This window comes from Scleropages formosus, chromosome 10, assembly GCF_900964775.1.
Source record: "Scleropages formosus chromosome 10, fSclFor1.1, whole genome shotgun sequence".
NCBI lineage: Eukaryota > Metazoa > Chordata > Actinopteri > Osteoglossiformes > Osteoglossidae > Scleropages > Scleropages formosus.
In genome coordinates this window covers 5,470,729-5,759,086 of record NC_041815.1, presented here as the reverse complement: position 1 = coordinate 5,759,086, position 288,358 = coordinate 5,470,729, and the positions used below count along the sequence as shown (strand labels likewise).

The 288,358-nt window shown below is 40.6% G+C and overlaps 1 protein-coding gene across 1 annotated transcript; it reads left to right on the top strand.

Moving 5' to 3' along the window:
• The first annotated feature begins 49,872 nt into the window (after window positions 1-49,872).
• On the top strand, window positions 49,873-281,424 carry LOC108941231 (cell adhesion molecule 2-like). Its single transcript, XM_018763923.2, has 10 exons — window positions 49,873-50,285; window positions 219,381-219,407; window positions 235,144-235,293; window positions 252,917-253,069; window positions 255,514-255,783; window positions 262,195-262,359; window positions 262,820-262,910; window positions 263,909-264,087; window positions 278,659-278,781; window positions 279,196-281,424. Exons 1-10 carry the CDS (start codon window positions 50,225-50,227, stop codon window positions 279,312-279,314), a joined length of 1,338 nt encoding a protein of 445 aa, XP_018619439.1. The 5' UTR covers window positions 49,873-50,224; the 3' UTR covers window positions 279,315-281,424.
• The last annotated feature ends 6,934 nt before the right edge of the window (window positions 281,425-288,358 follow it).

Sequence of the window (288,358 nt, the reverse complement as noted above, 5' to 3'; positions counted from 1 at the left end):
ATAATAATAATAATAATAATAATAATAATATTAATAATAACTTCTTTTCATGTGTTTACTCTTTTAAACAATTTTGTAACACAATGATCCGTCCAATATTGCTGGGAGAAGTGAAACAAGTGCATAAGGCACATAAGATAAAAACGACTTATATTTTGTGGTTCACTGACATTTAATGCTTTTTACTGATATTGTAGTTTTTGAAACTGCTCACTATTTCCATTCAACCATCCAGTAACAATAACAGCTTTTCCAATGCAGGGTCATTGTGATCCAGAGACTGTCGTGCAAGCATAGGCGTTAGAATTCGATGCACAGGGCAATCACTCACACACTCGTTCACTCACAACCACACACACTACAGGCAGATTAAGGTCACAGGTTCACCTGAAACACTTGCATGTGGAGTTTGGGAGGAAACTGGAGCACCAGGAGGAAACCCATGCAAACACAGACAGTACGTGCACACACCACACATACTGAGCTGGCTTTGAGCCCATGTCCTAAACCACAGCCCAGGTGAGGCAGTAGCGCTACCGGCCGAAAGCCGAAAGAGTGCCACAAGCCTGAAGGATTGCTGCGTTGTGATTGTATGTACTTTGCGTAGCATGATTATCTCATCCAACCTTGCCCAAGCCTGCTTCAAATTTTGACCAAATAAGGAACATGGCGAAAATGTTTCAAATGCTGAAGACTTTCATATGTCTATTTCATTGTCTATTTGAGATACCCTAATAATATATGACTGAAAGCAAAATGCCCGAAACGATGTGATATTTGCCTAATATTTGCATGTTTCACAATTTGCCAAAATGCAAGATTCAGACTCTGGAAGTAGGGGAAGGGCGAGGACCACATGGCCTTGTTGGTGATGACCTACTACAGGGGACTGGTCGGCTCACGTCAGCGTGACTCAACAGAGCATATGTCCTGGCACAAGGGACCGCGGATGAGCTCTGATGGTTGGTCAAGGCAGCTGCTCCGCCAGCTTGTGCTGTCTGCTTCCCGACCGCAAAAAAACGTGGTCGAAGAGCGTTCAGGCAGAATGTCCGCCGCTTCAGAGTGATAAGGGAAGCAGTACTTATAAACAGCATTTTGTTCTACATCAGTGAAGGCCTTCACTGTGACCTTCACATAATGATCAAGGTCATGGACTGATGAAGGGTGTTCCTTCAGTGCGAGACTGTGTGTACATGTATGTTCTCATTCCTTCTGTTGCAGACACCTGCGTTGTGGTGTGTGGTCCATTTGGGACACGGTTGTACGGTGCTGACTGGCCATGTTGTTGTTCACTTGCTTTCTTGGACCAATGTTTGTGCTGCTGCTATGTGCTTCGCTGAGCGTGACCCCCTGGCTCAGCGCAGGGGGTGGGGGCATCCATCCAACTGATCGCTCATGCAGCCTTGACCCCGGGTGCCCTGAGAGCATGTCCATGGAGCTGACAGCATGGCACAGACATCGGAGGACCGACAGGTACATCGGGCGAGAGGAAGGCTGCAGGGGGATGGCAGGTGCCAACACAATACACGCGAGTAGGAAGGTGGCACCATGGAAACACATTTTACATAAACAAAAACCTTAGTAAAACTGCCTCCTAGCTGCTTATCAGCGCTGGTATTCGAAACCTCGTTCAATGTTCCCACATTACTTGTTGTCATAGATGTTTAATATTACAATTAAGACAGAGTGCACTTCTGAAGGACACGGTAACAGGCGATTTTTCCGGAGACAAGTCCTTAACCGCTACGCTACTCAGTGTCCGTTGTGGAATCGACGACTGCGGCACTCGACCATGCAAGGGGGACACAATAAAGCCCACATTCGAATTTCTGCCATTCTTCCCCCGTTTTTAATCTTTCCACAGCTGTCTTGAAAAAAACCAATAAGCGGGAAACGTGTAGGCACATTTTATGTGAGGACTGTGGCTTCGATTCAATAAGGCGGCGGTAATGTAAAAGCACAGATGCCAGCGACTGCGTTTCAAGCGGCTGTAAATTGCTCAGTGAATAAAAGTCCAGGTTCTGCGCTTGCAGCGGAACAAAGACTTACGTAACGTCTCAAACACAGGCAGCAAATGTGGGCAGGGAAAACAGTCAGACTTGCTCAACATACTGATAAGACTTCACGCGCTGTTGTTCTCATAACCCTGTTACTGGTTATTGGTTGCAAGAGTTGGTTGAATACAATGCAATGGAACCACACACTGACATATATACTCCATACAGATATGGACAATTCTCTTTTATGCTGACATTCCTCCCTAGGATTAATCTGGAAAAACCTTTTAAAACCCAGAGGTGAAACTACTGCTCCGCTTGAGGAGAGCACTTGCCTGTGCTCTGTTGTATGAGCCAGAAGCTGATGGGGAGTTTGTGGCTGAGTCTTGGAGACAAGCTGTCAGCGAACTGCGAGAAGACATATCCTTGAGTGCACCACCGGCTGAGTGGGGCAGCAAGGGCTTGTTGATCGAGCCCCGCAGCTTGGCTCACTGTCCTTTACTTCATGGCCAGCCTCCCTCTTTGTGTGCCTGGAATCTCTGTGTTCTTACTTCTCCTACAAATCTCAGTTGCTTTTCCTTTACTATTCTCGTTATTCCAGTGCTTTGGTGACACATTTAAGTCTCTTTCAATTGTACCAATTTACACAGCTGGATATTTCACTACTTGAATATTATACAAATTACACGGGCTAAATATGTGTCGATTGAAACAATATATTTTGAATCACAAGCTCATGTGAAATGACCATTTCTGAGTTGAGGTGCATGGCTGCGTATTTATCATAGCGAGAAGGGTTGAGTATTCAAACTATATTTATATTTATACATTTTTCTTGGCAGGCAGTGATGTAAAAAGTGATGTTAAACTCAATGTTAACACATGCACTTCACCTACACAGAAAGATCTATGGATGCTGACATGCAATTCTTGAAGCACAGTCAGCTGTTCTAGTACCACTGTGTTTGTTGGTGCAAATTACACAAGTAGCTGCATATAGAATTGATAGGAAAAACAAACATAAATGTGACAGTTGATGTAATAAAGTTTATGGAGCAGTTAGGAGAGAAGCTGCTCCAAAAAAAGATGTGTTTTAACACTTGTCTTGAATGTTGAAAGGGATTAAACAGTTCTGAGTGGGAGGAGGAGCTCATTCCACCAATCTGGAGGTAAAACTGAAAACCTTTGGACTTTTGAGCTCATTCCACCAATCAGCCACAGGTGGAGGAACATATAGGGAAACATTTGTGTTACTGCTATACTGGTGTATGTCAAATTGGGGCTTGTGTGAGAGAGGCCATCTAGAGATAATCACAGAAAAGTGGAACAGAGGTTCTAAACATGAGGAGTAGAAATGTTAGGGTATCAGCTGTGGTTGGTCAATCAGAAAAACTGGATCATCAACATCAGAGACTCATAAATTCATTGTTTGATTTGAAAACACGTACTGCTTTACGTACTTATAGGGCTGGTATACACCTGGCTGATCTGCTGCTCTAAAGATGACCTGACCAACCTTTGAAACAAACCAATGATGAGTCCTTGTCCCATGCTGTTGATCTCACAAGACAAAGTCACAACCCTTCTTGAAGCAGTGCAAGAAAAAAACAAAAAAACGCTGCAGCGGCAGAGGCCGCGTGACACGGAGCGCTTCGGGACCACTAAATCACGCGTCCGATTGAAACAGATCTCCGGATAGACTGAGCCTGACGGTTCTTTCAAAGGGAGACGCGTTTGAAGATGTGGGTTCTTAATGCGGAGTGCCCCAGCCTGTCAGGCTGGAGCGCCGTCAGCTGTCACCTTTGTAAAGAAACACCTCCCGCTGTTTCACCTGCAGATCGGATCCATCAATCATGCTCCAACTTCCAGGAAATCAGGAGCGATGTTGAAGGCATACAAACCGATGCATCCATACCAAAGCATCAATAGTTAAAACAGGGGAAACAAAACAAAATAAAGAAAAGCAAGACAAGTAGAGGAAAATGAAAAAAAGTAGTTGTGAATGTTGTAGTGTGGTTTGAGCATTAGGGTTATTGTTTATCAGCCAAGATGTTTGTTTGGTTCCAGATCCAAGTGTCATGAAGCACTCTGGAATTCAGCGAACCTAGCTGTGGAGTTTATTTACAAGTAAAAAATGCAACCAATGGATGGCGGACTTGTTGGAAAAGTGAACATATACTGAACAGGAGACTCTGGGACTTGGATGGAAAACACAGGGGCTTGAAGAAGATGTAGAAGCGAAGAGGCACAGACAGGGTAGAGGTTGGAAACTCCTGAAGGAATACACTTTCTCTGGCAGGTGGGTCAACATTTGGTTTTACCTGAGATTCCATGGTGACCAGCGGTGCTGATGCTCCTTATCTTGAGCTTGATGATGGTGATCAGGTGCAAGTGTGTGGACTATGACTGGGATTGCTGTTAGGTCTGCTCCCAGAGGGCATAAAACTAGCAAGAGATTATTGCAATTATTTCCTGTGACAGGGATCCCCAGGAATTAGTTAGAAAGCACTCAAATTTCTTGATTTCAATAAATTCTTAGCTGTTGAAAATAATTAATTCAAACAAATCATACAATATTACAGCTGACCCTTGAACAACGGGGGGGTTAGGGGCACCGACCCCTCGCACAGTCGAAAATCCATGTATAACTTTTGACTCCCCACAAACTTAACTACTAATAGCCTACTGTTGACCGGAAGCCTTACCGATAACATATACAGTCGATTACCACATATTTTGCATGTTATACGTATTATATACTGTATTCTGACAATGAAGTCAGTTAGAGAAAAGAAAACGTGCAAAAATACATTTACAGTACTGTATTGTATTTATCGATACCGAAAGTTTACGTTGTCTGTTTACAAGATGAATCGTCTGTCTGTCTGTCATTACCTACATCATTATTGTCTTATATGGTACAAAACACTGTGAATGTTATACGTACTATGTGTATATTTTATGGTAGTAAATGATAAAATAAAGAGGTACGTACATATATTTTAAGCATTCATGACACACCTAACTTTTTCTTAATTTTTTCAATATTTCTAGGCTACGCGGTTTCTCTATGAATTTTTTAAAATTGCTGCAAATCTCCAAAAAATTTTCCACTATATTCATTGAGAAAAATCCGCGTGTAAGTGGACCCACTTGCAACGAAACTGATCTTTACAGTCATGGAGCAAAGGTATGTTTGCCTCCATTATATAAAAAAAATGTGTTGCCCATCATTCAGTTGATTACAAATCTTATAAAAGAGTGAGTTCGTCTGAGTCACAGATAATAACTGGTATTTAAAATTGTTAAAATATTGAAATAAACGTTGCCACCTTAAAGCTCTTGGGCTGTTCAAGTTTCAAATCTTACTCCTTCTGTGAGAAGTTTGCATGCTCTGCATGGGTTTCCTCTGGGTGCTCCAGTTTCCTCCCACATTCCAACAACATGCAGTTCAGCTGAACTTGCAAAACTGAAGTGAGTGAATGTGTGTTGTACTGTGTGTTGCAACCCCATGATGGACTGGCCTCCCATCTAGGGGGTACCCCCAATATTTATACCTTGCGATTCTGGCATAGACTCCAGACCACCTGAGGGGACCTTGACCCAGACAAGCGGTTACTGATAGTGAGTGAGTGAGTGAAAGAAAGAAAGAAAATTGAAAGAAACAACATGTCAAACAACAGACAAAGTCGTGTTCCTAAAGCAGTAATTTAATTTTCAAGCGGCTATATTTTTCATCTGTATTTTTTGATTTAATTGAGAAGGTACTTCTTGTACTACAAAGTTGAGCGTGCAATATTCGGCACCTCAATGTGTCATCCCTTTAAGAGCTTTCAGTCCAGTTGTGTCGAGATAAAACAAAATCAGTTGAAAGCTGTCACTGCTGTCCTTACTGGGATGAAAAACCTCAATTTCCTCCATATGTTCAGTCTCTTGTCTCTCTGGCACTCTTTGGCTGCATAATTTTTCTTAAAAAGACAACAAATAACAACAAATAACAATGGGATTCCCATTTTAAAGGTGTTTTATACATAAGATCTTGACATGGTGAAAATGACATCTCCCCTCCTATACCATCCAGGGTAAGAAGGGCAATTATGCAGGAGTTCAAATTTAAATCTGAGTGAAATAGTGTCATTTCTACTTTGCTATTAACTCAACATTAATTATAATATGAAAATGGAGTGAGGAAATCAAATTATCTGCTTGCTATAGTGCTCTTTTTCCAATGCTGTTTGTGTTGCTAGGAGCTTTATCTCTAAATAGATGTTTTGCTCATTTGTGGAGGAGAATAGTTACTATACATTATATGATACAGTCAATAAAATCCAAGGCTAGTCACCATGTGACATTGCTGAGCTCTTATAACTACTAACTTGAAACCAGAGCAGCATCACATGGCTGCAAGCCTTAGGTTATTAGATGGCACCATGAAAAATTTGATTAGTTGTTATACAAAGGTTCCCCAGTAAAGGCAATCCCTTTCACCAGAGATGTGAATTAAAATCTGAACATGAATTGTATGAGAGAAACTCAGATCACAGTAGGTAGTGTAGCAATTAGTGTTGTTGCCCTTGTCATGTGAAGGTTCTGGTTTGAATCCTAATCATGCTTTTGTAGCCTTGATGAACGTACTAGCCCTGAACTGATACAATAAGAATAACCTATGGTTTAAATGGGTAAACATCTGTAAAGCTGAATTTCCAACAGTGTAAGCTGCCTTGGATGAAGATGTCAGCTAAATAAATATTAATAACGTTATTGGCAAGGCTTTACAATTCAAAACCAGTTTAATGATAAGAGGGATATTTGGAGATGGATTTACAATATTCACCATTCTTTAAATACAGCATAACAGAAGCCAAAACAACCTGGCAAGAATTCTCATAAATCTGACACAGGAAAACCATTAAGATAGAAGTGATCCTGGTTTATAGAAGGGTTTTTTTTTTTCTTTCCTGCATAAAGCTTAAAAATGACTAAAAGATTCTATGTTTTCATTTCAATTACAAAATCATCTTCGCTGGCATACTGCTGACACCCTGCTGACTGCTGTTCTTCAGTCATTACCAGGGCTTGTTTTATTCTCAGTTCGTGCTATTTGCCATGCTGCATGCTTCTTACCTGATAAACTTCACTCAGTAACGTTTACATGAGGTAAAGCATCTAATATGTTCAGCCTTTTGTATCCCTCTCCAGGATCAATGTTTTGTTTACTTTGTTGGAACTCTGAATTATTCATATCTCTACAGAAGTATAATCTTTGAAGTTTGAGTTTACCACAGATAATTTAGGATTCAAACTCTAAACAAAACAATATAATAGATACTTTTTTGTTGTTATTTTGTACTTTCTAAATTGTACTTCATATTAGTTAAATCACAAGAGGCAGTGTTTTTGAAGTGTGTATCTCTTGATTTACAGTGGGCTCTCTGGATCTGTGTTAGGAAGAACATTTACTGAAAAATCCATGTTTCACTGAGTAGTGATTTATGATGAAACCTCTACAATAACCTGTTTTGGTTCTCTCATTTACTTCCTTGTAAACAATCAAAAACACTTCATATCGTGCTCATATTCATTTTTTCATCTTAAATGCTTATTACATTGTTAAAAGACTTAATGGCCAATTGGAGATTATCAGTATATTTGTCCTTTTCAGTGTCGTGTACAGCTGTTCCGTGAATGGAGGATGTTTGACAAACCACGAAAGTCACAGTGAAGATGGGATTTTAAAATAAATTCCTTTTCTATTTCAGGAAGTTGCGTACAGATCATTTTACCTTCGTCGTAAGAAACGACATCAGACTTTGTTTCCTGGCCCGTTAATAATTCTTTAAGTAGTACCATGATTCATTTCTGTGTTATTGGACCGTAGCACAAAAGGTTGATTCCTATCGATTCCAGTGAATCTAATATTGCAGAAATTATGAAACAAAACAAATGTAATAGATCCTCCATAATCCATAAAAGTGCCCTCGCATTATGACTTGTTGGATTCCTGAAGGACTGTATTAACTGTGTGAATTACTACTACTCTTTGTGGTAAGTTTAATTCTCAGCAAGACTTCACATTTATTCATTCAGGCAATACTTTTCTCTAAAGAAACTTACATTGTTAGGCTACCTACAATTACTTAGCCACTTACACAGTTGGATGGTTTTTCTTGGAGCAATTTAGGGTAAGTACCTTGCTCAAAGGTACTACAGAAGAGTACTACATTTTGTTGATACAATGCACTCTTTGTATTGTTCTCTGAGACGTGCGTTGTTTTGGAGGAAAACGTATTTTACATGATTAAATGTGAACGTACAGGAAGATGTAGTATTCAGACCTGCAACCTCTGAGTGTGAAGGCAGTATCTCAAACCAGGACACTACCAGCTACTGTCCTTGCATCTGATTCTCTACATTAGAGTGAGGTAATGAAAGGAACTTTGACGTAATCATCACATATAAGCTACAAGATGTATCACTTGTTCTGCAAAAGATTTAAAATGTTCTTAATTTCATCATACTTATTATACTAATCAAGCAACAGCTGTACTCATTTGACTTTTTGAGTTAAATCATCAGAAGTCACCTCCCTCTAGAAGTGACAAGACTCTTCCTGTGCAATCAGACTGAGCTATTTTCAACTGCTGTGCATTTGGAATTATCCTTAGGCTCCCCTTTTTTAGAAAATAATGGTAGTATCTTTTAAGACTGAAACCTGATATTTTTCTCTCAAGAAGCGCCGGGGCCCCGGAGGTATCCCGCTGTGGTCTCTCAGGGGATGAATGAACTCTGAATCCCTGGAGACTCTAGGTCTCACAGCCCTGATCTCTCTAGGACTCGATCTCTACCAGTGCTGACTCATCTTCCTGGCAAGAAAATCTCTCAAACACCACAATCCATCCTTCGTGATGTCAAAGTTTTTCTTGTCATCAGAAAAGATGACATTTTTAAAAAATTCTATTTCTGATGATTCTTCCATGTGGGGGGCACGGTGGTGCAGTGGGTTTGGCCGGGTCCTGTTCATTGGTGAGCCTGGGGTTTGAATCCTGCTTGGGGTGCCTTGTGACGGACTGGCGTTCCGTCCTGGGTGTGTCCCCTCCCCCTCTAGCCTTGAGCGCTGGGTTGCCGCGACCCTGCTTTGGACAAGTGGTTTCAGACTGTGTGTGTGTGAGATTGATTCTTGCATTTTGTAATAAGAGTGATTGACTCTTATAGTGCTACTATAAAGAAACACTTTCCGTGAGAAGGAGAAAGGAAGTCCCAGAAAAAAGCATAGGCATAGAGTGAAGCCAGATTTAATAATTACTCTCTGATTGTATAATGAGAAACTTTGGTTTTTTTGAGGCTGATTAGGTATAACAGATTTTTTCATTGTTAGTATAGCCTCTGGATCACTGTGACCCTGCATAGGAGCAGCTGTTGTCATTGGATGGTTGGGTGGTTATAATGTGCAGCTTCTTGGAAAAAAAGGCAAAACAGAAAAAAATGTTAAATGTCCCTAGTAATTGAAAGAAATAATAATAATAATAATAATAATAATAATAATAATAATAATAATAAAAATACACTTATTCCAAGCGGGGTCGCAGCAAACCAGACCCCTAACCGGCAACAGAGGATGCAAGGCTGGAGGGGGAGGGGACACACCCAAGACGGGACGCCAGTCCGTCGCAAGGCACCCCAAGCAGGACTCAAACCCCAGACCTGCCAGAGAGCAGGACCTGGCCAAACCCACTGTGCCACTGTGCCCCAATAATAATAATAAGAACACTGTTTAGATTTATTTATTTAGCTGACACTTCTCTCCAAAGCAGCTTACAATGTTAAGGTTACAATTATTTACCCATTTATAGAGCTGGGTAATTTTACTGGAGCAATTGAGAGTAAGTACCTTGCTCAAGGGTACTACAGCTAGAGGTAAGGCTCAAATCTACAACCTTTGGATCCAAAGGCAGGTGTTCTAACCACTATGCTACAGGCTACCCCCCTTACTGATGCCTTGGTCATACTTTTTCCAGAAACTAATAGCAATAGACACAACTGGGGTCCTTCCATGATTCCCTTTGCTGCTCAGCTTTTTTCTTTGTGAGCTGAGACTGAAAAGCAAATCTGTAATACGAGCATTTTTACTCAAGTATTACAAAACTGCAGGCCTTTTTTTAACATTTAGTGATGAGCCGCATGTATTGTTTATTCAATGTGTTTTTTCCCCAAGCAGAGATAACTTGTATATGCGGAACAAAAATTTAAGTCTTTTAACATTCTGAAATTTTTGTCAGTTCACAACGAAGAATATATTCATATATTTACATACACATACATAGTATGTATATATAGTAGAGCATATATCAGAGAACATATATATAGATATATACTGTATATAATACATATATGCTCTGATAAATCACGTTTCCTGTTGAACTGAAAAAGCACAGAGACAATTCCTCTTATTAAATCTATTTTTGAAACTGGCGAGAGTGAAACAAGGAGGGAGGAAAAGGCTGTTTATTCTGTCATCAGATAAATAGCTTGTGTAACTAATTGGGTCCCAGTAGCTCTGGGCTGCCTGGATACGGTCAGTGTCGAGCTGAGGCCTGCTACTCTCCTGGTGGCTCTCCACTCTCTGATGGCAGGAGACACCCTCCCCCTCTCCTCTGATGATGTTAGAACAGAAACTTGCTTTCGTCTGCAAGGCAGGCAAACCACAGTGCTACCTTTGAACATGCTCCCTTACTGAAGACTGGCGTGGCCAGAAGCACAAACAGGGCAATGTATCATTGAATATTACTGTAATATTATCTTTATACTATATTCCTCTGTGTTACAACGTAGAGTCACGTGTGGCACAGTGCGGTCAGGACCTGGGAGCAGAGCTTACCAGGTACGGCTTAATTGTGGAGCGGCCTTTTAATTTTCACCCACCAGCAAGTACAGAGAAACTTATTGAAGTAGGAGGAAAAAGTGGAGAGAAGCTCCGCAGAGGTGATTCTGCAAACCTCCGTTTGCCCGGGCTCTTTGTACAAATCCATGGGAATCGAACACTTGATTGGCTGCTTGAGTTGCCGCAGGTTTTTGGAGCTGAGCTGATCTCAGTTCAAATTTGGTTCTGAACAAACAGCCGTCCACTTTTCCTCACCATCCACCTCTGGCAGCTGATGCCCCTTATGACACTAAATTCGATCAGTCCGCCAATCTTGCAGTGGACAACAGTGTAGATCTTGACTGCCTCAGGTCTTTACGCTTGTTTCTCCCCCTTCAATACAATATATTGTACTATATTCCTACAAAGCCTACAGAGCAGAACGTCTAAGGCATCAGACTCATGTCGACTAGGGTTAGTGCTGATTCACTGAACCACATTAATCACTGCAAAACTCCTGATCCACTTAAAAACTTCAAGTGTGATTATGTCCAGGGGTGCTAAGTTTAAAGTGTTTATTGTTGCGACAATCTTATTAATTCTATTTCACAAGCATATGTAAACGCATGATTAAATATTTGCATAGACTGATTCCAGCAGGCCTGAAGAACTGATATGAATAAGTGCGATTATATTTCCTGTAAAAATGAAAACCCTCAAGAATGCCTCATTCTGGGGCTTGATTGACTTTATCTTTCTGTGTGATTCAAGTGCATTATCGGTTTGCCAATGTTAACACCCAGGGTTTTTTTTAAACTTCTTTCCAGAGCACGGAAATCCAGTTGACCTGCTTGAGATTGCCCATGAAAAAGAGATTTCATTCAGAGGAAGGAAAAAGCCTGTTTTTATTGCCAAAAGATGCTCTTATATTTTATTTCAGAAACAAAGCTCTTTAAATCATGGACATGACAAGTTTTCCCTATTTTTGAGCAAGTATTATCTATCGTTTTCAATATTTGGTAAAACTCTATTAAGTAGTATTGTTAATTTTTTGGCCCCTCAATACCTGACAAGTTGCTATGCATTAAATCATATTGTAATAAAAAAATTTAATTTATTGTTGTCATTGAATAGATTAGGTTTTCTGGAAGTAATTCATCGATCAACGCATGAACTCAAGGATTGCTAGACTACAAAAGTTTCTGAGAAACTTTTACAAATTTAAATGGTGAGACTTTCCCTGACAATTCCAGTTGGGAACAAATAGCTCCCTAAAGACCAAAATCTCCCTTTTAATAGTACGTCTTCTGAGGAAATAGGATGTTCTGCTTGGCAGTGTTCTGATTGATAGCAGAACTGTTTTACATTTTGTGAACTTGAGTCTGCATAGTGATAGCGTTAATGATCTGAAATAATCCTTTTAGTACATCTGAGCAGTGGTCTTTAGTAAAAAAAAAAAAAAGAAAAAACAGATTAAGGATATGTAGAATGTCATGTGTAGCTATTTACAACAGGATTAAGAAATAAACAAGAACAACATTAATAATCTTCTTTAGTGAAGTCTTCATCTCCCTCCATTCAATAAGCATCCACTTCTGAATAAATAAGCCCACAGCATCTATTTATGTAGATGTGCGTTTTGTATTGCCTTTAACCGTGTTTTACATACACCATATTCAGGCTAATATTTATGATCCTTCACTTGATAGTCTTCAACAAAGTTCAGTGTTCAGGTTTCTGCATTTGAGAGTTCAGTCATCACCCAGACCTTTAAAGGCAGTAGTGTTGTATAAATTATAATTGCCACAGTGAGCAGCAGCAACTATGAAATTTAGGTTCAATGAAAGTTCAGCTCAGGAAAATTTCAGCACTGTTAAGAATCTGTGTGAAATCACCATTTCAACACCTTTAAACCCAACAAAATAAAAATGTATTAAACATATATTACACTGTACAAACTTGTACTACCTATAAAGCTGTCTGCCCTTTGACACAGTATTGTGTGTATACCATCGAGTCAATCTTGTCTCATAGCAACCGCTTGCATGGTTTTTAACTGTAAGGGAGGTGATTTGCCATTGCTTTCTTCCATACATGTCTTGGGGGTGCAAACACGGCAAAACATGCAAATACCACACATGTTGAGCAGCTCAGGAGCTGTGAGGCACCAGCTTTACATACTGCGCCACCACTGCTCACTTCATAGAAAATTGCTGTTCTTTTCATTTATTTAGCTGCCACTTTTCTCCAAAGCAACTTACAATGATACAACTATTTACCCATTTATATAGAGGGGTAATTTTACTGGAGCAATTTAGGGTAAGTACCTTGCTCAAGGGTCCTGTAGCTGGAGGTAGGATTCAAACCTGCAAACTTGGTGCCCAAAAGGAGCAGCACTAACCATAGTAATACCAGCTGCCCAGTTGATACACTCTAGCAATATTAACCACAATTCCAGCAAAGCAAATAAAAAAAGCTGTTTCACATAAACTAATCGGCAACCAGTGATTTGATTTAAATGCCCAACTCTGCATGCATTTCTGAAAGAAAGTTTAATATGAAGTCATATCTATATCTACAACATATTCAGCTGCTTTTCTACAAATACAATACAGAAAAAGTCAAGGACATAGATTCAGTTACATTGATAGTGAAAATATCTTTAAATAAAAGGTAAGGTGTGCATAAGCAATGATCATCTGAACCAATATGAGTTTTTGTCCCATAATTCACTCCTTCAAAAGCAGAACTATGCCACTCTATACAATTTCAAGATAACTGGTTACGACTTTTACAACCAACTGTCACAAATAGGGATTGAACATAAAGGACTGCATTTTGCTCTTATACATACAGTATACTCTGATATTTATAGAGTGCTCAGGCTGACATGTTATGGGAATAATTGCCATAATTCTAGGAAAGCTATTGAAAATCATCGTTACCAGTGAGTTTTAATACACTTGTTAGAAACTACGTTTTATTCGCAAGGCTTTCAATGAACATGTTTGATACAGAAATCACTCAACATGTCTTCCCAGCTGTATTGCAGCAGTTCCTGGAGATGTAGAACACTTGTGGGTTGTTTTGCGTTCTCTCTTCTGTCTGGTTCTTCTCATATATTTGCTGTCCACATTGCCCACAAGTACTAAAATTTTTGACTGTTACTGAATACATACTGAAATTGTAGCAAAATTAACTACAGTTACAGCAGCGCAAATAAAAAAACTTCACATAAAGTGCTGTTTCACATAAACTGCAACCAGTGAATTTGATTAAAAAATTTCTGATCTGTTTTCTAAATTTAAAACAACTTAAAATCAGGATTGTATCTTGAATCTCACCATTTCAGGCACAACAGTGAAAAAAAAAAACATTTTTTGATAAACAGTCAAAAAAAGAGCTCAAGGACATTACAATATTTTTAAATGATCAAGCTGATCTTCAATAATGCTACTGGTGATAGTGAGTCAACTGTTTTACGTGTCTTGGTTTTATGTAAGAAAAGGTTTTATGCTTGTACCTAAGTAATGTCCATTTATGGAAACTTAATAAATTCTTATTGCAAATTTATTCATCTTTTCAATTCCCTTTCTGGACAAACCACACCATTTCATGTTTAAATAATAAGGCATTTATTTTTAATCTTACAAAGATATCATGCTTATGCAGTAATATTATATGCTCTGGATAACTGTGCATTCATGGCTATCTGTTTCATTAAAGCCTTAGAGCTGTAATTATTCACCACTGAACAACTATCACCAGCTTTTAGGTTAAGGAGCCACCACTCTGAAGGACTCTGTAGCTTTTAAACAATTTCTATCCCTTTATCATGGAGTTAGCATGTTATGCCAATGTGTGGGCTTTCTCTGGGCATTGCTGGCTATTAGTGTTTTTGCTACCATTCACAATGTGTACAGTCTAAATTGCTCACAATACAAACAAGTAATATCAATGATTTTACATTCACAGTTCTTTAGGTTGAGATGTCAAGTTGTTATTTAGGAAATTAATGATAAAATACTGGAACATTTATGAAAATCCCATATATATCAAACTCAATTTTTGAAATTTGTCGTGTGATAGTCTCTTTGAGAGCTCATGTTGCACTGAAGAACCTGCTGAACATCTTACCAAGCACGCCTAATCTAAAGTGCAATGATTCCTAATTGTTATGCATGGCAAATCAATCATCAGGTTGAGACACTTGCGTTGAGACCCATCAGATTTGATTGCGTGAGGCAGACAGTGTTTGGGAAACTCTGCCACTTGACTTTCTTCCATGGCTTGATGTGACAGTAATTGAAAACCATCATACATATTCAATGGAACAGATAAGCATTTTTACACGGAAATGTTTTAAAATAGGATGCAAAACGGTCTTTGTTCATTGTTACTGAATCAGATGAAGCATAACTGTTTCAGCAAATTATGGATTAACAAGTTGCCTTGCTGGGGAACACTTGGATCTCAAGAGAATGCCACTAAAGAGTTTAAAATATGGTTGAGGAAAACTAAACAGCTTGTTCCTTATTAGCTTCCAGCATGAACTTTTCATCTCCTTTTCACAGAGTGAACTGGAGGGATGGCGTTCTAGGGGAAAACAACCAACTACAGGGCCTTAATGAGCACCTCAGAAATGATTAGCGGCTGTGGAGTAGGTAAGAGCAGGAATGTATTCTGTTGAACCCTACTGTAAAGCCATGCCATTGACAGCCAAGCTCCTGGAAGCAATGGCAACCTCTTGATATCCAAGTGGTGTTCAGATTTGAAGTAACATGTACAAATCTGTTCAATGTACCTTACTGTTCTCCATCACCTTTGTATGATCAGAGTTTTCATTTTTGGTATGACAAGGGATTTCTGAGATCATATTTGGGTCTTTGTGATAGGGTGTCTTGGGTCTGCCGAATCTGCCACTTCCTGAAAGAAATCTTCTATTACAAACTGAGAACTTATCTAAAAATTATTTTTGATGAGGATCTGCCAATACCTAATGCCACTCTCTACCTTGCTGATGGTCCAGGCCATGGTGATATCTCACTTGGACTGCAGCATCAAGTCTCTCCAAGGTACAAAGTGTTGCACAATGAGTGGTATATGACCTACCAAAGCTTTCCCACATGTCTAACCTCCTCATCTCTCCTCATCTCTCCTCACTGACTTCCCGTAACTGCCTGTATCAAATTCAAGACTCTGGTTATAGCCTAAAGATAATTGTGACAAGTACTGTAATGTAAATGGAGTAGATCGGAAACTCGGATAGAAGTGTGTCTGGAAGAGATGTGTTTTGAGACTCTTCCTGAAAGTTGAGAGTGATTCAACAGTTCTCAGTGTGAGAAGATCATTCCACCACGTTGGAGCCAGAACCTAAAATCTACAATATGCATCAATGTATATTGTGTATTGTATACAAAACACTTCATGTTGTAAAATGTACTTTTGTATACTCTTAATTTGTATGTCTGCAACATTAATGAATGTGATGTATTGAACAGTTGGCCAATGAGTTTAGCTCAAAGCATGCCACTTCTGTCTCCATATGTTAAGTGCTTACTCTTTCCTAACCGGCGTTCTTAAATAAGTGGAAACTTAATTACTTTCTTAGTTTGTTACTGGAAATGATGGTTCGATAACTCAGATCTAATCCTGTAAATATCAAGACACCGAATTTGGCACACCAAAATATGAAAGAACTTTTTCTTGTAAAGAGTTTGTAGATGATCTATAATTGAGTCTTATGCAGTGTTATTAGTCCAAATGCATGTTTCCCTCTTATCATCACTTATTAAAATCAGTTTGTTTTACTTTGATGTGAGCTAAGCTTATAATTATAAGTGGCTCAATCATCTAGTTTCCTTGATTAAAATTTTATGCTATTATAAATTATGCATGCTCATGTATAATGCGGTATTTAAATAAACATTAATAAGTATTTCAAAATAATATTTTTAAATTTTAAGAAACTATTTGTTAAATAAAATGTCATTATTGTATCTAAATTTGCAACTACTACGACAGTCAATAATAACAATAACAGCAACAACAATAATAACAATAACGATAATAATAATAACAATAATAACAATGATAACAATAGATTAATCTATATTTGTATTTGTGACAGGGAATATCATACTTAATGGTAAAACTAAAGAAATGATGACATCAACTGCAATGAAATCCATTGAAATCTCTAAGAATAATGATGCAAATACAGTCATGAGAAGAATACAGTAATGACATATCCATGGCACAGTATCATGGAACTGATTGATATTCAGCACTGTGCAGTGGTACATTACATTGCTTGAATCTTATTAGAGGTTACTGTGCCTTTCAAGATATAAACATGCAGATTTAACACACTAACTACAAATTTCCAGTTGCAGGTTTTGGTGAGAGCAGAATCATTGCGCCGAGAACAGGCACTATCCATCACCTGAATGAACTGTACCTGGCACAACCTTATTCAAAAAAACAAAAAAAAAAAAAAAATTGGACAGTAGTTTTCTGGGCTTCAGAGATCATATATTCCAGACATCTATGGAAGCCAGGGGGGATCTGAAGAGGCTTCAATGTGGAAGAGCAAAAAGATTAATTTCAATAAACCAAGAGCTATTGGTATAACTGGTGAATATTGGTAATTTTACAATGCTTCATCAAAAAAATTACAAATCATTTCCTACAATTAGCTAATAGTACTGTGTACATATTCTAAGAACCGCCAATGCACTGGGTTGTGATACAACAGGAGAGATGACAACACGTATAGAAACAGGTCCCCAGGACTTTCTCCGTGCCAAATGTCAGTTAACATCCGCAACCTCTAACTGGACAATTAGGACTTGCGTATGAGGTAGCTGCTTGGTGAAGGGGTGGCACGATGGCACGGCAGGTAGTCTTGGTTCCTCACCACTCCAGAGTAGTGGGTTTAGGTCTAGGTTTGAATCTACTTCAGTCTGTGTTAAATTAACAATTTGTTCACTATAAGCATAGATTTCCTCTGGGTGCTCTTTTTTCTTCTCACAGTGCAAAGACACGTGTTTCAGCTCAGTTAGTGTCTCCAAATCTCCTATAATTTGAGAATGAGTATGTCCTAACCCTATGATGGACTTTCTTTCCATTCAAGGTGTACTCTGCCTCATGACCTATTCCTCCCTTCAACGGAATCTAGACCACCATGACCCTGCATTAGAGCAACAGTTGTAGATAATGAATGAATGATGAATGAATGAATGAATGAATGAACAAGAAATGTTTATGAGAAAGCAGACTGGGCAATCTTACAGGAGAAGGAAGGAGAAGAGCTCCCTGATGCCGGATGGTATATTTTGTTATTGTTTGATTCCTGATGCTGTGTTCAGACCCTTTGTTTTTGCCACTCCTGTCCCCAGTTTCCCTTTCGCACTTTATTTAATAGAAGGTTGTTTTTGTCGGAACCCCTGCTGCTATGTGCTTTCTTCCTGCATATGTGCATAGCCTTCATCCCACCACTGGCCACTGCGCAAATACAAATAATTACTTGCGTGCCAATAACCGGGAAGTATTTTGTTTCAAAAGTTAAAAATAAACACCAGGAGAGGAAATAACAGAGAAGACGAAAGCGACTGCACCATGAGTCAGAGAAACACAATTACTGATTCAGAAGAGCAGCAGATCGGTGACTGTGATAACAAATCGAATTGCTCTTTTACAGAGTGAACCTAAGAGTGAGGAGGAAAGGCCAGTGTTAATGAGAGAAAGGTCTGAGCAGCTTTGGTGGGATGGAATGGTGCGGAATTCAATGGTTGGGGAAAATCTGAGAGGGGCAGCCATGGCGAGAGACTGGAAAAGCACCAAAAGGCCTGATGAGATTGGAAAGTGACTAAGTAGAAACCAGCACTACACACTGAGAAAAAACTCCATGGAAAAACAAGTTTTATTGCTTATATTTGAGAGAACCTAGAGAACCTACCGTCTCTCACAATGAAATTTATATTTGCAGAAGCAGTACATTTGTGAACCGGCCATGCAATTCAACATCTCAACACCAAATTTGTGGATGATATTTAACATTTGTCTGGTGAATGGTGACTGAGTATTCAAAAAACTTGCACTTTTAATGGTTTTGAGTCATTAAATAATATTCAAAATAATGGTGTCAAAGAGCAAAAGAACTATGCTTTGAAATGACCAAAACAGGAGAGAGGTGGTGTAGAGATAGGGATATCGCCTTAACAGCTGAATGTCCAAAGTCTGAATCACTGTTCCTGCTTTATTATTCTTCATCAAGGTACTTTACCTCATACAGTAAAAATACCCAGGTGAATAAATGGGCAAATCATTGTAAAATTGATTAACTGGAACTGTATGTGGCCTTGTACAACAGAAAAATTTCAATTAAAATAATAAGTCACATTTCACTAGGGTCTCACTGGAAACTCGCTCAAACCTAATGATTTTTGATTATATTTTTATTAATCTTCTTTAGGCATATTTATTTATTTATTTATTTATTTATTTGAATTGCAGGCAGTTGGATTGCGGGTTTGGCTGGGGCTTGCTCTCTGCTGAGATGTCTTGCAGTGAACTGGTGTCCCATCCGGGGTGCGTCCCCTCTCCCTCCAGCCCCGTGCCTTGTGTTGGCGGGTTGGGCTCCGGTTCGCCGTGACCCCGCTCGGGTCAAGCGGTTTCAGGCAGTGTGTCTGTGTGTAGCTGGGTGACAGTTATGCTACTTACCCTTTCCTCTGGTTAGTGGACCTCACACCACAATATACACTACTGGTTTCTTGTAGCTGCCCATATGAAGTTCAAGACTCTGGTTATGACCTACAAAATGGTTAAAGAATCAACACTCTGATCCTACAGGACCTCCCTCTTTCCCAGCAAGACCACTATGATCCACAGCCTGTGGCCACTCGATGGTTCCATACTGAAGAGGTTGAAAACTGAAAGTCCACAGCTTCTTGAATTTGGCGCTGATGTGGAGGAATGAGCTCCCTCTGTCCCTCAGAGATGCTAAATCTCTTACACAATTTTATTTCAATCTTTCCATGCACTTCTTTCATGATCTTTTAACTGCTTTATATGCTTCTTCATCTTCCACGGTCATCTGTGTATTTGTAATCTGATTCATTTCTATGAAGAGCTACTTGTGAAGTGTTTGCCCCCAAAATTGTGGTGCTGGACAAACAAGCTGTGCTTCAAAAATTATGTGCATTTAAAGCTCTTCAAAAATACTTTTGGTTACTCAGCGTTGTATTGCTGATTTGGAGAAAAGTGCCTGCGAAATGAATAAATTTTAAAATAATTATTTTAAACTAATTGTGCTGAGCTTCTGGTCCAGGTTGTGGCATTAAATTGGCCAAAACTGAGGTTTTTTTGTTGCACTAGTGCAATCAGTGGCTTCCCAGGTGGCTCCAGTGTTCCAAGGGTTCTGTCATGCTTCATAAGAGGTGAGTACAATGGTAATAGTCAGAAAATCATTCAAACAAGTGAGGAAGAAAAACAGGAGAAACAGGAGGAAGAGAAGGCTTGACAGAAGGATCAGGTGAGTCCACTATGACTACAACTACCTTAAAATTTAATTAAACAAATGGGACTTTAATCTAGAGTTGAAAACTGCAATGGAGAGAATGTGTTTTGTGATGGTAGGTAGAGCGTTCTGCAATTCCGGAATCTCACAGGATTGAAGAAGAATCTCAGAACTCATCTCTGTCTGACCCATTTCTCTCAAAATCTTTAGACAGCTACATAAATTTGTCCAACACCATCTGATATGATTTTGTATTTATTATCTGAACATCACTTCTACATGGAGCTACTTGAGTAATGTGCAAAATGTCTGTATTAAACAAGGTATGCTTATATAACCTTGTGTTTATATTTGAAGCTTTGTTTATTCTGACTTGTATGGTCGTTTGGAGAATAGTGCCTGCTAGGTACATAAATGTAAATGTAACATAATTCAATCCTAAAAATCTGACAGTCAGAAGATGACAGTTTTTATATTTCATGAGGAAAATTACAATGCGCTACTTTATCCCCAAAAGTCTCCAAAATTTTATGAAAATGTAAAAATCTGCTATGCTTTTTATACAGTTTGTCAGAAAGTGGACTGATAACCCAATCAACCCTAAGAGTAATAAATTGGTGTAACAATTTGGAGTAACCTGTAATAAAGTTATGTAACCCTCATGTAAATGATAATATTGCTAAAGCTCTGCACATATCATTAACAGAATCAACCTCTTCATCTTCACTACTAAAAAAACAATTCAGACCTGAAATAAACTCTAATAATAATCTAGCACACCTCAATCACGGCATTCACTGATTTCAGTGACATTTTACAATATATGTGTGCATTACTTTAGCATAAAGAGAGACTTAGATGCAGATGCATGAGTCTAAAGTACAGTAAGTTTGTTTCTTTCTACCATATGAATCAACGTACATCACATGAGTAGCTGCATAGAACTTAATCAGAACATCAATTATTCTTTCCTAGTATTTTTTAGTATATATATATATAGCAGGAGTAGTTTATAATATTATGTATGTAATATATAGTTTATAATATATAAAATATCATTTTAATAACAATAACCATAATGAGGATTGCAACAACACTGCGATCTAGCTGGCTTGGTGGCAGTCTGGCTGCTTGCCCTGTGATGGTCCTTCTGAGGTCTGTGACTCAGTCATCAGCTGAGGTGGCTCCTTAATGCTGTGTCACCTTACACAGCTTAAATCACATGGGTTAACAATGAGTTGGGAGACAGATTTTATCCACCCACGCTAGACATAGTGATGTGTATGTTACAATGTAGTTGCCTTCCCTCTTCCCCCCTGTTAGTGCACACACAGGATTATGACATCACATCCAACATCATGCGGCTGAGATGATCTTTAGCAAAATCACAGAATATAACTGTCACGTACCAAACCCGCACCTCAGTCGGCAGCACCTGACTCCAATCAAGCACCTGACAAACTGCTCACCCTTTAAAAGACCCTCCTCAGCTCCCATACCTTTGTGGAATCTTGTCTGAGATAACCGTCCTCTTGCGCCATGTCCTGCTCTGCTTCATCCCTTGTTTCCTGTCTCCGTTCTCTGGTTTTTGACCCTTCGCTTTGTTCCCTGACCATGTCCTTGGATCCTCGCTCCCACTCCGACCGCCGATCGACCGACCCTTCGCCTGTCCCCGACAACGAGAATTTGCCGGACCCCTCAGTTCCAGATGAACAATCCTGCACTTGGGTCCAACCGTCCCGGATTTCTCAGTTCCGTGTGACAATAACATGAAGTATGTACAGTAAGATACTAAATAAAATCAATAACAATTTAACAAACCAGTAGCTGTTTGAATCTGAAGACGAAGAAAGAAGAGATGAGAAGGTCCTATGTCTTGTGGCATTGGTTGGGCCACTTGTTGCTATTGTTAAGTATCATTGAGTCAATGTCTACTCTTTGCAACCATATGAATAGACTGTCTCTAGAAACTTCTGTCCTCAAGTTATGCCCTTAGTGTTGAAAGGGGTATATCCAGCTCTTAGCGGAAAACTTACAGACTGTGTAGAGGAAGCACTTCACTAAGTAGAGAAATTATACAGTTTTGTCCACTGCTACGGGAAGCTCTCCACTAAGTGAAGAAATAAATATAAATGTGCTTGATCAGCTTTAGTGAAAGTCCAAAAAAATAATGTCCCCTACTGAGGGGGTTGAGAGCTTTTAGTTCTATGTAAATTGTGCAGAAAAATTTCAGTTTTGAAGTTTTTCTGAATGGGGGGAGCACTTTGGAGCAGCGATGTTCAGACGTAGGTTCTAATCTGCCACAGTCCCTGTGTTTGCATGGATGTCTTTGCACAGCCTTTGGATTTGTGATTAAGATCAGTTTATGACTGTAGAGGCTCTTTGGTATGTACCTGTGTGAGTGAATCTGTGTGGCTACCCTGTGATGGACCAGTGCCCAGTCCAGTGTGTACCTTGATTCCTTTTTTTCCAGTGGTTTCAGAGTAGGCTTTGGATCACTGTGACCCTGAGTTGGATAAGCCATTATTCAGTGAATGAGTTTACATTTACATTTATTTAGTTAGGGGGAGGGGGAGTGGTGGCACAGCGGGTTTGGCCTGGGCCTCCTGTGTGATGGTTCTGGGGTTCAAGTCCTGCTTGGAGTGCCTTGCAATGGACTGGCATCCCCTCCTGCAGCCTTGTGCCCTGTATTGCTGGGCTGGGCTCCAGTTTGCCACGACCCCACAAGTGGTTGTACACATTGTGTGTGCAATTTATTTATTTAGCAGACACTTTTCTTGAAAGCAACTTCCAGTGAACTCTATGTAGTGTTATCAGTCCACACACCTTATTCACCAAGGTGACTTACACTGCTAGATACACTACTTACACTGGGTCACTCATCCATACATCAGTGGAACACACTCTCTGTCACTCACACACTGTGAGGAGTTTCTCTGAATTATTACACAATTATTATCTATTTTAAGCTATGAAACCACTGATCTAATGGTTTTGCGGAGTTAATTGCAATTATTTTGCACAAACATTTTCTTTTTTTTACATTTTATAAATTTCTGCTTAAATTTAGCACCAAAAATGTTGAAAAATCTCATAATCTGTATGATTGACTCTTTTCTTTTCGCATAAATTGTTGCAGCATAATTTGATTTACATGAAAATGTATAGGAATGCATGTGGTCCTAGGCTGTATATACACAGTGACTCTGAGGAAGATCAGACAGTGGCCAGTGATGCCACAAACAGCTGAATTTCTCATTACTGGCCATTTTCAAAAAACCTTGAAATTAAAACTTTTTACAGATATAATTTTATGCCAAAGTCCATTGGGTACACTGGCAGGTTTTTCTTTTGTACATACATTAAAATTACCTTATACATTTTTTTTCCTCTGATGCATTTTAGATAGCATAAATAAATCATTGGTATTTGTGTACGAGTCATTTAGGAGTCCAGATCTACTTGGCTGATTGCCATTAAACCAATGTTAAATTGTTCTTTTTGAATACAAATTGTAAAAGTTTGAACAATTAATAATTTGGCCACCACTATCTAAGTTATTATGATATTGTTTTAACTTGCCCTTGCTTTTCTGCTGTTTTTTTATACAAGAAAAGTAACGGAGGCCACAACTATCATCAAGTTTCAGTGTAACATGTTTAAAATAAATAGCTGCTTTTTCAGATCAAGTTGGCACATTTGTGCAGCCAGCTCAGTATCATTCCAGCAATTCAGCCTAGGTCATATGGCCTATCAATCAAGTTAAATTGTTCATTGCAATTATAATCAAAAGTATGTTTGTCAGCGCAACAGCATTGCTGCCACTTTAGCCATTACGGTAACAGTCCATCAGGAAATTCAGCAATGAGCTTTCAATAAACTCTTGTATGAGCTTACATGTGACAGATTTCTTGAGCTTCATGGACCTGAAAAAACTAATATGATCGTCTCAAGTGATCTGCAATACCTTGGGACTGAAAACTTACATCAGGCACATGGATGCATTTTTGATCTCTTTGGCTTATTCATTTGCATGACCTCCAGAACAGCTGCTTGCAGCAATATTTTATTTTTCTAACTTTTCTGATTTTGTTTATATATTGCACTACAATTCAGTCTAATACTAAAAGAAGACCTCACCTGAAAATAATATTGAACTAAACTGTAAAATAAAATGTAAATTAGATTTAATGCAAAAAAAAAAAAAAGTTGACTTCTGCAAGGACACGAGATGAAATATTAACTGGTTATCTGCAGGACACGGTAAATACACTTTCTGTGTACAGTAAGACCAACTGTGTCACAGAAAAAAGGTAAGTGCAGTCTCAGGACCAACGGAACATATCATTTTGTCAGTTTGTTAAAAGCCATTGAAAGTTTGTTACTCTCTACTGATGTTATGAATAATTTACATGACTAATGTCAGGATTACATTTTGTGATGATTTTTCTCCCAAGTCTCTACGAACAAGATTCATCTTTACTTTCATAGTGTTTCCAGTGCCAAGTTGCTTGCGTAGAAATGACTGGCAGCATCTGTATAATCACACGTGGTAATTAGCCAAATCTTGTAATTGCCACAGCAATTTCCACAATAATTTTGAGTACCCCTTTAATGGCAAAATTTCCAGGGCTAATTAGACAAAATTGCCATGAAAATTGATATTACAGGGAAGGCGCAGCTACGACTGTGTATTCAGAAAAAAAGGATTGAATTATTGACAAATCCATCTCTATATAACAGCTCATAAGAAACTGGGTTTTGCCATTGTTTTTTTTTTCTTTTTTTTTTAACTTTTAAATGTTCAATAAATGTCCAAATTACTAAACTGTAAAAGAAGCTTCCTCTCACTGGCTCAAAGGCAGCTTTGACTAGCCTGTGAGGATCTCAGTTAGAGGAGATCAACTCTAACATTGGAGAAATTTATTTTTCCTCATTCACGAAGGGTGCACACCTTGGATGTGCTGCTTTCTTTTCGTTTTGAGAGGTGCCATCGCTCAGAGGGCAAATGCTGGACAGCTTCCTGACAATTCTTTCCTTTCAGAGCAAGTTAATGAATGGACTCTTAACTCAACCAAAACCCCTCGGTAACTTGGTAGATAGGAACAGATGGATCCTTCAGCATGATCTGTTATTACATATTAGGCATTTTGGTGAGACAGCCACCTTCATAGTCAGACTGAAGGCCATGGCTCGATCTGGATGACACATAAGGCTGAATCAGCCTGGCTCTTAAAGGACTAAATGCAACTGCTAAGCAAGACCATCTTTTGAGCTTTCACACTGTTATTTACTGGGTTCAGAGCAGCACAGGCACAATTACTGTTGAATGTAGCTACTTTTAAAAAAATATTCTTAACGAAAAAGAGACTATTTCTACTGGGTAGACTAGATTGTGATGTGTATAAGAAGAAATAAAAGGGAGTTTGAGAGTGCAACAGGGTTATTTTTTTCCTCTTCTGTCTAGGAGTGATGTAAACCCTGGATCCAAGCCCAGGCTAGATTATGTAACTCAGACAAACAGCATGAATGGCGACTGAAGAGAAATACAAGCTACCTCTATATAAACAGCAAAACAAGTAACGGCAAAGGTGGCAGCTTGGGGACCTCCTTACTGAGAAAAAACAGATTGTTTTATCTTTAAAAGCTGCATGCTCCAGGACAATTGACTAAGAGGTTCCAAAAAGTCAAAGACCACCTGTGATAAAACCACAAAACGAATGAATGAAAGTTAACAACATACTCCATGACGGGACACTGTAGAAAAAACTATGCTGTATAAAATTCTGTTTTTAATCGAGGTAAATTCTTCTCATCTGGATTCACAACACATTACCTCACAGATGATGCACTGGTCAGAGCTAAATTACAAGCTTTTTAACAATACAATGGCAATCAATTGACTTGTAGGGGTCTGTGTATCTCTGTACTGTCTCTAAGGAAGTCTTGTGCAATTTTCTGTCTCAGTAAAGCCAGCGTGAACTCAGTCTTGTTGTGAACAAGTGGTCTGACATTCTCCCAGAGAAATTCAAATCCCCTGCCAGACATTTGTAATCCGGCAAATTGACCATTATATTGATTTAGACAGCTGTACATACCCCCTTCGGCAGAAAGGGTTTCGGAAGTCATTTACAAAATTTATACCTCATTTTCAGCACCTGCAATACACAAACACGTATAAGTTATTTATTAAAATACAAATCCCCAAAACACGTTTTATAAAGCCTAAAAAAGCATTGCAGTTGTTAAACAAGTTGCACAAGCAATAAGAACTTATTATGCTCAGATCTGTAAGCTGTGGGTGGGTTGTTAATTGGGTTAACAAATAGGATACTCCAGCAACACAGCAGGACCCATAGCTTTGCGACTGAATTTCTGAAAAAGTTGCAGTGATTCATTCCCATTTCCTTTGTCTACAAATGCTTCGGCCTTCTCGAGCCCAGACACAAGAGACAGAGAGAGAAAGAGAGCTGGTGTTCCACTGTGTATAATTAAAGCCCCAAATCAGCCCATTTTCCATGCAGCCGAGTGTGAGAGAACCACCTGCCGAGGGGTATCTTGGACTGTACGCTCCCAGACAACCAGGCAATCTCTGCCCCACATCGGGCTTGGTTAGTTTGGGCTGTCGAAAGATATGAAAGAGAACAGGGAAAGGGGTTGTTAGACCTCGCTGAAAAAATGGCTGTGCTGGAGCAAGTTGGTTTCTGAGTGGATCTTGATGACAGCAGATGATTTATTTATTTTTTTACCTGTCTTTTTTGCCCAACCCTCTCATCCAGAGTGACATACAAATTACACAGAAAACACAAAGGTGCATAGCAAATGCTTGAATCAACAAAGAGTCCTAAAAATCACAAAGCCAGGCAGGTTATTAAAACAGGTTTGTAAAAAATACAATTACCATAGAACAATTGCAAACGTAATCTGGCAAAAACAAATTAGGCAATGAAATTGCAATTTTAAGTGGGTATTGTGTAGGGTTTGAGCAAACCAGTACAGGTTAAGTTTACATATAATGTTAGAGAGCAATGGGAGACTTGGACGAAATTAAAAGAAGTCAAGAGGCTCTCAAGCACATAACATAAAACATGTATTCTGAGATTTTTCATTCTGGATCAGAAGACACCTGAGGAGGTGTGTTTTTGACAATCTGAAAACAGAGCCCAAAAGAAAAAAAAAAAAAAAAAAAAACACTTCAAGAAAAATTCTGAACGTGTCCTGTGTCACCACCTGAACAGATTTAACAAAAGTAGAAACACAAACTTGAAAGCAGAAAGTGTACTGGGTGACTACAGAAGAGCTAATAAAATAAAATAAAATAAAATAATCCAAAGATCAATGAAACATGCTGGATTCATCTCTTCTTCAGTTTCTGTTTTGAGACTCGCAATTATGTTGATTACATCATAATAATGAATGGCCGGAATATTTTTAAAATCCTAATTCTGGGCCGTTTTGCAGTACTCATTCGAATTTAGAGATTATTCCCCTAGAGATATGCAAATACCGATTACATATTCAGCCCTGGCACCACAGTATGTTTTATCTGAAATTGATCCAAGACTGCTGGTGACTCCACAATGTGGAACATTCAATAGCAAAGCGGGACATTGCACAGACTTTAAACTCTTCTACAGCCCTACAAGAAGCTGTGTTATGAAAATCACATGCTACCCTATACCTTCGGTCACAGTTCTTTAAAAGTGTATGTCGGTTCTTATCCTCTGTGACCAACTGCAGGGGGTATGGCCTAGTTTGAAGTTGCACAAACCACCGGCATTAAAGTCACATGCAAAACACTCACCACAGGCCAAATTTGATACTGGTGTTTGCTAGTTAAAGAAAGATTTTTTTTCATGTAAATAAGGAATGCAAACCGATTATACTTCCATAGATGACAAAGAAGTGTTGTATTTTATTCTTCCCTCTAAAAACGATTTATGTACGTGAATGTATTAGCAATTTCTCTGCATGTGCTGTTTCATATCTCTATGTTTCTATAACCCAGTGCTTTTGCTGATTTTACAAAAAGGACACAGATTTGCAGTACAACAGCTGAAGCAACAGGAGAGTACTTTATTGTTGTACTCATGACTTAGGTACAGTTTTACAGCTGATACGGCTGATTTCAGTCCGAAAGATATTCAGTTTTATAATTGGAAAGAAAGATTGAGTAGCATCATATGGATAACATTAACTAGGGCTACAAGAGAATGAAAAAACTAAGCTGTAATTCTTGCGAATCAGATGATGCTGCTCAGTTGCTTTCCATCCCGTGGGTCGGATGGGATAACATCCATGGGAGTAGAGCTTCAGGACACTGGTTCAGTCAATGATCGGCTGGGCACTGCAGCCTCCCTAAGGCCTAGTTGAGGACTGGGGATCTGTGCATGTATGGAGGGAACAGGGGCTGTGGGAAAGAGAGTTGTAAAACTGTCATTTCCAAGACTGATGGCCAGTGTAAAGCCTGGGTGTTATTAGCATGAATCACTGAAGGCAGTTAGAAGCCTCACCTTTAGTTTGACTGACGGGTTGAATAGTATAATGCTTTACAAATATGCATGGTGGAGTACACAGTTAAATCAGTGTTAAATCAAATCTGAAGAATTTATATTGTCCTTAGCTGTTTAAAATTAACTCCACTTGGAGTTTACATAACAGTGCCAGTTTTACTGTGTTTGCTTCTGTTTCCTCAGCATTCTATATTATTCTGCATTATTCCTGAAACCTGTAAGTGGATAAATATTGTAAAATATGGTCAAAGGAGAGTGCAGTCAGGTACACGGAAGGGATAAAGGCACAGGAGAGAAGAAATTCAATCAAGCTCTTCTTATATAAAAATGTCAACAAGGAAGTAGCACATTTAAAACCAAAACAAAACTAATAACACAATTAAAAAGTTAAACAGCAGCAAAGGACCACAAAACCAATCTCTTAACTCAGTGAACATGTTGGTATGAAGGACCTTTTCTCCTTGTCTTCTCTCAGCCGTATTTTCTATTGCTTGCCAAGCTGTCTAATATAACAATTTTAATTATCTAATAAAAGGTTCTCCATTAAGCAAGCACTCCACCACCAACTGACATTTTTCTTCCTCGCCTCACTTCACAGTGTATACCTGCATATCTAGAAGAGTGCAGGTTTACTGAATGAGAAGTGGAGCAGACATGGATTCCCATCACATTTACTGCTAGCACTGATAAAAGAGAAGGGATGCCAAAAGTGAGCATATAAAAACACATACTGATGTTGATGATGCTGAAATGACTGAAAATGGTCTGCAAATGGACCAATCTCGAGTTTGATCATGGTAACATGATGTCACTCAAGTGTAATTACGGAGCAGTCAGAAGGTATTCAGACCCCACCCCTATTTTTACTTTTTTTTTAAAAATTTTGCAGTCTTATGCTAAAATCATTTAAATTAATTTCCCCCCCTCATCAGTCTACACTCAGTCCGCATAAAGAGAAAGTGAAAACAGGATCTTGGAAATTTTTAGAAAGTTCTAAAAGTCAACCATGAGCATAAGTATTCAGACCCTTTATTGCTCAGTTGAAGCACCTTTGACAGTGATTACAGCCTCAATGTCTTCTTGGGTATGATGCAAAAACTTGATCCCCCAAGCTTTGGGGATTTTCTGACATTCTGCAGAACCACTCCAGCAGGAAAACGTTGGTGGGCTCTGGCTGGGCCACTCAAGCACATTCATAGAGTTGTCCTTAAGCCACTGCTGTGTTGTTTTTGATTTTTGCTTAGGGTCATTGTCCTGTTGGAAGATGAACCTTTGGTGCAAAGTGCTCTGGAGCAGGTTTTCATTAGGGATAACTCTGTACTTTGCTCCATTCAGTTTTCCGTCAACCCTGACTAGTTTCCCAGTCCCTGCCGCTGAAAAACAACCTCACAGCATAATGCTGCCACCAAAATGTTTCACCTTGGGTATGAAATCATACAGGTGATAAGCAGTGCCTGGTTTCCTCCAGACATGACACAGAATTGAGGCCAAACAGATTAATCTTGGTTTCATCATGCCAGAAAATCTTGTTCCTCAGTCTGAGAGTCCCTTAGATGCCTTTTTGCCAACTCCAAGCAAGCTTTCATGTGCCTTTTAGTGAGGAGAGGCTTTCTTCTGACCACTCCACCATAAAGCCCAGATTGAAACACTCCACCAATGATAGCTATCCTTCTGGAAGTTTCTCCCATCTCCACGCAGAATCTCTGGAGCTCAGCCAGAGTGACCATCGGGTTCTTGGTTACCTGTCTTAGAAAGGTCCTTCTCCTCTAATTGCTCAGTTTGGCTGGGCGACGAGCTCTAGGAAGACCCATGGTTGTTTCCAACCTCTTCCATTTAAGAATTATGAAGACCATTGTGCTCTTGGGAACCTTTCATGCTGCAGAAATTTTTATGTGTACTTCTACATATCTGTTCATCAACACAATTCTGTCTCTGAGCTCTGAAGGCCATTCCTTTGACCCCATGGCTTGGCTTTTGCTCTGACACACATTGTCAATTGATGGACGTTGTATAAGCAGGTGTGTTCCTTTCTAAATCATGACCAATCAATTGAATTTACCACAGGTGGACTCCAAGTAAGGCGTAGAAACATCTCAGGGATGATGCATAGCAATGGCATACACCAAAGCGGAATTCCAAGTGTCACAGCAATATGTCAATGTCAATGTGATATTTCAGTTCTTTATTTTGAATGCATTTGCAAACATTTCTAAAATGTTTCACTTTGTCATTATGTTTTCGCTTTGTCATTATGGGATATCGATTGTAGATTGATGACAAAAAAAAATGAATGCAAACAATTTTATCATAAGCCTGCAATATACAAAAATGAAAAAAGAGAAGGTATCAGAATACTTTTTGATGCACTATATCTGGAGAACCAAAGGGGTGTGGCCAATATAGTGTCATTTATTCTTTTCTATTCATGAGCATCTCTCATTTACATTTGTCAAATTTTCTGTGGTCAAAATCATCCTCAAAATGTTTTTAAGCTGATAAGGCAATTTGATGCATGCCTGAGTCTTTTGTATAGACAGAAAGAATCTTATTAGATTTGTGAAATGGTACGTTGCCACTATTGATTCCACCATTTGAAGTGATCTTTAAAGTGGAATGTTGATATTTCAGATGTAAATGCACCAAAATCCAAAGAAAGAACACATCACGCAAATTAACAATGGGATCCCAAAGCTAATTTAAACCCTTGATATGCAAAATATAGTCTAAGAGTCAGTACTTTTTTGCAAATGTTCTGCTCTCAGATACTGACATTTGTGATTAATAGGCTAAATTCTTTTCACGCTGAATGAAATAAGGGCTTATCTCAATAATGCTTCACAGAATTTTAATCAAGGGCAAATGCTTACAAAGGGTGATAAACACATGTGGAAATAAAGCCCTGTGGAAATGTTACCAAATTGTTATGGAAGCTGTGCTTTCCCATATTAATTACAGTACACACTGGGTGTTAACGCTAATGTTTATGCTTAAAATGAGGCAAACCCAGTGTAGGAAAGTAATGATCCAAATTAATCACTATGTACAATTAATCCTTGACCGACCTTTCACACACGATCGTTGTCTTTAAGGTGCTTTTCATCCTCTTCTGTTCCTCTGTACTTGCGATTGAAATGCTGGGGGCAAAGCAATCAGAGAAGTTTATTAACAGTTTTCTGACTCTTTCTGGGTAAGTTCCATATGCTACCTTACAGTAAATGGAGATACTTTTTTGTAATAGGTTTATACCTCAAATTAGAACTGCAATAGCTGATTCTGCTTACATCCACCAGACTCAATTACAAATTACAGGTTTTTTTTTTGTTGATTTTATGAACGGCACTGGGTCACAGCAACACAGAGCCAGAAACAGCACACCAAAAGACTGCAAATACATAGGCACCCATGAAAGGGAAAAGGGTCAAAAGGTTACAGTATTTCACATGTGATCATGTAGCACTATCCTAAGTTGCATCAGGGTGTCCAGACATTCCTGAAATCCTTTGAATACTTGTGCTGGTAAATTGTTATCTTGGAAATTCATATTAATGTAGAAAGTGTCAGGTGTTGACCACACACACACACATTTTCAGAACCGCTTGTCCCATACGGGGTCACAGGGAACCGGAGCCTACCCGGCAACACAGGGCGTAAGGCCGGAGGGGGAGGGGACACACCCAGGATGGGACGCCAGTCCGTCGCAAGGCACCCCAAGCGGGACTCGAACCCCAGACCCACCGGAGAGCAGGACTGTGGTTCAACCCACTGCGCCACTGCGCCACCGCACCCTCATAGGTGTTGACCATTGCAATAAAATACATTTTCTTGCCAAATGTATAAGAATAATAAGTCAGTATCATCAAAAAAAGACTTTGGGTTGTCGATTAACAATCATTTTCAGAAAAATGGGTAAAAATAATCTTTTAAAACTTCAGTCGAATAAGCAAAATATGCACTTTATTCGCAGGTTTTTGTACTTAGAGAATATTTACCACTTTAATCGCAGATAATTTAAACATAACTGAAATCAACTCTGGATGTACACTAACATTCAAATGTTCAAAAGTTTAGAATCCCCCAGAAATTTAAATGTTTTTGACTGACCACAGAGGGTGGCATGATGTAAAATAGACTGGTAACTTGTCTGGTTCATTATTCCTTGTAATTTGTGTAAATTGCCCATTTTACCAGCACCAAAGCACCCCTGTACCATTACATTTACTCCACCATGTTTGACAGAAGACATCAAGCACTCCTCCAGCATCCTTTCATTTGCTCTACATGTCACATCTGTTCTCCTTGATCCAAACACCTCAAACTTAGACTCATCTGTCCATAATATTCTTTTCATCCACCGTCCAATGTCTGTGTTCTTCTACTCATTTTAACCTTTTCTTTTTGTTTACCGGTTTCAGATGTGTTTTTTTTTTCTTTGAACCTCTGACTCTGCCTCTAAGGCCAGCATCCCATAGTTGTCTTTTCGCTGTTGCAGATGACAAGAGTATTTGTCAAATATTGTTTTAAGGCAGCGGGCTTGGCTGGGTCCTGCTCTCTGGTGGGTCTGAGGCTTGAGTCCCACTTGGGGTGCCTTGCGACGGACTGGCGTCCTGTCCTGGGTGTGCCCCTCCCAATCCAGCCTTATGCCCTGTGTTGCCAGGTTAGGCTCTGGTTCGCCACTCCCCCTCTCGGGACAAGGGGTTTCACCCAGTGTGTGTATGTGTTTTAAGGCAGAAACCAACTGAGGACCTCTAAGGCATCTGCTTCTCAAACTACACACTCTGATATACTTATACTTTTGCATAGTTGTCCATCTGGGCCTTCCACTTCTCATTTATATCATGGGTCAATCAAGTTTGCTATCTTCAGTCAAGTCAGTAGTGGACACCTTAATGTGAAATCTTGTTTCTTGGGAGTCTGACACATTAAGGGATAATCACCATTTGCGACATTAGTAATGATTTCTGGGCTATACTTATAAAAAAATTTAATGGTATCTTGATAAAAAGTATAAATTCTTTCAAAAACATGAAGATTTCTGGGTGGTTCCAGACTTTTGATAACTAGCGTATGTATGAAATTTACGTGTATAACTTGCATTACAGTGGTTCATATGCTGAGGCTGCAATATAATTTTCCAGTGGTGCTTTTATTATAGCATGTGCCGTATTTGGGATCAGTAGGTAACATAGAAGTATAGGCTTGTCACACTCAGTCCACACAGGTGAGGGAGGACAGAAGACAGAGGCCAAGGAGAGTGAACAAGTGTCTATCTTATTTACATGGTGCTCAAACCAGGGACAAACAGTGACAGTAGGGGTAATGCAGGATCTCATATTTTGGGGTCAACATACACTTTCACTTCTCTCAGGTTTTTCAAATTCAGGTTGTCTCTCCTCTTCTGTCTCTTCTACTGCACAGATGGCATTGAAATAACAGTTCCTCAGGGTCATAGTGGGAACAGGTGTATTGTCCCTTCTTCCCTCCCCTTTGCCCGGACTGTGAGTGCTACAAATTACCTTGCAGCACACATATGGTACCTGGTTCAAATCCCACTCCTACTACAGGACTTATCTTAAATTAATGGATTAAGAATATATTAGTGTATAAATGGGTAAATCACTGTACAGATTACAGTGCAAACTGCCTTGGATAAAGTCTAAGTAAAGGTTAATAACAAGGGAGAGGATTCTAAGCCAGTCACTATACTGCCTTATGATAGTGGTGAGGTGTGCAAATGATCCATCCATCCATCCATCCATTTTCTTGCCTGCTTGTCCTTCTAGGGTTGGAGTGGCAATAGGGAGAGCAGAGAAGCCCAGTCCCTGTCCCTTGCAACTTCTTCCATTTCAACCCCGGAGGATCCAAAGCCGCTCCCAGGCTAACTGTGAGATATAATCTCTCCAACGGGTCCTGGGCCGACCTCAGGGTCTCGTCCAAGTTGGTCATGTCTGGTATACCTGGAAAGGGAGGTGCCCAGGGGACATCTTTACCAGACGCTCAAATCACCTCAACTGGCTCCTCTCAATGTCATGGAAAGTGAGTCCCACCACCCTGCAGAGAAAATTAATTTTGGCCGCTTGTATCTGTGATCTTATTCTTTTTGTCATTACCAAGAATTCATGACCATGGCTGAGGGTAGGGACATAGATCGACCGGTAAATAGAGAGTTCTGCCTCATGGCTTAGCTCCCCCTTCACCACTGCAGTACAGTACAGCGACCACATTACTGCTCCCGTTGCTCCCAGTCTGCAGCCGATCTCACGCTCCCTTCTCCCCTCACTCATGAATAAGACCCCAAGATACTTAAACTCCGCCACCTGGGGCAAATTCTCTCCCGTTACCTCAAGGGAGCATGCCATCCTTTTCCATGAGAGAACCATGGACTCAGACATGGAAGTGCCGTTCCTCATACCAATCGCTTCACACTTGGCTGCAAACTGTTCCAAGGCATGCTGGAGCATCCATGTGACGGTGCCAAAAGGACATCATCATCCGCAAAAAACAGAGACATCACCTTCCAACCCCCACATAGAACGCCCTCCTGACCTCAGCTACACCTTGATATCCTGTCCATGAAAACTACAAACAGGAGTGGGGACAAGGGACAACTTTAGCGGAGTCCAACACCAACATTGAATGGGCTTGACTCAGTGCTGAGCATGAAAACACTCACTCCGTGTGTACAGAGTCCGAATGGCCCGCAGTAGTAGCCCCGGCACCCCATACTCCTGATGCACCTCCCACAGAATTTCTTGGGGAACACAGTCGTAGGCCTTCTCCAAGTCCACAATACACATGTAGACTGGATTAACAAACTCCCATGCCCCCTCAATTATCTGTGAGAGGGTGAAAAGCTGGTCCACAGTTCCACGACCCAGACAGAATCGGCATTGTTCCTCTTCAATATGAGGTTCAACTATCAGCCAGAGCCTCCTTTCCAGCACTTTGGCATAGACTTTTCCAGGGAGGCTGAGATGTGTGATACCCCGGTAGTTGGCACACACTCTCCAGTCCCCTTTCTTAAATATATGGATCACCACCCCAGTTTGGAAATCCAAAGGCACTGTCCCCGAGGTCCATACAACATTGTGGCGACATGTCAGTCATGACAGCCCCATAACATCCAGGGCTTTAAACAGTTCTGGGCGAATCTCATCCACCCCTGATGCTTTGCCATTGTGAAGCTTTCCAACTACCTCAGTGACTTCCACCAGGGAAATGGACTCTGATACCCTGGAAGCCCCTGACCATGACACCTATAAGGGAAGCATGTCTCTCTGGTTTAGCAGTTCCTCAAAGTGCTCCTTCTACCTCTTGACAATATCCTCATTTGAGGGCAGAGTTTCTCCACTTTTGCTGAGCACAGCTTGAGTGAAGCTTCTCCGACCCCTCCTGAGCTGCCAAATGGTTCTTCAGAACCTTTCTGAGGCTGACCAAAAGTCATTTTCCATGGCTTCACCAAACTCCTCCCATGCTCTGGATTTTGCTTTTGCAGCCACAGCCGCGGCCACCTTTTTGCCTGCCAGTAACTATCTACTGAGTTAGAAGTCCTCAGAGCCAACCAGGCCCTAACGGACTCCTTCTTCAGCTTTACGGCTTCTCTCACCACCAGTGTCCACCAACAGGTTCTTGGGCTGCCGCCGTAACTGGCACCAAGAAGCTTTTGGCAACAGCTGCCCCTGGCTGCTTCCACAATCGAGGTTTTGAACAAGATCCATTCAGACTCCATGCTCCCTACCTCCTCCAGGATATGGGAGAAGTTCTCACGGAAGTCGGAGTTAAAATCAGTCCGGAGAGGGTCCTCTGACAGTTGTTCCCAGCACACCCTCACTATGCACTTGGGTCTACCAGGTCTGTCATTGCCAATGTGAGCGTTGAAGTCCCCCAGCAGGACTATGGAGTCTGTAGGTGCGGCCCTGTCCAGAACCCCACTCACTTTCTCCAAGAAGGTCGAATACTCTGAACTTCTGTTTGGTAAAGTTTTCCTCTCTGTGACCTTAAGTTGCATTGAGGCGACCCTATTGTCCATCGGAAGAAACTCAAACTGTATGGCAGCTAGCTGGGGGCTTGTCACTATCCCCACACCCGTCTGGCACCTCTCACACTGTGCAACTTCTGAGTAGGAGCGTGACCACCCCCTGTTGAGGAGTTTGGTTCCAGAGCCTACACTGTGAGTGGAGGTGAGCCCAACTATATCTAGGTGGTATCTCTTAACCTCCTGCACCAGTTCTGGCTCCTTCCCCCCAGTAAGGTTACATTCCAGGTGCTAAGAGCCAGTTTCTGCCCTGAGAGGCCGTGATGCCATGCACCACCCTTCCTCCTCCTGTTGCCTGAAAGGCATTGCACCCAACTCCTATGTTGGACCTTGCGGGTGGTGGACCCACAGAGCCCCCCCCCATGTTGCCTTTTTGGGCTGAGCCCAGCCAGGTTATATGGTCTGCCCGGCTACCGAACTCTCACCTAGGAACACTACCCCTAGACCTGGCTGCAAGGGTAGGTCCCAGTGACCCTATTCCGGGCAGGGTAAACGTTGTCTTGTTTACTTTTTCATGGGGGTTTTTGGATCATATTAGTTTGGATCTTCACTCCAGACCTGGTCGCCATGGGAGACCCTACCAGGAGCATACTGCTCCCGATGATATAGCTCTGGAGATCCTTCGATCACGCAAGCCCTTCTGCCACGACAAGGCCCCAATCCAGGAAGGGGTTAAGTAAAATTTAGTTGCAAAATAAAAATGTATCGTAGCATTTTATATAGAAATGCAATGCTTTTCAGGTGAGCTGCTTTTTGAATGTTGCATGACTCAGTAGAAACTAAATAGGAATTTGTAAGTTGTGCTCATATGATTTTTCCTTTCATGCTTTCTAGTTGCTTATATAAATTATATGTATCAATTGCATTTAATATACTTTTGAATTATGATGTTTAAAAAAAGTGATGCTAAAAATGCTTGGTAGCATTTATTATTTATGAGTACATTCCATTACCACAAATAAGTACATATTTCAAAGTTAAACATGAATTAAATACATGTATGGTCTAATAGTTTTTCCTTAAACACATTGGAAGCATTAAAAGTTTACTTTGCAATTCTATTAGCCACTGTGTGCATAGAAACAAACTTACTGTGCAACAGTCGGAATCTTGCGATTACATTTACGTTTAAATTTTTTCTTTTAGCATACACTTTTCTCCAAAGCAACGTACAACTCAGAGAAAACAACACAGAAGTGCGTTACATCAACAGATAGAGAAATCAAGGTGGAGACACATGATTCTTGAAATACATTACAACAAAAGCTCATGCTTTTCTCCAAAGCAACTTACAATGTTAAGAACACAATTATTACAAGCTTACAATTACTTATCCGTTTATACAGCTAGAGGACTTTCACTGGAGCAATTTAAGGCACCCTTTGGATCCAAAGACAGTAACTCTAACCATTACACTACCAGCTGTCCCTGGTAGTTGTAGTCAGTTTGTCTCATTAGATTGGGTAAACCCTGCACTCAACAAGCACTTAGTGCAAATGAATGAATGAAAATATTAAAAGACTATCTTAAAATAATATTTTTACAGCTCTTAAAGAATAACATATTATCATTTCATGGTTAAAAAAAAGCAACTTTTATTTCAGATGACATGTTTTGCTTGGGAACTAATTTTACAAGAAATAATTATAATTCAACCCTCTCACAATGGAAATTTGCCAAATACGGTCTTTTCTTACTAATTCGCTTTCAGTAACTACTGTTATTCAGGATCGTAACTGTCCAGAGCCTATCCCACAATCACTGGATGTTAGACTAGGAAGGGTTACACCCTGGATGGGATGCCAAGTACAACTTAGGGTAGCTGCAAGAAGCACCCAGAGGAAACCCACATAGACATGGGGAGAACAGGCAAGCTCCACATACACTGAGCTGATTCAAACCTAAGCATGAAAAGCCCAGGGAGGAGGCAATACTACTTGTTACACCACTGTGTTATCCACATGGATTTTTCATGAAATAAATGCCCTGTTTTGTGAAGAATGGATGTAAATGTTAACTATTTGCACCAGTACTTCACTAAAGGAGAAAAATTTTAGGAATTTGATAAAGCATACCACAACTATATAACCTATAAATCTCTTATACTGCTCTTTCCATCTGTGACAGGGTTTGTTTCCCTACTATATTTACATTTATTCATTTAGCTGACGCTTTTCTCCAAAGTGACTTACAAGTTATTACAAGCTTACAATTATTTACCCATTCATGCATTTACATTTATTCATTTAGCGGACGCTTTTCTCCAAAGTGATGCAGATCTCATAGAATATACAATGTGTGCATTATACAAGGAGAAAGGGAGACATAGATGCAGATGTGTGATTCTTAAGTACAGTTAGTTTGTTTGTTTCCACCATATACACCAATGTTCATCACATGAGTAGCTGCATAAAACTCAGAATACTGATGATTCCTAATCACCTTCCTACTGATTTTATTTCTTCTTTTAGATACACAAACATTTTGGTTACATTACAGGGGTAGCTGCAAATTAATGCATAAATTGTACTTTTGCTGAGATGTACGTCGCTTTGGACAAAAGCGTCTGCTAAATGAATACATACAAATGTAAATGTAAATAAAGGCTTTTTCGGGCATGACCTTAAAATTATGGTGCATAAACATGTACACCTTACATGAACATCTGAGATCATGGGCAAAGTGAGACTGGAAGAGGTGAGTTTTAAGACCCTTTTTAAAGGTGGACAAAGATTCAGCAGTTCTGAGTGAGAGGGGGAGGTCATTCCACCACAATGGAGCCAGGACCGAGAACATCTGTGCAAGGGACCACCAAATGGGCAAATGTGGAAGAGCGTAGCAGTCTGGTTGGGGTATAATGGTTGATCAAGCTGGGTAATTTCACTGGAGGAATTTAGGGTAGGTACCTTGCTCAAGGGTACTATAGCTGGAGGTGGCATTTGAATCTATGATCTTTGCATGCAGAGGTATTAGCTCTAACCACTACACTACTAACTGTCCCTATAATAAAGACTACTAATAAAGACTTGTATCACACTTAATTACTGCCCAAGACTAATCAGTGGCCTCCCTTTAGGGTATTGTGTCCTGGGTGTCAGAGAGTACTGTAGAAGCTGATTTGGTGAAAATTAAGTTTTCATTTGCTAGGAAACTCATACATATGCAACTGAGCATTAGTCTGGACAGTTTTGTATCAAAATCAGACTGAAATGAAGTAGCACAATGATTTAAAAGTTGTGTCCAACTGCACTGTCTTGAATTAAATTGATCATAATGCTGCGCCCTTTTTAAAACAACAAAAAAAATCTGAATTATTAGGCTAAACACTAGCTAGATACATGATATCTTTCTTTTTCATTCATAGCATGTTTTCTTCTTGGTTAAAGTCAATCCTTGAAAGCATAGAATTTATTTATTTATTCACAAAAATTTGTCTTTAGCGTTTAATTTTTAATAACGGTTCATTATGCATGAAAAACCTAACCCAATTTAAACACGACTTTTATAAATTTAGCCCAACCCAATGTAACCCTGTCAGTTATCAATTATTAAAAATCCAAGGGGAAGACTCACTCAGAATCCAATGTCGACATTAAAGTGTCGCCACCACCTCAGATGTAAAGGTACAATAATGTAGTGAAATGTGATCAGGGTAATTAGATGACATATCACTGATCCTTTCTTGCATCTGATTTAAATAACAGTTTACAGACAGGGGAGATCCCACCATACTGCAACTAGAAAGCTCGGGTACTTCAGCTCATGGGAACTTCTGAGGTAAAAGGAAGTTAATGTCACACATTGATATTGCAGCCATGGTAAATTTACTCAGTTGTGGCTGCAGCTCCAGCTTGTGCTGGACCTTCTCTACGATACATGTCTATTATACATATTCTTCACATGGACAGCACTGGGGGCTGAAAAAGGAAGGGAGGGAACCTCTTCAATGTGTTTATTTGGCATTTACACCATTGCCCAGTTCCATATTCATGAAGTGTGGCGTTTTTTAAAAAGTGGCATGAAATATGCCCTTTGATCGCGGCACGCGCTCCGCACTGGAAGCTCGGCGTGATTCAAAGGCCCTGTGCTTTCAAAGGCGACCTGATGCGTGTATGTCAAGGAGAACAACCTTGCCAGAATTAGTGAAGTGCTTTGCGCATTTGTAACTTCCTGCTGGAATGATACGAAAAAAACCCCAAACGTGATAAGTATGACTAATATTTTGAATAATCTTGTGCTGTATATATGAATAAACTCTCTGTCTGTTCGCTCATGGGATGTGAACCAAGAACATTTAGGTCTAGGCCTTTAACTACTGTGTTAAGTGCTACCTCAAGCATTTAGCCACATCAGGGCTGGTTTTTTTGGATTTAATGAAACATTTTAAGATTAAGATATGCTTGAAAGGTTACTGTAAATGCTGGTATTTTAAAGAAGACAAGACCTCTGTATCGTAGTGTCATATCCTTCAGCAGGAGTGATTTTGTCTTTCCAGTCCTTTCACTGTTAATTGTCTCAAAGTTCGAAGAGTAAGATACTAATCAGTTCATGATGATTGTAGTTTGAATGGATGTGACTAATAATGACATTAAGAAGACAATATATTCTTGGGAGCTGCTCATTTGAATTTCTTTTTCGGATACCACATTCAGGTGAAGCAGCTGTATGTCTTACTCAGTGCTGTTACTGAGCATCACTCCCATTTCCATATAATGGTCCATCAATGTGCAGATCTGAAGGCAATCTGTTGAGCACATTTCATCGACAAAGTGGTCACGCTGGATGAAAGCACATGAAGTGCATGAATAATAGTGGCACGCAGGCCTGCCAAGAGCAGAGCGGAGCTGAAGAGTAGGAGGAATGAGGCACAAGGCAGAAAGTCCCTGCCTGCAGACACGTGATACAAGACAGGCGAACGGTCGGACTTCTGAAAAGATCGCAAAGAAATGAAATAACCTGCTCTCCTTCAATGACTATTGTATCATTCTTATCAAATTATCTTCCACATCATATAAAGTGCAACAGTGCATTGTGAAAAGTGAATGAAACTTTGGCTCCTTTCAGATGCAGATTCAATAAATACTGTGTATTCTCCGATGAAGATGAAGGATGTTAAGTGTGATCAGGATTTAATCCATGGCGTTTGTATTTCTGGTGCAAGTTTTTTGTTAGCGTAATCGCAAACAGAAGGTCTGTTTGTCGTGGGGGCACAGAGATTTGGAGGAACAGACGGGTTGTGGTGGATCCAGCTGGACGCAGGGAAGAGTGACACAAAGGGACCGGCACTGGAGCCCAGGCCTGGTGCGGAACAGGGATGGAATATTGAAGGGATTACCGCCAGGATGCCACACTCCCTATGGGCTGTTAGTTCTTTGCAGGATGGTGTCCCATTCCAAAGGAGACAGAAAGACATGGGATTTATATTATCTGCTCTGATGCATGTACTAGGAAGATTGCAGCATCAGGTCCCAACCATAAAAAAGTCTGATGGAGAAGAAGTCCAGAATGAGTGAATTAGCTTTAAAACATGGACAGTGAGTGGGAATGCTTTGATTTAGAATAAAACACATTGATTAAAAAAAAAGTCAATTTGGTTTTAGAAACACTATATACTGTACATTTATTTGTTTAGCTGATGCTTTTCTCCAAAGCAATTACAATGTTAAACAAATTACAATTACATAGCCAGCTACATTCCTGGGTAATTTTGCTATTGCAATGTAGGGTAAGGACCTTGATCATGGGAACTTCTGCTGGTGTTGGGATTCCAACATGTGACCTTTGGGTTTGAAAAGCAACAGCACTAATCACTGTGCTTCCAGATGTCTCGTATTTGTATTTGAAAATACACAAATATAAAAACAGTTCAAATAGGGCTTCATGGCTTTTTTATTCTTCTTTTGGATTATGCAATGTAAAAGGTGGTTCACGTTTTGTTTCACTACGGACCACTTACATCAGCGGAGGTGTATCTGTGTCCTCCCCCATCAAGTCATTGTGGGTGTTGTGCTTCTTGGTGGAGACATGAGTACTGGGGTAATTGAGCAAAAATGAAGTTGGCAGAAAAGGAGTTGTGCATAGAAGCTGCAGTAGCATAACTCTCAGGCTAAATATATTTTACTATATACATCTTACATGCCTGATGGACAGACAAGGTGCCCCCATTTGTCTATTAGCTGGCAGGGTAATGACAAGGTCAGCCATAGAGTGACCCGCTTTGGCAGGCAGACCTCTTCTGGTGGCTCGAAAGATGGAGAAACTGGGGAAGGATCTTGTCTCCATTCAGGTGAGAGTCCAGCCATGCCCCCCACTCCCAAGAGCTCTTTGATTCATAAATATTTCTGCCCAAGATTATGTATTATTCGTGCTAAAGTGAAACCGTTCTTTCTAATGGCACGCCCAAATGAGGAAAGAGATGGATGCAGACAGGCCTAAGAATATCGCCGGTGAGAAGTAACTTCTGTGTTAAATCAGGTGAACTTCACCAAAAGTATCTGTTGAAATCTATTTTCAAAAACATATTAAACCAGTATGGTATTCTCAGCAAGAATTCTCTCATTGCTTCAACTTTGAAGTCCATTTTATATACTTTCATATAGTTTATATACTACAAACTACATAATATGTAACCTTGCATATAAAACAGTCTTCCCCGACTCTTTGTAGTTGACTTGCAAAGTAGGATTTTTTTTTTCTCCCGAGGAATATAGTTATGCAGTGTAATGCTATGTGCTTCAATGTTTTTACATTATACATCCCCTAGACCAGAGCGGTCAAACGTGCAGCCTGAGGGTAGCACGTGGCCTGCTGTTTCACAGAGTGCAAATAATTAAAATAATAAAGAATTTTTCAATTTTTACATTTAAGATTCAGTATGTCACTTGCTCTTCTTTTTACACGTAGGATCCTTGGACCAGTTCACAATAAGGATTGTGGCCCCTGGCCAAAAAAGGTTGGACACCTCTACCCTACAGGATGATGAGAAGTTTGCTGAACAAGAAAGTACAGGTATAGTGCTGCTAAACTGAGTATATTACTTTGTCAAAACATTAGAATCAATTAATAGTCAACTCTTTTCATCGGGTATCAACTTAATTCGCTTCTTTGTGCTTGACATGACTCAGTAGGGAAAGAAAAACAATTCATCACGTGATATTTAATATAGTATTCGTTTTTTGGATTTGTTCATTAATTATTTGATTTTGTTTTTTTTTTAAATGACAGCATGTGTTTTGTTAATTACTAACCCTGTCGCACAAATATGATACAGACATGTACCTATTTGCTCACCTCTCAAAAACTGTGCTAAATTCATGTCTTTCTGAAGTTCCCTAAACATTTACTTAATTCTGAACAGACAGACTGTTAGGTCTCTAGCGTGTAAATGATTCAGTAAGCTAGCATGCATTTATGCATACATTTATTCATTCATACATTTTACAAAGCTGCCTTTTTTTTTGCTTTCAGCAATGTCAGGATTGAGACATTGAAGGGCTATGTATGTCATCTTCCAAACATCTGGGTGTGGGAGCGACGCTAAATGCCAAAATCTGTGCAGAAGTCGATCTTAAGAGAAATGTCTGAACACACAAGCTTGGTGGGAGGTAATGGAACTTTCATAGCTCATTTTGACCAACCCCAAACCCCACGTTACTTCTACAGTGCTGTTATGGAGTCTCTATTAGCCAAAGGGGTAATCCTATGTTTCTCTGGGTTCAAGCATTTTTTCCCGCTGCTTGAACAAAAATATTCTTGTTGTGGCAACAGCTTCGCAAAGTAATTCCAACTTCTCACTGACATGCACAAGGCTTACAAGAGGGTATTTAATTGATGCACGCTTCAGTTTTCACAGATTAAATTGCGGTTCAACTGATAGGCCGCTGAAATAAGAGCTGGCTGTATAAGGAGCACTGTCAGTTGAAAGAGGCTTTTATTCCCTTAATGATTTTATTGTTTTTTCTAATTCATTAATGGATGAGTATAAAGACATAAAAGATGGTTGCCATCTTTCAGTTTTCTGACACGCTCAAACCAAAATCCCAGATGACTGAAAAGAGCAGGCGTTTTTGCTCTAATTAGCAGCTCCGAGACATGTATTTGTTTTTCTTTCATACTTCTGAAATGTTTTGTTCTTGTTAATAAGTTATATTTTATTAAAACATGTTGTCCAACAACAATGAGCTATGATTCCCTTTGATCCAATTTAAATCACAAATACGTCTGTCAGTTTTGCACAATATAAGTGCCAGTTTCATTTTCTCACACAATCATGCATAAATGATGCATTTTGACCCTAGGTAGCAATATTTCTTTTTACAGAAAAACCTTTGGTGAAACTTGTATTTTTGCTTGTTAACTTACTGATAATTGGAGGAATGTCTTCAGTTATTATTTTGAATGGCCACAATAGAGGAATGCATCACTGAAGATTAACATTTTGGTCGACTGAGGCTCTAGTTGTGGTCATCACGTGTGATTAGAGCCTATTATGGCACCGTCACTCTGAGTTTCATTCAATTTGTTGGAAACTTCAAACAGTAAGAGCTTCAGCTAAAGGTATGCTTTCACCGAACTTCACTGGAAAAAATGAACCTTCTGGCTAGGGATAAAAAACTAGACAACTTTTGAAAGAGTATAGCAGATAATTATTTAAAAATAGAAAATCAGATGAAAAGCATGATCCTCCACTTTCTGAATCAAGTTTAAATCTTGCAGGCAAAATGCATAAATATAAAATATTATGGACTTTAATTCTGAGCTAACAACATAAACCTTTGTACCATATTTAATTGCAGAACAGCCTGTGTGATGTTGGTATGAAATTCAGTAGGGAAGATGGGACAGCATTTAACCATGTCATAATAATGTTTCACCTTCCAAAGAAGCAAAATAAATACAGGAATCACAATGAGCTTGGGTCACTGAAGCTTAGTTAATTTTAATTAACTACCTCATTTGCTTGTACAATTACCAAGGATCACAACAGAGTTATGTGAGGTGCGGTAAACTTCTAAGTGGATTTCTAGGGGGCATTTTATATGAATGCAGAGGAAAAGATAGTGAAAGGAAGTAATTAATTTATGCAGTAGAAATTAGTGTTTTCTTAATGTACCAAGAACTGTTATTCATGTCAACTTTCCTGGTCAGTCTGTTCTCGCAGTGGGCTCTAAATTACATATGTGCCCTTAGAAATACTGAGAAAATCATAGTTGTATTACACTGTTTTACTCAAATGGTAGGATAAGTGCCACTGAGTCAGAATCAACCCTTGGTGACGTTGTCTTTTTCTAGGCATGTCTTTAAAGGTTTTAAATAGCTTAACATTATGAGTTGCTTTGGAGAAAAGTGTCACTTAAGTACAAACATAATTTAAATGGACTGTGGTGAAACCCACATAAACAGAAGGAAAATTCTGAGACTGTGTCAGATTCAAAGACTGTAAGCCACAGACAAAGAGCATTACTTGCTGCGCTGCCATACTGCATCACAAATATAAAGTTCATCTTGTATCGTCTGCTATTTTCTGCTGAGATTTCGAGATACTAATCACTCAATGAAGGAAATGACGGAGTGGCAGAGCATGTGATATTTTGCCTTTCAGTCAAGACTGGGATAGTTCTGTGACAAAAATATCCTGCTAGTAGTTTATCTGCTAGTGTTTTCCTCCATTCTTTGTTTGCTGTAGGGTACACCTGAGAGTCCTTTGTTGTGTTGGGCTGACTGGGATGGGCCGCTGTCCATGGTGCTGACATCATCCATGAAACTGTTGAATGGGTACCTTTCAGGGTTGCCACCTGGCTCCACCCTTGACAGTAGCATATCTCAGGGGAATTTATGGAACTGCTCCTTACAGCACTCTCCTTCGTGCATCACTCTTCACAAAACCACCCTTTTCTGATTCCCATGGCACTGCCCATCAAGGCACTGCCACTCACAGCACAAAACCTACCAACAGCATCCTTGCTGACACTGGCTCTTATAGCTCCACTATTCGTGGCACCACCCCTTGTGGCATTGCCACTGAAGACATAAAACCATCAGCACCAGTTCTTGTGGTCCTACCCTTCATCTGAAACCCACAAACTAGTGCTGTTTTCTGGTTAGTTCATCCATCCTACATCAATAACCACTGGTCCTGAGTGGGGTCACAGCAAACTGGAACCTTACCCAGCAACATGGAGTGCAAAGCACAGGGACACACATGGACACACCCTAGATGGGATGCCAGTCCATCCCAGGGCACCTCAAGCAGGGCTGGAACCCCAGACCCACCACACAGTGGGCACTGGCCAAACCCATTGCGCCAGTCCATATTAACCACACACGCACACGCACACGCACACGCACACACACACTGTCTGAACCACTTGTCCCATAGGGGGTCGCAGGGAGCCAGAGCCTATCCCAGCAACACAGGGCATAAGGCTGGAGGGGGAGGAGACACACCCAAGACAGGACGCCAGTCTGTCACAAAGCACCCCAAGCAGGACTTGAACCCCAGACCCACTGGAGAGCAGGACCCGGTTCAACCCACTGCGCTACCACCCCCCCCCCATATTAACTAGTAAACAGAAAGTTATTCATTTGGACAATTTAAATCTGAATTACAGAAGCTTGCATGCAAATGCGCACTGTGAGTTTTTTTCTGGAAATTTTTGCTGAAAGTGCAGATATGCATAATATGGATAATATGCATAGTTTCTTGTCCTTATATATATTAAAGAAGAAAAAAGAAAAATATTGAAAAATGGTTGCTCTTTAAATTGAAAGTGTGTCAATATTAACATGTCAAAATCAATAATGAATGAATAATAAATGTAAACGTTAATGAATATTCTGATAATGAATGATAATGATGAATGAATATAAAACCACTTAAACGCTATTTTGAATGCAATCAATGGTAATTAAATCAACAATTATAATGTCTGACAAGAGTTCACTAAGGGTATTTAACATAAATTGTAAGTCACCATTACTTGAGATAAACACATTTATGGGACTGAATTAATATGCATTGGATATTAAAGGCCTGTGTTTCTACTTGAAGATGAAACACTTTAATATTTAATGTTTGCTAATGTATGTCATTCAAGTGTGTATTACCAGCTGCTTTTCATTTTGTTCAATGGCTCATTTGATTAATGTAAACCGTCATTGCAAATGTTGCTCAGGTTCTTAAAAACAAGTCCTTGAAAATGAGTTGCAGGCAGGAAGAACTACTTCCCTTCTTGATACATTTAATATTTCCTGTCTTATATCATCTTTTGAAACAGGAAATAAGTATCATTAAGGAGATCATTTTAAACACTTGAATGGGTTGATGACCAAACGTTTAAGCAATTGTGGTTATAAATTCAAACATACTAATTGATGTAATCCATTCTGGCAAAGAGTAATCAATGAATTGGAGAAAGTCAGAGGCTAGACATTTAATTCATTAGATATTATTTCGCTGAAGTTGCTATTAGGCTGCAGTACTTCCTGAATGGAATATCAGCTTTATAATATTATTAGTTTTCTTTTTTGTGTACACTCACACACACAGGCACACGAGATTTGTGGTGATTTTTAAGATAAAATAAGGAGCAAATGTAAAATGATAAATATGCAAAAACATCCACTACATTATCTTTAAGAATGGCCAAAATATTAATTATTAAATCAAACTTTGAAAAAAATACTGATGTCCTGAATCAGTTTGTGTCCATAATCATTCAGCAAAATCGGTTATTTGACAAATAACAATTAAGGCTTCTTTTTTTGTTTGCTTACAAAATACTGTAAAATACAGAATAATGTTTAAAAATTGAGGGGGTGCGGTGGCGCAGTGGGTTGGACCGCAGTCCTGCTCTCCGGTGGGTCTGGGGTTCAAGTCCCGCTTGGGGTGCCTTGCGGCGGGCTGGCGTCCCGTCCTGGGTGTGTCCCCTTCCCCCTCCGGCCTTACGCCCTGTGTTGCCGGGTAGGCTCCGGTTCCCCGTGACCCCGTAAGGGACAAGCGGTTCTGAAAATGTGTGTGTGTGTGTTTAAAAATTGAATTGAAATGATGAATCCTGGACTTTGGCTGGTTGTTGTTTCAGTTTGCACCTTTTAGAAAGTTTTTAAAAGTTGCACACTGTATATAGAACTGACCTACTGTTAATTGTTTTGATCATTTAGGAAACAATCCAACATTTAGGAAACTTGTTTCAGTCTCTCAACTTGTAACATGGGCAAGAGAAGCTGAGTTGGAAAAAATCCAGGAACAACAGACCATAGTGCCCCTATAGATAATAAGTACTATAATTATTTGAATAAGCCCTTATCATTGTGTTTATAATACTGAGTGTCACCCATCAGTTTTCTTAATCCCTTTTTACTGTCTGATGTTTTTAAACTTCTCAGAACTTCAGTTCTGTCGAGACCACGTCTGTTTCTCTGTGAAACTATCAAGAGCGACAAAGCAGTAACATTGAGGTCACCAGCAGGAGGCCTATTAGTTAAAACTGTAGCCTATAAATCTGCAGGTTTCTGATTTGGATCCCACTCTGCTGTAGTACCCTAGATCAAAGTACTTATCCCGAAGTACTATAAGAATACCCAGAAATATGTAAATCAGGGTAAAGTTGATTACCTAACATTGTAAGATGCCTTAGATAAGTTCTTCTTCTTCTTCTTCTTCTTCTTCTTCTTCTTCTTCTTCTTATTATTATTATTATTATTATTATTATTATTACATGGTGCATATAAATGAATATTTGACAATAATAATTTATGAACGGTCACTTAACAAAACATCCTGGGCACTTCTCTCAGAAACATACAGAGACTCCGCTACTTTACTGCATATTTCAGCCCAGGAGGTCCTGGAAATTAAGAATACGAAGTAAAACACACACATACATGCACGCACACACGCACGCGCGCACGCGGACACGCGCGCGCGCACACACACACACACACAAACTGTAGGCTAGGGCTGTAGGTGAATAGTCTCCATCTGTCGGGCGGTGTAGGCGGGTCTCTGTTTACTGCAGCTCCTCAGAGGCGCAGGAGGCTGGAGCGCCACTCTTACAGCAGCATCTCTCATCATCTCTCCAGCACAGCGGCGTCGCAGCATCATCGCAGCATCATCGCAGCAGCACCGGGCTCGGACATCCGCACAGCGGCCGGACCCGACGGGCGCGCAGGGATCCCAGAGCAGCCCGTATAATTACCCCCGTGGCAGAAAGCGAACCCCTCACCTGGATAGAGCCTTTTGCGCGCAGGAGGAAGGAGCAGAAGGAGCAGAAGGAGAAGCGAGAGGAGCTGAAGGAAGCGAGAAGGATGATTCCCAAGCAGCATCTCCTCTTCATCCTCTACAGCGTTTGGGGGATCCTTTTAAAAGGTAAAGGCGGTTCAGTGTTTGGAGTTATTGCCACTTTTTCCAGCACCAGGGATAGAGACAGAAGTTGATGCTTTGCCAGCGGTGGGGTGAAGTGGGAGGGGGGGGGGGGGGGGCACATCTCCCAGGGCTCCTCGGCTGCTGCCCTGGCACTTTTATTTCCATAGACCACTAAGTTTGTGTTCCCAGATAGGGTAGCGTGCGCCCCCGGGGTCCGATTGTTCCTTCTCTCTCTCTCTCTCTGTGTGTGTTTGTATGATTTTTTTTTTTCTTTTCATTTTTACTCACTTACTGGCAGAAAGCCTCCTTGGGAACCGTTCCCGTGATATGTAATACCATTTCAAAGTTTTTGCTGTAGTTATTTGAAACGCAGGGGATTAACAATGACCTTGTGCTTCTGCCTCGTAACTGAAATCTCGGCTGCGATGTAGAGAAACACAATTTTTTAAAACGCACAAAATAACGCGGCTGCTGTCTGCGGGCAGAGCCCAGCACTTGAGCCGACATACATGATGTGGAAAGATAGGAGCGCTGACACGCATCTCCTCTCCAGTCAGAGAACATGAGTCATGTTTCCACGCGTCGCCCAGGGTGTGAAGAGCTATTAAAACATGTCATTTCGCTCTCCGACGAGTCGCCGTGTTTAGGGAGCTCTGCCCGTCCATGCTGACTATGCACACGGGTTCGAGGGATCGCCACGCAGTGCGCGCTCACTGAACATGACTGTGCAGACTCCGCTCAGCCCAATGCGAAATCCACCCGTCAGTGAAATGTGAAAGACATGATGATGCGCGCGAACAGTCACCCGCGGTGCGTTGTTGCAGCTTATCAGCTTTGTGTTGAACTGCAAGAAAAGCTCATGCTCATCTGGAATATCATTTCACAGGCTGGTTTTCCAAAAAGGCGACGCGCCTAATCCACCCTTACGATAAACACTGCACGTTTTACTTGTTCATTCATTGATTTTGCATGGTTATGTAGGAGATGTCCGATGTGCACTCCTCTTTTTCTGGACGTGGTGTTTGCAGCAGCTGGCATCTTGGGGTCGTAGTAGTATAAGATTTCTTTACTATGGCCAGAAAACATATTTACTGCTTTAATGTACAAGTGAGGTGACCTGTGGCTCTCGCACCGCGCGATGCGCGCACACGTACGCACATGATGATCGCACTTGCAGGCTTAAGGTGGTCTGAGTGTCTTTTTAGTGATGGGCAGCACGTTGCGAGAATACGCAAGAGATCCTGCTGAGAAGACGAGCGTGATGCTGCAAGTGAGGGGCGAACGAGGCGAAACGATGAGGCTTCCACGGAGCGCAAAAGCGCACAGATCAGCGCGTAAAGTGTGTGTGATGGGAACACGTCAGAGCGCACAACAAGGGGTCCTCGCTCAGCTCTTCATAAACACCCATGGCGAACATAATCATGGCCCTTCACACACCTTTTCTCCAAAGATTTAAGACAGCACACGTGATGTGCTTCCCACCCCTCTCCCCCGTCCTGTCTCCTTGCGGGTCTCCGTGCACATGGCGGGACGGACCCGCGGCCACCGCCCGCCGCGCTCCTTCCGGCGACCCTCAGCTTCTCTGGACTTGTCCCCAAAGCGATCATCTCAGGATCTGCTCCTTGAAGGAGATGGCCAGTTCCGCGTGTTTTTGCCTGGATGCTGGAGGTCGCTAATTTGCAGTTTTTATCACACCGCATCAAACTCAGTTTAACGCGCAGAGAGTCCAGACAGCAAAAAATCTGGAAAATAAGAGCACATTCTTGCCAATTTACGTATATATACCCTCAACATACTGTATATACCCTTATATGTACCATATTGTGTGTGTTCTTATTTTGAGATTGTTTGCTGTCTATATCCATGATAGGTATAATACAAGTCTTCTGTCTTCTGCCTCAGCATTAACTGATAATTTTTATCTTTGATGGTGACTGTGAGTTGTGTGTGTGTGTGCATGCTGCAGTGTCTGAGCTCTTCATCAGCCTCTCTTCCACACGCTGATGAAACACTCCTGACCTGAAGTACATCTGCTTACTGCTCGATTCACAAACACATTACCTAAAAGTCATGCTTATGATATTTTAAAATTTTCTTATATCCTTCCCTTTCCACATTACAAACAAAATAGTCCATTGAAATTCAATTACTGTGAGCAGGGGCGTAACAAGTAGCCAGGTACTGGGGAGTGCAGAAATATTAGCAATCATACTTTATATAGTTATACACAAATATCAGGGATGGACACACTCGGCTTGCTTACACCTTTGGGGTGGACATTTGCCCACATTATCCTTCTAGGTGCATTTAACAGCACAGACACACACAGGCAAGCTGAGCCAAGTCCAGATGTTTATTTATGAGGTGCAAGCTGCAGATGCTGGTGAAACAAAGTGGCGAGGAGGAGGTTACAGGATGCTCTTGAGAGCTGACTTGAGAGTTAAGGTACTTTTGCAGGACTGAGCGAGTGAAACTGCAAGATGCCACATGGATTGTTTTCAGGTTGTGTACTTCTAGCTCCCTAATTACTGAATTGGGTGCAGGTGTGGTGGGCGGCACCTGATGTTGCCAGCTGTCTGCTGGCTGTCTTGGAGGACAGTGGGGTTCATGACAGTTTGGTCATTATTGTGAGTATACACTGGGTCCTCAAGTTCTGAGCACAGCTGGGATCTGAAGTCCACTTGTTACTTAATTTATTCCTAAATCTCGCGTCACTTTTATCAATACATCGTAATCAGTAAAAGCTTAATAACAGAGATGTTCCATGATTTACAGTGCATTCAGAAAGTATTCAGATCCCTTCACTTTTTATGCATTTTTTATGTTGCTGTCACGTTCACGCTCGCATCGACAGCACCTGACACCAATCAGTACGTGCACCCTTAAAAGACTCTCCTCAGCTCCCATTCCCTTGCGGAAACTCGCTGAGTCAACCGTTCCTTCTGCGCTGTCCTGTTCTTCCTCATTCCTTGCTTCCTGTCTCTGTTCCCCGGCTTCTGACCCTTCGCTTCGTCCCCTGACCACGTTCATGGATCCTCGCTCTCATTCTCACTGCTGATTGACTGACTCTTCACCCGTCCCCGACACCGAGAACTTGCCTGATGCCTTAGTTCCTGACGATCATTTCCTCACTTGGGTCCAGCCGCCCCTGCGCCTCTGTCTCCATGTGACAGTAGCAGCCTTATGCTAAAATCGTTTAATTTTTTCCCGTATCAGTCTATACTAAATACCCCATAATGTCAAAGTGCAAATGGGATTTTAAAAATTTTTGCAAATTTATTAAAAATAAAAAACTGAAATATCACATTGACATAAGTATTCATACCTTATACTTTGTGCTTCGTTGAAGTACCTTTGGGAGCGATTACATCCTCGAGTCTTCTTGACTATGACGTGACAAAGTTTGCACACCTGGATTTAGGAATTTTCTGCCATTCTTCTCTGTAGATCCTCTCGAGCTCTGTCAGTTTGGATGTGGACTGTTGGTGGATAGCTATTTTCAGGTCAGAAATTAAAGAGAATATCCAGAGATGTTTGATAGGGTTGAAGTTCGGGCTAGCTGAGCCGCTCAAGGATGTTCACAGAGTCGTCTCTAAGCCGCTCCTGTGTTGCCTTTGATTGGTTCTTAGGGTCATTGTCCTGTTGGAAGGTAAACCTTCAGCCCAGTCTGAGGTCCAGGGTGCACTAGAGCAGGTTTTCATTAAGGATGTCTTTGCTCCATTCAGCCTTCATTTGACTCTGACTAGCCTCCCAGTCTCTGCTGCTTTAAAAGAACTTCACAGCATGATGCTGCCACCACCATGCTTCACTGCTGGGATGGTACTGCACAGGTATTGAGCACTGCCTGTTTTCCTCCACACAGGATGCTTAGAAATGTGGCTAAATAGTTCCATCTTAGTTTCATCAGACCATCTCACTGTCTGAGAGTCCTTTAGGTGCCTTTTTGTAAACTCCAAGCTGATTTTCATATGTATTTTACTGAGGAGAGGGTTTCATCTTGCCACTTAGCCATAAATCCCAGATTGGTAGAGTGTTGCAGTGATGCTTGTCCTTCTGGAAGTTTCTCCCATCTCGACACAGGATCTCTGGAGCTCAGCCAATGTGACCATCGGGTTCTTGATCACCTGTCTTACCAAGGCCTTTCTTGATTGCTCAGTTTGGCCAGACAATCAGCTCTAGGAAGAGTTGTGGTTGTTCTAAACTTCTTCCATTTAAGAATTATTAAGGCCTCTGTGCTTTTGGGAACCTTCAGTGCTGCAAAAAATTCTGTAGCCTTTCCCAGATCTGTTCCTTAACACAGTTCAGTCTCTAAACTCTGCAGGCCATTCCTTTGATCTCATGGCTTGGCTTTTGCTCTGATACACATTGTCAACTGTGGGACCTTATATAGGCAGGTGTGTTCCTTTCCAAATTATGTACAGTCAATTGAATTTACCACAGTTGGACTCCATGCAAGGTGTAGTAATATCTCAGAAATGATTAATAGAAATAGGATACACCTGAGCTAAATTTCAAGTGTCATAGCAAAGGGTCTGAATACTTACGTCAATGTGATATTTCAGTTTTTTATTTCTAATACATTTGCAAAAATTTTTAAAATGCTGTTTTTGCTTTGCCACTGTGGGGTACTGAATATAGATTAATGAGGGAAAAATTAATTAAAACAATTTTAGGACAAGGCTGCAACATGAAAAATATGAAAAAAAAGTGAAAGGGTCTGAATACTTTCTGAATGAGCTCTAAAAAATATTTTGACAGACTTTTCAGATTTTTAACTTCGGGCAACATTAATATTAGAACCAATTTAATATGAATGAAACTCAGAACATTAATTCCTATAAACTAGAAATAGTTCATAGCTTTATCTCATAAACATATGAAATCTTTGTCGTCTTATGATGGAACACTAACACTTGGGAACATCAGACACGAGCTGAAAAACAGTGGAAATGAATTGAATTAATTTGGTCCCATATCTTTTTGGGTCTTTTTTTAACTGCAAACTAACATCTGGATTGCCTCAGAACAAAAAAAAAAAATTGAAAACAGAAAACTGGAAAAAATACAATTAAACACAAATAGATAGAAAAAAAACATGTTTGATAAATATAGTGAAATGTGGTACCAAAGTTGCTTCATCATTTTATGATTCTTGAAAACAGATGAATTTCTGCTTCTCGTTGTCATCGTCTCCTCCCTACAGCTATTCTGATGACCCCTCAAGGTTAATTAATAGCATCTCTCAAACATCACTTCACATAACAGTCTAGGAAATGATGCCTGGCTTGAAGTAGCATATTGACTGTCCCCCCTGGCATTAGATGAAACCATTAGAGCCAATGGAAGCTCTACAAATGTCTTGTAGGACTGTGCGAATGCCAGAGTCCCAGAATGCATCAGTAAAACCATGCTGTGCCTTGATGTTCTTAACAGGCGGCAGCTGCAGCACCTCAGCGATTTACCACTGGGGTCCTCAAAACAAAACCTTGACATTATTATTTTGCTGCAAGACTGATGTTTATATCCATTGAAAGAAATAATATTTTATATGTTTATACATCCTGGTATTTTTCTGGAGAAATTCACAATAAATTCTTTGCTCAGGGGCTATACAGCAGTAGATGTCAATGAATCTGGAACTGGCAACCTGCAGGTTTCCAACCTACATTCTTAAGTGCGGTGCTACTGGCCCTCCTGTAAAGCCTGCCATAATGTCCTTCTCTTGAAAAGTTTGTCAGATTCTCATTTTTGGCCCATGTTTCGGATTCAGCAGACAGCAGATACCCCATAAGAAGCTATAATTTATTGTTTTGCTAGTCATAAATTTTTGTAATTCCAAACTGACTTGTATGCTCAATTTTCACAATATCTTCTTTTCTCTTCCCTTTTCACTGCAGACTCCATGAATAACTCACTATAAATCATGGCTGTATGTTTCTGTTCCGTGGTGGATAAATTGCTGGTGTGGATGATACATTGTCAGGGAAGGTCCGCAGCCCCTCTTCCTGAGACCGTCACAATGAGTTCTGAGTGTTTTTTTCATGAAAGGACATGCGATATTGATTATAAGATGGATTGCCTCAACAAGCCTTCATTTACGTCATCGGTTTGGGAGTATAAGCCCATTGTTCTTCAAAAATTGCTCTGCTAAGAGTCAAACAATGTCAACAAGCAAAGTACAGGGGGATTTTTAAAGTATAACAGAAGGAGCCACTTTTGCTGCGTAAAATATCTCAAGAGCGAGTTGGGAGGTGTGCGGAATCACTGAGCTGCGTGGCTCACTTACGGTTTTTTGAATGAGGTGGCAGGTGGGCTGGACGAGTATGTACGTGGCTTTGGCTCTGGGGTCTTCTAGAACACACGTGTCCCATCCATACTGATAGCCGCAGAAGCTGGTCCGTGCTCCGGATCCTTTGTGCTGCGGTGTGAGGCTGATGCCCTGTCATTACTGCTGACAGTGAACATCTGGATTGGGGCAGTTCTGAGGTTGGTTTTTAGACAGTCCAGAGATGAATGGCTGTTCCCGCTCTGCTCTGATATTCACCCAGCAACACCCCTCCTTCTTAGTAACCGGTGTCACTACAGAATCACAAGTGGCATTTGTGACGCAGAGGTACGGAAGCTGACTCAAGGCCAAGGCATCGCTGGGCTTGTGTTGTGGTGAAGTTGTGTGGGACCTTGGTGTCAATGTGGCTAGGGGCGAAGACCAAGGCTAAGCAGCGGAAGGAAGCTATGGTCCAGAAACCGAGGAAGTGTGTCCCCCCCTGCAGGAATGAAGCTTATCCCTGCAAAATGACTCTAAGCCGCTGAACGGCGGCCCCGGCGTTTCGGCTTTTGTACTGCTGCACGCAAATAATCCAGTAAAGATGGCCCGCAGTGAGGGGGTGCCCGTGGGGGGGGGGAAGCTCATTCCAGAAGGGTTGCTGCCCACCCGTGCTGCCTTTAGCAAGAGCTCGGGCGGCAGGGCAAATACGCCGAGACAAGTGAGAAATGGAGGAGCAGATTACGTGCCAGTTCTGCTGAGTATGACACGCTTTTGTTTTGCATTAATTTACCCAGGAAATTCTGCGGATGATCCGCGCTCCTCACTCGCTCCCCCACTGTGTCAGCCTCGCTGGTCCTTAGAGGACTTTCCGAGGGCTTCCCCAGCACTCAGAAGGGGGCTGTGTTATCCAGCCAGCTCCGAATGTGATCTGGGTCGTCTGTATTGGCCAGGTGCCTCCACACAGTGTGAACAGTGTACAAACAACAACGTATGGCCTCTAACTTAATTTACTGCCACATCAGCTGGAGCCGGGTTGTGAATGAGACACAGCAGCCTTTGCTGTTCCCCAGGCACATCAACACATCCTGTCTCCCCTTTGAACACCTTCTCAGGAAGGTTCCCAGAGAGAGATCATATTGAGGTCTGCTTAATGAAATCATTTTACATTTACATTTATTCATTTAGCAGACGCTTTTCCCCAAAGTGACTTCCACTGAACTCTGTGTAGTGTTACCAGCCCACACACCTTATTCACCAAGGTATCTTACACTGCTATATACACTACTTACACCGGGTCACTAACGCTACATTATTTTGCTCTGTAGACCAAAGGTATGAATTAGAGTAACTTCGGATTTTGTTGTACTTCTTTGCCCTAAGTTGAGATCTTTAGAATCACAAATCACGTCTGTATTTAGTAAACCACCCGTGAACTGGTGTGGTACCACAGTTGGTATCTTTAAACATGCACCCTCAGTGGACACCCAAAGCAGTACGAGTAAATAAACTGGTGAAAACACTTGTCACGGAGCTCGGCTTTGTTCCGTTTCTTTACATGAGACACTATTTTCAGTTTTGTGAGGGGATTTCAAACTCGCCGTGAAAAGGAAAATCCAACAAAAGAAAAGCTTAACAGATAAAGGGAGAAGAAAAAGTCTGTGATGTTAGGACTTTAATAAGAGTGGATGTATAATGATTTTTCAAAGGAACTGTTGTGGGCCTGTGAGACTGCAGTCATTTTTGAGGTCTAGCCAAACTAATGCTGTTTTTTCTTTTACTTTAGATTTTAAAAGAAAATTTCTGCTTTATTCTGGGTAATACATTTTCTGTTATGTGAGGGGATATCGGTCAAAACAGCAGTATTAGCTGATGTGAGTCAGCGCCTCTGAAATATACAAACATGCATACCTGTGGGTTGAAAATCTGTCACTAAAATCTTTTCAACTCTTTATAAACCAAGTTAAGCAAAATATGAACAACTGTCTAAAGGGACTATCCTGAGATTCAGCTGTGGGGATGTGCTTTCACGTATTATTTTGTTGTGTAGCTGATGTGCTTTTCCAAAGCAGCTACAATTTCACTGGGGCAATTCAGGTTAAGTGCCTTGCTCAAGGCTACTGCTGCAGGGCCCCTTAGGCAACCTATATGTTACAGCTCCAGCTTTTCCCTGAGAAATCATTCTTACCATAGTGGTAAATGGTCAACAATGAGCTTTCACTACGCATCTTCTATTCTCGGTGGGCTGGAGAAAGATGCTGGATAAGCCAGCAAGCTAGTGCATTTGTTCTTTTGTTGCACTACTCAGTGCTTACAGTTTTTTGACTTTCCATAAACAAAAATTAAAACTGTTGCTTTTTTAATGGTGACTGCACAGGCGGCTTCAGGAGCTGCTGAAAGGAGACAAATCTGTGGTGATTTTTCAGAAACTCTGATTATTTATAGCACAGTGGTGACCGTTTTGGAATGGCGGTGCTGTTGAAGTTCAACAACGGCAGGGATAACTCTGAAATCTGCAGCTTTACAATTTAGATTACCAGTTGTCCCCTTCAAAGACATAGAGAAGGAAAGCAACCAGGCATATATGTTATAATTATTGCATGTGTGAATATGAAGGGAAAGGTCATGACATCTTACATGGATCTACTGTCCCTAGTTTTCAGTTTTGTCCTTTTGGTGATAGTGAATCAGTCTCCTTAGTGGAACCATCCATCCATCCATCCATCCATCCATTTTCAAAAACTATTTATAGAAGGTGGTGGTCCAGGATAACTGCAGACCAACCACACATACTCACTCATACAACCACACAGTATGGGAAATTCAGACATACCACTTTACTTGAAACACATATCATTGGACAGTGAGTGGAAACCTGAGAACCCAGAAGATACACAAGAACATGACAAGAACAAAGAAACTCTGAACTGACAGAGTATAATTCACATTAATGGAGCTACAAACACAGGTAGTCTAAATGATGAATTGATGCAAAAGAAATAACTCTTCTTCAATTTCAGTCACCTGTGTGGTGATTGTTCAGGCCATAATGTAAGAAAGCCTGGATGTTCTGCATTTTTCGGGTCATCGTTCATGACTGTTTTGTCTTTCCTAATCACGATCATCTTAGTAGTCTTTGTCAAATGAGGCTACTATTCTCCTGTCTTCCATCACTGAAGGAAATTACCTGGCAATACACTGAATGCTGATTTGCAGTAGTCTCATGGGGATACTCCAGATATATGTGCAATTAAAGTTCTTTAGCAATTTAAGACTTCTTTAATGAAAGAAAGTATACTGCTCAAGAGAAAAGATGATAATAACCAAACTGATAAATGTTTATGTGACATAGCCAATTAATAAGAACACATACCTCAAGGGAACTAGACTCATAAATTAGCTTCTCATGTTTTCAGTTCACAGAAAGAGAAGGAAAAAGAAAATCAAGGATAAAAACTGTGGTTTAGAGGTAGAACAAGTACTTTTATGTATATAATAGGGTCAAATAGTGTCAACCACAGTGAGACATATCAAAGTCAAAGCAATAAAAATGTGACAGATACTTTGTTGTATAAATGAGAAAAATATTGTTTGTCACTTATTTTAACATAGACCTTGAACGATGATGTCAGCTAAATAAAGAATAACAATAAAGAGCTGTGTATAATAAAATCACAGACTTTATCTAATCAATATAACCATTGTTTCAGTTATGGTGGGAGAAATATTGAAAAAGTTATACCATCAACCTTTTAAGCTTTCACATCAACTTTTTTCTTCAGGGATGGATTTTTTTTCTTTTGTCTTTTTGTAATTTTCATTTAAAATTTTACCTAGAGAAATAGCATGAACTCACCAACACCACTGAAAAAAATATTACCGCAATATGTGCTGGAACCTCTGGAGAAGACAGAAAGTGTGCAAATACCGTACTGTGTGTACTTCATTGAAAAATTAATAACCCAAGTCCCATAACAATTTCTGCATACTGTATTTTATCTGTTGTCTTTTTTACGTGATATAATAATTTGCTTCTAGCACATGTCACGAGAGGTGAAGTGAATGCTACAGTTGCAAAAATGATACATTTTTTAAAAATTTTTTTCTTGAATATGTTCCACAGAGAAAATGTGGCAGGTGTATAATGAAGGAAAAAAAAATTTGATGTGGTTGAGGACATGCTGGCACTTTCATTTTAGTGACATTAGAATGGCATTAGTATGTTAGTGCAAGAACTCAACCATTTTATCATACATGTCATCAACACCTGAATTTGTTCTGCAAAAATATGTCAATGGGATTTAAAGACCCACTATAACAACCACTCTGATTCACCATTGCCATGTCATTGTCAAATTAAGGCTGAAACTTTGACGTGGTTTATTTTTTCTGTCTTGAAGTGAGCTGCCAGCAATGAATTTTTCAAAATGTATTTGTTTAGTTGGTTGTCCGTTTGTGAGTATAACATTTCCTTCAAGGAAAAAAGCACAAGGCACATATAAAACAAAGATGAAAAAAGAAAAAAGTCTGCTGATTAGTCTAGTCTCTTACTAGTGTCTTACTAGCTTGTTTTACAGTCGTCTTTTCCGTTGTTGCCATTTAAACTTGAGACAGGATAGTGAGAAAATTGGCATGTTCCACATCTTACACCTGAGTGCTTTCACCTTTCCCGTGGTAAAACCCGGCTGTCAGTACAGCAGCTCCCTCTGGAGTTTGAAGGCCATCTGCATGTGAGCTGTAGCGCACGGGAGGTCCAAGGAAGGACCACTTTGGTGGTGAGAAAGGATTGGACCGTGACCCCAAGCCAAGCCTGCTTCTACGTGATATGCCTTCAATAACTTCCTCGACTCTGCCACGGTATCAGGGGCAAACAAGAGACACGAGAACCTCACCGCCATCTGCCATGCGCTGGCACATTACAAGTCCATTATGAGAAAGTCACGAGGGAATAGAGGAGGTTAGTCATTTCAAAGTGAGAAATTCCCTTCCAAAGGCGAGCGTGTACTTTTCTGCTCTGTAAATTATAGACTGCTTTAATTAAACGAGGAACAATTTGAAAACATTAGAGAACAACTGTGAAAAACTTTAAAATCTGAATGATGTGGCACAAAGCTGGTACTGTCGTCTTGTACCAAAGCAAGGTCTTTACCTTGTTTAAGACAGCTTTTCAATTCACTGATGTATTTTAATTTGATAACAATTCAAGAGCATTAGACAGTTATGTTTGGAAAGTGTATTTTGTAATTAAAATTTAAGCTGTGATAATTTACACAATAGTTATTTCCTTTATATGGTCATGGAAATTGTTTTGGAGATACTTTAACTAGACACTGGTTCCTGTCTGGTTTTTCCTAATGCTCTTTCCCATGCTACATGGTTTCATAAAGTGCCCTCCCTGGTATTTCTTGAATTCCTTGTATTACTGAAATGAATTAATGACTTAGCTGTTTTAATGGCCCTTTTCACTGGTGAAAATAAGAGTATAAAATGAGATCCATTCAGTGTTAATATTAAACTAGGCAAAATCAAGTCTTTAGATCCTGCTATTTTTGTATGCTTTTCATTATCTGTAGGAAATGGGCCCTACATTGTTTCTTTAATTCATTCTGCATAAACACCTACTGCAATTTGTATTCATAATTCAGCGTGTCATCTTCACCTGCTATTTACTTTTGTTTAATGTTTCCCGTGTATTTGTTTGTTTTCAATTTATTTGGGTTTGGATTGCAGATTGCCGCCGTGTCGTCGTAATTAAATTTCAGAATAAAAATTCTGAGAGCTCGGCCTGAATTCAGAGCGTGGGATTGAATTTCGATCGTGTTTTACGTTGGTCCGAAGGTCATAATTGCGAGCAATGTCAACCTGAAGGAAAAATATTTTATGTCTGTGAATGCTCAACGTATATACAGCAAAAATCTAAGTTAAAATGTCATTGAAACCCGCTACATTGTACCAGAACCTTGACGCTTGTGGCACTGAAAGAGTATTTGCTGGTCTCTGAAAACATCATGAGAAAGATTTACAGATTGTATGACATACAATTCAGAAAATAAAGAAATCTATTAGGCTCCCTTGCATTTCTCAGTATTTCAGGGCTATTTTTACCGAATACCTAGGTGGTCCTGAAACTATGTGCAGCTGGGAATGCTGTTCCCTTTCAACAGTGTGTGGCTTGTGAAGGAAGCAAAGTGCTTCTTCCAACAACCTTCCTGCCAGTTTCTTATCCCACACATTTGAAACCACTTACCTTTGTTAGTAAGGACTCCTGATAGCGACAGTGACACAAGCCAAGGCTCAGCATCTCCACTTCACAGGCCCTTTTGCTGACTTGGCAGAGTACCTGTTCGTCACAGCTCACCTGAACTGAAAGAAATATTTGGTCATCAGTTTATGTGGTCGCAAATAGATGTTTAGAAATCAAAACAAGGGTCTGTCCTGTTTCTGTACGCTTTTAAAAAATGTGCAGTTGCATATGCCAGCACTGTGGGAAATCTAAGGCTGTTTCTTGGTGGACAGTTTGCGACAGCTGGACTGCAATGCCCATTAATAGACCTCGGAGCTTCTCAGAGATATGTATTTTAATAGGGGCCGCCTTATCTCTTAGACGGGCAGTTGTCTGAGCAGAAGCTTGCATGAAAGTGACAAAAATATAACTCTGAGGCTAATGACTACATCGCAGGGAAAGTTAAAGTCCGGAAGTGTGACTACCAGTGATTTCACTGACTCGACTGGGACAATTTGAATTAATATTTGAATATCCGGATTATGATTAGATTATTTTTGGTATAAAAGGGATGGGAGAAAACCATATTACTGTAGATTTGTTTGATGTATGCTGTTTTTAATCTTCCACATGGAAGTGTACAGTGACAGCTATGTGTTTTTCTGAGCTTGTTCTTTGCACTCAACCAGAGCAGCCTTAAAGATTTCATATTCGGCATTTGCAAGATTAATTGATGCTCCCAAGATTGATAGATTAAGATTAGAGCAGGAAGGCCAGTTAAATTCTTGAGTTTGGTGTGAATGATGCAATGTTATGAGAATGTCTTGGTGGGTGTGTGTCTGCTTGTGTGTGTGTGTGTGTGTGCATGTGCATACAATGACTGATAGAGATTTCCCAGAGATTTCCAAAAGGACCACATCCTCCACGTTCTGCAAACGTATTATAAGAGAGGAGAGCAAACAAAAGTGCTCCTCGCATTCTCTGTGCTCTGATTGGTCGCTGAGGTGCATGTTCCGCCTAGGGCAAAACACAGGGAACCACTCTGTCAGGATGCAGTGCCCGAGGAATGTAGACAACACGTGTGGGAAATGGAGGAATAGAGTCCCGAGTATCCCTGTAGTGATCATTTCATTTCAAAGCAGCCTTTTAAAACAATAGTAACACTGGGACCCAAACTTGATTTAGAGCTGATGAGATAAGGGATTTGTTATTTGAATTTCACAGTAGATAAATATCTGAACTCCTCTGAATTCAATTTAAGTCAGTTTTTTATTGTTATATGGGAAAAAATGAATAACATATTATTGCATAGGCATACAGTATGTTTTATGGCTCTTCACCTGTTTTGCACCACCAGCACAGTGGCCAGATTTCACATTTTCCTTGATTAATTGCTTTTAAATTAATTTGAAAATAAATAGTAGGAGGCAACTGCAAGTAGAAAAGTAAGCTCATCGGCCTGTCCAAATGACTTGTCACACACTACTTGTGCGTGATATATTATATTATATTATATATGGTATGAAACAGAAATGAAAATATATTGACACAAATGTGTGAACAAATTTTGTAAGTCTATTATATGTGTGTTAACAAATTATATGAAGTCTATATCCTATATCTTACTAGGTCTTCATTTCTACATATTTGCTCTAGAAATTAAATTTAAAAGGTAAATCAGTCTTCAAATAACAACCTTTTATAACAAACGACATTTTAAAAAATATGACCAAAAACATTTATAATGATTTTGCGATTGTTTTAAAAGAAATAACAGTTAAACAAATTGATTGTTACAGGATTTTTGATGAAATTTTCCTGATTTAAATAAATAAAACACAAATTAACCATTAAATGTTATTTAATGAATCATTTCATTTGCCTCCCTTCTTCTGGCATATTTTTGCTCATGAAATGTAGCTAACTAGCAAGATGTAATTTTCACTTTGAGCAGTGCCTCTTTCCTCTCCTGTTAGATTTTATCTGCAGTAAGATTTCTTTTATTTATTTATTTATTTATTATGAAATACTTACGATGCCATCTTTTTGATTTCTCTTTTGAGGTTGTGTTACGCACAACTACGCAGGGTGGCGAGAGGTAGGATCCAAGTGTGGTATCTTTATTTGGTGCATGGAGGACAAAAATAAGACTCATGGTCGGGGATAAATGTGGGTCAAACAATCAATGTGCAAACATTGTTTTTGGGACAAGTCCGATGTTATTTTCGATGATTTAAATGGTGGTCAAATCCATAAGAGTCAGGAGTGTGAACGAGGAGTCAGGATCAATGATGAAGAGTTCAGGTGCTTGGGTTTAGAATCAGGATGCGAGCACAGTGAGGATGGTTGTCTTGGTGTGATTCCTTAACCCAGGAGAGGTGGAGTATCTTGTTTTATAGTTGTTCCTAATTCCTGCCAGATGCATTCTGCTAGGGCGTGGTCCAGGGTGTGACAGATTGAATTCAATATATGTGGGCAAAATGTCGTCTACTGACAAATCCATTGCTAAATAATTTTAAATTCCTAATTTTATATGCAAAAGTAGTGGAAACTTGACCAGTAAGCTATTATTCAAGACCAAATCCAAAGCAAACAGAAATGCACACACACACACGCACATTTTCGGAACCGCTTGTCCCACATGGGGTCGCAGGGAACCGGAGCCTACCCGGTAACACAGGGCGTAAGGCCGGAGGGGGAGGGGACACACCCAGGATGGGATGCCAGTCCACTGTAAGGTACCCCAAGTGGGACTCAAACCCCAGACCCACTGGAGACCAGGACCATGGTCCAACCCACTGCGCCACCACACCCCTCTGGATAAAAACAATTTTGCTTAAGTATGTCAACCAATAGAGATTGGTATAATTGCACAAACAAATTCCTTTTTGTTCGAGCTCCAAACTAGGTTATAGGTGGACTTGCACGATGTACTGCAGGAGTGGAAGCTGCCTAGTGATTATATCCAAGGATATAAAGTGTACACTCATACTACAGACACCTTAGTAAATTGTGCGGTACAAGGTACATCGCTCTCACTGAAAGGGTTAGTGTTGCTTATGGTGAAAGATTCTTTTTGCCATCCATGCGTAGCTTTCATCTCTCTGGTGGGTTTGCCTGCTAGTCGCTCTTCTCATTCTGAGTATTGTCTTTGAAAGGGACCCTGTGATTTTTCTTTAGAGCTCAATCGGTGACCTTGGCGTCTTACAGACCATTGTGGAGGCAGATTAAATAATGTATGGTTCATTGAATGGTTGGCAGACCTTACTCTCACATGGGCTTGAAGAATGGAACAGAAGAATGATACAATCTAATTTTCTAAACAGGCCATGTTCTTACTGAAAAAATACCGCATTAAAAAGAAAAACATACTGCAGTATTGAGGTTTTTATGTCTCATTTCAAGACTCAAAAGCTTAAAAGTGAAAAAAATAGTTTTATAAAAATGAATATTTTTATAAAATTTATTAAAAAAATGTACTGCTGCTTTATTTAGTATTTCATTTACTTATGACATTTTCATTTGAGTGTGTTTTCATAAACCTTTGGTAATATACTTTTAAAAAAGCAGCAATTCTGTTCCAAATGTTTGGGTAAAAAGTTTATTAGGTAATGAAATTTACATAAATCACATTAATTACAATATAAATTACAGTTACAATGTAAATTACAAAAAATTACAATGAAATGTTTCAAGAAATCATTTAAGTACACAGTTTGTTCTTATTATTTATTTAGATTTTTTTTATATGATATATTAAAACATCCAGAATAGATTTTTCATTTCTGAAATTCTTCATGTTCTGTTTTCAAACACGTACACTTACCATTTGTTCAGTTGCCTCTATTGCTGGGGTGTCTTGATGAAGTAATGCTGAAATCTGTCACCAGTTGACTTATTTTCAGTCACAGGCATACTTTGTTTTGTTCGCTTGTACATTTACATTTAAATTTCTTCATTTCCTCCAAAGCAACGTACATCTCAGAAAACAATACAAAAAGTGCATTACACTAACAGAAGGAAAGATATGGATGCAGACACTTTTTTTGTTTGTTCTTTATAGTGTCCTTTTATTTTCTTGTGAAACCAGAACCCAGATTATTTTTTGATAATGTTATGGTACATATAATAGTTACTCTTACATGCATCGTAAAAAATTGTATTTTAATGTTGTTGTCCACTCCAGAAGTTTTCTTTGTAATTGTGTGGATGACTGAAACATTTAAATTTCTTCCACTGGAAAAACTGGCATTTATTTCCATGACTGGAATTCTGCAATGTATGGACTCCTTTCTGGAAATTATTAAAATAAGCTGCATGATTACACCTGTGATGTATTGTAACCTTTTGACCCTGAGCCCTTGCTTTATGTATGTGGACATACTTGCAATCCCTTGATGTACTATCTATGCCTGTATGTTGTTGTGACCCTGTGCTATTGATAAATGTTAAAAAAAACCAAAGGTAAACTTTAGGAATAAGGACACAATGCTCTACAACAAGAGTTTGTTGAAATGCAAAGGTCTGCTTGAGCATTGATAGACCAGCACCAAAATGTGCAGACAGTATTGGGACATTGCAAATCTAAACCAAAGCATATGTGTTACCGAATTTGGACATAGGTATTGAATTGGAGAGATGGAAAAGCGTGGTGACGACAGTGAGAAATAGACTAAATGCGGTGGAGATTAATGTTTTCATAAAACACAGAGAAAACACTTTTAGTTGCAGGCCAGGAAGGAGGACGAAGAGCAGAGCATTAATGCGCACAGCCTTCCATTAATTAAACCTGGCTGCCTGATTCACCGATTCGACCTTGTGCTTTTCGTAATCTACCACCCAGCTCATACAAATCAGATATCTTCATTGTGGCCAATTGCTTGTAAAGGCGTTTTGCTCGCAGGCGTGCTGAAGACAACGAGAAAGGCGGAGTCAGAAATAGGAGCAATGGAAGGCCGGGGGAGGGGGTAAGGCTGTGATCACTTCTTGGATTGCTCCTTGGTGCACGGATTCAGAAGACACAGAGCATGAATATGTGAAAATTGAAAAGACCCACTTTTTCAATCCAGGGCAAATGGTTTGAAAATATTCAACAGTAAAAATTTAATTCCTGTATATATGGTTAATAATTTCTGACAGGACTTTAATGATACGAATAAATGATATGATCATATAATGGAAGGTTAAAATCTTTGATATAATGTTAGATAAATGGATTAAGATTAAGAGAAATACATTGATTTTATTCTTGGTTTGTAGACGGTTGAAGCCGTGACGGGAAACTTGGGATCTGACGAGGTCGTGGTCTTGGAACAAGCAGGGTCGCAACCAGGTTTAAAAGATCAGGGTCCGGTAATCTGTGATCATGGATGAACTGGGTCGAAGCCAGACAGGAATTCTTCTGAGAACAGCAAAACTGCGGTTGAGAATGAAGCAGGGGTCGGTACCTATTTCTTGACACTAAAAACAGCACGAAGTGTGGGTTAAAGGCATGTATTCTCTGATGAGATTCTGTAGCTTCCCGGCGGTTGTTGTCTCCTATTTAAACTTCATCTAAAATCTGTTCAGGTGTGCTGGCATCACCTCTGGGAGGTGCTAGTTGTACGGGAGACAGCTAGGTGAATTAACGTAATTCAAGCAGATCTTTTATTATATTCATTCAAGACAATAGTTCATCAGGTCTGATGAAGACCTAATAAAAAAAGATAGTAGCTACAGCTATTCGAAACTGTGATTTTGGGCCAGCATTCACAATCCTATGGGCTGATATAGTGAGAACTGTAAATAAACATTTCTTGCTTTGCATAAGCAGCAGGAAATTGCTCGTTTTTGTATGCTGATGATCCAGCACCATATCATGCCATGACTAGCTATGTATGAGCACGTAAGTAATTACTTGCATAAGTTGTCCATTAATGTTTGCCAGAGGAGGGTCTCCAGCCTGTGTAATGCCAGCTTGGCCTATCAGACTGCCCCCTAAGTACAAGTTTGGGACAGTGAGAAGGAATGTAATCAGCTCCACAGAATGGCGAGTCTAAGGGGCAGTTGCTGTTTGGTCAGCAATGTGGCTACATAGCACTCAATGGCCTCCATGTATCAGAACAGGTACTTATTCATGTGATGAGTGTCTTTATAATGAGGCACGGGTGCACTTACACTAAATATTTTGGACAGTGGTTAGCATAGTGATGTTGCAATCAAAGGATCCAGGCTCAAATCTCTGTTGCAGTGGTAATACTTTTGAAGACAGTGCTAACCCTGAATTGCTCTAGTAAAAATTACTGCACTGCATAAATGCATACCTTATAATCACTTAAAACAGAAAAGAGGATGTGTACAAAAAAACAAGCGCTCGCTTAAGCCACACACCAACAACTTTTCATTACCGACTGTTACTTCTTATTGTAATCAGGGTGCCTCCAACACCATACTGTCATACTAGGTCTAATCAGTTTGGTAAAAATACCCAGAAAGAACTCCAGAAGTAGCCCGTAAAGTAAGGAAGAGGCCGTTAGAAAATGTCACATTTAAAAAGCGAAGCTAATGACATTTTTCCTAACCCTCCCCCTTAACAACATAGAACAGGAACTTAATTACATAGCATCCTCCAACCCATAAACCCACCATGCTGAATAATTCCTCATGTGCTAAGCTTCCTTCTTAAGTTTTGTAACTGTGCCAGAAAAAAAAAAAAACAAAAAATCACAGGGAAATGCCTGTAAAGGTCTGCTGACTAAATCACCAGTATATTAATAACAACAATAAAGGAAAACATTGGATTAATGTGGACTGCCAACAGCACAGATGCAGACATTATGAACGCTTTCTCCTGGAATGGACAGCGATGGATCAACAGGCCTATAAAAAGAAGAGAAGGGGCACAAAGACAGCTGGCGCAGAGCTAGCAGCATAGAGCACAGTGGAGTCGACAACGGAGACACAAAGAGAAAATCTTTTCAACTGCAATAAATCATGACACCTCCCTTATGTCTTGCCATGCGCTCTAGGTTCCGGAGTAATATTATACAGGTAAGAGTAACGGCTGAACAGCTGCGCTGATGACCCTGAGCCCAACAGAATCTCGGTGACAGGTGTGGTTTACTAATCAGTAGACTTCCGTTACCAGGAGGTCCTAAAGGAGATATGAAACGATGACACACATTGTGTCCTGCCTTGATTTTGCCGTCTAGGATATTCAACAATGTAAAGATATTGGTAAATTTGAACCTGTTCTGCTGCCATGCAGTACCAGGGCATTGATGGGTAAATGAGGTTGCAGCAGGGTATGCATAAAGACGTGGCAAATAAACAGGCACATTAACTACAATCCATTATTGCATCTACCTGCAGCTATATTAAAAACCAAATAACATAAGGGCTTCTGATTTATTCAAGCTTACCCTCTTTTACATTTCTCTGTCTCTAAGGGCTGAAGCATAATATTTAGTTTTATCCCTGGGTGAATATCTGTACGTAAAGCTTTTTACAGGTCAGGGTAGGAGGATAAGCCTGCACCTCAATACACCGTTGAGACGTCAGGAGAGAAAAGAAGCCTTGTCTGAGTCTGAGGCCCCTGTGGGTAGGGATTATCCTCATGTGTGATGAAAGAGGCGACGCAGTGCATCAATTCACCCCCTATGGTCAGCGTGATGCTGGACCATTCTTCCCAAAGCAGTCCATGGCAAGCCCAGCACCAGCGGGTACTGTATTATCACTCTTTGATGTGACAGCCTGTGAGAAGCCCATAACACACTGACATTAAGATGACCAAGACCGCTGTACTTGGACTGTTCGGCCAAGTGCATAACAAAATGTCGCCTTCGCTACGGCCTTTTTTTACCATCAGTAAAATGAAGAAAATCACAAAACATCAAAGAAACAAACTCCAACAAACAGAAAAAAATGTTCTTTTTGACTGTTGTATACAGGCAGTTATTCCTAATCAGACTGAAGCCTTACAAGCTAAAGCAGTGTGTGTGTGTGTGTGTGTGTGTGTGTGTGTGTGTGTGTGTGTGTGTGTGTGTGTGTGTGTGTGTGTGCCTTCTGCAAACTAAGCATTATCAAAATATCAGTGGGTGAAAGACATAGTAAACCTGGTTTGGAAAATGTTATACTCTCAAGTTTCCTATCCTTTAAACTCCAGTTGCATCCAACTTGAAATACAGTGTCAGCATTTATTAAGGTTTGTCTGAAAAATAATGTTATTATGTTATGTAATGTTCTGTTAATATATACTGTACAGTGTCGGTGAGCTGCCGCTTCAATTTTTTTAAACATATAAGACTGTATAGCAACCAATTAAATACTGTATACAAAAATTTTATTGATATTTAAAAATATTTTTTACATGGACTATATCATTGTTGATACAGATATGCAAATAAGCAATCTTTGCTGACAATTCATTGCTGGTATGTCTACTACGAAAATAGTCTTTAAAACAATTGGTCCCATTTTTATCCTGTACAATCCTGTCTCCTCTTTAATATGCAGTGAAACTTCTAAGTTTATTCCCTTTATTAGCTCTCAAGTATCTATTTCGGTACTGTAGTTAATTCATTAGTTAATTTATTGAAGTGTTTTTTCTTTGTATGTTTACAGTGAGTTGGATTTGGGTTTGCTGTTCATTTCTAATTCTTTTTCATGTTTTTTAATTTTTATGGCAGCATTTCTAATTAGTGACAGACACATTACCCTGAATAAAGATGTACTCAGGTCAGTTGTGTTGCTGCCTCATTCTCTTTTACTATGGTATAATGGGGAAAGTTATTAAAACCATTGTGATAATAACATTTTAAGAGTTATCCTTCTGAGTTGACTCATTTTGAATACTTTTGTGTCAGTCATATTAATCAAAAAAAATATATTATCCCCGAACACAAAGCGTATCATAAGTCCTTACACATAGCTATATAATTGCATATAAGTACAACATCTAAGAAATGGTTTTTCTATTAATAATTTCATAACTAGTTAGAATTTGTGAAATTATTATGCTCTCATACTCTCATGTTAACAATTCAGTTGAATTAATTTGTGGCTAAGAGCGACACAGAGCTGAATATGTAAAACCATTAACAGAATGGAATCCTTGTCAGATATGCAGACTTTTTACTTGAAGTAGTTTGTTAATCATCTGCCGAAATCAGGGGTTCGCGGAGTAAGTGAACGAAAGATATGGCAGTGAAACTCTGAATAAAGGGCTTGTAATACCAAAACACTGTCAGTACATATTCTGAAAACAGGAGTAATAAGAACTGATACAGGTTAATGAACAAGCTGTGGATGAACATGAGTTTTGGCATTTAAAATACATTTTGAAAAACGTTTCGTTTGCCAGTGTCCTGGCATCAAGACCACACATCTCCGGATGAAACTGTGATTGTGCCAGTTAACTGTGCTGCATGGCTGAGTCATTCCCGCTGACAGTCAGCCGTACTAATGAATAAGAGGATACTGGACACATAAAAACATCAGCAATTTCAATAGCAGAAGAGAACTCAAGGAAAAAAACCTTGTGTTCAAAGCATGTTGGACTGGGATTGGGTGTTTAGTCATTAGTTTAAACAGTCTGATCTGATAGATTTTCCCTTTGCCCAGCAGTTCAAGTATCTATTTAATCATTACCTTTGGTAGAAGAGAAGATGTGTTTTTCCCCCTTTTGGTTTCAACGTTTTACTACCAACTCACTTTTGCCTTCTTTTTCCATCATCACTGCGCTATGTTAAATCTTTAAAATTGTCCTCAGGAATCAGAATTAAAAATTGCATGTATAAAATAACAGCAGGTTTTAACTGTTCCTCTGCAAAATTAAGTGTGTTTCTCGTCTTAAATAATTGACATTGCCGAGTGGGCCTGCAGTCTGCGCACGGTACATTTCGAAATGCATATGTCTTAACTATCTGATTCCCAATTAGTTTAGCGTTCTGTTTTGTTTTGCTAACCCACGCGATCGCTTAATTAGCTTCACACTTCTGTTTAGCCTTCCTAGAGTGGTGTTACTGGGGGTGGAAAGGGATATATTACTCCCTGGGACCACTGATTGATTACAAAAGCAGACCTCCGGGTAGCTACAGTACCTCTGCGTTCCCATGGCGAATAGAAGATATTTGTTCATTTTCTGGAAGCTGCTGGAGATGCGCACCGGGTCCGAGGTGGGCTGCTCTGCCGCCATTTAAGGTTAATGTTTTATTGATCGGTTGGAGCACACACACACCTCAGCCCCTGGACGGTGCCGTTACTACTTAAAATAAGTTTGAGACGGAAAGCTCCTTGAAGTCGGGCGGCCTTTATAAGAGCGCTAATGAAACAATCAATCTTTGGCGTTCTCGAGACTCCCTAAGCACTTTTTTGTTAATTGGGTTTCGTTTTGTAATATTATGCCTTCCCCTCCATGGTTATTCCTTACGCCTGCAGCTCAGAAACACCCACCTGTGCTCATCTCTCCCCACACCCTCCCCGTGTGTCTTATATTGTACGTCTGGGCACTTCCTGCCTCGCAGAGTCTTTGAAATGGATAATTACTGCTGTGGCAATTAGTATATACCTCTTAGGTGGCCGGCAGACATTTCCACGGTGAACGTCTGCCACCCCTTGGTGCTGGAGGTTAGAAGCGGAGCTGAAGAGCATATTCACCTGTCACAGGGCAGTCGAGAGCACGTCATGTATAATTCCAGGTTATGCCAAAGCACGAACGCTGTGCTGCTTCTTGAAGATGTTGCACCACAGGTACCGTCTAATCCCAGCATATAGCCCTTCTTCTCTAAAACCCTCTATTTGTTCTTTAGATGCCAGGACAGGCACAACCCCTTTGAGCTGCGATGCATTGTGGTGCCAATGAAACAAGACTGTGCTCTTCTCCATCACGAGTGCCGTTTTCCTGTCTGCTCCACACATTTTTCTACCTTTGCTACTCTTACTAAGGAATTCTATAGTCACACTGAAACAAGTTATGATATAGTCAAATCCTCATTTGCTCTCCTCGTCAAGTGTTATAAACAGTCGTTAGATTTAATTTGTACTGAACCGTATGACCCCACAAGCTTTGCTATTAGATTTTTGTAGACAGCAACTTCTCATAATACTTGATTATACCTGTTTGTAGTTAGAGTCATGCAAAGGGCAAGGGAGATTGTAGGAGCAATGGATGTGTGTAATATCCTTCTCCTTTACGTAACACTCCTCAGTCGTTTGCTCAGTTCCGTAATAGTATGGATGACACATTCTTGGCAAATCCTGTTTCCCACTCTTAACTTCGTAAGTTGTGGTGGTATGGTGGGTTTGGGGTTCACGCCCTGCTTGGGGTACCTTGTGACGGACTTGTGCCAAGTTATGGGTGTGTCCCTTTTGGCCTTGTGCCCTCTTTTGCTAGGTAAGGCTCTGGTTTTCTACAACCCCGCTTGGGGCAAGTGGTTGTTGACGATGGACGGGTATATAGACTCATTACATTGTAAGATTTCCATGTCCCAACAAGTCATCTGCAACCAAAGAGGAGCCTTTCTTCTTTTGTTTTTCCCCAAATAATGTTTACAAGTATTTTTGAGGTTTCTTCTCTTTATGCAGTGGCATGACTTATCTCTTTTGTTCTAGTGCACATTCCAAATGGAAATTTTATTCACTTAACACACTTCCTTGCGTTTGTCTGCTTAAAACCAGAATTGCCCCATTTCTTCTTACCCTGGAGAAACATGTATTTTTTTTTTTTTAATTTGGCAAAGCTCTTTGCCCTTGCTCCTCTATCTTAATTAAATTTCATTTCCAGCAGAAGTAGCAGGGTCTTGTTGGGGTTGGCAGCAGGCCACTGAAGGCCTGATCTGATTCTTTTGACACTGCTGATTAGCCCCCTTCTCCTTTGGTGTGCTTTTACCTTTATCACTGGTTCTGTTCCTCTGTGGTTTTTCATCAGATGTTCTTGCAAGCCTCCATCTGTGCTCCTCAAAAATCTAGCACCTGAACATCACAAAAACTGACCTGTTTTGTTGCACCTCATGTGCTCCAGAGAACAAGCCATAAAGAATGAATGAATGCAATAAGAGATAGAAACATACATTGTTTCTTGAGCGTAGGATAATCATCACTCTTCTTGAGGAGGAGGGGAAAGAAAGGTTAGGAGAGGAGAGGGGACAAACAGCAGGTGAATGGTATCACTTGTTGGCTGTTGACAAAGCCCTTATAATATGACTTGTTCCACTGTGGAAAACCGGAACAGGTTTACGATGATTGCCGAATGGGAGAAATTTCTCAGACAGAGTAGTGTGTGTTTCCTTACTGGCGTCAAGCTCTTGATAAAGTCTCTCTTGGAATGTTTTCCCTATCTTTTTAATGAATTGTTTTAAAAGAAAAAAGCAAGATTAACTACTACTATAAAGAAAGAAAATAATCTGGTCTGGGCTCTGAGATGGATGTTGGCTTTAGTTACAAACGGAGGAGGTGTTTGTCGCAGCAAGACATTGTTAAAAGGTCATTTGATAATAAAACAAGAAGAATCAAACCTTAGTGTTTTAAACCTTACCTAGACACAAACAAAATAGAATAACAAAAAAAAAAAAAAAAAAAAACATTTTTCTTTCAATAATCCTCTTTTAGTAATTAACTATTCTTTCTTAATAAGACAAAAGTCACACAAGGGTATAATTTAATAAAAGATAAACAGTGCACAGGCATAAACTGAAGGCTGTATGAATGAAGATGCATTCATTTGTAACAATTAATTTGATATTTGATATTGCTACTGTTATATGCCGGCTGATGTGCGCTCAACCTTCAACAGACACATTACAGGTATTTTAAATGTCCATGTCACTTTATTGCAAAGGGCAAAGGGTCCATGTCATGTTTTGTTTTTAGTTTGATGTATTTTTCTTCTAATGAATTTTGAATTTTCTGCAGATGACCCAAATATTCAGTCACTTTCCCGTAACCAGCATATAATCAATTGCTTATCATACTCAAATCTTAAAAGAGAAATGCTTGTGTGATGAGTTCTTAAAATAAGATTATATTAGACACAGACATATAGAATGCCAGTCCATCGCAAGGTAGTCAAACACATGCACACACTCACCCGTTCACACACTAAGGCCAGTTTAGCATTACCAGTCTACCTGAACTGCATGTCTTTGAACTGTGGGAGGAAACCAGAGGCACCCAGAGGAGGACCTAGGAGCTGTGAGACAGGGATGCTTCTTGATGTGCCACCCATATATATATATATAAACAAACAAAATGGGTAGCGTGGCTCCTTATGACATAACAAAAAAACAAGCAAAAGCAAATCAGGCACAAAACAAACATGATAACATGGTAAATATACCATAACACAGAATCCTGTCCTACCCCAGGATCCCTCTTTACTTGAAAGTCTCTTTTTCAGTCCGATTACCACCTGCTTATATACCCTTGCTGATGGGTCCTCGGTATCCAGCAGCTGGAATCTCATTGCTCTGGTAGGGCAACTCAAAAGCAACCCGAACCCATCCTGATGTTGCATTGCCCACCAGTTCAGAATAAGTACAGTTCAGTGTGTGTGTGTGTGTGTGTGTGTGTGTGTGTGTGTGTGTGTGCGTGTGCGTGTGTGTGTGTATACCTATACAAACATACATGAGGCAGCTACCACACAAACCACAGCTGGCTGTCATCTGGCAAATAGGAGGAAGCAGGACCCAGGGCCAGGTGTGGGGCAGGGAGAGTGGAAACCGCAGGGGCATGAAGGAGGCGCATGTCAGTGGTGAGCATTTGGTGTTTTGCTGCAGCTATTCCCATGTTCTGGTCTGCATGCCTCCGTCATGTGACTTTTGTTTTCTCTCTTGGCAATAACCCGCAGCTGACTTCTGCATACCATGCATAGAAACGTATGATATATGCATACGACGGCTTATATTTACATTAATTCACTTAAAATACAATAGACAAGACAGAAAATAAAGGATGACCAACTCCCAGTAAATATGCTTCAGTTCATTCACTTTTCTTGCCTGACTTCATTCATTCTTTTATACATGTATACATATGTAAATATTTCTTTGTGTGCACCAATGAAATGTAGTTACTTTTGTATGTATAAGTGGTAATTTACCCTGAAGTTCAGCACGTGATAAGAATTCTTTCATAATTTTTTGTATAGAAACCAAAGTGTATATATAAGTTTCTCACATAACATTGTTTCAAAATGTAATTTATCACTTGTGGTGTTTTATACCTCATGCTAGAGCTTAAAAAAAATAATGTACATAGTCATCTTGCCACAAAACAAGGAAGTTTAATTTAAATGTCCCACAGAGCCCACAGATCTGTTGGGGGTGTTCCACCTGCCAGCAATGAGACAAGATTCTATCTCCAACCACTAATGCCATTTTTTATAATTGTAAATTAATAAATGTTTGTTTGTGGTAATTGGGTCATACTTTTATTCATGATGACAGATTTACCCCAGGCAATTTGTGTATCACTTTGAAATTGAAATATGGGTAAGTGATAAAGTTCTGTTGTGTGATTTATTTTTGAAAGACTTTCCGCTGTCTAAAATGACCTTTCTGCTTCAACTCATCAGCGGCCTATCTGAGATAATTTTGGTGTTTATACTTGCAGAATCTCGTTAGACAAGGTTGTGGTCTCTGTCTAAGGTTGAAATTGTTGTGACCTTGGTGGGAAGTGTACTGGTTTTCCCTGTTCCCCCTTCTCAGGGACCATCTGCCATTTTTACACAGATAAAGAAATAATCAGCCGTGCTGTAAAGGTCATCAGATAGCTTGCTTTCCTGTTATTATGTTTTGCAAATTTATGAGATGTGCAGGGTCCGTCATATTATGCTGAAGATTTCCATTTTACGGTTGCAAATGAGAAACATACAGCTAGCTAAGTATATGCAATTTGGTTTTAGGCCTCTGTACAATACTTTTCAGTTTCAGCGATGAACTCAAAACAATTGGCGACATGAAGTCTGTGGCACTGTCAAGACCTAGTCTGTTAATGGTTGCCAGAGCACAACATTCCCAACGTACTACCTCAAGAGATTCTGACAAACGACTGCTGCTCTGCAACCCAGGTTCATGAGATGCTCAAAGGAGGAAGACACCAGGACAGAAAGGAAGCACAAGGTGACCAGGGTTATTAGATCCCTGAGCATTTCTTCACTGCTCTTGGGCATGTCTTCAACTTGTGAAAATCAGACTGTGCAAGCTTAGGGTGGCTCTTCTTTGCAGACAGGCCTTTCATAATGTCACACTGTAAGAGTCATGAAGTGTCAGGTCTAACATTGATCACCTCCAGGGCAAGACAGGGGAAAGCTTCAAGTGTGAACAGCTTCAAGTGTTTGCGATGAGCTGAACCGCCACAACGTGGCTGCATGCGGGATTTTCGTCTCTGCTGAAGGTGTACCGGCTCCGCTGAGTCTCACACAATGTCTTCTCATCTAATCCGGAGCGTTTCACAAACACCATTATATTTGTCCTCTGAAAACTCCATAAATATCCAGATTTATGAGGTTTCTCTTCCTTTCATCCTTTTCTTGCTCTGCTGAGCGCTGCCAGTGCTTTCTGCTAATTAAAAGAAAAGGGGAGATTTATTTTTGTAAAAAGCTACATTTATAAAAAGTAGTGCTTCTGTTTAACAGCAAGCGAGAATATCCTGTTAAAGGTGTGATCTTATTTCTGTGCCATTTTATCACTGCTCCTTAATAACTTCGATCCAGAAAGATTACAGGTAAGAGCCGCAAGGTTCTGCATATTTTTTTTAAAAAAAGATGTTATAAAAAGAAATCTCATAAGAACATATAATGATTTTCCATTCAGTTATAAGCACTGATATATGAGCACTGTATGATTTACTTTAAATGTTATTCAATAATTTGTATCAATTCAACTTTTTGCATCTTTAAAAAGTGTTTTTTTTTTTTTTTTTTTTTTCCAAAATAATGTTACGCAGTGTAGGGGGGTGCAGTGGCGCAGTGGGTTGGACTGCAGTCCTGCTCTCCAGCGGGTCTGGGGTTCAAGTCCCACTTGGGGTACCTTGCGACGGACTGGCGTCCTGTCCTGGGTGTGTCCCCTTCCCCCTCCGGCCTTACGCCCTGTGTTGCCGGGTAGGCTCCAGTTCCCCGTGACCCCGTAAGGGACAAGCGGTTCTGAAAAAAAAAAAAAAAAAATAATGTTATGCAGTGCATGTTTGCAGTCTTAACCAGGTGCTATGAAGGATTTAAAGGGCTTGATCACGTGCGCAATGGGACAGCAGGCACCGCATTGTCTAGAGCTAATGCGTTGCACTTAAAAGACCGAGGATGGAATCCCACCTCCTGCTGCAGTACCCTTGAGCAAGGTATTTGCCCTGAATTGCTCCAGAAAAAATTACCCACCTGTAATAAATGGATAAATCACTGTAAGTCACTTTGGAGAACCGCTTCACCTAAATGGATATATAACTAAATAGCTAATATCCACTGGTTAGTTTGGTCTCTGCCTCCATGTATAGTACATCAACTTCCTACCACCAACCTGATGAAGATATGCCTCCCACAGCTCTCATTATCAGCTCAGACTAATCTTCAGTCTCTCTGTGACACCTTTGCTTTGTGCATCATGTCTGCAGACGCATTCCTCACCCCCATAAATAATTCAGGGCTTTGCATCGACTAACTGCCATACGCTTAAGGGTGTAGGCCCTAGACCTTGTGTGCCCCTTGCGTGTCAATGCAAGTCATCAGAATGCAGCAGCTCTGGACTCTCGTGTTGCTAAGGCCAGCAAGAGGCTGACCGGAGCCGTGAAATTGCACCTGCCTCCTTGTTGTTGCTCCACAATTTTGGGATTTTTCATTTGTCAGCATGCTTTTTGGGAAGACTTCTTATGGTTTACTTTTAAACTTTTGGGAGGCTGGTTTTAGGGAGGATGGAAGTAAAAATGTTTCCTGGTAAATGCATCCAAGAGTGCATGAGCATTGCCCTCTTTGAATTTTTTGATCGAGCATATTCAGCAAACCCATTTTATGTTCTGGGATATATGAAAATGGAGAAAAAAAAAACATTTTCACAACAAGGTATACAGTACATACTCATCATAATTATCTTTTAATGGTATAAATGCTAAGACCTAATTCTGGAACACATGCAAATGATTTTCTGCAATATAATTCATGTTAATGTTTTGTTTGCAAGGTCATGATGGTTGCAAAGTGGACATTGCTGTTATTACAAAATTCCTAAGCTTTGTGTTTCAATCCACCTTAATCTACAGGAGTTTGCATGTTCATCTTGGTTCCTGTGGGCTTCCTCTCATTATTCCATATAGTATTTTAGATATTCAATAACACTACATTACATTTATTCAGTTAGCTGATATTTTTCTCCAAAGCAACATACAATTATTAACCGATTTATACAGCTGGGTAATTTTACTGGAGCAATTTAGGATAAGTACCTTGCTCAAGGGTACTACAGCTGGAGGTGGGAATTGGTGTGACCTTTGGGTCCAAAGGCAGTAGCTCTAACCACTATGCTACCAGCTGTCCCTGCACATCAAAGATTAATAAAGAAAACTCCAAGCCCTGTTTTCATATATTCTTAATTTGGCACAGTCATAGGGTACCATGTTTACACTGAGATAATTCAATAATATAGTATTGATTTGTTATTTTAACAGGGAATATTATTTGAATGTTTAATACTTCCCATCCTGGGTGTGTCCCCTCCCCCTCCATCCTTGTGCCCTGTATTTCCGGGTTAGGCTCCGGTTTGCCGCAACCCCGCTCCAGACAAGCGGTTTCAGACTGTGTGTGTGTGTGTGTGTGTGTGTGTGTGTGTGTGTGTGTGTGTGTGTGTGTGTTTAATATTTTGCTGAAAAAAAAAAGCATAACATTGTGGTTTCCCAGTATACAAGGATGAAGAACATATCTTCTTCTTCACTGGAACTGTAGTCCCTCCATAAAAAGAAATGCAGTGCACTTTAAAACAGAACATTGGTAAACAAAGAAAAAAGAATGGGCTGCTGAGAAATAATTACTCAGGATTGCCTCGCCAACTGCTGTGTTTCCGTCCATTTAAACAACATTCAAATCACTGGTGAGTTTTCTGTGTAGCTTATTTTAAAATACATCCCTTGGGCCCGAGAACAAACAATTACCACAGTAAAGTACACCTCTTATATTTCCACAGTACTTGTTTAATTTGTTTATTATTGCTTTGTTGGTGCTGTTCAGGTATTCATTGACAAGGAATTTTTTTTATCTCAGCATAGTATCTAATACAATGTATAGTATGGGCAGTTGTATCTGTTAATTTTTTTTTTTTTTACGCAGTTTCCTGGTTCATTGTTAGAATGTGAAGTAAAACCTTCAGACAATAATAAATCATAACTGCATATTTTATATAATCCAATTAATCAGAATCCCTTAATATGGTCTAAAAAAGTATTTCATTGGATTTTAAATATTTTATTCTACAGTTATTGCACTCCATGGTCTGCAACGTTAAAATTTGGCCCTGAAAGGTTGAATACCAGTATATTGCTGAGGAACACAAACATCACGCTCCACGGTGATTCATTTAGTTACACAGTCCTGGGAAGCTTGCTGAGCTTAGCACTTCGCCCTAAGAAGTTCTGAAAAGCATCTCTAGTTCTTTGTGTGGATGATTCCCAGATGTCCTTTGGATGACGTAAGTTGTGGAGGCAGACCCGTAGGAGGATGTGATAACCCAGGGGTGGTGGGATGGAAAGCTTTGTGTGTCTGAGATACAAGCACCACAGCAAAAAGCTCAGAAAGCAGTGCAATGTGGCTGAAGTGATGGAGCACCAGTTTATCACTGTTTTGGGGTTTTGGAAAGGTGTTCAGAGTGTGTCGATTCAGTTGGAGAAGTTCTCTTTATGAAGGCCGTGGATTAAGGTGGTTAAAATGTGTGATCCTTAATAACTACACCTTCTGCTGACCATGTCATGTAAAATTCATCTGCACCCACCAAATTCATTCATTCATTCATTCATTCATTCATTCATTTTCACTAATCACTTGTCCTTGTCAGGGTCTTGGTGGTCCGGAGCCTATCCCGGAATCGCTGGGGGTGAGGCTACAGTAGCTACAGTGTACCCACGCATGCACACACTCACTCGACCATTTACACACTACAGGCAATTAAGTGTTGTCACCAAATTCAACGTGTCAACAAATAAAAATCTGTAGTAAATTAGACCTTTAAGTCTGATTCTTTGACTAACCCAATATTTTAGCCATGCACAACACACCGTACCCGCTTTTTTGTTGCCAAAATGCAGTGCTTCTTCTCATTCACTAATTTAACTGCCCAAGACACAAGGCAGTGTTGTGATCACTGACGAGGATATGATGCTCTCAATAACCCTTTCCTAAAATAGAAGTGTAAAAATCTGTTCTTCCACCCACATACATGCTTTAAAGACAACCAAAGAAAAGAAAAAGATCAGAAGATTTTACCCTCTGTGATTTCCTGACATGTTTTAGCCTCAGTCATATAGACCACTGCTACATGTTCAAACAAGGTCAAAATCTGACATTCTTTAAAAATGTATCCTATGTCTCATAGCCTTTTCCTCCAGTATGAAAACATCCTATCAGTAAATGTAGCTAAAACTGGGCAGTCGCTTTACTTTTTTATGAAATTCTCTGAGACACATTCTATGGCTTGAAATGGAAAACTTTACAATGAAACTGAAGGATATTGTGGCATATAAGTGTCTAATAAAAAAGTTTAATGGACTCCAATGAGAGCACAATGCAGTACAGATGGGGACTTTGTGCTGAGAGCATTAAGTTGAAAACTTTGATTGCACCCTGGCGAGCTCATTGAAATGGATGCCAAATTAAAGTATATTTAAGTATCTGACTGAACTCCATCTTTAAATGTTTTCTTGGCATGAAAAACGATGTTTGTTATGATACAAACTGTATTTATTTATTTGGGTTCAGCACAAAAATGCACCACCATGTATCACAAGTCTCTGAGGGCAGCTAAGATAGAGAAAAGATAATAATTGTGTTAAAACATGACAAAACCTTAAACGTAGAAAAATTTACAGAAATGTTATTTATTGCTTTTGCTGATACTCTTCTCTAATACAACTTACAATGTTACTTTTACACACTAAGCTCCTTATTCACTTTTAAATTTAAATTTAAATTAATTTAGCAGACGTTTTCTTCAAAGTCCATGTAAAACAATAAAATAAATCAATAAAAAATAAATTAATAAATAAGTATACATTTATACAACTTTTACCAGAGTGATTTAAAGCAAGTACCGTACTCAGGGGTACTACAGAATTTAGATGATTTAGAATTTAGGGATTGAGGCACGGGACTTTCCACTACAAGGTGGTGCATCGGCTGTCTCCATCACGTGTACAACAAACTGACAAATTGACATGCAAAGCATATTTGGGCAACGATTATTTAATAGAGGCTGAGGGAAGTGATTTTCACAGCTTTGCTCTATTATATATCTGGGTGTATGTGTATTACTATAAAATGCTGGTTCAGTAACAGGTTTTTTCCTCAATGCCTGTAAAGTAAAGTCTCTTAGTGACCACAATACCTGTTGTTCCCATTTCAAGGAAAGAGCAAAGACCTCTGAATGAGTGCTTGGGTATGTGGATGGATCATACTAAGAAATGCTCTGTTATACATTAACATATGAACAAATCATTAACAGATTCATTATGTCTTCCTGGAAGCAGTATGTATCAGCCTCAAACTGCAAAAATGCATATACGAAAACTCGCACTCACAAGGCAGCTTGAAATATAAATGGAATGTGAGCAAAATGGTACAAGGTGGAATTGCCGGTGTATTCAGGAGCTTTCAGTGTTTCGGTCATAATGGATATGTCCTGTCAGAAATGTACTAACAACACACTTCTGCTCTGCAGCAACAGGATTATTTCTGCTGGATCGGCTTTGCTTTGCGCAAACGATCTTTATGTAGAGTACAACGTTCAAACTTCTTCATTATGTCTTCCTTTCAGCCGGATTGTTTTAATCTTGGTCTAAGTTTTGATTGTGTGCTTTTGTTGCATTAGGTCTTAATTCCATGAGGAAAAGGCATGCACAGAATTTGCATGCTTGCCCGCGTGAGATAGCATCCTATGGTTTAGTTCAAACACTTGAGGTCACTGCTTTGATTTACATCAACTTGTAATATGTGGGCTGATGTACATGAAACCATTTGCATGTCATTTGCAACTTTTCCTCCTAAGGGTGATGACGCAGCTTAATATCCTCATCTCCTGTATGAATCTCAGACGTGGAGACTGCTGATTTGCCGCGGAAAAGTAAATATTTTTATGGTCCAGGGGCTTAAATTATTAGTGTTGATGAAGGTTTTCTGAACCGCATTGCATATCAACTCAGAAGCTGGGAAAGCCCCCAACTCGCTGATGTTCTGCTGCTACTGAACCTAGTCTTGCTACAGCGAAGTCTGGCCTAATTACCGCAATGTACAACAAAACGTAACTGGTAGTTATACGGCAGCTTGTGGAGTGAAAAAAAAAAAGAATTAGCAAACAACTGCAACTACAAAAAAATCATGTCCTTTTGCATTAAGCATTTGCAGAGAACAGAGCTTCAAATGTAACTTTCCCCGTGGGGCGAAGTCTCATTTCCTCACTCGTAGCAGAGAAGCAGGGAGCATTGTGGGTATGTGTGAAAAGGAGTTCAGAGGCACCTTTGAGACAATTTTGCCTGTTTTGGCATAGCCGGCTTCCTCGGGGCAGGCTGCTGTATGGCATTTGAAGGATACAAGCAATGAAGGAGGGAAGGAAGCCCATTCTGGTGTGTCGTCTTTTGTGAAGGCGCCTGGCTCGAATCGGAGCAAATGGCATCCCATTTCCTTGGGCCGAGCGTCCCAGGATTAAATCATCACCACAAGGCAAAGGACAGGCGGCAGCTCTATTTCTGCACGCAGAGCATGTCCTGGTTCCTCATTGTTATCCCCACTGCCCCCCTCTGCCATACTTTTTTTTTTGTGAAAGGCAAGAAGAATTACAGTTTTCACGACTTCCCACATGAAATAATCACTGAGGCATTCCGCGTTGTCATGCAGCATCCCACACAAACATGCATACGCAGACGTGCAGAGAAACACGTTTCCACACTTGCACATACACACAATGACACAAATTCCTGCATATTGTATTGCTAAAGTGTCATATGCTGTGGCTATTTGGACAGTGTTTTAGAGGCTGCTGGGGTGCCATGGTGAGACATTCATTCCCTGTCAGGTCACGACGGAGAGGACTCCCTGTCGGTGCTGTGTCCTTGTTGTCAAGCCTATGCCATCTGTCTGTGATGCCTTCCCCAAGCAGCTAGGTCTTCCTCCCTTGGCAAAGGATCCTGCCAGCCTTCTGAATTTGCCCTGTCAGTCGCACACAAGCAGTCGAAAGACCGTGGACAGCAGAACACTCTGTGTCTCTTTTCTTATTTGCAAACCTCTTCAAGTATGAGACATTGGGCCCAGTCCTAGAAACTGAGCAGTGGCACTAAGCTATAGCTGTCAAGAGCTGGCATTGTCGCCATGATCTAGGAAATCAGTATTGTATGCAGCCACTTCATGTATGGTCACATGGCTTGCAGAAAATCAGACCAATTATACCCCCTAGACTGACTGGAAGGTGGTGCATCGCTATGTGCAGGAGGTTTATGTCTGTGCACCCTCGGAGAAACAGAATAGCCGCACCAGGAGAGCTGATTTTCACTGGTGATTGTATTGACCTGTTGAGACCTTTTCACTTTTTTCTGAAAATAACACTGATGGGGGGGAATTAACTTAGATACACCCTTTACGAAGAATAATGAAAAAAGAAATGTACGCACATTGGCCAAATTGCGTGGATGGTGACTCCTGTGTTCATGAGACTAGACGATTTTTGGCCGAATGCGGAATGTATCTTGAAGGACTTAAGGTACTGACCACTGGTATGGTCTACGGTGGGATGAGGAAGTCAGGACTAAATTCAAAGTACAAACAATCTCCATTCTGCCTCGAAAAAAGAAAGTGCCCCCAGAGATCTTGTGATTAGCAGGGGCTCTTTTGTGAGGCATTAGGAAAATGTACTGGATAAAATTGTACAGTTTAGCTATGGTGTTGAGGTGCAGTAATGGGGGCAATTTAACGTTTTTATCAGATGTTGCTCTGTAGAAACCTTCCAGGACAAGTCCCTTTGAAGAGTTCCTTTTAATTTCAGCCACGCTCACTTTCGGCATAACTATCGCAGAGGTGTTTGAAGTGTTTGTTTAAGTGTTTTTTCCCTTCCCTTTTCTCTCTCTTCGGCTTATTCACGGGAGTAGGCGTCGGTGGTCACGCTGTTCAGGTAAATTGGAAAATTCTTTAAATGAGGAGCCGTACAAAATATTCAGGTATTTTTTATTTTAATCTGGCCTGGCTTGCTGTGAAGGCATGTGGATCCAAGCGAAAAGGCCCAGCCCTCCCTTCTGCGCGTCAATTTGGACCCTTTGAGTCTATGCAGACCCTCCCTTTCTTTTCAATTTGGAAGTGTGGCCGACGGCATGCCGGCAATTCTCTGTTTCTGGTCTTTATGCACCACACAAATGCAGCGCACCTCTCGTGAGTCCGGCTCTGTGTATTCCCAGCAACTTCTCAGTCCACACATTAGTCATGCCTGTGTGGCTCCTTCAGCCTCAAAATAATAAGAAGCTGCTCCCTTTGTGCACTACATTAGTAAGAGGATTCTTGGGTTTTGTGTTTATAAGATGTGTCATTGAAACAAATGGAGTCTTGAATGACTGACTGACACCTTTGAGCTCTTGGTACACATGCAGGTTGCCTCCATATCAAAAAACAGATAAAATGAATATCAGAGTGATGCAAGAAACAGAAGGAAAGTAAGATGAACTCTGCTGCTCTCTCTAGTTCTTCACACTGGATTACGGTTGTTTTTTTATCTATGTATATGCAAAGATGTTCCTTCCTTTTTTTCCTTTCACAAAATTGTACCACATTACGTCGTCCCCATTTTCTCGAGCACTCACCCTCTGAGTGTCTATCACCAGAGTGTGTACGAGAACCCAAACATCTACCAAAATGATGCCAAATGGTGTTCCTCTAAAAGACATCTCCTCTGGCCGTTGCTTTTTCTGTTTGTGCACCTGTATGATGCCAGTTTATCGCTGTGTTTGATCACGGTCAACAAAACAAACCTCCGTGTGGTGACTCACACTCCGGAGCTGCTGCGAAGAGAACTACCCTGAAATCTGAACAGCCAGTGCAAAGGAAACCTGGTTTCCTTGCTTAAAAGCATTCCAACAAGACATACTTTACATATTTTAAGAAAAAAATACAATAATGATTGCATTGCTTAATGCTTATATCGTACAGCCATTTATTGGTCCCTGTATACATTGTAAACATTTTATGCACTTAAGGACAACAACTTTTATAAATACCCTCAGAATAATACATTCAAACATTAAATGCATAATCTTGCATCAATAATGTATTATAAGACACATAATAATCATTAACAGGTACTTAAAAGGAGTTCCATTGGGTCCAACAGACTTAAAGTGCTCTTCTGCTACACTTGGCAATAGGTCTGGTGAGCAGAAATATTTTGACAGAGGGAGAATTTCAGAGACCTCATGTTCAACCCCCTCAAATTGAATATCGGATGGAGGAGGGTGATAATATTTCTATATTTGGTGCTCATGTGAAAGCAGGACATCTGGGAGTATTGAGCTGTGTTTGTAATGCTTAATGAAGCAGAAGAAGTCCCTCCGTGTTTTCTCCTCAACGGCTGTGCTTGTGTACTTCTACTGCTCAGGCTGTCATCGTTTTAGCTTGCAGATAAATATGATTTCTCTGCTCTTTTTCCATATTTAAGTGTCTGTCTTATGGCTTGATATTGCTTAGTTTAGATCCCCTGCTGGCTACCTGGGACTATCCCTTCAAGCATGCATTAGTGCTGACAGTTGCTCCCAAAATCTAGCTTTGACAAGATTTCTTCTTGCACTAACTGGTTGATTAGGAAAAAAAATATTGTTTAGGTTCCTGGTTGGAAGCAGATTAGTCCATCTCGCCTACTTCTTATTTAAGTTTCAGGTTTCAAGTTTATTGTCATAGGTACAAGTACTGTGTACAAGTATCATGAAATTCTTTTTGAATGCTTCTCCACAGACTATGGACAAGACAGAGACAATACAGATACTGAACAAAACAAAACAATAACAATCACAGTGAGTAATGCAATAGCAATAACGATAATGATAAATAATGCTAACAGCAATAGCTATAATGCCAGTAGACAGCCAGAGAACTCAGGACGTGAGAATGAGAATGCAAATGCTTAAAGTGACAGTGTAATCTACCAATATGCTTGGAAGGAGCACACACACACACACGTTTTCGGAACCGCTTGTCCCATATGGGGTCGCGGGGAACCGGAGCCTACCCGGCAACACAGGGCGTAAGGCCGGAGGGGGAGGGGACACACCCAGGACGGGACGCCACTCCGTCACAAAGCACCCCAAGTGGGACTCGAACTCCAGACCCACCGGAGAGCAGGACCGTGGTCCAACCCACTGCACCACCGCACCACCGCACCCGCTATTGGAAGGAGCAGTCCAACTCTAATTGTAAAAGGTGGCACATTGGTGAGTGTTGTATACTCTTACAGCACTGGGGTAAAAGCTGTTCCTGTACCTAGCAGTGCGGGTTTGAATAGACCTGAGCCGCTTTGCAGATGGAAGAAAAGAGAAAAGTGCCTGTGAAGGGTGACTGTGCTCTTTCATGATGCGCATCGTCTTTCTGAGGCAGCGTGTGGTGTTGGTGTCCTGGACTGCTGGTCGCTGTGTGCCGATGATTTCCTGAGCTGTTTTGACCACCCTCTGTAGGGCTTTCTTGTCCTGTATGGAGCAGCTGCCACCCCAGGATGTAATACACCCTGTGAGGATGGACTCCACAGCACACCTATAGAAAGTGGTGAGGACTGTAGTGGATATCCTGGCTTTCTTTAGCACCATGAGGAAGTGGAGATGTTGATGGGCCTTTTTGACGGTCGCTGCTGTGTGCTCAGTCCATGTGAGTTTGGCAGTGAGAGTGACTTCTAGGAATCTGAAGCTGTTTACCCTCTCTACAATGTCCCCTCCTATGTATATGGCTGCATGAGCTGTATCCTATTTCCTGAAGTCAATCACCAGCTCCTTAGTTTTACTGACATTGAGAGACAGGTTGTTGTCCTGGCACCACTCTGCCAGGAGCCTCACCTCCCCTCTGCAGCCCATCTCATCGTTGTTGGTGATCAGACCCACAATGGTGGTATCGTCAGCAAACTTTATGATGGTGTTGGAGCTGTGCCTGGCCACACAGTCATGTGTGAACAAGGAATACAGCACCAGGCTCAGGACGCTTTTATTATGTTCCCAGAGACAACACAACAGAGATGCAAAAGTTCCAGATTAAGCTAAAATGCTAATTTACATCTGCAGTCCCTGGGCAGCCTGATAGATGATAATAGCAATGAAAGATAATAGCGGTATTATTGACTTGGAAAAGTCTTTATAGTTCTTTTTAAAATACAGGTAATCCAGCATCTTGCTTTGCCGGTTGCTGTTTAAATCTCAGTTACATCCCCTACGTGTCGTATGGATGTCTGGATCAGGTTTCATGTCTGTCTAATTGTGCACTGGGAATTGGTCTTTTAATTCTGGATTTCTTCTATTTTGCAACAGTTAAGTATCTAAACTCAGCATTCTGTATTAGCAATCTAGGGTTTAGCTTGGGTGAAACCAAAGGAGAATGTTTAATGTTTTATATAACATGGAATATTACTATTTCTTTTTATAATTATGAATTTATTTATTGTTTCTGGCTTGTAAATTATACATATTTGTAAAACTCTTTAAAAATATTTTCACAAAACCAGTCAATTGGTAGGATATCATCCCACCTCTCGCCATCATTCCTCGGCTGGTTCTTCAATGGGCTAACATATCTGTGAATAAGGCTATAGGCATTCCTAATCGTGCTGGTGGTGAAAACATTCTAAATCTTGTAGACAAAACCAAGGAATAAAAACAGGGTTTATTACCACTGCAAGACCAATGAAGGAATGAAGAGACTTAGAAAACAGCAACAGGCACTCAACAGCCTCAAACAATGCCTTATGTGATGTTTACAAGCTTTAAGGGGGGTGCGGTGGATTTGACCTATGCCTGGGTGTGTGGTGGGTCTGGGGTTCGAGTCCTGTTTGAGGTGTGCAGTGGCCCTGTTTTAATCCCTGTGTTTGCCTCTCCCACCATGCAGAGGAAGGACCTGGCAATCCACCTCTGTTCCTCCCTTGACTTGCCTTGGAAACCACGCGAGTGGTCGCTATGGGTCGACTCCAACTGGGTACCTTGCATGCATGCATAATCTTTAAAGTTATTGGAAATAGATTGTGAGGTCAGTTGCATTACTGAGACTCTGAGTCAAAAGCACCTGTAGGTTTACCAATTACTAGTTGGATTTTCCTTGGAATAGCATCGGTACTAGCATTTAAAGGTCCATCAGGTCATTGGGTCTGTAGACAGGTGTATTTAGGAAACAGAATTTTCCCATTTTGTCCAAAACAAGTATATTAATAAATGCACTACATAAACATTATTATATGTTATACTAAGAAAAAGGGTACTGAATTCAAGGAGAACATGTAAAGAATATATAATGATATACATATATGCACACACATATATATGTATATCCTTATATATTATATAGAAATACCGATTTTGCTATTTATGCAAGTTTCTTTGTTGATTTTTAGGTATGTATAGAGTCACTATCATGCATCCAAGTCTCAGCTTCCTTTTACTGACAGCAATGTGTTTTACAAGCATATGCTGATTTTCTTTCATGCAGTCATTACGCCACTGGTCTTATCAAGAGATCCAAGATCACTGGCATGACAAAATAAACAATCCACCTCCATATGTGATAGTAGATATGACCTGCTTTTCCTTTTGTCCATCCCTCTCTGGGCACCAAGTACTGATCACGTGAATGGTCAGAAATTAAAATTTTAGTCTCATCACTGAAATTCCAGTAGTCTTTTGGCAAATTCCAGGGATGTCCGTTTGTTCCTTGTTGTCAGTAAAGGCTTTCCTTCAGGACACTAGATTAGTATGGCGGTACCTTCTGATGCATCAGTAAAGGACTTGGTGACCCTAAGATGACACATGGCATTGCAGTTTTTCAGCTGGAACCCTTAGACTATTTTTACCTATTTTTCTTAATTGTGTGTAGACAAGGTATGCTTAACTTTTCAGTTTAATTTTTAAATGTGTGATTTTATGGTGATCACAAAAAGAAGTTTTCCCATGTTACCCCTTATTATACTCTAGTGAAACAGGAAATCCAAAAAAGCGTTCTTTAGGAATTCATCCATCGCCAACAGCTGCATACCCCAAGCAGAGTCACAGTGAGCCAGAGCCTTACCCGGCAGCACAGGGCACAAGGGAGGGGGGACACACCCAGGATGGGATGTCAGTCCAGCACAAAGCACCCCAAGCAGGGCTCGAACCCCAGACCAACTGCACGGCCAAACCTGTCGCATCACCATGCTGCCCTAATTTCTTTAGGAATAAGTTTCAGAATATGAATTTCAAACCCTATTTTTTAATTTATTTCTTGACGCCATTAAGAAACGAGAACTAACATAGGGGATCTTGTATTTCTGGAAAAAATACATTGCTTATGTATGAATATCTGTTTTGAAAGAAATGTACACTATATAAATACAAATTCAGTTTTCCTATTATTTTTGTTATAACAGCTGTTTTTTGTACTACTTTTGAGCTAATTATTTGCTTCTATGTTGCATATATTAAGGGCATACCCACAAATTTCCAATCATCTACAATTTAGTAACATGAAATTTCCTGATTTAATCCCCATCCCACAAATCTGCTGTAGATCCTTTGAACACAATACGTACCCTCCAGAAAAGTACCCAGCTGTGTAAAATGGGTTGAATTCTCTAAGGCTACTTTTGATAGAAATATCAGCTAACCAAAACAGTAAAAATCGGCTGTTTTTTTATATGTAAAAAAATTACTTGTGAAATAGTAAAAGATAAGGGTCAGATGAAGTCCCTGAAGCTTTCGGTAATGATTTATCCTTGAATAATGAACACACCAACAAGATATTAATGATACTGAAGCATTTTCCCTGATGTGAAAGGGGTTCGTAACCTTGGAGCAACATTGGCATATTTCATGCATGTTTCAGTACAGTGTGATTTTTTTGTTTTCATACTTGTCCTCTTGAAATCTGCCCTCTGACAGAGGACAGTGAAAACTCCAAGCAGAATTAGCATGTGAAGTTGATACAACAGTTTGTGTGTATAAATAGTTATTTAAAAAAAAAAAAAAAACTGTAAAACATCATCAAATATGGCTAATACACTTTTAAAAGAAACCATAGCTCTGTAGGAAATGAAAATATGTTTTTTTTTTTTTTTTTTTTTTTTTGCGGCAGGCAGTAGCCTAGGCCACATTACATTTCCTGGAGTGACAGCCATACTGTTGGAAGGCTATTTAACATTGACAAGACTCCTTCTTAAAAAGATTACTTAAGACCAAAGAGTTTTTTGTTATTATTTTAATGGAGAATAGTTTATAGTTGTATATCTGTAGCAGTTAATTATGGCTTTTGTGTTTGTGGCTTGGATTTTGCATTCCAGTGCTTTCAGTGATGCAATAGAGGGCTTGTTCTTTTGTTTTGAGCTGATATATTTCCTATTCACTGTGTGGATAGTTTTGATTTGTGTTTTTGGTATTTTTAATTAAGGAGTGTAAAAATAATAAAAGGTATCTATCTGTCCATTGTCACCTTGTGCCTTGATCATTCCTACATCACACATAGCCTTGTTCAGGAAAAATGCCTTGCCTACATCTTACCCTTTAATCTACGAATTCCATTAAGAACTTGAAATATTACAAGACATAGATTCTCTTTAATGATGGGTTTTGCTTGTGAAAGCACAGATGAAAATTTTAATGTCAATTTAAACAATGTGAAGGTTCCAGTAACAGTAAATTACATATCATCATATCATTAGTACTCTACAAATTATGTATAAATGTCTGCATATGCAACCTCATTGCGTTCAGTGCAATAGTATCCTACAGCACCCCACCAGAGCTGTTTCTCTTCATCAAATATGGGTGAAGAATCTTTTATTTTAATCAAATGCAGTATTTTAACACGGTATGAAAGGACAACACTAGCCACAGTGTGAAAATAAAATATTAGCCACAGAGTGATAATTGCAAATCCAACTCACACTGACACAACATGGATTTGTTATGGAAATTCACAGTAGACATATTGTACCCTCACTGAAACTTTGAAATGAAATGTTTTTTATATTTCATAGACTTTAACAACTGCTCTTACTTTTTTTTTTTTTTTGCTTTTCCCAGGTATTGATTTAACATCTTTTTTGTTATAAGAATGAGGATTAAACCTTAAAATGTTTATGCATTCAGAAGATGTCTGCTGGGGCAGATTTGTAACCCCTTAATTAAGATGAGAGAACAGTTAAACCCTTTGGTCAGGCTGCTTGTTAGAACACATTTGCAGTACTTTTTACCCAGAAGCCTCATAGTTATTGCTCAGGATTATATTCCTCATGCTATGAACCATTAATGGGCTTTTATAGTAAGTGAAGAAAGAAGTTATGGTTCATTGTTGTAAGCTTAAGTGTCTTTACCATGATAAAAGTCACTCTTTATTCATTACTGCTGTATGTTCTGCTTCCTCCCAGACAAACTCATTGAACCTCGCTGCAAGGGGTTTAGTATACCCTGTAACATCATGTACTTTGCCGTAGCCGCTTTGAACCCTGTGCTTGGCGTTATAATTAATTCCTGACTCAGGATAGCCTTCTTTTAACATGGTGCATGTAAGACCCTTGAAGATGACCACTGAACTCCCTGCTGGGATTTCAAACCTGGAGCTGGGAAGTGAATGATACAAAAATGTTAAAAGATGTCGCTTTTTTTGGTAAGTTGTCAGTTTTTATTGTTTTGCCATACATATGGTTACAGAAATACCAAAGCTGAGCTAATTATGCTTCAGTCTTCTGATTTGCACACACCAAAATGCAGTGATAAAAACATGTGAAAGTAGACATATGCCCCAGTGTTTCTCAATCTGTGTGAAAGAAGCACATTTTCTGTTCCTAAACATTCATGACAAAAATCCTTGTCTGATTTTAATGGAAACAAATTTGACTTATTTGTCCCTTGACCTACTTTCTTTGATTGTTAATTAAGATATTTTTACTGAGTTGTAAATTGATGATAAACGATTCATGGAGGTCCTCTGAGGACAGAAAAAACAAACTAGATGTGGACAAAGGACTTCTGCATGTTTCTGACTGAATGAGTGGTATCTATTTTAAAGACTAGCAGTTTTGTATATTATTATTTCTTTATAAAGTGTGACAGCAATGGCAGAGGCAAGACTGACTGAACTTTGTCTACAGATTTGAAATGATGGCCTGTTTTCGCTTAAGTGACTAGATGAAAGCAAGAATTTATCACATATTAGACAACTCTTGGATCATGCAACCATTTGCTGTTGAGACAAATTGTCCTTCCGGACTGGCGAGGTCCTTGATAAGCGTGTAACAGTACGTTTGCATTAGTAATCTGAGCTGTTACATTGAATGGGGCGGAAAATGACTCACCGTAGGTGAAACAAATTAAAATCACAGGATCTGACCTTTCATAAAGGAGGTAGCAGAAATGATTAGGATGAAACAGGAATATTAATTTGCACTTCCTGATGATTGGTTTGTGTTTGTCTAGAGCCCAAGTCAGCACAGTTCCCTAACCTACAGCAGTCTAATCGGATGGTTGCAGGTAATGGGGTTGCTGGGAAGGCTGAGCTGCGTGCATCTCCTCCCATGATGATTCAGTGTGACGCCACTAAAGCAGAGCTGTGTCAGTTGACAAAACGGCAGCTTGCTGTGACTTCTATTCCGTTTACATTTAAACCTTTTTGTGAGGTGAAAATGGAGAGCTTCATCTGCAAGGTTTTTTCTTCATATTGTGCCTTCTGCCCCTTGTTATTGCTCTCTGTGGGCCAGCTGCCTCTTAATTACTACTCCTCAATGGTAGGGTAACAGTGTAACCTGCTGTCTGATTCAAAACTGCCACGCCCATGCCGCTGAGCCAACGCGGAACACCTAGGGCGTGGCACAGACTGACGCATATAAGGCAGTGTCGGAACTGCCTCGTTACTCGCGACCTCCTTGCTATTGCTCATGTCTTTCCTGATCCCTTAGTCCTTTCCCAGTCTCTTAATCGTAATCCCTAGTCCTAGTACCTCCTTATGATCTTTGACCTCTTGCACGCGAACTGACCTTGTCTTTTGGATTACTCCTTCAACGACGTTTGCGCCTTGGAGACCTTTTGCCTGTCCTGCAACGAAGCCTCACGGATTTTCCTGAATAAAGCACTTATTTCGCTCCGCACTTGGGCCCGCCACTTTCTTCCGGAACCAGCCATGACAAAACCCATTTTTGATAGCTAGCCTACATCCACCTACCAACTCTGCATCATCAGATGGTATTTATGGTCTCCTGCTTTGAAGTGCTATAATTTTTTAAAACAGATTCCTTTTTGCTGCTTTCAGGATTGTATTTTTTCCCTATAAGCTCTGTCCTCTTGTGTCTGTATTCCCACAGGCGCATTGATTAAACAGTGTGAGATTACATTGCTGTTGTAATGTTTTTATTGTTGCAGAGATTTGTCTTGTACTGGGCTGCTGCTTTTGTTGCTTCATTAAGAGTAAGGATCCTCTTGGAGTACTTTTTTTTTTTTTTTAAATTTGGGAATTTTTTTTTTAGTTCTTGACTGAAACAACTTGTGTTTCTCTGGCTTTTCCCAATTGATATGGCACTGGTCCTTATGGATTTCTAGATTGTTTGGCTTACACAGTACTTTTTTTCATAATCAGCATACATAACTCTGAATCAGGGCCTCTAAGACTAGAAGCCATTAAAACATGGCCATTCTTCCATAGTCATGAACCTCAAAGTAGGTTGTTCTCTCTAGGTGTTTGTTCTTGGGGCAGCTGTTAAGCTGAGTGGGCCAGTCACAATGCAGTCCTGAGTAACTGCTCCTAAGAATTCTTAAACTCCTCTTATATTTAGGCCTCCATTCCGCATGGTTGCCAAGCTTTACTTAAAAGAATTGAAATAAGATTTCTTCACCAGAAGAATAATAAGGGTGTACTATATGGAATCACATCCCATCCTGTTGACCTTCATGTCGCACTTCACGTTTATTTCATCTCCCATTTATGAATGTTTTTCTTTCTGTCTTCCTTTACATTGATTTTTGCACCCAGCCATTTACTGTATTTCCCATCAGACTGCATTAAAAAACATTTTTCTTGAAAGAAGTGTAAGAAAAGTAGCAAGGATATGTGAGTATATGGTGTAACTTGGTAGCGTTTCAAAAACTTATTACTGTATATAATGAAGAATATATACATATATACGCATACAGTATGTTTATCACTGCTGTTGCTACAAGTTTTGCACTTGTTATTCCATTTCAGCCAGTACTTCTCAAACAGTTCACTCTGAAAATTAGGTTTTGACAGCTCTTATGTTGTTATGGACACAAAAATCCACATCTTACTGAAGCTACTTCACAATGCCACATAGGTCGGAACTGAACAGATCCTTGTGGACTGGCCCCTTGCTGCACTGAGCCTCATCAGCAATGAGCCCTTGAGGTGAACAACCTCTGGGACAGCGCTGAGGTCATCTCTGGAAGATGGTCCAGATGAATTACTTCTCATGTGTGGGTCATAAGAGGGAAAAAATAATGATCACTTTGTGGGCTTACAGAAGAAGACCTTTTCTCAGTAAATCAACACAATATGATACTCATGGACAGTTTTAGTATTAAAGATTATTAAGAGTTGTTTAAATTTTTAATAGTGAACAGCATATGAATGCAAGTTTGCTATAGAATTTTATTGAAGCATTTTACAGACATTACATCTATTTTCTATTTTTTGTAACCACTTGCCACCACTTATTTTTGCTTACATTCGTAAAAAGCATGTTCCAAAGGCATTTCGTATATACAGCTTCAGTGTGGATCTATCTGACATATGTATTTTGGTTAACCATCAATTTCAAAATAGTATAGTGTTCAAATAGCATTTTGCACTTGATTGTACAATAAACTCTTGTATATTGTGAAATGAGGCCAAATACAGAGCTATTCATGCTATCCTTGTTCCTGTTGAATCCAATCAATGCATGTACAGTATGCAGAAGCATACTGGATAGCTGCCATTTTATGAAAATATTTAGTCTGTAATTTTATTAATATGCTGAACATGCTGAGCGTGTATTCAATTTTGGTAGAAAATGCATATTACAAAATGATGTGCATGCAATCACACATACACACACACACACACGTGTTTGCCTAGAATTTTTAGAGCCATTCTCCTTAACCACAGCTGTCATTTTTCAATATTTCACTTTCCACATTAGAAAAAAGCAACAGCAAAACAAAGGTTGTTATAATTTGCATCAGTGTGTTTTTAAACTGCATTAAACCATAAAATCAGCTAACAGGATTACTCATGCAGACTTTTGCAGGCATCCAGGCAAAAACTAAAGCGTAACACATATTTAAATGCTATTATATTAAAGTTTCATTTAGAATTAATGCACATTCATAGTCCTTTTGAATAATTTATTTAAATAAGCAAATTTGTGTTAGTGACATTTAGTCAAGCAGAATAAGATAGATTATAAATACCTAATGTCACAATCATTAGATCAAAACTTTTTTATTGTAAAGCAGGATTACATTGTTTTGATTATGGACTTTTCAGTGGTTTGTTAGCAAGGATAATATTGGAAAAAATGATCTTGAAACATTTCCAGAAGGAAAGATTTCCCACACTGTTCCTAACAGAACTGTCCATTCATTACCTGCTTTGCCCATAACTTTTGCTCCACCACCTCTCTTAGGAGATGGGCAGTCACTACTTTTGTTCTCAGGCATCCACAGAGGGAGCAGCTGGTATTCCCAAACAAGGTTTGCCTGACAAATAATGTCTTTTTGTCCCACTTTGACCTGGAAAACAATATTGATTTTGGGTCTGATGACTGCATTTGACATTTTGGTTTGTCTACTGCCTCCTTGAAGCCATATACACTTAAAAACCTCTGGATTGTGTGTGGCCTTCTGATATGTTTTGCAGTGCATCTCCCCCTCTGTAGAAACACCTGCACCAAGGTATACTGTTGGAGTGGGGTAGCAAATATCATTGACTCCCAGGGGATTGAAGAGTCTTCCTTCCTACACAGAGGCATCTACGTATCTTCAGTCATGCATTACAGAGGAGACAGCAGCACCTTGCAGGTTTGGAAGTGGTGACCCCTCTCCCCATGTGCCATACTTCATCTGCCTCCATCTGGGAAGTGTTTCAGTGGAAGAAATTCCCTCAGAAATCTCGGACCCTCTGTTATTCCGTGCTATTCATATATTAAGGCCTTGGGTCTGCTGTGGTCAACGCGAAGCGAGGAATATGCACTTGTCAGATTAAATTTTGTCTATCCGATTTTTGAGGTGCATACGTTATCACCTAGGGAGATTAAAAGAGTATATTATTGAATAACTTCAACTCTAAGCAAAATTCAGCTTGCTTTGCAGATGCATTGGCATAGATGTCCAAAAATAAACCAATCGCATGAAGATGTACATCTGTGTGGGTCAGTATACTTACTACAAACCTCTGCATTATTCGCTCCACGACACAGTACACATTGCTATGTGTATTTTTATACACCAAGAATAAAATGACTTGGTTCTCCCCCTGCCTAAGTGCAAGATTAGCATGTAAATGCTTATGTTTAATAATTCTGTGTTTACAAATTCTTGAATAATGGGTAAAACTTTATTCAGCTACTTGTGTGATGTTTTCTGGTTCGTATGGTAGAATGTAACAAATTAACTGTACTCTAGAATCACGTGTCTGCATCCAAATCTCTCCTTCTGTTGATTTAATGCACACACACATGCATGCATTCATTACATTTTTCTCTGAGACGTACGTTGCTTTGGAGAAAAGTGTCTGCTAAATGAATAAATATAAAAGCTGTCAAGCTAAAAGGAAATCAGACGCAGCAAAATCTAACTGGCACATTTCAGTTTGTTTTTATATTTTGCTCAGCACACAGTAACAAAAATAAATTCACAGGTATAACTTGTTGTTACTTTGCCATCATGTGAACTCTGATGTCCTTTGCAATACTGCTGTGTAATGACTTTAAAATTAAGTTCAAATTAAATCTCAGGAACACACAGCTGAATGAAACAGTATGTGTTTATTTCTTTTGTTGGATGAAAACTGTAATCTTTTCAAATGGGTTCAAGGTGTCTCACTGTGCAATAATGAATGATCCTCTCCAGCCAATTCTTTGTGCCTCATTGTAATGAATAGGTAAATTACTTAAAGCAATAGCAGTGCTTGAATTCTGCCCTGATAAATATTTATTTAGTGTCCAGTGTAAACTGTAGAGAAAGTAAATATTTATTTGAAGGACTACAAAGATCTTCCAGGAACTCATACATTATTTCTCTGTGATCCCAGCATGAACTATATTCTGCAATTATATTTTCAGTTGTGTCTCATACGAGAAATTCATTCATACAAATATGTACCTTTTATCAAAAATTGTTACCATAAAACTTGCTGATGTTCAGGTCTCTAAGATGAGCATGTCTCAGATGTTTTATACGAGTATGTACCTATAACATATAAAACTAGAGAAATGTGACATTTGTGGAACGCTGAGACGTTATTTAGGGCATTATACAGATGGGTTCGGATGCATGTGGAGCACAGTGCAAAAATTCAAGCTACAGAAATTCCCTTTTTTATAGCTCATACAGAACATTTAGGTCTACACATGGCTAAACAGTCTAAAAGCTGACATATTTCACTGAGCCTTTCAATGACTAGATCAGGCATTTTTGTCATAATGCCTTTTTTGAACCCTACTAAAAACTGTGTCCCTGAATGTCCTTGGGGAAAAGTCTCCAGCTGCCATTGGAGATGACTGGAGTTCATCAGTGCTCCTATAGTGATGCGTGAGATGCCTTCTGCTGCTTTCGTTTGAGGTCAAAGGGCCCAGTTCTCTGCAGGACGGTAACAGACACCTGCAGGCTTGTGGAGCGCTTGCTTTGCGTGAATTAAAATGTGCCTTTCACCTTCTTCAATCACGGCTTCACAAGAGCTGCAACAAGATGTCTTTGAAATTTTAAATATGTGTTTTCTTTTTTCCTCACTTTAGTAGTATTGTCTATAAAAACTACGTGCTTTATGAAAACACCGATTATGGCCAAATTTGTCACAAGCATTACTGTGAAAGAATATTCCATGATAGTTTTCCCCATTTGGCTGAGAATTTAAGACGTTACATATCCTTCCCAGTGCCCTAGGGAAAGTTTTATTTATTTATTTTCTTTTAACTTTAGAATCTTTCATGTAGGTGGATGTCAGATAAATCCATAGCCTTTTAACCCGGGCAATGCTGTTTTTAAAATCGTTTGGAGTTTGACAGCTGTATCCCAGGCCACTTGTTCTTGCTCTCTCTGTGGTGAACTTGGTCTCTCTTGTTGCTGAGAACAGCATTGTGTTACAGTTCCATGGGCAGCATAGTGCATGCTGGGACATCCTTCTGGATTGTTCTTCTGGTTCTCTCTTGTGGATGGGTTTTTTTTCTTCTCTTGTTATTTTGCTTTGAACAGGATTTTAGTTCTTGTGTAGGAACATACAAGTGGCAAATTACATTGTGCACAGGAATTGCATGTAAAGACCTTGAAACGTAAACAAATGCACAAGTGGAAGCACAGATTTAAAAATTGATTTTAATTGTACAAGCTAGTACTGTGCATCTGAACCATAGAAACAGAATGAAATGGAAGCAAAACGTAAATCCCCTCCCCCGCCAAACAGAGATTACAAAAGCAGAAAAATGAAAACTGGAACTGAACAGTGAGAGTTTCTCCATAATGAAGGTGCAAGCAAACAAGATGGATGACTTGAGACAGTGGAGGTGTAGTGTGCAGACATTCCGTTTGATTTGCAGGGGTTTAATACACAACACAATCATCTCACACCCACTTCCATGTTATTCGGTGTAAGCAGCAGAAAGCTTTTGTTCAGGTATATGACGCAAGTATTTCGAGTCCTTTCTATTCACCGCAATCAGCCCAATACCACACCTTTGTTTACAGCAAAACAACTTTGTCTGTGAACCCCAAGCATTCATCCTGACTGAGGAGAACATGTGGCATGAAGCCAGGGTATAGCACTGTGTAGGATGAGGAGGCTTAGGCTAGTGTCAGCATCAGTTGCAAAATTCACACTGCAAAGAGCCTCAGATATCGAAGTTGGCATCAAAGTGGGAGTTTCAGCATCAGCGACTTTATATAGATGCGCCTCAATAATGCAAAATGAAAGAGCACAGCACAGTTCCACACCCATGTAGGCAGGAGATGTCCCAGTAGTACAGCTAACTGATTGTCATATCCTCCATACTGGGAACCCCAGAAGAATTGATTGGACTTAATTAAACTGCATTTGTCTCAGTTCAGCTATGCAGCATGCTAAAGGATATGGGCTCGTGTTTCACTGCTAGGTGGTTTTCACTGACTTTTCTGGTGCAAACAAACATTGCCCCTATACTGTTTTCAAAAATAATTATTTTTAGTAGATTGAAATTAAGTGCATTCCACCACCAGTTAGATATGTTTAAAACTCATTGTCTGGGAACTCCTGTCAATTTTCTGTTATCCAGTTTCAGAGCTAAACAAAAGTAACAATCATTTAAATCTCCACTATCCATTGATATATTTTCAATAACTGCTTGTTCTGAACAGGGTTGTGGTGATCTGGGGCCTCACCTAAAAGCATTGTGCACAAGGCTGAGGTGAGGTACACCCTAGATGCGATGCCAGTCCATTGCAGGGTAACCACACATTGTCACTCACCCATTCACACACTACAGGCAATTTAGAATCACCAAATCACCTGAACTGCAGGAGGAAACCAACATAGATATGAAGAAAACACGTGAACTTCACACTGACTTAGCAGGAACTGAACTCACGTTCTCTTTTACTACCCAGGAGCTGTGAAGCAGCAGCACTACTGACTGCACCTCTGCAATGACCACTATACAGTTTTACACCACAGTATGACTAAATTACTATTGTTACCATTGTTATTTCTTAATAATGTCTTAATCCAGCTAAGGGGTTGGCATAAAAGAGTTAGTCTTCATTTTTATTCATTGGCAGTGAGCTTGAACTTGACTCCTCCTGTTCATTTTATGGACTGTTGGTAAGGAACTTGTGGTCCTGAGATGATGGAGGAAGGTGTCTAGAGGAAGGTTTTTCTTTTCAGTAAGCATTAAAAAATAACACCATTGAGTACACTCTGAGTGTTTCAAGGTCAGAGGTCACCCCATATCGATAGAGCAGTGCCCACACCAAGCATCATGCTGTAACATGACAGCAGCTGTTGCAGCCATGATCATTAGCCTCTGCTTCAAACTGACAGAGATATAACATGAGGATAGTGGAAAAAAAGGTGAAAATATAGTATCCTGGTGGGGTGTGACACCCGTCCATGCTCATGTGGCTTGACCTTGATAATCTTAGTGGGTAATCGGTTTCACTTTGGCTGTCACGCCCACGCCTTCAGCACAACTGCAAGCACCTGGTCACAATCAACACAGCCGAGTGTAAAGGGCACTTTCCAGCTGCGGAATCTCATCAAGCGAACTGTCCCCACCGCGCTCATACCTTGCCTGCCCTGCTCTTTACGTCTCCCTTAATTGTTCTCCCTTGCCTGTCTCCTTGTCCTTGTATCCTGACTCCTGTGGCCATGATCATTGCTCGTCCGTCCGACCACGTCTCTGGATCATCCTTGGAACAATGTTTGCCCCTCAGTTCTGCCTCTTTACCCATTCCGACTGCGATCTTCACATCACCCCAAGAACTGTCACCTGAATGGTCCCTAATCTGGGTCCAGTCTCCTGCTTTCCAACGTGCTGGTGTGACAGAAGATCCCGCCTTCACAAATGACCCAGCGGAGATCGAGAGGCTTCGGGCAGCCGTCTTTGTGCAGGAAGTACTGCTTGGCTTCCACGAACTGACCCTGTGACAGATCTTCAAATCCTTGTAAGACCTCCTGCGTGTTTTCCAGTGAAGGAAGACTGCTCAAACAGATGGCTCAGTGGCTGCTCCCACACCGTGACTGTCATCATTCACAATCACCCCAGTTGTCCCCGCAATGGACCCCAGGCTGGCCATGCTCCCTCCGATGGCCCTCCGGAGAAATGCCAGGAATTTTTTTTACAATGTGAGCTCGTTTTTGCCTGTATACCTCACATATATCACACGGACAAAAGCACAGTGACCTGTTTAGTGTCTCTGCTGAGCGGACCCGCACTAGAATGGACAACGGCAGTCTGGAAAAAGCGCTCCTCCACTACCTGTTAACACTTCAGGAAACAGTTTGAGGCTGTCTTCAACCTGGATAGACAGCTAACGACCCCCTGATGAAGATCCAGCAGGGACACTGGTCGGTGGCTGCGTTTGCACTGGAATACTGCATGCTGGTGGCGGGTAGCCAGTGGAACTCCGCAGCTCTCCTGGTAAGCTTCTGCAATGGTTTGAATCCCCGGATTCAAGCTGAACTCATCTACCGGGGAGAAGACTGGACCATTGACTGGTTTGTTGAGACAGCTATTGCCCTGGACAATCCGGCCTGAGAACAGCTGCAGCTCCCCAGGTAGGTCCCATCTATGCCCAGACCCCCTTCTGAGCCCCAGGAGCACATGCAGGTTGGCCGAGGACAAGTGACCACCGCAGAAAGGCAATAGCGGTTCATAAAGGGACTCTGCCTCTATTCCGGCCATTCCAACTATCTCTTGATCACCTGTCCCAAGCAACTGGTGAGTGACCCTCTTCGGTCCATCACGCAACTCACTGTTCCTATTACCTTGACATGGAAGTGGAACCAGGTGTCAGCTTGGACACTCATGGATTCTGGGGCTGCTAGTAGCTTTATGGACATTGCATATGCAGAAGCCCAGGGGATTTCTGTGACAGGCCCTGATGTGACGTTACAGATCAGTGCGCTCAATGGACAACCACTGGGCACAGGGGTGGTGGAGTCATGCACCGTGCCACTTGGACTTCAGGTAGGGGTCTGCCATAGGGAAGATATCTCTTTCTTCCTCATTAGGTCCCCAGACAACCCCATCGTTTTGGGATACACATGGTTGGCTAGTCACAATCCGTCTTTTTCCTGGCGCACCAGGGAACTAGCGTCCTGGGGGACAGGCAAATCCTGCCTGTCGGTCCCATCTAGGGCCACCTCCATGGAGAGCCCAGGGACAGCCCAGCCCGCCCTTCAAGGTGCCTGCTGTCTATCAGGACCTCGTGGAAGTATTCAGTAAGACCAGAGCATTGGCTATACTTCCACACAGGCACTGGGACTATTCGACTGACCTCCTCACAGGGACCACTCCCCCTCAGGGTCGGGGGGGGGGGGGGATCCCTTGTCCCTCCCTGAACAAAAGGCTATGGAGGAATATGTAACTGAGGCTCTGACCTCCAGCATAATCAGGCCCTCTTCCTCTCCAACATTGGCGGAGTTCTTTTTATTGGGAAAAAGGACAGGGGATTGCGGACATGCATTGATTACCCCAGCCTCAATGAGATCACGGTCAAATACCTTCATCCTTTGCTCCTCATTACTGCAGCACTGGAGCAGGTCCATGGGGCTAAGGTATTCACAAAACTGGACCTGCTAAGCACATACAACTTGGTCCAGATCAGGGATGGGAATGAATGGAAGACTGCATTTATCACCACCCTGGGCCACTATGAGTATCTTGTCATGCTATTTGGGTTGGCGAATGCGCCTTCTGTATTCCAGGCATTTGTCAACCATGTGTTGGGGGATCTAGTCAACAAATGTGTGCTAGTCTACCTGGACAAAATTTTGATTTTCTCAGGATCGATAGAGGAACATGTGCAGCATATGTGTCAGGTGCTGCAGAAGTTGCTTTGCAGCAACCTCTTCGCAAAGGGGGAGAAGTGTTTCTTTCACCAGGAACGTGTCGACTTCCAGGGGTTTAGTTTGAGTCCGGAAAGGGTAGCTATGGACACCAGGTAGGTTCAGACTGTGCTAGGCCGACATGAGTGAAGGCACTGCAAAAGTTTCTGGGGTTTGCAAACTTCTACCATCGTTTTATTAGGGGATTTAGTTGCATAGTAGCTTCACTCATGTCACTACTTTGAGGCAAGGGGGCATGACTCACCTGGACTCCGGAGGCTGGGAGATAAAAACACGGTTCACAACAACCCTGGTGCTCTAACACCCTGACCCTAAACTACCTTTCATAGTGGAGGTAGATGCCTCAGTAGTTAGTAGGAGTTGGGGCGGTGCTCTCCCAGAGACAGGGGACCACGCCAAACTCTACCCCTGTGCTTATTTTTCACGCAAAGTGTCTCCAACCGAGTATAATTAGGATATATGGAACCAGAAATTGCTAGCCATTAAGCTCGTTCTGGAGGAATGGAGGTATTGGCTAGAGGGGCCACTCCTGGTAGTCATAGACCACCGAAACCTGGAGTACCTGAGGACAGCCTGCAGGCTAAACCCTCGCCAGGCACGATGGGTGCTTTTGTTCACCAGGTTTTGGTTCATGGTGTCCTACTGATCTCAAAGAACACAAAATCTGATGCCCTGACCTGGGCTCATGACAAAGACCCAGAAACCACTTATCCAGAACCCATTCTTTCCACCACTTGCTTTGTTGCACCCATGCGGTGGTAATTCCGACAGGACCTAAGAAAAGTCCAAGAGGAGGAGCCAGCTGCTGCAGACACTCCAACAGGGAAGGAATATGTCCCTGGAAGGTTGAAAGCTCCCTTGCTTCACTGGGTGCACGATTCTCCAGCTGCTGTTAACCTGGGCAGCCGTTGGACCCTCATCCTGCTCCAAAGCAAATGCTGGAACCCCTCCTGGTGCTGTTTCAACCTTGGAACCACATAGCAGTCGCCTTTTTGATGAATTTGCCCCCCTCTGATTGTAACATTGTTGTCTTGGTGATCATCAGCTGTTTTTCCAAGGCCTGCCACTTAATCCACATGCCTTGGCTCCCCACAGTTTTAGGCATCGCCGAACACCTGTTCTTCCACAAGTTCCGACTGTATAGTCTACCCGAGGACATCGTCTCTGATTCGGGGCCCAAGTTCTCTTCGAGAGTATGGAAAGACTTTTGGCAGAAGCTGGACGTGTTCATCAGCCACACCTTGGGAAATCACCCCCAGACTAACAGACAGGTTAAGCACCTGAACCAGGACATGGGCCGCCTCTTAAGAAGTTACTACAACCAATGGCAAAACCAGCGGTCGAGGTTCTTGCCTTGGGCAGAGTACGCTCATAATTTCCTCTCACACTTTTCCACGGACTGTCTCCATTTCAATATGTGTTAGGATACCACCCGTCATTTTCTTGGCACCCTGACCCTAGCAACATCCCCACGATGGATTCCTGGTACCAGAAAAGCATGGAAGTCTGGTGGACCATCCAGCAGCACCTGTGAAGAAGCACCAAGCGGTATAAACAGCAGGTGGACAAGCACCGTCACACCATAGTTTTCAAACTGAACAACAGGTATGGCTGTTAAACCAAGACCTTAAGGTGAAACTGCCATCCAAGAAACTCAGTCCCTGGTTCATTCATTCCTTTAAGGTAATCTGACGTGTTACTCCGATCTCATACAGGTTACAGCTACCTCCTCCTCTTCGCATATGCCCCACATTCCATGTGTTCTGGCTCAAGCCCTACAAAACCTTGCTTCTGCAAACCACTTGAGGAATTCTGGCACTTATGGAGGGGGATGAGGCTCTGGCATACATCATTCACTCCCTCCTGGACTCTAAAAGGGTGTGGGGGACTTTACTACCTGGTTGACTGGGAAGGGTATGTGCCTGAGGAACGCAGTTGGGTGCCTGCATGGGACATCTTCAATCCATCTGTCATATCTGATTTCCACAGAGACCATCCAGATTGGCCAGCACCGCATCCCAGGAGTCGTCCCCCTTTTAGAGCTGCAGGGCGGCAAGAGGGAAGGGGGTACTGTCACTCTTATGTCCTCAGCACAACCGCAAGCACCTAGTCACAATCAATGCAGCCGGGCATAAAGGGCTCCAGTCCACCACTACCCAGCTGCGGAATCTCATCGAGACAATCGTCACCACTGCGTTTATACCTTGCCTGTCCTGCTCTTTACGTCTCTATTCCTTGTTCTTCCTCACCCCTCTCCCTGTCCTTGTATCCTCTCTCCCATGGCCATGATCATCGCTCGTCCGTCTGACCACGTCTCTAGATCATCCTTGGAATGATATTCGCCACTCGGCTCTGACCCTTTGTCTGTCCCAACAACAGTCTTTGCTTTGCACCAAGAACTGCCGCCTGAACGATTGCACATCTGGGTTCACTCTCCCTCTCCCCGACATGCTGACATCACAGTAGCCAGCCTGCAAAATTTTGCAATTTCCTTCAGTGCAAAGGACTACCCTATAAAGATATAAGGGCGCTTGAAGTTGCAACAGGTAGCTCAGTGCTCAAGAACAAGAAAGTGACACATTACAGTCTAGGGAGGGTCTCATTCGTACCAGTGAGCACGTTCTTAACTTGCATTCTCTAACAAAAAGTGCAGCTATACAAACACGATTTTAAAAGGATCAGAGAGAGTGGGACGAAAGGGCAGTCTCAAGGAATGTGGGAAACCTTTATTAAACCTTCTTTCTCAATTTCTTCTTTAGTAGACCCTTTCCAGTGCTTAGTTATAAACTGCTACCAATTTTTGTCAGGAAATTATTATGATTTTCTTACATTTGCTGATACAATTCAAAGAATTTATCTGTTTTAATTAATTTGGAAAAAATACAAGAACTGCATGAGTAAATAAAAAATAAATACTTATGTATTGTTTTTCTAAAGCTGTTGCCAATTTGTTAAGATTAGTGGATAAAAAGTCGGATATAGAGCAATTGTCTGTGTGTCATCTGACTAGAAAATGCCCGTCCGCTATATGGAGAGCAACTTATGTTTGACAATCAGAGTTTTAAAAACACATAATGAAAGGGAGCTTTCAGTGGGCAAGCTCAGAAACAGGTCTTGCTGCTATGGAACATGTGATGTGGACTTCCTTAAATTGCCTGCCCTGCTTCCTCTCTGTTGAGCCACACATCCCACTGCTCAGGGAGATTTCATCTTTCAAGACTTGGTCTCTCCGACAACCTGCTCAATACAAGAGATTCTGTCAGTCAGTCATATCTGAAGACAGGAACACACACACACACACACACACACACACACACACACACACACACACACACACACACACACACAGAGTGAATAAAATCAGTTTGTGGCCCAGTAGATTATATCTCCTCATTGCAAATGTTAAACAGGGAATAACATTGAATTTTATTAACCTTTGGTATGTACTCAGTGTATCAATATGCTCAATACAAATCAATGCTTTTCTCCACCAATAAGAATAAAGGTGGAAGCCCGAAGAATGCAATTTATAGATGAAGGTAAATGTGAAGAATTTGATCGAAGAGCAGTAGAATGTATTGTAGCTGCAGAAGACAAAGAAGATACAAGAGGGAGGGAAATAACCTAATCATTGCAGACAATCTTACAAAGAATACTCATCTTTAGCATCCTGAGGTCAGCAGAATTGCTAAGAGTCTACAGGCAGGAGGACATTTTGATCTCTGATGTTCCTCCTCAGCAGAATAAAGTTCACCAGCTTGGCATTTTATACTTTCTGATTAGGGCACAGATGATCACAAGGTTCAGGGAGCAGATGTCCAAGAGCACCAGGAAAATTGAGGAGCACAGAAATCAGGAACAGAAATCTGGACGATTCACTAGCAAGGCTACAGGTGGGTCAGAGGACACACCAGTGATAATGGGGTATTAGCATAATAATATAAATATGGCAAAATCTGAGTGGATATTCCACTAGGCTAATAGTATGCCAGCATTTCATGATACCACGGTTCAGATTTTCATTAACATCAACCCTTCATTCCAGGTTAATCCTTTTTTAGTTGAGCCATATCAACTAGCTCACAGTTGCATGGAGACACACAATTCTTTAGTTACCACCTGATCTGCAGATTACAGCACAGCAAACTTTCATTTTAACTAAACTGTTATTATGATCACAGTACAGCCCATTAAGTTCTAATTGCTATATAAATTTTATTTCTGTAACTGATTTGAGTTAAATGCCACATCTCTATCTCACATTTACCTTTCAATTGCTTTCAGAACTAAAATAGTTATTAAATGATAATTTTTAAAATCACGAGGACAGACATATTTTTTATTCTCAGTCTCTTATTTTCAAAACAGGAAATTAGCATTCTCTGATTTCCTGAACAGGACTGCATGTTCTAAGTGGAGGGTAAGGTCAAAAAGACAGGACTGGAAAAGCATTACTCTTGAAAGGGAACATCTGAAGCACTTCCCATTTTTAATTCTTTTTTTTTTTTGGTAAAGTATTAATATTAATTGTTGCATTTATTAAATCCTAGGGCTTGTCATGTTTAATCATATTCCTTTAAGCTGGCTCCTCACTAACCAGACATCTGACATTGCTTGAAGCACAAAGCCCGGAACAAAGCACATCTCAGAGCCTGAAATGGAAAGTTAAACGATGGACTCAACAGGGGTGGGTGGCCAAGTGACAGAACCACATTTTTCTGGCACAGGACATTTCAGGGGGACCGGGAGCAATGGCAACACACAGCACATGACATGTTCAAAACTGCTTTTATGCTCTAGGGCCAAATTGACCTGACCTCCTGCTGGATGAACACGATGGAAGCCCGCTTCATAAAATAAAGTAGAAAAACTGCCTAGTTTTTAGCTGATCCTGGTTCACCAGTCAATGTTCAACCACCTCTTTGTCTGACTTGGCAGCTGCGGGGGCATGTCCCTTTCAGGCAGTAGGAGTCAGATTCATACATTAATGTATATTCCTCTTATTCTCAGCAGCCCACCCTCTTTTTGCACTGTCAAACATCTGGTGCCAGGCTAAAGAGCAGGGTGCTAATTGGAAGGCTCCCAGGCATCTGATGGAGTAATGGAACTGTTATCAGGAGGAGGAGGAGACCCAAAGACAGAGCCCATAGAAGATCTGGTAGATTTCTCCTGTGAACAGGTCTCCAATGGTCTTCTTATCACAATCGGTGAATGACAAGGTTCACGTTCCAGCCCTTAGCTGCACTCTATGGAGCTCTCGCTGGAAACCTTTGTGATCTTGCACATGAAGCAGAAGGAACGATGATAAACCGTGGTGGACAGACACGCAGTTTCAAACTCTAACCATTTTGTTATTGCTCACATCCCAAAGCTAATGTGTGTGCCTTTCTGGATGGCATCATTCACGATTCAGCAACTCCGCTATTGACTCGCATTCCGTCTGCACCTGCTGTTTCTGTGGCACAAACACTGTGAGGACGAAGTGTTGTACACAGATTTTTCCGAGGTTGATTACTCATCTGTTTAGTGTTAGAGTAAAAGGCAAATCACTGGACCATTTACCTAGATCAAAAACAGTGGAAGTCAATGAGTGTGACTGCAATGACCTAGACTCAGCTTGGCGCCATTAGACTGTGTTTCCTGTAAGTCACATCCAGCAAGGAGAGCGGGTCCTTGTACTGGAAGCCTGAAGTGCATTTATTTTCTCTTGGGAAAGCACATTAATTGAACACTCCATTGACCTGGACAGCTGAGCCTCTGATGTGTTAACTGAACATCTGCAATGATTTGTCCTCAGTCACATAGGCTTGCTTTAAAAGTGGAGTATCTACACTTTTTCATCAAAAAATTAGCATTTTTAATGGAAACTGGCTGAGTGCTAGAGAACAAACACGTTTGTTTAACCCTGAAAAATATAAATAAATAAATAAATAAATAAATAAAAATTTCCAAGCTATACAGTTGCTTTTGCATCACATGGTGTCAGCCAGCCCTGCGTAGGTGAGGTGTAGCTACTGGTAGCCCATCTCTAGCAGCTGTCAAGGTGCTCTGTATTTGGATTTGATTATTTTCATTTCTCAGAAAGCTGCCTCTCACAGATTTTGAGTCAAAGAATGCTTTTAGGTGCACCACATTTTTTAAAACCCAGGTACTTGTCCTTTCCCAGAAGGGTCCAAAAACAGTGTTCTGCAGCCTTACATTTCAGCTGAATGTCACACTGGAGATTTATAATTTCATTCTGCAGTCTGTGAGAAAGTGTTCTACAGGCAGAATTAACAACACCGAAGTGCACTGTAAAACGAAAACGCATGAATGTTCAAGCTGTGAAAAGTTTTGGAATCGCCTGTCAGGTTGTCATCATCAGCTCCATGTAGTAGGGATTGTCATGGTTTATATGGGACTAAGCCCTGCCTTTCTAAACTCATGCCAAATTCTTCAATTTTTGAGTCTTGTAACAGTGTTTTTTGACAGCTGAATGTCTTTAATTGCAGCGCGTATTTCAGATTTATTTTTAAAATTGTCACACCTAGCTTCTTGTCTTCAGAATGTTTCTTATGTGTTTGCAGTATTATAGTTCATTGTTGATAAAGATATTTGCCTTCACACACACACAGACACACACACACACACACACACACTTTCTGAACCACTTATCCCATACGGGGTCACGGGAAACCGGAGCCTAACCCGGCAACTCAGGGCATAAGGGACACACCCAGGACGGGACACCAGTCTGTCGCAAGGCACCCTAAGTGGGACTTGAACCCCAGAGAGCAGGACCCGGTCCAACCCACTGCGCCACCGCGCCCCCCTGGTTGCCTTCAGTTTTACGAATTAAAAACATGATGTTGACTATTCTTCATCTTATTTTCCTTGGTTTTGGATGGACAGTCAGCCAGTCTAAATTTGTATGCTTTGTTTCAGCAATATACTTGATTGACATGTTAAACTAACTTTTTGAGTCAATAGGGTGGTGAGACTGGGGAGCATAAAGGCTGAAACAGATGTCATGGCTTATGGTTACATTTGATGGTTAGTTCTCTTGAGATTTCAGATCAGATTGTGCTACATAAATTCATTAATATACAGAAATAATCTTTAAGAACTACATTCCCTGTTATTTACTTGGCATTGAAATATTGCATTAAAATAATATCTGCTGTGTGAATTGCAGAGAGTTGTGTATGTCTCTCTGGGTTACACGTTACAAGACCAGCATTATCAGCAACTGAGGAAAATTCAAATTTTGCATAATTTGAAAAGTTTTATAATGCCTGAGTATTATTTTCCTATATGCTTGTGTAACATATTTATGTATTTTTTGGTAGTTCCTCTTTGTGCAGTGTATCGTGCAATGCACCACATCAGAAATAGCAGTGCTTTATAAATCTGTGAACCACTTACTTGAAGAATTACATCCTCGCACTCATCATGATGTAGAGTGCATTGCTGTAACATTTTCAATTCAAATTCCAGTTGCAAGACACAGTAACATAACCCCAGTTGGCTGGTGCTGGATTCAATTTGTCAACTTAATCAGTGCAATTAGATCCAGTGTGGGACAATGCTTTGCAGGTTTGTTCAATGAGTTTACATTTTGAAACAGGTTTAATTAGCCCTCTTAGAATCAAATGTATAAAATGCATGTAGGCTGCAAATACCATATGATGAAAAACTCTTCAATGTGTGATGGATTGATTTCGTATTTGATTTTTTTCCTTGATCCCGAGAAAACAAATCTCCAAAGCGAGTCTTAAAAAGACTGCTTAATCTTATTGGTGCATTTGCATGAACTTTCATTTGAATTTTCAGGACACGGAAACGTTACTCTTCAGTTTAAATAGCGTCTGTTTCTTTCTTCTGCTTGCAGGTGAGTTTAAATGAGAGGAAATGTGTAAATACTGCCTTCCCCACTGAAAGTCTTTCCCAGTGAGTATGTTAATTATATATTTTTCCCCATAATCCTGTTTTTTAAGTTCCTCATTACTTGGTGACACTGAAAAAAACTGAAGTCTTTTGCTGTATTTGTTTGACGGACAATGCAAAAGTTAACTTGTCAGCTCACACTTCATAATGCTCATCTGTTTTTTTCTCCTGAGCCACTGCATTACAACAGTACATGCATGATCAATTTTCAAAAAGATGATGGGGAAAATACCTAAAAAAACAATTACCAGAATATGTTTCCTAACAAGCACTCGTCCAATTAATGATTTATTTTATTTTTTTGCTGACGTGTTTCTACTTTGAGATGACAATTAAATGCACAGAATGTTCTATGAAATATCTTTTTAACTGGTTATGTTAAATTAGTTAAGGGAGATATTGACTTTAGATCTACAGTACGGTGGAATTACATTGTTAGGGAGAAGAAATTGCTCGCCTGTTAGTGGATAAGAGAAACTGTGATGGAGTGCAGTCTTTAAAACTTCCAGTCATCCATGCTCTGATTTGCTACTGAATAATGTGAGCAAAAAAGGGTAAGATCTGGGAGTGATTCCTGAGGATAGCTTTGTTGAAGATGACAGCTGCTCTGCATAGCGTTAAAAAGAGTGCCACTTGACCTTACCTTCCAGCAGCACTCTATCTGATTCTAAATGAAACGATATCTGATGAAGGACCTAAAAATGCCAGATACCTGAAGTCAACAGTGACATTTAGTACACAAGACCAGTGGGCCAGTTGACTTTAAATTCGATCATTTCGGAGATAATGTCCTAACAGATGAATTCTGGCTGACGCAGTTGTGACAGGGGGATTCTTTTTTAAGATTCCGTAGGCTTGTCCACACTGACACGAAAGTTGTTTGTTCGACCTCCAGTTGAATTGTATCAAAGAACTCAAGATTGGACCCGAAATTGACTACAGTGTCGAGAGGCCTGGGATGAACCAGTATACACGCTGCGTGAGGTTTACCTACCCAGCAGGGTCTGGGACTGATATTGACCTTGGTTCCACGGCCTCGGAAGCGTTCTGCACTGCCTGTACATTTCATGCTGCTTTTGTGATCAGCAGCTTTGCAAAACTCATGCTTTTTCCCCCACAAATGGATAGATACAATAATAATAATGAATCAGAGCATAGGCTCAATTAACAGATGACATAACAGCTGTTCAGATGATGGTTAAGGAAATGGTCACCTATCTTGAAAGCTACCAGCTGAAAAAAGTTGGCTATCCCTGCTTTTATATACTGAAAGATACAACTTAGTGTCAAATTACATTTTATTACAGAGAATACTATATATTGCAGCAAATAGCACTCTGGGTTCCAATGGGGCAAAGATGGACGCACGGACATCGTTCATTGAGAACGTTTGGAACACCGACACCCAGTGAAAGGATTCAGCATGTAGACAAAGAAATAATTTTTCCAGTCCAAGGACCCCTTTTTCCTCATGGACCTGCAACTCAAGCCAGCCTTCCCAGTCTGCTTACTCTTTCTTAAGTTTTTCTTAACCTCTCCACATTGTCCAACAGGCACTCACTCTCTTATAATCCCTGTCAGCCCCCACAGCAGTTGGACAACTCTTACATTTTCCTACAATTCCCAATACCTACAACTTTTTACAATAGACATTCTTGCTTGAACATGACACCCCACAGTAACATATACTGTGTGTGTGTGTGTGTGTGTGTGTGTGTGTGTGTGTGTGTGTATATATATAATACATATATAAATAAATAATATCTATATATATAGGATAGGAGGTGCGGTGGCGCAGTGGGTTGGACCACAGTCCTGCTCTCCGGTGGGTCTGGGGTTCGAGTCTCCCTTGGGGTGCCTTGAGGCGGACTAGCATCCCGTCCTGGGTGTGTCCCCTCCCCCTCCGGCCTTACGCCCTGTGTTGCCGGGTAGGCTCCGTGACCCCGTCTGGGACAAGCAGCTCTGAAAGTGTGTGTGTGTGTGTGTGTGTGTGTATATATATATATATATAGAGAGAGAGAGACAATCCTTAGATGTGCAAGCATTCATTCATCATCAATAACTCCTTTTTTTCGATGTAGGGATGTTGAGAAGTCCAGAAAAGACTCTGAGCCACTAGTGTGAGACAGGATACATCTTGAACAGAACGTCAGTCCATTGCAAGGCATCCATGTATGCGTGCACACACACTCTTCAGTCACACACTAAGGGCAATTTAGAGTTACCACACGTGGGACTGACAAGGAGCACCCAGAGGATTCCCACCTGAACATGAGGAAAACATGCAAATATTGTCCTTGTGTTAAATTTTCCACACACACTGGGTTTCATTCAAACCACTCTCTCTTACCTGCTGCACCACCCTGCCACTGAATGCTGAAGAATTAGAACTATTGACTTGGCAATTTTGTTCAGCTGCAAAAAGTTTTTGGTCCGCCAACAACCGACAAGTTTTCATACCTCTGAAGGTATGATTCCAAGGTCTTGATCAGTTACATGAAATAAACACACACACATTTTCAGAACCGCTTGTCCCTTACGGGGTCACGGGGAACCGGAGCCTACCCGGCAACACAGGGCGTAAGGCCGGAGGGGGAAGGGGACACACCCAGGACGGGACGCCAGTCCGCCACAAGGCACCCCAAGCGGGACTTGAACCCCAGACCCACCGGAGAGCAGGACTGCGGTCCAACCCACTGCACCACCGCACCCCCATGAAATAAACAATCCTTGCTCATTATTTAAAAAAAAAAAAAAAAAAAGCAGATAAAGGGAAACATTTCATCACTACACATTTTATGACCTCTTCTCAAGGATGAGTATTCCACAGCACCAGTCTTGTTTAACTTCTCAAATACTCATCAAATCAGTGCACTTTATTTGATGAACTGCTCAATGAGGATGACTTAATTAACAGCTTGCCTGTTACAAAAACCCATACAGTATATTGTATACAAAGGATATCTCTTACCAGGTCTGAGAACTGCTGCGCCAATGCCACGGTGTGTTGTCATCTGAAAACATTACACATCCACTCTGGCATGCGTGTAAGTTCTGCATGTGAAGGTGAGGTCTTAAGACCATGTGAGCCCTGAGGCGTGACTCCAGCCGCCCTGCTTGCTCTCGGCGTGGGAGCAGATTGATGGCGGCCAGCCGGAGCACGACGCGAGGGCAGTGGAGTGTGGCTCACCTCGTCCCTGTCATTTTGATCGAGTGAATATGTTGACAGAGATAATAGAAAGTTTCTATTCACCAAGGGGTGGAATAAAAGAAGCCTTCCTATTCATTCATCAGCATTAATTACTACATAGCCCACTGCCTGAGTATAGCAGGAAAGTGTGGCAAGGAAAAAAGTGAGTGGTGTGGGGGTAGAATCAGTAGCGCAGAAATTCTCAAAAATTGCACAGAAACAAATGAGAACAGCAAAACATCTAGGACTTTGAAAAGGAAAAAAAAACTCACGTTGATTACTGTAATCTGACAACAGTGGCACATACTGTTACGTGCTATGGTGCATTAAGAAGTGCATTGGTTTTAGTGGCTTTAGTATTTTTCACTGTGGCATTAAGCTTCCTGTAAGCATGGGCCTGCTGTTGAGCCCACACGCACCCAGATTTCATTGTTCATCAGCTTCAATATGCATTCAAAGGGGTCCTGAAAACAGATTTACTAAATTGCATTTTACATATTGACACTGTTTCAGTAACCTGTCTCACAGAAAACTCAGGCATAGATGCTCAGTTACTTGCAATGAAGACGCGGATAAAAGAAGGATTCAAAATTTATTCAAGTTTATTTTTATAGATTTTGTAACTTATACATGCTTACATTTGCATTTATTCATTTAGCTTTAGTGACTTACAGTGTAAGGCTACATACAGTTACTTACCCATTTATACAGCTGGGTAATTTTCACTGGAGCAGCTCAACATATTTTGCTGTCCTTCAAGTTCAAGGCTGCAGCTGTAACCACTATACAGCCTGATGCCCTATATTTAGAAAAATGAATGGATAGTCAGATCTTTTTCAGTTCTAATTTTTTTTTTTTTTTACAACACAGTCTGTAGATCTTCACCACAAATATAATAATGTAATCACCTGAACATAGCATTTCAAACCCAAGTAAAGACCGATATGGTGGGCTGGGGTGGATGTGTGGGTGAAACAGGTAGAAGCAGCACTTCACTGACACTTTCAATACCAGTTCCGGGAAAATATGACTACCTCCTTTATTCTGCTGTTAGGCTATATGAATTCCTGGAATAGAAAATATTAACTGTACATATCGTCTTATCAAAGGAATGACACATACTACTTTCCCATTAATTGTCAGAGTTTTTGATTTTCTGTCTGTACATCATAATTAATTTTGAAGTTTCAGACTGTTGTAAAAATGTGATTCGTGCATGTTCTCTCAGCGAGCTACAAACTTGAAATATAATCCCTGTCTAGCTAAAACGTATGCAACACCTCACCAACTTACGTTGGAAACTTCATCAGAGTTAAAGGTTAATGAATGAAAATTAAAAGTGGAGCTAGTCATGTCAGGCAAATGATTTTTGCATGATAATGTACTTGTTCATTATGTAAGAGCTACTTGTAATTTACAAAGATAGATGATGGCTACTTGTGAAATGTCGAAAACGAATGAAGATAGAGAGAGCTTATCAAGCAATGAACTCTTGTCTATGTCTGAGCTCAAAATTTCTTTAAGGAGCTGTAGTAATAGTCAGGATTCTCTCTTAGATATATGAAAGACTTCTTTGAATGATTTCTTCCTTTCTTTCTTAGTGGTAAATACATAGCGCTATATATGGAAAGGTCGAGGGTCATGATCAGGAGAAATTGTTCTCAGTAGGAAACAGGTCATTGAGAATCACGTGGGCATAGCCAGCCTTGAACACCAGCATGAAACAGGGGAATTAGCTCTCTGAGTCAGCTGCCTGTAATTACTCATTATAACTCCCATTAATTAGGGAGAGAGGAAGCTGAATGTTCTGAAAGACTGAAGAAGGTGAAGATTTATTCCTACGAAGTGCAGAAAGGACAGATGAAAGATGTTTAAAACCAAAGTAATTTTAATGCTGCAAGTTACTGTTCTCCTCCTCTATTTGCATGCAAGATGTGAACTGGACTGAACTGAAGCCTGTCTGCAACTGCAGTGATGTCAATGGAGGGTTTTTCTATTTGTCTAACAAGCGCGCCCTGGTATCTGCCTACACTTAGGTGGCTGTCAAATTACTGCAAGATCAGAGTTGCCGTAAACTATTTGTTCTCACCATTTCTAGTCTTTCTTGACTTCTGTTTCAAATGGAGCACAAATCTGCTTTGGGTCTGCATATATAAGCTGTTCTGCTAAGAAGATTATACTTTTAAAATTACCTTTTTTGTTAAATGGCTTTATTGCCACTAAAAATTGAATAAATTTTACTTTAGTACCTGAATATATGAATAAATATGCAAATAAATATTTGACAGCAACTGTTATTCTAAGCATGTTGGAAGCAGCGCTAAATATTAGTTGGTGAATGAAAATGTTGAGATCCTTTAGCTGCAGACCTTTATGCATTAAATTGTCTCAAGAAAAATGTTTTTTTATGACACTGGGATATGCATGTAGTGCCTGAAAATCTAAGCGGGTGGTTCTTATACATCTAAAGCTATTCTTCCTGCTTCCCACTGCCTATCTTCCGCTTGAAATTGTATACTTTTAGCCAGTGCCAGCTCTTCTGCCAAGTTGAAATTGTACTATATGATATCCCAGAAGCAAACAGACACCAAGATTATCACCACTACTTGAGTGAGAAGTGTAATGCAGTTTAGCTGGAAGAAAAAAAGATCCTGCTAAGTTTTCTAGTTTATAAAGCTGAGTTGCAGTAACTTTGATAGAACAGGAATAAATTACATTAAACCAACCTCACCTGACACAGCCTCTGTGGTTACAGCTCATTATCACCAAAAGCCTGAACATTGGCATGTGGTGGGTAGCAATGAGCCTGTAGCCATCTGAATTAAAGCAAGAAGCTGTCCACATCCATATATGTTAACATTAATTTTCAAAAACTCCTAAGGCCTGTCTGTTGAGGGGGCTGTTTAAAATGTTGTAATAATGCTCAATTGATAATTCTCTGAATGGCAGCATTAGAGCAGAGAAGGAGGAATGCTGTGTGGTGCAACACAGACGCTGAGTACTGATGTTAAGTGGTGTATAAACCAGGGCAAAGCAGTGAAACTCCATATGAAACCATGACAACTAGCATGGGAACATACACAACCTGTGGAACTATACCATTGTGACGTAAACTGTTGATTAAAAATAACATGATTTCGGTCACGGTCACTGTCACTTCACTGAATAGTACATATTTTGTAATCTTGTAACACCCCACAAAGCATCTCCCTTTATGGTTTAAAAATATTATCTTTTAGTTTAACACTTCTACCTGCAGACAAATTTTATGCTATATGTGCAGATTTTCAACTGAATGTAGGGAGTACAATTTATTTCACTGCTTTCATTTTAGAAGAAAGGGTCATTCAAATCATTTCTTAATCAGCAGATTTTCTCCTCAAAAGTTGTGGTTTCCAGCCACCTGTTTTACAGCTGTACATTATCATAATAGCTTTGGGTAAGTAATATGCTATGACAGCAATTTATTTCTCACGACTGGAGCATTCCAGCTCTTCGAAGTAAACAAACAGTGGGACTGACTGACCGAATTTCTTGCAACATCTAAGGAACAAGGAACCAACACAAACATGCGCCAAAAATGGGTTAAAATACAAACCCGTGTAGCATTATTTCAAGCAACGCTCCCATGGCTGTGACTTGTGTGTGTGTGTGCACGTTTGTGTTCTCCTTGACACCTCTAAATCTCTTTTGGTCTTGAACAGATTGAGTCTGGCTGTCCCCCAGGGAAACCCCAGTGATTTCACTGTTCTGCCCTGAATGGGTGAGACCACAAAGGCTATCCTCTCTTCCATTGTTATCGAAATCTTTATTATTGCGTGTCTCAGTCTGCTAGCAGAGGTCTTGCACACCAAACCTAAATGGAAGTGTGTGCTGGATTAAGGTTCTGGCCACGAAGAGGAATTTGAACAGCAGAATCTATAATTGGTACTGAGGACAGCGTGCAATGTACTGTACGCTTCATTCATTGTAATTGCTAGTCATGGACCGCAAGACCAGAATAAATGCTATCGTTCCCAAAATATGAGGCCAAAACCCAGAGCTACCGTTCTTTGATCTGCTACCTGCATTTCCCGCCATTAAAAACAATCAGAGGCAATTATTTAAACCTAATGACAGCTGTCCTTTTCGTGGCGCTTCGAATGCAATTAAACTGTGAGGCCCCAGGAACCAGGTGTCTATGATTTTAGTTAATGAGTGAGCATCCTCGAAAGTCCCTACGGAGACACAAAGAGACACAAAACCTATTTTTTCCCACGGAAACTCTGGGGATTCTTGGCTGGTACTGTGTCAGTTAGATGCCAAGACATTTATCTTGTTATAAATGAACGTATCTTAGAGCACATGGTAAACACGCTTTTTCAAATGCCATTGATTTGATCTTCCTTTTTTTATTTTTATATATATAAATATATCTATATATATATATACACAAAATCCTCTTTCCTTCTCCAAAAGGCATCATGTGCTTATTGCGCATTTTCAAATGCCGAATAGTCACTGCTTAAGCCAGACAGAAAACATGTCCTTCACAGAACACTAGGTTCTGATTATCTTGGTTCGCCACCAACACGTCGGCACATCCAGCCGGGGGCCTGCAGAGAAGCGAGAGGAGAGGGGAGTGGAGTCGTTTGGGGAGAAGCAGCCAGCAAGACAGGGATTCAAACACCGTGGCAGGGTGGCACTCAAGGCTTCCGTCTCTAACCCACCCGTGTGGATTTGTTTATTTACGCCGCTTGCAATCTGTGATTAATCAATTCCTCTAAATTCCTCTGCGCTCGTCCGTTTTGGTCTTGCTCCTGATAATTTGGATTTGCTGCCTGCTCTTTTTCATTCCTGATTACCATTCACAATCCACAGGTGAATCAAACATAAAGTTGCAGTGAAGCACCGCGTGCAGAATTGCCTGTCAAAATAACAATTATCATGCTCTCGGTTCTGTTGCAGTGTCGTGTTGCTTGTGAAAATGCTGAAACAGGCAATATTTCTCTGATTTACTTGCCGGACCTACTGCTCGTTGATGGCGTCTCATACAATTGTCTGCAGAGCACAGATTGGTGCTTTATTTGCTTTCATCCGACTCAAGCGCTGTGGCATTGCATACGCTTTAAAGCTGTGACTCAGCGGTCTTTGGTGGTGGCGCTCCTGCTCGGGACGTTCCGGCTTGCATAATGTCGGTCGACCAGCCAGAACAAAGCTCACCTCAGTCCTGACGAAAATGGTGCACTATGTGACTCTCATACTCAATTACTAACAGCTGCAGCTGCGTGGCCTCGATAAGTGCTAAGCCCGGCAGTGAGTCCTATATTTTCTTCCTCATTCTCCCTCTGGGCACTGTCTAAAAGGGGATTAAATGCCTAGCCAAACTGTTTACCTGCGACTGGTTCTCGCCCAGAAGCATACCACAGGGATGGGTGAAAGGGAGAGCTGGGCGTAGCGCGTGGAGTTAAATAACGCTTGCAATCCTTCCACCTCGGCCGGCCTCTTCAACTACTGGGGGCAGGAGGCGGCGAAGTGACTAAGTAACTGAACTTGCGACCCAATGGTCATGTGCTCGAATCCCCAGAGAACAAGTGCAGAAAGATGCTTACCCTGAATTGCTCCTAATATCTACCGGTATAAATTACTAGTACTGCGTAGAAAACTGCATTGGACCAAATCACTGAGCCGAAAAATATGCAATGCAACTCCATTAGCATTCTCCATTTAAGGTTCAACATGCATTGATTGCGCTTACTAAAAGTTTGAATTAAATTTAAACAAACATGCTATAATTCATCAGCATTGTTCATTGTAGCAAACACCAAACGAAACTTTAATTATAAATAATTACTGCCTTTTATAACGATGATTGTTATGGTTTGTTGCTGTTTGAAGTAGGAAGTTCTCACTTGCATAGTCAGATTTCCCCAGTGGGGGAAAAAAAAAAATCACAGTATATATTGGCATTGGCTAAGCATGTAAGTGTGCATTTTCTTTTACTTTCAAGATAAATGAGCTACCTTGGTACCCATCCCTAATGGGTAGTATTCATCCAGCACTGAAATGGAAAGTGCAAATACACTTACAGGAAACACCAATGTATAACTGTAACTTGTCCACATTTTAATATACAGATGTGATTTTTGTTAGATCTCTATATTACATCAAATGTGTATATATATATATATATATGATGGGTAACTTTTCCTCCTCCCTGTATGCTCCCACTGCTGATAGAGGGGTCTGAGTCATTGCTGATGCAGATGCAAACACTGCTTAATCGCTACTGCAGTCTGTACAGGGCACTTTTCCTCTAGCTGGTGAATCACGCCCAGCAGCCAAGCATGCAAATGTATCCTGATCTCCCCCTCCATGGTTTGGTCATTCCAGCTGACTTCAGTCCCTGACCTTAATAGTTCTGCAGGAATAGTAGGGGTTATGGGTCTGCCAATATTTACAACAGATACATGTATTTGAACGGAATATATGGAAATGTTTACCAAGGACAATTTTAATCCACATAGAAGATAAAATTTAAAAAAATCAGTTTCAAAATGAATTCAAAATATTTCTTTTGCATGGGTTGTGTGAGAATTGAGAAGGTGATTGCCGTTGGCACCTGAAGCCTGCTACATTTTGTATACATATCACATTTTATAGCATATCGTGGCTAAATATTCAGTTTTTATTTGTTGAGAGGGTGTTCATTAATTGATTGCAACTAGCAAAAAAAGTACTTGCAGTATAACCCATATTTATGCACCACACTGCTGATTTGTCAAGTATGGTATTAGGCACCTTATGTGTTTGAGATGGTTTCTGCTGTATTTTCCCCCTCCAAAGAGAAAGTGATTATTTGAATAAAAATTATGGTGTCACTAATTATTCCAAAGACCTTGCTGCTGGAGACAATGGTGTCCGTTCTCCTCAGCTGACCAAAATTCCTTTTTTCTTTTTTTTTTTTTTACTGTAACAAAATTTTTCTGTGCTTGTGTCCATTTTAATGTTAATGAGTATTTTTACACTGATTTGTGCATTTGTCTATAAAGCATCACTTTGATAGTCTGACATGGCTGCTTAGCAACCGGTCGGTTTGTTGGAAAAGTATTTAAAAAAGCAATCTTTTTGCCAATTCTTAGTCTAGCTGTGTTTATTTGCTAATGAAGTAGCCATGGTACAGTGTCTACTCTCAGGCAACAAATGAGTCTAAGAAGGATGTAGTCATATCTGGCAGAGATGCAGAATCACACTCTACACAGCCTGCAACTACTGATCAGCTAATAATGGAGACACACATAGATGTTATCAAGGACCAGTGGAACATTTTTATAACATGGTCTCTCCTGATAAATGTGCTGTCGGCAGCCAAGCCCATGTTCCTGCATTCCGTAGCGCTGATCTGTTTCTTCCTGCCCACTAGGCTGGCTTGGCCATGATAGGCCCAGTGGCGGGAAGCTGCGAGGCCATGATTTGTGCAGCAAGCTGGCTTATCCCAGCGGACGGGCTGCTGCGCCCAGATAGGCGCATTAGTGTCGCCCGTGCTGGCTAATGGTGTTTATCATTAGCAGCAGAGTCCTGGGCCGGACCCGCCAGAGCTTGCGCCCCCTGCGTGTCTGCCAGGCCCCGCTGATGAGCTCTCTAATTTGCATTCCTCCGTAATGATTCCCCCGCTAACGTAATTTGTGGATTACCGGGCAGGAGCTGTATCACGCCCCCTTTAAAAGTGAGCTCCTTCGATCGTCCGAGTGCTTACAGCCCGGTTGGTAGAGCTGGTGATCACAGTTGTTTCCGGATCCTTATTCGGGGAGATGTTTACTTGTATCTCGTACTCAGTGTCCCTAAATGCCAAACAGGGCTCTTCCTTCGGAAGCTTTGCACCCTTCACTACTATAGGGCCAAAGTGCTAACCACGGCATCACTGTGCAATGACCTCAATGGGAATTGTAGAGATACAGCACCTGGTATTCGGCTTAGAGTCTCAATCAGTCATTGGAATTTAAATGTGAACGACTATTAAATCAGCCGTATAATTAGATGTATCCTGTTATATTATATGGATGACAGTCTGTCACCTCATATGACACTGGTACTGCACATTCTGTGTTGCGTTTATAAGCTGCTCTGGGGAACAGTGAAGGACACAATGAGATGTTTGCTGGTGCTTTGAAGTTAATGCTTCTGTTTTGTCCCATCACCCTTAACCAGCGCAATACATTTAATTTTGTCATCATAACTAATAGATTGTATATTGTTTGTGTGGGTGGATAATGTTGCTGTGCTGTCAGCAATGTCACATCTGTCATGACTCTGTAATTATACATATATTGAATGTAACGGTGCTGTTCCTGCAAGCAGTTACCTCTCTGACTAAGCTGACTCATTAACTTTTAATTTCCATGGGTCATTGTGGTCTCATCGCAGTGCTTCACATCGTGACAGGTCTATAAAGCAAATGTATCCCGCTACCCACCAGCCAGAAATGGCAATAACCCATCATTTAAAGAAGGGGGGAATTAGCCTTGTTCTCTTACTTTCCTTGATTTTTATGTGTTATAGAGAGCTGATGATACTCTTTGTGTTATACAACTTGACGTCAAGGTAATTTTCATGAACTATTTGTTTTTCTTTTTTTTTTCTAACAATAATTACAAAAATGAAGCATAAATCTGTTTTCGTAAGAGATGTATACAATGTAACACATTATTTCACAATGATTACTGTGAAAAATGAAGCAAGATATGAGTTAAGGATGAGCTTCCAATGCATTTCTGCTATTTTTCTGTCATTATGGTTTAATATTAAGTCTACTTATCAGCTAATGCAGGGAGCACATGAGTTTTACCAGTGAAGGAGCAGTTTTATACACTGGGCTTCCAAAAATTGAGGACAGGGTGTTTCTATGGGTCTGTGCTGTCCACCCACCAATCAACTCTAATACACCTATTCAGTTTCTTTATAAAAGTGATCAAGAATAATATATTTTATGACTGAATGACAATTAGTTTTTTGTATACTTCTTAAGTAGGCTTGTGAATGTAGGTTTGAATCCGCCTTAAGTCCGTGTTGAGTTACATGTCCTCCCTGTGTTTCTGTGGTTTTCCTCCCACAGTCCAAAGACGTGTGGGTTGAAAAAGGCAACGGCAAACCAGTATTCTACCCTCCATACTGTGAAAACCATGCAAGTTTCACCATAATTTTAATTCAACTTGATGGGACTTCTCCTACGCTATAGTCCTTATTTCTTCTGTTACAGATTTAGGACTGCTTCTTAAAATGACTACACTGTATTGCCTCTTGTGCCATGGAAACATAAAAATCTTGAAGACCACCACTAGAAACATGTTTTTGTAAAGGTGTGTTGTTCTGCCTTTGAAGACATTCAAATATAGTTTCTTGGATCAAATTTTTTTTTTTTTTTTTTTAGAATGCACAAAGTTGAGGTATTATGATCCTACTCACAGCTCCCCATCGCCCCTTGCAGCCAGCCAGGACATGAAAGGTTTATACCTGACTTTTTGAAAGGTTACCATTTATTTTTTCTGCAAAACTGTTTATTATAGGAGGTATTAGCTGCAACATGGCCAGATTATGAAAAAATTAGGAAACTGTGTGTTTATCCAATAATGCACACACTGCACAGAATTCCTGCATAAAACTACACTCATTTGAGACTCTCAGCAGCATATCATTATGTTCATGAGTATTTTTTTTCAAGACTGTATAGATGGTGACATCGCTGAGGAATTCTATACGGTAATTCCAGTCAAAATGTCTTACTTGAAACCAGTTATCTAACGGAAAAAATATTCAGCCCGCATAAAGGGAGACTCAGCTGAACACCTCTTCTTACTAATCATTCACATTTTGCTGCAATGAGATGGCTGAAAAACAGGCTGGTGGTGGGGCTATTTGAAGCCAAAACTCTACTGTTGCAATATTAATGCAATTTTAATAACATCTACTGAGTTATCTTATGCAAACCTGGAAAGAAATGCACTGCTTGATATGTGTGTATCGTATATATAATTTTTATGTTTAATTTTCATTAGCCGCTCGTGCTGACCAGGAGTCTATCCCAGAATCGCCCTGGCATACCCTGGACAAAACGCTAGTCCATTGCAGGGTAGCCACACTTGCACATACTCACACACCCATTCACACACTTCAGGAAATTCAACATCAGAAATCCTCCTGAACTGCATGTATTTTGCCTATGGGAGGAAACCAGAGCACCCAAAGGAAATCCACAGACACGGAGAATCTGCAAAGTACGTACAAACTGAAATGTATTCACACCTACACCCATGATATATGATGTAATATATTATTGTTATGGGGGTGCGGTGGCGCAGTGGGTTGGACCGCAGTCCTGCTCTCTGGTGGGTCTGGGGTTCGAGTCCTGCTTGGGGTGCCTTGCGACGGACTGGCGTCCCGTCCTGGGTGTGTCCCCTCCCCTTCCGGCCTTACGCCCTGTGTTGCCGGGTAGGCTCCGGTTCCCCGTGACCCCGTATGGGACAAGCGGTTCTGAAAATGTGTGTGTGTGTGTATATTATTGTTATATATTATAATATATATTATATTTGACTAAACGAAAAACAGAAATAGTTTTTAGGATCCCGTTCTCAGTGTGTCCCCTCCCCCACCAGCCTTGTGCCCTGTGTTGCCAGGTTAGGCTTCGGTTCACCACAACCCCACTTGGGAGCAGAGGTTTCAGCCAGTGTGTGTGTGTCTGTGTGTGTGTGTGTGTGTGTGTGTGTGTGTGTGTGTTTTTAGAGTCACAGGATATGGAGGATTGCAGAGATGAACAAGGCAGCAAGTCAAAGCACACATTACATCTCCAGTTTCTCCATTTGTAATCCATGAGACCATATCATCATTTGCTGAACTGCTGAAGATGGCCCACTGAACAAATCAGTTTAATGTCCTAAAATTGGTCTTGATTGCTGGTCACTGGTAGAGAGTTCAAAGGCTTACGAACAGTGGAAATTGTCATATTGTCTTACTTTGAATAAAATTAAAGGTACTGTGTGACAATGCCGAGTGCATGAACGTTGACTTCAGGAAGCACTGAGTGCAACAAGGGTTTCAACGCTAAACCTGTAACGCATTTAATAGATTAACTCAGGAGTCAATCTGTGGATATACCACGTCTTTTCAGATCCGACCAGGCAGATTGTTTGTGACATGCAGATGAGTCAGACTGTTGCATTAATCCCAACCGTAGCAGACTTCTGCCCTGCGCTAGATTGACGTTCTCACTAAGTGCTATACACAGAATTTACAAGTGAAAGACTAGCGTAGCCACTGGCAGAGTCTTCAGGCAGATTTCAATCCAGATGCAAAGCTTCCAGTATTATCTCTAGGAACAGATGCCTTTTCTTTGAACTCGCTGCTTTTGTGTACGTGCACATTAGTTTCAGTTCATCAGCCTTCTCTTTGGGAAAGACTAAAATACACACTCTGGAGTTTTGTTCTGCACTACGTAGCTGCTGTAGTTTAAGTACTGATTTATAGATGAGAAGAAAATGCATGAATTATGCTTTTCAGGCTTGTGCTTTTCAAAGCAGCAGACCTTTGCAGGCTACAAGGGTTGTATAGACCATAATGGAAAAAAAAAGTGTTCCTGCTGTATTATATTTAGGTTGGCACTATGACACAGTAGGTAGTTTGGTCGTCTCACAGCACCTGGACTGTGTGGTTCGAATCCCATTCAGTCTGTGTGGGGTTTGTGTGTTCACCCTATGTTCGAATGGGATTCTTCCAGGTGCTCCTGGTTCCATCCCACATTCCAATGGTGTATTTCAGGTGCATTGGTGTCTCTAAAGAGGGCACAGTGGCACAGTGGGTTTGGCCTGTGCCAGCTCTCTGGTTGCTCTGGGGTTCAAGTCCTGCTTGGGATGCCTTGCAGCAGACTGGTGTCCTGTCCTGCCTGTGTCCTCTTCCCCTCCAGCCTTGCACCCTGTGTTGCCGGGTTAGGCTCTGGCCTGCCGTGACCCTGCTCAGGACAAGCAGTTTCAGCTTGTGTGTATGTGTCTTAATTGCCCATAGTGTGTAAATGTGACTGACTGAATGAATTTATATGGGTACTGGTGTCCCATTTGGTTGTACCGCCAAGACCCCACATTGGACCAGTGGTTATTCATAGTGGGTGCACTGTATTTTGCACAATTAAAACTTGTGAAGCTAATGTAGTAGATGTAAAACTGACAATTCTTCAACTTTATTCCACTTCTCTGGATGAAATTAAATCTTAAACCTACAAATCGGCCAACATTACTTAACCCATGATGCATTTAATGAGGCCTTAAGCAGTTAAAATGTCAAGGGAGACAATTAAGAACTGCTGGGAGTCTGTTTTGTGAAGACCGGTCTAATTTCAAATTCATTCTGTCTCCATAAACACAAATGTGGCACACGGCCACTACCTTTCAGTCTTCCGAAGTCAATTAACATAAACAATTGCAGTGAGCAGCCTGGTCCCTAAACATGGAAATGCCATACCAAAACAATTATACTAATGGTGTGTTTCTGCCAGTCAGCTGCACAAATCTGCTGAGGGTTTAATGCATGATTTACATTTATTTTTTTTTTTTCTATTGTAATTTAATGTGTTTGTATTATTTACCTTATGATTATTTCTAGTAGTAGTGGTCTAAACAGTTCTTATAGCCATTTAAAGGTGAAATTGGTTTTACAGGAATAGGATACAATATACCATGAGTTTGACTAAAAGCTCAGATGCAGGAGGATAGAGCATACTACATGTTTGCATCTTATAAAATCAACAATTTTTGCTCTGGGAATTATGTTAACTAACAAACATATCATTATAAGAGTGGTTTTACATATCATTAGATTAAGCTTCAAAGAACTCTTTTTTTTATTTTTTTTTTTTTAAACTCCAAACTATCATTTTTGGACTGTATGCATAGACCACCTTTGTTTTCCAATAGAAACAATAAAGTAATAATATAAGCAGGACAATTTTTATTAATTAATTAAATGTTAAAATTACAATAATGCCAATTTGTTTAGTCTGGGCTTCCCTTGCTCTTCCCTTTCCGTTGTGAAACTAATCAGACAGTCATTGCTAGAAAACAAAGACCAGCAGGAAGGTTTGCTTCCCTGCAGTGGTTTTTGAGACGCAGTGATTCTGACATGTCCGAGAGTCAAAGATCTGACGTTCCGAGTCGTTAGCGTGCAAAGACTTTTATTGTCAGGAGAGCGAGAGGGAGAGAGGCACAACAGAAGCCGTCAGAAGCTCGTGTGGATGTAGGGTGTCAAAACAGAGGGAGGCAAATGGGAAAACCTGACAATCAAATCAGCCACTGCTGTTTGTTTTATATCATTAAATCTGTTTGTTTCAAAGTCATACAGAAATGAACACCATCTTTTTTTTTTTTTTCTTATGAGACCAAATACAATGCTTATTGAAATAAGCATAAGACTTCTCAAAGTGCGTTTTAAGTAGGCCTGTGACAGGAAGAGAGTTAGGTAATATGCTGGCTGAACCATTGTTCATAAGACCTGTTTAAAGAGTATAACCACAGCTATCTGTATAAGTCCCCTTGAGAGGAGCAATATCATAAATCACCATCAATAATAACATACACACGGTATAAATAGTTTTATAAGTATAAACAATTAACGTAATGAAAATATCATTGTAGCATACTGTATATTGCATTCCAGGTGTTTTTTTCATGCCTTTATTGCAGTTTGTAGCAGAAAAGTAGCAGCTGTGCTGATGAGTTAATTGGGACATATTTTGACCACATCTGACCCAAAAACATCAGCCCCAGCAACATTTCTGATGTGATACAGGATCCTGAAACAGATCCACTGAAGCAAGTGCCCTCTTTATCAGTGGTATTAAAAAAAGTAAAACTGCCAGTATCTGTATTTTAGCTTTAACTTGTAGATGTTTGACTTCATCTATGTTTTCTAATACAGTATTAAGATATTTCTATGCTGTCCTTTACTGAGTTTTGTGGTTTCTAAATAATAAGTCAGTCTAGTTGCTGAAATTTGCACTGATTTTACTTCAGTCAGTAAGGTCAGAAATAAAAGTTCAGTGCTTCTTTCGTGTAAATACCGTATCCGCTATTTCATGTTGAAAGACATTTTTAAATCAAGTTTCAGTATGTTTTTAATATTTGCATTTTTCACTCAAATGAAAATGACACTTGATTATTTATTAGAAGTTAAATGCTATTTTTGTTTAACATAAAATTAAACACAATTTATCTTTTATTTACTCACTGCTGCAGTTTATATGATAGCCAGGTCAGTGCACTGTACAAACCAAAATTATTAGTTCCCATTGGTTCTGGTTACTACCCTTTTTTGAACATTATTTTGCTATTTGTTTTGGAAAGCACTGTAAATGAAGCAACATTTGTAGAAGCACAAGTCTTAGGAATCTGGTACAGGCATCAGTAATTTCAAGTGCTACAATGACTATTAATACACAGTATAGTTTTTCAGTTTGGTTACTTCGATAGATTTTTGCCACTTTCGGTGTTTTTTTTTTTTTAATTTATCCATCCATCCATTTTTAGAAAACAGTTATTCAGTACAAGCGCCAACAGGATACTAGGTCACTACTGAACAATCATATATTGTCACGCACACAACCACACCGCAGACACAAGTACCTGGATGTATTCAGCAGGGCAGGGTATAAAGCCACTCCATCGCTCCCAGGTCGCAGAATCTCATAGAGACAACCATCCCCCGCATTCTCACCCATCCCATCCACGTCGCCTTGCCTGACCTTCACTTTGCATCTCATTTCCTTGTCCCCGAGTCCTGTTTCCCAAGGCTTTGACCATTTCCTCACCTCTTTAGACACGACCATAGATAATCCTTTGGTACAATGTTCGTGTCTTGATTCTGGACCCACGCCTTTCCCTGACCATGAAATTTGCGTAGCCACTTCATTATTATAATAAACAATCCCGCCTTTGGGTCTTACCTCCTGTGTCCCGCCGGTGTGTGTCACATATATACTCTTTTATTTATTTATTGCTAATTATGTGTCATTAGTTTTTGTATGAGGTTTAGCATGACAGTTTCACAGACACAATATAAACAGGACAGTCGCACATTCACAAAATTGGACTTCATGGGAATGGAGACTGCTTAAGTGTTGAACAGAAAATTACATCAGGGAGTCTTTTCAGCATTGGGCAGGAAATGCAGCCAGAGCACTTGAAAATAAGTTCTCAGAACTCGAGATGTAGATTCGTCAGCGACGTCAGGGTTCCAGGTTAATTTGTACCGAAGCGTGCCTGTGTTGGTTTCTCATGTGTTTGATCCCTGCGAGGCTGTGCCAGGGCGTAAAGTTAACCTCCGAAAGCTTCCATTTGCAAGTGAAAATGAGAGGCTTTTACTTGCTCCCGCACTGTTAAACAGGGAACCATCTGAAGGCTGCTGCGTGTGGTCACACGGTGATCGATTGCGAATCACATCTGGGGTAAGAAGTCATGAAATGAAGTGTCTGCAAGCCTAATGGAAAGGCAATCTTATTTGCCAGTGGAAGATTTTTTTTTCCCCCTTCCAACTCCATTCATAACCCTTCGGATATGTCGGTGTGAGGTGAGTGATGTCATTAAACTATCAAACTAGGCAGAACAAATGAAGAAGAAGAAAAAGAGAAGTAGAGTCCTTCAGTTGTCTATTGAAAATGAGGACAGCTTAGTGAACGCTTCATGTGAGGAGCCCTACACAAGGCCTTCATAAGCTATACATGAATACTGACATATGCTTATGTCAGCATGTGTAGCATTCCTTGCGTAAGAGATACATTTGAGCTTTCTTTGTTTTGCATCATGCTTCCATAATAAATGGACAGCCATTCCTAAATGTTCATGTCAGCAGCCACAGATTGCTAGGCAGGATTCCATTAAAGGTCTTCTGTAAGCGTTTTACAATGCATTCTTAGGCAAGGCATCATGCCTTTATGAACAGTGCATAAATATTTTGTAAATGTTACATTATTTCATTAATGATTTATGATGATCTTAAGAGTGAGCCCTGTTTATCCGAAGTGTTTTTAGAAGTATAGTAAAAATTTTTAGAAATTTGCTAGACAGATAAACGGTAGGCATTTTACATCTACATTTACATTTACATTTTTTAATTTTGCAGACGCTTTTCTCCAAAGCGAAGTATATCTCAGCAAAAATACAATTTGTGCACTACGTAAAGAGAAAGAGATATAGCTGCAGACATTTTAGCAGGTGAAGTCTACTACAACAGTTTATTTTCTTTAAAGAGCAAAACAGTGATGAAAGAAATTGAGACTGAAGATATCAGCTTGGCCCTCTATTTGGGTAAACAGTACCTGCCTATTCATCACAAGTGTCCAATTTTTATGAGCAATAAATTACAAGTTACTTCCACACCCTCTTTTCTCCAGTCATATGTGTGTGTTCATATTTTAAAAGGTTTGAAAAACCATAAGTGAAACAAAACACTATGTTTCTAACTAGACATCTTTAGAAGCTCTATGGAATTCTATCATTCCATCGACAGTAAATTACCTATCTGTCAATTTGATCTTGCCCAAAGATAAATATAGTAGATCTGTGCCATGTGCTGTCCATGGCACACCAAAAAAACATTTTTTTCCAATGTTTCAAGTTCCTCAGAGTGGAAGCGACGAGCGTAGTGACCATGCTGCTTAGACAGAAAAAGGCAGCTATAAGCAAATTTTAATCACATTAAATGTTAATCACCTGTTGGATCTATTTCCCCCTTTTTACTATTTCCCCTTTTCATTTTGCCTGAAGGTGGAAATTTTTCTTTTAAAGGTATAAATGTTCATGCCCATAAGGTATAGATGTTCATGATCATGCCTCGGATCAATCCTTTACAGAGCCACTCCTGCAATATAACATAAATGTTTATACGTATCTCAAAAAAAAAAAAAAAAATTTATTAGAAAGGTGATTACGATTCGGCAAAATTCTGGTAAAGTTTTATGCAGCTACTTGTTTGATGAACGTTGTTGCGTATGGTGAAGGAAAAAACAAACTGTACTTAAGAATCACACATCTGCAGCTATGTCTCTTTCTCCTATGTAACGCATATGTATTTTCTATGAGATGTACGTCCCTCTGGAGGAAAATGTCTGCTAAATGAATAAATGTAAATGTAAATTTTATTTTATTTTAAGATCCTTATATTGTCACCCCTGCTTTCTCTCCTGGCAAGACCGAGCACACAGATTTATTGTTGGACAAAAAATGTTAAACATTTTGTAACAGCATTTTTTTTTTCACTTTATTAGCCTGTTACTACTGTGCAGAAAATGACATATGTTACAGTAATTGTTTGCCAATGTGTGCTTACAATTGTTTCAATTGTTTTTCAAAGTTTCAAATCACTAGTGTAATTTATTCTGACATTTTTGTTTTATATCATTCACTGAAATTACTGCTTACATAGGTGACAAAACTGAGACAACCCAATCCCCCCCAGTAGCTGTGAAAAGCGAGGATTGCTGTGAAACATTTTCTAAAATAAGTTACTATCATAAATATCACTTTTACCACACTTCATCCTTGCAGAGTGTTGGCAACTGACTACAGATGGCCAGGGCGGTAGACTTGTTCCATTGCCTTTTTTTCTTAAAGGGATGATACATCCATGTAATACTTTTCTGCGGTTAGTTTGATGCCATCGGAAACACTAGTCACCACTTTGTACCGACATGCAGATTATCACTTCAGGATATGGAGGATGTCACATAGACTGTCAGGTTGTCCCTTCTGTGATGTTGCACATTCTTCATTTTAACTTTTAACGGAAATTATGACACTGATCGTCAGGCTCACTCTTTATAATTGATAATGTATACTTTGTTCTTTGCTGCGTGCTGCATTTGAATGTTATCTTATATTTGCATATTCATAAGACGCTATCAAAGACGACTTACAGAGCATTTGTCTGTATGAAGTACAAAGTGGCACTGATGCGGGCACGTTCTCTTTTCATTTCTGTGAGGCTCTTAGTGGAGGCTGCTTCTCACTGTCAAGTTCTGAAGCAGCTGAACAATGCAGTGGTCCCCTTGATTCCTCTCAGCCTGGGTAATGGCATTTCTATCAGATTCTTTCCAGCAAGTATTGGCCTGACTGGGCAAGCTAGACTATAGCTAGAATTTCTTTTTTGGGTCGCTGTGTAGTGCCATTCCTGAACATCATACTGTATGTCTCCTAGATATAGTCCTTACACAGAAAACCTAATTCATGTAAACAAAGTGAAATTCAATAAGTTCCCAGCTTTTACAGAAAAAATTAATTAATACATGAATACTCAGAAGGGCTACCTGCTTCTGAGCGACTCTCGCCCACATGCACTAAAAGGATGCATTTGGATTTTGCCAGTCATTTTTCCATGTTGCAATTGGCCACCCGCAGGCATTGGGCTTTAAGAGCTCAGAAACTGATGTTTGCGGATTAGAATGAGTGATTTTGTCCAGACTCTCCACAAAGCAAGGATTCGGTGTGCTTACAGCATTGGAGCCACACACAAAAAAAAAAAAAAAAAAAAAACAAAATCTGATTGCTGGTGCCAAGATGTCCTCATGCATATATGTGTACATGCATAAAATAAACAAGTATAGACTCCCAAGCACACAAGCACATATACTATGTGTTAGTATAAAAAGAGTAAACTCTTTGCAGGCCCTCAAAACTGACTGTTTTGCCCAACTCGGATGTTCAGGCCTCATTGAAAACACAGAAAATTTACAGCAATTTGAAAGTTATCTTAATGCTCCAATTTATCTAGCACAATCTGCTTTAGAGAGAGCTCGGTTAATAAACATTCCTTGGTTTGCGCTTACTCATGGTTTCAAGGTTATAACATGTACTAAGAAACAACATATCAAGTTGTGGTCTTTATGTAGTGCGACTTAAGTTTAATCATCTATTTTTTATAACTCTCAAGTGTCACACAATTAAGTGTGAAGCTCCTGCCTTTGGACAATACCTCCCTCTCACATATCAAGGTGCAGAACATTCATACTCTTCAGTGGAAACCTTCAGAGTTATTGTAAAAAAGTGAAAGCCAACAGGGTTATTATCTAAATTGGATGACGGATCCCAAAGAACTGACCAATACGTCACATGAAATTGAAGTCGCAGTCCCACCAAAACTGACACCTGTTAGTCTAACACTTGATTACTCAGACTTCTTGGGAATTTCATGCATTTCAGCTTCCAAACCTTAAACAGTTCATTGTCCCATGACTGTAGGTTTTTTCAGTGCATAGAAACTAAAACCCTTTGTTATTTAAGACATGCCTAAATGTATACATGCTAAGTGACAGTATAAAGGAATGGGAAATTTAGGGGAGTCTTAATTCAACAGAGAAAAGGTGGTTTAACTTTGTTTAATGTGTCATTTCACTAGGGAATCAATGAAGTTTTCTTCCATTTTGCTGAGTTCTTCTGTGACCTTGATTCTCCAAGGTCTTAAGTTAGAAGATACAGAGCATGTTAATTTGTACTGTAACTGATATCAAGCACAAAGCCAGGCAAATGTAAAACCCCTGAGATTTCTACAAACTTGCCCTTCAACATTATCAATTGTGCATGTAGTCATTAGGGTGTCTTTACCTTCAGTCTTCTTCATTCGCTGCTCCAAGCCTGTAGAATGTGGATGACATTTGAAAGGCTAATTTCAAAGAATGAAGGAAAATGCTGTGAGTGCGGATGTGTGTGTACTGTATCACTCTCGTATAATGGACGGATTTAAACCATGGAAATTAGCAGAAGTCGTTTATTTTCAAACAGGAAGTCCTAAACTTGCTGCAAGGGAAATATGGCGATTGTGTGCAGACTGTACAAAAAAAGTTATGTAACAGGTTACACCATGAATGCAGAATAGTTATTCCCTGTCAGACAGAAGAAACCTGAAGAAGGTAGTGCAGATTTGAAAAGCTCCTTTAAGTGTACAGGTCTGACAGTTGTTTCTGATGTGCTGCACATTGAGCCCACTGGTTATTAATAAGACAGGATGTCATGAGAAAGAGTACGGCATGATCCAGAAAATATTCTCAACAGTGACAAAAGCTTTAGACCTATCTAACTACAGCCTTCCTTTAAGCAGTGAATTACATTTAACCATGTCGAACGGCCATCTTGCCCTCGCCAAACTATTGTTTCACTCATTAGGTAAGGCTTCATCGGGCCGAACAATCGATTGCCTGGGGTGCTCATCATTTTCTTTTTCCATTTGGAGAAATTAGGGTTGAGACCCAATCGATACTGTCAGGAAAGAAATTATTAAAAAGGGCGTCAGTTTTAAAAACACATTCGAGGAAATGTGCAGAGCATTAGTGGTGGTTATGTGAAGGGAAGCTGGCGTCAAGCTGAGCTCTCATGTCAATAACCACACTCCGCTGGAAATGAGAGAACAGGAAATGAGATTCCTCACACGCAGGTTCCGTCGCGTGTGCACGACTCTGCTGGCTGAGCTAATTATCGGCATGGCCCTTGGAGGGTGGTAGAGATGGCTGTGGAGATCATGCTGCTGTCGCACCCTTTTGTTTTTCCCTTCCCTTTTGTCCATTTTGCCTAGAGGCTCACAATCTGAGGCGGCCTTTGTCGGCCTACATGAGCAGAGGTCCCCTTCTCCCTCCCACCTTGACTGATGAGTGCCAAGGCGAGCACTCCACAGGACAAGTGGCTAATTAATGGCTGAAAGTCGTAAATAATAATTATGTTGCGCTTCTTGAAAATGACTCTTGGCTCTTCCTGCCGAGTGATAAAATTGGATCCACGATGAATCTGGGTGCGACATGCTGTTTTGGGTGGCGCCGGGGTCATGACCTTGAAGGGTACCAGCCAGGAAGCAGCTGCAGGCTGGTGGCTGTGCTTTGGGGGACGCACGTTTCGGGAATGATGGGGGTGGATAAAGTGGGCCAACATCGCTGTGTTTTATGAGGCCTGCTGAGAAGGCTCATTGTGCTAACTGGCAGGCAGAGCTTCCCATGCTGCCTCTAATCAGTTAGGACAAGCATGCTTAGCTTAAAGGCGGAGTACCAGGAATCTCTCCCCATGTTCTCATGTTACAGTGTCCTCTGTGATTTGCTTGCTCTTGTTTTATCCTGAATGTTTATATACCTCTTCCTCCAAATACCCCCCTCCACTGCTGTCATCTCTTGTATACCCGGGAAGTAGTTTAAAGTTCCTAGTGTTGCTGTCAGCAAGCATTCAGTCACAGCACATGATTACTGAAAAAGGCACATAAAAATTCCTGAGAAGGTACGGTATTTCACTTAACCACCACATTGTGTACCACGTAAAAACATAACCTTTTAACATTGTACTCCTTGGCTGAAGGCCCCTGCACCAAACTCCATTACATTGACACTGCAAGGGATGGGGTGGGGGTGTAATCACAAATGTCCAGATTATTATCAGACAATGCATTTCTGATGGGATGGGATGCAAGGGATGGGGTAGCATGGGGGTTGTAGGGCATGGGATGGGGGGATGGAAGTGTAATAACAAATGCCCAAATTACTATTGGACAACACACACACACACACACACACATTTTCAGAACCGCTTGTCCCTTACGGGGTCACGGGGAACCGGAGCCTACCCGGCAACACAGGGCGTAAGGCCGGAGGGGGAAGGGGACACACCCAGGACGGGACGCCAGTCCGCCGCAAGGCACCCCAAGCGGGACTTGAACCCCAGACCCACCGAAGAGCAGGACTGCGGTCCAACCCACTGCGCCACCGCACCCCCTATTGGACAACACATGTTTGATAATTAAAAAAGTGACATTTCATCTATATCCCTTTACCTGCAGCTTCTCACATTACCCTGTAAATCTAGCTTTTACGGATCTGCTCAAAAGTCAATGAAAATGTCAAAACAGGGAGGGAACAAGGGTACAACTTTCTAACCCGGCCTCAGTAAGGCCCAATTAACTGGAATTTAATGATGATCATTACCATTGCTGTTGCAGGGTCTGGCTGAGATATTGGTGGGCAGGTGGAAATTCTCTTATTTTTGACATCTACAGTAAATGACCTCATTAAATAAATCCAAAAGCAATGGTGGAAAAATAAGCTTCTCTTTTAATGGAACCTAATCCAATCAGTCAAGTACATAGGCTTCCAACAAGATTTTTATTTACCTTCAGTACGGGGAAGGAAACACATTATGAAATGAAGTATGAAAGAGTGAAATGACGGATTTCAGATTACATGTTCGCTAGATTCTTATTGTTGCACAGATCAACAGAAAGCAAAAAATAACCCAAGATGATGAACAAAATAGCACATATTAAAGACTGTATATGGCTTTCACGTCACTGTGCTTGTTTGTGTTTATACAGGATTAAGAGTTGTTTTAATTTTCTTTCATCATGCTTATTAACCAGTATTTTGTTTAATACCAACTGTCAAACAGATGGGTTGGGCTGTATTTCTGATTTAAAAAATGGCAATTTTAAGAGAAATCATGTTATATGGAATATGAAAAAATTAGAGCGTAGTCCATACTCTTTAAGAGTATTTGAAAGTACGACAAATCATGCAGTTCTGTTAAAAGGTATGACACAGGGCAAAAGGATTTTTAAAAAGTTGTTATGCAACTCAAATCTTTGAGTTCTAAGGGGACCAGTATCCCCCTGAAAACAAGCTGTCTTTGAATAATCACATGTAGTACACAATTTATATATATTTACTTTTACATAATGTGGTGGGTGGCAATTTTGTTTTCCAAAGGTCAAAATGACTTTGCTTGTTTTTAAGCTTTGAATTTTTCCAGAATATCTGTCTGTATTTCAGCCCACCTATTGCAAAGTCAGTCCACTGTTCGATACCCATTCTCACTGTACTTACTGTTTATTGCGTGACTGCAGGGCAAATCTGGAATATGTGCATGTGGCTACCTTGTGATGGACTGGCCTCCCATCCAGGTCGTACCCCTCTTAGCCTAGTGCCCAGTGATTCCAGGATAAGCCCCCGAGCGCCACAACCTTGACAATAAAAAGTGGTTGCTGAAAGTAAGTGAGTGAAGTGCAAATCTGAGATTGCATCTTGAATGTGACTGTGCAAATGTTCACTTGGAGGCTGATCTGTAGCAAAGCAAGCAGAAATGAGGTAGCGAGAGCGGAAGCACAGTAGGGACTCATTTTTTCCTGTAAGGGAACCCAATTAGGTGGTGATAATGAGGACAAGCGACTGTTTTCTTAAACTGTAAAAAAATCTACCTTTCACAGTGTATCTTTTAGATATAGCCCAGTGCTGAGTTTCATTGGCAGACTGCAAATTTATCATCATTGTAATAAAAAGAAAAGAAATATCCTTAGTCATGGGTTGTGTAAGCCTTTTTTCTCACTTTCTTTAACACTTCTACTACGTTCATCTCTTATCCCCTAAAAGTGCCTGATACTTGGCCCCAAAGAGTGAACAGTCTTGTAAGGACTGTCATCAGTGGCTGTGACATCCTTTGCACCCCACAGTAAATAATGAATTTTAAAATTTAAGTGACTAATGACTAAAACTTGAAATATTTTTTACTAACATAAAAGAAAGTTTTGCACAAACATTACACAGAATGCAGTTTGCTCTGTCTGATGGTGTCTCAAGATGCCATTGACTTAAGCATGCAGATAAATCAGATTCTTAATTAATCAGAAAGTCTGGGAATTGTGGCAGTAGATGTATGTTTGATAGCAGTTAAGGGAATTAATGTTAGCTGAGGGAAAAAAAAAAATAATATAGTATTCTTATTAAAACCTTGGGCCGTATGTGTACTGAATTTCTACTAGAATGGCCATGCACCATGACCCGGATAAAAGTTTAGTGAATAAAATGTGAAAGTTATATGAAAAAAATACTAATAAATAGTTCACAGCAACCATATTCAAATACATAGCTTTTAAGCATTGGTACAAGAAATCAAACTTATAGCTTCCTCTGAGATGTGAGCAAGTCTATAGTCAGAGTAGCATAGTAATTCTGTTCCTTTATCCGGTAGTGTATTGCTGTAGTGTCTCCCAACGTGGACATAAACTATAATGACCCCACGTGCAGAGTTTATTTGTAAGTTCACAGTGCAAACTGGAAAGTAGAGTGCAGATTTGATATAATAAACACAGAACAAAGACACGGACGTAATATGTGTGCAAGTCAGTGAAAGAGACAGAAATATGTGATTAGAATGTAGGGGCATCATGAAATACAGTACTGGAATTCAGGAACTGGACAGGTGTACAGAATGGCTCAGACAAGACAGAACTCGGGACTCGAACTCAAACACCCACAGAACATGGCTTGGAAAACCGGTAAATAAACAAGGATTGCAAACGCAATAAAGGCAGTAGAGCGCTGATTAAGAACCCAAAACCTTGGGTATGTTCTTTATTACTTTTACAGCTATTGATTGTTGAGTATGGGATTATGAACAGGTGTGTGGGTTTGGGCTGATGAGATTGAGTTACTCCTGTTGTCGCAGGGGTTATTACTCGTCGGACGTGCCAGCGAGGTTTACATACCCTCCTGCAGTGGTATTGAATCAAATATTGCCCTCCTCGAAATCTAGGTGATGAATCCCCCTGAAGAAGATTTACATGCCCCTTGGGATGCCAGCCTGGTGTGTCCTCCAGCCATATTTTAACAACAGTCTTGGCATTTATACATTTCAGCCCTCTGATGGTCTGCTTTTGTCGCTTCCACTGACATTGCTAGGATGATGTCAGATGTCAGTGTCTTCCAAGGACTGTCCTTCAGATGGAAAATAAAAGTATTAAGTTCCATAACTTACACTTGTATGTGATGGTCTGTTTCGAAGCAGCTAAGTTTTGATGTGGGATAAAGAAGCAGGGAGAAAATAAAATATTGTGGTATAAGGAGTTTTTCATATTCACTCTGACATATTCACAGTTAAGCTCATTTTAAGAAATGATGTAAAGCATGTGATGAACATTTCTTGCATGTATGTGAAAAGTGATAAAACTAAAGAATTACATTACATATAGTATGTGTACCTGGAGAAAATGCATGAGCAATTACTGTGCTATATTGCGAGAACGTAAAGTGTGCTGCTGAGTGAAACGATTCAGTTTTTCAGATGTATATGTTTGTTCATGGATTTTTGAATATCCAAAGCTGAGCTGAGAAAACGTGTATGTCCATGTTTTGTTCATTAAGGGTTCATTAAAAGTTAATTACAATTTGTTTGCCTTCAGATGTGAGGTTCTTTACGGAATTGGTCTGCGATCATCTCTTGTTCATCACATGTTTTGAAGTCGACTCTGTCCTGGGTAACACGGAATCCGATAAGCCCTTTTTGACGGGAGGTGTTTGTATTGCTGGAAACCTCATCATTCGAACCACCCTGCACAGAGAAGGCATGATCTGAACTGAACCTCACAAAAGCATTTCTTGCAAGATGCAAGATAACCAGTCCTGACAAGAAGTGAATGAGAGTAAGTTTGATGTGTACTCTGTTTTTGTGATGCTGTGTTGCTGCAGTGACACCCCCCCCGCCCAGTCTCTGTTGCGCATAGAGCAGTGCGGTACTATGTCTGAGCTGTGTCACCCTGCACAGGTCTCGTTCTGCAAAATTAGTTTGTCAATTTCAATGTGACACTAACCACAGCAGGTAGCAGTGATTTCCCCCGATTATTTTTAAACCTCATTTATTATGTAGCCTGTAAGTGACAGGTGGTATTAAGACTTAATGAAGGCTTTCAGTTCACTTACTAACACACTTTGTATTTTTTGGCCTCTTAATGGTACAAGAACAGACAGTCATTTTTGTTTGATCGGATGCTCAGAGTTCAGTTAATGGTAATTGATTTGCTTGGCAGATTGCTATCCTGGACAACTTACATTAATGATTTTGCAGACAATAACCATTTCATAATACTCCCTTTTGGTTGTGGGAATTGACAAAAACCATAAACCTTTATGCTTTTTTTTATTTTCTTTTTAAATTCCTTGGGACTTATTTCCAATATAGGTATGTTCTATAATATTGTATAAATCAGACCTTTGGTGTTTTTTTGTTAATGCCTCATTCAGTTTTGTTTTTTTTTTTTTTTTCTGCACCCAAGAAAAATCACAAGGTAGTTCATGATTTACTGTGCCTTTGGAAAAAGTAGGCTATTTCACAAACCAACGTATCTTTTTAGGTTACATGTTTTATATGTTAAGTTCTGGACAAAACAGTATGTTTCAGTTGGTTCTTAGTGTCAGTTTGACTTAATGTCTAATTCGGTATTTCTGAGGGCGGTTTAGTTCGTGTACAGTTTGTGCAGAGCTATATGTTCTTATTCATATACTAAATCCCTTGTGTATATTGTATGAGACCTGCTGCTAAGAGGGAGTTGAATACATTCATTGGGATTTTTACTTGAGCTGCTGCAGAACCGAGTATAACTTTAATGCAGACCAGAGATTCATCTTTGTGTGTGACTACTCTTTCAGAAAAACGATCCATCATCATAAGTTGACAAAACCGGAGGAAGCTCGCAGCCACACAAATACAAGCGGCCACAAATGTTTTCAGCATGTCTGATAATGACTTCACCCTTGGATTGCTTTTAAGCGGTTATCACAATAATATACAAGCCATAAGCTTTATTGCACATGTACCACAGGTGAATACTGCCACTTCTAGACCATGTTCTAGCATCTGCTTTTAGATTTAAGAGCTTACGCTTTTACAGAATACTGCTTTTGAGTGTCGTCTGATTCCTTCAAAGACTTCTTAGGTACCTAAAAATGAATCTGCAGTATATTGTACATTTTATGACTAAGGTAAAGAAAGAGCTGCAGTAAAACTGAAGCTGTCTAGACATCTCAGCTCTCCAACATGCCCTACCGCCCTTGCTGTACAATATCTGTACATCTCTAGCCATCTTCCTGACAGATCTACGAGACTTTACACCTGAGGCCTAGTCTTTAAAATGGAGCGTTATTAAGACTCTTATTTCTCGGTATGCTAATCTCAAACATTTGCTCTAAGATGAGTGTTGAGTATTTTGAGGGACTGAATATTACTTCCTAAAAATTGGATGTTGGATGGATGTCATCGAATGGGTGATGTGGGTTGGGGACTTTTTGTGTGGGTGCACTTGTTTCTGAGTGACTGACATTTGTGCTATAGGCTTGTGCTTTACAGTACATTGTCCTGAGGATCCGTCATTCACAGTGAAAATTGAGATTGATGGTAACTCAGATGTGGGTATGTGTAGATATAGGAAATAGAGGGAGACCAACTCAATGTGCATGTTCAGCAAGAAGCGAGTCCCTACTCACCTCACACAAGCCAATGTCCTACAGCTGGAAAATAAGCAATAATGCTGGGAAGTGACCCCGAGATCGCCGTTAAAGGAGATTTATGGCAGGGGAGGAACAGAGGTCACCATTCGGGCCTCCCGAGTGTATTAAGTTAGGATTACTTTTTCATTTGCACCAGACTGAATGTGTGGTCGGGTACCCCATGTTTTGAGAGGATTAGCCCCCACCCCTCTTGTTTTTTGGCTTCCAAACACATCTTGGTGCCCACAGGGACCCTGCTTTCCCCTTCACTCTCTCTTTTTCTTTTTGTTCACTCCGATCCCCGCCAGGGAGCCATGATGTACCATGATGAGGTACTCTAGCTGGCGTATTCCCTGTGGAAGTGGATTGGATGGAATCTGTGTAGTCCCTCCTCCTTGTTTTTTTTCTTTCTGACATCAAGATGTAGGAATTAAATGAAATTAATAGCTGTAGTGGTGGGTGATGAAGCTCGCTGTAATCCTCTAATGGCGTATAATTAGGAATGTGTGATGCTTATGGTATGGTGTTTTTTTGTTTAGTATATGCATGACTTGCCTTCATGTGATATACTGCTGCTGTGTCACTGGTCTGGTGTAGGAGTATTGCTGCGTTTATAGTCTTTGGATTCACTTGGATAAGTGGGTGTTGGGACAGCTTGGTTGGAAGCATATTGTGTAACTGAAACAGACCATTCATGTTCCTTTGTAATCTTCTTTGTTAGATACTGTTTAATCGTTTTTTTTTGTTATGTTTAGTGCCCCCCCCCCCACCTATCATTACGTTGACTGCAGCCATTTGTTGTTGCTCCTATTTACAAGCTCCAGTGGTGATGACAGGTGACATTGAGGCCATGTAGCTTCAAGCACATAGCGCACATTTCTGTGTCAGCAGTCAAGAAAGTGTGTTTCTGACTGTAACATACTCTGTGTTATTCAGGTCACATAATTCACATTTCCCCTCTTATCACTCTGGATGATGCTTTGAAAAGCTCAGATCGCAGGCCTAGTAAGTTTACTACGAGGCAAATGTGACTTTACCGAGGAATTTTTCTGCTGGGGTTTAATATCTTGATCTTACTTCTGTCTTCACACCTGAAGTTGAGAGGATTACCATATAGCAGCGCTTTGCAAAACCCACTCACCTTTTTAATGAATTAGACAAATGAAAAGATATTCTCCAGCTGCCACATTTCATTTGTCACCTTGTCTTTGATGCCATGATGGTAATAGATTTTGACGCAGTGTTTGCAACCAGTTGATGGAAGACTTGGTTCAGTTTCTCCTGTGTCCCAGTGCCCAGACATAGCAGGAAGAGTGACATTACACCTTGAAGGAGGCAGGTTTGCAACCATATGCTACATATGCTACTGCCGGGCAAGGCTCTGACTCACCGCGACCTCGCTTGGGACAAATGGCTGTAGACATTAGTTGTCTTCTGTGGGAACTACATTTACTCACTTAGCTGGCACTTTTCTCCAAAGTGACTTACAACGTTAAGCTGATTACAGTTATTTACCCATGTATACAGCTGGGTAATTTTACTGAATTATTGAATTTATTGAATTAGGGTAACTACCTTGCTCAAGGGTACTATAAACTTGTGATCATTGGGTCCAAAGGCAGTAGCTCTAGTGGGTTACTTACTCTGGAAAGGAAATGAATAATAATAGTCATTACTGTTATTTTGTTTATTTTTCGTTCATTTATTTAACAGAATCTCATTTAATTTAATTTACGACTGGGAATGAATGTTTTTACAAAGGAGAATTATGAGCATAATTTTTTGAATTTTCACTACCCATGTAGCTGAATAGCATATGGCAACAATAATTCTTTTATTTGCCAAAGTTATGAGTTTTACAGTTTTCAGTCAGTTTTCTACCACGCTTGTGCATGCTGGTCTTTGTCAGCGGTAAGTAAATAATTATGCCAGTCTTAATTTCCTATTGATCAGCTATTATGTATCATGTGCCATCCAGCTGCTCAGTTTTTAAGCAGGCACACATCTGTTGCTGTCTTCCCCATTTTAAACATTGGATTTAAGCGCAAAATGAAGCTTAACAGCTGGATCCATTTTAAATTAATATTTTAGCCATATAAAATGATTTTTTTCGAACTGTGGATCATAGATTTTTTCTTCATGAATGTTTAATTATAAACCACAAAGGAACATATTTTACGGAGCCTGCCAATCCACAGAATAATAATAATAATAATAATAATAATAATAATAATAATAATATTCCAGGTGCTATAGTTTCCTACAGTCAAAAAATGTACCTGAATTGCCCTTTGTCTGTGTATGTGGGTGAGTGTGCATGGCTCTATCCTATTAGGGGAGTACCATGCCCTCACACCTTAGCCTTGTGGCACAGCCTTCAGACCGCTGTGATCCAACATTCAGGAAGTAATTCTTGATAATGGGTGTGTGGATAATAATATTCAAATTAACTATCACTGTTTTTATTAAGGGTAGTTGAACTGTTGATGTTGGAGTTCAGTGTGAATGTTCTGTGCTTACTCTTAATGTTACCTTTGCTTCAAAATCTTGACATAACAGTTCACAGACAAGATGAAGCAGTCAGGTACTGTTCCAGTACTTGGCACTATTTTCTTACTTTGCAATGGAAAAGGCATCTCGACATTTTTGTAAGCACATTGACAAATAAGCATAAAAATGAGTACATTTTAATAGGGATTGTAGGAGATAGGCATAATGTGTAAATACAAAGATGTAACTGGTTTGCCATATAAATCTTGTGGAGTTTATTGCCATGCAATTGACTTTTTACAAAAGACAATAAAAGTGTGTGTATATATATACATACATACACACCTTCTGAACCACTTGTCCCATACAGGGTTGCGGGGAACCAGAGCCTAACCCAGCAACACAGGGCATAAGGCTGGAGGGGGAGGGGACACAAGTCATCACAAGGCACCCCAAGTGGGATTTGAACCCCAGACCCACCAGAGAGCAGGACCCAGTCCAACCCACCCCGCCACTGCACCACCACACGCCTGCTATATAAACATCTGTATGAAAACTACATTGTAACTATTGACAAAAAAATATATAACAAATGGTAAAAGCACATGTATATGAGCTGAAAATAATAATAGTACACTTGAACTAAGAAAGGATGGGATGGTGAGGGGATATACGGGGTATATTGAGGAACCTAGGAGAGGGTAGTTCTGTTTCTGCCTTATGCATTCGTGTACTGTTATTCATGTAGAGAAATCAATTTTTTTCCTATTTTTTCACACAGTTAAAGCTGATCCTGTGTAAGTCAAAGGAATGTAAGATGTGACAACTGATATTACTGAGGCTTTATTCTTTGAAACACCAATCAGCAGGTTAAATTGAATTTATTTAAGGGTACTTGAAAATGCTTCTGTCACAGAGTACGTCCCAGTTCTTTATACAGAACTACCTTCGCAAATGGACTTTGTAAAGAGCAGGGATGCCAAATGAGTGAGTGTATCAGGGTGCATCACCGGCATGAGTTCACCTGCTGCAGCTGTAAGGAAGCACTGAGAATAATTTTCATTTCCATGAATTTGAGTAATTCTGGCTGATATGCTGTATATCAGTTTTAAATATTGGATTAACAAAAAATAGTGCAGAAATCAAATTTTAGTTCCTGAACCACAACACAAAGCTACTATATGGTTATTTGTAAAGGCACTAATTTTGTGGGATTACCTATGCATGCACTGTATGTGTGCATGTATGTATGGATGTACAGTACATATTTAAGGAGTATTGCTATGATAAGCATAAAAAGTTTGCTGTTCGACTGAAAATAATACATCTGACAATTTTCTTTGCACAACCTTTTGGCAACTATTCTTCTTCTTCTTCTTCTTCTTCTTCTTATTATTATTATTATTATTATTATTATTATTATTATTATTATTATTTCACTCACAGATTTTCAGAAAGCTTCAGACTGAAAATGTCAGCACTATTTGAATAAAGATGTGACGTCTGCAAAACTTGAAGTAAAACAAATACTTTCTTTAACTTTCAAATAAATAAATAAATAAATAAGGCTAACCTAACCTTGTTTAAGTTCAGCATTTTCTGTGCTATGATAGAATTCCACCTTAGGAAGGAGAGGAGCCCACCATCCTCACCTTATTTGTTTAACTCAGCCTGCTCAGGGTAATACTATGTAAATTGCTTTCCTTTTCTTGATTGCAAGGCATTATGACAAAGATTGATTGTGTGTCGGAGAAACAAGGTGTTTATTTTTTCTCTGCTGAAACAGTCCCAAGACTGACAATTCCTTAAGGTCGGGTCCCCTGACCACAGTTTCCAAATATCGGTGTGAAAAAATAGTGCAGCAAAATCATTTTCGAGGGAAATTTCAGATGTAATTAGAAGAAAAAATGACCTAGATTAACCTGTAACCCAGTGTAATTGGGGTCTCTTATTGAGTAAGGGTTTGAATGACATTGAAAAATATTTTAATTTTGTTTATTTCTACGGGTGAATCTGGGTGTGTAAATAGAATTCTTTTGGATCTGGCATTTTCAGTTTCAGGACAGTGAATCTAAAGGAGAGGATTTTGAGAACGCCCAGAATAACTCAAGACAGCTTGACTCAGCAATGCACTGCGGCTGTGAGTTTTTAAGTGACTCATAACTGCAGTCTGCAGTCATGCATTGTTTTACCTTGCATCTGCTATTGTGAGAGGAGGGAGGGAATCAATTTCAACGTCGCTGAGTATGGCAGAAAGGCTTCGGGCCACAGATATCCCAGTAACAAAACGGATGGTCTCTGCTTTCATGCCAATGAGAGGTGGAAATGATATGGATGCTCAAAGTTGAGACAAAGGAAGCATTTTTTTGTTTGTTTCTTCTTGGGGGTGCATTTTATCATAGTACAATGACAGCACTTACTGCAATATGCAGAGTGGATCTGTTCCTTCGTAGATGTAAAATTCTAGTATCCTGTTCTGGCTGTTGATGATTGGTCCTATTTATTGTTAATTGCTCCACTAAGGTAGAACAAGCAGTCAATTACTGTGTGTTAAAAGCCACTGTATAGCCTGTTGACAAAAAGACAAAGGAATCACTGCACTCAGTATTAACGGTGTGGCGATTAAATGTTAGCAAGCAACAGCAATTATGTCCTATCGATGCCAGCAGAGAATGGGGTGGGAGCAGTTCACTTTCAAAGTCTAATTTGTTCACAATGGAAGCCCTTAAATAAGAAATGAAACAAGTTGGAATTTGTTAGTTCTGCAAATTCATATTTTGTTTGCTGAGTTTTATGAGTATATTTTCCTTTTCATTTTTAAAGGTAGTAGTATTTAACTGACTATAATTAACAGTTAAGTGCAGTTATACATTTGATTTGCAGAGGTCTGTCTTCCACAGTTGAAAAAGGTCTTTACAGAAAAGATTCTTTGCAGCGATAGATCACACGGTACTTGACCTGACACTCAGGGTGTACCATGCATTAGAAGAGGTCATGCTCTTTCCCACTTGCTTACCCACTCATTTTCCTTCTTGTAGTCTCAAATTTGCTTTGCAAGGAGGCACACCTTACATACATAATGTTGTACATTTAAAACATAAATGCTTAAAAGCAAATGCAAAAAAAAAAACATCTAACTGAAACAACAATTGAACAGATTACTTATGCAAATTATCAGATGAATAGCCATGAGAATAAATAACATCTTGATTCTCTTACTCGCCCATTTACATAGCCCAGGGACTAGGTTTGATGGTAGACTATGGATTTCATACAAAGTCATCAGAGTTTAAACTTTTGATTAGGTGAACATCATAGTGAATTGCTTGTGAAATTGAGACTCTAGTCTTTCCCTCACTTTGTAACAACTTTGTTGGTCTGTAACACTTGAACTGTAGTGCCTTGCTGACCAAATAAAAATAACGACCAAAAGTTCATTCCTTTATAACCTGGTATCCAGCCCTGTAATGTTCTGTTTCATTTTAATCTAAAGAGATTTTCTTAAAAATAAATCTTGGTCAACATGCTGGCTAAATTTTGTAACAAGGTGTGTGTGTGCGTGTGTGTTTTCAATAGAACTATACAGATTATATAAGGTTTTTCAGTGCCAGTAAGAAATCAATGTGACTATGGTCTATAGAGATAATTCAGAATTTGAAAAGATGTAGGAACTGGCACCCGTATCATAAGTGTGAGGCATTTGCCACTTTCTTGGTAGTGGAAACTTGCAGCCAACTGGAAACTGGTATAGTTGAGTTTTGCCGGGGGAAGCTGTGGGATGGGGCTTTGAGAAGCAGTCTGTTCCTCCCAAGTGGGAAGGTGTTTTCGGTGACTTTGTGGAAAGAGAGTGGTGGTGCGCAGAATATAAAGTCAGTAAGAACGCCCAGGGCCTGCCTGCTTAATCTGCCCAAGCAAAACCACTACCAGGAGTAGAAATATTCACTCCATATTCACTCTGAGTTTCTCCTTTTCTTTCCTCCTTGCAGCACTGTAACTAGTTCATGCCATGTAGGTTTTTTTTTTTTTTCCTTCTCCACAGTCACAGAAAGCAAAAGAAATGATACAAATTGTTTTAAAAACAACATACTGGACATATACTTGCCTGTCTGTGGGAGAACCCTGCAGTTTCATATTTGGGAGAGATGCTTAACTTTAATCATGAAATTCCAAGGTATAAAAATTGCACAAAGATATAAGATGTTTCACATAAGTGTCATCTGAGCAACGTAATTAATATAAAAGACAATAATGTAATGAATACATTAATATAGAAGGTAATTATAAAAACTGTGTGTGGAATGTGGGAAATTAATAAAGTTTTAAGACCCATATGTCACATTCCTTGTTCAATCTCATTTCAGTGGTGCATGCAAATGACAGAACCTGCTAAACCAATAAATGCAGGGAATTGCACCAGGGCTACAAATGTTAAAATGAGTGATTGGCTGACTGAGGGTGGAAAGTCTGAAAGAGACATTTAATTGGTTGAACGGTAAGCAAAAAAAAAACAAAAAACAGAAATCAGTCTTAGTTCTTGAACAGAGGTACCTATGTCTTTTTTTCTGTGTATTACACACAAGGCAGCACTTCTTCTGCGAGAGCCTATGTGCTACTTGTAGTAATTTTGACCAGCAAATCATAGGTCTCTCCAGAGCAATTTGAGGATTTTGATTATAGGGATTTCAGAGCGAAATGTTTAGTTTTGCTGCACTTCTTTATTTTAGCACTATGATACCACTGACAGTGATACCACCCTTTTGTAAACAGTTGCTTATAACATATGGGTATTCTTTCACTGCCAATTGAAGTTGCATATTAAAATATTCTGATTTTATTTTCTTTGTCGATCGGGAAAGGGACCTTGACAATTTGTGTAAATTTTTGTGACAATTTTGTGAAACAAGTGTATTTTTTAATCGTTTAAAAATGATCACAGTAATCGTTTAAATAAGGAATTGCTGCGTTTTTCGACTCCATTGTGTGCACTGGAGCAGCTTGGGAAGGTCTCCCAGGTTCTGTGTCCTTTGCAGAAAACCTTGTGTCTGCAGCTACACTATGCTTTGAGGACACTGACCTGACAGACAAGTCTGCTTGGCCCTCAGGGCAGTGCCACAGCTGTTGGGCTAGCGGGCAAAATGCTAGCAGCTAATGCTGCTAACACCACAGATTCCCACTTGTTCCTCTAGCAGTAGTTTATCCTGACCAGCTCCTGCTAGGAGTTTGTCTGCAAGATAAGCTCCCAGTAAGAGCTTTCATAATGCTGCTTACACAAAAAATGAAAACAGATGAAGTCCCGCACTTTTCTTCTAGTATTCTTTTCCCCTCCTGGACCTAGCCACATAGGTTATTCCCCTCTCTGCACATTTTGCAATGTGATAATAGGACATAATAACAATGCAAATGCACATAATATATAAATTCAGTATTAGTGTCAAAGCACAAGTTTTATTTTCTTTATTTACCCTGCAATGTATCAGTGCTAATGGAAAATATGAAATATGTACTGGCAAAGCTATGAATGGCACCATCTGTGTCTTAGCCTTGGTTTGTAACCACATCCAACCAGATGGCATTGCATGATTAAAAAAAGTGTTTTCTGAAGTGTTGATATAGCATACAAAATAACAGATATTCAATGTGTTGACAGCCTAAACATGTTGTGTTGAAAACAGCAGTATGCTTCCGGAAAAAAAAAAAAAAAAAAAAAAAAAAAAAAAACACTGTACCATGGCTGTGGTGCTTAGCTACTAAATGACTTGAGGGACACAAGCATGAGTACACACAAAAACAGACTTACAAATTCATGTCTTGGTTAATGCAGAGTGGGTAACAGTGTACATAGTTTTATGAGACATTCGGTTCTGGCAGGATTATATTATGGTATGGGATGACTGTATACTTCTGCTAGTGATTTTTAATTTTTCCAGGTGTCCTGCGGACTATGTGCTGTTGTTCTTGTGTCAAATTCACCTAACTGAAGGTCTCAAGTGGAGCTAAACACTTCCAGAAATGGAAAGCAAAAAAAAAAATAAATTCTTTGGGATGAGCATGTTCTCCTCCATCCTTTGGATGACAGTCCTCTGAGCTGCAGAGATTTATCCAACATTACATACCGGGGAAGTACAAACCCTTAGCACAATGTGAAACACAATCCAAATTCAGACTACTTGATATACAGTGGCTGAATAACCGGAAGAAGTAATAGAGGAAGAGTATATTAAATGTTAAAGCTCATCTGATTGCTATCAATAGAAGAAAAAATCAATGTCTTGCACTCATTAGTAACTAGGTCACTTGGATGACAGGTCTTTGTCAGACATGATTGCCTACTGTCCTTGTTTTACCCCCACCCATATCCAGTCTATTAGTACAATTAGACCTATCAGAGATCCTTAAATTTGCATGTCACTTCTGTTGTCATCTGAGAAACTAATGCATGAGAGCACAAAAGGACAGGCAGTCAAGAAATGACTGGGATTCTGACAGTCAAATTTTGAAATGTTCCATGAAGGCAAATGCATAGATGGCCAGACGTGTTGCTCCAGTTTTGTAGAATTTACTTTTGTATAGTTTGATTTGTACATCGCTTTGAAAAAAACAAGCATCTAAAAAATGTATGAATTTAACATATATTGTTAATATGTTATGTCAATGTTAAAATGGTTATTGATGTTTTATGGGACCCTTGTTCACAGACTCCCCCAAAACTGAATGATTGGTGCTGTTTGATTTTGGAACTTAGAGGCTAGAATTGGTAAATATTTTACTGAGATGTTAATGTGGGAAACCCATTTCAGCTGATCTCACTGGTTCAGTGACAGATCAGAGATCCAAACCCAATATTTTATTTGACTCCAGTTGAAAACAAATACAACCGATATGCCAGGGATATTGATTACTATATTAATCACAACACAAACATGAAACAATGTGCAGAAGAATGTGAATCAAACTATTATAGTAATAACCCTTTCCTGTAAAAGAAGTAAGAAAAAAGTCGATTTCTACATTACAATGTCCGTAGACAATGTACAGTGACCACTTCAAGGACTGGACATTTGTTTTTAAACATTGGACCAATAAAGATAAAAAAAATTACACATTCTTGATTGCTGTCTTGATAAGATGCTTTCACATATTGTGCAAACATGGAAAATATTTTCTAAGTTGGAACACTGCTTTTTATTGGTAATACATACTTGCACAAGGAATTTCAGTACCCACACACACTGGCTGAAGCTGCTTGTCCCAAGCTGGGGCGTCATGGCAAACTGGAGCCTAACCAGGCAACACAGGGCGTAAGGCTGGAGAGGGAGGAGACACACCTAGGATGGGATGCCAGTCTGTCACAAAGCACCCCAAGTGAGACTCGAACCCCAGACCCCCCAGAAAGCAGGATCTGGCCAAACCCGCTGCACCGCTGCGACCCCCTGTATTTCAGTACCCTAACAAATCAAATATACACACACACACACACACATTTTCAGAACCGCTTGTCCCTTACAGGGTCACGGGGAACCGGAGCCTACCCGGCAACACAGGGCGTAAGGCCAGAGGGGGAGGGGACACACCCAGGATGGAACGCCAGTCCGCCGCAAGGCACCCCAAGTGGGACTTGAACCCCAGACCCACCGGACAGCAGGACTGCGGTCCAACCCACTGCGCCACCGCGCCACCCCAAATCAAATATATTTCAGTTGAATGTATTGGCCCACACTTTATAACTTTCACATGGATAGGCAAGATAGTCTGGTAAAAATTACCAAAGGGACATTTTCCTCTTCATAATCTGTGCATGGGGGATGTGGTGGTGCAGTGGGTTTGCCCTGTGCCTGCTCTCCTGTGGGTCTGGGGTTTGAGTCCATGCTCAGGGGTGCCTTGCAACAGACTCATGTCCCTTCCTGGGTTTGTCTCCTCTCCTTACGCCTTGTGTTGCCGGGTTAGGCTCTGGTTCACCGCAACCCTGCTTGGGACAGGTGGTTTCTGACAGTGTGTGTGATTTATATATGCATTTTTGTTGTTATTAAAAATTATTAACGGTGAACACATATGTGTTTATCAAACACTTACGAGATCAGAGGAGAAGTAAGTCCAAAAGAGTTGAGTTTTGAGACCCTTCTTAAACCTACGGAGATATTTAGCAGTTCTGAGTATGAAGAGAAGGCCATACCACCATATCGGAGCCAGAACGCTTTGGTAGGTCAAGCACGACTAATACAACAGCATTCTGTATCATCTGGAAATATTGGATGGCAGAGACCAGAAGGCCAGACAGAAGAGAGTTGCAGTAGTCCAGGCAAGATATCACCATGGCCCAGACCAGAAGCTATGTAGAGTTTGTTGTGCGATAAGGGTGCATCCTGTGGATATTATCCAGGATGTATTTGCAGGGTTGTGGCTTTAATATTTTGAGAGAAGGACAGACTTCAGATGATAATTACTCCCAGGCTCTTAGTGAAATGAATGTCTCACTTCCAATTTTATAGAGATTTCTTGACAGTAAGATGGAAGGTGAAGCATCTCTGTTTCGGAGAAGTTGAGTTGTAGGTGGTCATCAGACATTCAGGCAAAGATGTCCAAAAGGCAGGTGGTGCTGCATGAGAAAATGTCTTTAGCTGTGGTGGGGAGGGACAGGAAGAGCTGCATATCCTTGGCATTGCAGTGGTAGGAGAATCTGCAGGAGGCAATGAGGGAAGAGTTGTAAGTTGAAAAGATTACGGGGACGAGTTCCAAGCCATGTGGAATGCCAGTTCAGAGAGCCCTTGGGAGCCCTGGGATTGGGAGCCCTGGCAGACCACTTGGTAGGATCTACCTGATGAGTAGGACTCAAGCCATTTCAGTGCAGTTCCTCTGATGGCAACCTCTCCAAGTGAGTAGAGTAGAATCTGATGGTTGACTGTGTCAAATGCTGAAGATCATGAGGACCAAGAAAAGGAAGGTTCCTCTAGCTGATAGGAGAGCATCTGATAGAGCAAGGAGAGCTGTCTCATTGGAATGTTCTTTGAATCCAGGCTGATATCTATCAAGGAGACTATTCTACATGAGGAATGGAGACAGCTGAAGACAGGTTGCCTGTTCTAGAATTTTTGATAGAAAGGGAGAAGGGAGACTGGTTTGTAGTTCTGCACTGTGTCTGAATCCAGAGAGGTTTTCTTTAACAGCAGTGCAATGGTGGCAGTTTTGAAGGCAGTCAAAGTCAAAATCAAAGTCAAAGTGGCTTTATTGTCATTTCAACCATATAGAGCTGGTACAGTATACAGCAAAATGAAACAACGTTCCTCCAGGACAATGGTGCTACATAAAATAACACAAAACTACCAACACAGGACTACATAAAGTGCACGTGTGCAAGACGTGTGCAAACAGCACAGGACAGTACAGTAATTACTAAACAAAAAAAAAAAGAACAATAAACAGTAAAAAAATAGAAGATATTACAATATAATGATGAATTCTATAAATATAAACATAATAATTTGCAGCAAAAAATACAGTTGCTCAGCACAGTACAAGAACAGTGCAAAAAAAATCCAAAGGGAGTGGAATGGTGTTCAGTGGAGTGGGTGTGTGTATGTATGTGTGTGTGTGTGTGTGTGTGTGTGTGTGCGTGCGTGCGTGCGTGCGTGCGTGTGCGTGTGTGTGGGTTGGTGTCAGTCCAGTCTCTGGATACTGAGGAGTCTGATGGCTTGGGGGAAGAAACTGTTACACAGTCTGGCCATGAGGGCCCGAATGCTTCGGTACCTTTTGCCAGACGGCAGGAGAATGAAGAGTTTGTGTGAGGGGTGTGTGGGGTCATCTGGAATGCTGGTGGCTTTGTAGATGCAGTGTATGATGTAAATGTCTGTGATGAGGGGGAAAGAGTCCCCGATGATCTTCTCAGCTGTCAGCTGGGAAAGAAATAGTGGAAGGGAGGAATTGTTGATTTTGGGAATAAAACAGATAAGTTGCTGGGAAATGTTCTTTAGGAGAAGTTAAGGGATTGTATTGAGAGAGCAGGAGGTGGCTCTGTGTAAAAGCAGGAGGTCAGAGAATGTTTCCGATATGCAATATCTACCTGCCTTGATCATGCTGCATCCCCTGAAATGCAGAGAACATGACTTTTAGGGGGATCCAGAATGACTGAGGCAGGTAGATGTTGAGTACATGTCCGTGATGGAGTTAACTTGGTCTCTGAAGAACAAGGCAAAATCATCAGCGATGACAGAAGAGGGAGGTGGAAGAGGAGGGCAGAGTAGGGTTGAGAAGGTGGATAAGAGTCTTTGTGGATTGTTAATTGAAGGCTGCACTTTGTTATGGAAGGTGGTTTTAGCTGAGCAAACAAAATAGCTGAAGGTTGCTTGGAGCTCCTTGTAGACTTATAACTCTGTGAGAGTCTTTGATGTCTGCCATTATTATTCTGCAACCTGGAGTTTGGTCCTGTTGGCATGTAGTGCATCTGATAGCCATTGGGTAGAACTGAGGTGTGCTTGTCTGGATGTTAAAGGGCAGAGTCTAAAAATGAGGATAGGGCTGAGAGAAAGACATTGGTAGCATTGTCTGTGGACAGCTCAGAGAATTGTACAGCAGAAGGGAGAGAAAATACTGAAACAGACAAGAGAGAAGAGTGGCGAGAGACATTTTAGGTTGTGACAGAAAGAGAGAGAGGGTCCAGGAGTTGAATTAGCTGGGTTAGTAGTGGTAATGCAGGGCTGGAAAGAGATGAATAAGTGACCAGAGACATGCAGGAGAGTAACAGAGAGGACAAAAAAAATACACAATTTCAAGAGAAGTTAAGTTTGAGATGATTGCCGGTCTTATGAGTAACAAAGGACTGGGACATAAAAAGGTCAAAGGACTGCTGGAACAACAGAAGGCTGCTTGCATAAATGTCCCTGACATGCAAGTTGAAATCAACTGAGTGTTGTCCCATGGGAGAGAACTCAACCATATGTCAAGGTCATCTGGAAAGCAACCTGGAGGGCTAGGAAGGAAATAGAGAATGACCACCATGAGTGTGGTCAGGGCAGTGATAGACAAAACATGGAATTCAAAGGAGGACAGGTCAGACAAGTACAGAATATTCCCACTGGAGAGAAATGACCAAGGATATCCTTTTACCTCTTCCAGAGGGATGTGGGCTGTGGGAGAAGGAGTAGTTGGTGAAGAGTGCTGCATGTGTGGTTGTATTCTCTGCAGAGACCCCAGGTTCTGTCATGGCCAGGAGGTCCAGTATGAGGTGGAAGGTGTTGGCTGGGATAAAGTCAGCCTTCTTCACAGCAGACTGGGAGTTTGAGAATCCTGTGGAGTGGCTGAAATAGGATGGAGGGCTTAATAGACTAGGATACACCAGGTTATTTTGGCAACAGGGACATCTGGGTCTCTGATGACTGTGACATCCCTTAGTTTAGTTGCTGTAGATAACTTTGATGTCAAAGATTTTTGGCTCATGACCCCTTGTAGAACACAACGTGGATGGCAGAACTTGCATATTAACCATAGCCTCACTTTGAGCGCCCTCTTGTCTTGCACCACTTAGTTGCCTCTCCTGCTCTGCATCACCTGCAATAACTCAAATCTCATTTATTTATGTCAGCAGAGAGCCAAAGCTGAAAATGGTTTATGATTAGAACAAAAAGAAAGGGGCAGTACAATTATTGTAAAGCCTGGAATTACAGGCAGTCTACAGTATGCAACATTATTTCGGATTTTAGAGCACACTCACAAAACTTCAACTAAAGAAAGGAATAAATAATCAAACAAACAACTGCAGAACACACCAGAGCAGATTACTTAAACATATATAGTCTAAATTAAAGTAATAATTTGATTAAAAATATTCCAGTTTTTAATAAGTGATCTTACTTTACTGAAAACCCATCTATACTTTACAAATACCCTTCTATTCTTATCACAGTGGTAAGCAAGTATTGTGATAGCCATAGCAGGTTTGTGAAACTACATATTTCACCCACTTTTATTTTCTGAAGAATTTGGGAGTATTGTTATTTATCAACATCTTAGTCTTTCCCTTTTCAAAGACCAAATTTATTCATAAATAGCAAAACCACGTGGAACAAATCCCAATAATGGACAAACACAGTGCAAAAACTCATGTGGTTGGAGTTGATGTTTTTCTGCAGACCCCCATAATAAGTATGCCCTTAAATTTCCATCCCAAGAAACCCTGGAAGAAAGATTTAGATTATCAGAAGCTTAGAAACAAGATGATACTAAGTATAGTAAGAAAAGAAGTGGGAGGTCAGAAGTTGGGTTGGAATACATCCTTACTGTTCGCAGTAGAACCTCACCCCTGCTGTCACATGTTTACCATTAATGGATCATTACAAGTGTAAATATTTAAGGAACACAGTAAAGCAGCAGTATACTACATCACTCCAAAGACTGTAGTCAGCCATAATAATTGTATAACAATATAAGCACATTCAAGTTTAGTTTTCCAGCTTTAGTCTAAGCTTTGTAAAGCAAGCAATATGGTGCCACTGTAAAAACTGCAGGAGACCAAAGAAGATGGAAGTCGTCAACACAAGGCCCAGTACAACTTGTGATTGTAATTATTCCGCTTTGGCCTGAGAAAGTTTCTGCTTAGTGTTTGTGTCCAGTAGAGATCAACAAGCCTTATGGGCAATTCTGGTGTAACAAAGCAGTGATGTTGTGAGGGGGTGTAGGGGAGGGGGTGTCTCGCGCCTTCATTTAGGAACAAGGGAGGATGGATGAAGCTTCGGGCCATTTGACAGAGGAAGAAGGCCGACTGAGACATTCATCATCCTTCGTGATCCAAACCTGCTATGAGATCCGACGCCATCACAGCTGGGCTCTTCCCTGAGGGGATCTCATTCGGAGACAGGGATTTATCATCACGTTTTGCAACCCTCGCATCTTCTCTTGTCTCTGTAAGCGAAGGCCTCTGTCTGCACTGTGGAGTACTATCAAATAAACATTAAACACACAGTCAGAACCCCATGAAGCAAAGCTGTTAACATATGTGAATGAATAGTACATTAGTCCATCAAGCTGTGCTGTGGTATTTTGGTATGTTGGTTGGACTGTAATCTTCATTGGAAACACCAGAACCAACCAGAGAAAAGTAAACTCTTTCGTGGGAAATTGCCCCATTCAGTTTTAATCCCAGCCAAGGTGTGGAGGTAATGTCTTGAGCTTCACAAAGTCGTCATCATCCACGGCTATCCCACAGGCAATTTGTTTATGTGAACTGCATAGATCCACTGTCTGTGGTGGTCCTGTCTGTTCAGCATGCACTTGCTATTCATAGCACAGCCATGTTTCCTGCGTAAAAAGAGTCACCCCTTGGGTATTTTTTTAAAACTGACCCCCTGCTGAAAGTGTCAGGCCGGTCACAGACTTTGCTCTGATGTCAACGTGAACGAGACCTATTTAGACCAAGGCTGTTCAGGGGGTGTGTGTAATTTAAGGGTACAAGGGCATGGAGACCCCAGAGTGCTCATGTCTGTCTCCCAGAAACACCATTCTCAGGCTAAAAGACCTAAGGGATGATCAAGTATATTCAGCAATGAATAGAGATGCCATTTTCTGCTGTGATGTCACCATCAGCATGCAGTCACTTTTTCGGTCTGTTCAGCCAGATGGTTCCGATGACCTTACAAGTTATTATGCTGCTTTAAGACTATCACCTTCCTGCAGGTGATCCTAGTTTGTAGCCCCAAGTGATACATCATATCTTTCTTCCTCCTTGTTTTTACAATAGCCTTAAGGTTTACAGTTGCACTGTTATCTCCTAGGTTTGGTTGTGCTTGGGGATGGCAGTGGTGCTAACCAAGTTGCTACGAAGAGAAATACTAATGGCTCCAAATGAGAAAGGCTGAGAGAGGTGCCCTTGAGTGTTATTCCACAGATGAAATACATATGTAAGTTATATGTATATATCCAAATGTTACATACAGTAATGTTCCTGCTCTTTGGTCTTATTTCTCCATGTCAGCAGTCTCAAAGCAAATTGCATGTCATTAGAGAGCAACCTGTGGAGAGGTGATTATGAAATAAATATCTGATATTTTAAAATGATAGAGAACAACCTGCTGAGAACCCTCCACATAGATGGCAGGCAGTTTTTACTTTAGTATTTGCCACACCTTCAGGTACATAATACATTTGTCTTTCTCCTTGCGAAAGGGATTTAAGTGCACTTTGTTCTTCTAGATGTTTTTGTTTCCCATATCAAATGTTTTAGGAGTTGTGTGCTTTTCTTTGCTCGGTAGATTTATGTTTAAAATGTTTCATTTGGGGGGGTGGTGAAAGGTAGACTATTGCAGTATGCTGTAATTTAAAGTCTGTATGTGGAGTAATGCCTGAGCAGGACACCAAGATTAATAGTGTGTAATGTTATTCCGCTCAAAGTCTAGTTAATCTTCCCAGCCTGCTGACCGACCGACAAGCTTCAGCCTAGAAGACCTGGAAACAAAGCCTGGAGAATGAGTGCGGAGGAATTTCAGCTGATGGAAAGCTGCAGGCTCTGGAGAGTTGCTCTTACACTTTGTAAAAGGCAGCAAAACGAAAATGGCAAGGAAAGAAGAAAGAAAGAAAAAAAAGGGGGCGAAGTTGGATAGCTGTAGCCCCAGCCAAGTGTTAAAAAGCTGCTTGGCCAAAATAGCACTTAGAGCAAGTAATGCATTCATTCCTCTCGTTACCGTCACCTTCTCTGGGGTTGTGTGGCCTGCTGTGCAGTGGCTCCTTTCCAGAATGCTCCGGAATAATTCTCCCTTGCCTGCCCAGGTCCTCTTTCATTTCTGTTTTTGACAACAGAGAAGAAGGGGGGAAAAAAATCAATATGTTATGGGGTCAGACAGCACAAAAAAATGGTTTCAATCACTGGAGAATGGATGGAATTAGCGGATCTGCCGACAGGATCGCGAGGACGTCCTGCTGCGATTGTGCTATAGGGGCGTGGCAGGGGTGTTGGGAGGGTGTGAATCACCCTGCTGCTGCAGCACCCTCCCTTCTGCCTGCAGAGAGAGCAGAGGTAGGGGTGGGGGAGGCAGGCGGTTGTTATTCCCCTTGGGTTAATCAGCGCGATGCGCAGCAGCAGCCCCGGGCCTGTCTGCCTTGTGCTGCCCCTCCCACCACCTGCGGTTGATGGAGCTGTAATGCCAAGGCAGGCCGTGGGGAGTAAGAGGCAGATGCGGGAATCCTGCTGCGTGGAGCGACGCATCAGCGGCGTGAGAGGAGCTCCACTGAGCTGTCTGCCTTAGCTGTCAGTTTGGCCCTGTTGTGGCTGATCCCATGTCGCATCCCTGCGTGATCACAAACACAGAGACATGGACACTGCGCGCTGCCCACATAGCCACACTAGCATGTCATGCCGTCGGCCAGCAGCCATACAAGTATGTCACTGTTTAGAACTGAAGCAACACACTTGTCCTTTCTTGTGTTGTTTCGAGAGAAGTCTTTTTTCATAATCACCAAATTTCTCCCGAATCTGTCTGAAACTGAGCAGAAACTTTGCGTCGGGGGGTCGGGCTCCCATAGAGGCACACAAGAGAATCTCTCCAGCTATAACAGTGATAAAAAATAAAGGTGAAGAAGTTCTTAAAACGAAAGAGAACTTTGTTCTGAACTATAGTGTCCTCTGCATTTTCTTGCTTATACACAAACATATCTATGTTAATTACAACAAGGTGCGAATCTCTGAATTTCACTCATTCATTTTCAATCTCTGAATTTCACTTGCTCTTACTCGCTATTACTGCTGATATTATGATCCGGAGCCTATCTCAGAGCATAGGTGGCTGGGCTAGACAGAATACGCTCCGGATGGGATACCAGATCATCACCAGGCATCACTTAATTTATCATCTGATAGCCAAAGATCACCAGAGACAGAGCTGATGACTCTTAGTGCTTCAGGAAAGACAAAACCCATTGTGAGGAGAGGAAGAGAGAAAGACAGCGGAAGTGAGAAGCGATATGACCTCGGCATCTTCTGTGTTTGGCCTCTTGCCAGCAAAATCTTGCCTTCACTCCAATGTGCTAATCACATATAATCTAACCACCATAATAATAATCATTCTGATCACAGTCAGCTGCCTTCCCATTGGTCCAGTAGAGAGGCTAATTTAAGAGAAGTTTGTTGCCCTCACACAACAGAATACCAGGTGCTGTTGGAAGCCTAGTTAATTAATCGATTTATGACACAAACTTGGGTCAACATAGGGACTGGAACAGATTTTATAGTACCCCTTGAAGTACATTTCCATTTTATTTGCACAAGTATGGGAAATTGATGCAACTTTACAATCTAAAGACTTTCACTTTTGTCGCAGTGACATTTGGCTGTTTAAATCAATTTAAAATATTGCTTGGTTAATACTCTGGAGGTTTCAGCAGTAGAACATATACCTTATTACTTATTTCCCCATCTATCTATCCATTAGCAATTATCAGTTGTCCAGTTGAGGGCGATACGAAGAATATGTATAGAATCCATTGGAAGAACATTTGCTTGTTCAATTCAGGGTTGCGGTGTTCCAGAGCCTATCCAAGAAACACAGGGCATGAGGCAGAGTACACCCTGGATGTGATGTCACTCCACTACGGGGCAATAATACAGACTCATTCACTCACACCTAACACACTATAAGCAATTTAGAGCTTTAGTTCACCTGAAATGCGCATCTTTGGACTGTGGAAGGAAACCACAGTCACTTGGAGGAAACCCATGCATGCAGACAGCTTCAAACCCACAGCTCAGGAACTGTGAAGCATAGCTCTGTGGGGTGTGTTCCTACACCACCTGTGCTGGAGTCGGAGGCTTTGAGCTCAATGGTCTTTTCTGCTGAGCTCCAGTGGGACGTTTTGTGAATAATAATGGGAGGAATCCTGGCCTGTCGAGCCTGACAGTTCTTCTGCGCCAAAGCTTTTTTTAATTGAGGCCTTCCACTTCACCTAACTTCTCAGTCACAGAAAAACGGCTGCAAAATCACTTTTTAAGTCATCGTTTCTTGTTTTTCTTACTCACTGGAATCTGCTCCTGTACCATTGTACAAGGTGCGCTGTGCTGCTTCATTGAACGTTCATTTGCGTCTAAATGTGATATGCAGAAATGTCTTTTTTTTTTTTAAAAATCATGTGACATGTACCATGAAAGACGGTGGCCGGTCCATCATTTTGTTATTCTGCAGGAAAGTGTGTGCCAGAATTGAGCTTAAGCATTTTGCTTTAGCTGTCATTTAGCACTAATGCAATGATAATTAAAATTAGCCATTAGGTCCAAAAGATGTTCTTTAATCACTGAATCTGACTGGACCCCACGGCCTTATCAATGCCAGGTCTTACGAGCGCCATTTTAGCACTATGCCAACTGCCAGGCTGGATGAGTATTAAAAGGTCAGAGGAGCAGAGCACACACCGAGCCAGCATGTCATTGGTTGTTTCACAACAAATCTGTGATTTATGATTCCCACTTTACCTGCGCTTCTGTATATATTTGCCTCTTCGTGTTTCTCTGCCCTTCGGGAAGTAAGGCACAAAAATATTTTAAGGCAAGCTTAATTTTAATTTCTTATTGCAAACTTTGAGAATACACCACTGGGAACTGAGACTGTTGGCAGTTGCTGATGAAGTTATTCTTGTAACACAAGGAAAGAGCACTTCTTTATGAAGCATATACCTCTAAAAATCTTCAGCAGCTTTCTGTTTACAGCAGGACAATCTATTTTTATAGATGTAGGCTTTGAGACAAGGTATAGTAATTAGTGCTGATGCCTGCTGTCCTCAGATAGTGGTGAATGGTTGGCTTACCGAAGTCCCTCTGTGACTCCAGAGAGTGTGAGGATTGGCATCAGTCTCTATCAATGTGGCTGCAAACTATAGCTCCGAACCAGCTACCAAGCTCCAGGCTTTCGGGAGGTCAGAGCCAGGAGGCTACTTCCATGTGCTGTAATTTCTAGATCCTTTAACACCCCCATCCCCAGGCCTGCCTCTTCTTGGTGGCACGCCACGACCCCACAGAAATGAGTGTTGCTGTAACAGCGAAGCGGCCCGCTCTGCAGAGAGCCATGGAAATGGCAGGGCAATTTGTTTGTCCCCAAATGGCTGAGTGGACTATTCAGTTTACTTCCGACTGGACAGATGACTCGGTGCCGCCGACGATTTACAGAGTTTTTCGTTTTGGGCCTTTCTCAAGCATAAGCTGGGGGCGAACAGCTAGCTGTTATTTTTCCTTTGTCCCCTGCTGATGAATGTTTGAATGTTAAGCCAGGTCATCATAGGTCCCTTAAAGTGCCAAGATGTAAGTCCTCTTGTTGTTACTGTTGTCATATGCTGTGTTTACATTTACGTTTATTTATTTTCTCCAAAGCTACTTCCAGAGGATACTACATAGTGTTATCAGTCAATACACCTTGTTCACCAAGGTGATTTACACTACTTACAATGGGTCACTCTTTCATACATCAGTGGAACACACTCCCTCTGTCACTGACACACTATGGGGGAACCTGAAAACCATATCTTTGGACTGTAAGAGGAAACCAGAGCACCCAGACACAGGGAAAACATGCAAACTTCACACAGATTGAGCGGAGATCGAACCCACGTCCTCTTGCACCACCCAGGCACTGTGTTTGCCTTGCTCATGCATATGTAGCAATATAAATAGCTTTTAAAAACACTTTTAGATATTTGAACCATGGAGAACAAGACAAACTGTTCATCAGTGATCAGCGCAGTTTATGCTTCTTTTCTGTTTTTTAAGGGCATCTTTGCAGTGACACCTCACAGATATTTTGTAGATTTTACTCTATGTAGTCTGTCTCTGTATAAACTGTACTTTTTATGATCAGCTGTAGCTCATGACATTACATTATCCGCAGTCTCACGCAGCTGAGTGGGCTGATGTTGGTGTTCTACCATGCCGGAGGCTGCGAGGAGAGAGCCTGGGGTAAATTGGACATTAAGCAAGGATTCATTATTCCACTACGGCGTCAACAGGCACAAGAAGCTGGCAGCCGTTTGGCTCCCTGCGCTTGACTCCATGTTGTCACCACATGCCTCATCTAGACCTTTTCACAGGGGAGCAAAACACATTACTGTTCATTGCATTATGCACACTGTCTCAGTGGGTGCTGGATGTCCCTAGCTCACTGAATTATTTAGTTTCTTAGCAAACGATTTTGTCCAAAGCGACTTAATTAGCTTGACATCTGCATGTTTGACCGTATGTATAGCTGGATAGCTTGTTGAAGCAGTTCAGATTAAGTACCTGCTGAAGTGTGTAAAGCAGAACTTTGCTGTATTTTAAACCTGCAGTTTTGTAGTGAGCAGTCTTCAACCACAGTGCTACCTGCAGGGATTTTTTTTGTCGATCCTTATTTGAGCTGGTCTTTGGAAGGGATTTCATGTCCTCAGTCAGTAGAGTGTGGCTGTTTTCTATTGGTGAGGTTCTTAGCTATTGGATTTAAGCTGAAAAAGTTATTGGGGAAAGCCAGCTCAGCACAGAGGGGTGGGAGCTGGATGCTAAGGGTGACCTTCATCCACTGTACCTTTCACGCACTCTTCTCGGCTATCGTTTGCCTTCAGCAGGTTGAAATGAGCCAAAGAGTGACAAATAAATCCAGATGTCCTGAGAACTGCCATCCGTGGAGGTGAGGCAAGGGGGGTTGTGAGCGAAATTTGAATCCTTCCAAGAGGAGGTGAAGACATTCTCCCTATCATGTTTGGCAGCTGATACTGTTTGGCCTCTCCCTTTAAACTATGCCCAGTGTAACTGAAGAAGAGCTTAGTTATTACTATTTTATCTTCAGACAAGGCAACTTTGATGTTGAGCAAAGGCAAGTGTGGATTGCTTTTGCTTTTCAAGTCTGTGATATGAGTTCTCTCTTGGTATTTTCGTTCATAGCCACACAATAATAATCTGCCCGTTTTACCCGAGTCTGATTTCAACGCTGGCCTGGCTGTCTAGCTCCACATTCCTCCCCTTCCCTGCCGAAAAGACAAAAGCCAGTTGATGGATTAAAGAATTGTTAATGTACATTATTTTTGTTTTCTTTCTGAAATTATTAGGAAGTGAGTATAGACCAAATACTTTGCCAATAATGTCTATTCACTAAGTTTTTGGTGTGGCTTCCGCAACTATTGCCATAGGAGTATTTGCAGCCACAGTAGCTCTTAGCTCACGATTTTTCTGCACCACTGGTTCAAATGATGCTCTTATAAAAACATACTGATGTTAAATGTAGTCATGAAATGAGGGAATCTATTCAGCCCCATGTATTATTTAAAGAAGTTGTGCATCTGGATGTTATTTAAAGCACTTATCATTTAGGGACAGAGTTCAATACTATTGGAAATATTTAAAAAGAGGCAACCTCACATCTGAAAACATGGATTATTTACATGTGCTCCACAAAGACAATTTGTGCAGAATATGTTTTATTACTATAAAGAATCCCACGGTAAGGATTTCTCCCGCTAGCTAGGAAATTTGAGGGGGGAAACTCGTTTCAGAAAATAAGCGTTTTTAGATTGCATTTTACTCATATTGCCTGTACAGCTGAATCCAGTGTCAGCTTAGATGGAAAACCTGACAGCTAAAAAACAAGAGTAAAAGCAGTGTGGTGAATTTGCTGTGATAAAGGTTGATAAACTGAGGGATTTGTTCTTGAAACGGTATAACCGATTTTATCAGCCCTGCTTCGAATGTCGAGGAAGACATTCTGCACTATAATTAGACTGTCTCTTGGTGCTTGCTACCCAGGCAAGGCAGACAAACAGTAGCAGGCTGTGCTGTTCCTGCAGGTCAGCTCATTATTTAAAAACTATACATTGAACACCCTGTGTTTATGGTCTGGGTATATTGCTTGTAGGATCAGTTTGAGCATTATGCACTTGTGTGGAGTCACTGCACCGAGCTGACATCAGCTGACCCAGAACTGAAGTAGTGGATGAAGTTGAGAGCAGAAGAAGATGAGACAGATCAGAAGGAATAAATTAAGAAGGAAAAGAGCACTGAGGATGGCCCTGGGTAAGAGATAAGCGACAGGACACTTAATAACAGAATCTGTGACTTAGTAATGCGTTTGATTTGTATATTGCGTTCTCAAGTTTCCACAGTCTTATTCTATCACCTTTTCTATAGCATGCAGCAATAAATTTCAACCTTTCTGACTTGACATAATGTAATATAAGAAAAGAAAAATCCTTTTACTGTTAAAAATGTCTGTTAAGTATTCTGAATGAGTTTGTGTATTATTGAACATAAGTACGGTGTACCTTTTATGCTATTTTAATGCTGGATCTATCTTATGAGAAAGGCAAAAATATAGCATCATTTCCAAGCATGTTGGAAAAATTGTGATTAAAAAGGTCCAAAGATAATTTATTCACCCCTTGCAGAGCCAGTTTGGATGATAGATGGCATAGATGGCATCCTCAGGGTATAGACTACAGGGACAGATTACATGTAATGATGTACCTCCGGTTAAACATCAATGTCAAACTCCAGCGTTAATGGGCGGTGAGATGGCTCTAAGATTAGCTCGTGTTCATTACACCCCACCATGTTGTCATATTAGTATTTTGATTTCATTTGCGCACTGGCTTGTGCAACCAAAAAGTGATCAGCAGTTTAACAGCATTTGATTTCTTGTCCATTCATAGGAAATTAAATTACTTGTACAATGATTTGCTTCAACATGAAATGTAGTTCATAGATGTCATAAGGAACTGTATTATTATCATCAATCCATAGTTCCAAAGCCTCATACTGTACTGCTTTTAGAAAGGTAGCCTAAAATATTGTAGCATGCCCCCATGGAGCTACTGGAGACAGGGTTCTAGGAAAACGCTCTTTATGGACCACACCCATGTCTTTTCAATAACAGTCTTGACAAAGACATTACAGACAGTACAAAGCAGTCCCTAAACTCTAAGCCTCCCTACTCCACACAATGGTTAGGAGGTCACCCCTTGAATCACCCATAATTCCCCCTTGGCAACCTAAGCATGAGCAGCACAACAGCCAATCAGAAAGGAACACAGAGCTTTGTACAGGAATAGACACTAACTCCAACTCTTTACATTAATCTACATCAGCCCCCTCATTACTGTTACAATATGTTCTTAACAGCTTAGAAGATAAACTTCCCATATTAAGACCCTACTTATTGCAGTTTTCTTCCTCCATCTGTCTATTATCAATAGTCATTTGTCCATGGCAGAGCTGTGGTGGTCTGGAGCCGATCCTGGCAAATGATGGGAGGCATAGTACATCCTGTACGGGAGACGATCCATAGTAGGGCAATAACACACACACTAAGGGCAGCTTAGAGTTACTAATTTAACTGAAATGTATGCCTTAGAATTGTGCAAGGAAACCCACCTGAATACATGTAGAACGTACAAACTCTTCCCAGACTGAGCCAGGTTTAATCTCATAATTAAATGCACATCAGCGGAGCACCAGATCTACCCGCTGCACCACATTTCTTTTCTTTTATAGAAATATTGTATGCTTGTGTACCCCTATAATGGTGGCATTGTCAGCGTTCTATACAGAGATCATTGTTATTGTGGGTCAGTTCTAGTTGACCTTCGTCATATGCCGGTCTGGGAGAAAACAGGAGGCACACACAATGTGAACAGACAAGCATTACTTAGCAGCAAGAGAAACACAAGTCCTTAAACTGTGAGATCTCTGAGAATAAAAGAGCTGTCATTTGCTATCCGCACTTATGGAATGGTAGTTGTATGTGCTTTGAACAGCTAATTATTTCATTAACAGTATTGCAGACTGCTGTTTATTGTTTCTTTGGAGTGAAGTGTTTGGATTAAAGTGCTTGATGGGTCTGAGCCGAACATGAAAATGAAAAGTCAAATAGTCAAGCCCACTACAAGAAAAAAAAAATACATGGATCAAAACAGAACAGCTCATGAATGCTGAAGGCAATACATAAATGCTTTTTTGATAAATTTAGAGCCATCATGTTTACTACTTTGCGCGAAGTGCAGAACTTTCCCTTTGATTCATAACAACCTTATACGTTACATATACGTACATGTGCATGGCATGGTCGACACGAAACAGCTATATTTAAGTAATGTCCAGGGTTTCTTGCTCTTAGCCTCACAAAACAGTATTGCTCTTGGCATCACATACATCAACCCTGGTCCCTGTCAGTGCCCCATCTTTCCTAAAAAACCTCTTTCAATCACTCAGACCATTCTCAGATCCTGCAAATGGAGCCGCCCAGATTCATACCACTATCGGGACTCCAAGACTCAATCTGCAGACAGGGAACAAGCACTAGTCAACTAAAACCATTTTTGAGCACTTTTGACTCAGTAACATAAATAGATATACCAAGAGGTAACCTTTAAAGCATTAGTTGATCATGCAATATTTTGAGAGGTGCCAGCTTACGTGATGGTGCAGCAGGTTTGGCTGGTGCCTGGGGTTCAAGCCCTGGTTGGGGTGCTTTGCGATGAATTGGTGTCCCATTCTAGGTGTGTCCCCTCGCCATTGTGCCCTGTGTTGCTGGATAAGGCTCCAGCTTGCTGTGACCCCACTTGGGATAAGCGGTCGTTGATGATGGGTGACACTGCTTTTTTTCCACTGTGGCTTGTTATAGATTCTGTTGGCAACTTTTCTGTGTTAAGCAATAGAGAGAGAATTCACAGATTTTTGGAGAAAAGAATACGACAAGTAACACACAGTCGTGGAGATCAGACAGTGCTGAAATTTTTAAGTATGGGGATGAGTTTGCAGGTTATTGTCGCAATCACCTAGTCTCCATTGATAGAACAACAGTCTGTTCTTTAAAAGACAACAAAAGTGGTGTTGTTATAGTCGCAAATCCACAATGTAAGCAGATGCTCTGCAAATGTATCCACTTCGATTATGGGAGGGAGAAAAAAAAACACGAAATAAATTTGCGTTTTGAAGTCTCCATGAGTGGGTAATGAAGAAACACAGACTTTGAAAACTGCGTAAGTCCCACACTGAGCAAGCCTACTAACATTTCTTTACTTTGTCTCTGCAGGTAAGCATGTCTGGACTTCATTACGGAATCATGAAATGGGGCTTTGGTTCTTCTTGGTGGGAGAGGCGCAGTATGGCAGTGAGAAATTAAAAAGGTAAACTACTGTTGTGTATGGGTATAAAAATATTAATCAGTAAAAACTTTTTCGTTGTTCCTCAGCTGACAACAAACATACCTAACCCTTTACCGTACAAACAATCCTTTCCCTTTAATACACTCCTATTTTACAACATTAATCAATGCAGTTATGTTCTTCATTTCATTTGGCCTGTTCTCAAGCAATTTGCAAATCCACTTGCTAACCCCCTGCATCTTTTTGTCCTTTTGTTAACTACCCATATGGTTGGTCCTTGGTCATATGTCTTGATCCTACATCTTGGGCTCATTTTATGATGTCCTTTTTTAGAGGGATATGTTAATTGACAGCATCTTTATGTGGCTGTATGCATTTTTAGTTAGATATTATAATAAAAATTACTCTTTTGTATTTACAGTATGTTTAAGCAAATCAGACACATTCATAAGTACTGATAAAGAGTGCTTCCAAGAATATCAGTTTTTTTTTTCTTGTCTAATCATTGTTATAGTACAATATGAGAACAAATAATAATGTTTCTTCTGGCCAAATCAGCTAAACTGACTAGGCATGTACCTCTTACTCCAGATGTTTTCTGGAGCCCAGTTTCTGAGCGGGTGTGAGTGGCAAAAAACTGCTGAAACTGGATTGTAGGGAAATAACCTAGGGAAACATTGTTATAGGGAAACAACATCAAAGGGTGGAAGGGGGTGCTTTGTGATCAGAGAAAGAAAAATTAATTTCTACCTAAAATAAAAATGTCAAATCTAAAGGATCATTTTCTCCAGTATTTTTCATTATATATAGTATTTATCTGATTAATAATAGATCAGTTTACTCTATTAAACAATTTTGAAACAATCCATTCTCAAAAAAAAAAAAAAATTTTTTTAAGTCTCATTTTGTAGGACAGAGTGTTGTTGACATCAGTAGCAGTGGAAAGGGGAGTGGAAATGTAGCTTTGCTCCTTTATTTACACTAGAAACCAGAGTAATGAACTAGAGGGCTCCACTCCCATGTAGTGCGTGCATTTGGGCAAGCACTCCTGACAGCTTCTGACATGTGGCTTGTCTGGCACAAGGAAGAACATGATTTATTAACGGCACTTTTATAGCTAGACTTAATTGGATATTATGTGTGCCTCCTCCTTCTTGGCAGCGAGAGGGAACAAAAAGTGTGCGTGTAACGTCAGTATTATTCCTGAAAGGGAAGGCACGGATACATGTGTAATTCAGGAGAATGCTTCAAGCCAGCAACTGAAATAGGCCCTTTTTTTATGATTTGAAGTTGTTATTCTAAGCCTCTCAGTGCCAAGATTGAATTTTGTGAGTTAGCGCTTGCTAGACGAAGAGGGAGAACTAAGCAGACTTGGGATATCTAGGCCGTCTCCTGTGAGGCCGATGTTGTTTTCGCTTCTTGAACACCACTGGGGTACACGCCATGTCCCTGTTCTTATCCAAAAATATATTCTATTTTTCAATGTAAGGATATTGAGTACATTATATTTTTCAGGCTATTATTTTGTGACAATTAAAAGAGTTTTGAAATGTTTCCATCGAGTAATTACACATACCATTGGCCTTTATTAATGATATCCTGGTAATTTGAATGCAATAAGATATTAATTACTTTTGTGTTCAGCAAAGAGACGGGTTGTGAAATTTTATGAACATATGGGAGAGTCTAATGAAAAAAAATTATTTGAAAATGTTATTTTCACTCTTCCATAGAACATAGAAAATAATATATTTAAATTCAAGATGTAAACATTTGGCATTTCATATATTTCTATTCAAATATTTATATCAATCATCAAAGCATAATATTTTATTAATGTTTTTATTAACCTTTTGTTTTTAATATACATTTTTTATTTCTTAAGGATGAACAGGCTGACGTCATGTGGTGTACCATCTACTTGTTCAGATGGCAAAGAGTCTAAGGAAAGTTTTGGAATCACAGTTTATGTCTCACAGTTCCCTGCTTAGTGAAATAGATATTTGTGTACTGCAGAATGCTGTCAAAGGTTAATGAAATAAACAGTAGGTCAAGAGTGGTCAAATCCAGCAGGTCTTATAGAAAATTTTATTTAGTACCTGATTTATACCTGATCAGGTGGTTTTCCATCGAAGTAATTACTTCTACAGAACAGTTAAGAGCTCAGGCAAAGGAAAAGCAAACATACAATGTTATTATTCAGGACCAGAGTTGGTCAACCATGCAGTAGGTATATAAGTATATCCTTTTGTTTGTCATCTACGCCAGGTAATATTGTAGTCGTTAGAGCTGTTTCCTTTAGATCCAAAAATTTTGGGTTCAATCCCACCTCAAGCTGTAGTAATCTTGAGCAAGGAAACTGCCTTTAATTGCTCTAGTAAACTTAACCAGCTGAATAAATAGGTGAATAATTGTAAGATGATTTGGAGAGAAGTATCAGGTAAATGTAGCTAACCTCATCAAGAACTTACTTTGTTGCTTAGGTATTTTATATGTTATATAGTCTGTCTCTCTCCCCAATGAACTGAGTGAACTGAAATATTATTTCCTATTCTGTTTAATACCACCTCTGAGTTCACATCAGTGCAGCATATTGAGACATAAAGTGCCTTATATTAATAATGCCAGACATCAGTTGGTGGAATGAGAAAATATAGTCAAAGATCATATAAAGACAGGTCTGTATCTATTGTGTTAAGACTTAAAGGACATACCGAGCATTCATCTCAGGGTAAGGCAAGTTATTCTCTACATTTTATTTTAGTTTGAATTTCTTTACAGCATAGTAATTTTTGCAAAACTGAGAATTAACAAAAATGCAGTCGAAGCTGGTATGCCAAATGTACATAAAGAAGAACAAATGTAAAGCAAAGCCGTGGCAGGCATTAAGAAAACAAATGGTCTAGGTTGGATGTGGGGGCCGTATGAAAAAGTGCTGATGGCATTTAACCCTGCTGTGTGTTTTCTGTGCACATACAACCAGCTCCAGATGTGCCTGCAGTTCTGTGTGTCAGAAGTGATTACTGTTATCAGCCAGAAATGTGATTTTGACATTAGCTGTTTCTTGCAACTGATATTGAAGCAAAGAAGGTTTTTCCCTCCTTGGGGGATTTTTTGTCAGCAATCAGTGATGCCTTTTCAGGTGAAGTCGACTGGGCCTGCAGTACCACAAGGATTGCCACACACAATCTGGATGTGTTGCTGACACATTGTGCTTCAGTAGCTAAGTTTATGTACGTTAATAAAATGCCATCTGCGTTCTGACTTACAGAGCGTATATACAAACGCATCACTGATTTTTAAAAAAAAATGTTACTCACTATAAATCATTCACTTCACCTACAGAAAAGGTCATTTTCAAGATAGCCTGTCCCAGTATTCAATATATATATTTTTTTTACTACTGTTATTGACTCTGTTATGCATGTGCCTCAGCATTTTTAGTGTCAGTAGACACTGTAATAACAATATAATAAACTCTCACTGACGATGAGATGCAAAGATTACCATTGTCTCATCACTGAAGAAGTAAAATACTTGTTGTCCCATCCACCTGTCACATACCTTGGATTCCTGCTGCCTCAGCAGCATTGCAGGATTTAAATGTGATGCCTAGCATTGCTGACCATCTGTTACAGAGACACCTTGTAATGAAATGATGGACCTTGCATCCTTTGTTTTATCAAATTCATGATAATTTGCGTACATTTTCCTATATCAAAAAAAAAAAAAAAAAAACAGACTTTTTTATGAAAGTGATAACATACCTTTTAATCTTGTTCATATGTTAACAATAATTATTACTGTATTTTGTGTTTTTATTCAGCTGTTCTTTTGTTGGACCCCTTTATTCTGTGCTGTACTTAATCTACTTGATTTAGTTGCTGAATTAATACATCATACAATTAAAAAAAATGCTAGTTGATTATTCTGTGTAGCTGTACATGAATGCTGTGTTACTTTAGATATGTGTTATTTGAAGAATAACTAATAGTTAAAGAACTGACAGTGATATTTTGGTCATTCTTTCAATGAAATGACTATTGCTATTATAGCATACTTAATCAATCATTGTCTTTCATGAATTAAGTAACTAATATAGACTGATTGATCCAGATATACTACCAAACTAATTTTTTTGTTTTTCACATAAGCTGAAATTTTATCATAATGCATATGAAAAAAATATGTCACACGTGCAAATCCTTTTAAGTTTTTTATGATCAACAAAAATTATGGTTTTACATTACAGAACATGGTAACTCATAAAAATAACTAATGATTCTTTTGAACCACAAACAAATCAAAGCACATTAAGTGCATGCCAAAACCAAAATAAATAAGGGTCCATGAGGACCAAGCTGAAAACCTATAATATTAGCGAATGATGACACATGAGGAAGAAGCCCCAACCTACCAAAATAACTCATGGCAATAATTCATCAGCAGTACATTTATTTCTTCAGAGATACTTTAATGTGCAGTCATTTTGGATTATTTGATACTTTTGGTCACAATCTGATTTGTGCTATGTTCATCAGAGTAGGCACAACCTTGAAATACTGTAACTGTTTGAAATATGTACTTGAACTGTGTACTCTTGATAATCTTTTGCATCTCGAGATATGTCTTTGAATGCTTAAATTAATATGAATAAAATCTGTACTTGTTTAGCTATTAGTCTATATAAACTTGTTAAACATAAAAAAAACATGAAAAGGCTATCTGAACAACTGCATGCAGGCAATCAAGACATTTAACCCTCTATACAGTATTTTTATGGATATAAGCTCTACATGGGCTATGCAAATGGGAAAATTAACTTAATTGAAGAAAAAAAATCAGAAAGCTTTGCATGTTGGTTAATTGAATAGAATGCATCTACAATTTATGGCTGCAGTGAGGAAGAAGGCAAAGGGCACATTGCAGCAGAGCAGAAGGCTGTGGAGAACTCTGGATGACAGCATTGTTTCCTTCAGTAGGAGCCTGCAAAAGAGGGCTTTTAAAGAAAGAGCATGGTCAGTCACAGTGATTGTTGCAGTGGCAGGCTGACATGCTTTGGCAAAAATAAACAAGTAAAAGTTTTCCTTTCCTCTCAGTAAGGAGGGCTGAAGAGCATTTACCATGAAGTTAGTATGAAAGTTCAAACCTTTTCAGAATGAAAATAGAGGAGAAAAGCAACCTCAAGCAAAACCTTATTTTCAATATACTGTACAGATAACTGCCCCCCTCTCCCCAAAAGAAGAGTACAAATGCTGGAAAAATGAAAAGGTTCTATTCCTCCATGTCTCATTCTTTACCTCCTCTGCGTTCTCAGTAGGTCAGTCCAGTGAGCCCTGAAAACAGCACATCTCACAAGGCATCTGTGAGCTTCACTGAATCTGTGACAACTTCTACATCCACAAGAGTTACACAGCTTGGGCTCTCTTATATTAAACACTAGAAAAAAAGCAAAGGTATATACGAGCAGTTCTGCTGGTAGGAAGCATTCATGCAGCTCCATGAAAACCTTAAACTCCTTCCTGCTAGAACTGGTATAAAATATTGCTCAGATCAAGGCAATTGATAAAGGCAGGGGCATAACAACTTTTGAAGTATTGTTGGAAAAAATGTATTTGCAATAGTCCTAAATACTGCTAAGTATATATTCAAGAATGGCTAGGAAACTGAACGGGGGGACCCACACAATTGCATCCATTGTGGTAGGACCCAATTTATACAACATGGAAAGAATAACTTGACTAAGACGCACTGATCTGCTTTTTATTTATTTTAACTTATGATAGCGCTGAGCTTTCTGAAATGTGCTCTGTGACAACGTTGGCTATGAAACCTTGAAAGTCCTTGTACAGAAAGGAAACATTTATTTAAAGGGAGGATAGTAAAAGTGTTTAATCAACTTTCACAACTGATTTTAAAAAAATAAAAAAAACAAAGAAAACTCCAAGGTTGGATAATAATAATAACAATAATAATATTAATAATTAATTATTATTATTATTATTATTATTATTATTATTATTATTAGTAGTAGTAGTAGTAGTAGTAGTAGTATTTTATTTTTTTTCCCCCCATTGGTAACTCATAAAAAAATCACTTTCATCTCAAAGTCACATCAATGGATTGTGTAATTTGAGACTTGAACCTCTTCAGCATCAGGAGGAGCCAGTGTATTTAAAAGGTCTCTTAGGGAAAAGGGTTGAACTAAGCATGCCAGTATTTTCAGCAGTACATTAATATATATCATTTAACAAGGCACAAGGTGTGTGGTCTTAAGCTTGTACAACTCTGAAGCTGGTTTGATTAATTGCCTATCATTTACATATTTTCCATCAGTTGTGTTCTCGTCTTTAAGGTTTGATTAAATTTATATACATTCCTCGACACACTGTTAAAGTCAAAAGTGAAGTTCCACAAGCTATCAATTTATGTAATGACCATGTGGACTGAATATATCACACTCCTCCCCGCACTTTCCTATTAAAATACTCACTATGACATGAGAACCACACGTTTCCAAGGATGTATATTGTCCTAAAATTATTGCAGTACTGCAAAATTGTTTTAGTTTTGCAGTAGCCCAAGTAAAAGAAGCTCATTAAAGAGTAAATGTAGAACAATAATGTCATGGTGTCCTCATGTGCTCCTCATTTGGACGTAGAAATTTAGGGGGCGTGGTGGCGCGGTGGCACGGTGGGTTGGACTGGATCCTGTTCTCCGGTGGGTCTGGGGTTTGATTCTCGCTTGGGGTGCCTTGCGATGAACTGGCATCCCGTCCTGGGTGTGTTCCCTCCCCTTCCAGCCTTACGCCCTGTGTTGCCGGGTTAGGGTCCGGCTCCCCGCGACCCCCATATAAGATGAGCGGTTTCAGATGATGTGTTTGTGTGTGTATTTCGTGAAGATCATTACTCTGGGGATTCTTTCCATACATAAGCAACTGTGTATTATAATTGGATGCAAAGTTTCATTTTATTATTATCAACAATACAGTATTATTAATTTCCACATTAACAGTCTCAGTAATGATCTTAATACAGTAATATAAAAGTAAAAATCTGCAGAAACTGAGTCAGGTAATGAAGCCAGCATGGATCAAGAACCCCTTATAATTCATCCAACATCTTGTTGCTGAATTCATACTCTTCTGGAGGCAAAACTGTGTCACACCTAGTACTAGCTAGGTGTACCGAATAAAGTAACTGGTAAGTGTATTTCACTACTATATCAAATACGTACAGAGTGTAATTCATGGAAAGGACAATAGTGAAAATAATGTAACGTGAAACTTGACCTACAATGGCTGGGTAAGAAAAGTCTGATAGAAGGTCTATCCCATAAATATTGCTTAATGACGGCATGTGCTACCAAATAACATTAAAAACACTATTAATTATGCGGGGACACACCATAAATTTTGCTCCACCTCTGTGTGATATTGCAAACTATAGATTTTTCCATTAGAAAGCAATGGAATTGTACTGTGCACTTTATTTATGTCCTGTCCAAGAGGGAGAATGTTGGCTAACTTATGCTTTGTGTAGAGTTGTTGGAAACAAAAATGTACTGTTGTGGTTTCTAACAAATGGGGTTTTGCAAAGTGCAGAGGTCAGGACAGAGTCAAACAGTGAATCAGCGGTATTGATCAGTTGCTGATGTCATGAACCACATGCAATCTGCCATTCATTTTTAAAAACAAAAATTGAATTGCATGTGTTCCTGAAGCTGCATCTTTATAGTTGCTCAGCTCATATAACTTAGTATTAGCTTAGGTGTGTGTGTGTCTGTGTGTGCACAATAAACCAGCTTCTTCTGAATATAAAATCTCTACTGTGTTGAGATGGCCCTGCTCAATATAATGCATATACCTCTAAAAATGGATTTCCCTTGATGACAGGAGCCAAGTTAAGTTGTTCTTTACACAGAGGGGATTAAAGAAAAAAAGTTCTGGGATTGATTGTGAAGTTGGAGGTCTAAGGGTATTTATTGGTTCAAATCTAACAGATAACCTATGCCATAAATCTCATTATCTCCACACAGTCAATGCTCACATTGAGTCGAAAGTCAGTAGAAAAAAGGTGGTAACTCCTGAAATATTGCACTAGATTAATTATCTTTTTTTGGCTGCTGCTCCTTCTAGTAGACTTTCTCTGTTGAAATATTCTTTTTTTTTTTTTAAATGTCACCAATATTAAATGAAATTTACTGCTACTTAAATTTTAAGTATTAAAACATTTTGTGCCAAATTTAATCACACTGTTTTCACCAATGGCTGAAGTCTGATGAGACTCGTTTATTTAATATGAAGGACTTTTAAAAGATACTTAAGGATTTACTGCTTTTGACATGAATTGCTTGTAAGGTTAATAGCCAGCTAAACAGCTTGTCAATGCTGCAACTTGTATGGCTTCTTCTGGTTCACAGCTGAGGTTACATTCAGGAGATCAAGCTATGCAGTGTGCCAAAAACAAAACACATTTCTTGTAATTATCCCTGAACCATCATGGGTTGCAAAAGTTAAAGTACTGACCTTTCATCGTAGGCTATGTAAAGCATATTTTACAGTTAAGTCAAGGACCGAGCATTATACCCTTAAACAAGATATGTATTCCCTCTAATGATATCTGGTTTACAGTGTATATGGTATATGTTTAACTGAGGTGAATGATAAAATGGAATTCAGTAGAGGACATTTGATGTGGCACATCAGAACACAATTTTTTTGGGACACCCATTAACGTGAAATAGATAAATACGGTGGCACGCCGTGCTCTTGGTTCGGATGGGGAAAAGAAGGACGCACAGGCAGCATTCTTTACGAACATCTATTGAAACACCGGCACACAGAAATAATGCTCTTAGTCCGAGGATCCCTTTTCCTCAAAGGCCTTTACCTCATGCCAGCCTTCCCAGCCTGCTTAGGACCCCTCAGGATTTTTTTCCTTCCTGCTAGCAAACACAGCCACCCCCTTATATTCCCCGTAAGTCCCCCCAGTTGTTGAACACTTAATTGCAATTTTCCCACAGTATAACTATTTACAATAGACCCGTTTTTCCTGCCCAAACTCTCGGTAACATGGGTTATTACAATACATTCCAGTATTCCTATCTGAGAAGTCTGTTGTAGCGAGTAGGAAAAACTGGCACTAAAGTAGTGAGAAGTTGCTTGATCACAATTAAATGTAGCTACTTGAATGGCTACACCTCACCTAGAGTCACTCACGTTTGGTCAAGACCAGGCATTTGATTACCTGTTTGCTCCTTTAAAAATCACTATGTCAAATATCCCACTTGGACTGAGAAATAAGGCGACCGGACTTTTTCTTATGAATGCCGCTTCTCAAGCTTACAGCTGCTCAAGAGGCAGAAGAAGTCATCTCATGGGTTTACTGTATGCTCAGAGTTGCACCCGTCTCAATAATCCTGGGTGGCGGAGATGTTCGGACCCAATCCTGCACAAAAAGCACACTCCACACCTGTCTGATATGAATGTGCCCCCAGGGATTAAATGGGTCTTCTGGTAAGAGCCCAAGATATATTTAGAATGAAATGGCTTTCAGACAAAATCTCTGTCAGACTTTGAATGTGTGTCCTGATCTTTTATGCAAGGCAGGAATACAGGAAGAAGACAGAGACAAGTAGATAGCAATGCAGGCTATATATATAATATAATATCTTCCATAAGTGCACATTTAAATAGAAATGCATACTTTTCCTAGCTGTAACTTGGGGTCTGTGTGTCAGCTGACAAAAGTTTAGATGGTTCAGATTTGTTTTAGAACACAGTGGAATCATTGTGGTTTAGTTTTTTCGTGAAGGTTAAAAATGAAAAGTTTCACGCTAACAAGTATAATTTTAAGTTACACATCTGCATTGTCTTGGTTCTTCAAATTAACAGTGAGCAATATTGTTCTATGACAAGTGTGAAAACATACTCGGTCATTTAGTCGCTCCCATTCAGCACTAGTAGGAATGGAATGGCTAAAGGTTAAGCTCTGTGTCATCCTATTCAAAATATTAGCAAATAGATGACTAAATAAATTATTAGGGGAACATGTTAAAGCATATGAGAATGTACAAATTTTTTCAAATGTTACTGAGAGTGTAGGTGAAACACAAACACAAGAAAAGCCATGAAATTTCTGTAATTTAATCAGCTAGACACAATGTTAAATCTAACCACACTATTAACATTCCACAATGGCCAGTAAGCAAGGATGATGGGATTTATATGTGCTAGGGGATTTAATGCATTTGGTTATTTTTTTCTATTTGCATGAGGGTTTTGACCCTAATCTGGACATGGTAGGAACAGACAGGTGCCCAGCATGTTTCTATGGAAACCGTCTCCCTCCATGGTGATCGTTGGTCCATTTCGTGAGTTCAAAGTCGGGAACAGGTGCATCCCTTTTGGAAGATCAGCTTCAGGAGAAGCCGAGTGGGACTTTGATGCCGTGTGCTGACTGATTTAAGAGGTTAATTGTTACATCTTTCGAACTTCTTGACGTGTAAGTCCCTTTCTTGCTCAGTTTGCAACAGCTGGCAGGACGGAATCAGCAAAAGTCAGGACTGGAATGATGCAGGACATGAAATAAAAATTTTGGTGGTGGCATGGCTTGATTTCTATATTTTAAAAAAGGCAGAAATTCCTTAGTGACTGCAATGTAGTGTCTTTCCATTTGTGCGGTGTAATGGTAGAGCTCTACATTCACAAATTCTTCCATTATTTACAAATTTAAATTTATCTGAAAGGTTCAAGAGGGCAGCTAGTGGCATCGTGGTTGGCGCAGCTGCCTTTGGCTCGGAAAGTTGGCGGTTTGATCCCCTTCCTGCTATAGTTCCCTTGAGCAAGGTGCTTGCCCTGAAATTGCTCCAGTACTTTTGCCCAGCTGTTTGACTGAGTACATAGTTGCGGCTCTGCAAGGGGCTGGCATCCTGTCCAGGGTGTGCACCCCACCCCTTCAGCCTTGTGGAAAATGTCTCAGGGATAGGCTCTGACTCGCTGTGACCCTGCTCGGGACAAGCGGTTTTTTAAATTGGTTGGTTCAAAAGCGTAACCCTTAAGAATGTCCAGGACCATCCACACCTGAAAATTATAAATGACAAGTAGGCAACATCTCAGCTATTCATATATTCATCTAGACAATTGTGCCACAGGGTGTTACGCTGTGCAGTAAAATCAACATTCACATTTTAGAAGTTTTGTTTAGTTTTGTAATGCTAAAATGTTATTAGTTGCCGACATGAAATGTCCTTCAGGGCATTCCTGTGTCTCCTACACTGGGGGAAAAGCATTGGCAGTTTTTCTAAATAAATATTTTCTGTTTTTAATGGATGTTTCCCATCACAAAGCAGTCAGACTGAGTTGCATTTGGACATTTTTCATTCACGGTTGGGAAGAATATTGAGCAAAAACAGTCACAGAGAAGAAGAGGGTGACTTTTTTCTGTGCAAATGTCATTACGGCAATTTGAACCTCGGTGCTATTGATTGAATTGTGCTGAGACCTTAATAAAAGAATTTATTAGGTGTGGAATTTGATTGAATCATGGCCTCCTTGTCTACTGGCTAATCATTGTGACAAATTTATTCTCACCTTTCTCTTATCTGGCTGGCTATCATAAAACATACAGATTCATGTTTTATATAAAGAGGATATTCCCGAATAACAGCTGAACCAGAATTTAGACAATATTGTAGCTTTTTGAAAATGCATGAACAGAATAGCCAGAAAAACCCTTAGGATCTTATATTTCATTTAAGATGAAATGCACACCAGTCAGATGATTGCCAGCGTAATAACCTACTTTCTAGAACTGCTGATGTTTATATCAGTGCAGATCATTGAAAATGACTTTTTAGGCTGACTACTGTGATGTGAAGAAAAGGGCACAATGAGGAGAGAGGTAAAAATGCTTGTGAGGCAGAAAATAGTATATGCTCTTGAACGTGTTGAAGTAATCGATTTTCACATAACATAAAGACTTTAAGCATTTTATTACCACAAAAAAAATGTAACTTCTTTGCTTCTCCACACCAAGTTTCTGACACGGAAACGCATTTTAAAAGTTCTGCTTGCGACATTTTTTTCTAGTTTTGCCCCTTGAACCAGCTAATAACACAGTAATAACCCATTGCCCTTCTTAAATGTCAAATATAACAATTGTAATAGACCTGTGCTCCTCAATTTTAATGCAGATTAAAATGGAAAATAGTGGCTGTGTTGTCTTATGGTCTTCTGCAACCCTGTGGAGCAAGAATCCCAGACGTGAGACTGAATTTCACATGATTTGGTGAGCCAAAGTGAAATGGCCATGTAGAATTCTGAGTACAAGTACAAACTTGTTCACCTGTGAGTATATTTCTACAGCAGAGAAAGCTCTAATCTCTGATTCAACTGAGACTAAATTAGTTTGTTATTGAGGGTAAGCCTTGACGGCCCTATTAATGTGTGAGTGACTGTAAATGGACACAGCTGGACCGCCTGCTCCGGCTCCCTCTCAGAAGGAGTTGTTGGAGGTGAATAGAGAAAAGTGGAATTGTGCCACAGCCAGGCTGGTGTGGGAAATGAATGAACAATCAAAGCATGGGTAGAGCAACAGGACTTCACAACGTGGGGTGACTGCTCCACAGGGTAGAATCAACATAAAGGGAACTGCTGCGGTCCTCAAGAGGTTCCTGAATTACTTTAATTCACATGCTCGAAACACGGAGATGAAAATTCCAGTCTTCCCATAAAAAGCCAATAAGGAGTATGCATAATATGGAAGTGTGGTATAGTGCATAGATATAGACATATGTATGGTGCAGTAAAACTTCATGCTATGCTGTAGGTGTCTGCTAATTAAGTAAGTGAAATAAATAAATTCTAGTTAAGTACATTAGAAATGGCTTATTTCCTTCTGCTGTTGTCTTGGTGATGGATGTCCTGTTCGTGGCTGTTGTCTTTTTATCCGTGATGCTGTCCTCCTGTCTTCCCCCATCTGCTTTAGTGATTCCCAGTACTTTCACACAGCACATGCCAAGATGCATTCTAACTGTGGATTACAAACACACCTCAGCTCCTGGAAATCTCCAAGAGCACATGGCACCTGGATTTTCTGAACTTTGTGCTTCTTGTGACTAAAGCTCAGCTTAAAGGGATTATTAAGCCATCTTATATATCTGTTGTAGGCTAAGGTGTTATACTATGCTTTAATTGAATTCTTTTCTGAACTGATATTCTGAATCTGACTTTGGTAGATCAAAACTTTATTGAATTAAATGCCTCAACTATAAAGGTATACCCCCTTATACTGACTCGCGGTTTACAGATCTTTGATATAACAGCCCTAGAAAAGTTGTATCTATATTTGGTATACAGACGACTGCTCCCAGTATTAAATATTTAATCACACTTGACTGACAAGTTATTTCATTAGTTTTGAGAAATGTTTTTATTTTGTAATGTTTTTTATTCATGTACCTCTCTACATTTGAGGGGTCTCAAAACTCATCTCTTTCTGATTCACTTCTCCCCTGATCTTGTAAGGGCTTGAAAAAACATAACACATACACATTTATCATTTTTAATAAGAAACATTTAATAATGGAAAAACCTATATGCAGTACAGCTACTCGTGTAATATATATTGGTTTATTTTGAGGTTTGTGATGAATTAACTCTACTCAAGAATCATGTGTCTGCATCCAAATCTTTTTATTTATTTTTCTCTGAGATGCATGCTGCTTTGGAGAAAAGTGAAAGCTAAATTGATACATATAAATGTCTTTTCTATGTTTACACATACTTACTGTACAGTAGTTTCATGAAGCATAAGATTTCCTTCTTCTTTATATTTAATGTGCTATTATTCTAGGGGGTGCGGTGGTGCAGCAGGTTTGGTCTGTTCCCGCGCTGTGGTGGGTCTGGGGTTTAAATCCCGCTTGGGGCGCCTTGCGATGGACTGGCGCCTCGTCCTGGGTGTGTCCCCTCCCCCTCCAGCCCTGCACTCTGTGTTGCTGGGTTAGGCTCCGGCTTGCTGTGACCGTGCTTGGGACAAGCGGTCTCAGTTAATGTGGGCATTTGTGGAAATCTTTGAACATACCTGTAAAGTCTTGGAACACATAATTTTTTCCCCATTTAAAATAATTGGAGAGGACCTCCCCGTTTACAGGATCTTGATACACAGACTGATTTCAGGAACAAATTTGATCTATAAAATGGGAGATACCTGTATTTTAATGAAGGAATCTCTTGGAAAATGTAGAATATGATCATCAGCAATGGTTTCATTTTCCATCTGGCACTTAAATCACAGCTGCAATAACCCTTCCCTTGTGTCTTTTCTAAAGTGAAACTGTCCATCTGTACCCAATGTATCGGTTGCTGGAAACTATCATCATGACCTTTTTCAGCTTCCTATGAGCAGTGTTGGGGCAAAATCCTTATCAGGACCTGCCTCTACATCTGGTGCTGTTGGTTTGAGCACCCGGGGTGTTAGTATGGTTTTTGTCTGCTGGTACGAGGCTTCCTGAAGGCTCAGTTGGTATTTCAGCCATTCAGTGAGGGGACACAGATACATGATGCCTTTTCTGATCTCATCCTTGTATCCTCCATGCAGGGAAATTGGCGACGATTTTTGTAATTGGCTCCATGTCAAGATTCTTCCACTGCCGACAGAGAAAGCCACCTAGACATTTTTTCTTGTTCAAACCGTAACATTTAAAATAGTTCAAGATTAAAAATTTCTGCTTCTGTGAATATATTTTCAGTTACAAGCCTAAAAAATTATTCCACTAATTGAAAAATCATAAATCAGAATCCTGAGTTCAGCATACACTAATGAAATCAAGTGATATCAAATTAGTCCTTCTTACAAAAGTGATTTCGCTAATCATAAGAGAACATACACATACACATTATATGCAGTGCCTTGCAAAAGTTTACAAGCCCCTTGAAAGTTAACACCACACACACACACACTAGTAGTAGTTAACACCATTTTCTGGATTTCAAAAGATACAACTAAGTGTTCTTTTGTGTAAATCTACAGTAGTAAATATTAAACCCAAGCATTCTAATGGTTCATTTTCAAAGTGAAAATAAATAACTTGTCAAAAGATTTAAAAAATAAAACAAACAAAATCTGGAAAAACATTGCTTGCATAAGTATTCAACCCCAACATATTAATATTTCATCAAGTCTCCTTTTGCTGCAACAGCAGCTTCAAGTCTTTCAGGGTAAGTCTGAACCAGATTTGCACACTGCTCAAGAGTGACTTTGTCCCATTCTTCCTGGCAGATTTTCTGCAGATCATTCAGGTTGGTTGGATGGCACTTCTGGACTGCAGTTTTCCAAACATACCAGATTCTCTGTGGGGTTTAGATGAAGACATCGACTAGGCCATTGTAGGACATTATTCTTTTTTTTAATTTTTGAGCTACTCCAGTTTTGCCTTGTCCTTGTTGTCTTGCTAGAAGGTAGACCTTCCCCAAAGCCTCAGTTTCTGATGAGACTGCAGCAAGTTTTCTTCCAAGATTTTCTTGTATGTAATTCCATACAGTCTTCCAAAGATTTAATCTTAACAAGATTCCGAGTCCCTCCAGAACACAAGCATCCCCACATTATACTGTCACCACCATACTTCACTGTAGGGATGGTGTTTTTTGAGTCATGGGCAGTGTTAGGTTTACACTATACATACAGCCGAAATTCTGTATCTTGGGCTTGTCCAACTGCAATGCCTTTTCTCACAGCCAAGCTGGATCCCTGTTATGCATTATAGCAAACTCCAGACATACCTTTTTATGGATATTTTTGAGTGATAGGTTTTTTCTTGCCACCGTACCAAATAAACCTGTGCTATGGAGAGCTTTTGATATTTTGGACTCATAAAAATGTACCCAAGTTTTAGCAATTGACTTCTGTAGTTCCTTCAAATTGATGGTTGGCATCTCTGTCACTTCTCTTACTAACTTACATCTTGCCTGGGCTTTAAGTTTTGACATACAACCTTCTTTACACAGCAACTGGACAGTGTGATACACCCACCTTAATGGGAAATCCAAGCACTTTGATTTTTTTTTTAGCATTTTCTTGACTTATGCATTTGGCTCACTTTACCTCTGTGGCATGCACTTCAGTCTTCATTTTCACCAAGAATTCACAGCCTAGCTAACAACACCTACAGAGAGGTGTTTTTAAATCCAAAAAATGTAACCTTTACTTTAATTGGTCATTAGTAGAAAGTAATTATTCAACAATGACCAAATAAGATGCAAATGTGTCTAGTCTGGAAACAATTTGCCCCTTGCAGTTTTTGGAGCACATGAGTTTCAATACTTATGCAAGTGGTACATTTCATTTTTAATAACTAAGGACAAATAACTATATATATATATATATATATATATATATATATATATATATATATATATAGCGTGGGCTCATAACACTACATAGGGTTCATTGGAAGTCACTTTGAAAAAAGCATCTGCTAAATGAATACATGTTTGCCGTGACCCTATATATATTTGTAAAACTGTGTTTTAGACGCAGTGTTTTGGCTGGAAAAACCTTTTTTTTTTTTTTAATTTTCTTCAGGTATGGCACTGCTCAGGAGGTCATAGATCAAACTAGTCACAGCTTGAAACTGAATACTATCCATTTGCTGGTTTCAACCCCTCCTGTAGGAAGCCTTGAGGCTCGAGTGAACTACCAAGTACAGCAGCTTAATTTGAAATTCAGTCGGATGAATAGGTTTGAAATTAACTCTAAGAAAAATTCATTAATGTGGACTGTTGGAAATGCAATTAAACACAACATAGTTGAACTAGAATTAATATCCATAGCAAAATCCATTACACTATTCTGTACATTTAATATAGACTTTCTCTTTACAACGTTTCCTCTTCTGTTCATCAGTGTTTACATTGTCATTTTAAAAGCCTTGCTGCAGTGAACTCCCACGTATTTAAAAAAAAAATAATAAAAATAAAAGTGAAGCTATAAACTTTTGAAAAAACAAAATTCTTTAATAATCTTGTAGGAAACATATACCAATATAAATGAAATGTAGTATAAATTATACCCTTATACCAAGTAACCTGATGCTCTTTGGATCTGCAGCTGGCAGGGGTGGATATTGAATGACAGTAGGAAAAGTATAAAACCTCCTGTAAGTCAGAGAAAATGACAAAGTGAATCTACTCCTCCATCTGCTCCTTCAGGTTCTAATGACAGCAATTTCTCTTCAATGCGCAGCCCCAAAAAGCTTGCCTAGTCATCAGAAGGCGAGACACGCCATTTTCTTTTTATAATAATGCAAGCCTTGGAGAGGTTACGGGTCCTTCGCTTTGTCTCGGTGCACTGCAGAAAAGTAATTTAGGAGAATTCCATGGAAGGAGGATCTGAACTTAAGGTACTATGCTACCCATTTGCTGTTGATGCTCTCTGCTGCTCTGGGCCACTTTAACAATTCATCATACCTAGAAAATCAATTATCTATATTTCAGATGCTTGATCCAAGAGAGAGTAGCTTATTTTTTATTTAGTTATTTACTAAGTTCCAGGAAAAAAGTGGAAGATGCAGAACAGTAGCTACTTTTGAATGAATGATGGAAGGAATGGGTGGGAGGTGAGCAGTGTTTATAAAGAGGATATGTTTACACTGTTTTTAAATGAATGTATACCATAGTTTTATTTATTCAGATATAGTGCTTAATTCGTTAATGGTGTTGACATGGGAAAATTATATTAAGAACATTTCTTTTGTCTGTAATTGTTGAATAACATCCGTCTTTTGAAATTGAGCAGTAATGTTTCAGCAAATAAAAGATTTTTTCCTCTCTTTCTCTTTGCCTGTATTCCAAAAGCTGGGGTTTTCAGCTCCAGGAAGCCAGTCTGATGCAGCTCTGTTGTTTACTGCTGGAAAAAGGCTGTTTGCCAAACCGCAGATAAAAATCACGTTGCATGCGTTGTGCATGCATTCCAAGAGCGAGGCACTGAGACGGTGGACGTGTGCTGCTTCCGTAGTCGATAAGGCCAGTGCGAATGTGTATTCGGTTGGATTTCTCATGATGCACGCCTGAATGGCCTGGGCTCTCTAATGGTATTTAGATGTACCAGGACACAGTAGCATGCCAGTTCTTGTTTGCAGAAAAATATTCAGAGGGACTGTGTGTCCAGGATTTAACCCTGGTGTATCCATGTAATAAAGGTAAATTCCACAGGAGGATTTTTGTTTTTTAACAATAAGTAGAAATGTAACTTTATCAAAATTATAATATGTCTGCTGTGCTGTACATACATGTTCCCCTTGGATTTAGAAAACAACAATATTTTAGAGAAAAGACAAACAAGAAATGTATATATCATATGCCATTGCATTCTCTATTTGTTGAGAAGCTTATGCAGAAATGATGGTAGATTATCAATAGATTTAATAAATTGGAAAATCAGTTATCCATTTACACAAATGAATTATCATGCAATCTGTGCAAAAATAGTTACACCTGAGGTCTGCTTCCTTTTCTGGCTACAAGACTGTTTAAATAGAGTATGTATGCTAACAAAACATGACAGGTGATGCACAAAGTTGGCCTGTCTTACTTAATACAGGGGTAAGTGTAGGTAAACCCCCTCCACACACACACGCTGAAGCTGCGTGTCCTGAGCGGGGTCGCAGCAAACTGGAACCTAGCCCAGCAACACAGGGCATAAGGCTGGAGGGGGATGGGACACACCCAGGACAGGATGCCAGTCCGTCACAAGGCACCCCATGCAGGACTCAAACCCCAGACCCGCTAGAAAGCAGGACCTGGCCAAGCCCGCTGCGCCACTCCACCACCACATCCTTGCACCCCCCTAAAACCTAACAACAAAATTGAATCATTTTCCAATACTTGTTGAAGGTATTGTTAAGTCTAATAATTCCTTCAGTTGGCAGCCTTTCGCTCTAAATTCTGAAAAGTAATATCTTGCTTATTTTAACTGACATGTCAAAAAGAAATGAAATCTGAATTAGAACACTGACTTTTGAACAGTGTTCCCACAAAACAATTAAAAATAAATAATATGGAATTAGTAAAGTGACCCTCTTCTGATCTCTCAGATTTGTGGAAGACCATGATAATAATTTTCTGCAAACACCTTGTGAGTGACTTGAAATAATGAACAAAACAAAAGGAAAGAAAGAAAACTGGGGCAAAATCTCAAGAGCTTGGACTATGTGAATAATTAAGGAGTTTTCCTTCAGTTGGATTACAATTGAAAACAAATGGAGTTTGTCTTGAAGTTGCATTTACCAGCTTCGGAGTGTCTAAATAATTTAGTGGAGCTGTGCATTTTTCTGCTGTTCAGTTACAGTACAGTTTAGAATTGTTACATATGTCATTTTTTAGAACAAAAGGAAAAAAAAAACTTTTAGCGCCCTTCAGAATATTTAGAGTATTATCTACTTACTCTGCTAGAAGGATTAGGAAAGAAAAGATTTATATTAGACCTTTCACTCAAAACCGATTCCTCTTGTTGGAAATATCGCATCAGAAATGTTATGAAGTGCTATTAAGAGTCTTGAAGGGACCTCTTCTTAGGTTTTCCAACAATAATACGCTGACAGTAACACAGTCTAGACCTTGGCGGTTGTCAAGTTCATACCATTTAATTACCTTAGAACACTTTTGACTGGCAGTCAAACAGTTCCCAACACAAGCAGTACACAGTCTACAGTTCTGACAGAAACCATCTCAAAAATTTGCTTAATGCTTAGTGTAAAGTGACATTCTGCATCCCATTAAAAACTTCCAAGGTCAGGTCACATAGTTGCATCTCAGACTTAACAGGGCAGGTGAAGGTCATAGACTGTTGGATGCCTGCGTGGCAGCTGTCATTAGACCCAAAGTGAAATTCAATACATCATTTATAGTGGCCTTGCACTGCCATAAACTGGTTGCCTAAGCAGGTCACGGTGATTTAGGGCTCCATAATGAGTTTTATTGGCCTTAAAAAAATCCTAAATATTTCCATAGTGTAAAGAGTTGGTATTTATGACTACAATATTTACAGACAATTTGCCTCCATTACCTGCTAAACTGGACTAGAATTTCAAAGTAGATGGCACCCCTCCATCAGCATCACCACCCCTCCCCATGTTCCTCCTCATCTACTGACAGCTCATGCTGCAGATTGGAAGACTGATGTGGAGGGATTGGCAAATCTGGCAAGATTTAATTGAGGTGGGCGAAAATAGATCAGAAGGTTTAGCTGTTTGTGTGTCTATATGCAGATTTTCTGAAGAGGATAATGTTAATCTGCACTGGATTAAAAAAGAAAAAAAAAATCCCAGAACGTGTCCCGAATTATAGACCGATAACAAGGAACTTGCCATTACCAAGAGAGCTTCAGGCCCCCATGACAGATGTATATTTTAAGAGTGCTTGAAATAGATAGGCTAAAACAGGCACGATGGCCACCGTGTTGAAGATAAAAAGTGACCCAGCAGCAGCTAAATTGGCATTCTGTGTTTTAAACAAAGAGCTTTAGAGAAGATGCTTGACTGCATTATTTACACTATTACTGGGGCACATTGCAGATGGCTAGCCATATGTACCCTGGCCCAAGTCGTATTTATTTGGATTTAGTTTGAGCAAGGCAATATTAAAGATGATCATTACGCCTTTCATGAATTTGCACCTCTCTGTTGTGAACAACAAAAGGATAAATTATTGCTTTCAGCATGTTTGTACAATTTCAAAACTGAACCCATCTCTCCATCACGTTGCTATTGTTATCCTCCCACTCTCCTGCATACCTGTGCTCAGAACTATTAGCCTTTTTCATCTGAATTTTTAAATGTATTTTAATAAACACCAAACCATTTAATGCACTCCCACTGCTACCCTCCTGGGTTTAAATGTCATTTACTCAGTGCAAGCACATGTTTGCATGAGACATATTCAGCTGAATAATCAAATTCAGTTCAGAAATAAATAAGCTGTGCAGCATGACTATGTCCACAGTGATCAATATTATACAGCTTGGTGCAACCAGAGTGCTGCATAATATGTGTTTAGAGTGCAACAGAAAATAACATTTGCAAGTGAATGTTTTTTTCTCCCAAAATGGCACTATCTTTGCATTTTTGTTGCTGAAGAGGAGTATACTGGAGATATTTAGTCTATCTAGCGTCTCTTCTTAGAGTTACAAGGAAGGAACAGATGGGCCTTTGATTATAGACCCATTCATTTCATGGTAAACTTCAGCAGTGAATAAGCCTATGAGAAGTTATGAATATTTAACAAAACATCCTTTATCCTCCAATCAATGTCTAATACTACATTTACTGCTAACAAGCTTTAATGAATACTTCATGTAAATACAATGGCCAGAGCAGGTTGTGTTTGGAAGTATTTCACACTAGTTTTTCGTGCACAATTGGAAAAAATTACTCTTTAAACTTAAAAAAAAGAAAATTTTTCCTTTGATTAAATTAATGAGCAAAAAGATGTAAGGTGTTAGAAACGGCAGCAGTTTTAAAAAGGTAAAATTAGGGGATTTTAGATGTGGGGTTAATATGAAAAAGTGCTCAGTTTCTCTTACTGTTTTTTGTGTTCTATTGTACTTTCCATTGAAAGTAACATGTGTGGGTCATTGTTTTTACATAGTACAAGTTCTGCAAATGTACAGTATACAAACTCCAACTTATTTTTGGAGAGAGTTGTTTGGTTGCCCTGAACTGCTTATTTCTCAAAATGAGGTAAAGGGTATGGCTGGAACAGGCAGCTCCAGATAAGCATCCCATTTCGGGGTAGGCAAACACCTGGAGGCGGCCACATCGGGGCCTGCTGCACCTCATGCATGTTTTAGTGGTGAGCACCCCTAGAGCCCTCGTCTGCCGCATCGTCCTATGATTCGATCTGGCAGCTGGGTGCCCGAGGAGTCCCATGAAGTCACCCGCCTGCTGGTATGGGGGGGGAGGAATGGGATCGGAGGATGGCAGTTTGCCAGAAACAGCACTTTTCTTGAAGAAATAATCCAGAATGTGCTAACCCTTGCTGATACTGGGCCAGTTTGTCATGCTGGAAATTAAAAAGAGGTCAACATTACTGATATCAAAGTCTGGGTGGCTATTCAGTATGCATCATAATAAATTAACTGGATATGCCTAATGTTTTTGCTTTTTAAATCTGTATTAATAAACACATCACATCACCCGAAACCGCTTGTCCCATACGGGGTCGCGGGGAGCCGGAGGCTAACCCAGCAACACAGGGCGTAAGGATGGAGGGGGAGGGGACACACCCAGGACGGGACGCCAGTCCATCGCAAGGCACCCCAAGCAGGACTCAAACCCCAGACCCACCGGAGAGCAGGACTCGGTCCAACCCACAGCACCACCACGCCCCCCTCGTATTAATAAACAGTCTGCTGTTTTTAAGTTCCATTATGTGGGCAGAAAAAAGAGTGGAAAAAGAAAAGAAAACACATGAGAGCATAACAGCTTGACTCAAATCCTTTGTAGTGGGGCAGAGTCAATAGCTTCCTCAGGCTAACTAAATCAGTGAGGTGCTCTCCATGTGTGACTACAGAGTCAAGGCCTCCCGAACAGATATTCTCAGCTTGGGGTGCAAGTCATTTCTCTATTGTCATTCATTAGTTTGCCTGTTGACAATACAATCCGGTTATCAAAAATCAGATAATTCTGTTTTCTTTTTTTTTTTTTTAGTTCTAATTGAAAAGCCTTATGTGTACTGCAATTCTGCACCACTATAAACAGGTGATACAGGAGATATAATAAAAGAAGGTAGGATAACAAGGCACACATAACCGAAAACTACCTGCACATCTCAACCTCACTCGTGCCAGAGGAGAGGTTGTTCTCAGTTGCCGCCATAAATGTAAACTGAATGCTTAAACACCTTCTACCTGACCATGGTGACACTCTCACTGCATATGTAATTTCTGGAAAAGGCCTGTTTATGATAACGAATTATTCCTGTTTATTTTTTTCAGTCATTGCTAAGTAGTATAACCAAGCCATGCAATAACTGTAAATGTTCTGTTTCATAGCAAGTTCATATTCCTCAAACTAAAGCTTTACAGAACTCTGCATGCGTGTTATTTTTGAAGTCTTAAAGTCTTTAGTACAGAATTTTGCTCAACACGAGCGATCTCAGAAATGTATATGATTCTCTGTAGCAGAACTGTCTGTACATCTTTTGCATGAGTCAAAATTTAATCTAGGCTTCGTTATGTGTACTGAATGGTGTCCTTTTTCGTAAGCCAGTTTTCTGATTTTTTTTTTTTTTTTTTTTACAGTTCATTTTGTTTTGTTGAAATCAGAACATGTTGCACGACATGGTGGTGAAGTGGTACTACTAATGCCTCACAGTGCTGCACCAGTGTGCCTGGGTGTGGATTGATGTCTGGCTCAGGTTGTGTGGAGTCAGTGTATTCTTCCTGTGTTCACAATCCAAAGAAATACGTAGGAAGAAAGCAATGCTAAAATGCTTTTGTATCCCCTCTTACCATGAAAAACATGAGAATGATTCATTATCGGTTGAGTTTGACATGATGGCTCTTAGATTTTTAAATAGTGTGTTTAAACTAGCATAAAAATTATATTACATTTGGGGTCATTGTGTAATGATTTCTGGGTTGGAACTGGACATCTTAGTCTTCGTCAGATGACATATTTACAATGTTTAGCCCATTCTTACTCTATCAATTTAAGGTAAGAATCTTGATCAAGGGAACTACAGCTGGGCTGGAGTTTAAATCTGGGTCTTCAGCTTGCAAGACAATGGTCCTTTAAGATTTCACCTTACTGGTATACTTTATCATTGTTAACTAGTTCTTAATAACCATTATAAATCTTAACTGACCAATTAAAATCTTCACTCATTATTATTCTGAAAAAACCCAGGCAAAGCTGATCATTGTGGACATCAATATGAAAAGCTAGTGCAGATTCTATTTGATTTAAAGTTGGATTTGCCACATTGATTCTTGTTAAAACATCACTAGCTGTTGAGGGTATCGAAAAAATGGCTGACTCCTTCAACACTTAATATTGTCCCAGCAAATTGTTGAATGCCCAGTTTGCTTCTAGTACCCCTAGTAGGCTGCTAATAGACAACCCAGTTTTAGAAGACTTGCTATAGGTACCATATGGACCTCATCAAAAAGATGGACTTTTACAGAATTATGTTGCTAGATTGAAGTTAACTGTCATACTACAAACTTATAATTCAGGTTGACCCAACATGTCTAATATGTCGACATCTGTGTCAGCAGAACATCTCCCTTACCCTCTGTAATTCCGGTTTCCATATCGACAATCCTGCATCTCAAAGTTTCAGTGAGAAATCTATTATGCTTGTGTTTGTGGAGTGGGATCCAACAGGGCTTCCCACTCTCCAGGTCTCTGCGTGATGCGGGTTTCCACTGCGAAGCTGGCCAAACCTGGTGGAAGATGCCAACAAAAGAGGTATGTTATCACACTGCTGCCACCCAGGGCAGCCTAGTCTTAACTAATTCCAGCAATTTGATGCAGAGTCCAGCACTGCGCTTTGAGCCTGCACATGGCATGCTGTGACCGAAATGATGAACATCAGTGGGCTGAATGAGGAACTTCCTGCTCTCACTGGGATGGAATTAACATGTTCTGATGTTTGACAAAGCCAGTAGAGGGCTAAGAAAATGAATGAGTGAATGTCATTTGGAAATGTGCAGAGGGGCTTTGGAAGTCTGTGGCTGAGTTTTTACATTTCATTCTAAGTAAACAGAGAAGACATATTAAAATTGTGATGATGGGAGGGATTCCAGCAGGTTCTTCCATTTTTCTGAACTGGAAGTGGTGGGTGATTAGATTGCTTTTCATTTGTCTTGTATCAAAATCTACTTGTGGAAGGAATGGCATTGCAGGCACGTTGATATCAGTCTCCAAGTTTCTGCTACAGCATTTCACTGACATTCAATGTTAATCTTCATATCAATTTACCATGGTAAAAACATTAACTTATATTTTTGTATTTTACCTTATAATTAATGTAAAAACATTAAAACATATATTTGACTGCTACATGTAAGGGGATGTGGCTGGCACAGCAGGTTTGGCTAGGTCTCCTTCTCTGGTGGCTCTGGGGTTCAAAGCCCTGCTTGGGGTGCCTTGAAATGGACTGGTGTCCTTTCCTGGGTGTGTATCCTCCCCCTCTAGCCCTGCACCCTCCGTTGCCAGGTTAGGCTCTGGCTTGCCGCGACCCTGCTTGGGACAAGCAATTTCAGACTGTGTGTGTATGTATATATATATGACCTCTATTTACAGTAATGACTAAAAATTAAACAGAACTAATTTCTTACCATATACTGCATATAATTTCGTGCCCAGCTTCTTAAAACACCTTGTAACTTTACCACATAGAACTTTGTATATTTTTCTTGGAGTGATTTGGGAGAAGAACCTTTCATGAACATACAACAACAAAGGTGAAATTTCAAGTTGGATGAGAATATCCATCCATCCATCCATCCATCCATCTTCCTCCGCTTTTATCCGGGGCCGGGTCGCGGGGGCAGCAGTCCGAGCAGAGTCCTCCAGACTTCCCTCTCCCCGCACACCTCCTCCAGTTCCTCTGGGGGAACCCCAAGGCGTTCCCAGGCCAGCTGGGAGACATAGTCTCTCCAACGTGTCCTGGGTCTGCCCTGAGGCCTCCTCCCAGTGGGACAAGCCCGGAACACCTCCCCAGGGAGGCGTCCAGGAGGCATCTGGAACAGATGCCCGAGCCACCTCAGCTGGCTCCTCTCGATGCGGAGGAGCAGCGGCTCTACTCCGAGCTCCTCCCGGGTGACTGAGCTCCTCACCCTATCCCTAAGGGTGCGCCCAGCCACTCTGCGGAGGAAACTCATTTCTGCCGCTTGTATCCGCGATCTCATTCTTTCGGTCATGATCCAGAGTTCATGACCATAGGTGAGGGTAGGAACGTAGATCGACCGGTAAATTGAGAGCTTCGCCTTACGACTCAGCTCCCTCTTCACCACAACAGACCGGTACAATGATCGCATTACTGCGGACGCCGCACCGATCCGTCTGTCAACCTGCTGCTCCATTTTTCCCTCACTCGTGAACAAGACCCCGAGATACTTAAACTCCTCCACTTGAGGGAGCAGCTCCCCCCTAACCCGGAGGGGGCAATCCACCTTTTTCCGACTGAGAACCATGGCCTCGGATTTGGAGGTGCTGATTCTCATCCCCGCCGCTTCGCACTCGGCTGCAAACCTCCCCAGTGCACGCTGCAAGTCTTGACTTGATGAAGCCAACAGGACCACATCGTCCGCAAAAAGCAGAGACGAGATCTCGCGGCCACCAAAACAGACACCCTCTGTTCCCTGACTGCGCCTAGAAATTCTGTCCATAAAGATAATGAACAGAATCGGTGACAAAGGGCAGCCCTGGCGGAGTCCAACATGCACCGGGAACAGGTCTGACTTACTGCCGGCAATGCGAACCAAGCTCCTGCTCCGGTCATACAGGGAACGAACAGCCCGTAGCAACGAACCCCGAACCCCATAATCCCGAAGTACCCCCCACAGGATGCCACGAGGGACACGGTCGAATGCCTTCTCCAGATCCACAAAACACATATGGACTGGTTGGGCAAACTCCCACGAACCCTCCAGCACCCTAGTGAGAGTATAGAGTTGGTCCAGTGTTCCACGGCCAGGGCGAAAACCGCATTGCTCCTCCTGAATCCGAGGTTCAACTATCGGTCGGATTCTCCTTTCCAGTACCCTGGCATAGACTTTCCCAGGGAGGCTAAGGAGTGTGATCCCCTGTAGTTGGAACACAATCTCCGGTCCCCCTTCTTAAAAAGAGGGACCACCACCCCGGTCTGCCAGTCCAGAGGCACCGTTCCCGAACTCCACGCGATGCTGCAGAGGCGTGTCAACCAAGACAGCCCCACAACATCCAGAGACTTGAGAAACTCGGGGCGGATCTCATCCACCCCCGGAGCCTTGCCACCGAGGAGTTTTTTGACTATCTCAGCAACTTCAGCCAGGGTAATGGACGAGTCCCCCTCCAAGTCCCCAGCCTCAGCTTCCTCTACGGAAGGCGTGTCGGAGGGATTGAGGAGATCCTCAAAGTACTCCTTCCACCGCCCGAGGACATCCTCAGTTGAGGTCAGCAGCGCACCACTTCCACTGTAAACTGTGTTCGTGGAACACCGCTTCCCCCCTCTGAGTCGCCGGACGGTTTGCCAGAATCTCTTTGAGGCCGACCGAAAGTCTTCCTCCATGGCCTCACCGAACTCCTCCCAAGCCCGAGTTTTTGCCGCGGCGACTGCCAGAGCCGCGCTCCGTTTGGCCCGTCGGTACCCGTCAGCTGCTTCAGGAGTCCCATGAGCCAGCCAGGCCCGATAGAACTCCTTCTTCAGCTTGACGGCATCCCTTACTTCCGGTGTCCACCACCGTGTTCGGGGATTGCCGCCGCGACAGGCACCGGAGACCTTATGGCCGCAGCGCCGAACAGCCGCACCGACAATGGAGGCGCGGAACATAGTCCATTCAGACTCAATGTCCCCCACCTCCCTCGGGACCTGGTTGAAGCTCTGTCGGAGGTGGGAGTTGAAGACCTCTCTGACAGGGGCCTCCGCCAAACGTTCCCAACAGACCCTCACTATGCGTTTGGGCCTGCCAGGTCTGTCCAGCTTTTTCCCCCGCCATCGAATCCAACTCACCACCAGGTGGTGATCAGTTGACAGCTCAGCCCCTCTCTTCACCCGAGTGTCCAAGACATATGGCCGAAGGTCAGAAGAAACGACTACAAAGTCGATCATTGACCTCCGACCTAGGGTGTCCTGGTGCCAAGTGCACTGATGGACACCCTTATGCATGAACATGGTGTTCGTTATGGATAAACCGCGACTAGCACAGAAATCCAATAACAACTCACCGCTCGGGTTCAGATCAGGGAGGCCGTTCCTCCCAATCACGCCCCTCCAGGTATCACTGTCGCTGCCCACGTGGGCGTTAAAGTCCCCCAGTAGAACGACAGAGTCCCCAGTGGGAGCGCTTTCCAGCACGCCCCCCAGGGACTCTAAAAAGGCCGGGTACTCTACACTGCCGCTAGGCGCATAAGCACAAATGACAGTGAGAGACCGTTCCCTGACCTGAAGGCGTAGGGAGACGACCCTCTCATTCACCGGGGTAGACTCCAACACATGGCGGCTGAACTGGGGGGCTATTAATAAGCCCACACCAGCCCACCGCCTCTCACCTTGGGCAACGCCAGAACAGTGGAAAGTCCACCCTCGATCGAGGAGAGTGGTTCCAGAACCCAAGCTGTGAGTGGAAGTGAGCCCGACTATATCTAGACGGTATCTCTCAACTTCCCGCACCAGCTCAGGCTCCTTCTCCGCCAGTGAGGTGACATTCCAAGTCCCAAAAACCAGAGTTGGCGCCCGAGGTTTGGGTCGGTCGGGCACTCGGCCCCGACCACCACCCAAATCACAATGCACCGGCCCCTTACGGTTTCTCCGGCAGGTGGTGAGCCCACCGAAGTGGATGAGAATATTCTTACTTAAAATCTTCCTTTTTCTGACTTTGTATTTACAGTTTACACTGCATGTCCAGTGTGTAAGTTTTCTTCAACGAAAGAATGAGAGACATGGAACAGAAATCCATGAAATGGTGAGGCAGGATTTGAACAATTCTGTGCCGAGTGGGTTATTTTCCTGCTTGCATTCAGCTTGTCATTAGTGGAAAGAGCTGCATAGATGGGAATATGAAACAACTTGGCTTTTGTGCCTGTGTGTTCAGGCCGATTGACCCTGCCTGGGTACTTCAGTTGACTTCAGTTCTTGGCTGCAGCATTACTGAGCAGCAGTGATTTTTTTTTTTTTCAGTTTGTTTTGGAGATTCCCAGTTTACTGCTTGAAGATGAAGACAGGAATAATAATATTCTAGGTCCTCCACTTAAAAACACATCTGGGACCAGAAGCCTTTTCAGACTACACTTTGTTCATAAATCATAAATACAACTACTCCGTTACAATCAATAAAAGCTTTGTGATATAGATGTCCCTCAATTTATTTATGGATTAGGTTTAGTGAAAGCCTCGGATAAAGCTGTAATAAAATTTGCTCTAAAATCTTTGTTTACTTATTTAATTTTCATCAACCACTTCTCCTATGTAGCTCTGCTGTGTTCCAGTGCCTATCCTGGAATTTCTGAGTGTGAAGTTGATAAAATCATGCATGGGGTGCCAGTCTGTGCCAGGATTTTTATTTTATGCCCTTTTATTAACTTGAAGCAACATGTGCAATCTTCATCAGTATCTGGTCATTTTCAGTTTGCTTTATCTATACATTGAATAGAAGTGCACGGAGAAGTATTAGAGTATCTTAATGCTCTGGCTTGATCCTGTAAAAGTTTCAGTCAAAGCTGTAAAAAATAAAAAAAAATATACTGTAAGATCTGTTTTAGCATTTTTATTCACTTTGAACCTATTAGAATTAAAATGATAAAAATAAAAACATGCTGTCTCCAAGAATTTCAATTTAACACCAAATGTTGACTGATTCATGCCGTAAACACCTGATCACCAACACTGACAAACACAAGACAGCAATTGTAAACACTGAAGCTGGTTGTACAGTATAATTCTATTTGCATGCCTTTTACTCCTAACATTGAAACCTGTCGAAACACAGGTGACTTTCATGCTGCAATAAACAAGTGTGTTAAGAGACAAATGAAGAAAAACTATTAAATATAAAGGGAAACTACATGAATGTACATTCAAAATTTTCTGACTTACATTTATAACATGAGGACTGAGTGTAAAATGACATGTAAAAAATGTACTAAAGTAAGTGTAATGCAAAATGTAAAAAGTATTTTACGAATTTAAGGCTTTTGTGCAAAAAAAAAAAAAACTGTGAAATTATGCCAAATTACCACTATTAATAAGGATTGATGAATTTAAAAGACATATCATGTTGCATTAGTTATAAGTGCTTGAAGAGTATGTTCTTGGTAGCCTTGGAACTGGAAGCTCATTTCTTCAGCATTTATGCTGCAACTGATAGGTAAACAGAAATATATAGTCCCTTCAGAAAATATTCCTTCCCCCCCTCCACTTTTTCCTCACTTTGTTGTGCTGTAGAAATTTTGAAATTAATTTCTTTCATCATTTTTTTCCATAAATTAACACACAATACCCCCATAATGAGAATGTGAAAGCACATTAAAAATAATAAAAAAAAATAATCCCCCATAAGTGTTTATACCCTTTATTAAGTACTTTGTAGAACCACCTTAAGCAGTGACTACAACTGCAAGTCTTCTTGGGTATGCTTCCACTAGCATTACAAACCTGGATTTGAGCCAGTTTCTTCCTCACAGATCCTCTCAAGCACTGTCAGATTGGATGGAGAGCATTAGTGGGCTTCAATCTTCATGTCTCTCCACAAATTTTCTATGAGGTTCAAGTCTCTGCTTTGGCTGGGCCACTCAAGGATATTCAGAGACTTGTTCTGAAGCCACTACAGCATTGTCTTGGCTGTGTTTTTGTCAGATTGTTGACATGCTAAAAGGTCAATTTTCACCTTAGTTCTCAGTTGTGTGGTCTGGAGGTTTTCTTCAAGGACCGCTTTGTATTTTGCTCCGCTCATCTCTCTCTCAATCCTAACTAGCCCCTCAATCCCTGGTGCTGAAAAGCATCCACACAGTATGGTGTTACTACCACCATGCTTCACCGCAGGGATGGTATTAGTCAAGTGTTTCACATAGCATTTGGCATTCAAACCAAATAGTTCAGTTAAGACCAGAGGATCTTTTCCCTCATGCTTTCAGAATCCGTAAAGTGCCGTTTGGCAAACTCCAGGAAGGCTGATTCATGCCGTTTACTAGAAGTGGATTCCATCTACCCCGTATAACATAGAGACCTGATTTGTGGAGTGCTGCGGAGATGGTTGTCGTTTTGCTAGGTTCTTCCATATGCACACAGGAACTCTGAAGCTGGATTAGAGACGCCATAGGCTTCTTGGTCAATTTTCTGACCATAGCCTTTTGCCGGAATACTCAGTTTGACTGGATGGCCATAGTCATAGTGGTTCCAGACTTCTTCCATTTGACAATGATAGAGTCCATTGCGCCCTTGGAAAACTTCAGTGGATTACCAATTTTTTATATCCCTTTCCAGATGCATGCATTGACACAATCCTATTTTTGGATGTCTGTGGAACATTCCTTGCACTTCATGGCTTGATTTTTACTCTGCCAAACACTGCTAACTGTAGGACCATCTACAGACATTTGTGTGCCTTTCTAAATCATGTCAAATACAGTGAATTTACCACAGGTGGACTAAAGACCTCTCAAAGAGGATTTAAATAAATCAGATGCATTTGAGCTCTGTCTGGAGTCTGTCTGAAAGGGTCTGAATATTTCTGGATATGAGTGAGTTCCTTTTTTAAAATTTTTTATAAATGTTTTAAAACTGTTTCCATGTCATCCTGGGATATTGTATTGACTGGTGGCAATACAGATTCAATTCAGTGCATTTTGCAGGAAGTCTACAACACAACAAAGTTTTGAAAAAGTGGAGGGGTCTAAATACTTTCTGAAAGCACTGGTTTCACTGAATAATTATTTTTAGACATTAAGTAATGTTTCAAATGTTTGTAGTATTATAAATGAGAGTGCTACCCTTTCATTTAGTTTAACTAAGAAAACTGAACCTTTTCTTCACTTCCTACCCATTTTATATCCAGATTTGCATAGTATATTTTAAGTTATGGTTGGTACTGTGTGGCTATGCAAAATCTGAGACAGGGGATTTATACAAGACCCATTAAGCCGTCTGCCTAACTAATGGATTTTTTTGTTTTTTGAGTTACAAAATGTTACAATTCTGCGCACAACTATGGTCGACCTGAAAAAAAGGAACCCCTCAAACTGCATCAGAAAAAATGCAGAAGAAAGAAAACTGTCTTGTTACCATAGCTGTATTAACCAGAGGGGGGAAAGTCTTACCATTTCCAAACTCCACGTTCCAAAGGCACCTTCCTCTATGGTGCAGTTGTCCCAGGAAATGTCATGTGCTGGGTGCAGTAAATTGGAGAAGTGATTTATCAGGAGAAATATCAGTTCATGAGACTCTTTCTGGGGAAACTACTTGAAGGTTTTAGTGTATCAGACTGATTGCACTGTTTTTTTATGGGTAAAAGGCATTATACAGTACATCGAGAGAGGTTAAGGTTCTTGAGTCACAAGTGGTGAGTCACTGATTATTGCCTGATATTCAAATCAAGTGGTCAGTAGTAAAGATGTCTATGTGCAGGAAGTGTATCTAGAAATTTACTGTAAGCAGAAGAATGGGGAGGGACTGTTTTAAAAGCAATTATTAAATGGATGGTCACTCACTCACGACAATTGTGAACTGCTTGTCCAAGTCAAGGTTGCAGAAGCACATGGTGTAAGGCTAAGCAGGGTACAACCCAGGTAGGGTGCCAGTCCTTTGTGGATTAAATAGACGCTTGAGTTTCTTATGATTTGTCTTGTAACCTGACTGGGTTATGGAATTCTGCGAACCATATCAGCTTTTGAAAGGCATCAGTCGGGTGGTGCAGACAGTTTGGCAGGCAGGAACGAATAGAAATGCTTTTACCTGCTTGACGTCAGATGTGTCAAGGTTTAAATGACAAAATTTAAATTGCAGGGGTGGTTGTCAAGGTTTCCTGTGGACAAAGCAAAGTTATAGATGGGAGAGAGAAGAAAGTACTTACCATTACTTTGCTCGGAAACAATTGTCAAAAGAATCATAAGAAATAACTGACAACTGAAAAGAAAGTGAAACCTAACATTCAAGTAAAAATGGCTGAGGCTTGATGGGTGCCATAGAATGATCATGTTGGACTTTTAAAAGCTGACTTTAAGCATTTATTTGGTCCGAGAAGGTTTTGAGTAAAAACTGAAAATACAGGACAGATTAACTATTCACTTACATCATGTTGGTTGCCTCACTGTTTTATGTGAGCTTCTCTGAAAGACTCTTATCTGAGGCTCATGGAAATTCCAGCAATTCTGTGTGGTGGTCTATTTCAGGCGACAATATGATGACGGCAGTATGAGAGACTGTTTCAGTTCTGCAGGCATACCCATGCGTGTTCCTCTGAGCCTTGGGCTTACAATGACTCACAAATGCCTTGGGTGTACCATTTGAAGTGCAGGGCGTGTGCTCTCTCACATTTTTGAGGAATGAGGAATAAATTGCTGTCAGGGCAGTTTGGTGCACTTGGGGATACCAAATTCTCAGTCTGGTGGTTGTTGTGACATGAGCCGTTGTATGGGGACCAAGCCAAAATATGCTCCCTGCATTGTATAGGAGCCTGTGAGACATATCTTAGTTAATTGCTAAATTACTCAGTCAACAGTGGGACAAGGACAAATAGCTGTAGCGTCCGGACGGGAGTCCGACACGGACGCGCGTTGCTATTACGTCCAAACACAGACGAAATATATAATGACTTCACGTGCAGTGTGAGGTTAGACGTGTACGGTGAGTATTGTAAGACACTCGGTGGAAGTGAAACAAGAAACACGAGACCAGGAAACACACACGGTGTTGGAACTACGGTGAACAGTGAAACGCTAATCTGTGAGTCTGACCGCAACCCTGAGACGTGACGAAATACCGGACAGGAACGATGGACCAGGACTGAAGAACAAGAGGCAGGAACTGACGGGACGGGCACTCGGGACTGGAACATGCACACCTAGGAAACAAACTGAGGGAACAAGAGACTACCAATCGCCAACGAAGCACAAGAGAACTGCTGATTAAGAATCCGCGACTAGTTCTGCTCCGCTGGCTCCTTTTATACCTCCATGTCCTACGAGACTGTGAGGTGATAGGTAAGCGTTAGCTAGCGGCACTGAGTGGCGCCGCCTCTGACCAGGAGGGGCAGTGACCCCGTGGGATGTGACAATAGCGCAGTTAGATTAATCATGTCTTCATTCTTGACTGTGGCAAGATGTCAAAGTGCTGCTTTCAGCCCATATTATTATTTCGTATTTTAATTTCAATTATATGAGCTCTCCATTCACATTACACAATAAATTCCTCCCCCAAAAAATCAAGAAATGTACATTTTAAATCTGATTTATGTAATTTGGTATTATTTTTGTTTCCAGAATAGTCATGTGATTTGTCTTTTTAAAGTTAAGAAGAAAAGCAGCACAAACAAGAGTACATATGGCATTTGCAAAATCAAATAAGACACCACCAGGAGTACATATTGCAATACAAATGCACATTATAAAAAAGGTTAAATAAAGTGCACAAAGACAAAGTAGGCATTAGTTTCATATTTTGACATTTTGAAATAGCTTGCAAATAGGTATTTACATCTATTTTTAAGTGCTCAAATGTAGGATGGGATTTGGCTTTTCCAGATATTTCGTTTAGGTATCGTTATTCCTCCACAATATTTTTCATCATTACACTCATGTTTAATTGCTGGTTAACTGCTTCTAAATGATCAGTAGAACCAGTATGCCACCCTTGGTAAATGTGTGGCTGACTAAAGTTTTTTATTTTCTCTCATCTGAAAAATTTTAATTTGATTTACATATCAATTCCAGTAAATTCTGGAGTACTTGGACATTCTTCTACGTTATCACAGGTATGATATACTGTAACCTTTTGACCTTGACCTTGCATTGATTTTTTAATTACTTTAAATACTTTCATTTAATACTGTAAATACTTATTTTTCCAGCATTTTTTGTTGTATACAGCTATGCTAGTGTTTTTTTTTTTTTCAAATAGTTTTATGACAGGGTCATAGCAACCTACAGGAAGAGATGGTAAACAGAAATTGCAAATGTGTATACATATTTAGTTATGAATGAAACAATTTATTACGAAATTACTGAAGTTACTGAAATTAGTCACAGTTATAGAAATATCCCTGTTCCTGTTTAACTTTAAAAAAATCATAAATACCAATTTCTCATTTAATAACAAATCAAAATACTTTTTTGTTTCATATTTTCAGACTCAGTTGTTTGTGATTGAGAGGGTCTGTTCATGCTTTGATCAGACCCCGAGTTCAGCAGAAGCAGGTCAGTCCACGTAGTGATTAGTGTCTCTATTCATGACAGATGCCTTCTTTGTTGACTGTGTCGGTAAAATATTATATCCCTCAATTAAGTGTTTTTTCTTTTTTTGGTTTCATGTCTGTTATGATCAAATAGTGATAAAACCCTTGTTAGATGTTCCCTGTATAAACATCAAGATCTAATTCTGTCATTCTCTTTATTAGTGTTGCTCTACAGACCAAACATGTACAGTAGTATATGCAAGGGGGCCTTCGATGCATCTTAATTGGGAAGGCTTTGAACATAATGCATAATGCATAACAAAGAACTGGAGCATATTTATGTTCCTCAGCAAAAGTGCTGTTTTCATTTAGCAGTGGGAAAGAAAAGCACGCAAATGTTTATTCGTGTTTGTTTTCTCCAAGCTGTAATTGGCTAGTCCATCTTGTTTTTATGTTATTACATGTGTCTATGCTGCTGCTTCCATAATGAGAAAGAGGTGATTTGAGAGCTGTTGGAGTTGGAAGCTAGCTGTCTTCAAACAAGATGGCAGAATTCACTTTCATTATTATCTGGCTCGATAAACTAACCCGCAACAAATGTCCAGTTTGTTACCATTTGCAAAAGACTTTCTGCACATCTTATTCTCACCATCCTCTGCCGCTACATCCCCCCACCTGAAGCCTGATAAAAAGTGTTCCAGCTATGTCTAGCACAATGTAATCACAGCTGTGATAATCACCTACCAATAATTTGTGTTCCTCTAGTTCCGTTTTTTTCTTCTCTCATTTCAATATCATTCTACCTTGTGTCCCAGTTTAATAATTAAAACAGATACTGTTGCTTGTTTATAAATATATTAAAACAGATTTCCATCTTTTTTGGTCTTGAAAGGATGGGGAAAAAAAAGAGCTGAAGTATAATTGAAACTGGATTCAAATATTGCACTTTTCTAAGGTACATTACTTGAGTTTGTTCCTGCAAATGGCCATTAGGCTGCATAATAAGTCCTGCTCCTGTTGGGGCAGTACTGAGCTGTTAGTACTACTATGCATTTATTATTTACACACGTTTTATTAGCAGTCTTTTACACTTGTGTAAATGTGATATTTCTGCAATCCTTGGTATTCCACTGTCTTTGGCTTGCGCTGTTTTCCATATGGTGCTCTAGCCTCATGCAGTTTCAGTAACATTTCTATTTATCTAGCAGTCTGTCTGTCTATTGGTTTGTCTGTCCATCCTCAGACACAGCTTCTTTTGTTAGTTGTTTTGTTCTTTTGTCTACAGTTTGTGTTCTGCAGAGAGCCAAGAAAGGAGTGAATGGCAAACAGAAGCGAGTCGTTGAGTTTGAGATTGTGGTTTTTCATGCCGGGCGAGTTCCTGGGGGTGTCTGTTCAACGCACTGAGACATGACAGACCTTACATGGCACAGGGCTGAAGGGAGACAGGATTCCAGTGTCACGGTGTAAATAACAGAAGAGTGTGAGCGACTGCTACTGGGAAGCTGTGCCTTTATTTGTAGATTTTCTGGAATAATCCTGTGGGGTTCAAAACCAGGAAAAAATGGAGGAGCGTGCAAAGAAAAGGTGTAAAAATACATCTTAAAAGGGCTGTGACAATCCCCAGTGTGCTGTAACATGCCCTGGTGGCTTGTCCCTTCCGATTTAAGGTCACCTGAATTGAACCATTGCTTCTGACGACACTTTGGGGCAACTGTGTCTGTCAGTGTGATTGTGTTCCACATGTAGTACTTGTTAGGGTGCTTAGTGGTAACTTAGTCAATATTTAGTCATTTAAAGGAACTAGTAAAAGAGCTGGAAATGAGACCAAAATTCAAATCCTGTAGGGGAAAATTCTTAATTCCTCTGGGGAATACATAATTCACTGTGATGTAATCTGGGTGTAATTGAATGCAATATTAAAAGGAAAAAAACCAAAATGTTGAATTTAATTACAGTCAAAAAAATTAGCATCATTTTCATTCGAGTTCTCTGCGATTTAGTCCACGGCCTTTGCGATCGCTCCACTTTTCTCTGCCGTCTTCCTCAGTCAGGGCTGCATAATGAAGTTCCTGGTCCCTATTAGGTGTGCGATTAACTTCTGTCTTCCTTCTCCACGGCACAGGACCTCATTCAGTCGCCTCAGTCAGCTGTAAATATTTGAAGGAGCGGTGTATTTTTCATCAGCCCTTGACACCAAGTGCTGCCGTGCCACTGAGCGAGACCGTAGGTCACCGTCTGCCGTTCTCGGCATCCATCGTTCATTCTTCCCAGCTGCATTTGCAGACGCTCAAGGCAGCAGCAGAGGGTTTCACACTCCTTTATTACATCTGACCTTCAGACAAACTGGTTCAGCACAAGTTGATCCCATTTTACTGCATTAAATATACAATTGAGGATTTTATTTTTGGGGCCCAGTGTCCTCAAGGCAACGGCCATATCCATGTTTCTGTGTGACACACTATCAATACTACATAGTCTTAATGGAAGTATCCCCAGGTCCCATGAAAATGACATATAATACCTTTATATCTTTGTTTTGTGTTGGGTGGACAAATAAGGAAGCATTTTATTTCACCTTTTGGACCATTTCACACCAGTTTGTAAAATACTTAAGATGCCCTTTATGGGGTTTTCATATGTGTTTCATATTTCATACTTATGAATTTAATTTGGACCAAGAGTTGGCTTGATACTTGAAAAGATCCTAAGTTGAATGTATCATGAAGTGGACAATGGGTTTATTGTCAATTCTATGTACAGGCTCTCTTGTTAATGCCAGAGCTGGGCAAGGGTGTTTATGCTCATATGCACCTCTGGGATCCCTTTTTTTATCTTACTTATGACATGAAATTCAGTAATGCCAAATTCAAGTGTAATAATAAGAGATAAAAGCATAATTTTAAGAAATATGGGCTGCTGCCAGCATAGTGGTAAGTGATGCTGGCTTTGGGCACGAAGGTCGCAGGTTTGCATCTCACCTCTGGCTGTTATACCCTTGAGCAAGGTGTTTACCCTGAATTGCTCTGGTAAAGATACCCAGCTGTATACATGGGTAATTAATTCTAAGTAGCTTAAAACTCTAAGCTGCTTTGGAGAGAAGTGTCAGCTAAATGAATAACTGTACATCTACCAAAACACAATTTAAGGTGTGTGTTGTTTAGCTTGCAACACAGACAACAACTGTGCATAAACTCTATGCAGGTAATTTTACATGGAGGTGCAGAATTGCCGAAGCACAGTGTTTCACCGACAGGCTCAAAGCTGGTGTATGAAGAAGTCATACAGTTATTTACAGCTTATTCATCTTCCGTTTGCCATGCTTACTGTTCTCAGTTGCTATCTGTCGATGCATCGGGTTAAGATTTGGCGTGCGATTTGAGTTGCTGGCTCTCTTTTGGAAATGTAAATATTAAATAGCTCTCAGAAAAGTTTGTAATGGCAAAAAGTTCATAAATCTTAAATTCACCAGTTAGGGACCACTGTATATGAAATTATATATTGTACATATAGATAGGGTACACCGTGGATATCCTGCTATACACATTCACACAAGTAAAGGCAATGTAGGGTCACCAGTAATGTATTTTTCTTTTTTTTGGGGGTGGGGTGAACTTTCTGATTAATGAATGTTAAACAAATATATCAGAAAACTATAAGTCATGACATGTTGTTAACCGCTAAAACTGAATTCTCAACAGAAACGGTACTCAGCAAAACATCAAACTAACTTTGTATGGCTGGCTGTTCAACAGAAACATTTGCTGTCATTGCCATTTAGTAATTTAGAGTTGTGGTTATAGTGCGTTCAGCTGCACAAGTCTCAGTGGATTGCCATCTGTGGCCTTCATCCTCACTCATTCCCACTCTCTCAGTATTGGAGCAGACACATACAAAATTATTTATTTCCAAGGAGTATGCTTATTTGTTTTTCTGCTCTTCTTTGAGACAGCAAGATAAAAGCTGCATGAAAATTTATTACTTGGCTCTCGAGGACATCTGCATGTGTCGCTATTTTTATGAAAACTAACATTTCCGTTACATATATGTGAACCCTGGTAACTTCTTAGAATGGGAGTCATTCTGGAAATTTGTAGGTCTGGGTTGCGACCGATTCCAGATAGATGGTACTTTGTTTTACACATTAACTGCTGTACATTAGCTTTGTCTAATATGAGTTAGATTGTTATTATTGTTCTACACAGATTCACTGGTCACAGTCTACAGTGGTACCCCACTGCTTTCTCCTTGCAATGATCAGCTCAAAGTCAGTTCCACATGCCCAGCTAAGTGTATTTTATTGTTTGGGGTTGCACGCTAACAGATGGCAAAAGCTACTTCCCCTGATATTAATGCCTAATTGCCTGTGTCCAATTGGTGTCATTATATGCGGAGGATAAAGAATGGAGTAGCAGTAATCAGAAGAGGGTGGAAACAAAGAGGCCCTCACTGTCTATAGTCTCAATCTGAGGGGACTTTGCTCTGCATGGTAGCCCTATCTTATCTGCTTGCATAAAGTAGATACTGCTGGTCTTGTCACTAAATACAGCCAGGATCGCTTTAATAAAAGTGCATTGAAGAAACAGTTAAGCTTCGGACCTCTGCTTATCGAATTTTCCATCAGTAGCTTCATGGTTCTTCCTTGTCTTGTGGAATGAAATGGCTCTTTGATTCTGCCAAAAACTGAATTAATTAATTTCCAATTTGAGAGCAAATGCATAATAAGTGGGCCTTCATTGACATGGACTGTATTTTAAAATGTACATATTTGTTCAGTGAAAGAGATTTGTAGCCTATTTTACACACATCTGGGTGACAGTGCTGTCATGTTTTAGAGGGACGTTATATTGTCTCTTTAAAACTTCAGTCAAACTATACCCAAGAAACTGAGAAGATGCTCACACACAAATATTTGCTCCTAACTCTTAAGGTGGGACTCACGGACACGGATATAGCGTTCTTCTCCACTTCAATCACTTTGAATGTAGATTCTCCACTGCAAACAGAATTTGTTCCAAGGGAAGGCTTTATCCTTGTTTTGGAAATTAGCCCCAAATGCATAATGTATTTTAATGTATTAGCATTTATATACAACTTTCAGATAATTTTGCATTTTTAATGAATTCTGGCATTTTTCTGTTAAACAAAGAAGGAAATTTTTCAATACAGAGACTAAATTCTCTGTCGTAATTATTACTGTCACTTTCAGTGAAATGTAGAAAAAGCATTTTATTTTGGATTGGCACTGAGAAATAAAATAACAATGGCTGGAAACCAAGATCACCATCAGCTTTGTTATTTTGACTGCAATGTATTACAGTGCCGATAAATTAATAAGGAGTGTGCACTGAACTGTTCAATTGATTGCCTGGTCCATGGCTTCTATCACGCTACATGATATCAGCTGATTTTTCTGTTGAAGGGATTCATGATTCTTACATCGATCCTTGAGTTAGCTAGAAATGGACATACCCACAGTGCCAGGCTAATCTGGGTAATTTTGCATACTTTATGGATTGCTTTATGGATTAGGCCCCTTGGTGGGAGCTGAAGATCCTGAGAAATGTAGAAGTGAAGTGCAAACGTTGAAAGCTTTCGGTGTCAAAGTGATCTGCTAAGCATGCCATCTGAAGCCGATTGCTACTTACTGTCATGATAGTGCTAATGCATGCATTTTAAAATCTTTTACAAAGTTAGCGAAACGTGCAAATGAGGGTTAATGGCCAGCTATCCATTCTGCAGGCAGCAAAATCGTTGATTTGGTCACCCATATGTTCCACGCTCTCTCGAAAATATAGTTAAAAGAATTTAATTGAGAAGGCAGATACACTGATACGCCGGATCCGAAATAAGTAGTAGAAGCTTAATTGCACTTGGTCCACAACCTTACTGTTTTAAATACAGTGTTTTAACTTCAGTTTCTAGATCGTTGATACCACTTAAATGTGCCAGCAACTAATTATGGTGAATAAATAGCCACAGTGAATTTTATAAAATGCTTTCTGAAATGGAGATATACCCAGGGGGCTATATCACTTAGATATTATTATATCAAGTAATTCAGTTGGAAAATCATGCCATTTGTTGTCAATGTTCTAATACATACAAACATGTACAGCTCTTTTGTGGAAATTTAGTGTTAAACAGATAACTAATAATTTCTAGACTTCCACATGCATGCTAGATGCATATTAAGAATTTGATTGTAGACCAAGGTTGGGAAAACCAGCCACAGCCATGCTGGTTTTTATTAAACTACATGCTAATGCAGTATTTTACTAATATTTCAAACAAAGAAATTTTAAGTTGAATCAGTAATCTGGTAAAAAGAAGCACTAGAACCCTCAGGACCTCGGCCCTTGTGAGTTGGATTTGCCCAGTACTGTGGTCAATCATCTCAAAGCTTTGTCCCCGTTATGTCCTGGTTGCTTTTTGAGCACCCTGTGGCCTGGCTGGCTCTTCCATCGTTCTCCTTGTCCAGAGACTTGCTCTGGACTGGGACCAGCAATTGGCTGGCAGCCCGGGAACAGCACCTGTGCAGCCTACGGCCAGCAGCCGCCCTACAAAAGATAGGTAAAGCACAAGGAGAGAACAGATTACCGGCCCCGCACAGGGGGGTGTTCACCAGGGTCAGCTGTGAGGGCTGGCACCTGGGCCAAAATTGGCTCATATAGCTCTCAAACCTTCATCCCAAGTATACCCTCTCTCAAAGGATGTCAGATCTGTTCCGTCATTTCTTCTCTTGCTGGTTGTCTGATCATATAAAGCAACAGCTAAGGAAAATATATATTTTTATATGGGAAAAATGTTTACAAAATTGTTTTGTCTGCCGTATTTACTTGTGACCTCATCCCATATGTATTTGACAAAATTACTGAAGGACAACAAATATCGTTATAATTCCAATCAAAGGTAAAAAAAAAAAAAAAAAAGTTTATTGAGTGAAAGCTGGTCAGAGTTCTGAAAGTGCTGCATCCTTTCTCATCAAAGAAAAGTAAGTAAAGAACACCTTGAGTTATTCATTATCACTGTGCTGTTTAAGGTTCAGTAAGTGTCATCTTAGCTCTTTCTTTTGGAAGCATCGACTTCTTGAACAATAACTCTGGAAAGGTTTGGTGAAGCAGCTGAGGACATCCTTTGCAGTGTATATAAGTTATTAGGTGGAAGCTGGCTTGCAGGACAAAGGTCCCTTCGCAATGTATCGGCATTATTTGGGTGGAGTGGTAATCTTAACGTGTATTGAATTTGGGAAGAGTGTGACCCAACAGGCTCGTTCTGAGGTGGCCTCATCCAAATTGCGAGCGCAGGGGTCGAGAAAATTCAAGTTCTCGGGGCACGGTACGGACTTGTAAAAACGGAGTATGTGACTGAGCAAAGAGGCGGGGGCCATAACCTGTATTTTTTAATCCACTTTTCATCTGATCTGTGCTGGAACACAGCTGCAGGGTGGAGAGAACAGTTGCGAGAGGAGTCCCAGCCTAGAGAGCTGTCCAATTTGTTTGCTGCGTTTTATTACTGTGCTGCAGCACCATGATCAAGAGCCATGTGAAGGTGTCATAAAAATAAATGGGGAAAAAAAAAAAAACTTCATTATTTGGACAACTATTCCAGGTGAAATTTAGCCTGTTAAGTTTTTATGGAAATCTGCACTACTCCTGTGCATTACTGCAAAGGGCCATTTTGAAATCAAATATTTAGGACTTAGAAAAGATTTCAATAGGAAAGATTAGGCATTTCCTTCTCATATTGTGATATGTGACCAGAAGCTGTGGGCTATTAAACAAAGAGTGGCTGGCTTTGGCATGCCAGGGTTAGGGTTAGGGAAAAGTAAATTCCGCGTGGTCTTCCGATTCAGCCTTCCCCTAAAGAAGAAAAAAAAATTGCAGAAAAGATATAGCGGACAAATTATTTCTTTCCGTTACTGCTATTAATAGCCATACCTTTGCATAATTTTGTTTTTTATTTCACCTTCCCAAAGACTGTAGGTTGTCACACATCCTTTAGGGTTACTGTTACATGCTTCATTTCAAGATGATATCTGCACAATGAAATCACGTGCCTTTTTCCTTTTCTTTCAGCTGCTGAATGCTGAATTATTATTCATTATGGATTATCATGCTATGAATTTTCTGGAGGGACAAAGGATTAGCTGATGTCAGTAAATCAATTAGTCAGCATGTGTGTAATTATAAACCTGTCTGATGGCAGAACTCAGTCGAAGACTATACCACTGATATATTATCGGGGTCTAATTATCTACTCGAGGAAGGTTGTGCTGACAGGATGGAAGGGATGTTGGAAATATTTACTATATTTCTTCCCTGACAATTACTTGATGTAATATTAAGAATAATGATAAGTTTTGCTTGACTCACAGTGCTGTATTATTTACCTGCACATTTGTATTTCATTCTTAAGGTGCTGTTATGAAATTGATTCATTATCTTCAGGGTTCAGATTCTGTTTACTGCTCATAAAAGTGACAGAAACCCACAGTCATTCATCATGACCACATAAGCTCTACTGATGAATTAAGAGGTCATTAATTCTTTCAGTGGTGTACTGGTTAAAAATCAAGTGTTTTTAAAAACAGCAGTTTGATGCTCAAACAGATACCAAGTGAGGAGTCAATTCAGCAGGGTGAATATAAGCCGGTGTGGCAGGAAGCTAGGGGGCAGATACATTTTTTACCTCGGAAGGAGGTACAACGGTGTCGGGAAGAAGAAAAAGCTGATGCTCACATTATCGCACCTCTGTGTGTCCCGTCTGCATCCCGCCCTTCTAGTACATGAAGGTGTCCACAGAGGGAAACTAAAGAAAGGGGACTAGTGTCGAACTGGACTGTCTGCCACATCAGCATGACAAACGCAGTGCAGGAGCCTGGTGCAACTAGCCGGCCGTCACGCAGTGTGGTCAGCTGTCAGAACCCCCATTAGCTACGCTCATCCTGCACTGTGAAAACTGCATTGTCAGTCCCATTTGTTGTGTAGTCCATTTAAAATGCAGGATGTATCGCATGTTCGTTGCATTTTCTAACGTAAAAGAAAAACATTACTAGAAGGCTCTCTCGGGCTAAGCTTTTATGAATAGCACTGTCTCTGTATGTTGTTCGATAATACCGACAATTAGATGGAATTCCTATGTGCAATTATCGAAGAGTCTCTATATGGTATTCCGCATAATTTGTTGCATGCAGTCTGTTCTGGTGTAACACCTTACCATGTAAGACTGTACAAAGGAAGGCATTGCACTGATACTATTACTTTCACAGTAACAAAATCGAATGACTGTTTTTTAGCTGAAAAATGGTATGTTTTCTATGGAAGATATGCTAAACTAAAAACATATCGGTGTAAAATATGCTTCCACTTTTAGAGTATTCTGCTGGTCAGTGTGAAAACTGAAAGTCAGTGGATACAGTATGTAAACCATTGGTACATTAGTTGATGGCTAAATATAGCTTCCACACATCAAAAGTTTTTCTCATGCAGGAATCACAGCTGAGTTTACTTATGAATCTCAGTTTGGTGTACTTGTGTAAGCTGTTCAGCTTCTAAGATAATAACAAATGCCAGATTTGCTTTTTTCAGTTTTTATTGGCTCAGCCTTTTACCTTTTGCCAGTGCATTTTTTTTTAACCATTTTTTCATCCATCTGTATATAATTTAAGTTTTATGTTAGAACTAATCCTTCTGTTTCCTATATGGCTGCTGCAAAGTGATGATGGAGGGTAATATAAACCACTGAATCTCAACATATTATGCAATGCATTAATGTTTTAAAGTAATGCAGTCATACACTATAGTTGCAGTTTGTAATATACAATTTGCAGTCATATTACAGTCTCCTGTCATATTTAGCTGTTAATAAGCCGGGGAGTTCTTTGCTTCTGTCTGCTTAGTTCATTGCATTTGCATTTGGAGGTCGTGTAAGACAACGTGTCGATGACTGCTCCAGCACTTCTGCTGCTTCTTTGTGAAATCAGTAAAATTGGAAAGTAGGTTCTTCACCTGGTCATCGTTACAAAATACACAGGGAGGTGAAAACGAAGGCAGTGCATGTGCTTGTCGCACCTCCGTTGTACAGTTGCCGAAGCTGAGCTTTAATACGGCCTTAGTTTGTTAAAAAAATGAGTAGGTTCAGTTTTAGCTGCGCTGTTTGCTTCTGGAGACAAAATGAGGTGTCAAATTACAGAAAAGTAAATATGTTGCCTATAAATTGTCTGACTGTACATCTCTAGTAAGGTAGTAAATCAGGTACAGGTGACCATGTGTTGCACATAAAATGCTGAGCAAGTGAAAAATTATTTTCTTATCTGACACCTTTATCCAAAGTCATTTTCAGTATCTGACGCCTTTCTATAGCTGGGTGTTCTTACTGCAGCAGTCCAGGCTAAATACCTTTCTCCAGAGTAATACCAGTGTCAGGGGGTATGCACTAAACAAACAATTTTCAGGTCACAGTGCATTTCCACACTATGTTCTCTGCTGTCTTTATAGTCCCTCATCAGGAACATGGAGATCTTGCAGGAAATTGCTGTAGACAAAACCAAATCTCCTATAATGGGCAACATGGTGGCACGGTGAGTAGCGCTGCGGTCTCAGAGCGCCTGGGTGGTGCGAGAGGACGGGGGTTTGATCCTTACTCAGTGTGGGTGGAGTTTGCATGCTCTCCCCTGTCTGCTCTGGTTTCCTCCCACAATCCAAAGACATGCTGTTCAGGTTCCCCGATAGTGTGAGTGACAGAGAGAGTGTGTTCCACTGATGTATGGATGAGTGACCCAGTTTAAGTAGTGTATCTAGCAGTGTAAGTCACCGCGGTGAATAAGGTGTGTTGGCTGAACACTACACAGAGTTCATTGGAAGTTGCTTTGGAGAAAAGCATAGACTAAATAAATAAATGTAAATGTATAATCATATCATTACTATTGTGATGTAGTAGACTCACCTCAACACCCATAATCTGTTTACTGCCTAGGCCCGGGTGAAATGTGAATCCTTTGTTTTCAGGTCTTTCACTGTTTGCGCTAACTAGACGCCTGTGCTGAAGTTTAAGTGTTTGTATTATACTGTCTTTAAAACTCTGCCCTTGACGAGTCCAGAGACTAAAATCTGATACTGTAAAAACTGAGCGAACGGGAGAATTTAATTTAAAAAATTCCCTCGGAGCTTTCACTGCACCTCGTGCACTTGAGCTGCTAACAGTGCTACCGCGTTACCTTAATTACAGCTCTCTAACTCTATGCTTAGATGTAAATAGAGTTCACTGGCCTTAGAAGGCAGTTCCCCCAAACTGTAATTGGTTTTATTGTTTGATTTTCCACCTTTATTCCTTGGCGTACAGTGAACGGCACATAAAGCCTTCCTGCGATGACTGGAAGATAAGTGAACAAGAAATTAAATTGGATAAGGCAGGATGAAAAAGTAGGGCAACAGAAAGGTATGCCATGGAACTGAAATGGTTAAACGTTTCTCATACTGTAAATGTCTTTGAATTTGAGCAACTCAAGTTGTTTTTGCCCCTACAAATATCTAGTTTTTCTGTATAGATTTGTTTTTATTTCTGCTTTTTTTCTTTTCTTTTTTTTGCTGCCGTCTCAGTTGAGCTTTTTACAGCAGGATAGCAAAACTAAAGCAGTTTAAGTACCTGGTTCGGCCTCTTCTTGGGTTTGAACCAGCAGCATTCAAGCTGTATGCCCATGTCCTTAACTGCTGTATCTGTCAACAAGGAGCCCTTGCTTGAATTGACTTCAGTTTTTCTGTTTCCAGAGCCAGGTGCAGCCAGGGAAGTTCATGCTGAAAAAAGACATGTCTTTCAAAAATGTCGGTGTACGAGGTGTTTTTTTTCCCCTATTTATTATATGTAATGTTGTCTGTCTAAATGGCTGACGGCGTCGCACCCTGACCGCACTTCACATCTCATCAATAATACAGAAGAGCTGAATTATTCACACAGCTCGCACTGGCGAGAAGGGACAAGTGAGGCTGCGACAGAGCGGCAGGACACAGTCGCTGTCACTCTGCGCTCGCGAGGCCGGGAACCTCGCACTCCGAGGGACTGGGAACCAGCGACCCGTGTGCCTTGCAGAAGATGTCCCAGTGGTACTGGGCCCGTTTTGGATCGCATCGGAACAGCACTGAGAGACCGAACCGTTCAAAGTCGCTTCCCATTTTCATAGCGTGCTTTTATTTGGTCACATGCGCTTGTGGGTTTTGGAGCACTGTCTCAAGTTGGGATTTGGAGAAAGTCACCGGTTCGCTCCGGATGTCGCCAGTCTTTTGGGCGCCTCACGCGTGCGCGAAGGCTGGGGGAGCCATCTCCTGGTTTGCTGAGTGTGTCTGTGCGCACCCATCTTAGGATGCTGTCGCTCGTGAGACAAATCACCACGGGGACCGACCTGGTGTGACTCGGTCCCAGGACTCCAGTCCTACTTCAGAAATAGGCCTGTGCATAATATAAAGGCACCGAGACATGGCGCTCCTGCCCTTCGGGCCAGGAGACCTCCTAGCGCGAATCGCAGCTAATTGCCAGTCTGCAGCCGCACTGAAACCCGAGGTCGGGGGGGTGCTGGGATGGGGGGGCGGGTGCTGTTTTCGCTCTTTCCCATTCTGTCTCGGTCTTTCCGCAGAGATAAAGACAGGCACACAGTTGTGGGAACGCACGCCGCCGTTTCCGTAGGAAGCACAGGGATTAGAACAGGATGTCAGAACTTTGCATAACAATTTCTTAACAAGGTTCCGTTTGTGTTTACGGTTTCCATGCGGAGCTTTTCATGTTTCCGTCCGGCGATCCGTACACCGATCGCGGGGCTAGTTCCAGCATTTAGAAAATGCTCTTTGAAAATTAACCGAATGCCGTCGTATTTTTTGTTTTTTTGTTCTCGTTTTGTTTGTATCGTCATACTTTTTTGCTACTTCTTAGAATTTCTACTGCAGTAATAGGTGCCGTGTTTGCAAATTCTTTACGCATCCTTCAGGTTGCTGGTAAACCAACAGAGAGGAGGAATAAGCAGAGACTCTTTGAGCCTGCGGGAGCTCCTGAGATCACACGCTCCGGCTAGCGAACTGGATGGTCGTATTAGTATGCTGCCAGTGTGCTGGAAAGGCTGTTCTGCTTACAGCAAGGAGAATCTTATCGCAGCGTCTGACTTTGTCGGCTGTATTAGATTTGGAAACCAGAGAGGGAGTTGGAGATTAATAACTTCCATGTACTGTTAAAAAAAAAAAAAAAAAGTTTCAAAAGTCTCAAATTTAATGAAATATTGGTTGGGCTGAATCATACCAACTGTTGTCAGCTATTCTGTAAAACGGGGATTTGTTTCATAATGCTGAGTAAGGTGTTGTGCTCCATTTCAAAGCCACGGAGGAAACAGTTGCTCCATATTTTCCCTGTTAGACGTTTGTAAAACTAATGTTCCTCAATCAGGTTTTCAGGCAATTTTCAGCAAAATCCCTTTATACACGGAAATAAATATCTAGAAACATCTGAATCATATACGCTTATTATTTAATGCAATAGCTTTCCGCACCTTTTACAAAAAGAGAGTTATTACGATGTAACAGTAGCGCTGTGCAGGGATTTGTCGTTCCAGCAGATATAATCACCCCATCTGAATGAAGTCCTGAATTATTTCTTCATGTGGTAGGTGCCCCGAGCAGAGTGCCTGTCCACTAGAGGCTGTCCCCCAGTGTGTCTCTAAGGGTTGTACTCATGACTTCTGACAGACACATACAACGCCCTGTGTCATTTGTCCAAAGTCTTATTCTTTGCATTTTTTTTTTTTTTTTCCTAGCACTGTAAGTCCAAATGTTGGTGAACTGGTAATCGGCGAATTATCCAACACCGTGTATTACAGATCGAATTTTACATTCAAAGTATAGGAATGCAATGCAAATGATCAAAATAAGTTTATCAAAAAATGTACTGCGTAACAAAAAATATTATTCGTGTTTTATATTCAGTATACAAACCTGCTCTATACAAATTACCTTGCCTTGGAAGCGAAGTGAATTTTTTAAGCTTTTCAGAAATGCAGTTGCTCCTTTAAACAGAATTTATAAATAACTTGAATATGAGGCATGTCCTAAAACAACCTCTACAGTGACTATAGAGCAAACCAAAAATCAAAGACTGAAGGATGGATGACACCAAAGAAAATGCCGTTGTTGCCTTGTTTGGGAGGTGTCAGAAAGCTCTGTCAAAATCCTGACGGCTCCACAGGAGAGGCCAGTACACAAGTGCATAAAATGTGGACTACTTATACTGCCTGTGTGAAATCATGTTTTGCTTCTTCCTTCTCCCTGGATAAAACCTGTCTAATCTGCTCATGTCTTTTCTTCTCTCTCTCTCCGTCTCTGTCTCTCTCGGTCTCTCTCTGCTCCTCCTTCTCTCTGGGATGCCCCCAGCGTCGGCAACAAAAAACAAAGTGAGAGGTGAGTGGTTCCCCTGGGTACCCCCTGGTCCGTGAGTCACGGTGGACACAGCCCCTGGTCAGAAATGTTCTGACAGGCCCCTGTATTCCACCTTCCCATGGACAGCGTACACTACATCTGCTGGAATCTGTCACACCCTCATCAGTTGCATTCCTCATCGGCTGCTTCTTGTTATTCTCCTTTTCCACTTTGAAAATATTCTTTTAAAAAAGCTTTAACCCTGACATGACAAGATGTCATATTAAATTTAGTATTTAAATTCTGCGTTATTATTTACTCAGTTATCCATTGCTAAAGCTGAAGGAGGTGTGGTAAAACTCCAAAAAATACAGTACTGCACACATTGTAGATGCAGACCATACTCTTAAATGAAAAATAATAGTTCTGGAAGGTCCTTGACACCAACATGGTGATGCCGCAGGTAGCGCTAGAGCCTCGCAGCACCTGGGCTGTGAGTTTGGACATGGGTTCAGTTTGTGAGGAGTTTATAAGTTCTGGGAGCAGACAGTGTAGTGATGAGAGCTACTTCCTTGAACTTGAAGGACCCAGGTTTGAATCCAGTCTTCTGCCCTTGAGCAAGGTACTTTCCCAAAAAAAAAAACCCCAGGTGCCTAAATGGGTAAATCAGAGTGAATCACATTCTAGAAAAAAAGTGTCAGCTGAATTATTAAGTGTAAATACGTTTACCTTGGTTTCCTCCTGGTGCTTTCATTCCCTTCCAGGAAAAAAAAGACTTGTTTTTCAGGAAAATTGGTGACTCTAAATTGCTTTTAGTGTATATATGCATGAGTGAACAAATGTGTGTGATTGTGAAGTGCTGTGCATGCATTCCATCTAGGATGCACCCTGCCTGACACCCTATATTTTTCAGACTCTGAACCACCGTGACCCCGATCTATTGATAACGCATAAGATAATAGCCAGTCTTATCATATCTCAGGTGAGGCATTTATTCAACATATTAATGCAGAAAAATTCTTGAAAGAAACTTTTAATTTCCATATTTACTGTATGGTACACCACAGGCATGTTATTGTGCATTTTCTAAGCCAGTATTAACATGCAAAATAGATTCAGAAATCACACAGTATCTGTGCTGAAGCACAAGTTATGAGATGAAGCTCTAGGATTAGCTGGCAAAATTAAAATTATCTTTCTGTCAGTCAAAACATGGGCAACCTGTACCTCTGATTCGGCTTCCTTTGGACACTTGGAGAATATTGATAATTACTGATCGACTGTATTTTGGCAGGAGAATGACAAAGGACAGAACATAAATATACATGAAACAGCTGCCTTCATATTTTATATGTTTGGATATCTTTTTAATAACGTACTGAAGCTTGTTGTTTTAATCAGTTTTTGATTATACTGAGATTGCACATTACATATTTATATATTCATCTATGATCAGCACTTTGACCTTCTTGTGATTCGTTCCCACCGGAGAACGAAGATCTGATTATTAGAGTCTGGTTGCAGGATTATAGTTTGGGTTTAGAAACCTTAATTTGACTGTAACTTGTAGTCATTGACTTTCCCAACTAACCTGATATTTATTAAAAATGCAAGAACCCAGCTGGGTTGAACAGCTGTCTGCTTTTGCAGAGTTATGGGGTGATTAAATCATTAGATATGCACATGTGCAGATAAAACTTTATGTAGGCTGCTGTTAACTAAAGAACTTCAATCCATGAGGAAACAGAGGACATCAGAGAACGTCTGCTGTTGCGCTTGTCCTCCTGAGCATGAGCTGTTCAACATGCAAAAGGACAGTGCCCTTCATTCTCACTGGCCTGGACTTTCAGGTGTAAAAGCCCAGGATGGGAACAAACAGAATGAACTAGTGGAAGAACCATGTTCCAACCACCATCATTACTGAAGTTACAGTAGGTTATCCATCCTGTCCAGGGTTACAATGGGTTGTTATTTTTTGGTAAATGCTGTAATGACAAAAATTGCTGCATTCCGCACGTTTTTTTTTTTTTTCAGAGCAGCACCGCTGAAATTACTGCACAGGCTCCAGCCGTGCATTGCAGAAGAAGGAGTGGAGCTGAGCTCAAAGGAATAAAAAAAAGGTTCAAAGGCTCTGTCTTCCTGTCTTCCCGAATGATTGAGAGCCGGACTGGTCGTGACACAAAAAAACACTCCATCAAGCTCCCATCGCCACAGCACCCTCTTGGCAGATGGAAGGCCTGCGATGATTACCCCTCTGGAGCGCTCTCGGTTGGATGAGGTTCCGGGGTCGGCACTCTGACGGCTGCTCGTGTGTCTGCCTCATCGAGCTTCGTGGGGCTGCACACTCCATATCCGACAGGCAGTTTTGTCCAACCCTGAAGTTTTCACGTGGCCATTAGTAGCCTATGAATTCCAACCGTAGCATGGCCTGATTTCCAATTCAGTTCAGCTTCATTCTCATTAAATAAATACAGCAAAATTTAACGTCTGCACCTCCACCGGTGTGATACACTGTAGAAATGCGGTGCAGAATACACAATACTGCAAAATACTCAATGCATAGTATCGCATGTATAAATAGAAGCAAATATAAGTGGAAATGAACACCGTCGTCTAAACAGTGCAGATTCCGAATAGCGCCAGCACTGGTTGCAAGGAACCTTCAGGAGAAGACCCATCCCATGAATAACTATCCATCAACCATCTACCTTGTGTTCTTCCACCTGATGGTTTTCACACCACTATATAGGAAATCTATACAGACCATAATGGGGAGAGTTGAGAGTTGATGTCCTTTTCTGCTTTTCCGCTATATAGCGAACGGTATTGGCAAAACACCAGGTCTGGGCCTATGCTGATCGCCACTCATCTGAAGGCATTTTGTGTACACAAGCGAAGAGGCAGCAAATGTTTTCATCACTGCCCTCCCTTTTCCCTTCTCATCGATTCCACAGGGAATACGCGAGAAAATTTTCCTGAATGTTTACGCTCACTTTCATTCTGCTGAGTCAAGGGCTTGTAGTTTCTTTGTATTTTTTTCCGCAGGCCTTTGAATTTAATCATTTCTATTTGAGTATCTTAATATTCTTGACACAGCGTTTCGAGTGTGTCCCAAAGTGTGAAGCACTGCTGGAGCTTTTAATAGCCTAGTGCTCCCCTTTATTTCCCAGGTGGGAAGCTGAAGCGAGGACCTTGCTTTCTGGAAAAGTTTAACACAATGTAATGTCACATTACATTAATTAGCTGTGTAGCAGACGCCTCTATCCCGAACAACTTACACAGATTTTTCTCTTTTTTTAACACTTTTTACAGTTGAACAAGTGATGGATCGTTCGGGTTAAGTACCTTGCTTGCAGCAGCAGATCCCCCACTAGGATTTGAACCTGCAACCTTTCCACTACACCACCCCTGCCATCTGTTTCCCCATGTGTTTATGAAACTCGAAATGGCCCCTCCGCAGGACAAGCAAATGAGCAGCAAGCATGGCGACACATTTACCGAGTTGCCGCGGGCTGACGTGTTATTAGTGTTCAAGTAAATGTGTTTCTTTGCGTGTGCGCTCATCGTTCCTGACGTGCGGCTTGTGCGACGTCACCTGTGGCCTCGCTCACGCTATACTCACCCCACTGCCTTCCACACAATAACAGTAATTATTCATTATCAGAAATAATCATTCATTAGCACAGGCATGGGAAGCAGGTGTGGGGATGATTATCAGCGTTTGGGTTGTAAAACACAGGTAATTAACTTGGGTGCCAGAGACGATTTTGGAGTAGCGCATGTCGTTGAAATAACACGCGCGCTTCAGAAGCCCACCGGTCGACCCGACAATCTAAACACGCAGCCGCTGCAGACAGGCAGGACTCCGAGGGAGAGGGGCCGTCAGGCAGGGGTGCCTTTACACACCTCCCATTCCTCACCCCCGAGGTCCTTCTCGCTGGCCTACAGCTGTATGAACCAGTTTTACCAGGAAGTGTGTGTGTGTGTGTGTGTGTGTGTGTGTGTTTGGAATGGTGATGGTCTCAACACCCCCATATGTGGAAATTTATCTTCATCTGGTCCTATGCACACCCTTGTTTCCAGCCTACACTATTTGTCAGAGCAGCAAACTCCCATACTCTCGCCGCTCCACTGTCGGAAGAGTGATTTGGGAAATAGATTATATAATGTCTGCACTGTGCCTGTCACAATGAGCTTATGTGAGGAAAGATTAATGTCAACGTTTAAGTTTAGGTGATGAACCACAGTGTTTATACTGTATACTGTGTAAACAAGTCCATATCAGTAGAAAACTGCTTTCTTTTCTAAAGGTTTTTAAATTTGGTACAAATAACAGCAGCAGCAACAACAATAATAATAACGATAATAAAAATAATAATGTTTCTGAAAAATCTGGCCAGATTGTATTTCCTTTTGGCCATTGTCCCAGTTGTCTCTGCAAAATCAGCAGTATAATGTTTGAAAAAATTAATGTTTTTTCATTGGAACACTGGAGCTGTGAGACAGCTGCTACCTTGAATAAATTCTGCAGACATAAAACTGCTCTGAGAAACACATACACACTGTCTGAACCGCTTGTTCCATACAGGGTCACGGGGAGCCGGAGCCTAATCCGGCAAGACAGGGCGCAAGGCTGGAGGGGGAGGGGACACACCCAGGACGGGGCGCCAGTCTGTCACAATGCACCCCAGGCCCACGAGAGAGTAGGCACAGGCCAAACCCGCTGTGCCACCTTGTCCCCTTAGAGAGAAACCACTGACACATAATAATAGAAGCATTATTATTATTATTATTATTATTATTTGCCTTTAAAACTAATGCAGAAAACCACAGGGGATGAACTGGAATTTTCTTATCTTACATAGACAGTTCTGTAAGACTAACCTTGGAGAAATATCACAACTAAGGTCAGCCTTTAAAAAAGAACAGTAAAAACTGTTCATCACATTTATAGTAGACTCCATATCGCCTCTTTGGGATTTGCCCTCCCAGAATGTCGTTGCACGGCTTCAATTTTAAATATAGTTTCAGAAGGGGCGGGGAGGGTGGGGTGCATGTTTGAACTATTAATTTGTTAAAGTTTATTTCATCGTAAAAGTGTGATCTGTCTGCCCTTGGCTTTGCATAGCAGAATGAGTTCTTAGTGCAATCTTCTAACCTTCCAGCTGCAGTAAGTGATGTGGGAGGCCTAGTCTCCAGGGATGTAAGTAGGACGGTAAGGGGAGGGTGTTTATCGATATTCAGATCTAGATAACCCCCTAAACATTGTTTAATTACTCCCACTTGAGGGGGCCTTAGATAAGGCTTACTTGGCATAATTTACTCTGTTGTTTACTTTGACATGGCAAACTGTGATCTGGAGACATATTTAATTACAGTTTTTTTTCTTGTCCTGTGGGCCAAAACTATTCTCACACAACAGCTTGATTATGCCCCTCTCCCCCCACCCCCACCCCCCCCGACCCCCCCAATTCGGTCATTGCTAATAAAATCATGCAATAATTTAATTTTTTTGCATTACCAATATTTGTTTACAATTAGTCAACATCTGTTGTCTGATCTAATGAGAAGGAAATTGCCTGGTCTGCATTTGTTGTTACATAATTAATTTCTGAAATCACAGCGATGTGGCCTGGACTAATGGGAGTATTTTCTAGTTTAATTTAATTAGAATGAAGTCCTTCCTGCACCTTACTGCACGTTATATTTCTTAGAAAAAGCATTAAAAATCTTTTGGCATCAACAAAAAGATGAAATGAAATCGTGTATACTTTAAAATTTCTCCTACTGGCCTCTTTATGTCAAAATATCTTCCTTGTTATATAATTGAATTCCTTTCATATAAATTAGCTTTGAAGAGAAATCTGAAAGCCGACATCAAAATAACATTAAACTTTCCGTGCGCTTGCATGTACAGCAGTCACTTGGGTCACATAAACTCGCTGTCGGGAGCCACTTGTGCAAAAGTTTTAATAGGTAGTTTGAGAGATTAACGCTCTCTTCCACTTGCAGCTGTCTACCAACTGCTGAAATGACATACATAGCTTTCCATCAAAACCCCGAAAGAAAATTGGTGCCTTATTTATAGGCAGTAAGCGGTGTTACGTGGTGTGGTGGTCGAGGACGTGAAGTTGTATCTTGTGGATTTTCAAATTATATTGCAGGAAGATCCCTGCTGACTTCTATAAGAAAGAGGAATTTAGCCAGAAAATTTATTATTATTATTATTATTATTATTATTATTATTATTTTACAGGTTACCCATTTCTTATTGCCATTTGTCTTTTCTATGTTGCGCATGAGGTCTACTAATTTAAATAGCGCTTTTGAGACACTAAAGAAGGTAAGATTTTTCACATGATGCCCTTGCCAGTTTTTCGGTGCCTCTTTTTGTGTTGCTGTGAACTTGTTCTGAACTCTCAATCAGTTGCTCCCAGCCAAGAGACCTAGTGGAAGCCATGTTGAGAGGAAAGGCAAACAGATGGGCATCTTTTTTTTTCAGCAGCCACCTGTTTACTACCACAGCGCCAGGCATGACATTGAGCCAAAACAGCAGCACACCCACAGCGCTGCCTCGCCTATAGCAAATCTCCCTCTTCTTTCACCATAGTCATTTCAGATGGAGCGCTGCGCGTGACCGTTTTCGCAGATGCTGACGATGCAGTGACACGATGGTGCCAGTTTAACCCTGATTAAAAGTAGGTTAAGGTGATCATGTAATGACAGATAGTGGTCGATGGCATTGATTTGTGACCTTACAGCCCTATAATTTTCCCTGCTAGTGCCCTTAAGTACCCTTGAATAAGATGCACATATACCTCCACTAACAACCTCAGTTAGCACCAGAAGTTGGTTCATATGTCAGAATTGTTTGTAAGTCCAATCCCTATCCCACAATCAATAAAAGCGTAGTAATATAGCTTAATCCCTTGATTCATTCACAGTTTAGGTTCTATTAAAACATCAGATGAAGCTGTAATGAACTTAAAATTTGCCATAAGACTTTTTCATTAACGGCTCATAAAGTGCTGGAAACACAAGGTGTGAAACACTGAGCACTGCAGGCTGAATGCCAGTGTAATATCTTGTTTTATTTGGAAGCAACAATGTTAAATCTACTTTAAAAAGACTGAAAATTGAGAAAAAGCACAATGTTCACCATCTCCCGCTCCGTGTGCTGTTTTGCTTTGCACACATAAGAAGATGATATGTTACCTCATATGGTACTTCTGTGCTTCAAGCACTGTAGGAGAAAGAAACTGGCTAGCTGAAAGGTGAGTGAGCTGGAGAAAGTATTAAATAAAAAGAGGTAAAATGTAAAAAGTGTTTCACTTTAAGAACCAGAATGTAATTGACTGGTCGACTGAACGTGTAAACTTTTTCCAGCACTTGGTTTTATTCTGCAATCAACTGATTTACAGGTGGTCCCCAACTTACGATGAGGTTATGTTCTTAGAAACCCATTGTAAGTCAAAAATATCGTAAGTCGAAAATGCATTTAATACACCTAACCTACCGAAGATCATGGCCTAGCATACGTTTGATGGCCATTACAGGCTTGCCGCCTTCATGCTGGGCTATTATCTTGAGTTTCTCTTCAAGAGTAATTGCCCACCTCTTCTTCTTCCCACCAGTAGCAGAAGACACAGATGGGTGTTTCTGTGACATTATAGATGCACAAAACATGATGTAGATATGGGGGGGGGGGGGGGTATCTGGATAGCGAAAGTGTGGCAGACTGGGAGATGCAGATCGGTGCTGCCCAGCATCGCAAGAAAGTATCGCACAGCATATCGCTGGCAAAAAAATCAAAATTTAAAATTCGAAGTACGGTTTCTACTGAATATGTATCGCCAGCTCATCATCGTAAAGTCAGAAAATCGTAAGTCGAACCATCTTAAGTCGAGGGGCAGCTGTAATGATAAATTTTTGTAAAATTTTTGAGTGTAGCTATAATAAATAAATTTTAAAAAGTGCGGATAAAATTTCTCCTACAGAACTTCGTGACACTCCTTTTTTCCTTGACCCGTTCATATCTTTGAAAACTTGTTACACAGGTGTTTGTAATATAAGATACAAGTGTACATAACCTTGCCTCCACTCAAATATGTAAAGAAGTGGTAATGTTATGTCCGAATAAAATGTCACGCTGGCAGACAGACAGATAAAATAATGACTTCAATTTTAACATATCTGTGTTTATTTTTTTAGGATACTTCTTGTGAAACACATGCAGAAAGCCCAATTTCCCAGTCTAATACAACAGAACATTGAAATTATGCAGCATATTATTCAGCTTCTTTTGTTAGGTGTTTGGGTTGATCTCTTATTAACTTATTTCGCCTTAACAAATGTTTTCTCAACAACGCAGCCAATAGTCTTAGGCTTGCATTTTGAACGCTTGCTTATACAACCTTTGATACACTGAGTCATCCCAAATTTCAAGATGTGCGATATCTAATAATCCCTGTCAAGCAGAGTCTCTTTGAAAAGCATGGGTTAGGTTTGCATACGCAGATGAAGGAAATACCTCCCCTGTGATCTTTCCAAAAGTGGATGGATATGAGAACTCAGCTGAGGTTTGCCGCACTCCTCTGAGAATAATCCTGTCAAGGTGTTTTTGCAAGCGATTGGTCTATAGCTGGAGATGAAATTCAGACCATCCTGCCTTTCAGGTGAGCTGCTGAAGAAAGTAGCCCTCATGGTATATTGCTATAAGTTTGGATTCCACCCAATGGTTTGTAGCCTCCACTTGGAGGTGAGAAGTTCAGCAGAAAAGAATGAGTGTCACATAGGCGTGAGCGAGCCAGGGGGCACAATTACTTCGACAGACGCAATTTGATTGAACAGAGGGAATTATGCATGTCTACCAAAGTGACAAGCTTGTATTCTCTTTGATTCGCTTTTATGGGAGCATAATAAGCAATGAAACGAGCCTGTAATGGGGGCTGTCGACACCACAGCCACCCTGTGACTCTGACGTGATCCACTGGTGTCTCGCAGGCTGCTCGGGTCTTTTGCCTCACTTCTAGAGGTTTTCCAGGGCTTGAGGAGAAATATGTGCATGTTTGTAGGGAGTTTACATTGGAACATTGACAGATGGGCCCCCCATGGTAATTTCCCTTTGTTTAATTATTTATAGGTAATGAACTGAGATGAAGATTTGTTCTCCGAATCATTGTTCCTTTTTTTTTCTCCTTGCCCCTGCCTGCAGTTTACCTGCTGTGGTTCTGTGACGCCCTCTCATCAAGAGGCTGCATCCCATTATTTGGTGCAGTCGACTGAAACGGGACTAACATCTGAGCCGTCCGTACCTCATTATATTCCCATCTAGATAAACAATACATTCAGCTTACTCCTGTCCTGTGCTTTAAAGAAAGCAGGGTGCCATGGGTGTGAGGATGCTATTCCTTCAACAATATAACCAATGGTGTTCTTTTTGAAAATGACTTCAAGCACATTGTGTGCCCTAAATGAGTGTGAGACATTCGTTACCCTTTGCCCCAACACACAAAGGGTGATCCAGATGAATTAAAAGCAATAATATACGAGTCATTTGAAACTTACTCTGATCTCCGTGTTTAATTGTTGGAAGTCGTCAAATGTGCCGGGAAAAAGCAATATGTACGCATTGTGAGGCTCACATGAATAATTCATGCTCCCTAGTCACAGTAATACAGATTAATTTCTTTATATTTGTTTTTCATTTTCAGCACACACTGTTAACTGTAGGATACTTTAATCAATATGATCCCAGATTCTCCCTTCGTGAGCCTCCTCAGACGCCGTCAAGCTGGGACAGATCCAGCATTGATTACAGCCGACCAGAAAGGCAGATGTTTCGCGAGGCTCGTGTTTGCCACCGTTTCCCGTTGACTCGCTGTCAAACCCGGAGCGTTCCAAACCTATCAATTAGCATCCTCCTGATTTGAAGGCATGGCCAATTCTGGGATTGCTCTGAACTCCAGTGCCGCTTGACAGCTGCGCAATGATTGGAGGGAGACTTTCCATTAATATTCATGGAGCCACTTTCAGAAATCCAGGCAGCATGTGTTTTAGACTATGGCAGCGTCTGCAGAAAGCTGCGTACGTCAGTTAAATGACACCCTTCAACAATGTGAACACTAGATATTTACAGTAAACTACGGGTAATGTTTGTACTTATACTGCGGATAAGTTTGAACAGTTGCAACCTTACGAGTATTTTTCATCAAATGCCCCGCTTGAGATTTTTTCCAGTGTATTCCGAGGTTTTGTATGAGGTTTGTAAAGCTCCCTCCAAAAAATACATGTGTTGCTTATATATATGTGCTATATAGAAGCAGTCTAGTGTCATATCTAATAGTACCATATACAGAATATGTATATAAAACATAGAGTACTGTACAGCGTCACAAGTATAACACTGGTATTAGTATTGACTGCAAAGTAAGTAAAACCTAAAAAAGGCAGAAAAAGTATTCTGCATTTCCATACGGGTTGTCTGCTTCCTCAAGCCCCAGAGGCCATCAGGAGGGAATACACTGTATATATACCATTCTAAAGCCTCAACAAGGCTTTGGTGCAGGTTCACTGTTCACGGAACTCATCTTTATGAAGTGCAGCTGGGGAGAATTTGAAGTCTGGCATGAAAAGAAGCCACATTTCTGTTATTTTTCACTACGGAAATAATAGAAGGTAAATAGGTAAAACAAAGAGGGGATGAAAGTCAGATGCAGGATTTTTTTGCTACATTTCATCTCATCTGACATTTTAAACCCTTAAAATAATACCTCAAACGTAATCCCTAGCCCTTAAAATAATACCTTGGGAAGCTGTTAATTATTTATAACTTCTTAGTGAGCGTAGGAAAAATTATGAAATGTAACATACCCTGTCATGTGGATGAAAACAGATTTTTTTCTTTGCACCTTCAGAATTTGACTTGTTTAACATTTGTAATTCATTAAAATCAGCCTTATGGATAAAGTGTATTAGTACCCTTCCAAGACTTCTGACTGATTCGTTTGCTAAGCTTTTGAAAAATGAAAACATTACAGGTCTGTGACTGGACACATAAATGGAAGTGCGAATATAAATCGATAGCACTTTCATGCACTAATACCAAACAGCTTTTACCGATGTGAAGCCAGCTATGTCTACGCTGTGGAAATGAAAGTGTACTATACGGTTTGGCAGCCAAGCCAGCAACAAACAAACAAATAAACCATAAATACTTACTCAACCATCCCAGAGTAAGCGAAGACATGTAATTCTGTCTTCGCATCACGGACCCGTTTCAAAGTGTGACATTTCGGTCCTTAAACCACAGGTTTGCGAATGCTGGGGATGTGCCTGCCGTTCAAGCGGCAATATTGATGGCTCTTAACCTCTCGTTACAAGGTTTGCTCTATCTCCCTCCCCTGGCGGTGCGACTCAACAAAGCACGCGCGTTAAACTGGAGACCCCCTGGCCCCCTGTGCAATCTCCATGTAATGTGAAAGTTGCTAATGTGGACTGGATCACCTTGTGTGCGAGCCACACACTCTCTCTCGCTCCCTCTCCCCTCTTCCAGGGCCTTGACCTGCCCAGCAGCAGGACGCCACATTTGAATCAGCTTCTCCCCAGAGTGTAGCCACAGCAGACTTGTGGGTGTCTCTACTGCCGTTTCTAGCCAGCACACGCTGTGAAGCTGCAGTCTCGCTCTCACAGCCTCAACTACGGGAAAGCTTGTGTGCTTTGGCTGTAGCCTCACAGATGGAATCTCTCCTCTCTAACAAGAAGAGAGGTGGCCTTTGTCTCCATACAGAACGTTATTAGATTTTCGTCTCATCATCGTTTTGACGAAAGACCGTTCTTTCATGAAAAGGGCATTGGGGTTTACTGAACCTGTGCGGAGGTGGCTGGTGGCATCATGGTTGGGGTGACTGCCTTTGGCTCTTAAACTTGCTGGGTTGATCCCCACCTCTGGCTGTAGTACCCTTGAGCAAGGTGCTTGCTCTGCTTCAGTACCTTTGCCCGGCTTTGTCCCTGGGTGACTAATTTAGCCCCACGATGGACTGGCATCTTGTCCAGGGTGTGCCCCCCACCCCTTCATACTTGCACCCAATGTCCCCATGTGATAGGCTCTGGCTCACTGCGACCCCACTCAGAACAAGCAGATATTGAACTTGGTTGAACCTGTGCATATCATCCCCACAAGCCCATTAAGGGTGTAAAGCTGGTTTTGCATTTATTCATTTAGCTGACACGTCTCTCAAAATCAACTTGGAATTATTTACCTGTTTACTCAGCTGAGTAATTTTAGGGTAAGGACATTGCTTAAGGGTACTACAGATTTTAACCTGTAACCTTAAGAGTCAAAGACTGCAGCTCTAGCAGGACACTCCCAGTTCAGATCAGGCATATCGTTTCAAGCAGGAAAGCAGTTTCTGTGCTTTATTGTGTCTTTGAGCTCCTTCAGTGCTATCCAGGTTTTACTCCAACCCAGAACTCACATGAGACCACTTGCGAATTTTTTCTTTTTTTTTCTTTTGCAATTGCTGCAACCGCTTGTCCCGGGGGCTCGCGGGGGTGCAGTGAGCCGGAGCCTACTCGGCAACGCAGGGTGCAAGGCCAAAGGAGGAGGGGACACACCCTGGACAGGACGCCAGTCCCCCCCAAGGTACCCCAAGCAGGGCTCAAACCCCAGACCCACCACACAGGTCAAACTCCACCCCCCCACTTTTGAATACTTTTCTCAGTTCAAAGCGTATCCAGCTGAAAGGGAGACAAACAAACTGCTATAATACCTTGAGTATAGTGAGTGACCAGTACTTTGATTTATATACATAAATACATAAGGTTTTTTCCTGATCAATAATGCCCCACCCCAAAAAAAAAAAAAAAAAAAAACATGAAGGAGAAGAAACACACACACATTTTCTGAACCACTTGTCCCATACGGGGTCACGGGGAACCAGAGCCTAACCCGGCAACTCAGGGCGTAAGGCCAGAGGGGGAGGGGACACGCTCAGGACGGGACACCAGTCCGTCGCAAGGCACCCCAAGCAGGACTCAAACCCCAAACCCACTGGAAAGCAGGACCCGGTCCAACCCACTGCGCCACCGCACCGGAGAAGAAACAACTGCTGAATATATCTATTTTATTGAAGTTATTTAACTTGCAGTGATCCTTTCAGGAGGAATTGGGTGGCATGGTGGCGCAGAGGCTTTAATGTGTTTCTGCTCTCTGGTGGGTTTGGGGTACCTTGTGACAGACTGGCAGACAAGTGGTTTCGATCAACGTGTATGTGTGATCTGTTCAGGGAAAAAAATTCCAGAGTAAATCAACTGGCATTTTACATCTCTGTTGAAGAATCAGAACACCTACAGCAATGAAGGACCCAAGCACCATGCAAGATCAGTGACCCAGAGTGCTGCAAACATTGAGCACATAGATCGAATCCAGGCATCCACTGGGCACTCTTTACTCCCTCAGAGTATGGATTTAGCATCTCCGGGCAGAAGCAGAGCTGAGTACAAATGCTCCAGTGTCACCATGATAGTCATAGGTAAAGAAACTTACGCTCTTCACAATTCCTCCTGGCTGGGCTTCGTGTTCTCAGAAGGCCACCATCTTTGTCTGCCTGGTTGAAACTTTCTAGGACAAACTTTAGTTCCTCTTTCTCTGCTTTTTGGCAAGACCTCATGCTGGGAAGGGGAAAAATGGTTGGCAAGCTGTTTTGGCATGGCTTGTAGAAATTAGCGATTTGTGTGAGCAGTGAAATATATTATTCATCACCATTTCCCATTTGTATCATTAGCCAAAGAGCAAAAAATTTGTATAGAGGTGATTTAACAAAAAAATAATGTTGAATTCTTTGTAGGGGAGCATGGTGGTGCAGTAGTGGCACAGTGGGTTGAATTGGGCCCTGCTCTCTGGTGGGTCTGGGGTTTGAGTCCCATTTGGGGTGCCTTGCGATGGACTGGCCTCCCATCCTGGGTGTGTCCCCTCCCCTTCCAGCCCTTCGCCCTGTGTTGCCGGGTTAGGCTCCGGCTCCCCACGACCCCGTATGGGACAAGCAGTTCCAGATGATGTGTGAGTGTGTGAATTTCTTGTAGTACAGGTGTATACTCTATGTATTACATATATGTACACCTGTCCATGATACTGCTACTATAAGCATTTTATTGTGTGCTCATCCCATGTGTTCATTTGCTTAATGTACAATATCAAATGGACAGTATGTTCCTTAGCCTTATTGCAGCTCATTTCATTACAGCTTATTATACTATTATACTATCATGTAAATGTAATTAGTATATGAAAACATTTTTCTTTTATGCTGCATCAAATCAATTTGCAACAAGGCAGGAAATAAGGAATATGTATCTCCTGCCAACGAAGGGTTTTTAATTAAAATGACTGTGAAAGGGAGATAGCCATATGTTGGTATCTGGCCTCAAGGTTGCTGACATGTGTTGGTGATTGTTGTGAGATGCTGGCCAATTGCAATGTCGGTTGGTGAGCAATCCAGACCTTACTGTGGAGGCAGTTTTGAGCCTGATGAGGTGCTAGTAGGGTGCACGTATGCGGAGGACCCTAATTGAGAATTTTACTTGCTCCTAATTATTCCCTAAACTGGTTTTGGCAATCTCTAAGAACTCCTCTTTACAATCAGTTATATCCCCATAGTGTTAAAAGTTGAATGCACCCTGCTGTCATCCCACAGGCCTTCAGTAAAACTAAATTAGTTTTTTCTTGCCCACACACAATGGCGTTGGAGTGCCGCAACAGCACCTCTGAAGTGTTAATATTTTTGCCCTACTGACAACAGGACCTCCTCACTATCGGAGAGAATGTCACACCTGCTGTCACCTGTGAAAACTTTGAAGCGTTCATTTTTTCCCGACTTCTCAGCAGCCTAATTGAAGACGCCCGACTCGCGCTCAGGAAATGCTGAATATACCGCCGACTGCGCGGAATTGGCTGTGGCGGGTTCGGCGGCGGCTCCCGGTGAAGGCACACCATGTCTAGGATTACGTGGCAATTTAGCGGCGAGGCCCAGCTGCAGACAGCCGGCAGCGGAGAGTAACTGCCGCTAATTGGGCCACGCCATCAGTTAGAGTCAGAGGAGGAAGTCGATGAGTGGGGGGTGGGGGTGCTTGCGGCATAAATGAGATCGACCACTGCTTATGTTGGATCCTACACTTGCAGCGCACCTCTGTCCTGATCCATTGCACCGTCCCCTCTTTTGTGGTGCGGGACTGGCCCCAGTTAATGTGTTGCGGAGGGCATGTCTTTCAAAAGACCTTGGGGTCATGGGTCACTGTGGCTGTGGTGGTTGAGGAGGTGCTCTTGATGACCAAAGATGCAGAAAGTTTAAGAAAACTGTTACTGCAACCCAACTGGTGTGCTCGAGCTGAACAATTTGGGTAAACACAAAGAAGCTATGAACAAGTATAAATAAGACAAAATGACTGCTGTATAATAATAGTAACAACTGAGCTGTAAGTCACCTTGACTAAACGCGCCTGCAAAACTGACAGTAGCTTTGGGACACCTTTTTCATTTCATACAAAAACTGCTCGCTTCTCTGTGGTAGTGAAGATTGTAGGAGATTTATTATTTTTGGATGTTTTTGGCAACGAAAGCATAAGGGAAATATACACTTGTAAGGCTCAGACCAAGGTGCAGAGGGGAAACGTGCCGCCAGGCAAGAGGGGGCAAAATAAAGGACAGAGGGAAGGGCCATGAAAATACTTCCTTATGTGAGTTGTGTCCCGTGTAACCCTTTCTCCTCACTTCCTCTCGCAGGTAGCCAGGTCCAGTTCCCCATCGCACACAATGTCACCGTGGCAGAGGGTGGAACGGCTAACATGACCTGCCGCGTGGAACACAATGACAACACCTCCCTCCAGTGGTCAAACCCCGCGCAGCAGACGCTCTTCTTCGGCGACAAGAAAGGTGAGTCCACGCGTGTTGTTTCTCTGGCGCCCGGCATCGGACCCTCTCTTGTTTTGCTCCATCGTATCGTGTCCCATGACAGCAACCAGGAGAACTTCCACAAGTCTGCACTAAGTCACAAGGAACGCAACAAGCCCTTTTGGGTCATATGAGGATTTTAATCCATCCTAATGACATATTCCCAAAGTTTCAGGTTCACTGTGAAGGGACTGGGGGTCTTGTGTTGGTGGTCCCTCCAATCCTTTGGCAAACGTCTTGAGATAGGCTTCCTGTCCTACAAACTGGGCTGTGTACTCGAGCTCTTGGGTACAATGAACGCCACAACCTCTGAGTCAAACCCTCTCTTTGGTTGGGCCTTCAGATTTTCCCAAAATCCGTACATCCTACTCGCCCCATGAGACCATGACGTTCGTATAAACCTCTATGGCTCTCGGGGAGGAGGCCACAGCCCCAACGGCTTCCTTGGAGAACCGAGTCAGAGTCACTTTTTAATGCAGAACAATGCTGTTCCCGTCTGACTGGAGGCAGTGGAGCTGCTCGCCGCACCAGACACCGTAGTCAGGTGAAAAACTGGCAACGCCAGTCATGCGGAAAACTCAGGTGCCCTGCACAAATTCAAATGCAGAATGTGCGGAATAATCCGCACATTGAGGCACAATTCCTTTGTGACATTTAACACGGGCACGCAGGCACACGCACACACACTTAAAAGAAATTGAAAGTAGGACATTAAAGTGATTAACACTCCCGGCGGTTCTGTCACACTGATTGGGGAGTGGGGGTGCAGGGTAGACCAGGTGACCAAAAAAAGCTCTTCTAGTTTGTTGCATCTTCCAAAGAGGAGTTCAAGCTAAGGACAACTTTGCATGAATTCTCACTTTCTTGCTCTGCTTTGTTTGCATCGCTTTGAAGATGTATCACAGGTCAGATGTTCTTTTACACTGCATTTTTGTTTTTTTTTTTTTTTTTTTTCAATGAGCATTCTTTGATTGCAAGGTAGTACGAAATGTGTCAGGAAGCTTTTGATTTTACGAAACATGCTGATGTGAATTTTCTGAGAGGTGGTTGAAATCACGTAGGATCTTGAGAAACAAGATCAGGTGGTGTTTGAGACAGGCTGCAAAACATCACTTTCTGTGCATCCTGTATACGCTTGTATGTACAGTATATAAGTATACATTTATACATGTTTGTAGATATATACTGTATATATATACATACATCAATTTATTCTGCGCTATAAGCAAAAACATTTCACAAATTCACACTTATTTATCAAATGCTTTTCTCCAAAGTGACTTCAAATGAACTCTCTGTAGTGTTATCAGCCCACACACCTTATTCACCATGGTGACTTACACTGCTAGGTACACAACTTACACTTGGTCACTCTTCCATTCATCAGTGGAACACACTTTATCTGTCACTCACACACTATGGGGGAACCTGAACAGCATGTCTTTGGACTGTGGGAGGAAACCCACACAGACACGGGAAGAACAGGCAAACTCCACACAGACTGAGCAGGGATTAAACCCATGTCTTCTCGCACCATCCAGGTGCTCTGAGGCAGCAGCACTACTCACTGTGCCACCAGATAACTAATGAACCCTGAATAACAAATAATATCCTGCAAATTAGAGCAACTGTCATCTGATTGAAATACATATACGAACTGAAACCACATCAGTGCTTCAGAGGTCACCTGTGGTACTGAATTGACTTCAGCTGAGTAATATAAGGTAACCTGCATTTACCGTGTTAATACATATAACCAGATGGACTAAATTCATAGGAACAGTATTGGAGTATTTCTTCTGAATGCTACCTGGGAAGTACAAAACAATGCAGTGATTCTGGGGGATAAATTTTGTAACTGTAAGCTGTTCTAATGTAAATCAAGATAATGTCCCTGGACCTCATTGTGCAATCTCTTCTTTATCTTTTAAAATATTAATTACAGTTATTAATTAACCTGGAGGTAATAAGACTGCGGGTAGCACAGCAGCTATAACATAGATAAGTAACCTGAGGGTTTCTGGTTCAAACCCTACATCTTGGTATTCATGCAGTGTACTTACAAAGATTTGCTTAACTAAATTGCCCAACTGTGTACATTGGTCTGATATTGTAGAGTGGCATTGGATACCAGTCTGGGCTAGCAATGAATTAATAATTAAAGTTGGTAGCACAGCCTTATCGCTAACAACCCCTGAACATCTGATTTGATTGAAAGTGTTTGAGGATGTAACTGTTATGTAAATTCACTTGAAGCATTGTGTCGATGACTTTTTTTGTAGACCTTGCTTGTTCCATGGATTTGCAAATGTTGTCTGAACAGCAGCAGTTTATTTACTGTATCTCATCACCATGTTGCATCCTTAACATGCGATCCCCCGTGAAACTTCAGTTGAGATATGCCTAACCTCTACGGCTCCACCAGAACATCATAACTTACTCACTCGAAGCCGCTCTGACACCTCATTCAGTTGATTATGATGCAGCTGTCTCAGCGGTGGAATGCAAACACCGCTTTGTTTGCTTTCAGATTTGCCTAAGTGTGCTCCTCGTATTTACCGTGCCTATTCACCGGAACATTCCGCTGATTGACAAAAGCAAACCTCATCGTGTTTAGGTCCAAGTAGCGCCATGACAGGAGAAACCTGAAATGAGTGTGATTATTAGCTTGTGGCATCAAATTGCTGTGCCCAGACAAACGGATGCTGAAAAATGTTTCCTGCTCTGCGGCTGATCTAATCAATCAGGGGCAATGTCTGTTTCCATGAGGTAAAAGAAGAAGAATATACCTTTCTTCTTTTTGATCCAGCCAGAGTTGTGTGGGAGGATGTTCAGTTACTGATATCCCATTAATATGTCATTAATATCTCAGATTCCACAGCTCTTTCCCTGGTAGTGAGCATACCTCCAGCTCACTCTTCCCAGAGGAGATTGAACTGGTGACACAGCCATTTCAAACGTGCCACCTTCACCACAATGACAATGGCTTCATGGGTAGCAAATTGATACGTGACGACTTCTCGACTGTGATTTCCTCCTTTCGCTTTGGTAATTGCATCCCCGCACACAGATGACATATCTGGTTGATATAGTGCCAGGCACGTCACAAAGTAAACGCTTTAATGAAAGTGGAGCCCCAGGACGCGACCCCCATCAATCTCAGGAGAGCAGAACCGCAGAGCGAAGGGGAACGGGCCCGAGCGAGCGACGCGTAAATCAGAGCGGGCGCTAGTCTAGGAGCCAAGGGCCTGCGAGGAGCAGCCATCTCGGGGGAGAGAGAGAGAGAGAAACGCTCTCTAAAAGATGAAAGTGGAGCCACACAGTTTTTTTTTTGTTTTGTTTTTTTAGTGCCGATTTTTTTTTTTTTTTTCTCCAGTTGGGATGGGGTGCTTGTGATGCCGAGCACATTCCTGGCCAAAGCTTGGAGCCGACTCAGCAGAGGCAAGTGAGACTGGGGGAAAATATGCTTGCAGTCCATTCCTGGAGAAAAGTTTTACTGCGTAAGCTAACACAGTTGTGCGAAAGGAGAACGAGTGTGGTGCTGTCACAATAATGAAGACCCCTGCTTTGGGACATGAGAAGCTTGGAGTAGTCAGAGAGTGGGCCGTTTCTAGAAAGATGTACACCTGTATGGATTCAGTGCTTAATGTTGTGGCAGAGAGCACCTCTGGCCCAGGGCACATCTCCATGCTGCTTTGAAGCAAGGTGCATTGCGCTCTTATATGGGTCAGGTGGTACTGCATGGTGCAATGTGTGTTCCGATATAACCTTCATGCACTGTTGCAAAGTTCATCCACCCATCAAGCAACTGAGCGAACATCCTTTGAAAAAGCTGTTATTGTTTTGGGGTCTTTTTTCTGCCCCTCTACCCCGACTGAGGGTATATATTTTTAGTCGGTCCCCATCAGAGCGGTCTAGCATGTTCGACCCCTTACAGAGAGATACAAGTGGGCCGTGAACAAAAGCAGACGGCCAGGGGTCCAGGGTGGAATTGAAAGCGTTGTCCTTTGTAAAGGTTGTATTTGCACTACAGATCTCCGGGACAGTAGGAGGGGGCATTCAGCTGTTTGGGCCTCCTAAGCAGTGACCCCTAGTATCAAACACCCCCTTGACCCCAGCGTTCTGCAGGAACAGATTCACCTGGAATCCTCTCAGGGTTGCACTCCATCAAACCTTTCATCTCTCCTGCATATTGCTCCAGGGACATATTTGCGAAACCCACTTTATTCCTTTATATTGTTAAAGATCTCATAAACGCTCACATAACAAGCTTCTACTTCTCTTCCTTAAAAAAAAAAAAACACATAAACATGTACACACACAAGAATGCGCCCAAAAATGCAAAAAAACACAAGTTGAGCAGTACTGTTGTTATGTAGTGATATTCAGATAGACCTATAGAACACAAGTTTTATGCAAGTGCTCATTGAAGTCATGTCGTAGGGATAAAATCAGATTTGGACCGCACTGGAAGATGAGGTCAGTTTAAGGCAACTCCTTGTCAACGTCTAGATGTTCCCAGAGCCAGACGACTCGGTACAGGTGATGATCTACGGTATCACCCCAGAGGCAGCGGCAAGAACAAAATGTAGCATAATAGTAATGCAACAAAATGCAGCAAAATACTCCCTCCATCCAGTGCACGAAAATTCTTGAATAATTATTCTGACATTGCGGTACGTGAGAACATTTTCAACGCAAACGTCTTCCGCAAACGCGATCATCATGGTGGTGCCTCCAGATCAGAAGTCTGAATCACTCTGGAACCACAACATTCGCACTGGAGTCTCATTGCATGTTTATTTTGCCTTTTTTTTTTGCCCTCTTGCGGTACTTCACCATGAGCAATCGTTTGCTAGGTTGTTTATCCCCCCACTATAATGAGGTGCAGGTGGGTGTGATTAGCTTGTTTGCTCAATGGGAAAAATCCAACCTGAGTCCAGTAGAAGTACTTGTTTACCAAATTTGTTGCTGATTCTGTCATTATTGTTGCATTGTAATTTTTTTTCCCCAGAGACACAGTTGGTTTCCTTTGCTTGCTTTCCAGCTGCTTTTCAGGCAAACTGCGAATTCCTCTTTTGTTTGGGGAATTTGCGCCTTTATTTTGTCCAGTCCAGCAGGGCCACAAGTTTTTGGCTTGGTTTACTCTCAAGCTTGGTTTCGGTGATCGCTTTCGTCGCTTATTTGTCTGATGCTCATCTGTTCTAGTCATTCACACATGTTGATGGGTGGGCCTTGCTTTGCAGCACCCCAGCCGACCCTCACTTTACTGCCTCTTTATGAAATCCGCAAATGAGCAGATGATGATGCGAGGCTCTATCGATTTTGTGTTTGTACGTGCTTCCAGGGACTTTTTTTATGGCGTCGGACTCCTCTGCTCAGCTCACTGGCTCTCGGTCTCCAGCTTCAATTGATTGTTGGGTTAAACCTCCATTTAAACTTGCGATTCCAGATCTGCATGTCCCCTCTAGCTTCCTCACGCTCGGCTCTCCTCATGATCCTTCCTCTCGAAAATGCTTCCTTATCTGTTGTACCTCTGTATCGATTATTGTGCTCTGAGTTAGTCCTTGAAGTTACTCTCTGTGAATCATCCCTGTGTAACCAAGAAGTGGTGTCAGCCTGACAATTTACACCATAAATCTATAAATGTGTATATATTTGCATATACATATATATATATATATATAGAGAGAGAGAGAGAGAGAGAGAGAGAGAGAGAGCGAGAGAGCAAGTTTCAAGGGTGCCATCTGGGGAAGTGTCCAGCTGTCAGCTTATACTGTTGACTTTGATTGACATTTAAGTGTGTGGAAAAGCAAGACAGCTGTCACTCAACCAATTTGTCCATTCTCCACTGTCTGAGGTTTTTCAGAGTAACTGATGGTGGGGCAAATGTCAAAAGGGCAGGAAGCGACACAACTGCTTCTAAAACCAGCTGACAAATATTGTACATTATAAGTCTTAGAATTTACTCAGTCACCCACTTTCCATAACCACTTGTGCTCGACAGGGTGGCAGTGGTCTGGAGCCTATCCTGGAACCATTGGGTGCAAGGCTAGGAGGGGTACACCCTGGATCAGACACTTGCACGCAGTGACACACCATGGGCAATTTAGTTCAATTAATTTCTCTTTAGACTATCGGAGGAACCAGAGCAACTGGGCCACAGGCACGTGGAAATCATGCAAACTCCACACAGACTGAACTAGCCCTCTGCAAGAATTCATATGAATTTAATTTGAGTTTAATTTAATTTATAAATATTGTAAATTAATTGCAATGTATATTTTATATATTATACATACACATTAGACAGATCTAAATTGGAGTGTGCACTCAGCAAAATAGTAAAAAATAGATATTGTTGAATCAGTTTAAAGAAATTCAAATGCATGCAGAAAGTGTATTTAACATAAATCTTAAATCCCATTTTATAAAATTTTAAAAACACTGTATATATAAATGATATTTTTAAACTCAACAAGGTTTTGCATTAGACATGTTTACATTTATTCATTTAACTGATGCTTTTCTCCGAAGAAACTTACAATGTTAAGTTGCTCACAATTCCTACTCATGGAGCCAGGGAATTTTTACTGGAAAAGTTTATGGTAAATACTTTGCTCAAGGTAGTACAGCTGGAAGTGAGACTCAAACCTACAACCTTTGTGTTAAAGGTAGCTGCTGTAACCACTACTACCAGCACAGCTGTGCGATGACAGAAAATTACCATATCATTAATATATTTTGCAATTTTAATAGAGCTAAGGTATCAAGTAGCTCAGAGTATAAAGAAAGTATAATGCAGACATTATGGTATAAGGAATACACACAAATAGCCAACAAAAAGTTAGAAGTTTTAGTCTTGATGCAGTGTTCATCTCAGGCATACTGTAATATTAGTTTTTTCACACTGTTTCTCTTTCTGCTATCTTTACCTGCTTATTCATGAAGAGCAAATAGGTAGGTTTCAGTACATATTTTTTATCAGAATATCTTCAAATGCCATATTTGGTAGTGAGAGAAATACCTTGGTAACTGAATTTTATGAGTTAAAAATGTTCTGCAGATCAATAGTGCGTGTCAATTCATTTTAAAGGACGTTTTTGTTAAATATTCATTTTCATAACTGATTTAAATGTTTCAAGAACAGATGAATCTTTACCATTTTTATAAGTTAAAAGTGAGAAATTGCAGTCATGTTTTTTTTAGATGAACAACATGCTTGATTTTTTATCTGACAGAAAAGACGATATCTTTGATAATTTTTTTTGAACAGTTGAAAAATATGTAATGTTTTTCATTGCCTTGTGAATCAGACAGATGGACATTCATTAATTTATTTATTTACATTTTTTGTTTGACAGACACTTTTCTCCAAAGCGACTCCCAATGAACTCTATGTAGTGTTATCAGCCTACATACCTTATTCACCAAGGTAACTTACACTGCTAGATACACTACTTACAATGGGTCACTCAACACACTCTCTCTGTCACTCACACACTATGGATAAATATGAACCGCATGTCCTTGGACTCATATCTGTCAGCAGTGTGTAGTTCTTGCCTTTTAAATGGTAGACCCTTATATTATGTTTTAAATAAAAATTATGTAATGAAAGTTCCTATGAGAGATGGAAGTTTGTTGCTAAAACACATCTATATTTTTTTCCACTTTTCCTCATTGTCAAACGAACTGTCCGTTACATCATAACAGCTGTCTTGGAGTTTCATTGCTTTGGGTCATTCTCGCCCTTTCTGGAAAACAGTAATAATCCACGCTGTTGCTTAGCTGATCAAACCCATTGCCTCATTATCTTTTTCTTTTCCTTTAAATGTTTGCCTTTGCATCTGTCCCCACTACGGTAGTGATGCCCTCTACCCCTAATGGTTATTGTGAAAGTCAACCTTTTTAAATCCTGGCACAGAACTTCTTGATTCTCATTCTTCTTTTATCATGTTTGGGACAGATTATAATAATTTTTGAATGTTAGTTTAAAGTGTTATCAGATTTTGATATCATTTCTTTTGTTGGCCAGACTGATGCTGCACCTTTTGTACTGCAGACCGGGTTAATGAGCTCATTCAGCCAAATGGTTCTTCTTTTTGGAACTGAGTTCTCTCAGCAAGCCTGGTACAAAGCCTGTAAGAATTACTCAGTTTTCTGAAAAGCCTCTGCCGTGGCCTCAGTGAAAAGGTTATCCTGTAGAGTCTCGATGCACCAGATGCTGTATAAAGTCTCAGGACTTGACACCTGGCTCCTTCTTCTCACAAAAGAAATCAGTGCCTCAAAAAGTCATTCGAGTTTTTCACAGAGAGACACTTGTGACGTGTTCTTCAGATCTCTTTGCTCTGGGTCTGTTAATTTTAGTACGCACTGCAGATATACCCACACAGCTGTCTGCTCAGGCCCATAAGCTCAGACTGACAGTTGTCGTTCGTAAGCACTTTAGCTTTGGAACCAATGTTTTATGAAAATATCTGATGGATGACAGCCAGTGTTTTTATTGCTGTAATTTTGATCTCTAGCAAACGCTTTTATGCAAAGACTTACATCACTTCCACAACAGGAGAATTACAGCAAGAACTTGAATCAACAACTTCTCGTACGGCAGTCATGACTCTGCACGAAAGAAGCTGAAACTTTTTTATATTATATCTTCTTCTATCTAAACAGGGCTGTGTGCATATTTATAGGCTGAACAAAATGCTCGTTTTTATTTTTGGGAAGCCGTATTTCCTGTCTTCATTAAAGCATTTGGTTTTTCTTCATGCCGGAGCCATTTAACATGTGAACCTCAAGGATCTGGCGTCATCAAAATATGGTTCTGAAATATGAGGCAAGTAAAAGCATTGCAATTAACTGAAAGAAGATGGCACGGAGTGTCACTTTCAATTTCACCATCCTTCCATCAAAGTACGCTTCTGCAACGTGAGCATTCAGAAAATTAAGTCCCTCATTTTAAAAACAAAATATAGTACCTACTAGGATTCAAATAATTTTCCAGCAGAAAAGATGGTTATTATATGAGCACGGGACGATTGATATTTCAGTAATGTAAAAATACACACATTATGTACAAGAGAAAACGAGGCTAAATATAATATAGCACTTTGTGACATTTTAACATCATTTTTTGTCTCAGTGGCAGACTACTTGTGAAAGAAAATGCATGAAATAAAATTCCAAGAAAGGAAATTCACAGTGTTTTAATCATAATCCAAATTATTTGTTTAGCTGCGTAGCTGACACTTAACCACAGCAGCCTAAAAATTTGACCTCTTGGGCAGCTTTATATTTTACTGAGGAATTCTGGTACCTTGCTCAAGGCTGCTACAGCAGAACTTGCAACCGTGCACAGCTTTAAGCTATTACGTGATCTGCATCTTGCTTTAAAATCAAAGAATAAAAGGAATACTCATGTTATTTTAAAAAATATATTTTTTCATAAATTGATTTCCTCAAAGGGGGCAAAGCAAACTTATTGAAGAGTTGTTTCAGTAAAGGGGGTACAGTGGTGTGGTGGGTTTGGCCTGTGCCTGCTGTCTGGCAGGGCTGGGGTTCGAGTCCTGCTTGGGGTGCATTGCAACGGACTAGTCTCCCGTCCTAGATGGGTCCCTTGCATCCTGTGTAGCTGAGTTGGCTCCTGTTCACCACGACCCTGCTCAGGATAAGCAGTGTGTGTTTCAGTAAGTCTTCTGACTCCAACATTACCATCTGAAGAATATGTCATTTAGCAGCTCTGCAGTCACTTTTGAAAGTAAAAAGGGGCAGTTGTCTTTTAGGTCTGTAATCGCTCAGGTATAGGGTTGCACTTATTAATTTTCATAACTGTAAGGCCTGGAACAGTTAGAGGAAAAAGAAGAAGAGGATGACCGGCAACCAGATGGACAGGCTTACTCACAATCATAATGGACTCAACCTTTCAAGCTTAAGTGGAAAAATGAACGTTCTGAAGGCAATCTGTCTATGTGCTTCCTAAGAGTCCACATTGATTCGACAGCACTTCACAACAACAATTAAAATGCAGCAAAATTAATTTTCTTTATTTCACAAAAAATATTCACCTGCAAGGCTTCAGAACTCTACCAAAAATATGGCATGAATTTCAGATGTATTATATTAAAACACAAAAGGCACTAAAATAGCAATTTTCCAAAAATGTTGTCACCATTTCTGCCTCTGTTTATAACATCAAGGACCTGCTATGTATTCCTGACTCATAGGCTTTATTGCCAAGAATTTCCTGTATCCTAGTGACAGGATATTTTCTGTAATGAGTACCTCTAAATATTTATCTATAGATCTTTTGAGGACAAGGCTGGCATCACCGCAAACACTCGCTCTTGTTGATGGCCATGAAATGGCTGAATAGGCATCCGTTGATACAGGTTTTTTTTATGCCGCTGGAAATATTTTTCATGGTGCAGAATTCTATTTAATGGGTGGGATCAGACGTCATGACTAGCAGCACGCACAGCGTGACATTCCTACAAGAGACCACAGTTCATTTCAGAAATCAAAGATTTCTAAGTAAGAGGTAGCGATAGGGAGCAGTGGGAACTTCACCGCGGGATAGATATTTGGAACTAAAAATGTGATTTTGTGATTTTAGAGAAATTAGCTGTGGGAATGGTAATTAATTGTATTGATTGTAATTAAGGTATTGGACAAAAAGCTGAGTTAATGGTTACTGATTAACATCACAACAAACCTCCTTCTTCTTACTCACGTTTCTCCAAAAACTCCCCATCCTAATTTGCAACATAGGGCAGACCTTCTAGTCATACCACTTCTAATGTTTATCCTGACTACATGAGGGTTGGTGTTTTTCAGTTTGGCCCCTATGTATTTTGATACCATTATATTTTGGAGATCAGAATATTCCAAATAGGTTTGTTGCGTATTCTATTCCACAATGGTAGGTTCCATCTTTGAAAATGAACCTGCAACCTTTTGGTTGTAAGTCTACCTGTTGACCACCTGACCTGTGACATACACGATGAGCTGAGTAAATGCTAAGACAACCTGTCATCAGTTAATTAGAAGGGACGGACTCTTGTTGCTAAAGGGTAGCATCGGTGAACAATATGCCCTCTGTTTAATTGAGTAATCATTTGTTGTAATGTACTGTAATTTAGTGCACGCTTATGAATAATAATATTTTAGGAGGACATATTAGATTGACTTGGGTGATATTCAACATAATTACTTGTCTTTTATCTTACCTGGGGGTGAAATTAATCAAATTTAAACATTCTTCCAGAAAATTAAGATGAGATTGTAGATGTCAGTATAAAATGAAGCACAATTTATTAACATTGTTTATCCAGAGTTAATTCCAGATTTAACAGTTTAATTGATTTTAAACATAACAAAAGAATACATATTAGAGATTCAGATTCAGTGATTTATGCACCTAACACCAACTGAGACAGTTAAAAGCAAATGAGGATTTTTATGAGGAAAATTGCATTTCTGTCAATAATTTACATTTGTCCTGATATGTTCTAATCATTTTATGTACTTATTTAGTCAGTTGAACCAAAGTTAATCTAACTGTACAAGTGATGCAATAATAGATGAGATCCAATCGCTTAAAATGACTTCTGTGAAAAATGTACTCCAAGCAATCATGAAGGTGTGTTTCATATCGCGTCTTCAGCAGGAAAACTCGAGTTCATTGTGTGTTTGTAAACAATTTTGGTTTCTGGTCATTGTTATTCCGTTTCATTGCAGCCTGTTTCGATCCTGTCAATGTGAGAATGTTCTGGACACTCTGGAATCCACGGTGCATATAGTTTGGGGAAGGGTCCCATTTCAGTTACATTTCTTTTGGTTTTAGTTATTTATTTTAACCACAGCACCAGCCACATTGAGAATGCGATGGCAGAGCTTTTTCACATGCAGTTTGACAACTGATCCTGGGGCACACCAACAAGGCCCGCTTCTTGGAATCTGTCGAGGTGATTTGTTATACCTCAGGAAGTGCGGACACCATACCAGAGGAATCAAGCTGAATTCCATCCTCCTTCTCTTTTCCAGCACATGAGAATGTCAAGAATGAAGACATAGTTGGAGGTCGGGAGGTGGAGGGACTTGCTCCTGCAATGGAGGTTCAGTCATTCTAACGGAGCCCCATCTGTTCCCTCATTAGTTGAGAAAAAGGTCGTGGTTAAAGTCCTTTATGGAACTGGGCTATTGTACCTTTGAGAAAGACACTCAGTATGACCCGCTGCAATAAAATAATAAGAAATAGGAAAAAGGCTAAAATTTAATTTCTGTTTCACTTTATATAGAAGTGTCTGAAAAAAACTAAGACTATATTAATACCTCAATACTGTATGTCTAAGTATAGCTCCTGGTTCTTCTGGATCAATTTCCATGAGGAGCTGAGTTGAGCTACATGGAACATGATCAGGTTTTTTTTTTACTCACCGAGATCAGCCAGTGCCCTAGGTTTGACATGCTGTAAATAACTGGTGAACAGCGCTGCTTTCTGACTGCCAGTACATTGACCATATCACTAAGGCTGCATTTTGCAGAAATTGTGATAGGGTTATGATTGACAGCTCAACAGCATCTTCATGGTCATAAATAAACGTAAATGCTTTTAAGTACATTTTTGGACCAAACTCTAACTTGAAGTACAGGATTCTTTGTCAGTGTAATCCACTGAAACTTGACAGTTTTTTTTTTTTTTTTTTTCCAATTATCCAGCTCGATATTTACTATAGCAGCTCAAGAGTGTTTGTCTTAGGGGCACTACGTCTTGCTTCAGCCCCCACTCTCGTCACAAGTCCAGATCTTAATCAAGTGTGCTTCTCTGTTCCACTTTGAATGCCGTTTTTTTTTTTTTTCTGAACACTGTTAAAGCAAGCCTTTCATAAGTGTTTTATTTACTCTCCACAGTTGCCAGGTTCCTCAATTCTGCATTCAACCATGAGAAGACAAGTAGAAATGAGTTCCTTACAGTTCAGCTGGTTTCAGCTCCCTTGCATATATATCAGTCATGTCAGACAAAATAAATATTTTTCTCCTAAAGGATTTTTAATTGCGATACAGCACCTGCAGCGAAATATCCTCATAACATACAACTGATAGCACCTAATGAAGTTGTCCAGGTCTTTGTGCTCCTGCCTCGGTATGACTCAGCTCTTTTGATATAACACAGGCAAATAAAACCTTTTTTTTGGGATCTTGGATAAGCAAATATGAAACCACTCACACATTCATTAGATATTCTGCAGTGGTCGTTTTTGAGACCTTCCACAAGTGCATAAATGAATCAGTGAAGTCTTTGATGTTTCCAGAAGTTGTTTCACTTGAAAAATGTCTGAGGGCACTTCCAAACTGTCAATGAATAAAAAGAAAATGAAAGCTCTACACCTTAAATCTGAAGGATGAGTGGCCAATAATCTCTGTTAAAGAAAAAAAAAAGCTAAAAACAAAAACATAAAACGTTTTGTTGAGAAATCTGGGGTCATTTTGTCAATCTTTGAGGAGGAAAATATGTTGCTTGGACAACATTTAATAAGCGATTGAAAAATTCCTTGCAACACTTTTCTATGCAGAAGAGAGGACATTTTTGTCTGTCATGGCACTTTATTGATCTCATTGACAGCCATGTATAATGCATTTTGGTCAGCTGACCTCCCCTACCCAGGAAAGACCTAAAGCACCCCACCCTCAAAGGGTTTTGGACAGATAGTGCAGCCCATCCACAGAATGATGTTTCCGCTGCTCATGGCTGTGCTAACCAGGCCTGCTGCCAGACGTAGGGCACATGCGAGAGCAGTTCCCCTTTGAAGGAATATGGTTCTGAAGCCAGATGTTTCTTGCCAGAATGCGCCGATTCTCAGGCGTAAGGTTTTGTGCGTGTGGATAAATAAATAAACAAATGTATCGTAATTGAAGATGAAAAGCTACAAACATCTGCTGGTGTTCAATAGAACCACAACTGCCTTTCCAACTAGCACCTGGGGAAGCAAAGCCTCATGGGACACGACCAATAAATATGTATGGCAGGCCGGCCGGGAGCCTGTAGACATGTGCCTAGTCTTGTTGTCTTTGTCATCCTTGGCAGTGAGGCACTGCTTACATCCCCACAGGGCCCGGGTCTCTGCCGGAGCACCTGCTGCCGCTCACCGTACCCAATGTCTTTACCAATCACCCCCCCACACGCGCACACACACAGTTCACCTCAACCTGCATGCAAGTACACAGTGTATGGCAGAAACAGGAAAAGACCAGCAAAGGCAACTTAGTTTTAAATGTGTACAAGCTCAGTGCTCTTACCCCTGCTTAGCATTTTTAATTCATTTGTACCTGCCAATTTAATCTGGAACATAACATTTTGGCCCTCAACGCTCTGATGCAGTGTCTGTCTCTGTGGGCAGGGGTCCTGAACATTTACATTTATTTACGTTTATTTATTTAGCAGATGCTTTTCTCCAAAACAAAGGCCAATGAACTCTATGTAGTGTTATCAGCCCACACACCTTATTCACCGTGGTGATTTACACTGCTAGATACACTACTTACACTGGGTCACTCATCCATACATCAGTGGAACACACTCTCTCTGTCACTCACATACTATGGAGGAACCTGAACAGCATGTCTTTGGACTGTGGGAGGAAACCAGAGCACCCAGAGGAAACCCACACAGACTCGAGGAGAACATGCAAACTCCACACTGAACACAACTGCGGGCACGTTTTATTAGCAGCGGAGAGTGACCAGACCCCCCTCCGGCACTTGCAAAGTGGCGAAAAAGTCAGTGCCTCTTCCCTTGATCTCCTTCTCATCCACTTCACTTTAGTCTCCTCAGAGAGCGGCCAAGAGTAAAAAAAAAACAATCAATGAAGACCTTGCGGCAGGACGTAAATCCTTTAAAATTATGCAAACTGGGCTCTTTACGTATAATCGCAGTAAAAGTATCTAGAGCAGCGTCTTGCCTATTTATTGGTTACTTCTTAGTCCAAGTAAATACTATGTCATTTACCAAGTACTTCAAAATATTAATAATTTCCATCATAGTGCAGTATGTATGAATGCTCCATTCTGGTGTGATAAGCAGTTGTTTCACTTGCTGGTCTATTGTTTTTTTTTTTCTGCTGGAAGAATCCTGTTCTAACAAATATTCTTAACACACCATTTCATTTCAGTTAATGAAGAATTATGTTTATTTTGTTTTCTTCAGATTATTCTTTCCAAATGGAAGGGCATGGCAATTACTTGGGAATAAATGTGCTGTATTGCACAACGAGGGGTTATTTAATAGTTTGTCTGTAGAGTACAGATAAATTGTTCTATGGAAATAGCTGATTTATAGTCATGGGTGTTGCTGGTGTTTGTGTGTAAACATGTGCTTTGCAAGAAATATGAGACTAAAGTCCACACCATTGTCTTCTGTTGTAAATTGCTAAAGGAATTGCACAAAATAAATATGCTTAATGAGATATTGTAATGAAAGCCATTAGCCTTTTTACCATTGCTCATGTATATCAGTAGGTCATAAATTATAGAATTTTACATGGATAGTTAGGTAAGCTCACTGGCTATTGTTATTTTCAATAAACATCAATGAGACGGTTACAATTTCTGACATTTAAGGCTTGTTATTAATTACCGTATTTCAATGAGGAAGTTGTTCGTCTGTGCGACTCATTGGCATTTCTTTGTAAATGTTACTGACCTTCCTGGGCAGTTTTCAGGAATGGCCTCCTTAATGAATTGCATTAGTCTAACAACATTGGCTTCTTGTTTTGCAAAATCCATTTATAGCTGAAGCGTAATGCTCTTCCCCTAAAAAAAAAAAAAAAAAAAAAAAAAATCCATTTGAGATGCAGCCTGACATCATTTCCTGATTATCACAATTAACTTTTTTAAAAACATTTCTGTGCCAAAGTAATAGGTTAGTCTTCGTGGTTTTTACTCTTCTATACCGTGTACGTTTTCCTGAATGAATACAGCCTCCGTTGCTTGCTCAAGATCCAGCAGCAGAGCCACTTCACAACTTCAGCCTTAAAAACAAGGATACACACACACACACACACATTTTCGGAACCGCTTGTCCCATATGGGGTCGTGGGGAACCAAAGCCTACCTGGAAACACAGGGCGTAAGGCCGGAGCGGGAGGGGACACACCCAGGACGGGGACAAGGATACATTCTCTCCTATAAAATTATAACCATGCCTTTTTGTGTATTTTCCAAGGTATATTTTACATCGTAGGCAAATCCTACATAAACATTTTTTTACTAATGATGAGTGCCATTGTATGTATGTAAGCCAGTGTGTGTATACATGTGTAGACCTACAGTTCATGATGAAGAAATCACTGCTGTCCTCTTTTACTGCAGTCTTGGCTGAGTTAGCTTGTGGAAACAAGCTCATTACTGTGTGTTCACTTATTTCACAAACGGTGTTGTCCCAGAGGAATTTAAGCAGGAGGAGCTGGGGGATCTGGCTGAAAATCTGTGAACATTTTCACTTCTCATCTGGTGGTCTGCTTTTGGTGATCTGAATATTCTGGGTTTCCATTGGGTCTTAAGCTGGTGAAGCTGAGCTGAAAACAACATCATCTGACTCGGGACTGTAAGCTTTTCTTGGGTGGCATGGTGGTGCGGTGAGTAGCGGTCCTATCTCACAGTACCTGGGTGGTGCAAGAGGATGTGGGTTGACCTGCTGAGAGAGAATGTATGTGTGTGTGTTCCACTGATATATAGATGAGTGACCCATTGTAAGTAGTGTATCTAGCAGTGTAAGTCACCTTGATGAATAAGGTGTGTGGGCTCATAACACTACATAGAGTTCATTGGAAGTCACTTTGGAGAAAAGCATCTGCTAAATAGAAATGTAACATCTTTTTTAATGGATCAGCAAGAAAGCACAAGAATGAGGAGTAGATTTCTGCTGGTTGATGAATCAAGTGGGTGCTGATTCCATTAACTCAACTCATATTCATGTTTCTGTAATGGGCAAACAATGATTTTTGTTTGTTTACTTATTTCTTTGTTTAAAATATAGCATATGTTTTATCAGTAGTCTGGTACATGTAAATTACTTGGAAAAAAATTCAATAAATAGTGAGCATGCAGTCCCTAGGGTAGTGAGATTTGTTAAAGTAAACTTCTTAATGCTGAGTAATGGATTTCTATTTTCAAGGGGTCATAGCAAATATGTTTACAGTGTTACATAGTGTAAAGTACCCTATCTGCAGGCAGCTTTTTCATGTCTAAATGCACACATGTTAAAACACATTCAGCCTGTTAAATATGGAAAATTATTCAACAATGCAGAAATGAAATAAGATGAAATACCAAGGACCCAAAAAGTAGTTTTTAATGTTGTCATATGCACATATGTCATATTTGTGTTGACATTTTACAGCTGTGATATGGTTCCAGTAGATCCAGTTGTAAAATTTGGGTTCCACATCAGCAGTGGTGTGCAGAACAAGGTTTCAAGGTAATTTGAGGCACAGCTGAGCCGTTGAAGGAAACTTCAGCTCTTGTCTGAGCTGTTCGCGTATGCAGTGCACGGCGGTCAGAGTGACCGTCCTTGCGTTGATGGCTGACGCATCTTCTCCCCTTACAGCGCTGAGGGACAACCGGATTGAGCTGGTGCGTGCCTCCTGGCAGGAGTTGGCCATCAGCATCAGCGAGGTGACGTTGTCTGACGAGGGCCAGTACACCTGCTCACTCTTCACCATGCCTGTCAAGACGGCCAAGGCCTTCCTTACAGTCTTAGGTGAGTAATGTCTTCCACACTACTGTCCAATCACAGAGCTCTCAGCCATTCACTACTTGTAACTCTGCATACCTTAGCTGCATTACCACCAAGCTTGTATCTAATAGCTGACAATGAATTATAATTAAACTGAACATATGTGTACATAATGGGGGGTGCGCAGCAGGTTTAGCCAGGTCCTGCTCTCTGGTGGGTCTGGGGTTCGAGTCCTGCTTGGGGTGCCATGCAATGGACTGGTGTCCCATCCTGGGTGTGTCCCCTCCCCCTCCAGCCTTGCGCTCTGCTGTGCCAGGTTAGGCTCTGGTTTGCTGTGACCCTGCTCAGGACAAGCAGCTTCAGACTGTGTGCGTGTGTCTGATATAAATATATATATATATATATCCACATTTGCATACACACACGCATATATATACACACACATAAATACAGTGTATATATATACTGAATGTGCATATACATACACACTGTATGTATATATATATATACACACCTCTTATTATTGTTGTTTTATTTTTTCTCATACATGTAATTTCTTTTTACTGAAGAGCAGCTGTTTTCAAGACAGCCAAAGAAAAAGCGTTACAATATTTTGTAATACTCACAACACACAGAAATATTGCAGCAATAAATCAACGTCTTTCAAAATGAAACACACACACACACACACACACATACAGACACACTGACAGACAAGGAAAATTTAATCTCGACATCATCACAGAAACCAGCTGAAGTAATGAAGTTAGCATATTTTTTAGGGGAGAATGCATCTTTTTCCTTTTTTCATTTGATGTCTTTCTGTGAATATGACTGATTCATCTGCTGGCATATTAGAAAAGACAACTGTAAGGCACTTAAAAAGAAGTTATTTATATTGTTTCACTTGTTTCGGTTTTAAGTCATGGAAATATCTCAGCACCCCAGGAAACATGGTGTCATATTACCATATTGTTATGGATGTGGCAACATGCATACAAATAAGCTAAAGGTATCCAGAATGAAAAGACTATAACATAATTTAGACTAAATTGTATGTCAGAAGCTGCAAAGATGAGGTGATACAAACTCCAGCAAATGGGCTGCCAACCCAATTGGGGTGCAGTAGAACAGTGGATTTAGCTAGTGCTTGCAGAGTGGTGGGTGTGGGGTTCAAGCCCTGCTTAGGGTGCCTTATAGAGGACTGGTGTCCTATCCAGGGTGTTTCCTTGCACCTTGTGAGGTTCTGGCTTGCTGCAACCCTGCTTAGGACAAGCAGTTGTAGCTGTTGATTTAACAACCCTCTGTAATTTCTCTTACTCACTGACTTTTGTGAATCGCTTGTCCTTACCATGTTTGTGGAAGATTCCGGAATCACTTACACTAGTCTAGGAGATGGGGCGGGACGTCAGTCCAACTCAGGGTCATTATAATATTATTATTGTTAATTTATATTTAGCTAAAGGTGATATTTCATGGTAAAATGTTTGACGGAGTACTCTAATCTCCTTACAGTATCCTTTTGCAAGAGCACACACGAAAAGGCTGGTCAGAGTCACCAGTTTAATTGAGACAGAGGTCTTTGGACTGAGGGGTGCAGTGGTACAGCAGGTTAGACTGGGTCCTGCTCTCCAGTGGGTCTGCGGTTCAAGTCCTGCTTGGGGTGCTTTGTGATAGACTGGCGTTCCATCCTGGGTGTGTCCCTTCTGCCTTGAGCCCTGTGTTGCTGGGTTAGGCTCTGGCTTACTGCAAGCCCCCTTGGGACAAGTGGTTTCAGACTCTGTCTGTCTTCTGACTGTAAGAGGAAATCAGAGCACCTGATGGAAACCCATGTGAACACAAGGAGACTGTGCAAACTCCATACAGACAGAGATGGATTTAAATCCATGTCTGAACCTAGAGCTCAGCCTGCTGAGCATACATTACTAATCTCTCAGTGGAAAAAAACTTGTTTTGTGCTGCATGTGTAACTTTCTTTTGGTATTGGGCAGCATGATGGCATAGCAAGTAGCGCTGCTGTCTCACAGCACCTGGGTGGTGTGAGAAGGACGTGGGTTTGATACCCGCTCAGTCTGCGTGGAATTTGCATGTTCTCCCTGTGTTTGTGTGGGTTTCCTCTGGGTGCTCTGGTTTCCTCCCACAGTCCAAAGACATGCTGTTCAGGTTCACCCATAGTGTGTGAGTGACAGAGAGAGTGTGTTCCACTGATTTACAGATGAGTGACCCAGCACAAGTAGTGTATCTAGCAGTGTAAGTCACCGTGGTGAATAAGGTGTTGACTCATAACACTACATAGAGTTCATTGGAAGTCGCTTTGGGAAAAGCATCTGCTGAATACATAAATGTAAATGTATTGCAATTCTGATGCCATGTATCTATATTTGTTACAAGTGAGGTCATTATTATTTATGACGCTGTATTGTTTTAAGTGTTCACTTGTATTTGTACTTGTTTATTTGTACTCACAGGGGTTCCAGAGAAACCTAAGATTGGTGGACTGACAAAGCCGGCCATGGAAGGGGACCAGATCACCCTGACCTGCGTGTCCTCGGGGAGCAAGCCAGCAGCTGAGATCCGGTGGTTCCGCAATGAAAAGGAGATCCAAGGTATCCGATGTTCACGGCAGCCCGGCAGTGCGATCCCTTTGAACACGGAAGCGAATGTCATGCAATACCGCACTTCTGATTCTTTCAGAAAGCCCTTTTCATTTGGAGAAATGCTTAAAAATGATTTGCAGTGTAACTAGTTTTTTCAATGTTGCTTTACACTTTAAAAGCCCCAAAAGCATGCACGATAACTCCCCATATTTAAACTGTATCTGAATGTGTTGCGCACTACTTTGCGAAAGAGATTCTACCCTGTTACCAAGAAAAATCTTTGCCAGGAGACATCATGCTGAAGATAATGATAGATTTTCAAGGCTTAGCTGTTCTGTTTTGTTTCTTCAACAATTTCAGTAGTACTCACACACTTTCATGGGTAACTCTGGCTATGAAATAACTGGGCAGATGTGAGCAACAACTATAAGCAATTGTGTTGTTTCTTTCAACATAGTCTGCTTTTACCATATTGCTGTTAATGGTCTGTTCTCAGAGTTTTGGCCTAACACTGATCTGTTCAGTGATCCCATGCCAGTTATTTTCAGTCAAAATGCCACTTTCCTGCCAAGAGAACAGATGGTTTCAGCTAATTTCCTGTCCACTTTACAGTGGTTTGCATTTATGAAAGGAAAATGTGGTAACGCGGTTTTAACAGCAGATGATGACAGGTTTGCAGAGTAATTGGAAACGACATTTAAAATTAACTTTTACATACTTTTAAAGTATGCTTGGCGGTCTGAAAGTAGCAGTCTCCACAGATAGATTTTCTTTGATGAAAGCTTGGTGGGCTGGTACATTTATAGTGCCATGTAAATGTCTTTTTAACCTTTCCTGACAAAAGGGGGTCGACGATGAGGTGTGTGGTTTGGGGAAGGTGATTTTATTGCCTTTTTCGAACTGCCAGAGGAATGTACTTTATGTCTCATCTGACTAATCACCTTGGAGAGCCTTCCTGCCTGATGCGATTTTTCGAGGTGTTTATCCCTCTATGATGAGAGTGAATTTGACATTTGCTCTTTATTGAGGATTTGTCCTGGAGAAGTCTTCCAGGTGGCTAAGTGTGCTCTGATAGGTGGGCATGATTGATGGGGCCACGCTCTCTCTTGTTGGAATGAGGTGCACGTAGCAGGCTGCAAAAGGCTAGCGACGAGCTCATACAAGCCATCATGGCCTGCCCCTCTGTCGGAACAGGTAGAGAAGGCAATCTCTCTGCAAGATCAGGTCCCATGTTACGGAGAGAAATTTGCATTTTAAAGTTGAATGTTTAAGAATTCGATATATTGCATGAGTCACAAAAACTGACAGATATGAGGACCTGAAAGTATACAAAATGACAACATTGATTTTTCCTGGGATGGATCTCCATTACTGAGTGGAAAAATTCACCTCGAAGTAGATCTTAAATAGAATATTTAGATTATTTTAAAGTTTTGTCCAATTCAAGAGATTTTGAAGTACTTAAATTAGTCGTGTGTGGCTTTTCTTGCCTCTACAAATTTATTGCCCTGATACCATTAACATAGTTGATTTGAGTCATTATTAAAGCACCATGGTGGCACAGCGCATAGGGGGTGGTGTGAGGCAACGTGGGTTCAACCCCTGCTCAGTCTTTGTGGAGTTTGCATGTTCCCCCCTGCGTCTGCATGGGTTTCCTCCGGGTGCTCTGGTTTCCTCCCACAATCCAAAGACATGCTGTTCAGGTTCACACATAGTGTGTGAGTGACAGAGAGAGCGTGTTCCACTGATGTATGGATGAGTGACCCATTGTAAGTAGTGTATCTAACAGTGTAAGTCACCATGGTGAATAAGGTTTGTGTGCTGATAACACTACATAGACTTCCTTGAAATTTGCTTTGGAGAAAAGCATCTGTTAAATAAGTAAAGCAGAAACACACGCTTGATTTCAATAGCCTCCATTTGCCATGCCTTGGTCAAATGTGTGACAATACTACGAAAGCCTATTTGCAGGTCTTAAAGTTTTGATGCATTCGTTTGCTCAAAGGTTGCAGAGAATGTAGCTGTTTGAGGACACCAGCTGAACGTCAGCTCATGCTAAACCCGCTACATGGGCTCAAGAACACTGCGCTTACGTGAAGTGAATCGATGCACGTTTCTCTCAGAAAAACTTCTTAGATCATTCCCTTAAAAACGTGTCGTGTTTTCAAGCCGAATAAACTGAAACGACACAGTGCGGAAAAAAAAAATAAATATTGAGTCGTATGCCAGGTTTATGCGTCCGCTCTCCTGCCAGCGCAGACATACATTTCTGTTTCGGCAAATAACAAGGTTTGATGCAGACTTCCAAGTGAGCGGATTTTCTTTTCATTGCTTTGAAAAGTATGGTCACAGATTTGGGGGGCAGAAGCCTATAAAGACTATTACTTGCCTGTTAGTTCCATCCAGCACTGCTCCATCTCTGTTGCCCCTCCTATATATCACTTGCCCCATGTCATTAACTGTTTTATATGAAAAGAGCCTGCTGCGGACGACTGTGCCAGTTGCTGATTTGCCTCTTGCTCCAACGTGCTGTCTTTTCTGTGTTTGACAATGGCAGGTGGCTCTATTGAACTACCACGATGGCCTCCCCTTTTCTTGTAGTTTGCGAATCTACGCTGTTTGAGGTGGAAATGAGCATGCTCACACTGAGCTGCTGTTTGAATGAAATGTTAATCATTTTCGCTCAGCCTCAACGAACACAGCCGCTATCAAGACGCACCAGGAGAGCAAACCAATTTTAGGAACTCAAAGAATCATACCCCAAACCCTGAAATTAAGATTGTTAAAGAGTACTTTTATTTGCACCAAATTATGTCCTGCTATGAATGTAATTATTATAAGGCTGTGTGTGTGATAAAGATTAGGATTTGGGTTTTCCCCTGTGTCCCATTGTGCTGCTACTGCATATAAGTAATACTGCACACGGTCATTTTCTAAAATGTTTGCCTTCATCAATATTAATATCACACATTTGTTCTCTACTTCATTTTGCTTTCTACAATGTCAACAATTTTCAGATGTCAACAATTGTGCTGAACTGGTGAAGAAACCAAAAGGATGTAAAAGTATTTTTAGAAAAACTTACCAATGACCAAAATCAATTTGTATTTCTCAAACACACACAAAAAAAAAACAAGTACACACACACAGTCTGAAGTCACATGTCATGAGCAGGGTCATGGTGAGCCGGAGCCTAACCCGGCAACACAGGGCGCAGGGCTGGAGGGGGAGAGGACACACCTAGGACTAGATGCCAGTCCGTCCCAAGGCACCCCAAGCAAGACTTGAACCCTAGACTTACCAGAGAGCGGGACCCAACCAAACCCGCTGCACCACCACACCCCCCAAGTGATAAGCAGCATTTGTTTATTTATAGTTCTGAGTTATAGTTAACTCCCATCTGAATGATATGGTGTCTGCATCTTACTGTAGAATGTCGCATGTTATTTCCTTTTTGTCCCTCTCCAACATATCCTGACCAGTCCACTTTATTTTTCACACTAGGAATCATCATTCGCCCACTGGGTTATACTCAACTCTCACCCTTGACAATCCCATACCCTCAAGCAACTCTACAGTAGTATGCTGAAACATCACAGCTAATATACACTCTGTCTGCAGAACCGCACCCCATTTACTACCCTGCTGTCTATTTTCAGTACATCTGAGGCTGCTGTAGAAAAAAAACAAAAAAAAAAAGATAATTAGCAATTGTTAAAATCATACCATATAATGTTTATGATTTGAGTAATGAAAATAAAGCATTTAAAAATAATCCAGTGAGGATTATGTTCAAATCTAATAATCTAGTCCTCAAATGCACAAGCTGTCCCAATTTTTTTATGATGTACTTATGCACATATTGTTCATGCTGTGTTCAATAATAGTTCCGAAAATTGCACAAAATTTCAGGATAAAGAAAAACAATGAAAACGTTTTCTACATCCTATCTCCCCTGACGTTACCGTCAGCTACAGACATTTGTGAATCTCTGAGTTGTCATTTTCTGTCTTGTATTAGAGGGGGGGAAGGGGATGTGGCTTGAGATTCTCACCAAAGTGAAAGTAAAATTGAAGAGCAGAGGTAGATATTGACAGGATCCATCTCAGCATGCAGCATTGTAGCTTGTCTTCAGGGACACCCTCAATGCTTCCTTTTTTGTTTTCTCTAAATCACAGCTGTTTCTGCTTCCCAGATAAACCGGGATTGTCAGAGCAAGCTCAGTGACCACAATACATCACAAAAGCTGCATGTCAGTCAGCAAAAGTCATTCCAGGCCTTGGATCAATACAAAAAAATTTCCTCAGTGAGAACAAGCAAGATTCCATCCAGTCTGTGGACCCATTGTTGGGTCCTTACAATGTGTTCTTTGAATAGTAGAAAATGGATTTTTTACAATTGCTTTAGAATGGAATCTGAACGTTATGAATATGGTAAAACTTAAGCCAGAGTAAGTACTAGAAACATGTTCCAGCCACTCTGCAAGGCTCAGCAGTCATGAACCAGAATAGCTTTGGGTAAATATAACTTGCAAGTCATGGCTTGCTATCTGACTCTTTGTTACATGGCGGAGAATTCTAAAACCATCTGTGTGAAACCTGGTTTGCTCCTGCATACTTATTCGGTTGCGTTTTCCCGGCTTACAGGCATTGTCATTCTTCTCTTAAGCTTTTCTGGTCTTCTCTATCATAGTTCTGCATGCTAAGGTTGTCACAGAGGAATTGCAAGTCTGAGGCTTTGGTGCAGATGATGCAGCAAAGGAAATGAAAAGAAGGGAGCACTTTCTAATAGTGCCATGTCTGTCACCTTGAATTCATTCTTTAATTAATGAATTAATTCAATAATTCAAGTCAATAATTAGTTCTTCTGGCAAATTAAACTGTTCGATTTTTTTGCGTAGAATCTTTATAGAGCAAACGACAGTCAGAAAGGCCTTATGGCAATAATTTGACAATTTGATGATTGTCACATACTACTGATTAACCATGTGGTACCCAAGAACTTGGAGAATGTAACCAGATGTAAAAAAGTGCTCGACAATACTGTGAAACTTGGTGCATTTAAATCATGCTCTCGAGCTACATGTGAAGATAATTTTCTTATTTTGAGTGTATGAGTAATTTAGACCTGGGGTATGAAAATGAAATAAAGGCTCATGTTAGTCATTGTTCCTGTTATCTGAATCTGTCTAAAGTTTTGCTTTACACTGAATGTAGGGATTTCTTGAGCATTGTTGTTCTTGCCTTCAGCATACCTTGTTAGATGCTACGGCTTGACAGTTGATAATATTCGGCATTTGAATTGCACTTTGATTTTTATCACTGAGTAACATTCAGACTTCAGCATCTTAGTTCCACGAAACCCTTTGCAGCCCTGGGTGGCTAAAAGCATATTGCCAAAAAGTTCTCTATTGTGAAATCTGAATAATCGATTAATTTTTTGTGTCCAGCATCCCAGGGGAAGTGCAAAACATTTTGACTGATGTGATTTCGTGTAGTGCAGTTTGATCTCCTTTAATATTTCATGGGGTTTAAAATTTCGCACATCTAAATTGTCAGTTACCCAGGGACTGGTTCCAAGATCTTATTTTATAATCATTTGTGTTTTCCACCACAGATCACAGTTAATGTTTCCTTCACATCTTTGATATGGGGTTAAATAGTGTAAAATGCACTTTAAACAGAAAGATAGACGGATAAGCGTATGAAACACGAGTTTGTTTTGTCAGTGCTGTAATAATGGTGAAATTTATGTGCAACACATCCTTAGAAATCGGAGCAGTCAGTGAGTTCTACCCTCCTTTATTAACTTGGTTCCTGTTTTTCCTTTAAGCCATATGTGGTTAGAAGTTACGATCCCCCAATAGGTTTTAATATTGGATCAATTTAGGCACCAAAAGTCGCTGGTGCAACAGTAAACTACCACTCCAGTAAGCGCAGAATACAACAAAAGGGTGGAGTAAACAAGAAAAATCAATAAAAATACAGTCAGCCGTTGTTTTGAGAGAAATGTGCAGAGTGAAGAAGTATAATTCAGTTATGCTGAAGCGTGAAGCACTGCAGAGCTGGCAGACTGCATGCTGAGTGCTGGGGTCCACATTAGCTGCAGAGCGTATGCACAGATGTGTGCGCCGATCTGCTCCAGCGGTACCCAAGGCGGTGGGCAGTGACTCGGGCGTTCGGCCAAGCACGCCGTGTCACAGTTGGCAGGCGCGGGTATTTCTCCTCTAATCCTCGGCAACGGGGGGTTTTCCATAAACAGTTTGAAAGTTTCTGCTGCGTTCCCCTGACAGAGAAGCGTGATGGAATGTTTTGCTTTACACTCCATGGATAGCGGAAAAAAGGACAAGTAAGCACCTTATTCAAGGGTAAGAGAAGCAAGGGTGGATCAATGGCTTGAACCAGCAATCACCAGCTAACACAGTAGCTGGAGTTTGCAAATCACATCTTAAATTTGCAAGGACATCTATAGATTGACATGCACATGGACCTTGCTGTGAATATCACCATCCATCAAACCCACCGGACTGTCTCTGTTCCTGGCACACTGCAGCGGGCTCCAAGGAGGTGAACGCCACGGGGAAGACGTTCACGGTCAGCAGCGCCTTGCGGCTGCAGGTGGACCGCAGCGATGATGGCGTGGCCTACACCTGCCGGGTGGAGCATGTGGCACTTCCCGCCTCGGCACAGCAGGCTACCGAGGTGCTGGAGGTGCACTGTGAGTACTCTGACAAACATTAGGAGGAAGTGATCAAAGTGAAAGTGTTTGTAGAAAAGCTATGACTGTGCCCAGCAGTGTTAGTTATCTGCAAAGGAATCAAAGGAATTCCGCAGAAATCCTGCTAAAATAATTACTCGAGGACCTGTGCTTTTCATCTAGGCATTGTTAGAAGGCAACTAGAGCTGTGCCGAAGCTGCCTTCCCTCTTTGTGCTGTCCAGCGGCTGCTGGAGCGTTCTCATTTAGGCCGCAGTAAAGTAGGCTGCTTTCCATGGTGCTGAACCCACTTCTGGAGAACAGGGTGCTGTTGCTGTCCAGCCAGCTGTCTACCCTGCCTTCACGATGGAGACTGTTCAAGGACAGTTCTTGGGTTCCAAACCATGGCTTTGAAGATGTTGACTGTTAACTCTAGTAATTTACTGCAGTTGTTTCTTCCTCCTTCTCTGTGCCATCCTGCAGATGCACCCCGTGTAGAGATCTTGCCCTCTCAGACTTTGCCACAGGAGGGACAGTACTTAAAACTGGATTGTATTTCCAAAGGAAATCCACTGTAAGTTACATGTCCCCACTGTAGCTCAAAATTTTGCACCTTATCTGTTTCGAACAGACTAAGATACAGAGACACTTAGCAAAAGGTCCATAGGTTTATTTAATGCACCTGTCATATGTCACAATATACTGGTTAATACGAACACTGTAAAAAGGTAACAGATAGGGCTGTAGCCAAGCAGAACACGCTCATTCAAATGTGAAACATCTTGTGTGGGTGAGAATCCACAAGTGGGATTTAGTGCATCTGGCCAAGTTTGATCATGAATTCTTGAGGGTATTCTATAATCTGGCCCTAAATAACAAAGATAAATCATATCTTAATGTTTGAAAGGATTTTAGTGCACCATATAATTACAGAGACACTGTAATTCATGATGTTAAATGACCACTTTGACCTTTCTGAAGAAGAATGCTGGAATACATTAAATAAAACTTCTTCCCAGTCAGATAATGGGGGAAAAGTTAGAGAGTGGTTTTGTTTCAAAGTTTTAAAACTAATTACCAGACAAAACCTAAGTTTAAATCGAATGGGAATATCACACAATAATCTTAGCTGGCCTTCAAAGTGATAACAGCACCTAAAGAACTTGACAGCCCAAACAGATAGAAGATGATACCAGGTATATGCAGGTTTTACTTGTGATTAATTGAATCCCCTGAAGACTGTGGGTTATCACAGTTTCAGTCTTTCAGTGTTCTAAGCATTGACAATAGATCGAAAACTCAAGGTATGTGCCCCACATTGTCAAAACAAAGGGAGAAATTCTAACTTTTATGTAGCAGTCTTCTTAAAATCATTGTAAAAATTGATTCAAAAAACATCACTGAAAAAAATTGCTTTTAACATGTGATACGAATCAGGAGATTTCATTAGTCTTGAGTTAAAAAAGGGTACTGTTAGTTGTCATAGCTGCAAGGGATGAAAACGAGCTATATCAGCTTATTCATGACACGAACCGTGGACTTTATATTTCCCACAATGTGTCCCTTTTACAGACCTGACTCCGTGCTGTGGACAAAAGATGGAGGAGAGCTGCCTGATGTTGATCGGATGATTGTTGAAGGCAGAGAGCTGACCATAACGTCCCTGAACAAGACAGACAACGGCACATACCGCTGTGAGGCCAGAAACCACCTGGGCACCAGCAGCGCGGAGTATGTGCTCTTTGTGTACGGTGAGTTCTCCTCCTCATCCCGCTAGGTTGCCAGATGCATGATCTGAGCATGAGCACCTCAGGCGAAGCCTACTAATGGCCTTCACCCAAGTCAAACGACTTTCAAACAAACGTCAAACATACATGAGAGAAACTTTCAATTTCTACATGCGTGTGTGAGCCTCTTCGCAAGCCCCAAATCCAGCCGTAGTTCTACCATGGTTTTTTTTTTTTTTTTTTCTCAGAACAAATTTTTTTCTTTAAACATCTTTTCAAATCGTGTTGGGACAAATGCCGTAGGTTAGGATTATTCCGCAAAAGTTGGAGAGCTTGAAAGAGAAACGGGAAGGAAACAGGTCATGAGGGGTTTCGTTTCAGCGGCACGCTGCGTTCATTAAAAGCTGCTACACCAAAAATGGAATTTGAGACACATTTCATGCTGGGAGCAAACAAGCACACGCAAGAAAAGGTTTGTATGGGTGAAATTCAGCCCCAGCTCACAGAAAGCAGTAATTGTTCCAATCTAGAATGAAACATTGCCTTTAATAGTTTTTTAGACAACAGCGGGCTGAGAAAAAGAACACTCTTGCGAATGCTAGAAATCTGAGTGGAAGTTCATGACCTAGGTGTCTTTTGTCTTTTTACCCCCTTCTTCCTCAATTTATCCTTTCCCAGTCAACCGATTCTTACATTATTTCTCCACTTCAAATCACAGCAGCCATACCAGGAGTGGAAATCACAGACACTGCTACATGCTATGAGCCATCCTGTATTTTCAGTCTGTGGCCACCAGTTTCACCAGAAAATCTAGACCCCACATTGAGGTTCACCTCTGTCTAGCTGTAGTGTACTAGGTTCTGAGCTGACCTTAGCGGTCACTGAGAGCAATGTGGTAGACAGAACCCTAACTATTGCACACACCCAAAAGAAAACAGAACGGTTTGTGTTACAAGTGTTTCCGTGCCACCCAAGATCAGTGTTTCGACTGGCAGTTTACCAGTTCACCAACAGGAAGGTGTTTCTGGGCTTTTGTCAAGTTCTTCATTTGATAGTCGCAGTTCAGTATGTCGCAATTGCAACCTTGTTCAAGTCTTTTTTGGCACCCTTGCATGTGAAACGAATAGAGTTTAACTGAATTAATATTGCCCATGTATATGTTATTAATAACCACTTGTCCAGTGTAGGGCAACCTATCCCAGAAGTATAGCGGATGAGGCAAGGTACAACTTGGATGGGACACCAATCAATCACAAGATAATAACACACAGACTTTCTCTCCTACATACACAGACTACAGGATAATTTATTGTGACTGATTCACCTGAAACACATGGACATGGGCTGTGGGACAAAACCAGAGTACCCATCATGTGAAGAACAAGCCCAATCTGCTCAGACTGAGCCAGATTTGAACCCACATCTGAACCCACACCCTAGGAGGTAGAAGGCACCCGCACTACCTTCTCATTAGCATATATTCAGAGTGTGGACATTTTTATCATCCACTCATTATCTGTGAATGAGTTCTGAAATGCATTACAGCCTCAGACCTGGTGTACCTGGTCCGCTGGTAAACAGAAATCTCAGTTTGATGTATGCATAATTTAAATTCTGCGAATTCCTCATTCCTTATTACCTGGCATTTCTTTGTCTAGAAAATCAGGAAGGAAACGTAGCTGAGGGATCCAAAGTTTCAAGCTGAGAATTGGGAAGTTTGTTACCTTCTGTTTCATGGGTACTTTAGACCACCTGTGTTGTTCACAGGCAATGGTATATTCCACAACTTTCCAAAACTTTTTTTGATTGCATTCTTTTGACATCCTTTTGCAGGTGAATATCCTTGGTGCATTTAATTAGCACTTATATTGTTTGGGCACCGCATCTCAGAAATAAAGTTTTCTTGGGCAAAAGAAGAAGAAAGAAAATCCTAAATGATAGTGACAAATTTTCTGTGACAAAAGACAGTTTCGGTGTTGCTGAGGGAGTTCAGTACCTGACTTCATTACTGTCTCGTCACTGATGATCACAAGTCCATCTATCACTTTATATGTTTCCCTCTGTTTTCATTGCTGCACATTTAATTATGTTGTTCATTTTATGCATTCAGTTCTTACTTTAATTTGCAATTAACTGTTTTGCTTGAAAAGCTGTGTTGATAATCACTGGTGCCTTATTATAATTGTAATTACTTAAAAAAAGGTTTTTAAATAACTGTTCTAGGATGCAGCAGAACATTCTCTCAAAGTTTTTGCTGCAGCTAAATTTATAGCCTTGGAACAAGAGAAAAGAAATAAGATTGGGGATCAGGCTTTCTTGTTCTCAAAAATTTACCCTCAACCATATTGAAGTCATGTGATTTGTCATCTGGACTCACCTTTTTACAAAGAAATAAAATCTATGTGTTAATTTTATGCTATATTATTTCCCAGTCTCCCTCTTCTCTGAAGGGAAAAATGAGTGATTAACAGTTTTTCTGAAGAATGGTGGTTTCTGGAGTCCATAATGTCTCATCTGCTATTCGATGAGTTGCAACCCTTGCACTTAAAATTCATCGAAGCTGACTGTATTTTAAAATTTATAAGACTAGGTTGAATCTTTATATACTGAGGGAAAACTGTTCCAAACAACCTACAACGCCTGGCTAAAAGGAGGTGCCTTCATTCATCTGAATACAGACCCAGCTGATTGTTCAGTACACTCAGTCCCCACACCTTCTGCACATTTTACAGGGAAGACATATTGACCCCAACACTGAAGAGCTTTGTACAACTTTTGTAAGCAATGCATGTCTTCACAAATGCTTATATAACTTGAAACTTACAGGAACAAGCTGTGCTGTGCCACCTCTCAAGCAGTAAATGTCATTATCATCAGAGAACACATCAAGTTACTATATTAAAGCTTTCTTTATTCATATTTTTGTACTTACATTTAAGTTTTCATTGAGTGTTTTTTTTTTTTTTTTTTTTTTTTTCAAATTTTGCCTATTTGTTTCCTGTTTGTTTTTGTCATTTTCGGTTTCACTCACCAGACACAGCCACCGTGTTCCCTTCTTCAGTTACTTCATGTCAACTCACGTCCTTAAACACCCCGAAACCCCTAGAGAGCAGAACCTCCACAGCCCCAGCTGTTGACTTCTCTCAAGGTAAAATCCTACACTGTTGTGCCTGCTACTCTTGCTGCCATCTTTTCTCAGGTCTGTTACAGTGACCGCATTGGTTTACCATGGACACTGTCCATGTGACCTTCACAATCAAGTGCACAATCCACAATCATCTCCTCTTCAGAATTTTTTTTTTCTGTTGTCCGAATTCAATAATTTTTCTAGGTGTTTCCAAAAATACATTTTAATATATATTCAGTTGACCTCTTGTCTACTATTTTTTGTGACTAGTGGGTTTTTTTTATGATTTTAATGTAGCTAAACTCCTCAGATTAAAAATAGATACATTTCTCTGCAGCAGGGACATTTTGTTAAGTCATATTAACAGTTTTATGCAGGTGTATATTGTTATTCAGTGTAATTTGTTAGCAATAAAACATCGTGACTATGACAGATGCTATGATATATTGCCACCTGATTTCCACATTAGGACCTGGGGTCAGTAGCCACTTGGCAACACATACCGTATAACACACTGAGAAGATGAGTGTTGGAAAAGATGAGGCAGCTCTTGGCTGTCAATGGCGCGACTGATATGATGCTTTCACATTCAAGTCTCGCCAGGCCCTGATGGGACTGACTTTAGACAACAATCATAGGGTTCTCCTCTGGGGTACAGTTGGATTTTAACATGGTCCAGGTTCTCCAGATATTTATCACCAAGACAGGGTCATTGGCAAAACAATGCAAATGTCCTTGTATGAAGGAGAAAAAAGGGGGGTTTGCCAGTGTTTAAAATCTTACATAACTATATAACTTAACAAAAAAGAGTTAATTCATCCAGCCCTTTGTGTTGAGGATAAGTACAATATAATGCAGGTTATTCTGTACTATGCATGGCAACAAAAACCTTAAAACAAGCACTCCGTTTTTTGGGATCACAAAGAGTCATTCTATTCGTTCTATCACTGAAACTTAATTTTTTTAAAAATTCTTGTATAGTAAGTCATAGGAAGTATGGCCTAACTCAAGGTTGAGTAATGGTTGAATAAAATATCACGGGCCATGGATGCCCTGAGATTTAAAATGTATACTGCATATTTTCCATTATGAAGTGGAACTGAATTCAGGCCTCCAGCAAAGAGTACACAGGAGGTATATGAAGATATACACTGTGTATACATACATAGTATATCATAGTTAAGCCAGAAGTCAATAACTCAGCTCCAAACGGTTTCTCCAGAGGATGGAGATTAGGTGGAAAAGAAAAAATGTTCAGATTATGTGCCAGATAATTGATGAGTTACTGTACATTCCAGCAGCAGCTGGCTGTGCTTTAGCCCATTGGTTCTGAAAAGCAGGGGGTATAAAAGCTGTATCTCCCAATACTTTTTTCATGTTTTTTTTTTTTTTTTTTTTTAAATAGCCATCAGCCCTTCCTTAACAATGACCTCAAGACACCTGGGTAGAAGAACCTCAGAATCTGCCTAGCTCTATGGTCTAAACCCCATATCCTCCTTTAAAGGGTTCAGAAGGTACCCTTAATAATTTGTTTTCTGTTAATGAGGCACACTTGAGGAACTGTCTCATGCAAGCACAGTAAACCAGCTTTCTTCAGGGGCTTCCATCCAGGGGGCAGATGCTGATTTCACTATATTATTAAAGAGAAGCTCTGCTCTGGAAAACTCTGCAAGCAACATAAACTAAAGATGTTTTTAATGTATTTTCCCCTCCTCTCTGTTCCCAGAGGTCTAAGTGGTTTCAACTGTAAAGGTTTTTGAATGGTTATAAACAAATGGTAAGTGCAGTCCAATCCCCTCACCCCAAGGATGTACTTTGCCTCCAGCTGGAGAGGGAAAAAACTGGGCTACCTGTCATGAGTTGAATGAAGCCTGTTCACTGCTAAGTTTTATGTTACACCGGACGTCTTTGATCGCAGACACAGTTTTGCCAGGAGGAGGCTGCATTTCTGAAAGCTTTTGCCCATCAGCCCATCTCATCAGAAAGACAGAAAGGAGATGGCACACTCAGGCTTTTGGGAGATGCTGGTGGTACTTAACATCACATCCTAGGGATCTTGGGCTTGCTCAAGTTCTGTCGCCCTGAGCGACAAGCTGACCCTCTTCACAGATACCGAGACCTAGTAAGAGGAGTCTGCAGAGAAAGCATCACGAGTATGCAAGTTCTGATGTTTTCCTCTTTTACAGCATGACATGCTTGCTTACTCTCCCCAGCCCAATCTGTTAACATGAGCACAGCTTCTGTTGTGGCTGGGGTGTGAACGAGAATCCACAGCCCCACTTCTAACCGTTTGCTTGATCTTCTGGTCCACAGATTCCAAGCTCACAGTTTGCTGACTGAGCTATTGAAGGTTTATCAAATTCTAAGCATGCTAAGTCTTCCCTTTTTTGGGGTCTTCATGATGTGCCCTTTTTTATCTGTGATGTTGTTCCTCCTCCGTCTTTGTCCCACTCCCTCTGCCCGCAGCCATGGCAACCGCCAAAGACTTACCCAAGCCTACAACAGGTAATTAACCCTTTGCCCGCCCCAGTCCCCATCACAGATGGGCTAGTGTGGCGCAGAGCAGGCCCCACTGCTGGCTCAGCACAGCATGCACCAGGTCGTTGCCTTTGCATGGACACAAGGCCACACCCCCCCACTGGACGAGCAGCCAACAAAACGTTGACCCCTGCCCACCCACCAATGTTGCCTTTCCTCTGCATTGCTTTACACGCAGCACAACTGAGAGAAATAATGGCATTAGAATTCTGACTTGCATATTTTCAGTGTATTGTATTATACACGTGGGTCAACGTTTTGAGGTGGTAACACATTACATCAGTTTAGATGCCATTCTGCAAATGTGCTACACCATGCTACCTCTACAGTCATGTTTTCACTTCCCATAGAATGGTTTCGTCATTATTTTCTTTTGGCTCACAGCTAATATCCTCACATATGATTAGCTTGGAGAAAAAGAATGCCACATGAGCTTTTGTCATGTACGCAGGATTAAAGAACATGACTTATTTTAAAGTATTTATTTCATTACCCAATAGTAAAGTTAAATGTCTACTTTACACTGCTTACTGAATTTTCCATTTACAGATATGGGAATTGAATTTAGTAAACCATTTACGAACAAGTGTAAATCTACAACAGGAGTCCTGACTTAAGAGTTTAACCTTGCAGCATTTTGGTCCAGCTTAGTTTAATAAAAAACAAGGTAGAATGTTTTTATTGTTCTCAAAAGGTTTTGTGCTGTCTATAAAAGCACAAAGGCATTCCCTTGAAAAGTGAAGGAATTTAGGAATTAGTATTGATCATAGCTTAATCAATAGGAGGGCCTGGCAAAGGGCTGTAATTAGAGGCTGTAATTAGCTGACAAAAGGGAACATGAGGAGACTCTAAAGGGGTGGAAAAACAAGCTCGTCTTTCCCTGTCTAAGAAAGCAGACAAAAAAGGAGTTAAGAGGAATTAAAAACTTAACACAGATTTTTTTCTTGTTCTGTCGTGAAGAGGATGATTTATCCCAGCCTCACACTGGGACTCTTCGGAGAAGAATTACCACACTGCTTCCAATTTGGGACGCAATGGAAGCTCTTTAAAAAATCTCATGGAATAGAAGCCCACAGTGGTCTTTTGTTTGTTTTATTTTCCTCTGTCACCAATTCATTGGATGTGGTGATTTAATCCCTTTGTGGATGTACTGAACCCTGGGAAGCTATCGTTATTAGCTTTACTCTACCAGTGCGGTTTTTGCAATTACCGGTGCTATGTGTATGTGCCACAAAGTGGCTGGCAGCCATGTTTGTTTAATGTTAAATAATTTAGCTTCTCCACGGGACCTCATTATATCCCACCAGACTACTTTTTTTTCTTAAACAATTAGAAGCAGTAATTTGTTTTTGGAACCTAATTAAATCACAGTGACCTGCACTGTATTCCTCAGCGAATTACACGTTAAATCAGTCCCAAGTGTCCGAAGTATGCAAATAAATTCATTATTCACGCAGTTCTGTGAGGTGGTTTGCTATAGAGGGAACCTTTAAGCTTTTCATAGTAATAATGTTAATATGAGATAACGAATTACGTTTTCCTTCCACTTTTGATTTTTCTTAAATAATAATTCTGACATGGTCTCTCAGCACAGAGGCTACATACATCTTCCCTTTTGTCCTAGCAATTGTATTTTTCTAAATAAGCAGACTTTCAGCATAGCTGATTTTAGTAGTGGATGGTTAAAACAGATCACGAGACTGCCTTGTCCAAGAGTAAGACCCCAGACTTGCAGTGTCATTGTACTTGCAGCTTACAGTATGGAGACCTCTCAATTGCATGAATATGAACAATAAATGCAACTAAAGAAACAGTGCATTGGAATCTCTAGTACTCTAATCATATTCCACAGATATGCCCAAGTGCATTGCAACACTGAAGTTGACCATCAGGAGTTCTCTGGCATAAACCAGACTCAGTGTGTTGTTTCAGAGACTAACAGCAACAGGTGTTTAAAAATATTAAGAAAACGTTGTCATCATTAAGTCATTAAACATTCCTGCAGTATATGCACAATCAGTGCACTTAAATGGACAATCTTTTTGATAGTGTATTATGTCATTTTGAGTACACACTTCTCATCAGTAATAAAACAACAGACAGGAGCAGCTCATCTATTTGGATTTAATACTTTTAGGTTTAATGAAAATGCTGAATATCAGCAGTTTCCATGCTTTCAGTAATTTGAGCTATAAAAACAGTAGTAAATAGTAGTAATGGGGTAACAGGGACTTCCAAACACTGACAAGGGATGGGTTTGAAATCACAGCTGATATTGATGTTTACGTGTCTCTCTCTGATTATATATTTTTTTCTGCTGTCACACAAGATAATTCTGGGTTTTGTTCCATTCATGCTCTATTGCAGTCTTGATTATTAAAAGTACTTTTAGGGTATGAGAGCAGTATTCTGTATTGTGAGGTATCTGAATGCATTTCAGAAGCAGAATGAGATTATACGTGCAGGATAACAGCACCATGCATGAATGACTGCAGGCCTGGTAGCCAAAGTGTATTCATGAGGTGAGAGCACAGTCACACTTCTTTTGCTTGCTGCACAGAAAAAGTGATATGACAGGCTGTTTGCATCTCTTTGCTTCCAACATGCGACTGCCCTTTGGTGAGATTTTATCATTGGCACTTTTTAATGAGATCATTTACTTTCAAGTTCAGTTCAGAGCACAACTTGGGAAACAGGACAATCATTTTATCATTAGTTTTTTTTTTTAAATTTTGTTTTTTATATTTATTTTGTCTAGTCAAATCAACTTTTAAACCAAGATATTTAAAATTAGAACCCCTGAAAGCCTCATTGCACAAAGACTTAGGACTCACCCCAGAACATGTAGAGAATAAATTATTCTTTTAAATATTTATAACTGTCATCATGGAAGTGGAGTACATGAAATCTTGTTTTGTCATACCTATCTCTTTTCTTGGTTTTGTCAGAATTTTAATATGAGAGATGTAAAATAACTGGGCATAGAATAGGTAGCAAATATGCTGAAATTCTGTCTGTCAGGGACACAAGTGCAGGAGACAGGTGGTAGGACCCAAGGGTGGGATTGTTTATTATGTGTCCGAAGGGCAAGGCAAGAATCGTGGCAGGGGACAGGCGTAGTTCAATTAATCAATGAACAAACATTGTGCCAAGGGATGATCCAAGGTTGTGGTTGAAGGATGAAGCCGTGGTCAAGGTCAGGACATCAGGACTTGGGGTGATAAAATGGGGCAAGGGGTAATGAGGAAGGAACACATGGCGAAGGGCGAGAGATGCAGGGTGTGAATGCAGAGGGGACAGTTGTGTCAGAGAGATTCTGCAACCTGGAAGCGGTGGCGTGGCTTCTTTTACATTCAACCTCGTTAATTCCTGCCAGGTGCAGTTGACTCCAGTGTATTTGAGTGACAGTACCCCCCCACCCAATGGGCAGTTTTCACTGCCCTGTGACCCCTGGAAGAGGGGTGCCCTCTAGGATGAGGCACCGGCTGGTTTGGATGGTCCCTGTGAAAGTTATACATTACAGAGGGGTCAAGGATGTCATGTGCGAGGACCCAGCTGCACTCCTCCAGCCCATACCCTTCCTAGTCTACCAGGTAGAACAAGCCCCCTCAAGTCTGCTGTGAATCCAGAAAGGTACAGACCATGTCAGCCGAAGAACTATCCACCTCCAATCGGAGAAGGAAGTGTGATCACTCTGGGAGCATGAAGGAGTGAAGTACAATAGAGCTTGAGCAAAGACACATGGAATGTGGGACTGATATGGAAATTTGAAGGCAGTTGCAATCAGTAGGACACTGGGGTGATTCACCTGATGATCTTGATGTACCTGGGACTGAGTTTCTGGGATGGAAATTTCAATTTAATGTCCCTGGTAGACAACCAGACTTTCTGTCCTGACTGGAACAGCATGGTGTGGTGTCACTTATCGACCTGCTGTTTGTACTGCTGGCTCTTCTAATTCAGATGTTCTTCTACTGCACACCAGACCTCCCTGTTCTTGTTGATAACAGGTGTGCACTGCAAGAATCTCACTGGGGCTTGGGTGCCAGGGGACCAGAGGTGGCTGGTAACCTAAAAGACATTGGAACAGTGACAGTCCTGATGAAAAATGGAGAAGAATGTTATGGGCATATTCGGCCCATGGCAGGTACCTTGACCGAGTGTTCTGCTCTTGCCAGCAATAGCTGCACAAGAAGAGTCTCAGGTCCTGGTTCAGATGCTCCACCTGCTCGTTTGCCTGTGGGAGACACCCTGAGGTTAGGTTGACTGCCACTCCTAGTCTCTGTCAAAATGCACACCACACTCAAGATGTGAACTGAGGCCCTCAATCATATCCGATGTCCTCGGGCAGACTGTAGAGCTTAAATGCCTGTTGAAATAGCAGTTTGGTGGTGTCCGAGACTGAAGGAAGTTGGGCAATTGGAATAAGCCAACATGCTTTCATGAACCGATTGATGACTACAAGGAGAGTGGTTTTACCTTCGGATAAGGGAAGGTCAAGTATGAAGTCAATGACTACATGGGACCATAGCGAGGAGGGCACTGGCAGCAGTTCCAGCAGTGCTGCAGGTCTCTGGCATGGGCACATACCTCACATGCATCCACGAATTCTTGGACGTCCTTATGGAGAGAAGGTCATCAGAACCTCTTCTGAATCAAGGAGAGGGTCTTGCAATCATTTGGATTTCCTGCTGCCAGGAAGTCGTGCATCCAATGAAGCAAGGAGTAGTGAAGCCATGCTGGGACGTAGTTGCTTTCCTCGGTCCGGTTAGCAAGACCTGGTTCCTCCTCTTGGGCTGCTGGAAGATCCTGTTGAAACTATCATTGCATGGGCACAATAAAACAGGAGTCTGACAAGATGGGTTCAAGGGTGATTGACTCGGAATCTCTGTTTTGTAATCTGGATAAGGCTACGGTGAACTAAAAGCGGATAAAAAACAATGCCCAGCATCCTTGTCTGGGATTTTACCTTTTTCAGGTATTCTAGGTTGCAATGGTCAGTAAGGACCAGAAAAGGGTAAGCGGCCCCCTCGAGCCAATGCCTCCATTCCTCTAAGGCTAACTTCACAGCTGACAACTCCCAGTTCCTAATGTCATAAATGCATTTAGCCAGGGACAACTTACATGAGAAATAGGCACACAGGTTGAAGTGGTGATCGCTGTTGCTGGGATAGCACGGCCTCTACCCCTACCATGGAGGCATCAACCTCCACCATGAAAGGGAGTTTGGGGTCTGAATGCCATAGTACTGGTGAACCTTCCCATTAGCACTCAAAAGGTGTCTACACCCTCTGGCAACCAGGTGAGCCAGGTTCCCGTCCCTTGCAACAAGGAGGTGAGGGGAGTTGTAATATCACTGAACCTCCGGATGTAGCGACGATAAAAATTTGCAAACCCCAGGAACCATTGTAGAGCTTTAACCACAAGGAGTCACGACTACTCAGGTACTACACTCACTTTCTTGGGGTCCATTTCTACCCTATTTCGGGATGAAGCCCAGGAACGAAATGTGCTCCTGGTGAAACAGGCATTTCTCACCTTTCACGCATAGGTTATTAGCCAACAAGACCTAGTGAACGTGTCTTAAATGTTTGCATTCTGCCCTAGAAAATATCAAGATGTCGTCTAGATATACCAGGACACACTTGTTTATGAGATTCCTCAAAACATGGTTAATAAAGGCCTAGAAAACTGAAGGCGAGTTCGTTAAACCCAAAGGCATCACAAGAGATTCCTAATGACCTAATGATGTGCTGAACACAGTCTTCCTCTCATCCTTCTCCCAGATTTGGACCAAGTTATACATGCTACGCAGGTTGAGTTTTGTAAATTCGGTTGCACCATGCACCTGCTCCGAAGCAGCTGTGATGCGGGGCAGAGAGTGAGGGTATTTGAGCGTGATCTCATTGAGCCATTAGTATTCCATACACAGGCGTAAACTCCATACTTTTTCTCTATGAAGAAACCCCACGGAGGCCATGGAAGTCGAGGGCTGGAAGGTTTTGGAGGCCAAGGCCTCCGAAATGCATTCTTCCATGGCCTTCTGTTCGGGCAGGGATACACAATATCTCCCGCATTGACGTGGACAAGTGCTGGAGGGTTTGCTCATGCAAGCCCAGCAAAACCCCCTGGCTGGTGACGCTATTTCAAAGTTTCTCAGTCTCCGCTGGGACCATGTTAGAATTTTCTATCAGGGGCACAAGTGTAGGAGGCAGGTGGTAGGACTCAAGTGCGGGATTGTTTATTACTTGTCTGAAGGGCAAGACAAGAATTGTAGTTGGGGACAGGCGTAAGCCAATGAATGAAATAACATCATACTAAGGGATGATGAAAGGTCATGGTTGATGGATGAAATTGTGGTTGAGGTCAGGATCTCAGGACTTGGGGTGAGGAGATGGGACTGGAGCAACAAGGTGGGAACACAAGGCAAAGGACGAGAGATGCAGGTTGTGAGTACAGAAAGGACAGTTAGAGAGATTCTGCAACCTGGGAGTAATGCTGTGGCTTCTTTTATATTCAACTCCGCTGATTCCTACAAGGTGCGGTACACTGCAGTGTGGTCAGGAACGTGACAGTGTTAAAGTGTTTACATAGACATACCCCTTCATGAATCAGAATTTTGAAATTTCCTCTTATATACCCGCAAAACAAAGCAATGTTCAAAATTTATATGACTTAAAACATGAAAGAACCTCCATATGTAACACAAAAAAAAAATCCAGACTATAGCAAAAACACAGTGGATCCAGCTGTTTGTCAGTAGTGTTTTCAGAACATAGTTCACAGAATCACAGTGTTACCGATCATAAGTATTGAAAGAGAGTTATATCTTACATTCCAGGATTATATCAAAAGAAGTGAAGAAAATACATGGTCCTGTTGTCTTCTCAGGGCTCTGCTGGTGAATTCTGCTAACAACTCACACACACATTTCAGAACCACTTGTCCTATACAGGGTCATGGGGAACCAGAGCTTACCTGGCAACACAGGGCATAAGGCCAGAGGACACACCCAGGACAGGATGCTAGTCTGCTGCAAGGCACCCCAAGGGGGACTTGAACCCCAGACCCACCTGAGAGGAGGACCCACTCAACCCACTGCACCACCTTCTCCACAAACAACTTTTGGATGAAATTAAAACATTAAACTGCATATATTAATTCTCATTTAGTCTGGGAAATAGCATTTGCACTGGGTTTGGTTTAAAGATCAGAAATCAGTGCATTTGCATTTGATAAGGTGGGAGTGTTGTTCTCATTGTCTGATTGTAAGATCATTCTTAATAGAATATATTTTGCTTCTTTCAATGCAAAAACATACAGTGCTGCTTGAAATGTCAATCCAATAGGGATGGTTAATATTGTATAAAATATTAAAATTAACTTAAACCTTAAAATAAAATTATAAAATTTAAAAATGATTGGTTTACACACCTATTTGGTTTAACCAATGCAACTTGGGCATCACTTCTTTTTGCACCAGCACTCCTCATGGTTTTTTTTTAACTACACACATAATTTCCTCTAAAGCAACATGTGGAATTAGTCATTACACATCTATCAAAGGAGAAAGACTGCTGCTCATTTAATAACCTTTTTGTGGTAAAACTAAGGGACATAAGGGGTGTACATACTTTCAAGCAGCACTGTAGATGAAAATCTGGAAAACATACAGAGTGGAAATGTATGACAATATAGGACCTCATTGAATTATTAGCAAAAACAGGCATCATCTGTAAAGATTTATTCCTGTGACTCACCTTGAGAATCAGTTTATTTAAAGAAATGTCCTGGGACATCTAAATTAGGGAAATTATCTCTCATGTCAAGAAAATGCATAACATGGAGAAAAATACATTCAAGTAAATTAAACAGCACTATTTACATAAACCTTTACAGCCATTAGCATTTAAGAATTGAAGAGAAACAGTCGAGAAGAAATCTTATTCCTTTTACTTCCCTGTATTTACTCATGCAAAGTCTGTTCAAAACTAAATGAGATTCTTGTACACTTCTCAAACTTTGCTCCTGAGAAATAATCATGTTTAATCTCAAACTTCTCTCTGAATAAAATAAGACTCTCGGAAGAGTAAAGTCTAAATTATCTTTAAAGAAGTCTAATTTTAACTCTCCTCAATACAAATAAAAAATATCAGTAAGATATTGAAAAAGTGTTTAATGACTTTATGCTCATCTGAAATCCACTTGATTTGCTTTATGAAGTATCAAACCTTTCTTCTCTTTTATTTTTCCCTTAAGGAGAAATAACTCAGACATTTAAAAAGTGTACTGTGATTCACAAATGAGAAAACCCCTATTTCGCATGAGCTTGAAAATCTATCACAGCAACAATTTTTTTTTTTTTTTCCTTTGGGTTCTGCTTTTAAGTTGTCTGAAATATTTGTCCATGCTTGCTGGTAAAATAATAAAGCAACTAGGCAGGCATGGTGCTTAAAGACAGAAAATAACTCTACTGGTTAAAAAGCATTTTTGCAGCTTTCCCCTATGAAAGCATTCAGCACTAGGTTAAATACTGTAGTGGTGAACCTAAAATGAACATTATGTATTCAGCTTGAAATGAGGGAGTTTCACTGTAAGACAAGATTTTTCTATGTGAAACACCTAACTAGAAATTATCTGTTGTACATAAAAAATACTAATATTTAATTACTTACATCAATATTAATTTTGTGTTTTTAATGCTGTCTTGTATGTTCCTCTATAGATATATTTTTTCAGTTAAGAAGCAGTAATTGCAGGGGACAGCTCAACAGTTTAGTAGTGTTCTTTACCCCATCATTGCTGCTTTGTGCTGGAGGAAACTTGGATGGTGAAATAATCAATGGTGTACAACACAATGTGGAGAAAGTGTCTCAGCTGATCATCAACTAATAGCCTTCTGTGTTTCCTTCTTCTGTTTCCTTCTCCAGATCCTAATGCCCTGGAGCAGAATGGACCAGATCATGCACTTATTGGAGGAGTGGTCGCAGTTGTTGTCTTCATCACTCTGTGCTTGATAATCGTGTTAGGACGATACCTCGCTAGACATAAAGGTAGTGCTTATTACTACAGTTTTCCAGCATGAATTCCACACATATTCCCTCATTTTAACATCTCTGATGACATAAAAGTCTATAGCTTCATTTAGTTTGTCCCAGTCTACCACATGTAACTCAATAGGCAGCACGGTGATTAAATTCTGGACTTGTAACCCATAACTTGTTAGTTCAGGTCAATGACTAGCTTTTAATAAAAACATCTACATAACAAAAAACATTATGTCATAATACCAGTCATAAATCAAGCAGCTGTTAGTTGCAGTTGCACCAGGTAATTCCACCATTTTAAGTACAAGAAATATCCCTGACAATTTACCTCATGTCATGTTTTGATTTGTCTTTGTCCTGTGTGTTGGTGTGTATGTGTGCACATGTATGCTTGTGCATTATGTTGGCTGGCATGAGCAGGGACATACCTGACACACGAGGCCAAAGGTGCAGATGATGCCCCAGATGCAGACACGGCCATCATCAATGCAGAAGGGAACCAGGCCCATGCCGAGGAGAAGAAGGAGTACTTCATCTAGACGTGGTCCCAGCATCCTGTCCGTACATCTTCCACCCCGTTGTCCCTCTGCCAAGTGTGTCTTGTGAGACCTGGCCGCCAGCAAATGCTCACTCTTACCCAAGTTCCCTTAGCGCTGGCCTAGTCTTTCTCCGTACTTTCCTCCTTCTCTTTCCTTTCCCTTTCACTTTGCTGATCCACTTCTGTTTCAGTAGCCACTTTTTGAAAATAATCAGCTAATGAAGATACCAACTTTTTGTACGCTCATCCCTTCAGAACCATTGACTCCCTCCCGTTCCTCCCCCCTTGAGTTACTTTCATAGTGCCTAAATTTACAGACATCCATTTCACTTGAGTCAATGTCTCATGGAACTGATGTAAAAAGCTTAGTTTATTACGACAATGAAAATGACTGATAGAGATGAAAAGATTGCTTTTTTTTTCAGGTCTGATGTGATGTAATATTTTGGACAACAGACAAAACTGTTCATAATACTTAGATGGGGAATTGTTTTAACCAATATCAAAAGTTTCCCAGCTGTTGAACTGAGAAGTTTTATTGATTTAAAATGTATTGGTCTGAAATGCTGTTTGCTGATGCATTTCTGAAGAGGAAAGGTTTTTTCCCAAGAAACATGGATCTTCTTAGCTCAAAAAACCTCACACACAAAACAGTTTAGCTTTAAAAGGAAAATATGTATAAAATAATATACAAATATGTGAATTGTATAGGTGTTATAGATGTTTAACTAAAAAATGTGGTACTGGATGTAAATGGCATATGTGTTTTTAAAAAACATGAGTCAAATCATTCAATGGGGGATCTGTAAAATACAGTAGTTTGGATCTGATCTCAAGCTCAATCCAAATCTGCAGAAAATATTAATATAAATGTAAATATCTCCTCACCAACAAAACAAAGACACATGAAAGCACACAAATTCTTTATCCTTATATTATTCATTGGGATCAGGGAATGAACGCATCGTAACTTTCCCACTTTTGTCTGTATATTTCTGTATTTATGTTTCACTGAGCTGTGATGCTCAATGTTTGATGAAAACAGTAACAGTCTGCATAAAGAAGCACAAATTTAGTGTGGAAACTGTAACACTCTACCATATACTGGACTGTGTCAGGTGTCAAAATGCATACATTACATGATTTGAAACTGGCTTTCCCCAGCCTTCCGTGACTCAGTGCAGACAAACTTAATTGGATTAATGATTTATTTCTGAAATAAACTGATGAGCAAAACAGAATGAAAACGTTTAGTTTTAATTCTGTAATCTGTAAAAGGCTGTATATTACATTTGCTAAATGTGGTTATTAGTGAAATTGTTGTTAGACTTCAGAATCCCTCATACCCGGAAATTTGTATATTAGCCAGTTTATATATTGATAACATTGTATTCTGTAAATCTTTTTTTCATTTTCATCATATTTAGAAAAACCATGCTGGTTAATCTGCATCTGTAGTCTAACAAGTTGATTCTAATCGGAGGTACAGAATATATATGATATTGTGTTCATACACGGAAATTTAGGAACACAGTTGGCATGAAAGAGTGACTATAAGGACCTGGGTGAAGATAAAACGAAGCTTTATAGCTTCTGTTTTTTCACTGGAATAGAACCGATGACTTTGTTACCACACAAAGCATGTAGTACATTTACTGTTTTAAGTCAACAACACTTATTTCTTATTTTACATTGTATTGTTCAATTATTTGTGGTTGCACTGTCATTGGCTGGCTGTTATTGCTACTAGTTATTACTGAACAAAAATTGAAAAAACGGGTACATAAAATATCTTTGTCTCTTCAAGGAAATGTACATACATGTGGTATGCGAGTGGGTTTTTCAAATCAAGGAAGAGAGCAACTCATAAACTTCAAGAAGCAGATTCTGGATGGTTGTAGGTCACTGAAAATCTATATGATCTGCATGTATGATGCTATTTGCCTAACAGCAGTATTTTATGCCTATAAGCCATTTTTGATCTCAAATCATTCTAATGTCACTTGTAAAAATTATGTTTGACTTGGTCATAATACAAAGTATGTTGCGGTAAAAACACTGAGTTTATGCTGTATTATTATCAATAGGGTTTTTATTTTATTATTATTGTGGGGGGGCGTGGTGGCGCAGTGGGTTGGACCAGGTCCTGCTCTCTGGTGGGTCTGGGGTTCGAGTCCTGCTTGGGGTGCCTTGCGATGGACTGGCGTCCCATCCTGGGTGTGTCCCCTCCCCCTCCGGCCTTACGCCCTGTGTTGCCGGGTAGGCTCCGGTTCCCCGCAACCCTGTTGGGACAAGTGGTTCAGAAAATGTGTGTATTATTATTGTTGCTATTTGTTTAGCAAACAGGTACATAAAATCATAAATGTTTTTTTTTTTTTTCTTTTTTGCATTCACCTTTCCATTTGCGTTATCATCACTAGTGTCTCATTCAGAATTAGTTAGGAGAAATTTAATCCTTTAAATAAGTTAACTGCTGTTGATTTATGAGTTATGAATTTACTTAATGGCAAAAAAAACAGCAGATATTGAATTGTTGTTCATAAGAAAAAAATGGAGAAAGGTAAACCCAAGATATTTTGTATGGTTTCTATAGTTCATTGAAGAATTGGCAGTGTTAAATGAACTCCAAGATGGCTGAATCAGGTTTGAGTGATGTTTATTCAGCAATCTAGGAATCAGGTAAAAACTCTGTTGATTTTACTATGTACCCTGAAATACAGATTTTTTTTTAGAATGATCATCGTTAGCCGCATCAGATGTAATTCACCAAAGCCATGTGACTCCAGTTAATCTGTTGTTTCTTCAGAGCTTGCTTGGTTCCTGTGCACTTTAAATACATGGTAAATAATTAAACTCTCCAGTTGTGCTCAGTAGAGACAACCTTGGCTACACCCTGGCTGCAATTTAAAGTGAATTTTCTGTTTTCTTTGAAGAGGTCAATGGCAAAGAGCAGATGATTCTACATCCTGAACTTGCATTGTGGTATGAATTAGAACCCATGGAATATATATTTTTTGGGTGAAGTCATGTATCACTTAGAAGTCTGAAGTTGAATCAGATCCAATTCACTGGTGTGTTATATCAAGGCCTTAGGGCTCAGTCTGCTACACCGTAAGGTTGGGTTATTGAAGGATGCATGTCCAGATCGATCACATTGCTTCTTTATAGCCTTCACCAGGATTGCCTTTGCGTTCACATACAACTATGAAAACAGCACATCGTGCAGTGGGTCCTGAAGGAGGGGATAGGAAATCTCCACCCTGCATGGTTGAAGATGTCACAACAGAGCACGCCAAGCTCCGGGCACCTGTCAGATACTTCTTTTACTCCTGGGCCTTTGTTTTCTACTCTTTGCTTTTATACAGAAACATGTCATTCTCTATATTTTTTTCCTTTTTTCATCCTTGACAAACATGAGAGGTCTGCCTTCAGTTTTTAAATTACTTTTTTTTTTCTCTGTCTCTTTTCAAACCTTTGGACTGCAGTTCAGGGGAAAAGATGGACAAGAACCACTGAGTGAAATGCACACAATAGACACAATATATCCTGTCCTGTCGTGTATATGCAAATGTTACCTTTATGTGTTGGCTAGTCAGCGTGTACAGATACAGGACAGCGGTCAAAACATGTCAGTCACAGAAGTGTGCATGGCAGCCTGTTTGTGTTTTCATCCCTCCGGTGGTCTTTTGTGCTTGCTGGAAGAGGGTGAGTCATGGAAACCGTTTAATCCAGGCTTTACATTTTGCTTTGCAGTTTGCCAGGGAGGAGGGCAGGTCAGGTTTCGGGGGCTATGGTTATATACAGTACTCACAATACTCCTCCAAGGTCTGAATGATGCAGGTTCAGTTGAAAATGCTGACCTGAAAGAATATGCTTTTAACTCTGGTGAAAGAAACAGCGGCTTTGTGACACGACCACATTGTATTGCATTGTACCGAGTTCTTTGTTTTTGCTCATTTCTTTCAGTGGTCAACTACACACGTGTGATATGTTTATAAATCAAGCTGTTTTCCAGAATTTGGGGTAGTTTAATACTCGCCGCATCCCATGAAGCATCCGTGGCAAAGGTGAAACTGGCCACAGTTTGCAAAGTCTTCTCAGGTTAACAGTAACTTGGGAGGCCTGTTTAATGCAGCATTTGAAAAAGACCAGACGTAATATAATTTAGCTACTGTCGGCCAGACAGCAAAGAAATCTCTCTTTGTCAGCCACCAAAGACTAAATTATATTGCAGAAGTCATTTTAGGGGTATAATACCATCTTAGAGTAGTAATCACAGTTGACCCTTGAACAACACGAGTCTGAACTGCGGGGGTTCGCTTATGCGTGGATCTTTCTATATAAATATATTGAAATTTAAATTTTTTGGGATATTTGTGACAATTTGAAAAAACTCACAGAGGAATCGCATAGCCTAGAAATATCAAAAAAATTAAGAAAAAGTTAGGCATGTCATGAATGCATAAAATATATGTAGATACTTCTCTATTTTATAATTTACTATCATAAAATACACACATAATACGTATGTAACATCTACAGTTTTTATACCATATAAGACAATATTGATGTAGGTAATGACAGACAGATTCATCTTGTAAACAGACAACATAAACTTACGGTATCGATAAATACAATACAGTACTGTAAATGTATTCTCTCATGATTTTCTTAATAACATTTTTTTCTATAGCTTTCTTTATTGTCACAATACAGCATATTGTACGTTGTACATATAACATACAAAATACAGTATGTGTTAATCGACTGTTTATGTTATCGGTAAGGCTTCCAGTCAACAGTAGGCTATTAGTAGTTAAGTTTTGGGCAGTCAAATGTTATACGCGGATTTCTGACTGTGCAGGGGGTCTGCGCCCATTTGCCTGCATTGTTCAAGGGTCAACTGTAATTTGTATTCCTACTGTTATTATCATAATACAAAATAAGCAAATTTGGCTAGTATTTTGTACATGCTGAAAAGTCTTGCCACCAGACTGCAGACAGCTAAACCAACTGTTTTATCCAATAATGAGTTTAAAGATTGTATAGATTTACACATGTCTTGTTTTGGTGAGTTTCTTCAGGCTGAACACATTCTGGATTTGATTTCAAAATTGTGCAATGTGATGCGGTGCAATGGCATATTGTGTTATGTATTCTCTATGATCACTTTAGAAAGGACATTTTCACACTTCAGCAGTCAGAACCGGTGCTGCTATCTATAAAGTGAGTTATACGGTTTCACCTAGCACCTCACAGTTTCACATTGTGAAGTCTGACATTAAGAATACATAAGTGGTTTAACTTCAGAACTGGCACCTACAACTTCAGTATATCTGTAAAAGTTTTCTGAGTCCTTAAATCTGTTATGTTAGAACCTGTAGAGTTTTACAATAAATATTATTGCCCAATATTACTGTATTTTAGTTTCATTAAGCACACACACACCCATACACACAGTGCTATTTGAAAGGATGGGAACCATTGTGTCCTTTAGTTTTACCAGAAAATGTTTATTAAATAAGAAGCAGTCTTTCTCATCTGACACAATATGTGCTTAATGACCAATTCTATATGTTGCTTTGGAGGAAATCATGTGTGTAGGAGAAAAACAGAAGTAGTGCAGGTACAAAAATAAGTGAACCCCAAGTTGCCGTGGTTAAGCCAAGTAGGTAAGTAGAATCAGGTTTGTAGATCATAGTCATTTATTCATTTTATGAGTTTATTTTAATATTTTATACAAGAATAATCATATCAATATGGTTTACATCCTTTCAAACAGCACTGTATACGTATATAAAATTTTGGCATGAGTTACTAAATGAATAAACCATGTCAGTGTATTATATTATTTATTAATTTATTTTATTCCTGGAAAGTTCTCATTCAATCAGTGAATTCCCCTAGTATAATAGATGCCAAGTATTTAATGCCTAGGGGGGCGCGGTGGCGCAGTGGGTTGGACCTCGGTCCTGCTTTCTGGTGGGTCTGGGGTTCGAGTCCCGCTTGGGGTGCCTTGCGATGGACTGGCGTCCCGTCCTGGGTGTGTCCCCTCCCCCTCCGGCCTTGCGCCCTGTGTTGCCGGGTGGGCTCCGGTTCCCCGCGACCCCGTATGGGACAAGCGGTTCTGAAAATGTGTGTGTGTGTGTGTATTTAATGCCTTCCTTAACATTATGATATGCATGACTGCATATGTTTTTTATTTACTAATTTCTTTTTTTAAAGTAGATTTCACAGATATTATTGCAATCCAAGTCATGTCAAAAGAATACTGGTGTTTTGTAAAAACATTCATTTCCTTGAAGTGCATTGTTGTAAATCATTTTGTAACAATTTCTGGCAACTCTATGATGTTAACACTTTGTGAAATATGAATACATTTTCACAGCATTTTCCTTCAGCGAGACAGCAAGATATGTCATAATGCCAAATAACGGCAAATATTAGGCAACTATAAGGATGTCAGGAGGCTTTGTATAGCCATTATGGACACACAGATAACTGCTTAAAACTACACACATCAGGCATTTTATTTGTATTATTAGTTTTGCTGTTTAAGCATTAATGTGTATTTATGGATAATGGATGCCTAAACTTACATGTTTTCAGTTGAACTATTATATCAGAATGAGTGTTTTTCTATTGACCAGCTGTTTGTATTGGCTGCAAGCTTATTGTAATGTGAGAAAACATTTTAAATAACATGACTCGCAAGAGAAAGCTTTAACATGCAGCACTCCAGAGTCTTTCCTTGTTGGCAGTTTAATTGATTTATTTATTTTGATACAGTAGTCGGTCGGTACTGTACACACAAATGGCTATGGAATATGTTGGGATCTGTGCTTCTTGTAGTAAGCTGAAGTGAGTGTGTTTCTGAAGTACCTACAAGGTTCGAAAGTCAGTTTTAATTTTCACCTGTATGGAATGGAAGTACTCGACAAATAAATACCAGTTTACTGGTAATAAACTTTTCAGCTTTATTGTTTTCATTTTTGAATATTTGCTACTTCTGTTTGGAATACAGTCTAAGTTGTCTATTAATTGAATTTTATGCCAACTTTATACAATGATCTACTGAAAAAAATTAGATTTTAGCTCATGCTTACAGCATACGAACACTACATCAGACAACTTATTAAATTTTCCTTTACTTTCCAAACATTTTACTTTCCCAGCACTTTATTTTTCATTTTCCTTCTACTCAGTTATAACTACTGACCTTTAAAAAGTGAGATTTTATTTCTGATTTCTTCATCCTTCTGGAGTGGTCATCCAGCATATTGAAAAAGAAACGACATCTTTTGTGCCTCAGAGACTCCAGATAGGTTTTTCCCCCCTTCTTCTCCAGTAACTGAAAGACTTTGTCAAAGGCTGGCATGACATAGGGACTATCTGCTTGTGTTACACACTGGATTCTGGCGTGCAAATCACGCTCCTCAATGTCTTCCAGAACTTTGGTATCTCTTGACACAGTAGACTGCATGTTCCAAAGGTCTCAGAAGCTACTCAAATTATTCTGCTCCTTTGTGGCAGACTGATCCATGTAGATCTCCTGGAGAAGTGAACTTTCTACCCCTCCAAGCAATTTCAATGGTGTACCGCATAGCTCTCCATCTTCAGCATTTGTCTGTGTACAGCCAGTCCCTTGACCCTTGTACCATCACAGTCCTTACTTTTCAAACTGCTGTTACACTCTACTGTTCACAGAAATGTCAGCATGTATCCTAAATGACAGTGCATTGGCTTGAGAAAACGCTCTGCAAAGGCCTTGGCCAAGCTTTATAATTACTATTGCTTCAATACCAACAGCAGATATTAGGCATTTTCTATGCCATAAATCTCTTTCCACTGTCATGGAAAAAAGCTGAATCTTTGGGGGGGGGGGGGTCCTGTCATGGTAAAAATAAACCTTCACAGGACTTTATTAACTGGCTGTCCCACTTGAAATTTGTATATTACAAGATGCTTAAATGAAAAAGTTCATGGTTATTCTTTCCCTATATTCTGAGTGATGAACGTTCTACAGAATATAGAGTGATTCCTATTTCCCGAAACAGCTGTCCGTCTTCAGCTTTTCTAAAAGAAATTACTCAGGTCAGTGGTTTTTAAAAAAAGCGTGAGAAGAGGTGGAGAATTGCTTATAAGCTCCAGAGGTTCATGGTGTAAAAAAACTTCAAAGAGTTTGATTGTGTAATGTTCGTAGCCCTTGCTGGAGAGAAAAGAACACCATTAGTTGAGCTGACAAAGTGCAAACAGCTGCCACAGACAATTTTACATAGCTATGGCTATATTGTTGTTGTTCTTATTGTTATTATTGTGTTGATGTTTAAAAATATACAGCTGAAAAATGGATATATATGCCTGATGTTCTCAGATTGGCCACCTCCCCAGATACGCAGCAAAAAGCAGAACTTGACCATAGCCAGCAAAATGGGTAAATTAGTATTTACTGTGCAATCATTTGCTGGCTTAGTTACACGTCTAAGCGGGTGTGGTCACTCGGCAGCATGGCGGTTTCAGCCGGTGCCCATCGTGTGGCGGGTCTGGAGTTTGAGCTCTGCTTGGGGTGCCTTGCGACGGACTGGCATCCAGTCCTGGGTGTGTGTCCCACCCTGTGGCCTTGTGCCCTGTGTTGCCAGGTTAGGTTCCGGCTCGCCGTGACCTCACTTGGGAAAAGCGGTTGTTGATGATGGATGGATGGATGGATGGATGGATGGATGGATGGATGGATGGATGGATACACATCTTTTAAATATCCAGTAAACCGTTTAGAAATTTTCACAGAAAGCACCTAAGAGAGAGCAGGATGGATTTTTGATAACATGTCTGCACCTATACAACATAACACCAATTGCCTGCAGAAAGCAATATAAAGCTTTCCTGCTGCAGAGTTAATTGATTTGCTTGCAGTTGTGCACTCTAATTAAATCTGATTGCAGTAAAGGATTCCAACAGTTTTTCTGTGCCGGAAGTGCAAAGCCAGTGACCTGTATTCAGTATGCTCATATTGATGGATTAAGAAGTTAAATGCCATGTTATTTTAAG

What these genes read in the sequence shown, in the direction of transcription:
- LOC108941231 (XM_018763923.2), top strand. Translation starts at nt 50,225, where the DNA reads ATGATTCCCAAGCAGCATCTCCTCTTCATCCTCTACAGCGTTTGGGGG. An exon ending in ATTTCCAAAGGAAATCCACT is followed by an intron (nt 262,911 to 263,908) that starts GTAAGTTACATG and finishes TCCCTTTTACAG; the next exon opens with ACCTGACTCCGTGCTGTGGA. An exon ending in ATACCTCGCTAGACATAAAG is followed by an intron (nt 278,782 to 279,195) that starts GTAGTGCTTATT and finishes TGGCATGAGCAG; the next exon opens with GGACATACCTGACACACGAG.